The sequence below is a fragment of the Synchiropus splendidus genome, chromosome 8, assembly GCF_027744825.2.
Source record: "Synchiropus splendidus isolate RoL2022-P1 chromosome 8, RoL_Sspl_1.0, whole genome shotgun sequence".
NCBI classification, from domain to species: domain Eukaryota; kingdom Metazoa; phylum Chordata; class Actinopteri; order Syngnathiformes; family Callionymidae; genus Synchiropus; species Synchiropus splendidus.
In genome coordinates this window covers 10881940-11170297 of record NC_071341.1, presented here as the reverse complement: position 1 = coordinate 11170297, position 288358 = coordinate 10881940, and the positions used below count along the sequence as shown (strand labels likewise).

The window sequence follows — 288358 nt, the reverse complement described above, 5'->3', positions numbered from 1 at the left end:
TTTCAATAAACAATTGTCATTCCGTATATCATGATGGCAAAATCATATTTAGTAATAGTAATTTTAATGATAGTGGTCAGTGACTTGGTGGCTTCATGAAACTGTGTCCTCCTTTTGGGAGCTGGGGTGGCGGCACTGGTTTAAAAATGGTGTGAGGGTTCAATGAAATTGTTGTTTAAAACCAAAGATTTAGATCAGAGAGTGTCCTCTAGTGGGCCCTAAAAATAGGGACACTGTTTCATGAAGCCTCATTAAGCCGTCACCAGTTAAACTGCCGACTGCAGCCACTGAACTCTCAAAAATAACCTTGGATCAAGACAATTTGATGCAGAGACATGAAAATATTATGCATTTTAAAAACAAAAGTCAGATTTATTGCAGTCCTTCTCAAATACAAGTAACATCCGACTTACAACCTGTTCGACTTACGTCCACCTGTAGTAACCACCACGGCCAGCAGATGCTTATTATTATTATTTTTTATTCCATTTTTACTCAGTGTCTGGCAGCACGTAGCAGCCCGGCAACACGTACGTCAGTTACGGCAGCACAGTATCCCAGCATCTCACTCTCACACAGCCATCTACCACTACAGGAGCACCTATAACCCTCGCGTCGGCCATTTTGAATGGCATTCGACTTACGTCCATTCCGACTTACAACCGATTGGTGGGAACCGAACCCGGTCGTAAGTCAGATGTTACTTGTAGTGGGGCGGCATGGAGCAATGCCAGTGGGCGGCGCAAGACACCTTGGGGATCATACTTTTTTGCCGTACTAGATTAAATTTAATTGCTCATCCAGTTTTTTTAAATTTCTGTAAAATTGATGCACCAAATTCTGTAACAGAAAAAAAGTTATTCTTTATTGAAAGTTGATCTATATTAGTTTATTTTCTTTAACTTTAACTTAAAGGATACAATGTTACAAACAAATGCTACTATTTACAGAGATGTGCCAAACTTCTTCTTCCTGAGGCGGGGCAACAGAAAATAAGTGAGAAGCACTGACTCAGTGTGTTAAACGTCAGCTGCTTGTGTGGCTGAGTGCGACCACCCAACCACGTATATTCACAAGACACAAGTGGTCCACCTCAAGCCGTACGGCAGGGCAATAATCACAGCCTTTTTCTTAGTTCCACTTGTGAGTTGCTAAACTGATGACTGAGGCGCAGGATTACAGCAGCAGTCATCAGAAACAGTCGAGTCATCAAGGTCTGCCTCAAGGACGCCCGGGTGAGCTGTTAGAACTGGCCAAAATGGGAGCAAACGTGGACAACTTTTGTCAAAAAAAGGAGCCTGTGCTGTTTGAATATGTGCCAATTAAAATATGGAGATGGGTTTATCTCCTCCGGAGACCCACAAAGGGGGCGAGGGGGGAAAACATGTACATAGTAAATAGATCCACTTGAGGTGTGACAGGCTCACATAAGCACATTCTCAGGGTTTAATGCATGAATCACGCGGCACAAGCGACGGTGCCGTAAAAGCCCACACCACACGTGAACAAACAAACCACAAAGCACTTCCTGACAGAGCAGATAAGGCTTAATGGCCTTTAGCTCCTTATTATCAAGCACACTGCAGAGTCATAAAATGTGAAATTAAATCCTTAACAGCCATTACCAGAATATAAAACACTCTATTTAGTGTCTCTGTATTAAACGCCAGTAGAAAAAGAAGGCTCGTCCATCTGGGTCCGCTCACGTTTAAACAGCCGGCAATAACCGTATTTTATCCATCTCAATTGTTATGCTTTTGTTATGCTATATGCTGAATTAGTTCATATTTTAAAGATGATGAACAGTTGACTAATACAGCTTCTGTCTGTTTGCTATGCACATGGACATTGATGGTGCCTTCTACGCAATTATCGCTTCCATTTAATCCTTTAAATTGGTGGCTGTCCCAGCTACAGTGGACCTCTTGGACACGGAGACTAAAGGTCCATTTATGCGCAACGTTACTGTATATATGGATCAGAATACCAACGGACCCGTCTGTCCGTGCTCTGTGTTCATTTTGTTTGTATTTCTGCATGTTTCCACAAAGCATACAGATACGTACCAAACGGTGCAGTACCACCAGAAACCGAGGGGGCAGTGTTACTACCCAATATCTGACTTACGACAGGGATCGATTCCGACCAACTGGTCGTAAGTCAGATTGGATGTAAGTTGAATTCCATTCAAAATAGCTGACGTGAGGGTTATAGGTACTACTGTAGTGGTAGATCGCTGTGTGAGAATGAATTGAATTGAATAAAAAAAAAATCTGCTGGACGTGGTCGTAAGTACGGGTGGACGTAAGTCGAGCAGGTTGCAAGTCGGATGTTACTAGTATGTACTGTATGTAGCTCTCGTGAGACACGAAGAAGACATAACAATGGCAGAAATTCTCCTCCATCTGTGATGTATTACAATGCTCCTCCGTTTTGTCTTTTATGCAGGAGATACATCAACAATACTACGACCACTACTACCACAGTCGCCATGTTGGTTTTGGAGTTTATCGTTGTCATCAACTTTTGACTCTGGGCTGATACCACTGGTGGACATATTGGTGAACATCTACGTAAAGAACACAAAGAATTATTCGATCAGTTACGATAAGATTGTTTGAAACGGCTGGGTTCAATTTCGTATGTAAAGCAACCAGAAAGGATCCTATACTTCCGTGGTCATATTTGAACTACGCTTTTAAGAGGGCACGAAACAGATTTGTTTTCCCATACACATAGACATGTTCCTGACTCACAACATCAACACGGTAAATGCACAGCCCTGTAGCACAGTTAGTTTTTACGGGAGAGGGAAATTGATGTTGTTGTTCAGCTAAAAGTTAGCCCTTTCTAAATCCCCTTACTCAGTAAGATCCCTCCTCAAGCATCACTTAGCCGGATGTAGTGTGTGTCAAACTTGTAATGAACATCCAAGTGGTGGTTCAGCTTGTTAATAATTAGGCAGCCGCATACCCTACATCAAAGATTTGCAGTTGATCAATATCTTGCCTGTGCGTGGGCGAGCGTGTCTTTGAGGGTTCTCCTGCTCACTTCTTGCAGATAAAATTGGCTGCAAAAATGTCAAGTAGCCTCAAATAGCCCATTAATCCCTTTGCTCCACCGGTGGTGGTCTGCAGAGATACTTTGCATGTTGCGTTGACAGGACACCCTAATACCCCCTCCCTGCTTGTCTCTATCACACCGCACGCTAAGAGCAGAAACACGCTCAGCATCCTCGCCTAACAATGACTTATTCCCAGCCTCTCACAGGGAGCTCCTTTGTACACGCAAGAGATGGGTGTACTGGCGGTTGCTGTAAACTCATTCAAGGAGGCTGGACGATAGGATTATAGCGAAATGTCAAAAGGGCATTTCTTCATTTCAGAGCTCAATCTTCTCTCTCCTTAAAGATACTATTTCCTTTAAACTGTTTACAGTAGTACTGCTCCTGGCATGATTCATATTTTCTTGAAACCACGTAAGTATACTTTGTATTGGTACTACTACCGGCTACTGTCTTCAGGCTTGGAATTTTCGTCCCACTCTTTGACAGAATTGGCGTAACAGAGCCGAGTTTGCTGGCTTGCTTGCACACGCCTGTTCAGCTGTGCCAACAAGTGTTCAATGGGATTGAGATCTGTGCTCCAAAACACTGACTTTTGTTCACCTCAAGGCAGTTTTGAACACCCAAGCTTACTTGATGGTTTGCTTCATTATGTCAGGACTCCTTATGTCAAGAGCTGCTTTTATTTTGTGCATTTCCAGGTAGATTTCCTGTTTTCTCTCCACTACGTCCATCTGAGCTTGATCTACTAATGGCACACACCTGGGACTGATCTTGCAGTCAGCGGCACCAGCTTATCTGCGCTGCTGTTCCTGTGCTGTGTGCCAGATCACTGCTGCCATGCAGGTAACCTGGCTCTCTTGGTTACTCCCACTTTCCTTGGTATTTGCTTCTCTGGTCCTTGAGCTTTAACAGTCAAATTTGTCTGTGAGTCAGTTCTGTTCTGCCATGTGCTTTTTGTTTTTTCTCCATGTGTTTTTTTGCCATGCATGTTTCCAATACCAGCATATTTTGTTTATTATGCCTCCCTCCTGTGCGTGTGTTTTTGACCCCCACCTAACTTTCAGCTTTTTACTGGGCTATATTTATCATCACCATCGTGTCTTTTTTTGTGTGTTTATGTCCAGTACTTGTACTCCACGAGTGATACCACCGTTGATAGTGTTCAGATTCATGTTTGTTCTGTTTCCAGGTTTCTTTACCAGCTCTGTTTTACTCCTGGTTTGGTGATGTCCTCAGTTCTTCCTTCTGCCCTGTGTTACATTGTGAATTAATACATTTTATTTGTATCTTTGTTGTTGAGTCTCTTTGCTGCTGGTTACCACATGCACTTGTGTTCTATGCACATGCAGCCCCTGACAGGTGGCCATTATCTAAACCATTCTTTCATTCTCCACTGAGGAGAGTAAAAAAAGCAACTAACACCCAACATGATTCAGTGAAGAGAACATCCGTATGCCTCCCTGTGCATCAACATGCCAGTTGTCAGCGTAAGACGCCAAAGTCCACTTTTCCCAATGTCAATATATTACACCATGGGAGTGTGGTCCGGCCAGCGGGGTATACACTTCTCAGGGCGTCGAGTTGGGAGCGGAAGAAACCACAGAAGTAGTGGGATACAAGCTTTGTTTTATTCCACATCAGCGTAACATCATCTCTCCGCTTGACATCGCTCAGTATCAAATTGTTCAAAGTACAGACACATTAAATAGGGGCTGGATCAAGGGCGCTCCTTGGACCAGATACGTCGTCACAAACATGCATATTCACGTTTGGCCTTCTGTCTGAATCACACGAGCTTCTGGCAGCTCCAGACAAAACAGACATTCCTGTTTTCACCCCAAGGTAGCCATCTCTGGCGTATTTGGAATACAGAGTGGGTAGATATCTGTTAAACATTCCATTGGTACTGAGAAACAAGTCATCCTTGTAACTCTAATGACACAGGTCAAATTATTCCACAACATATCCCCCCTTTGTGGGTCTCAGACCCACACACCGAATTTAGCAAGCTATCCCATTTTATTTTACTGAAGATTATTTAGTACTGTAACAGAGCAGTGACAATATACTGGATGTAAGAATGTAGAAAATGTTAACTACATGATTAATATAGCTGAAGTTAGTTCAATAGGTTTACTGCTGTCTGGTTAAATAAAAAATCTCAACCGCGCGCATTGTTAGTACCCGTCGCAGGAAAGTGTTAGTCAGTTCGCTTCCGGAAGCGTCAAAAGTTTTCCCGAATTGTACTCTTACTTGCTGACATGATGCATGCTGAACTAATTTGAACTTTCTTGAAATAATTTTGAATTTGTAAAACCCGAACACATGGATTGAACACAAAATTAACCAAAAACAATGTGTGAACATAAACAATATGATGAATTAGAACACATGGTTATGCAATCATATTACAGGACAATGAAACATAATGAACACCAAACAATAAAAATGTTACTACCTAAATGGTATTCTCTTTTTTTCTGGAAGTCTATTTTCGCTTTTGTTGCTTCTTGTCATAGGTGAGACTTCCCCCCTTTTTTTTTTTTTTTTTTTTTTTTTTTTTTTTTTTTTAAACAGTAATCAAGCAATTAATTATACCAGCAAAGAAACATAAGATCATGATTTAAACACATTTGTAATGTAATCATAACAACACCTCCTTCTTCAGTCACGTCTGGAGTATGATGAGAGTCCTCCAATTAATCAGGTGATGGGTACAGATGTGGTCTCTCAGTCACCACGAGAGCCAGTTGTTCAGCAGGCATCATGTTCAGCATCTGTGCGTTCCAAAGTCCCGTCGTGACTGCTAACTGCTTCTCGATCATTCGCAGACACAGTTTCCTCATCATGGGTACGATGCAACATGCCAGAAGAAAAATGACAATTAGTATGAATGCAGCAGTAGTCCCCACTTCTGCAAAAAATACTCCCCATTTTCCTAGATGTCCATCTAACCAATCCCAGGCCCAACTTTTAGCCCCTGCATGCTCTTTTATCTCATTTTTTAAATCTCTAAGTTTATCCATTGCAATGGCGAATGTTCCATCAGGCGCGGTGTTGTTAGGAATGTAAGTGCAACACTGATCTCCAAACATGTGACACACACCACCTTTTTCTGCTAGTAACCAATCTAACACCTGACGATTTTGTAACACCATTTTACCAGTTTCATGCAGTTGTTCTCCCAGTAGTTTAAGTATTTCATAAGTATGGTTTGTGTATCTCTGCGCATTATAGTAAATATAATTAATCCAATCCACATTCTTATTAATTTGTACCCAAGGGAGTATTGATTCTAATCCTGCTCTAGCTTCATCTAATGCTTTAAACTCCTGTGGAACACCTCGAGGTGAGTCTGCCCAATTTATATAGATGTCTTTGTGAAGACTGGTTCCTCTTTTTTGCCTGTCTAAGTTCAACTCACCTCTCATCCTTAACATTGAACTTACATCTCCATATATGAATGTTGTTGGCATCCTGAGTCGAACCAATGCACATAACCCCACCCAGTAGGATGGCAGCGCATTGAGTAAGATATTGTCTCCACACATCCAATAGCTGTCAGCAATAGCAACGGTCTGCGCTTCATACAAATGAACCAGCGGAATGCTCATTGTTATGTTTTCACAGGTTTGACTTAATTCAATTGGATTTTCAAACCACACTGGTTTAGTGGGGAATTTAGGATTCATTCTTGCTTGCGGGAACCATGAAACTACCCATGTCACATTACAATTAACTGTTGTGTTGCCCACATGTCTTGCTAGAGGAAAATGCTGGTATCCTCCACTAGCAAAACATTCATATTCTAGAAGTTCATTTACCTTATAATCTACTGGCGGCTCCTTTTGAGTTGTTTGTATCTCAAAATCTTCACACCTTTCACGCACTATACTGTCCTGGTTGTCCAACATCTTACGCCCTTCTTTTGATCCATATAAAAATCTGCAGTTTAAACCACACATGGGAAGTTTGAGTAATGAGTTGTCTTGTGTCATGATTGCAAAATTTCCCTGTTTGCATTGCTCCCTTTGAGTTCGAGCACATTCTTCTGCTGTGTACTTTTCAGGAATTACAGTAGGAAGTTCCATAGGTGTTGGTGTACAAATTAAACATTCAACCTGCGTCATTTCTTTAGCAGTATAACTAACCCATTTGTACCATTCATTTTTCTGGGCTAGATCCCATAGTCGATCTTCTGTGAGTCTAAAGCTTCTTTGCTGTGGTTTGAATTTCACTGTCTTGAGTTCCTCGTCCTCTGACATGTTGACCGAGTCCCACTCATCATATGAATCATAAAAATCAGGATCTTGCACATCAGAACTGCGTGGTTTTATAACCTCGGGTGTCTCTGTCAGTTCTCTCGGAAACCCCTCAAAAGGAGTTGTCATGACTGTGTCCAATACCTTCCCATGTGGAAAATACATAACAAATTCAACTTCGTATATTTTCCCTGGCTTCAATCTATTTGCCCTAATCCCCAATGTCCATTTTGTGAGATTTTTCTCCAATGACAGATCACACTCTGGGTCACCCATTACCCGTTCCTTAGACCTTATTACTTCCCACCCACAGATCATATTTGAACTGCCAGATGCTGTTTTTTCAATGATGTTAATTCCTCTTCCAACCATCCCACCATACATGGATTGTTCTGGAATTTGGATCTTGACTTTTTGGGACAGAGTTAAACTAGTGGTTGCATTCAGGACGTAACGAGTGGTTGAGTCTGAGACCGGACATGTGGTTTTATTACAGATAGGACTAGTGGTGGTCAAAACTGGACGGTCATCTTCCTTTCCTTTTTTTGACTGTGGTGTGGTTCCAAGTTTGGCAAACAGTGTCTTACCTAGAGCTCCCTGACCTCTGACCTGGATCCCACTTTTACTCCGCCTGTCCTGCACCAATACGCTTAACGGTTTGTGTTTCTGGGCATGTTTCACACAACGGGTGATCGCATCGTACTTAGCTGAGTCGCTGTTCTGCTGGAGTTTTTTAGCTGGAACTTTGGGTGTCACGGTCTGGACTTTGGTCGGCTGCTCCGGTCTCGCGGTTCCCGTCCGTCGCTGCGCGAGCTCGTCTCCTGGTGACAACCAAACCAGACAACTTATTATCACAGCAAGCCTTGTCATCAACATTTTGACTATCTAAATCATTGACTTCACTGCCCTGTTTTCTTTCCTGTTTGGTAGTGGGGCCTTGTGCCTTTGTGCAATGGCTCAGATGGTACCAAGTGGAGCTGCCTTCGACTTGGACAGCTGTTGGTGTTGCTCGGACCACGGTGTATGGACCTTCACGTCTCGGCTGGTGCCACTTCCTTCGGAAGACCTTGATATACACCTGGTCGCCGGGAACCACCAAATGCCCGACCTCACGATCGGCCTCAAGCTCCCGTTTTCTCTCCTGCAGATAGATAGTCTTATGGATAGAAGTTAATTGCTTCATATAACTTCTAAGTTCAGATTGTAGTTGCTCAAGTGGAGGCCCCTTGTAGGGTCCTCTCAAATGTGGTGCTGGCATCGGCCGTCCCGTCAACATCTCATGTGGTGTCAAATGTGTGCTTCGATGAGTTTGCATGCGATAACTCATCAGTGCTAATGGTAACGCATCAACCCAGTTTAGCTTCGTGCTTGCACAGATCTTGTTCAGTTTCGCTTTCAGAGTTCCATTTATCCTCTCAACCATTCCCTGACTCTGGGGGTGATAAACGGCACCCAATCGTTGTTTGATTCGAAGTTGCTGCAAGATGCCCTTCACAACCTTTTGTACAAATGCAGCACCGTTGTCTGAGCTTATTTCTGATGGAATGCCAAATCGAGGAATGATTTCTCTGGTCAGGAATTTGATTACTGTTTCAGCACTCAAGTCTTTGGATGGTGCTGCTTCAACCCAGCGGCTAAACCGATCAACTACCACCAACATGTAGCGTTTCCCTTGAACCGTTTTTATCATGTCAACGTAATCGATCACAAGATGTTTAAATGGACCTTCTGGGACTGGAATATGACCTATTGGTGTCTTGATGTTTTTTCGTACATTGTTTTCTGCACAAATCTCACATTGATTCAGCACTTCATCTGTTGTTGTCTGCAAAAATGGGGACCAATATCCCTGCTGTCTGATTTTCTTCACCACTTCCCCCCTTGCACAGTGATCTGCACTGTGCACCTCAGAAATCAAGATGGTCAAAAGTGCAGCTGGAGCTACGAGCAGGCCTTCATGTGATCGCCAGAGACCCTTATTGTCCACAGTAGCTCCTCTTTGTTTCCACAAAACCTTTTCATTTTCGTCTGCATTTTCTTGGATGGGGATTTTCATGGGGAGGTGGGTGGCATACTTTGGACTCACGCAGGTGTAAGTGGCTCCAGTATCGATTAACATTGGAACTTGCCTGTCTTCCAATTTCACTTGAATGATTGGTTCTCTGCCAGCTTCTCCTGTTTGGCCTGAAAGCTGGCCCTCCCCGGTAGGATTCTCCATAATTTGCACCTGCCCAGGGGTTTGCTGGTCCTCTTTGTTGTATGGGCTGCATCTGTGCCACTGGCATTCCGGGGCCGGTCATTTGGCAGTTGCGTGCTAGGTGACCAGGTTCACCACAGCTCCAACATAGTCCTGGGGGGCCTTGCATTTTTGATGGCCTTGTCATGCCTCTTCCCCAAGTTCGAAATTGAGACTGTCTCATTTGTGTGGGTCGTCGCCCAAACGGCTGTTGTTGATAGGCATTTGCAACCGGTGGCTGATGAATGGGTGGCGCTGTTGGCTGTGTTGCTGGTGTTGGTGGCTGTGGCGGTGGTGTTGACCCAATGGTGGCACCTTGGTCCATCACGGCGGCTTGAATCTTTGTCTTCAATCTGCTCTGGAGATCTGTGAGCTGCAGTTGAGTGAGCTTTCTTTGTTGAGCCCTCTCTTGTTCATCTTGTCTTTGCTCATCTCTCCGGTGTCTCTCGATGGCGTGTACAACGTGGTCGCGGAATTCTCTGTGAGGCATGGATGTCAACCCCACGACGTCTTCCAGCTTGCTCTGTACTTGTTGTGGCAGGGCTTCGATGACGTAGGTGCGGAACAGAGTTGATAGCAGAGGACTGTTTTCGGCTTCCTCCTCTGTCTCTTGTTTCCATCTCTTCAGTTGCCTGCTTATGTACGCAGCTGGGTTCTCGTTCTCTCCAAGTGGTTCTCCTTTCAGTGCCTTTGGGTCAATCTTGGATGGGAATTCACCTCTCAACACTCTCCACAGCATTGGCCGGTACGGATTGAACTCGGTCCCGTCGGCCATCATGTCTAACATCCAGACATTTCCACTGTGACGTAGGAGGTTCTCCATCGCGCTTGCACCCAAACTCTTAGCCAACACAGCCTTGATATTTCTTCTGTAGCGTTGTCCTTCCATTTTGAACATGTTTATAATGTTGTGTTCATATTTTCTCTTTTCCTCACGTTTCTTGCTGTGATCTTTTGCTTTGTAGTCTTCGATCCTCACCTCCATGATTTCACACATATGTGGGTCGAATGTGCCTTCTTTTGGCCAGCTTTGGTTCAGCTTTCTTGTTCTTTTTTCCCATTTAGTTGACAGTTTTTGGATTTCTTTTGCCTGCTCAGGGTATTTGGCACTCACAATGACAACTGGTGTGACGCTCATTTTGATCTTGGGTTATCACCTGCAGTATTGATTGTGTTATTCTTCAGCTTAATGTTGTGTCGTAAATGTGTGTTTTTCTTACTGGGTATGGGTCTGAGTGCGCTGAAGGTCAGGGTGTTGACGAAGCTGCACACACACAGCGACCGGAGTGGGGGGGGTTGAGTCCTCAACGGCGACTCCTCTATCTCCCTCGCACACCACCTATGTGCAGACACAATTATTTGTATATCTTTTACGGTGGATGAGTGACTTTGCGATCACCTCCTGTTTGTTCCACCTCTGTATTGGGAAACGAGCAGTGTTTATGGAAAGAGGACAGTGCACACACACAATCTCAACTTCCAGATTCCAACTGCTTGGAAGTCAGGCCTAGTTGTACAGGCAGCCGGCTCATGTGGGGGTGGTACATAGCGGAGGCAGTGCGTTCCCTCCAGATGTCTGCAACAACTGCACAAATCTAGTAGCGTCTGATCTTACTTTCAACCTTGAGCAAACTCAACTTTTGACTTTTTTGTACTATGCATCAAGACACCAATATGTTTAAACTGCTTATGGTTTCTGGATAGAAAACGAGAAAGAGAGTTCCAGTGCTTCGAGCCCGTTTTATATCACTTATGTTCCTTTCCTTCCCTTTCCTCCCTTTTTTTTTTTTTTTTTTTTTTTTTTTTTTTTAACTCCTGTTTAAAACCTGCTATCTGTTCAAACCTTCTACTCTGTTGATTCTGTATTTCTCATCCCGTCGCACGTCAGCGCGCCGTCACACACACACACACACACACATTTCTCTGTTCTTTGTCATGAAAATTGCATACAGTACAAGTATAGTCTAAAAGGTAAACTTCGACACTTCAATCCACAACACCCAATGTCAATAATATCAATAACAATATCATCCACACATCATGGCCATACACATATACCCACACAGCTCTCTCCGTTCTGTGGCATGAGAGTTCTACGTAGTTGAGGTAGATAAACGTTTTAAACTTCACACCGGTACACACACTGTCACACACGTCATGACTACACACACATACACACACAGTTCGTCTGTCCTTATTTTAAGTGGAGGTCTCTGTCCTGCTCTTTATATGCAGCATTTGTTCATAGTAATAATAGCATCATTGATTATGAGCCCCTAGTGAGTGTGCTGTCGTTTATTCAGGATCTCACGACCTGGTTTCACAATGACTGGACGTTTGTATTTTTCCACAACTTGTCACAGGTTGTCTCCACCAGATTCTCATCCGTGGTATTCTTTTAGAGATCTTGACGTGGAAGAGTGAAGATCTCTAAAGGAAACTAGAAAATATAAAATATTTTCATATATTCATTATAGGCCACGCCTAGCTTGTCGGTATGGAAGCCTTAAACGTTAATCAGCTAGCCCCTGAGAGCATCGGTCATGGCAACGAGTGGGTGTCCAGTTTTTATCAAAAACTGGAGGCCACGGGCTCATTTCGTCCCTTATCCAAATAGTCACACTCCCGCATCGTTATTCACCGGAAAAACCAACCTCGGGCATCAAGGCCTGCGCAGTAAACAAACAATACACGTTTCTAAAACTTGTTGCAACTCACAAGCGCATCTCAATTTACAGCGCTTTCACAGAACACACAAGCACTTCTCGGTATGCAAGTGCTTCTCAGTATCAAATAGCCTTTTTGTTGACGTTTTTTTGTGTACACATCGGTTTGGCACTACTTCTGTGGATTTCCGTCTCCCCACTCTCTGGTTCTTTCACCGTGAGGTCAATTCTGCATCCAGCTCTCACCCAGCAGCACATTGAGGAAGAAAACGGTATCTTACCTCAGGGCGCCTTGTGCTGCGGGGATCGAGTCAGACGTTCCTCAATCCTCGGTGCGAACGTTTGGGCGCCAATTATGTGGTCCGGCCAGCGGGGTATACACTTCTCAGGGCGTCGAGTTGGGAGCGGAAGAAACCACAGAAGTAGTGGGATACAAGCTTTGTTTTATTCCACATCAGCGTAACATCATCTCTCCGCTTGACATCGCTCAGTATCAAATTGTTCAAAGTACAGACACATTAAATAGGGGCTGGATCAAGGGCGCTCCTTGGACCAGATACGTCGTCACAAACATGCATATTCACGTTTGGCCTTCTGTCTGAATCACACGAGCTTCTGGCAGCTCCAGACAAAACAGACATTCCTGTTTTCACCCCAAGGTAGCCATCTCTGGCGTATTTGGAATACAGAGTGGGTAGATATCTGTTAAACATTCCATTGGTACTGAGAAACAAGTCATCCTTGTAACTCTAATGACACAGGTCAAATTATTCCACAACAGGAGTTGTGGGTTGTGTTCTTCTCAAGTTCAGTCAGTGTTGTGACTGCTGCATGACTTTGCTGACCCTTTCATGCAACATGACTGCAGTACTGCATATGTGCTGTTGCAGAGCAGCAATTTCTTAGGGGGAGGATTGGTGTCCAGAGTCTTCATAAAACAGTGTCCACATTTTCAGGGCCCTCTAGATGGCACTCTTTGCTGTAAAATATCTGGATTGGAACAACAATTTCACTGAAAAGTCATTTTTAAACGGCGTGCCATCTACTGAGAATAAGGACTGTTTCACAAACCCTCACTAATGTTCTTGATGCTTCATGCCAGGTCTCGTCTGCAGCAGAACCACAGCGCCATTAAAATGCTGCCCCCACTTTGCAGTTGGATGGTCTTTTCATCAATTTTGTTAAACCACTAGACATTTCTCCTAAGACGACAGTACCTGGTTGCATTTATGAACGTTGTCTACCACAAATACCATCTCCTTTTGCTTAAAGCTAATATTAACGTCCCTAAAAATATCGGAAAATAAATAAAAACTATCACGAGATGGTCACCAAGAGCATCACAACAAATCAGTTTCCTGTCCTGCTAACATTTCCCGAATGTTTTGCAGAAACATTCTTGGATACTTGTAACCACCGACTTTGCTTGAGTTCAACGCATTTTTAAATTGTATATCGAAGGTCAGATTTTTGTCACTTTGTTCACTTACTGGTGTAGATGTGTCATAAAAGCTCTTGTGAAGCCTCCGCTGCCAACAAAATGTATTCTTTAGTGGATGGAGAGAAAGAAGTGTTGGATGATCAGTGTATATGTGTCTCTGAAGGCTGGTTAGGAAGGCAGTCAAATACTTCCACTGAAGCACTTAGCTGCATTTCTCTCCAGTTTCAATGTCTTGGTGACTAATAATCAACTCGATGATCTGCGCATCCTTAAGACTTCTGCAGGAGGATGGTGACCCACTTCCTCGAATGGCCGGCCCGTAATTGAAATTCATGAATTTTCATTTGTTTGTTTTATTCACAGCAGGATGGACTCACGAAGCCACCCCGGTGAGGTTTGTTGTTCTGTCTGTGCTCATTTTTTATGCCAGATCAGAGGACCAAAGTGATGATTATCCAAAAAAGTTTCCTTTCTGCACTTCCACTCATACCTTGGGAGCAAGGTAACAATGTTAAGGGACATAAACCGAGCTATATTTCCTTCCGTTTTGTCTTCATTCACTAACTTTAGTTAGCGTTGACACATCTCAAAGCACGTGTCGAACTCAAGGCCCCGAGACCAAAGAAAGTGCTTTAAATATATATAGTTGGCTCGAAATGGAATCCAACGCAAATTCAGAACAGACCAAAAACTAGACGCACACCCACATCTTGACCCATGAAGACCAAAATGAAGTATAATACACTAGTCGAAACTCAGTTTAGATTTTCTTCAGCCTGAATCTTGTTTGACTTGACAAGACCCTGTCTAAAAAAGCTAGGTGTGCCTTACTATTCAGTATCTTCAACTTGTTTGTAACACGGATTTGTCTGGAAGTGGTATCATGCCAGAAAGTTGACCACGTCTGAAAAGGTTAAGAGATTAAAAACAATAACTTCAAAGTTTGATTTGTTGAGTTGGAGAAAGTATTGTCACCCCATTAGATTTCATTTCCGGAGGCAAGTCAAAGAAACCCAGCTTCAAAAGTGGATGTCCCTGTTGTCCAATCCTGTGTTGAGACCCTGGGTTTCAGTTTCAGATAAGGGAACACCCTTCTCGAACCCTCTCACTAGTGTTGTAGCACTCAAGACTGATCTTTTTAAGACCTTTTTTGGGGTCTCTGTCTTGTCTCAAACTTGGACTGGGCAGACTCTGGATTTCTATTGAAAAACGGTTTAGACTGACAAAGAAAACTGTCATAATTGGTAAAAGAATGATCCTGGCTTTTTGTTCAGTTACTAACTGGGTGAGGAACTACTGAGGAGGATATCCAAACGCCACTGAGGTGTCTGAAGACTGGTGCTGCCTGTTTCAGCTGAACACGATCGGTTAACCAATGTGTGTCTGCACCCACTGCAGCTCAATTGTGGATCAGTTTCAAACTCCTTATATATACACTTGTACCGTCTTGTCTCAGTCTCGACCTCCAAATATCTTGGTCTTGACCTCCAAATATCTTGGTCTTGTCTCAAGCACGTCATCTGACAGACCAAGTACTGACACTCATCAAATGTTAAATTCAATTATGGTGATGATCATGTCATGATGGCGGATGAATGGACCCAAGTGCAGTCAGTTTTGGTCGACAGAAGACACAAGATTAAATGATGCAATTTAATCGATGGAATGGACAAATAGACAGACAAATAACTATGAACACACAGGGACTGGAGATGAATCTGAAAAACGAGAGAGAAGGATTAGAATCGCAGCCTAAAAACTAGGAGAACAGAAACACACCCGGAGTGAAGCTCAACGCGGTGGAGATAAACTGAAAACGCTCGGTGGTGGTGAACACACGCACGGGTTTAACTGTACGGAGATCTATAACTAAAAAGTGAGACTTGACTAACAGCTCACACGCGGACTGAATAGCGATTGGGAGAGAAACGAAAATGGAGCGAGGAAGAACAAGGAGCGAAAGTGAATAGGGATTCAAGCGCGCAAGGAAATTTAGAAACAGTCAGGCACAAGAACAAGATCACGGAAGTCTGGGAAGAAGGATTACCTGAGTGGAGACTAGAAGCTACCATCTGGCACACGTAGCTGGCGTCGGGAGGAATATATCCATGGAAGGAAGATTAGGAGATGAGCCCTGTACCGTACGCTAAGGGGAAGACAGGAAACGGAAACAACAGGGAGTAACAAAATAAAAGCGCAGGAAGGGACGCGGAAGAAATACAACAATAAAAACAGACGGAGTGAAGTGCGGACATGACAGATCATCCTCTTTCAGCAGGATGTCAGTGTAGTATCTTTGGTTCAACCCAAAATAGTTTCCTCATAGAAAGACCAAATTCGCTAAACCTTTATGAAATGGGACAACCATGAAACCATGAAAGTGGAAAATAAACTCGGAATCTTGAGGTGTCTGTGTGATTCCTTGGTAAAGGCTTCAGAGACAAAAAAAAAATCTTAAATATTCAATAGCCATTACAATTGAGCTTAAATAATGTCATATAACTACATGTACTGTATATTTGTCAACATCCAGCCATATTTATAATGACTTATAACTGGTGTTTACTTCCCAGGTATTTTGCAAAACAAGGCTGTAATCTCCCTCACACTTGTGGTGACCTTTGACTGCTATGAAATAAAGGTATTCCATGACTGAATCTTGTAAGCAGTCGCCAAAGTGACGAATTGCTTGCCAGTCTGGTATCAGCCACAGCAGCCATTTCCCAAACTCGCGCCCTGAGGCACACTGAATAAAAGCAACCAATTACATTCACTTAGTGTGTATTAGATTTCACAGAGCAGTTTCATATTTTCCCCAGCAGGGCCTCAGGTAAGAAACGTTTGGGAGAAGTAATCATATCTGAGTGATTTTCATTGACAGCAGGGGGAAGGGCGCTCTTGTTAATACAGAGGAGAGGGAAGGAGGCAGTCAGCCATATGTTTCAACTGAATAAACAAAAGGAAGACGACAGTTTCTGGCTCAACTGGAGAGAGAGAGAGAAAGCGAACGAGCGAATGATACATATAAATGAACTCCAAACTCTGAGTAGAAGCATCAGACATATCTGCATTCATCCTGCACATTGCTGATTCAGCAGGGATGATCAAACACCACTGTCTCGCATCTGCATTTTCTTTGTCTTTATCAGCTCTCGTCCCATCCCTATCGCATTCCTTTCTTCACGCCTCATCTTTCCTGCTCTCCATTTTTCTTATCCAAACCCTTTCTGTTTTCAAACGCATGAGAAGCTTAGTAGGGCATGAGGCAGAATCCTTCGGAATTGAACTCTTGGGCGCTGCAGGGTTGCCATATGTGCATTTCCTTTCCTGAAAAAAGTGCTTGTGTAACTCAAAAGGTCATTTATCATCAAGTGTTCTCCATGGATAACATTTGGCAGACATCAGTTACTTCCCTGGCTCCATACGGTGCCAAACACTTCACCTCAAAGTCCGGTGCTCCAGAGCCCACTGACACCTCTCCTTTGCTCACTCTGGCATCTCCCCAGTCCCTCTCTCTTATTTACACTCCCTTTAACACCAAGGATGCGCTCATTCTCAAGAGCCGGGGTCAACTCCATCTTGGCCAGGCTGGCATCTGGACTAGGTTCCTCTCTGTCTCCCCTCGGTTGGGAGACGGTAGAGCGACAGCAGGTTGTGGAATATTGTGGGCAGGTGCTGCTGTGGCCACCACTGGTCGCACTGACATGCGTTCCTACACTCTGACCCAGATTTGCGAAGCTTTGACCACACATAGAAGGACTCCTCAGCCACACGAGGCAGGATGACATCTATGATGGATCACTTTTGTCTCCAAGACTGTGGCAGATTGATGAACACGAGATAGTCATATAGTGAATCTGGTGTAGCGTCTGCTTTTCATGCAAAATATTACATTTGTCCCATCCTATAGCAACACACGGTATGGAGTAGTAAATTTCACCGCAGAATGACTAAGGCATCTACATCCAGCAGCATCTTTATAATAGCCATATATCAGGGAAACACATATAATATCAAGGGCATATTTTCAATAGTTTTAATAGAAAAATGAAATGGGTTTTGAATTTATACTGTATGTCAAAAACATGGAGAAATAGGCCACTTTTTTGTTAAAAAATGCAAAAATTAGTAGGATTTATGCTTCAAGTAACAGTTTTGATCCTTATAGATATATATACATTTTCATGAGGTCATGAAAATATACCAAATGTACAGTAAATGGCTCTGCCTTCGTAGACTGACCCAGTGTCAGTGGCTACATGAGCATCGTGATGAAATTTGAAACCTAGACTTTTGTCTCTTTGATATGTAAATAGACCCATGTTTCTGGTTAGTATTCATTTTGTCGCCCATTTTTCAATTTAGTCTTAGTCTTACACTCTGTAAATTAAAGTTAATTCTTACTCTTTCTTACATTTCGTCATGTTTTGGTCGACTTAAAGTCACAACATTTTAGTCAAGTTTTAGTCAAACAAAAACTGAAAGTATTTCACTAACTCAATGTATTTAGTCATTTTTTTGGTCATTCTTTTTATTCCAGAGACACTTTATTCCAGTTGACTTATGTTCCAAAATAAGGTAATAGTCAATAAAATATTGACTAAAAATCTGGAATAGTAAGAGTCCTCTATGCAACTTGTTGAGTGTTGACTCAACATGCATTTACAAATGATACACTTGTTGAGTTAAATAAATATGGTGTTAAATGATGTAAACTTTAGAGCTAGACATTTGTATTTGAGCATCAACTGATTTAAATAAAATACAAACCAGGATTTTTTGCACTCCCCTCAAATAAGTAAATTAAGCCGAAATGGAAAGCAAGTTTTGGCATGTATTGAATTGGTGACAGTCTGAACCCTCCTTCTTATCCAACAACACAGCTAAAGACTAAAGAGCGTCATGCTGCCTATCTCCTGGAGGCTGTGGTGTCGGAACTTCAGACACATGAAAACTACGTATTTTGAGCTCTTTAATGTAAATAAAAGATGTGAGCAGTTCACGATTCAAGTTCAGAACATTGCCAAGTTTGATCATGAGTTGGTCTCGACGCTGGATCCTGTTTTCAAAACTGGTTGATCCTCATGAAATTTTGAGCCGGGTGCACCACTGACCTTTCTACGGCGCAGACAGCACCTCTGCACCCGCGGCTTATAGGCTGGTGCGGCTTATGCATGAAGAGTTTTCCTCTTGTTTTCTTTCTTAAATTTAGAGGGAAATATTTGACCAGTAAATACAATAAATACACGGCTATGACCATTGTTTCCACTTCATTTGATCACATGAGATTTCATCTTTAACATCATACTGGAGGCATGGCTGCTCTCATGTCATTGACGAACATATTTCATCTGGTTATTTTGGTCTGACACCTCATCCTGTTAGCTTGTTCTATTTGCTTCCGCTACCTTCCTCTCAGTGCACACCACTTCCAGTCAGCGTCCACCTCTGTCTCCCTCTCCTCCAATTGTCACGCCGCGTCTTCAGTGTCTTGTGTGACTCCACTGCTGCCTGCTCTTGCTCCGTCCTCTAATCATCACTGGCTTTTTTTTTAATTTCCCTGGCAGATAGCTCCAGCGCTGGTCCATTTAGTCACAGGCTTTTAATTAGGAAAAGGCAGATTAAAAGGCCACTCTCATCCCGGCTAATGGTATGCGCGAGCACAAAAGACCCCCCGAATAGACACGCACATGGACCTGGGCAAATACCGGGGCGCGTGGTGAGTGAGCAGGCATTCATTTTGCAAATGTTAGACCGCGCAATATTGCTGAAATACCCCTTTTGAATGTTTAAAACAGAGTAATAAAACAGTTGGCAATTCAAATATTGCAATTTAGTGATTATTATATCATCAAAATTTAATATGAATCACCAACTTTTCTTTTTTTTTGCCTGAATTGAACTGGCTTTTGTAATAACGGCTTGCCTTGCATTAGTGTCAAATTTGAATATCTGTCAAGTAAATGGATGTAAAATAGCGATAAAATGTGCAACGCTCCATTCTGCTTCTTGTCTCTCTGACAGCTGATTCGTCGAGGTCCACCCTTATTTTCTCAGTTGCTGCTCATTCTTCCACTCGCCCACTAGATATATTCAGCTTCCCTGAAAATTTCAGGCGGTTTCTCTGCAACCAGATGAGACATTCTTCATACCTTAACTTAAACTATCAATAGCAACACTGTTAGGACATGTAGCGGTATTAGACTTGGCACACAGCGATCGCACTAAATGTTCAACTTGTATGACAAATGTGATCCAGAACCAATGCATCCGAACAGTTGTTCAACACTGTCACAAACCCGGAGTGGTTCAAATAGCATTTAGCTTCCTTCGACGTGAGTCCGGAGTCAGGTTAGCTGCCAGTGCCACCTTACGTTGAGTAAGTCATTCTGGCCAGTTGATGGTTTGACTGCAAGACAAGTCACATCCTAGTACACCCACTCAAATGCATGAGACCAGGCAAGATCCCAGAAGTAATACAGGGTTTCATCCAAAGAGCACCACAAAAGAGGGTGTCACAAAATACAGTTCAACAAAAACCCCCACAAAAAGCACTTCATCAGGATAGAATCAAAAACCAAAAATATACTGACAATTAATACGTGGACTTAACAATACTAGACTTGACTTGACATGGACTTGAAGACACGACCATAGGGGCACACAAGGGGAACAAAGCAAGAACACAGATGCAGACAGTAACAGGATCGAGTAACGGTCGAGATCGGGGAATACAAGACAAGATAAAAATCTGTAGAGAACGTGGCATTCAGGCCGCAAAGAATGAGGTTCCATATCAGGCCACAATTGTGAGGACTGTGATGCCACAAGTTAGTTTTAATACACATTTTGCTACTTGCGATCAAATCTTAAGAGAGCGTTGTTTGTGTTTTATTTGTCAGCTTTCCCAGTTACCACAAACCCCTGAACGTCACATATTTATAACCCTGTGAAAGGAAAGGCCATTCGTATTGATCTGTTGTTAGTCGTAATTTTATGTGTCAACAGTATTAGTGTGTCTACTGTTGAGTACTCAGTAATAGCTGACACTGGTATCAGTCTGAAAAAAAGCAGCGTGGAAGATCCCTACTAAAAAATGAGTCTCTATTTTTCGATGGTGTAACTGGACCTCTTGCTTCTTCACCGTCTCCACAGTGAATGACCAGCGGCTACAGAGTTTTGGCCCGCTGGTGCATGTGGGCAGCACACACACACACACACACACAAATGTGTAAACTACATAAATGAATATCTATCATGATGCAAACCAGCCTCATGTTTAAATTTGAAAACAAGCCCAGCGCATAATTTGTCAGAATAATGCATGGCTCTTGGTTTCCATACTCCACGTTCACTGGAGCTGCACTTTTCTCATTTCATTAAGTTCATCCTTCACTAACTTTCCTGGATGTTCTTTGCCAAAACCCACGCAAACATCCGAATGATCAATCTGTGACCTTCATCAGCCGTGAGTCACACGCACTCAGCAGCTAGCATTTAAAACAATACTGCGTTATTTACCAGGAAGTGAAGCTGTGAAACTGTGTTCTGTGTATAAAACTTGACTCCGGTGGTTAAGAGACAGATCCATGTGACTGGTCCGCGTGAGGACAGCCCTTCTTGGATTGCTCTGTAACGTATGGATAATTGCAGCGAGCACATTTCCTCCTTCATAATTGTTGTTTGGACAAATGATCACCCTTTCCTCGCCGCGACATATTACATTTCTATTTCCCCTCTTCTCGTTCCTCGCCGCCTGTTCATCTGGAGCTTATTAAGCAGTCACATAGATGAAGTTAGCGATGCGTTCATTTGAGCTGGAGAGAGAGAGAGAGAGAGAGCGTCTCCCTGCGTGAAGCTGTGGGTGTGTGTGTGACTAGTATGTCTGCGCATGTATGCCCTGAAGGTGCCTGCTGATGTGGACGATGCCGAGCTGATAAAAGAGCAACTATTACTCAAGCAGAGGGGAAGACATGTATCCACACCGAACCAGAGATGTTCACTTGAGCTACACTGCTGAATTTAAGCAATTCTCCTCAGGCACTCCTGCCCTCAAATATTTTTTCTCGGACCGGTGCACATTTCTGTTTGTGTTTTTGTGCGCACGAGCCGTTTAATCGCACCTGACATTTTTGCTGGAATAGAAGTCGAGCACCTGGATTCTCAGACGGCGTCGCGCTCAACAGTTGTACTTCCTTTGACTGGATATTACAGACTGCATGTTAATATCTGACACACTGGAGATTCAACTGCGCTATTCACCTGATGTCTTTTGGGGGAAAATGTGCTGATGTTGAGTGAAACACAGTCCTCTTTAAAAAAGACCTTCAGAGTTTAAAATGGGTGAAATGTTGCTCAGTTTGGTTGTCAAGGGTTTTCCTTCATCCATACTTATTTCACGAGCAACTCATGGGTGTGACAGACAATGCAAATAGACTGTGAACCAAGTTTTAATCCTCAAATTGAAGCTTAAACTTGAAGCTTAAAATAGCAAAAAGGTCCCCACAAGGAGGTGTGTTTCCAAGAATTGGTCCCCACAAATGCTTTCCCCAGACTCTCACCCTAAACTTAACCTTCCAAAACAAATGGTTAACCTAAACCAGGACCAAATTTAAACCGAATTATAACAAACTACTTTTACAGGCGTTTTAACCTTCACACCAAAATGTCCTCACAAAGCAAAATGTCCTCACAAGAAAGTGTCTTGTCAAAACTTGGTACTCACAAGTATAACAAAACATACACACAAACACACACGTACATGTTACGTTTTTATGTTTTGTGGAGACATTTCATTGACTTTGATGTTTTCCCCAGCAACTCCCCCTAAACTTAACCATCCAAAACAGATGGCTAACCTCAACCAGGGCCTGAACCACACTTCCAATCCTGAAATTGAGACTTCATGGGGACTGGCAAAAGGTCCCAACAAATAGCCTGCAAGCAGCAAAAGGTCCCCAGAAGGAAGTGTGTTTCCAAGAATTGGTTTATATATGGTGTATATATATATATATATATATATATATATATATATATATATATATATATATATATATATAGCATGCGCACACACACTTTGAATGATATAACAAGTAAAACCCAGAATCTCCTGTGGTGACACAGCAGCATTCATGACATTTCTCCTTCTAGCTCATTGTTAGACAGTGGCTTCCCCACTTGGGCCACAGCCTTCTGAAGCTCCCATTTTCATGTGCCATTCCAAGTTCCACATGAAGCCTTCCTTGCTGTGATGCCATGACTCGAGGTCCCTCAGCAGCTGTTGGGTGTAATTAACCACAAAGCCTTGATACGCAACCCACACAGGTAGGTGTCGCGCAAACCTGCCACACATGTCACAGCAAGCAAGTTTTACACCTTTTGTCCTTAAAAAAAAAATGAAGAGTTCAGAATTTAACCACAAGACAAAGTCTCACAACAGGGAAGTTGACATGATTTAATGGAAAATACGGTGGTGCTGAAGGGCAAAAGACAACACGAAAGAAAAGTACGACCACAAACTAAAAAGCACATTTACAAAAAACGGAATCGCAATCACAAAAACAAAATCGCAACTGTGCAATTTGTCCAATCAACAACAGGCTGTATTGCCGGTTCCCCCCTTCATACGGTTTGCGTGACTGCGTGTGTGCGCACGCTCTATCTCTCTCTCTCTCTCCCTCTATATATATATATATATATATATATATATATATATATATATATATATACATATACATATATACATACATATATATATATATATATATATATATATATGTATATATGTTACTGCGATTCCATTTTGTAAATCAGCTTTTTGGTTTGTAGTCGTACTTTTCTTTTGTATTTGTTGTTTGCCCTTCAGGGCCACCGTACGAAAAGAGTAGTTGCTTCTTTTTAGTTGGCTGGAATAATAACGTTGTATGTGTATCCAAAAAGACTCCTGCATACCAAGCTCAGATGAGATCGGGGGGATAATTCAATTTCAAACTTTGATGTCATGTAAAGGACCGCAAAATATTGTCCTGTGGGCCTTAACTGGCCCCTGAGCCAAAGTTTGAGACCCCTCCCATCAGACTGCAGGAAAAGTAGGACAGTTTCTTTACATCCTCTTTATTATTTTTCAGATTAAGATATTGGAATTTTTCTCCTCAAAAACCAGACGTTTAGCTCAATATCCCCATTTTGTAATTTGTTTTCCCAGATATGAAGAAAATTCTATTGAAGAGGTTTATTCATCAAATTATTCTTTTTTTTTGTTTCATATTTAAATGAGGTTGCATGATCACAGGCACATTAATCACGTTTTATTTTTATATCACTTTCTTTTCATCTGCCTTCACAAAAAAAACACTTAATTGGTTTGATTGCCGCTCAAGTGCTGCAGAACAACCACCATGAGACGTTGAAAAAAAAAAAAAAATACCGATGACAAGTGACAGGAAATGTTCTAGATGGTGGGTGATATCAAACCTTTGGCTATGGTTGTCAAACATTTTCTCCCACACCAATTCAGAAGAGTCGCACTGTTACATCAATCGAAGAGGCGAAGTCGAAGCCTTCACCATATGAGTCACGCACTCTTCAGACATGAACTTGCAGCCTGCAGTCAGTCAGTCTGACGCTCTTAGCGGCCAAATATTTGAGCGACGTCTCGTCTTCAGATCAGCCTTGTAGTTTTGAACAAATATGTGAGCTCATAAACGTTTAAAGTCAGATAATAATATGGAGAAATCAGAGAGTGGTGGAGCCTGTGTTATCTTGCTGCCAAGTGCAGCAGCAGTCTTTGTCCTGAGCTTTAAGAAGCATGCAAGTGTTGTGAAATGAACCATTTGTAACCTCCATTCCACAGGAAGGTCAGTGCAAAACATCCAGGATTCCTTTCTCTGGAGAGGTTCAGTTGTTGGACCCTTTTGCGCAGTTTAGACCGGACAGTAAGTCAGTCTAAGATCCATAATATTCATTCATTCAATCCTTCATGAATGAATCGAAAAGGCGAAGATTGAAACCATTTTAGCTAGAGGTCAGTAGAATGCAGTGACTCTTCAGTGTACTTCTTTCAACGCCACTGTTTTCCCAACTTTGTTGAAGCCACTTCGCCATTAAAAAAAATCAAGCAGCACCTAGTGATGGACTGATGAAGCTTCATGAAACAGTGTCATCATTCCCAGAGCCCACTAGATGGCACTCTTCACCCTAAAAATCTTTGGATGACACCTCACATCATTCTTAAACCAAGTGCACCACCTAGTGAGCTGAAAAAAGGAGGGCATTGTTTCATGAAGCCTCAACAGCCCATCACTAGTGGCACCCCAAGTTGGGAGTGGGGTGTATTCAATGAGCACGTCGTTCATGAACACGCAGTTTATGTCCTTATGTCCTTTTGTGGCTAAATTCGTAAGTGTTGGTTTGGAAGTACAAGTTTGCCTCAAATATTAAAGTGGTATATTTGATGTTGAGCATTTATCTGAACTGATGCATGTCACTTTCTAGACAGGATGAACGCTGTCGGAACAATAACACCTGCAAGTTGTGGAGTTGTGGTTTGGAGCTACAGACATTCCACTGCAATGGCATTTTAATTCCACGAAATAGTTAATTGGAATCCATTTTCAGGGGTTAATAAGGTAAAATCTGATCATTTCTAATGGCACACCTGACGGTGCCTCACGGCTCAATACTGTTCTGTGCTACGATGGAATCATCTTGTATCTACTCTCCAGTTGCATTTAAGTATCAGGAGAAAATAGTTCTTCTGCAACAATCTAAACTTCATCTTTTATATGTTTGAAATTAAACAAAATATGAATCAGATTTATGATTATTTATGATGTATTATTTGTCCAAGACTGGCGATGTGTATTCCTGCCTCTTGCTCCAGTGACCACGGGGATAGGCTCCAGCACTCCCCGCAACCCTGAACAGGACTGAGAGGTGGTTCTCTGACGGTGTATGGATGTATCTATGAGTTTGCACAAGATGTTGTCTTTCAGGTGCTTATTTTACAACAACAGACAAACATCGTATATACATAAAGACAGGTGCACCACCTTAAGGCGACTGGTGCTGGGTAGGAGCTGCTCAGGTGCCTGCTGGTTCTGGTCTGAAGGGATCTGCTGCCTGCCCTCTTCAGGGTCCTTGTGGAAGAAAAGTCCCTAGACAAAAGCGGCGATCTGCAGCAGTATGATTCCATCCTTCTGGGTTGCACCTCCGAACCACGCAGGGACAGAGGAGCACAGAACTGCTCCCACGTAATGGACAGGAATCCGTGGGTGTCCCGTGTGCACCCAGGGAAAGGTGGACGTAGTGATGGGTCGATGAGGTTTCATGAGACAGTAACCCAATTTTCAGAGGCCACCAAATGCTTGTATTAGACCAACTATTCCGATGACACTTCACTTCATTTCTAAACCAAAAGCACCATCTAGTGGCGTCCAAATCATCAGCCCCGCAACACTGTTTCATGATACCTCATCGACCCAGGTGGACGAACCAGGGGGTGTCTCCTGATGTCCACAATCATCTCCACCAATCTTGAGTGTTTTAAACTCCAGATTGTGCACCAGCTGGTGCACTTGCTGTTGACCATCGCCATCTTGGATGATAGCGCCATGATGGCACCGTGCACTTGTTATAACCTGTTATACGCGGTAAAGTTTCCCTTGCATTATTCAGTCTCACACCTCTGTCATTCTCAAACCAGCTTTTAACTGACAGCACGGCACTAAGCTAATAGTGCAGCCGTATTCAAAAGATTTGCTGACAAGCAGAAACAAGAGACAAAAACAGATTTGCTGGCTAATATTTTTGTCCTTCCATCTATCAGTCAAGACCATCTCATTCGTTACACCACACTTTACTGCAGATCGGATTACTTTTCAAAAATAATTTTTCTGTTCTTTGACCGTGCAAATGTGCTCTTTGTTGTTCCCAGCATGTTTATCTGTCTGGAGGACTGCGGATGGAAATTAGCTCCGAAAGCAATCATCGGCTGCAAAGCGCATTTTCCTCTGATGAATGCTGCTGTACACAGTCACCGCTGAATACATTAAAGAACCTGAACAGTTCAGCGGTTCATCCTCTCTCAGCCATAAACATCAGTAGAAGGCAGAAATGGCTAAAATATATATGATGCGCGACTACACGTTTGGAGCAACGCTGCCCCTCAAGTCCGCCTCAGTAGATCATCCGATGATCTGCAACCTACCTTTTCCTATTCTCTGTGTTCAAACGCAGTAAAAGCAGAGCAGGAGATGTGGTTTTGTGTTTAGTAATTTTGCATATTGGGGCTCAAGTTTAACTTTTTCTCAAGGGAAATTAATTCTTTTGAATACACAGCATGGAGTTGGGAAACATTGTCTTAAGTGTGAGTCACGATTACAATAATAGCAATGTGTAGTCAAAGAAAACTTGGCCTCATGTGTTAAACTAATGTGGATAAGGTCCTCTTCCGAGCTCTGGGGAGCTTCTGAGCACCACAGTCTCCCCGAATGAGTGTTCAGTTATTAGGCCAGAAAACAAGTCTTTTACCAGGCATTAGGTGAGACTTAGAAAAGCACTCAAAATGCAGCTCTCTACCAGCCAATCCACTTCTTAACACTTATTTTCTCACACAATATTTCTGTCTTATATTTACTTTACACTTCCTCATTCACAGCAGTTTGAAAACCATTTGGAATCTCATTGATAGCAATGACCTCGCTGAGACAGCAGTAGGCTGTCCAGCTCATGCACGGTCACAAAATGGGTACAAACAAGAAGGAAAAGAGAGGGAGTCACCAAACCAGGGAGAGAAGACACAGACAGAACCGAGGAGCATATCTGAAACAGGGAATCAAATAAGGATCAGTAAACAAAGAATGAACCAGAATGCGTTCATGCATCGTTAAAATGAGAAACCATCCTATCTTTCCTATCAGAATCCTCATGCCGGAGGTGTGGTATGAGTGAATTTGTCCCGATGATAATCCGGGGTTCTAGAGCAGGTGTGTGCCTTAAGTGAAGCTCTCGGGGACGAAGAAGAGATCCGACAGGAAGCCCACCACCAAAATAAAAGAACATAAATGCGACGGTCATCCGCAAAACCAGTTGCAACCCGTGGACTAGTTGAAGGTAGAACATCTGAGGACATTGTTCTGTAAAAGCGAATTCCACTTGTGCGGCTATTGGAGATGATGCTTGACCTTCGCAAAGCACTTTTAGACACACAAATCACACAAGCAGAAGTTAAAGCCAACATAAACACACATTCGCATAGGGCAAACATACAAACCCCACACAGAACAAACCCACACTTGTTCTTCATCTGGACTGTGTCATAGTTGGCTCAGGTAGATTGCAACTTACTCACAGAAGACTCGACAATGACAAAGTTTTAACAAGATTTAATGTACAATAAACAAAAATAACAGGGCACAGACAGGAAACGAAGAACTAAAGGCGTCGCTATCTAAAACGTGGAGCGAGGGAAACACTCAGGGACGGGGGAAAACCTGAGAACAGAAAAGAGATGAATTATTATCAAGGTAACTAATGGGGACAACCAAAACTGCACACCCGCATACATACACGGGGCCCAAACAACGGAAAACACTTGGTGGTGGAACACTCAAATACGCATGTGAGGAAGAAAAAAAACAACATGAGCAAACACACACAGCATTGAAAGACAGAAATTTAACTAGAAGGAAAACAAGGGGGCGGCAGAAAAGACACACAAAATAGAAAATTTGCAAAGGATGCAGAAGAAACAGATCTCAAGGGGAACTTTACCAGAGGACGTGGAACAATCATCTGGCAGCGGAGACTGGAACCCAGGTGTAGAAATCAGCGAGCTTGATCATCGGACGAGCTCCAGCTGCGCTGCCATGAAGCTGCAGGGAACAAAGGAAAAGGAAAACGCAGACAGGAAATAACAAAATAAAAGCACAGGAAAACACGGAACATAACAGACTTGAACCCATGACCTTGTTGCCGTGAAGCAGCAGCAAATAAAGCACTCAAATCAAAAACTTTATGGTAAAGACAATAGAGTCTCGCCCCCCCTAAATCTATCAGATACTATTTCTTTTTGCTGTATGAAGAAGTGGCACCTTCAGTGGACGCTAGTTCTGTAGAAATACAATCCTGGCAAAGATACTCATTTCACATTTTCATCACATTACAGAGAGAAAGTGGCATCCCAAACGTAACAAGAATGTAATCTGATATAACACCTGGTGATGAGAGTCAAATGGTCTTCGAAGGCTGCGGTCATACTGAATGTGATGCGCAGCAGTGCGTATCTTTTTGCTATGGAGTTTGACTAAAATACGTCCCGAGACATTGATTTTGCTAGACATGTCACTCCCTTAGTCAGTCAAATATGATTTTTGGATTCTCTATTAAATTCAATTAACTTCAGTTGTTAGTTAGTTTCAGTGAATATTGTTTGACCTGGTGTGTTGACATTGGGGTTTCCTAATGCTGCACATCACACGCATGTGTCTGCATTGTTGTGAATTAAGTCTAGTCATGCAAGCCTGTGTGTGTTAGTGCCAGTTTTTCTATGTACTTTGGAAGTTCCCCTTGTCAGACATTTTGAAATTTGCCCTCTGGCTGCGACGCTGAACAGCTGCTCGCTGCTCAAAGGCTTTCTCTCGTCTTCTGCTCCCATTTCTCCAAAGACATATCTGTCTGTTTCTGGCACATCTCATTTGGTTTCAGTCTCTGATTCCAGCTCATCTGCTTCCGGAGAGGGTCGTTTGCGAACTCAGAAAAAGTAAGACCTGGTGAGGCCCAACCGTGATATGAATTATAGTGAGTGTATTCTGGTGTGGCAATCCTCCAAATGATCCAGCAGATCCCCAGTGACTGCCCATAGCATTGCATGTAATTCTGGTTCAAGTTGCCTGGTGTTGGTTAATGTGCCTGAGTCCAGTTGGAGAAAACCTCCTTCACGCCATTTTTTTTTCCATTTGAGTGCACCACTTGTTTTGGAAATGGTTGTTTCTCCACTTGCCTGTGTAAAGCTCTTTGAAACAAGACTTGCATGCAGACGGAATGTTGGAAAGTAGGACAGCAGCAGAGAAGATGATGTCAATGAAAGAATCATTCCTCGTGGGAAGCAGGGGTCGAGGAAGGTTGTAAGATGTGTCCATTCTCATGATCGAGCCATCTGTGAGATTTAAACGTGGCCTTTCGAGCAGGACTTTTCGAAGAAGTGCCTCATCCTGGAGAAGCTTGTGGTTGAGCTGTTCTCCAGGGAGAGGAGCTGGTTGAGGTAGGCTTGGGATCGCCTCCGAATGCCACGTGATTCGTGGCCCATCCCACTGAAAAATAACGATAATAATGACAGTTCCCTCAAATAGCTCTCCTGAGAGCCATTTCCCCAGGAGAGCTGGGGTTGGACTGGTCCTTCTATCATACAAGCTCAAATGGTTCTTCCTGTAAAGTAGATCACCTATGTATTCATGCGAAGCAGCTGAGTAGCGTAAACAATGAGTAGGAAGAGCGAGTTCACTTTCCAGTGAGGAAACCCGTGTGGACCCATGCGAGGTCAGTCCACTGTAAGCCACTTGGGATATAAGCATGTGGCATAAAAGCAAGACCTTCCACCCCAAGACTAAAGGTTCTTGCACACCAACAGCGATTAAACCGCAGTAAATTGCAAAAAAATCCAGGATGAATTTGGACTTGCCTGTCTATGCACATCTGGAGCGATGAATACATATTTGCAGCGCAGGAGTCACAGCGAATAATAGGGCCCTATGAGTGAAATAATGGAATGGGCAGATTGTGGAATATGCATGGAATAGCGTGGAATTTGAAGCTACACTGGAGGCATAGCGAGCCCACTGCACAGAGGCAGCTCTGCCTGTCAGCCAGAGAGCTGCTCCCCCTGTTTACATGGAGTGGGTTTGACGCTTATATTTATCCAACTTTCAGGACCAGCCTCTGTATAACGCTGGCAATTCATCTTACAGTATGAGCTTCATTATGCGCATCCTCCTCCAAATGGTGCCTTTATAATCATTGTCATTGAAGCTTTTAGGTGTTTTGGCATAAAGAACCTGTGTAGGTACCAAATGTGTCCTCCCTGCCGCGGAGTGATGACGTCACATCCGGCTTATATATGATTTACCTCTTTTTTATGTTTTAATGAGCCAGAGGAAATTGAAATAAAGGATTTCAAGGTGCTTTCTTCCACATGCATAGCATTTATTTCCACAAAATACGAAGTTTGCCATCGAATCGTTTGCAAAGTTTATGTCCGTTCTTCTCCGCAGTCTGCGGAACAACGCGTTGTGATTGGCTGACATGTTCAGAGCTTTGTTTTTCTCTGACATTGCGCAAGAATCACAATGGACTTCACAGTACGCACTTGAACACATCCAGATACATTTTTATTCATTTGCCAGGGGGAAATGTGCATCTATGAAAGAGTGTTCAGCTCTGCCAAATCGGTCCTACCACTTCTGCGTTAGCTGGAAGACGCGTCGTGATTGGCTGACAGGTACGAGTTATTGTTTTTACGACTAAACGACTAAAAATAACTTCAGATGTACATAGTTATCTGCTGTGGAGTCTGTTTTGATTGTTGTGCGATATAAAATAAAAACAAAGATATCGTATATGACGGATGTGACGCGGCAGGTAGGACACATTTGGTAAGCGAACACATTTGGTACCTAGACCGGGCGCTGAGCCCAGACACCATCAAGCGCTCCGCCATGTTGAACGTCTTGCTGTGTGGCGTGTCAACAACAAGCATTTCAATAGGTTCAATGTGCGATTGTCCCATGGAAAAAGCAACCTCAAAATAAATAAATAAATAAATGATATGGGGCAAAATATTAGGAAAAATACTGGTCTGGGGCGCAAGAAGAATTAAACTGCGTCCCAATTTTTTGTCTAGATTTTGTTAGTTTGCTAAATGTTGACTGCAACCAACGTTTGGATCATACAATAACAGTCCATTATGGTGCTCGAGGCAAAGGTTTGACTGTAAAGTACGGTTAAAGGAGCGGCCGGTCTGAATGAGAAAGGATGCAATATCACTCACATTGAAAGCTAGTGATTCTTATGGCACTTAAGACTTAAACTTAAGAGCTGTAATATTCTTACTTATAATCTTTATGATGTGATTAAATGTTTTGTTTACACTAGAGTTGCATTCAGATATTGCTTCATGAAGAAAAGGACAAAGCTCTGCTTTTCCTCATTTCATTTTAGACCACATTACATAAAAGCCAGCAAGCAAAAAGTGTTTTTAAAAGAGATTTAAAAGAAGGTACAGACTCAGACACTCTTGTCTTCTCAGCCAGTCGGTTCTAAAGTCGCGGGGCTCTGACGGAAGTGCCCTTTTGAGTTTAGCCTCAACTCTGCAACAAAAAAAAAAGGGATCTGTTCATGGATGATGAAGACTGCGAGCAGGTTTGTCGTGGGTTAACATATTTGGATTGTAGCTGGGAGCCACATCCAGACCATAAAAGTCATGTGCAAAATCTTAAAATCAATTCTAAAAAGCAGAGGAGGCCAGAAGCTAAAACTGTCGTCTGTTAAAACCAGTTAAAAGCCGAGCCACTGAGTTTGCTGCGGTCTACGCTGGTCTCAACTAAAGAATCCATCCTCCTGCTCACTCAGACCAAGACAAAACCTTGACCAAGACCTTGTCAATAAATATATATATAATCGCTCAGTAAGCCCAATGAAAACCTTAGTGTCACGAGAGTTTGACAAAAATGGGACGTTACACTGCATTTACTTTGGATTTGATGGGACAGTTATTTTCCATCTGTGCTTATAGTCTCCCTCTGATAAGTGACCAGTCCTTCCCAATTGAAGAAGGCAAATCATATCAACAGAACCTGCCTCTGCTCCCGCCGGCCCGGCACAGGAGGCGCATTGAATACTGGATTAGTCGATGGTAGATGGAGGAGACGTTCTCTTGTCCTTTCAGGTACAGAACAAAAAAAGGCCCTTTAACTTTCTCACTGAGCGTCTTGTCATTTTTCATTATCTCTCACATTACTTACTTAAAAATCCTTTCCTGTCCCCGTCGTCCTGTAACCTCACCCTCTCCCTCCCGCCGTTTTAACTTCCTATCCCCCCCACCTTTTGAAGGCCTTTGATTTTTTATGAGACTTTATTTAGCTGGATCGCATGAATGTTTTCAAGCATCCTGCGCATTTTCTCCGCCGTCACCTTGGACAGTTTCTGCCACATGCACTTAGCTGCCTCTTTGTAATCCTGTACGGCCGCTTTGACAAAACCTCCCTCTTAAGAAATTCATTTGATCGACTTGATGCATTAGGAGATGGCATCAGAGACCAAATACCCCTGTAATGCAAATAAAACCAGTTTCTTCCATTAACCGGCTTGCATATTCAGTGGGTGGGTGCTTTTTTATCTGCTATTGTCAAGGACAATTTCTTAACATTGGTGTGCACTCGCCTGCCTTTCACTGCAGAGAATATCAAGAACATATATTTGAAGTCTATATTAAAATAAAATAAAATAAAATAAAATAAAATAAAATAAAATAAAAGGGAGTACAGTAGTGGTTAGCAGGTCTGCTAGCCACAGCAGGGTGAAGGTTCGCTAGCTTTAGGCACAGATGCTCACAAGTCATTTTTTTGCAAGTCCAAGTCAAATCTTTGGTCACAAGCCAAGTCTCAAGTCCTATTATTGAAACAGTATCCAGCCTACTTAAAACCACGTCTATGACGTCACCATCGGGAGCCATAGTGATTGTTTTTAAATACTTTATTGACATATTCTTTGAACAGCTGTCATGTTTAGCATGATATGCCTGGACACGGCAAACAGTTCATGATCATTTCCTGCTCATTTCTATGGTAGAGTTTCTTAAGATGTAATGTATAATAATAATATTTACGATACGGAGCAGGTGTAGCCGAATGAGCAGCACACTACGATCCGATGTTAGCGTTGTGAAAACGCTGGATCTGTGTGCTTGAAAGGATGTTGCCGTTCACCGCTACAGCTGCTGTCACCGAACGAAGGGCACGTAGGCCGCCACTGTTGTAGGTGTCGGACGGGCTGGAGATCAGGATGGAATCATACAAGACTAAAGATAAGTCTGAATCGAATCTCAAGTCTTCTGTCTTTGAGTCCAAGCCAAGTCTGAAGTCACTAATAGATGCGACTTAAGTGCAACTGGAATTCAAGATCTCCAATGCACTCTCTTGCCTGCATGCTCTCCTCGAGTGCGTGGGTTTACTCTGGGCGCTCAGGTTTCCTCTCACAGTCCCAACTCACACAGAGGTTGGCTGAGTACTCTGAATTGTCCGTGGGTGTGTGAATGGTGGTTTATCAGTGGGGGCTCCTGTTCAGAGTGTCCCCTGCCTCTCGCCCGACTTGCTGGGAAGTGTGATTTCAAAAGGCTCTCAATATCATTTGTACTCGTGTCATGACTTTAGGCTAGTTTTGAACTTTATGAAAGCATTAGAAGTCTGGTTCATGCATGTGAGCAGTTTCCCAAGAGGCACCACGACTTGAAGAAAATGAAAGTGGCTGCATCTGTGCCCTTTTCAAAAACACATTTCATAAATTGGCTTAAACCCGTTGCCGTCTTTTTGTTGTCTTTTCATTTTAATTTTGCTGTATCTTGTAATGTGAAGTGCTTTTCATGTCTTTTCATCTTCTGTTTATTTGACATTGGGTCATGGATCCAGACGTATATGCAGCGCAGGCTTCACTAACCTCAGGTCAATCGAAGAACATCATCTCCCCAGTGTTTCCTGGGCCTTGCCAGGGGCCTCCTCCCAGACAGACATGAGCGGAACATCAGGCCTTGTTTGCAACCAGGAGGCATTCAGTTCATTCAGAGTTAAAGCATGGGCCACGCCATCACGCTGGAGGCTGAGGAGGAGCGTCTCTCAGAGCTGCTCCAGGATTACCAAGCTCATCACCCTGTTCCTAAAGGGGAGTCTGGACACCCTGATGATTCACAAACGTATTATTATATAATATCCTTAAAATAGAATTCCTATTGACTAATCCTTTCCTCCTGAATTTAAATTTAAATTCACATTTTTCAATGCAGTTTAAACGAAGAAAAAAAAAAAAAAAAAAAATCTCATTTGAAAACTCCTGTCCTTTCGACACTAGGTTCGAAGTGACTTAAAGGTTTGTTTAGTGCAGGAAATCATTACTCTTTGGTTTTATTGCAACTAGCAAATCGAGATTGGTTGTAGTGTAACATGCTCATAAAGGACAGCACTCAGTCGTAACAGAATTGACCACGAAGCTTGCAGGGACCTTAGTCCATCTGAGATGCTGTCCCAGATATAATCCATCCTCTCACACAAACACACAAGGAAGGACTACAACTGAAGGAAACAAGCACATCTTTGTGGGGACTGCTTGTTGACATAACCCTTTCCCCAGCCTCTCTCCCTCTTAAACCTAACCATCCAGAACAAATGGCTAAACTTAACCAGGACTCTGAACCAAATCTGAAGTAGAATTATCACAACCAAGTTATTTTGAAGCCCTCATCCTCACACTGAGGTTTAACCTTGTGGGGTCCAGCAAAAGGGCACCATGAAGGCATAAGGGCCCCACAAAGAGGTACCTAAACCTAACATTCAAAACAAATGGCTAACCTTAGCCGGAATCTAAACCAAAAGTTAAATTCGATTATAATATCCCAGTTATTTTGAAAGTTCAACCCTCAAATTGAAGCTTGACCTCGGGAAAGAGTCCCCACAAGAGGCCCCAAATAGCGAAAGGTCCCCACAGGAGGTGTGTGTGTGCAAAAACTGGTCTCCACTGGTGTAACTATGAAAGTTTGCACACATACACACATTTGTTTCGCTATTTTTGTGAGGCCATCTAATTGACATAATGCTTTCCCCAACCATTCAAAACACATGGCTAACTTTAACCAGGACTCTGAATCCAACACACTCACACACCACAGGCTGTGGAAGACAATAGTACGTCTCCAGCTCAAGCGAGAACAAACATGCTGCAGGAGGAAAAGGCGAACTACGCACAAACTCACTGAAGATTTCCTCAGTTGTTAGAAATGTTGTTCCGTCTTTGTGAAGGATTGTTGTTGTGCCATTAAACTTTAAGGAGCGCCTGCTGTTGGGCTCGCTGATCTGCTTGTTTCCCTAAAATGGAGTCACTGGAATTAAGGATTTATGTGTGGTTTAGTGAATCAAAGGGCTGCTGTCTTCTCTCTTGCACATCTGTCACAGACCACATATTGGCCGTCACAGCACCTCACACCATGGTTTAACATGAGTGACAGGTGAGCAGCATCTTAATACGTGTTGAGAGTCATGAATCCAATATTGAGACTCTGCTGGGTCCTTTCATAATTCAAATGGAAACGATAAACACAGAATTAGCTTTTATTTTGACCATTTGCTGAATGAAAAACATCTCAAGCAAAAGTAAGAATGACTATAATAGTGAGCTCCCACCAACTTCCTAACATTATGACAGACATCTTTCCCTGTAGCCCTGAACAAGACTAAGCTCCAGTTAACTGAGGATATATTTTGCCAAAAAATGAATTGGGAAATGTGCAGTATTTCTCATGAATACTGTGTTCAAACTTCTCTCTGGCTTGAAATTACTTACATCGATTCATTTTAGCTCCTTCTGCATCATTGTAAGTCTTTTCTCACAAAGATGATTGACAGGTATCATGTTACAATGGCGTAGAAATAGTGAGTGTCTGACCACTGTTTGCTTGTTAGCTAAGTTATGCTATGTAATCATTTCTGTATAGGTCAGTGCTACAAAACAAAAGATCCATGAAATTAAAATTAAAATTAAAATATTTAATAAATAAGTATATAAATAAATATAAAATATTTTTTCTAATTCTGTTTTATCATTTATCAACGAAACATGAAGGGTGCTGTTTGTTTGCATTCAGAATCAAAAGCAACAACAAAGTGCAGATTTTATTAGGTCATTTTTAAACATTTACGTTGCCAGACTCTTTTTTATCACAGAGAGATGATCTTGATGACAAAGAGAATATAATAAAAGATGAAACAAAATGTCAAACAATGCAAATTTGACTTCATGAAATAAAAAAAATAAAAAATCTGAGTCATGTTATTAATAGAAACGGTCTGTTATTTTGTATTTTTATTTTTTAACATGTATGTTTTGTATTATTCTTGATTTGACATTATGCTCATGGAGCTGGATTAAAACAGTTAAAGGCCGAACTGTGTGCACTTTTCTGCTCTTCATGAAGAGAGAAGAGAAAGAGAGAAAAAAAAATTCTGAAAAAAAAATGTTGACCTCAAACTTTCCCAAAATGTGGACTGAAAATAATAATAATAATAATAAGAAGAAGAAGAAGAAGAAGAAGAAAACCTTTGAAGATTACACGATAAATTATATGTTTTTCCTCAGTCATGAATTCTTTCATACAGATCTGAAATTTTGACAATAACTTCTGAACATCAATAATAATCATTTGGAGCAAATTGTTTCAAACTGACTGAGCTGTTGTTTTCCGTAATGCAATTGGATCCATTTTAATTACTGTTCAGCCACTTCACTGAGCTTTTCGTGTAAAACATCATTCCTCAGAATTCAGCCATCAGCTCATGAATCCGCAGGCCAGTTCTTCTGAGTCCTGATCTGACACTTACCTTCCCCTGTTTGGGCCCGTTTCTTCAGTGAGATCACCTGCATGTGTGATGTGTGTGAACCCCACACTGTAATAACAGCACGATGCTCCTTGGTCAAATCTTTTCTGATGTCTCCCGGATCAAATGAGCAGCAGCGTGACACGGGTAACGCGGTCCATGTCGCTCTTGTGACCAGACGAAGGATTGATGTAGTGAGCGCTGACTGTGGATGGAGGGTGCTGAACTAACCTGCTGTCAGCATGAGAGGAGGAATACTGATGGGCTGCAACAAATGGTGTACGGAGAGGACAGAGAGAGAGACGTGGAGAGATGGGAGGGGATGGCGGTGAATGACAGAAAGCATGTCTTGGTAATGATACTTGTGAGAGCTGGAGATGAATGGTATATGCAAGTTAATAATAAGCATTACATTTTCTCTTGTGAGTGAATGCAGGCTGCAGTGAGGATGATGGCGCGGCAACTGAGAGTCGCAGAAAAATAACCATCACATTTGAGGTTCTGAGCACTGGAAGAAACTAAAAGGAAAAGTAGACAGAAAAAGATAACTACCGTTTTTTTTTCACTGAAAATATACACTACAAATACAGAGCACAAGTGTGTTTGGCTCGCATTTAATTTTTACAGAAGCACACAGATAAGATTTAAGCACAATTCAGGAAAATGAGTCCAATTAGTAAACAGCATCTTCATGCTTTTTAGTAGAGGAATGAAATTAAAAAAAACAAAGAAGGGATTAGCATGAAGGTCTGAGCTTCTCTTCTCACTTGAGGAATGTCAGGAAATCATTTTTAAAAGCCGCATTTATTAATTCACTTGGGATTTCTCCAGCACCATAGATATTGAAAGAGAATACGTGAAAACGTCTCTGTGCCAAGACCCTTTGATCATTTAAAATCAGTCATCTGCATCCAATAATAATCACAGTGTTTGAAAGCAGGAGACACGAAACAGAATGAAGCCAAACATGGATTATTGAGGGACAATGATCATCCATCATGGATGCTTCAGTGTCTACTTGCTTCTTGATATCAAGGCTACTTCTGTCATAGCTCCCTTATCACGCTGTGACATGTTTTAAACTTGGTGCCTGGGGGACACATCTGTCCCAACAAGTCACTTTATGTGGTGAACGTGAGCTTTTTAATGTGTATCTAGTTCAAAGGACTTGGTTCACCACCAATCTCCAAAGCCCCTGGAGGTGACCTGTTTAAAGGGGACCTAGCCTTCTGATTTGTAAAGTGTCTTTTAAAATCATATTGGACCCTGTGGAACACTGCAATACACGTCTTTTTGTGGCATGCTGCCAATGTTTTAATCGTAAACACTTTGTTTGCCCTCTCTGCTGCGACTGGTCAGGATCTGAGAGCAAGGAAACCCTAACCAAAGCAAACTGTTCAGGGAAAACTTGATCCTTTCAACGGTACTTTCGTACAGTTCTGATAGGTTGATGAGGTTTTTTTTGACAGTATTGAAGAGTTGATAAGGTTTCATGAGACAGTGTCCTAATTTTCTGACTCCACCAGGTGGCGCTGTCTACTTTTTATTTGAACACCTAATTCAGTTAAACCTCACTTTTGCTACTCTATCATGAACCCTCAATACTGTTCATGATACCTCATTTACCCATCACTACCACACAGTGCACCTCAGTGCACGGACCAGAGCGTGCGTCTGAGTCAATGGTGACAATGTGTTTTGAATCTACCTGTCGAGATCCTTCACACCGAAAGGAGCCTTTACCATAAAAGGAGTCAAACGTTGCACTGCATTTTTAACTGCCTTGGTCCTAATACTTTACCTGACCAGGAACCTCATAACTTTTAAATAAGACTGATAAATTTTTGCTACTTGAAGTGCATCAATGCCTGAAATTAAAAAATATATACATCATGAGACGATGTGCAGTTGCACTTTATTCTAGTACAGCAAAAAGTGTGTTCCCTGAGGTCACATGTGGCCCCCCTCGACATCACTCCACGTCCAAAGCTTGAGTCCCATTCCTCAGTGTTTCTATACGGATGGTTCTAGATCAGTTGTTTGTATCACCAAGAACCTGCTGGATGAAGAAACTTCACGCATCTTCGGACCTATTTTTCCATTGGACTCAAACAACTTCGACCTCCTCCCTCCGGGCCTTAAGTTTGACACGTGTGTTTTAATATTACTTTCTCCCGTCACGTTCCATGACGTCGCCGCCTCTTTACAGTAGCAAGGCGTGTGGAACAGATGCCTCCTTGATCGGACCAGGAGCATTGCATAGATGTTGGTACACATTTGTGCTGCTTAAGCACTCCACCAATCTGGCGGAGTGAGCGCGTATTCCAAGCGCTTGTGCGGAATCATATTTAAAGTACTTCAGTAATGATGTGGGGAACCTGCTCCAGCTGCTGCCGACGATGAAAGGATATCAAATAAGAGAGGCACCAGAGGGCTGCCGCATAGCACGTGAACATATAGTGTGACATCATGAGATGGCGCACATATGTTCGCTCTCACTCAAACTAGGCTCGGAGAAGAAAAAGGTGGCAACAGGGATTAGATGGCATACTGGGAGGCAATTAGTGTTGGAGGGAGGAGAAGGATGGAAGAATGTGACGCTGGAGAATAGAAGACAGTCTGAAAATGACAGGGATGACTTTTGAGAGACTGTTCCGACAGCCTAACGTACATGTAACTCCACTGAAATACGTCTCAGTTATTACTGTCGACATGTATATGGCATGGGTTTGCATGCAATGTGCTGTCAACCTTTTTTTTAAACTACTACAAAAGCACTGTATCTCTTTAATCTTCACACCATGCAGTCAAATTCCCAAGATGTTCTTCATATGTTTACGTGACTGAACATACATACATACAGTATTAAATCCCTTTTGCAGTTGCTGGCAACTGAGAAGTCAAGTTTTGCTGAAAGATGACGATGATGAAGAGTTATTCTTGTCAACAGACTGACAGGTAGTAAGGAATTTTTGTTTCATTGTATGCATGACTTTGCGTCTATCATTCAGAAAGATAAATGATATTGAGTTGATGTCGGGAAATGGCATTGGTTTTGGTGCGTGAAGAATTTGTTTTTACTGTGAACCGTCAGACAACATCAATGCTCCAAGTACAGTAGACATGCGCGCGACCAAGCAGCGCTCTCTACTGTGTCGGCACAGAAAATATCCACGTTTATTTTTGGGTCTATATGCTACACCTTCAAAGCGTTGCATCAGTATTACCGTTTTAAGGACAGGGGTTGACATCAATAACAACAACACTGTGGATCAAGACTGTGAAGCGATCACGGATGCAAACAAAGTGGGATGCTGTACACTGCACACACCACCTCACTGTGCAAGTCAACGTTCAAGTGGCTGAAGCGTGTGATCCAACTGCCAATAGTGTGTCGCGTTTGAAATCATAGAATACAATACCCACAACACATCCATGAAGAATGCTCAGCTCCGTTTTCTTTTCTATTGTTTACCTGTCTGTCAGCTAAATAACATACAAACAGATGAATGGATTTCTGCTATTCCCATGAGCTGAAAGTGATATTTAATATGAACAAAATGTACTGTATTTATTTAGAATTATTACCAAATGCATTATATTTAAAGGGGTGCATACAGTTTGTTAAAAAATATGTAAAAAAATGTGCTCAAATATGAAAAGGACATTCACATTTAGTTATTGTTTTACTACTAGAGGCTCTAGTGCAAAAATAAATAAATAAATGAAAGAACTGCCGCCTGATTATTTTATGCACATATTTCACACTTTACATGGTTGAACAAGGAAATGTGTGATGAGTGTTACCGAGGTGAAAACCGTCTCAGGCAAACTCACTTTTGAGTCTCTGTTTCCAGCGAGCTGTCAATGAAGAGGCTCATCCGACCATCACATGAGGTCCACACCTGCTGCCACTGGACTCCAGAGTCGATGGCTCCACGACAAGGATGAAGACTCAACAATTACCCAATGAGCGTGTAGAGCCACTCTGCAGATGCTCACCTTCAACAGGTTTGAATCCTGTGGCTCATTCTGACCAAACACTTTCCCTAGTTGAACAGACTCTAACACATTGTTTGTGAACATTCCACATTCCAGCATTTCCCCGAGCTTCTCTCGGAGTCGACCTTGTCGCAATTACACCTAAAAGAAAGGCACGCCTGCCAAAATCCCTGACCAGCAGGCACAATCTCTGGTCGCAGATAAAAATAAATGAACGGTGGAGAGACGAGAAGCCAAGTGGAAGCAAAAATGACATTGCCAAGATCAAAGGCAGAGTCGCTTGTGGGATGTGTAAAGACGAGGAGAAAGACTTGATTTAAATGAGAGATGAGTCACAAGCAATGAGGAGGAGGAGTTGCTGAAGTAAGGTGTTGGCGAGTAAACTCTGGCTGGTTATCATATTCAGAGAGAACCATGTGTAAAGACTGAGAAGATCAGAGGGAAGATAATAGTCACGGCATCTTTTAACCGTGTGTATCATATCAGTGCACAAAAGACATCAATTCAAATGCATAACAGCAGAGGCTCAAGATGGGTCTGACTAAAAACTGCCTTTTTGTCTTGAAACACTGTGTGTTTTCCCAGAAAACAGATGTGTTTAACTTTGCTTTAAACCAATGTTGTCGATGATAATGCTTTCGAGGGCAGTGTTTTCCTCCTACCATTACCTCAAATTGAAATATGATCGAGTGAGTTTCAGTCAGACACACACACCCACACACAAACTACTCAGAGTACCTTACATATTTGACTATTCCCTTCGCAGCCGTTCTCATCAGCTGAAGTGTGAGAGCGCACAATTGTCGCAGATTAGAATTTGTGTTCCCCCAGGCAGATCACGAATTCGACTGCAGCAGATGTGACACACGGCGTACCAAGATTCACAATCTGTAAAGCCAGAGTGCACGGTGGGATCGCTGGATCTGATGTTTTCACCAGCACTGATCCCTATTACTTATGATAATGCCTGCAGGGAAGTCAACAGTTGACTGGATGAGCAGATAATCCACTACCTCAGAAAGGACTTGATGTCAGACGTTGAACATAGATTCGAAGAAGTTGTGTAGACTTTGTTTGTGTAGAGCAATCCATTCAGCTGTTTTAGAAATGTGTGGGCGGTTACAGTGATCTCAGTTGTATTCTGCACATGACTATACGTCATGATCTGCCTTCACAGTCACAGCTTTGCGCTCCAACTGCATGAAGTTCATTTATATATCTAGACAGTAGAGTAGGCACAAACACAATGAAAAGAAACGACCTCAAATAAGTTGGTCTTTTGTGTGAGCGATCTAAACTGAGGTAAAATCAACATGTTTACTGTAGACAGCCTTTACATTAATATTTTTGATGTGTGCGATAACATGCGCTTGTTTATCCATCTGTTTCACCATCTATTTTGAATGACCTTCCATCCGTCCCATAGTCTGGAAATCTGGAAGCTAAGCAGTTGAGACTGCTGCCTTTGACAAGGAAAAATGATCATTATTATCTTGATACTAATACTGCAATATTTCATATCATGACATTAAATACTGTGATGTATTGTTGTATCTCCATGGAGTACGCGTCTCATCTCTCTCTCTCTCTTTCCTGGGCAGCAGCGTCCTCCTCCAAATCCAGCACCTGCATTCTCCACCTTACAAAATGGACGCCTCTGATAGGACGAAAAACTTGTCACATCCAACAATGCTACACTACTGAGGACGATACTTTCTATTTCTATTTAACGTACGTGTACAATAACACAGCAAGCTTGTATGAACAAAACCAAATGGTCACTTCTACCACAATCCAGACATGAGCATCCATTCAGAATGGGTTCTCAATCGTTGTCATGCAGTTCTTTAGGGCAATGACTCTTAACCCTAGGGCCGGGGCCCATGGTTGGGACGTGAGCGCCCCATAGACGGCTGCTAAAAGTTGTTTTGTTATATACCTTTGGTCCGTGAGGGCCTCGAGATACTCACTTTTAATACATTAGCCACATATGGTGGCAGTAGTGAGTCACTGCATTGACTTGACAGCTGCAAATCTGTGATAGTCAACAACTATGGAGAAGTTTTGGAAAAGAAAAAATGTTAAAGAAAGCAATGCCACCCCCAACAGTAAAAACTGTTCATGAAACCACCTGTTGAAGCAGTTTTGAAAATTATTTTTGTGGTGATACTGCATTTACACTTTACTTGTATCTTCTTTGGAGTTTAAATAAAATATATTATTTTCATTTTATGATATTTAAACATGGTTTATTATTATTTAATTCAGAATTTTTTTCAGTTTTTCAAATTCCTCAACAGTTTCCTTTTTTTTTTCTTTAGTAAATTTGATGAATATGACTTGCACCTGGTTCTTTTCAATGTGTGTGATCATATTTAATCGCAGGTTTACAACTATTATAGTAAGATTAATCGCGATTAATCGCAAGTTAACTACTGCTATCGTGCGATTAATTGAGATTAAAAATGTAATGATTGAGAGCGTCCTTACAAAGACACTTAAAAAAAAAACAGAGAGAACATTCATGACTCAACAGTCCCATCAGACTCTTGGTTGAATATTTCATCCAAGTCTGACAACATATATATTTAAAACCTAGAAGTTTTCAATCCCTAGTTTGACGATTTCTACGCATCACAGAGAAATGCGGTTTTCCGCCCTGCGGACCTTTAATTGTGTTTCAAAGTCAGGGATGGTAATGAGGTTATCGATCTTCAGCATGCGAGTCCTCTGGAGTCCACGCAAACAGCTGCTGCGCCCAAAATGAATGTTTTGATGAACATTTCTGTGGAATCGTGAGGTTTCTCGGTGTTTACTGTGGAACAGATTGTGAAGAGCCGGAGTGTTCCTGCTCGGCTCTTCTTTCCTGGCGAGCAACTGACACTGTTTTTCAACATGTCCGCCTGATAATCAGCTGGAGGCTTCGGCGTGCCCAAACGCATCACTGGCCTCAGCAGATGACGATAACTGAAGGGGTCATATTCATTATGAGTGAGATAACCTTTAGCACTCCATTCTCAGCTGCGGAGAGACGGCTGACAGGGGGCAGCAGACCCAGACCACCCACCTTCACGCGAAGCTTCCTGATGTGCTCTCCCTCCAACTAATGAGAGACATCTTATCTCCTCTACGTTCAACCTTCAGCTGGATGGCTTTTTGTCAGGCCTCCATCAAGACACTAGCTCTCCACTGAGAACCAGTCCTCCTCCACCCTCATCTCATTTTTCATAATCTTCATGAACGTGGTAGGAACACTACAGAGATGAAGATTTCGCAAGTGTTTATTGGAAAGGTTGTGCTGAATGCTGTGTGTGTCTGGAAAATCTCCGCCCCAGGCTGTCTCCTGCATGGAGGCTACTGCGCTCTCGTAAACAGCTCCGGTCCATTCTCAACAAGATGGCAGAGGCTTTTTACTCCTGAAAACACAACCCGCCTTTGGCATCTTTATTATATTAGCGAGATAAGAGTTACAGGGGCGCACCGACACAGTACAGTGCGTTCACAAGGGCTTAACAGTCTTTAACTTAGAGAGCGCTTCCCAGTCGGACTTATAAAAATATATTGCCCCCTCATATCTGATGAGCTTAAACAAGTCCACTGCTTTACGTCCAGCGCATCCACTTGCAAGTAGATTTGCTTATCTCACATTTCCATCACATGACTGGTGTTGCTTTTGGTGGGAATTGACTATTAAATGGTCACCAACATCAAGTCAACCAAGATATACATAGAACGAAGAAATACTGCGTTTTCCTTCGGAGTAAACAAAAGTATTCAACACAATTTCGTTTCCCTGTACCAGCATAGATTACATCATGATGCATATATTTGTTGTCATAACTGGGTCAAACACAGGCGCCATCTGGTGCTGTAAGTGGAGGTACCAACTCTCTAAACAAGCACGGCTCAGAAGTGGAGGAAGTCACGAGCATTATCAGCAAAGACTGGAGCAATTAGTCAGCGGTTTTGGAGGACGAAGAGCTGGTTCATGTAAACAAAGGACGCATTACTATTCAAACCACAACTTTCTGTAAGGAACCCTAACCCTGCGCTTGTCAGAGGATGAGTGGTCTGACGCCGCGAATGCTAAAGATTCAGACCTCGGTCGGCTCCATCAGAGTGAGTGGTCATATAAAAACAAAGACTAAGATGAAGTTGCTGTTCAACAAGTAGCATCCGACTGACGACCTGCTCGACTTACGTCAACCTGTACTTACGACCACAGCCAGCAGATGCCAGCAGCTCGGCAACACGAGCGACAGTTACGGCAGCACAGTATCCCAGCATCCCAGCAGTACCTATAACCCTTGCATCAGCCATTTTGAATGGCATTCGACTTATGGCCAGTTGGTCGGAACCGATCCTGATCATAAGTCGGATGTTACTTGTACTCTCTTAAGAAGGGTCAGCATCACAAAATCTATCATTTGTGTGGGTAAACTAAAGGACTTACTCTTTTTCAGGCAAGGTTTGTCGGTTTCTGAACCTGACCTTTCAGGCCAAAAGGTTCCTGCAGCGCATCAAATTGTCGCTGCAGAGAGTCAACGACGGTGGTTGCTATTGCCGCCCGTTACTTCACCCATTTCCCGTTACGCTCCTCGTCTTTAGGGGAGAACAAGCTGACATGCTCAATGATACAATTGGAACATCCACCTGCAGCCAACAGTCCAGCATCTCTGCAACACTGTGCTGAATTTCAATTCAGTTTGACGCTCATTCAGCGTTATAAGTCCTCTCAGTAGACAATATTTGAACACTATTTATTCATATATATTTGTTCATTCCAACATTGATTTTTTAACATTTTTTATTTTGGCGTGGTTTTCTATTGTCCTGCTGGATTCTATCGACATTAGGTGTGTTCAGTCATGATTTTTCATGCATTCCAGCGCACTCGTTGTATAAACCTGGAGGCACAACTCTGTCTCCCTGTGTGCTGCGGTTTCACAATGGCTACTAACTGTTGAAATTCCAGTGTTCTGAATAAAGCCCACCATGTGAGGCATGAACTATCATGAAGAAAATAACGACTTCCGTCCCTAAGCCTCAATATACGGCGAGAAGATGAGTTTATTAGAACTAGTCACAATGAATGTGACTTGCAATCTTATCATCAGTTGGAATTTTTTCCTTCCCAGATTACCTCTGGTGCCAGGGTTTGGAAGACGCCTCCACAGAGCCATACCCTTGGTTAAAAATTGATAAATCACCTAGTGAGTGTGATAAATATTTAATGCGGTGCAGCTGAGTGGCTAATTAGTTAGCTGGCTGGTGAACCAGGTTAAAGCTACGGTCGCCTCGACAGTGTGAGAGTGTTCGACATGCCTCGACTCGGCCGTGTGTTTCTGTCTGTCCATCTAAGCCAATATGAGGTCATGCATTTGATTTATGAAATGTACAGTTGTGTGAAGCTATAAAACAATGAAGATAAACTAGTGGAAAATGATCATGACTGACAATTATATATTGTATATATATATTGTATATATATATTGTATATATATATATATATATATATATATATATATATATACACAGTGGTAGCTTGGTTTTCGAACATCCCAGACTTCGAACAAATCGGAGTTCGAACAAATATTTTGAGATTTTTTTGCTTCGCATTTCGAACGAAAATTCAGAACTGGAACGGCCATGAAAAAAGCTGGAAAAAACATCACGTGCGTGGACCGATCAGCTGACCCACGACGTGCTTTGTTATTGTGTATAACGCAGTCTCTGTAGGCAGACGTGTCCCGCTACATTTACTGACTGTTTTTCCTTCATATTGAGGTGTAAAACCTTTCCTGTCTCCGCACTGGACCGTGGTCGAGTGTCACGGGGGAGGTGCTCGCTCTCCACACCTCCGAGGCTGGAGCGCTCACTCCAGGGTTTGATGTCCTGTTGTGGGCTGGAGCTGGGACAGGGATGAGGCGAGTCTGGGACAGAGCGTTACTTGGTTTATGACTTTGTCACAGCCAAACTGCACAGAAGCGCACATTCAGAGCTGGACACGCACCGGGCACCTCTTCACTTCTGGAGAGACGTCACTCACTCGGCAACCCCTCCCACATGCAGCGGCCACACACATAGAGGAACAGCGCACCTGCAGCAGACACTCTACATTCACTCCTACAGAAGCCTATTTTAAGGCTTGGAACGCATTGTTTCTTTTTCCATTCATTGTAATGGGAAAAATCGATTCAGATTTTGAACAAATCACACGGATTGTGGTCGAGAACCGAGGTACCACTGTACCTGAAACATAAATGATAGATTAAAGCTGCAACTTGATTCTGGCTTTGTGTCTTCAAAGCTTCACCCATCGACATGTGTGATAGCAAGGATGGATTACAGGTAGAGGTTTAGTGGTCTGAGATCCGGAGTAATTACCTGACTCTCAATATGGGAGTGCGCAAATGAAGACAGGCACTCAGAGGGAAGGAATGCAGACGTAACATTCAGCAAAGAAATAAAGAAAGGTCAAAGAATAGATTCAAGGGAAAGATGGAAGATGAGTGCAGACTGTGAGAAAGGATCAGTGATGTAGGCCCAAACCTCTGTGCTCATTTCCAGACTAAATTGTCTTGGCCATAGCTTTAATTATAGATTAATATCATTTATCAAGCCTTAAAATAGGAGCTGGTTATTAAAGCAGTCCAGTTTTCACAACTGCTTACTGACTTCATCAATAAATGGCTTTGAAAATCCCGTCCGACCCGGTGGTTCGAAGCCTTTCAGGATTCCGTTTGACAGAAGAACGCGTTCAACCTGAGCTTGTTTTCAAACTCTCGCCAACTCAGTACGCTCGATTTGTGCTACAAACGGCATCATAAACACGCACCTCCATCGACGAGTATCGATAAGACCGTAGCACACATGACCTGGGAGAATTAATAACTCACTAGAAAGCGCTTCTTAGAACAGAGGTGTGATTATCGACGGCACTGTGCAGGTAATAGCTATCATCAGACTGTGTAGGGAGGCGGAGTCATTTCTCACGCCTGTGTTCAGAGAAGCTGAATGAGGGCTTGTAGAGCAACACTCGGTGTTTGTCTTGACAGAGAATAGATAACACCAGGGTTCGTGCACGGAGGGAGGAGCTGAATCCTTCTGATGCGCTGGCGTGAATATTATAGCTTTGTTTTATAACTTTTGCCTCGGAGAGCAAAGGAGCTTGTGTTGTGTTTGCTATGTGAACGACTCAAGCTTGGCAGCGACGTATTTGATATTCAGAAGACGTAAGGCGGTTTGGTTGAGTGGAGGCAACTCCAGTTTCCTCCCACCCAGACTGCAATGAACAGGTGTCGCCCGCCTCTTGCCCTGTGTAGCCGGGACAGGCTCCTATGTTGCTGTTTAATTCTTCCTTCAGGGCCGCGACTCAGCGGCGCATGTCTTCGCCGTGGTCTGTTCTATCTTAAAAGCTTGCTAGCAGAAACATAAATAACACATTGACACATTTTGACTTACACACTTTTCAAAAGACTTCCCCTAAAGACAAGGTTCCAGTGGAAGCGCTTGTATCTCACTTTTATTTTGATTAAATATGTAAGAACGGCCCTCAAATACAAAGAACATGGTTAATGCATTAGTGTGCGTGAGTGTGTGTGACGCATAGGACAACTGCTATGTTTAGCTCCAGAGACACAAAGAAAAAAAAAATCCATTCTATTCATTCATTTCATTTTTCAGGAGACGCAGCGCTCGTATAGAGACGTTCCTGAGAAATATTTGCCTCCAAGAAAACGTACCTTAAATGAGGCAGCATTTTCAGGTGCTGGAAATTGCTACTAGCTAATCCAGGAGTAAATCTCAAGCGCTGCAGTCCTACTAAATCAAATTTATTTTCCATACCAATCATATCATGCTTACAGATCACTGATCACATTCAGATATGAGGGTCCCCGCGACTGTCTCTTACAGCAAAGACACTGACTGACTGCAAATTGTCACTTTTATTGGCACTCATTTTCAATGTTAAGGAAGGAATAAATGTCACCCATTAGAAGCGCTGGATCGTCTGAGCGCTCCGTGTGTGTGTGTGTGTGTGTGTGTGTGTGTGTGTGTGTGTGTGTGTGAGGGGAGATTTAATGATGTGGTCCAGATATAAATAGGCTGAAGTCAAGAAGGTTAATAAGGAAGTAAACATGTGGTCATTTATTATGAATGATAAGACAAGGCCACCTATGGTCATGGCAGCCAACACTGTTTAAAAAGGAAGTGGCCGTCTGATCACAGAAGACAGCAGCCGCTTCAAGAGGCCTCGAGGAAAGAGAGGAGATTAGCATGCTGTAGAAGTGTGTTACTGCTGATGACACTTTCAACCATTTGTCATGTTTATGGTTTTTTTTCTAGAACACTGGTGGGCAAATCTTTTAGCCAGTGGCGCACATGAAAACCGTTTGGGGCGTGGCAGGTAGAGTGGAATAAATGTGAGCAAAGTTGAAATATGAGAGTCAGTAGTTCAGTAGTTGTCCTTATGTGTGTCCATATGTGCAACATGTTGAAGAAATAATCGGAATGACACAAGTTTATTTTGTGTCGCTGTGCTTGAAAGGCTGCAATGACTGTAGTGAAGCGACTATTGTGGGTCTGGATGAGAAAACAGCAGTTACTGTGACTGCGTCCAGTGACAAACCCGGGTTTATCTGCAGGTGCTGCATGATATGTTATTCCTTTTTTTCTGCGTCTTTAGAAGGCCTTGACTCCCCGTACCTCTTTATTGCCAGCATTTACTTGACTCCCATTGGTTCCTGGCCAAGTGCCTCACGTAACTCAGTTAACTGCTGTTGTTTTTTTTCATTCCTTCATTAATGCTCTCACAAGGACCTGGAAACACTAACATTCTCACTTTACAGAAGCACAGCATAGAGGACTGAACAACTAAACCTGAAACAAACAGCATAGTAGCAGTACTTTATCCAGTCAGATGGACTATCTATTCGCCAAAAAAATGGATGGCATGATCAACAACCCGAGACACAACAACTGACATGCAACACTGCGTCTTCGACCTGCTGGAGAGGTCCACAGATCACATGACCACCATGAAGTGGTGTCCTAGTTTTAGGACCTCAGTAGGTGCTGCACTAGGTTGAAAAATGATGTGAGCTTTCATTGAAGTGGTTGTTCATATCCAAAGACTTTAGAGCAGAGAGTGCCATCTAGTGGGCTCTGGAAATGAGACACTGTTTCACGAAGCTTCATAAAGCCATCACCACTCCTCACCGACTTTCTAGATACAATGAGGACCAAAGAGGTACCAAAGAGTGAGGACGGAAGACTGAGAATAGAAGAGGAAATAGACAACATTGGCAATGATCACCAACAGGAAGAGTGGAAAACAATGTGCAATAATAATGTGAACAGTTGATGTTTTACATATAATATAAATACTGTGATTTCACAAGAAGCCGTTGATCACCAGACGCCTGCGGAACACATGAATGAATGAAAACATGCATTATTAAGCAAGTAAACAAAAAAAAAAGATTAAAAAATATGGAAACTGATACACATTACAAAAAGATCAGAGTGACAGCGAGACCCATAAAGCCTTGAAGACACTCAAAAGAATAACACACAAAGAGAATTTTTTTTTTTGAGGACCTCTAGGACTGTTCTACGCAACTCAAAGTTTTGTGAATATATGAGCTATTATAGCGAGTGTACTGTAGAGTATTTATGGGGAACAACCCATGTAGGACAATGAAGGACTCAACAAGTTCATTGTGTTGAAGTGATATGGACGCATTGGAAATATATAGCCAAAACTATTTGCGTGTGGTGTGCCACAACTTCAACCCAGAGGACAAGCATCTATCTCCCCTGCATCACCAGGACATTAGCTGTATGTACTGTGCCTCTGAAACTCTGATTTCATTTTGCGGCTGTGTCTCTCCACAAACCAAGAATCCATTCAAAGAAGCGTAACACCAGTTTGAATTAGCACTTGCACTCCCAGCTCAGTCAATGTGACCTCCTTTCGTGATGTTGTTTTTTCCTGAGAAGTGTGATGGATTTGACTCGATACCATCACAACCTGTTTATGTGGACAATCAGACGGAGGACAATTTCCTCTCTTTTGACACCGTCCATTGAAAGAGCCATAAAAGGTGATTAATGATGCAAATGGTTTTGCTGCAAATAAAAACTGGAAAACCAATCAGCCAAACTAAAATGACCAATAACAGTGAGTTATTTTCTCCACAATAGCGCTGTTGTTTTTGTCTGTTAGCTTAGCTGGAAAGGTTATAAACGGATCTGATAACAGGAGAATTCAGACAGTATCTGGTTATAGAGATCAAATGACTCAATAACATTGGGTGAACGTCACGATCACGAAGCATATGAGGTCTGCGCTCTTCGATAGGGATGATACGGAGCATGTGTATGTTGTCATCTGATCCCACTGTAAGTAGCCATTGAAATGTCCATTTGCTTCTTTGATGTTTCTGTACGACATCTGCTACTTAGTCAGACGGGACGTGCGTCTGTTCGCTGGCTCTCGCAGATACGCAACACATTGTAGAAGCTTCCAAGAAAAGAAAACGTACAAATGAATCTTCTGAATGATCTGTCTTGCCGCGTGTGGGTGATGACTGCTGTGTCCTGGCTGTCCGTCAGTGCTTTGATCCTCCAGCAAATATTGTGCGGACCTTGGCAGAGGTAAACACTCCGCAGAAAGCTTTTGTACTTGGATCTGGATGACAAGCTAACGGATGGTAATAGGTGCGGAGACCGTACGCTTTCTGACTCCAGCAATTATCTGCCCACACAGTGGTACACTTTCTCTCGCCAATGTTTACGTCCGTGGCAATGTTTCTGGGGATGTAGAAATGTGGAGCCAGGACTCTTGAATACCGATACTTAATGGTGTATTTTGGGAATCATGCAAGACTTGATATGAGCTGGAAAAATGATTACAAATTGGGGGATAACAGGGTGAAAAAAATACAGGGAGTTATTTTTTTGTTGCTTTTTTTTTAAAGAGAAAATAAATCATGCGACTAGCTGAAGTGATGTATGTGATAGTAGCCACTGATGTGATCTGATATAACCACGTTTTTGTCTGTCACATTTATTTGTGATCACATCCTTGGATTATTTTTACAGCAGGCATCTTGCAGGTCACCTATGTATGACGAAGGGGTCCTCAGTAGAACAACTGCGTGTGATGCAGAAGCATTTGGAACTTGATCATGTCATTTATGACAATCTGAAAACGAAACAAAGTCCCTGCGCGCTACTGTTTTAGTCATTTTCTGGAAGTGAAATGTTTACATTTACTTGTGCTGAGTTTGTAGGCAAGACGTCATGTGCAGGACACGTCATTCACGCTTTCAGCATTGAAGAAAAGTCCTTGAGAGAAGCTGGGTTGATAGCATTGATACAGGAAGTGTAGACCGCCCTGCAACACCGCCTGACCACACAACCCTGGGACGCAGGGGACTTGTGAGCCGCGCCGGAGAGAAGCCATTAGGAACACCCTGGAAGCTCGCAGGGAGACTGATCCATCATTGTAACCTGCCACCCGGGCCAGGGTTGAGACTGGATCACCTCAGGTGGCTCCCCAGGGAGACGCCGGCGTCCGCACACCTAAAGCACCAGATGACCCGAGCGCACTGCACTGGCTTCCCAGCAGCAGCAGCTGCAGCAGCAGCAGCAAGTGTAACCAAAACCAATTAGTGTACATGCACAAATTACCGGGTTCGCACCACAATCACTCTGAATTCGCTGGGATGAATTGGATTTCTCCGTCCTGGAGGCTCCATCACGTCAGGCTTAAAGATTTTCAATGAGAAATGACCAACGTCACACGTACTGTGTGTTGGCTCTGTTTCCCTTGTAATTAAAGGAAGGACATTCAGGCACTGAGAACACATGTGTCAGACATGACACACACATGTACGTGAAATGATGTTCATTTGTACATTCAGAAGGCTCGGAATGTTCCGTTTATTATTGTATAAGTATATGCTCTCAATTGTTGACTCTTACTGCAGATGGCTAAACATTACGACCAACCCATGAAGCCACTTTCTAGATTTGTTTTTCTTTGTTTTTGTTCTTATATTTATGCTCTTTAAACTTCATTCAGTAACTTTATTATAACATATATATTGTAACATTATTATATTACGAACTAACTGCCAAATTGGTTATTTTATTTTTGAAAGAAAATTTCACTTCAATATCCTATTCCATAATAAAACCACATGCAGAACAAAACGCAAACAAATGCAAGTTTAAACCAGATGTTCTTCTGATCTGCTTGTATAGATCAATGCTTTCCAACCTTTTTTTAAGCCACGACACACTTGGCTCATTGAAAAAAATCCTGAGGCTCACCACCAATGGCACCTTACTTGGTCAAAAGTTCTGTAGAAAATCACTTTTAATTTGTAAAAACAAAAATCCTAGTTGCTGACATGCTGACTATTTTGCGTGTTATTTGCAGAAACAAACGGAAGCAAATGTATCTGTATAAAAATATCCAGAAAAAGGGGTGGACAATAATATACCATGATTTATTACTTTACTTTAAGTAACTGTTTCCATTTCTTCACAATCTCACATGTACTTCTGAGACCAACTCGCAAATAATTAAGGCCAAATAACTTTTCTTACTTGGTGAATTTCCAGCCATTTCTTGTTTCACAACTACTGTATAATTATTCTTTCTCTCTTCACAGTTTGTTTCATTCTGCATTTAGCTTTTAGCCAACTTTTAAACTATGCAGCAAACTTTGATGGAACTCTCCACTGTTCTGTGGTGAAGGCATGTGGTCAAGTTAGAGGCGCATCCGATTTAAAAACAACTCAAAGTTGTGCATTTGACCTGCGAGTGTGACTGCTAAGGAGCAACATGCCGCTGCACACCGAGTGAAAAACACAACTATGGATGTTATTGTAGAAATGCAAAACCACTGATCTTATATAGTCAGCTTTATGTGGTGTATAAATAAAAAAGTTAAATCTTGGTAGGAAAAAAAGTACATTTCCACAACCTTTGAGTTGCGCTTCCTTTTGTGGTTATTTTTGTTTTCAGACCTGTTTTTCATTTCACGATCTCCTCTGCTGAATAATTACAGATCTCCTCTCCTAATCCGAAAGTAAACCCAAATGCATATTCTTAGACATACAGACTGGCTGGGGCCAAGAGAAGAGACAAGCATCTCAGTCTTAATTGAAAGATGTAATCTTGCAAATGGAAGCCAAGAAACATCCACGGTGTGTGTGTCTGTGTGTGTGAGTGCGCGCACCGCGAGTCTCAAGGGAGTCACTGAGAAACACTCCCAGCTTAATCAGAAAAACCTCCAGTGACCTCCCTTCTAAAATCCTATATTCCCTCGCTGCATACTCCATCAACTGTACCATCCTGGATTTGCCTGGAAATTCCCCAAACAACTCTTAGTCAAATGTTCACAAGTATCTTCTGTGCACTGAAGATGTGGAGAAAACAACTGAAATCATTTGAAGAATGAAATATGGAGGACAAGACTGAACAAACACGGTGACCCCTCCTTCTTTACACTTTACAGACAAGCACTTTACGTTGCCGTATCCACAACCTTCTGAGAAAAATGAATAGTAATAGTACACCATTCGCATTTATGATCATCATTAATGAAAGAAGCAGATGGCAATTTTAATGGTTGGATTCATGATATGTTATTTACTCAGAGTGAAGTATAAAACTGAGATGAATACTGGCGACGTCAAGTCACTATTTTAGAGGGCCTATGCACCCCATGATAACCTTGTCTCTGACTGACATTTGAATGTCTGGCCTCAGACTCTTGTTCAGCGGAAGAAAAATAGAAACCTCAAATAAAAAGAAGTGAACCCTTGGCATGCTAGGCTGAGCACCAACTCAACCATGTGACGCTCCTCTGTCACGCCAACAAAGGACCAGCCAAAGCCAAAAACTCTACCACAGGAAAATTCAAAAAGACGTGAGCTGAAGAAGAAAAGACAACAGTTGAGGGCGTAAAGTAATGAATAAATCGAATCATGAACCCGAATAACCACTAAAGTGTCTGAAATTGAATTTCTGTTGCCACTCAGCTGGCCATTAATACCCCACCTGCCTGCTCTCTGGTGTTGGCCTACAGCTATGGCAGCAGGAAACACTGCACACAGCACAAGAGTGTTAGTTTGTCCTCTAAATTCCCAACAGGTGTTCTGTACAGCAAAGGAGTTTGCACTCAGCAGGGAGCATGTCCTTCGCTGAAGTACAGACGTTTACCTAGTGAGGGGAAACTCAGAGCAGTGTTAGCAGTTGAGACTTTCGTTTAATTTTGCATCCAAAATTTCACCTCAACCTTCTGAAACTTTATTAAAACAAAGATGCAGGTGGAAGTGCTTTGCATATTCAGTGGATATTTCTTTCATGGCGGGTGCAACCAAGGTTAAGAAACTCTAAACTGAATCATGGTTGTGGTTGAAAGTCCTGACATTTCGCCCCCCTAAAAACTCCTTCAGGACTTTCCCTTTTGGCCCCCCACTGGCCCACTCATCTCTGAGCCCACGGTGTAGTCTCCATGGCCAGATGGCTGCTGTGCAAATTCAACAGAATCTGGTTAACATTCAACGTTATTGTCTGTTTTGTCCAACACTGTTCAGGAAATGTGTTTACTCACCAAAGAATGTTTCCGCCATTGTTGCCTGTATGTACGCATGTTGCACCTGCTCCAGTAAGTCTGGGATTGAAACCACCTCTCCTGACAGACTGGGCTCAAGCCCTGTCTGTTTTTATTTTCATCTTGGATTTTTTGGGGCAAAATGAATCTTGACCCGAGACCTATACTTTCTCGCTTGTAAGGCACCATATAGTGGCTATTTGCAAGTGGACTTGTCACCCTTGTGCAGGACGTTTCGAAAGGATGAGGAGCTCTCATTGCTTCCCTAGCTTCGATTTCACTTGCTACATACAGTACCTTTTGTGGCTAAACATTCATGACTGGACTGTGAACTAGTGACGGGCCGATGAGGCTTCATGAAACAGTGTTGAAGCTCAGTAGGTGGCGCTGTTGGTTTAAAAGTGATGTGTGGTTTCATTGAAATTGTTGCTCAAACCCAACAACATCTGAGCAGAGAGTGCCCTCTAGTGGGGCAATGTCAGTGCCGTGGGAGGGCATTGGCGGGAACATGCCGTGCCCCACAAGGCAGCTGGTTGTGGGTTGCTAAAGTTAGTGTATATTTAATGTGTTTTACTACTGATTAAATGGCTGTTGAAAATATATATTTAGATAATGCATGCAAAGTTACGTCAGCGCTTTGGCGCTGCTACTCATTGGTCCACACTGTGTCATCTAACCTGGGTAAATGCATTCATACCAAAACAAATGAAATTTATCTGAGTATTTGATTTAAATTTAAAGAAACAAGCAGTGAACTCCGGTCTGAATTGAGCGGCTATTAAAGTTCAGTTTTGAAATCAACTTTATAGTTAGTCTGTTATGTTGGCCTTTGAAAAAAGCAAATGTTTCTTGAAACAAGTTATAGTACTTTTGGATGCTAAAAAAGAAAGTGCCCGTCCTGGTTGACCGAATGCCCCCCTATTAAACCTGATCTGCCTCTGCAGTGGGCCCTGAAAACAAGGACAGTGTTTCATGAAGCGTCGTAAAGCCATCCCTACCGTGAACACCACTGCAGCCATGTCTGTCTTTACACGGTTTATTACATTCCCGACAAGCGGTGTTTGACCATGCCTCCACCACGTCCCTGGACGCAGTGTGGCTGAGCATCAGCTTCAGTGTGTGCTGCTCCTTCATCGTCAGTACAAACAGCCTCGCTGTCACTTGTGTCAGAGCGTGAATATTCCCAGTCAAATTCACAACCTAACTCGAACCTTCCTTGTCTCCTCGACCAGGGAGCTGCAATAGAAAGGCCAACAAATGTCGCTCAGGTTCAAGTTACATCTGCTTGTGTAAAATAGTAACTACAGCAACAACAGTAGCGTATGGCGCTCGAAGGGAAGTTTTACTCCCTCTATGCGCAGCACCACATACTGGACAAAAAATGGGTGAGTTCCATATAAACACGATTCACGTACAAAGGGTTCAAATAGTCTCCTACATTACGAGCACCTTTCCTGCTGTTCCCACAGTCTCTTCCCTGCAATTAAAATAGAGAAAACAAAACAGAGCTGTCTTCCCAGGCGTCTCCTGGATCTTTGGCCTTTCTTGGTAAAACAGACAAGGACAGAGAGAGTAACAGACTCTAGACAAACGCAGCACAGTCGGAGATCTTTAGAATAGCCGCAAAGCTTCACACCTGCCAGAGCAGGTTATACTTTTACTCAGACTTTCAACAACTAAACTGAGATAGTCATTTTTGTTCCTCGAAATGAAGCCCTGGAAGGTGTAGCACAGTGGTTATTTTAACAACTCCTGACACTGGCTGACTAAATAGATACTTGCGTACAAGAAGCATCCAAGAATATAATTTGCAGATTTTAGTTGCAACCGGAGACTTGCACTATGGCTGCTTCGAGGAGCTTAGATGGTAGTGAAATATGCAAATATATTTGAGATGGGATTCCAAGAGGGAAGGAGATATGAGGGAGAAAAGTCTGGAACAAAGAACATCGCCAGCAGGGCGGAGAATGGCTTTGACAGTCAGCGCAGACACTGAAGGGTCGCGTTAAGGAGTTTTATTGTGACTCGTGGAGACGTCAAGATTAGAGTGGAGATAGAAGCTGAATGGAGGAATGATAGGCTTATGGTGCGTGGAGAAAAGGAGGTGGCTTGATGGAGAGGTGAGCAAAGACGGAACATATTTTCAGGCATTCGTGAAGTCAATGGAAAAATCAACCACTGATGAGGTCAACTGGTTTCATATGTGCAAGTCTGTAAATTGTCAATGGGTCTTGGAGGCAGAGTTATGGAGATGATTCTGACGTGTGGAGAGGAGAGACGGTGTTCATGTTGGCTGAAGGATGTTAGGAATGGAAGAAAAAAGGACGACAGCCGTTGGTGTTTTTGGATGCTATAAAAGAGGCCATGAAGAGGATCGGTGTGTCAAGGAGGGTGATCCAGGAAAAGTTAGTGCAGTGGCATCTCCCGATGATGAGAACCAAAACACAAAGGTATCTTGATATGTGTGACACAAGTGGAGCGCAAAATGGAAGACAAAGCAAACCACTCTTCTATTTTGACAGAATTTCAGATATATGTCTCCGCCGTTTGTCTTTCCACATGGATTTCAGTATTCACGGCTCTGAAAGAGTGAGCCAGAATAAGTGTTTCTATATGACTGGTCTGCTTGTTTCTGCCATCAGATCTCCACAGCCTGCAACTTAGCCATAGTTTCCATCACTGCACTGCTCTTCTGCCCCTCTGCTGGGATCGGATTCAGGACTCTGGTAGCATACGGGACCTGGTTAAACCTCACTCCTGTCTGTTGTTGACCCAGAGGATCATCTCAAGAAATACTTTTCACTGTTTACTGTTTCTCCTTTTGGTCTTCTGGCCTTCCACTGTGGACCAAAAACATCTTTGTATAATGTGTTATGGACTGGAACTGGAACCTAAAAGTGCAAAGCAATGTGGTTATTTGAAGCACTGCTGAACTTATTTTGACTCTGGTTGTTCTCGGTTTGAACCAGCGACTGCGAATTGCACATACGAATGAAATAATGAATAATTTTAATGTAGATGAAAAGTATAGCTAAACACAAAACCAACTCATCCTCACATCCAATGAGTCATATAGCGACTGTTTTCAAGCTGACTTTGGTGTCCAATGGTGACACTGATGTCAGCTTTCTGTGTTGCATGTTGACTGAGAGGAGTTACACTGGGGTGAAAGGCTTCAAAGTGAAGGGTCTTAGCAATCCACAGCACTCATCAATACTGAGTTTCTGGCTAAATCCCAACCCCAACCCATGTCTTCCTTTTCCATGACGTGAACACCTAAGGAGTGAAAACGTCACGCAAAAAGCCTGTTCCATTCTCACAGTTATCCCTTGTAGGGGAAGCAGGGAGGATAGCTAAACCCAGATGGAGCAGATGACTTGATCTTGTCAGAATATTTCCTGCCACCAACGGGTTGTGACTTCCATGTGAGAACAATACCTGAATGTTCCCAGAAAAAAAAATTCTGTGACGCAGGATCTGGTAATGATCAATGTCAATTCTGATGGATTAGTTTGCGTGGCGAGTTTGAACCATGTCTGATCTGAATAACAATTGGCAGACAGTGTGTGAGGGACAAGTTGGTATGCAGTGCTGGTGGCAAGTATAAAAAATGAGACGGGGTGTGATGTGCAGGGGAAGAGGGGCTGATGCTGTGAGTAGAAGACCCAAAAGGGGGCTCATCTTCCGTTCAGCTGCGGGTCTTGGCCGGCTGTGAAAAGCCGCTCTCTTTAGCGCAGGAAGTCCACAGGGCGCGATTGTATGACGGAGAACTGGAGAAGAGAGACAGGGCCCCTGATTATTTTGTCAAATTATTTGTAAATGTATCTTTCAAATAGATTTGCTGTTCACTCTCACGTCTCTGCCAGGGACCTCAATGAATGAGTCACTGACAATTATACAGTGGGATCAATGCACAAGACAAAAATGAAAAGCCGGAATGAAGAACGTCTGGTTGCCCCCAGTATCGCTGATGTTCTCGGCATGAATCAACTGAAATTAAGCCCTAAGTTTAGTGCTGGATTCCTCGATTTCTTCTTCTATTGTTCACTTTCTGGTCACAGTTGACCTGAGATGTCGAGGCGAGATGAGATGCCAGGGGAAGATTGCCTTTCCTCCAGTGACTCTCTCAAGCTTTTTCTCTTCAATATGCGACGGTCATTTAATTCTTTCTTTTTTCTCTCAAAAACCGAACAGAATAGTTGATGAATTCAGCAACATTTGCACAGGAAACATGAATTCAATAATGCCACAGCAGTTCACATCTTTAAGAAGAGATTCTCTGTTTTCCAGTGGCTGAGTTGAGATGAAGTCAGTGCGTCTTTTATCATATCTGTCCATATTCTCCTCTTGGCTGGACTTCTGGATCGGCCCCAAAAAGGGTATGAGTGATAAAAAACAACATATTAAAAAAAGTCTTGGATTGGGAGCCAAATTTGACCGGCTTATCACGTAGTATGGCCCACAAGATTTTCCTCACTTGGAAGTGGGCAACAAAATGAAGATGGAAAAACATCAACAGTTTATCCAAGAACTGTCAGAGGCGAAAATGCGTTGCATACAGGAGGCATCACTGTGAAAGATGGCAAGATGAATGCGAATCTGACTGGTGTTTATAATGAAAAAAACGACAATACATATGCTAAAGACACAGTCCAAAAAGACTGAAAACATTGTCAACAACAATACATGTGCTAAAGACACAGTCCAAAAAGACTGAAAACATTGCCAACAACAATACATGTGCTAAAGACACAGTCCAAAAAGACCAAAAACATTGTCAACAACAATACATGTGCTAAAGACACAGTCCAAAAAGACTGAAAACATTGTCAACAACAATACATGTGCTAAAGACACAGTCCAAAAAGACTGAAAATATTATCAACAACAATACATGTGCTAAAGACACAGTCCAAAAAGACTGAAAATATTATCAACAACAATACATGTGCTAAAGACACAGTCCAAAAAGACTGAAAACATTGCCAACAACAATACATGCGCTAAAGACACAGTCCAAAAAGACCGAAAACATTGTCAACAACAATACATGCGCTAAAGACACAGTCCAAAAAGACTGAAAACATTGTCAACAACAATACATGTGCTAAAGACACAGTCCAAAAAGACTGAAAACATTGTCAACAACAATACATGCGCTAAAGACACAGTCCAAAAAGACTGAAAACATTGTCAACAACAATACATGTGCTAAAGACACAGTCTAAAAAGACCGAAAACATTGTCAACAACAATACATGTGCTAAAGACACAGTCCAAAAAGACTGAAAACATTGTCAACAACAATACATGTGCTAAAGACACAGTCCAAAAAGACTGAAAATATTATCAACAACAATACATGTGCTAAAGACACAGTCCAAAAAGACTGAAAACATTGCCAACAACAATACATGCGCTAAAGACACAGTCCAAAAAGACTGAAAACATTGTCAACAACAATACATGCGCTAAAGACACAGTCCAAAAAGACTGAAAACATTGTCAACAACAATACATGCGCTAAAGACACAGTCCAAAAAGACTGAAAACATTGTCAACAACAATACATGTGCTAAAGACACAGTCCAAAAAGACTGAAAACATTGTCAACAACAATACATGCGCTAAAGACACAGTCCAAAAAGACTGAAAACATTGTCAACAACAATACATGTGCTAAAGACACAGTCTAAAAAGACCGAAAACATTGTCAACAACAATACATGTGCTAAAGACACAGTCCAAAAAGACTGAAAACATTGTCAACAACAATACATGTGCTAAAGACACAGTCCAAAAAGACCAAAAACATTGTCCTGAAATCTGAAGTTACACTGAAACTCTCTACAGTCATTGACTTTTAAACGTTGCCCCCTTGTGTGGGGTAAATAAACCACCTAAACCACTGACTTCCTACTGCCTGTAACAACAAATATCAATGATGTTTTCTGCAACCATTTCCAAAAACACCTCCAAATATGAAAAACAGAGACAGCAGCACTGTTCCATCTGAAACATCAACATGTCTCTTTCAGGGCTGACCGCCACTTCCTTCAGATTGGATGTTTTCTTTCATTACACTAGTAAGAATCTGCCAGCCCAAAGGCAAACCTAAGCCTCATCATTTCAGTCTGGTTTATACCTAAACTGTGCCTAAACCTTTAAAAGTGTCTGCCCTTGCTTCTACGTCACATTACTATTAAATGTTGGAACTGATATTAATCCGCTCTGGCGTCATTTTAAATCTTTGGAGAAGGACAGGGCATGCAGTGGTGGCATGTGTGGAGTCTGGTGCTGTGGTCAGGAATGCAGACTGTGTTAGAGTGGAAAAAAACTAAATCTAAATCTAAATTTAAAGGCAATTCATGAGACTACCATGCTACTTCTGTTGTACTCACTGGTTCAGTCAAAGTTCTTTTCATAGCGTGGCACATGATCAAGAAAGGTTTCATAGTAAATCCGATAATAACTATATAATAAAAGGTTTATTACTTCATTAATTAACCGGGTTGTGTTATTTCCTTATTGGAATAAAGCATTTCTTAAATTATATAGAGACTTTATGGACACACTATGGTGGCGCCGAATGGCTAAAGACAACACTAAAGAAAAGTACGCCCACAAACCAAAAAGCACATTTACAAAAATGGAATTACAATGACAAAATCAAAATCGCGATCCCGGAGCAGAAACACATTCACAAAAGCAGAATCGCAACTGTTGTAGTGCAATTTCTCCAAGCAACTACAGGCTTTATTGCAGGTTCCCGCTTCCTACGGTTATCGCAATTCCGTTTTCGTAATTGTGTTTCTGTTTTGGAGATTGTGATTTTGTTTTTGAAATTGCAATTCTGTTTTTGAAATTTGCGAGTCCGTTTTTGTAAATGCATTTTCTTTTTGGAGGTTGCGATTTTGTTTTTGTAAATGTGCTTTTTGGTTTGTCGTCGTACGTTTCTTTTGTGTCTGTCCTTTGCCCTTCGCAGCCTCCGTAACACACAGTTCTTTATTCCATCACAGGCCAAGCTGAAAATAATGAACATTAAAAGCCACAATGCCACAGTTCCACTATATTGTCTTTTCAGAACCTGGTTTGGTTCGAACAAAAATACGCACTGCTATTTCCTCACCTGCAGTAAGTCCACACAGGAGTTGTTACAGAACAGAATTTCTAATGAACCATTGAACACAAGAATCCCATTCTTCCTCTTCTTTTTGGAGAAGTCGTCTATTATGAGCATCGTTCCACGAGGTCACCGCCCCTGACCCCTTCCCTCTAATTACCACTGGACTGTAAAGCTGCAAGGCACCACTCCAGCTTTGGCTGTGTTCCCTCACGACAAATGGACATGGATGTGTTGGACACATGTCATCATTACGTGAGAAAAAAACGTGTTGCCATCTATTGGCCGATGTGTTCATGCTTCACGTATTTACACTAGTGCGCTCTACGATCTGCTTTACTGCGGAATAACACATCACTCCTGCTCCATTTATTCCCTTCTCAATATGGGAGGCGGCTTGATACATGTCACAGTGACATGACTCCACATATCGGAGTAATTAATGGCTGTGTGTGCGGACAAGAATGGCGGCAGGAGACGCACGCAAACAAGGGAGGACGCTGAAAACACAGAATCTGAATGTCTGTGAATGGTTAGAAAAATAATTGGATAAAAAAATTTGGCTCTCTGTAATGAATGGAACAGAAAGCAGCTGAATAGCTGAGTAGGAGAGAAGAAGCAGATGAATTAAATATATTTCTGCAAAGAACAAGTGGCAGAATTGGGCCATATCCAGGGTTACCTCTCCCTCAATCGTTCTCTTTCTCAAACCTGAATAATATAGAACACTTTCTATCTTTTCAGTTCAAAATTGTACTTTTTGGATCTCACAATAAATAATTTTGCACGCTTCTATGCTATATCTGCTCACCTCTTTTTAGTCGCTGTAGTTCAAGTGGTTCGTATTTGGTTGATGTTTAGAGTTGTGATACGCCGTGGAGACACTTGTCTATCTCGAATGAGTCACTGACTATACAGTTCAATCGTCAGGGGTGTGGTCCCAAGTTGTTGTGGACGATGGATTCAAGATGGTGCTCAAACTAATACTAAATAAAAAAACTGAAAATGAATCCTGGCGAGTTTCGCAGCATCACAACGTTCACATCACAAGCAGCCACTGACCAACTCCACTTCTCCCTCATATAAACACTTCCACTTTTCCCAGGAGTTCCCCGCTGAATAAAAACACAAAACATGATTTATCCCAGCAGTATACTACAGTAGCTTCCACAGTCACTGCAGTACATACGCTGTATAAACCAGGTGGTCACTTTATTTTGGAACTTGACTACAGAAAATAAAGATGCCTCAACTCTTCAGGCAAGAATTTTGGATTTTGTCCTAGTAAAATTCAAAATATATTTAAGCGTCGTGGAGGATGAGAAAAGCCCAGAACTGTGTGGCTAAACAACAGCAGTGATTCGCTCCTCCTCCTCCTCCTCACTCAGAGATCTGATCCCTGACTGGTCAACGCACCGCAACTTGCCACTAGTAGTTGAACTTCAGCAACTGTCACTGTAGCCCGGTCGTGTCACTATGAGTAGTGTGTTTTTCAAATTCCGCAGCGTCACCCTCATGTTAGTTGCTTCTTCTGGCTGTTTGATCAAACCTTTGGTTTCCACTTGACCATTTTAATCCTCCTATTATTTTCACCAAACATGTATTTTCAGATTGAGAAGTACTTCCACTATTTTCACTCATTCCTTCAAAGGCCCTAATTTCCTGACGCCCCACTTTATTAAACCCCAAGCTTAACCCTCTTTTCATTTTTCTTCAATTTGTTCCCGCTTATCCTCTCTTATTGTTCCCCCCTTTGTCTCCTTCTCTCCTTTTAAGTCACTTATCACTCCTCGCGCCAACTTTCCACCCCACTATCTCTTCTCTCTGACCCGCTCTGCTTCCTTGTTTCCTCCCTCTCAATTTACTCATCTCTCTGCGTTGGCTTGTTCTGCTTTCATCTGTCTCCCTACTCCCCTGTCATTAGCTGCATCTACCGCTACTCCACCCCTTACAAATGTCACCACACATCAGTAGCGAAGCCTCCAACTCCCCATTCACTCCAATGCCTTCATAATACAGTGGTGAAAAGCAGTTCAGCACACAGCAGCTTTACTGCTTCAACTCAAGCCAATTCTCCCTGGCTGTTGACTTTGTAACACAGAGAAAGATCTTCCTTGATGCTTGTTTTTGAACCTCCCGTTACTAAATATAGCTGCACCACAAAATAACACACAAACACAGAATCATTAATTGACCTCTGTATGCCTTGCCACTGTGGGAGGAAATCAGAGAAAGCCCATTAAAGAGCATACAATCACAGGTTTCCCCCCTGAGGCGAGCGTTGCCTCGAGCTGGACTTGAAGTGACCCTCTTGCTCTGACTAACATACACCATCTTTTTATTTATAGGTTTAATATCTGCTGCTATTAAATTAAACATTTCAGAATGACGCTAATATTAGTTTTATTAATTTCACCGTCAAATTATGGCACTTTTTTATCTTCTGTAATTGTGCAGTTCTTTTTTTTTTTTTTATCTCAGTGAGTTTTCATTGTGCCACCATTAAAAAAAAAAAGCATGTGACATTAATTTGAATCCAGCTCAAGTGACCATTCAAATATGACCCCTGGCGCCCAGACAAAACTCCTCTTAGGAAGTGAACATGATAAGGTGAGGAGGTCAGGCATCTGCACGACATTGAAAGCCGTTGCCATTTGAACGGACCTCACCTGTTGGCGACGTGTGGACACTTGCAGTCATGTACAGCAGGACCGTGTTTCATGCAAGCGCACACCACTTCCTGTCACCCCCTTCTCAGGCTATTATCATCAAGATTATTTATTAAATGTGGCTTCCGCCAGAATAAGCGAGACTAAGCGCGAGGGGGCTCTGGGGAACGAGGGATTGCTTTCTTAATTAAACAAGGAGGAAAAAGACAATGCGAGCAACACCACAGGCTCCTTTGGAGAGAAGAAACAACATTTATCTCTTCCTCTGCAATTCCCTCATCTTGCTCCCTCTGACAGCGCGTGTGTCTTGGCGCGCTTTCTCTCTGATGGAATCCTACTGCAACACAAACTGGAGCAGCTCATTTTATTCAACCGCTCTTAGGTTAGAGACGGGTGGCAACCATCTATCAATCTTCCTCCTACAGCAGGTTAAACTGGCTGCTCTCCCTTGTGAAAATAAGTGTGTTTCGTCCGCATTTAGCCGCAATTACATCTTCAGTTAAAAGTCTCTCAGGACTCAGACCGTGTTTGAGGTTGCAACACTGTTGTCATTCTCCACCCTTGCTCTTCAGCTGTGTCCGCTCTGATGTGTTGGTCACACAAACTGAAATTGCATGGCTTCTTTGGAGCAATCTTGTCTTGAAAAGTGTGAAGGGACCTGCTCCTTTCTTTCTGATGCCATGTTTACACGCAGTCACGTATTCAGAAAAACACATTTTTACCTCCCCTCTACGCTAAAGTGCCATTTTTCCTCATGGAGAACGATGCTTTTTTTCTGAAAACTCTCAAGGTGGAGATTTTTGGAAAAATCTGTTTATGTGCTGCAGTCTAAAGGTCCTTGATCACAGATGGCGGCACAAATAAATAGCACAAAATTGCGAAAAATTCACAGTGAATAATACGGCCCTATGATTTGCTGCAGTGACGGAATTTACATGGAATATCGCTGGGTTTCACGTCATGTTTTGTGTGGAAGAGGAACGTGTGTTTATGGAAAACTGTGGTGAGGGAAGCTGCTCTTAAAGAGATAGAGAGCCTAATGCCTGTCAGTGAGAGAGCTGCTCCCTCTGTTCACATGGAGTGGGTGGACGCCTGTATTTATCCAACTTTCAATGCCGACCCGGTCCTCTTAACAATAGCGGCAATTTATATGAGCTTGACTATGCACGCAGCATATTCAGTCTCTGCAGCTATTCTCCTCCAGACGTTTATAATCGTTGTAAAGTAGGTGTAAAGAACCGGGTACTGATATCACTCCTGCATGTTGAATGTTTTGGTATGTGACGCTGTCAACAACAAGCGCTTCGATGGATCGGATGTGCTCACATCGCAAGCAAAACTTTGGAAAATTTCACCTTGGTCCAAAAAGAAATGCAGGCTTACATTGAAAAATAGCAGGTTTGGAAAAAAAATGCTAATAATGTCAAATATTTGCTTGAAAAATAAAAGGACCTTAAGCAGGGAAGGACCTGAAAATGAGTTTTATGTTCTCAAAACGAAGCGCCAGCCAGAAAACTATCATTTGGGCGGCGTGTGTTTACAACTGAGTTTGCTAGGCTACTGATAGAACAGTCCTCAACGCGGACTGTGTGTTTGCACAGGCTGGTACGGGGCGCTGGTGACACCACTAGAGCGCTGAAACTGTGACAGCGAGCAACGCTCTCTGCCATGTTAAAGTCAGTTTTGGGCGTAAATACTTGAAAAAATGAAGGGATGGGTCTGTCAGTTTATGTAGTCTGTGGCCAGTGGTGTGTGCTGAGGTGATCAGCTGAATGATAATGACTTCACAGCCATCAATAATGAATAATTAAACACATGCATGACACACATTTAGATCATCAGAGACTGGACCGACTTTCTATCATAAACAGAGAACCACTCTCAGATGGTATTGTCATTACTGAGACTGTCTTGTTTTTGAGATGCGTCTGGAACTTTCACCACGTGTTTCGTTGCAGCACAAATAAGAAACACAGTAAATCACAGATCAACAATTTCTGTAAAAGCACTTCTTTCCACCCAGGTGATGTACATGATCTCATTTGAATATGGAAACCACAATATGTATGTGGGTGGACGGAGATGGACAGATGTGAGCACCAGTTACAGGCTCGACCCAAAGCTATGGAATTTAACTTAAGTTAAAATGGAAGCTCGAACAGAAACTTTCAAGAACTGGAGTAGAGTATCAAAGTGGCTAATGGCTACACAATGATGGATTCATTTTGAACGTACACATGGGTCCAGTCATCACCCACGTAGTGTCCCAGTGATGGGATCAGATGGAAATGCTATATAATTCTAACAATGTCTCTCTAAACCAGGGCTAGTATCAGCTTTGTATCTCCCCTCGCCCCACTATTTGAGAAGCACTGTTCTAATCCAACAGCTGCATTAGTTTAGAGTGAGACAGGAGCAAAAAAAAAAAGAAAAAAGAAGCTCTTGAGAGGGTATCCACCTCTCCCTCAGCTCCCAGTCAGCGCTGAGTCAAGCGGACTGGCGTGAAGAGTGGACTGATGACAGGATGTCAGGATGGAGTTCAACAGTCGCGTGAATATGAGCAATAAAGAAGTGAGAAACAAAGCAGGTGTGGGACTGAAACAGAGGCTTGTTTCAGATGCTGGACCACTGACGGATCGTTGACATTTACCTCTCAACTACCGGTGGAAAGAGCTCATTAAAGACCGTCTGGCTCGCGCGCGCGCGCACGTGTCTGTGTGTGTCAGATGATTCCGATACACACGGAACGACACATAAATGCTCAGCCGTCATTGTATCGGGGAGCTGAGAGTTTCCAAGAATATGTCCTCAGTAAATGGTCCAATTCATAATGTGCAGTGGGTCACGTCGTTTGCAGCATCTGTCCTTGAATGCTCTGCTTGCCAGGACCCAGAACTGATGTCCGCAGAGTGTGGGATCCTTGTAGAGCTCTGTCTAAACACTGGTAATGACTGGGCCGATAGGGGAGGTCCTCTCTGGGCCTGGGTGCACTGCCACCGCAGTCACATTTTAGAGATATAGTCCTTGTTTTCTCCTTTCTCCTGTCGTCTCTGCTCTGTATTCATGAGATGCTGCAGCGCAGGATTGATTGCCATGTTGGTTCACGCCTTTGAAAACCTTCTGTTAACCTCTCTATCATTTGCCGTGTGGTGAAAAGCACGAGCAGCGTCTTTTTATGACCAGTGCGCCATCACAGTCCCAGTCAGGTGACAGAAAGCCCCAAAGAAACCAGCAAAGTAACGTCACATTGATGGAACAGAACCTTGTCTGGGCTCTGACACGCTCCTTCCGATGGCCTTTCTTGTCCAGTCCACCTTGACTATTATCAGATAATCCTCCTTTGGAATGAATATCCAAGTCATTGGCTTCTTTGCATGCTGCCCACGTCGCCGCTCTAATGCTACGGAGTCTGAGAGCAGCGAGACGCTTTCATGGAAGTGCTCCAACTCTGTCGCGGCGAGCCAAGAGTGTATCATTTAGCAAATCACAAGATGATTCCGAGGGATACTTTCATCTTTTCAACTCTCTCTCTCTTAACGCTACAGCAGAGAGCACCTTTCCACGAGGTCTTAAGAGAAAAGCGGCAAATTACTCTTTTTTTTTTAACCTTTTTTCATTCATTCACTCCATTTCATTTATGTTGACACTCATCTTTATTTGGCAATGAAGAAATAGGCTTCAATAAATGCTTTTTATTTTGGTATTTCATTGCTCTCGTGGGAAGAGTACAGAACATGGGTACTCAAACACAACTTCAAATGCCACAAAGATTTTTTTTTATTTTTTGTAACCATCACTGAGGTTAGTTTGGGAACATGCACCTGTCTTATGAAGCACATGGCTCACTGTATGATGGGATAATGTTTACATGTGTGACACCAAAACAAAGGACCACGGGGGAAACTGGAGGATTTTTGCCAATGCCTAATGTTGCAGATGCATTTCCAATACCTGAAACTCTCAATAGCGATGATAGTAGTTAGACAGTAGAGTGTCATTAATATTTATATATAATATAATTAAAAGTAGTGAGTTCAGTGTTTCATGTTTCCTTTATCCAAACGAAACATGTATTGTGCGTTTCGTGTATTATTCCTGTCTGACCGCCAAGAACCTGAGACGCTCCGGTCCACAACAACACACTATGAGTCTGTAATCTGCGATAAACAAAGTGACTGTGAGTCCGCTGTACCTGTCCATGTAGAATCATGGCAGACGCCTCAATGACCTGATCGCTGTTGTCACTGCATATATATGAATACATATGCACAAAACAGATTGATCTGATCTCACACTATGAACACACACATTTTAGTGATGAAGTGAACGCAGAATAGGATCACACAACATGTGTGAACACTGCAATCTGAAGTGGTGTTTTTCCCTGTCCGGTCACCATGAAAAAATGGCGGAATGAGTGATACCAGTACCAGTGAAGCCCAAAGCTCATGCTATTGCGAATCTTGCAGTTACGTCAATCCCGACCGACAGTTGTTACCATTCACTTTTCTTTCAGCGGTGAACTTGGACACACCATTTTCATGCAGTGCAGCTGGCAAAGTGTGTCTGTGTTTAGAGAGTCGCAGATAGGTCGCAACACTGTTCTGAGCGCAACTCACACTAAAGATGTGAAGTAACAATCCCAAACTAGCTGGTTAGCTAAGTGGCTTCTCATTTTCTAGCATAATGAACATTCAATAAATGGCTCTTGAGCAAGAGCTGCTCAGGTGCATCTGGTCCGCAGATGGTCACGGCAGTACTCGATGTTCTAGTGACCACAGTACATGTAACAATATAACTTCTCTTCTTCCAGACGGTGTTTGAATTCCCTCCATTGGCTAGAACTTTGAGGAGTTAGGGTAATTTAAAATGTGCTCGCGAAGCTGGCAGGGGGACCACGGGACTAGACCAGGGGTCTCCAAACCGGTCCTCAGAGGGCACACTCAGTTTAGCCAATCACGTGACAGCTGAAACAAGCAGCACCAGACTGTCAACCACCTCCTCAGACCGCTGCTTGGTGAAAAGGTGCTGCGTCCCCTCATGGAACACTGTGCCCACCCCTGGTCTAGAGCTATACATAGAACTGTAATCCGTCTTCCTCTGAGTAAATATTCCAGTCGCCACATAAACAACAAAGCTGGACCCAAACAACCACAATAAAATGAACAACGAGCTGAACCCCGTGTTTGCCTGGAAAACAAGTCCTCCTCTGACCTTTCTGAATGTCATTTGTATTAATGTGTCACTTGCAAAGGGGACTCTTGTTAATAGGAACTAATTCTTGGCAGATGTTGCCACAGGCTGTCGAGTGGCCCCAGTGAGAGTCATTCATTGTTACACAGTTGATGGTCAATCCAACTTTTGTTTATCGCCGTACAAGGAAAGGCATGCTGCTCTCTTTCATGGCATATTTTCTGTTGCACTTGCCTCTATCTACATTCCCATGACCTATTTCAGTTAGGCTTTTATCCTCCTGTAAAGAGAGCGGAGACCACAGCGGTAAATTCGTTACTCACTTCAATGACCGTTGAATAGGGATGTTCTGAAAAGTGGACACCAAATGAACACTCTTAAGATGTAGGGATGCTGGGAGCTTCACCTGATATACCAGACCAACTGTCCTGTGAGCTTCAGGCAAGGGAAAATTCAATGGCCGCACAAAATTGGACTAGAGTTCTTACCCAACAGGAGGCGAGTGAGCAGTAGAATATGAGTAAGAAGGCACAACAAAGACATGGCCATCAACACCATAGTGTCCAGAATAGTTCACTGCGAGATTTGGTGTCGTCCATGAGCTCGCATCTGGAGGACATGAAGGTCTGATGTAGGATATTTCACTGGTTGGTGAAATTTGATCATGTCAGGGCTTCAAAAATATGCCAGTAAACATGACAAAATAAAGTCATAGAACACTCTGAAAAAGCATCATCCTCAAAAACAAAATGTTCTCCATGTATTTTATTGCAAACATATAACTTAGTGACGCTTTTAACGGCCTGTGAATAGATGTTTGCAGCTGTGCTGTACAGTTACTGTCATGCATAAAGCATAGATGCAGTAGGAGTCTCTCACCCTCCGATGATGGTTGTTTGTCTGAGGCGTCCACACGTATCGCCTGCATAAGTGGAGCGCATACATGTGTTCCACTGCTTACTTTGAAAACAAACAAGCTCTTCATTATTCATTATTAAGGAGACGCTTTTCCTGCGTTGCTAGCAAGAGGCAGAGGCGCTTGTTCACATCCGTGCGGTCCTAACATTGTTTTTACACAACACATATTTCCTTGCTGATTTATGACAAGTGGAAATTATTGTAGCATGAATAAAGGGAGACACTTATCACATCTTCTTATCTTCTCTTTTTATTTGTTGAAACGGGTGCATTTTGCTGTTTTCTCATTTATTTTTTAATGTGTATTATTGATGTATTAATACAATTATATAGGAGCTCCAAAACTTGTGTTCTATTCAGGTTAGTTGCTGAAGAGTAAATGGGAACTTTTTTTTTTTTTTTCACACTACTCTGCAGAAATGAGAGTAACCCCTTGTATTGTATTGATGATAAACTTCATTTATTAATAGTTAATAACACAACATTTAAACCTTTAATGTCAAACAATCCTTCTGCAATTCTTCAATGCATTATAGTTGCTTTATTTTCCCGATTTATTTTAATGATTATGGTCTTCTTTTTCTTTTTAAAAAAAAAGTCTAGACCAACAGACTCACAGAAATATTTACTAATTTTGTATGCCGACGTTTGGAGCACGTTGAATATTCATGAGCACCTGTTTCCCACCAAACATTTATGAGATGAGAAACGCGGCATCAGCACAGGCATGTATCATCTGCCTCCGCTGGTCTTTGTCCCTATTACTGATGAGGCTTCATTTGGGTCGAATGGACTTGAAGCCAGCAAACTTTTGATAATGTTCACTTCCATTTTTGCTTGGTGTCAGAAATATGATGGATGGATTTACAATTTTTAAAAATACACCACCATTCTCTGTCAAAACATCCCAATCTAAATATATATTGGAATGAAATGCTCAAAATGTGTCAGAGTTTTACCATCACAGATGGAGGCTGAGTATTTTAACCGCTGTGTTTCAACTTCTCACAACCCAAATCCCTCTATGGTAAACCTCAAACAATTGAGATCAAAGGCCCCATTGAACATCCAAATATTCATAAGACTTTGTTCATAAATGAACAAGACAGTAGCCTAACATTGCTTCATTTGCCAGTTCACACACGTGCCACACACACACACACACACATACACGTGCACAGAGAGGAGTCGAAGCCTCAATACCTTCCTTGTCTAAACCAATAATTTTAGTGCCAATTCTCAGCAGGCACATTAAAGCCACACAAAAGGCTTCCTTATCACATGACACACACACACACACACAAAGCTGTGTATGTCCTGATTGAGGTTACGCCTCGGGTTATTTTTCTGAAAGTTAGACGGGTGTGAAGGAAACAAGAAGATTGTCAGATATTGTCTGTGTGTGTGTGTGTGTGTGTCTGTGTATATTGGTGTAGAGCTACTGGTCATGTGGAGACAAAAATGAGATTACAAAGTCACGCTGTGGGGACTCACTTTCCTTTTGGGGACAGTAAGTTGCCGGGATGTTAACTTCAACATGAAAGCCTTGAGTAAGGACACCTCCTTTTTGTTGAGGCACACACAACCCACTGCTACATTCTCTGTATTTCATTCGTTTCACCATTAAGTTTGAGGGTCCGTGTCGTCTGGTAACCTTTCGCTCCAGCAGGAAGCGCTAGCAACACTTTAACACAGTGTTTGTTCCAGATAACTAGCTTTGAATAAAATTGAAAATCAAAGACGAACACAAAAGGCGACGCGTAAGAAGCAGAGATGTGTCAATCACTGGGCCTGTTAAGAAGCTTCATGGCGGGTTGGGCGCCGAGGTGTGTGACCGCTGCATTAGCCTCTGAGCTGGGCTCTCTCCAGCCCCATTAGCATATCATTAGAAAACATCTGAACTCACAGATGTTGAGCTCTTAGCCTGGCAGGCTTGCTGAGAAGCCAGCAAACACACTCTCAAACTCCCCCCATCCTCGCTGGGAAAAAACAAATGAGCACACGCACGCTCTGGACGTGAACTCCCAGATGTTTCCCGTTGGCCTGTGGCAGGATTGGAGAGGAGGAGTGGGTCGCTGGCACACATCGGCGATATGACTCCAGAAACTCTTTAAATTCATTCAGTTTAAAGCAAATAAGCACCGGGTGGATTTTCAGACTCGATAATGTTTATGTTTATAGCCAACTTTGTGCATCTGCATGTGTGTGGCTGCCCACATTTACCACCATCTGCCAGCCTGTTGCGACTTGGTCGAGTCTACGAACTGTCAAACAGCCGGCGACTGGGCCGTATCGATCCAGGGCTGGAAGGTTTGTTAAGATCCGGGACCATGGCATCAGAGGGTAATCATGATATGACAAGTGTCCTGGGAGGGTATTTAATGCTTGTGGCAACAAGCCCGGCAGTCATTTGCCTGTCAGCTCTGAACTCACTCCGTGTGGATTCATCAAATTATCCGGAGTTTCAGCCAACGTCGTCCTGAAGTGTGCAGGTGGGTCACAACCAGCTGGGTGTCTTTTCGAATTACATAGTTTGACAGATTGGCGACCATGCCAACCATTGGCACCCAGAACATAGAACCAGCAGCTTTTGCTAGGAGAACATGGCTAGCACACTGTGTCAGAATGACCAGACACAGCCCTCTGCTCCACCACTGCTCTGCGGTGGTGTCATCCACTCTCAGCTCCAGACACATTTTCGGGTCGTCTCCCAGTCGGTGCCGTGGCACAGGTTCCAGGCCACACCTCCAGACAACTCCTTGCCACACACCAACACCAATGCCAGGATGTCATCTGTTGGGACAATCCTCCTGGTTAGCGTATACACTGTGTGCCCGCAAGACCCATGTGTACGATGGCTATAAACTGCATAACACACTGTTAGATAGCTTGAGAGAAAAAAGTACACGAGCCCCGATGTAAAACACAACCATAAACAAGTAAACGTGAAACACTTACAATGATGCCTTTAAAAAAGTCATGAGAGAAAAGGCTTCTTGCTGATAGGACGGGGCCTGAAACTGCTGTTGGTGAAGCTTATGCTCTGTTGTAGTCACCTCAGAAGTGGAAGTTGATGAGTGATAAGTGTGAGCTCAGTTTGCAAGAAGAAGAAAAAAAACGCTGTATGAAGAGGGAACACAGAACAGTGTAAAGCCGTTGGAGCAGTGCTGTTTCAGAAGTGTCAAAATGTTTGTGTTTCTGTTCTTCGAATGTAGCTGTCATGATGTCAGGTGGAACATAAAAAACATCCTGCCCGTCCAAGCAGCTGCTTGCTTTATGTTCCGCAGTAGACTGGTGACCTTTCCAAAGATTCCCCAGCCTTTCACCTCCACTAGCCTTCAGCTCCCCTCAGTCCCCACTGGCAAAAATTGAGAATTCCTCAACCACTATGACCCAGAGTGGAGTTCAAATTCCATTGTATAGCATTAAAAATTTTAACTGTCTTATATCATCTACCAAATCTGAGGCTGACTCGACCGTCACGTAGCTTACCACCATAAATTTGACATATATTCTCATATATATAAAGACGGTATAGTAGACAGACAGACAGACAGACAGACAGACAGACAGACAGACAGACAGACCGACCGACCGATCGATAGATCGATAGATAGATAGATAGATATTGTATTGTATCAGCAACTGAGATTGTTCCTCTTATCGCATGATCCAGTTTGGGATGTGAAAAAGCAGATGCATGTCAAATGCTAATTTGTAGAATATTTCACATCACATTAGCGTCTGGCGTATGCTGGTTATTCCCACGAGTATTTCCTTTTCACAATGTCATTTTACTTAACCTCAAAACCTAATCTTTTTGTGTCCTCTGTGTGCACGACTGCGTTCGTCTATTGCAGAATGACTTGCTACCTTCCAGTTGCAACTGTCCGTAATTGAGCCTGACGTTAATTCTTGCCCGCAGTCATATTGATGCTGCACGCTGCCACTCTGTCACTGAATCAAACCTACAATGTTTAGTTACCGTTCATGGTTTATTGGTACGCTGAGCTTCCACTTGACAGGCTCAGAACCGACTGGTTCTCTGACAGAGATGAAGGACAGTTAGTCAACTTTGTGTCAATAAATGTGCTCGAAAGACTTTTACGTCTTTGCAGGCGGACATTTTAAAATGCTCTGCAATGGAGCCTTGACATTTGAAGTGGCTAGCTAGTGTTCTAGTTAGTCGTACTTCAGTATATATTCTTATCTTTTGAGGTATCACTTTGTCGGATGTTTCTGAACTGCATCTTCGTCCACAGTCTTTCTGTATGCGACCTGGATGATGGACTGGCACCCTTTCCAGGGTGTCCCCTGCCTCTCGCCCCACAGCTGCAGCTGATCTGCTTCGATTCGAGTCAGTGACCAAAAGTGTGTAAGGGTTGAGCAATGTTGACCAGTTGTGTCACAGCAACTCCTCAACTAGTGGGGCAGGGAGCCAGGCTCAAGTACTGCAACGGCCATGCATGCGATAAGTGGCCAAGAGATGCAGGTTTGTTGGTTGTGGCAATGAAAGCAACACTAGATGGAGAAGGACGTTGCATAGATGAGTAATGGTTGATGTTGGATCGAGGTGATGAAGTGAAAAAGATTGTTTAAATCGGGGCGGAGCCTTCCATCGAGGTCTGGTGGTGAGTAGAGTTACGCTCTTTTTTTTTTTTTTTTTTTTTCAGGTCCAGAGACAGAAGCCTCAAGGGATCCACCAATCGCATTGCCTGTTAGCTGGCATAGCATGTATGATATAGAACTTGAGTTACATCCAGGTAACTACAATTCCACCTGAGTGCGGATTGGGTTACACAAAGAGTGTTTGGGTGATGATTAAAATATTTTTGTTGTCGGTATTTCTGTGTTGCAGCCCAGCTTCTGCATGACTGCAAAGAAACGGACTGACGATAAACTGGCTATTACAAAAAAAAAAAAAAAAAAAAAAAAAAAGGGTAATGCAGCATTTGCAGTGGGAGTCACAGCGATGGAATGAAAAATGAACAACAGTCTGCTCTGTTTAAAAATGTATAAATGTGCCATTTCAGATTGATATTTCCAGTAAATATGTCACATTTGAACTTATCACTGCTTCCCAGAAAGTGAAATAAACACTTCCACATTCTGGCCCTGTTTCCTTCACCTGTTGCTCGATGTATAATCTGTTTCACTCCTGGTATGTTTTCGTGCATCCAGTTTTCAGCCATTGGAAACAAGCAGCCTTATTAAACCATGTCCAGGTAGACATTAAATACCTCAGCATTTTTATCACTGTCGTTTTTCCCCATTTAAAAAAGACGTTTCTGGGTCATTTCAGAACTGAGTTTGAGATAGGGTCATCGTTTGTTGGGTCAGCATCATTGTTAATCTTAACCTTTACCAGTCCAAATATGCAACAACCTGATATATTTGACTAGTACACTAGAGTAGTCCAAGGTGTCCGCAAGATGTCCTAAATGTTGAATTGCGCCACAGTTGTCAGAAGAAACACGTGAAAATGAAGTCAGTGGGTCACATACTGCATTATTCCATTGACTCTTAAAAGACCGTGGATATTGTCGATTCACTCAGCCACCTCTGCAGTGTGATCCATAGCGACAAATGGGTGTGAGGATGGGGTCAGCTCACTCTGAGCTGGGGGACCGAGTGCGCACTCATCTCCTCACTGCCAGTCAGCATTCTTGAGAGGCTTGGATCACTGTATTGAAACAAAGTCTGGAGTCCTTTGTCACTCCTGACCTGTGCATTAGCCTGGAGAGTCAGCGGGAAGACGGATGGTCTTATAACTCACCTGCCAGGTGGATGGTCATTCCTGTTCAATGGCATATCTGCTCTTCAAATACAGTGTCACACATTAAAAACACCGAACACACAATGATGGGTGAGTAAAACCAACATCATGAATAGAAACGTGTGCTTCCTTTTTGCTCCGGGTTAAAGTCAAGCGTTAACACTATATTTATGAGCATTATCGCGCACACTATTTTGCACCTAATCTTTTGCTTCACCACCATTCAGCTTATTGATGACGAAATCGGTCTTAAGTCAGTTAAGCAGAACAATGTGCTGCGTGTTACAAATGCACTTTTCACCAACTGCCATCGACTGGTATTGATCGCTGGCTTACTTAGACTAATGTGACGAGTCCCCTGCTGCAACCTCACACTGTTACACTATCAATTGATTTGAATCTGCTGCTGCCCTCCTCGTGTCTCCAGCAACAGGATCCAAGGCAGCTCCGGAGGCATAAACAAGCGGGCCAGAATCAGCTTCTAATAATGAGATGCGGGCGTTTGACTTAGTCAGGTGAAACAGAAGCCAAACAAAGCCAAAGGTCAGGTCAGGTGGTTACTTGTATTTCCAATAACTGGCGCTAAAAATACAGCAGGGATGAAAATGCTGTTCCAGGGATGAGTCATAGGGCATGCAACTAAAGTGCAGAATAAGTCAGAAGTGCTCCGGGAGGAAAGGAGTCAGGTGGGTGGGAAAAGAGGAAGCGATAGGGAGGAGGACATTCAGATTGATGAGTCATCAAATCCAAGGCAGAGAACTGGCAGGATGGTTGGCGATGAAAGTGAAAGGGCGGGTTAATTCAGTAACCTTTCAAGCTGGTTGAGGTGACCGCCGGCGCCGGGGTGACGGACACACAGTATTGTGTGTGTTGATGTGAGACAGACTAGGTCTAACCTGGGTCAAAGAGCACTTCTTTCTGGTGACTTTAAACAACCTTGCACAGTGTGCGACTCTTTATCTTACTGTATCTCTGGAGGTCATGTCTGCTGGTGTTACTGTGCCACTGGAAAGGCCAGAGAGATGACAGATGGGCAGCATCAGCAATGGCCTGTTGTGTGTACAGCTGAATGGATGTGGGAGGCTTGTACTGCGTGAGAGCCAGCGCAGCACCAGTGCTATTTTTCCATCAGGTACATTCAGAAAGAGATTTGGCTCTGACATGATGCCATTCAAAAACATTTTACATGACATTTACTCTATGGGAGTTGAATGGTGGCAAAAATAACTCAACTCTAAATCACAAAGATGCACCAACAACACTGAATCTAAACAGAGTTTTAACAATCTGCAACGCTTGGTTGCTTGACCTATAACTTCAAATAAATAAAATATTTTACTGAATTTGAGTTGGACCCTATATTACTTCTTCTACAACAACTATTAAAAAAATAATCACAATAATGAAATAAAATGTTTGGGGTTTTTTTTCTTTTTTTTTATAAGAAGACACTGTCTGTCATGATAAAACCGCTACTTTGCGACGACTAGCAAGGATTTCAGGGCCCTGGCTGGCTCACTGGTGGCCCAGCACTTGTACAATATGAGAGCTTGTTCCATATAGGCTTTATAAGTTATCAATAGTGCTGTCGTGTGTTCGAGCCAGTTACTTCAGAAGCCTAGCTGCTGTGTTCTGGTGCAGTCGATAGAGATTCTTTGTTGAAGTAGACGAGAAGAGAGTTGACACAATATAATGCGAGACCATGGGTTGTATATATATATATATATATATATATATATATATATATATATATATATATATATACACCACGGAAAATTGCCCATGACTACGGCTGAGCACCAGGTGAACTTAACTTCCTGTCAGTGAGAGCAGCGCTCATTTTTCATTTTTTTATTTGTTCAACTTTTGTTCTCACTCTGCATTGAGAGCTGCATAGATGGCAAGGGAAGTAGCTGCTGCTAAAGCTGCTAAAGAAGTTATTTATCAGATGGAGGCATGCTGAGTGAAGGGAGTTTGGTTGAGTGTGCGTGAGAAAGAGACGTTACAAGTGGAATACAAAGATGGAAGTGAAGCACATTGGAGGCAGTAGACATTAGAGGGTCTCACGTCAGGTCAGGAGGCTGGAAAGTACCATCTTCTCCAGAGCTGGTCCTGATAAGAGCGACCTGGGTCTGGAGGAAAGGAGCATGCCTTGTGATCGTTCCCATGGTTACTAGGGAGCCAGCGACCGGCACTGGCACCAACAGCTGAAGACCAACCAAGAGGAGGACGGAGCCCACCTGAGCACTTTTGTGTACAAAGGGGTAAAGAAGTCAGATAGTTTTAATGTCGCTCTACTGGACTACTACTGTGCAGTGTTGTCTGAAGTGTTCATGTTTGGTCGTGGTTTATGTAATCATTTAGTAGTAATTTTTCCTTAAAAAGTTTAAAATTGATTAAAATGTTTTGGGTTTTTTTTTACTTATGGTTTGAAATAAATATTCATTTATCATTTATCAATCAAAATTGTTGGAGAAATTGGGTGAAATTAGACTTGATAAAACATTTTTAATGGTGAAATTTAGATTGCAGTTCTACACTGTTGTCGTGTACCTGTACCTATTTACCTGGTGTATGTTGTGTTTCTAAGGTTTTTCACCTGCATTTGTGATTCAAATGAAATATAGAAAGACTATTTAAAGCTGCATTTAATGAAGAGTGGGGGGCATTTTCAAGTGTAGGCTCATGTAGTACTGCAGAAAAACCCTTGACACATTGAGAATGCGTTATTGGAAGACAAGTCTGTGTGTTGTCTGCTGCTTCACAGTGGAAAGATTTGCTGTGGCACTGGATGATATGACTAAGACAAAGAGTGTCAATGGATAATGAAATGGAGAGTAAAGTAGAGACCTGCAGAATGCCACAGTTGAGTTTGCTCACGGACAATAAACTGCATCCGCTGACTTCTTTGAGTCTCACAGGTTATTGATGACACGTGGACTTTGCTGTAGAACATATTGACATGACAATGAATAACACGGAATTCCTTCATGCCGCAACTTCCTCCTGTTGATGCTGTTTTGCAATGAACAGAACAAAGAAAATCTCTAAATCAGGGCCGCGTGGCGCAGTTTTGCCGTTACAGTCAGGTGCACACAGTGTCGGGAATTGTTTCTGTGATTGACTTGGATCCAGTGCATCAAGTGTCTGCGTTCATGTGAATAAAGTATTGAACCCGTTCAATGAAAAACATTCATCTGAATCTGACCGCTCGTGGGATGTTGCCAATAAACAGCATGGCATGGCTGAAGTGTGGCGGTAAAAGCAGGCTTGGAAGCGGCGAAAAGATCCTGACATGTTTGCACTCTGACGGCAGAGTTGGCATTAAACCTGTTAATTTCTTCTTCAAACATGCACCACTGTTCTGCCATATTGACTGTAATCTCTCCGTGATGACACACATTCCACACATATTTGTTTAAACGTAGTTGTGCGACGAGCAGCCAGACAGGAAATGAAAGGCCACAATGTCTTCCTCAGCTTCGGGATTACAATGTTGTTTCAGGCTTTGCACAAATTTAACGTCACATACCTTTGAGTCTATACGTCTGCAGGCTGATGGGTGTTTATTAGCAAGACGCTGTCACCTGCGGAGCAGAGTGAAGATTGACTTTGGTCCCGGAAAATCTGTGAGGCAACAAAGATGCGTAAAAAAGGGATTAAGATTGATTGGATATGGATTTTGAGGCGGAACACAATGGCAGATAAAAGGCAGCGGCTTGTGCATATGGGCTGGCTAATTCAACCACATGTTTTTTTCTTAAGTGTGAAAAGGAGTCTCACTTTCATGATATCATTTGGTTTGACAGCCCTCTGAAGTACTTTGAAGTGATGCCCTCGCTGAAAACACAACAAAGCAATATGTCTCGAAAAATGTCTGCCGGGATAAATAAAGCGGTTTTTTTTTTTAACAAGTATTTTTTAATACAATACATTATTAATGTGCCTCTGGGTCATGATCCACTTCCAACATTAGCGAGGCAATGACAACTGTAAGCTGGGGAAAGAAAAAGCAGAGGGACGGTATTTCCACCCAAAAATATGTTTGTGAAGAAATATGTCTGATACCCGATTTGTATTGGTCACGTTGGGCGAGTCATTTCAGGGCCTCCAGCACTCATTGTGCTGCTTTTAGCAAAAGCTTACCTCGGTGAGGTATAAGTACTTCTGCCTCAAGCAGAAAAGTCTTGCTGGTTTTGTACAGTCGGAAGATGAATCAGCAACGAAATGCTTTGTTTTCAAATGATAAATTATTGTAGCGAGGTCAAAGAGGGTGAGATATGAGTAGTTCAAAATGATTAGCTAGCCATCCTCAACCTCTTTCAAACCATGTAACTCTCAACCTGAGAACTATTGAATGAAGGTATGCTTTTGGACTCAACCAACATGCAACAACTTAGTAGCATAACCACTATGCCAATTCTTTACAGACAGATCAGTCTACGGCCATTGTTCGTGGAGTTCTAAAAACAAAACACTGCACCTTCCAGATCAAAAATATGTTCTTTCTTCATCCCCCTCAATCATTTTTCTCAGCTCACTTGAAGTTGTGTTGTTAAGATAGCAGCTGAAGACCCAGACTTTGCTTTGCTGAGTGACTACCTCCAGCTCTGTTTGTAAATAAGGTTAGTCTGTCCATTCTGCTGCTCCTAGTTGAACATTCAACTGGGGCACATGCAGGTTGAATGTGGAGGCACTGCCATTCCACTCTAGACCTCTCCTCGATGACCACTTTCTCTTATGAAGATTACAAAATACAGTGGTACCTCGGTTCTCGACCACAATCCGTTCCAGACGGCCGTTCAAGAAGCGTTTTGTTTGAAATCTGAATCGATTTTTCCCATTACAATGAATGGCAAAAGATATAATGCGTTCCGAGCCTTAAAATAGTCTTTTGTAGGAGTGAATGTAGAGCGTCTGCTGCAGGTGCGCTGTTCCTCTATGTGTGTGGCCGCTGCATGTGGGAGGGGTTGCCGAGTGAGTGAGGTCTCTCCAGAAGTGAAGAGGTGCCCGGTGCGTGTCCAGCTCTGAATGTGCGCTTCTGTGCAGTTTGGCTGTGACAAAGTCATAAACCAAGTAACGCTCTGTCCCAGACTCGCCTCATCCCTGTCCCAGCTCCAGCCCACAACAGGACATCAAACCCTGGAGTGTGAGCTCTATCCTCGGAGGTGTGGAGAGCGAGCACCTCCCCTGTGACACTCTACCACGGTCCAGTGTGGAGACAGGAAAGGTTTTACACCTCAATATGAAGAAAAAACAGTCAGTAAATGTAGCTAACGGGACATGTCTGCGTACAGAAGCTGCGTTATACACAATAACAAAGTGTGTCGTGGGTCCGCGCACGTTATGTTTTTTCCGGCAGTAGCACTACTGCATAAAGGCCTTATATGAATATCCTGTGGACTTTGGAAGTAATGGCTCTGTCAGCTGCAGTGTCGTGATGATTATGAAAAAGTAAGGTCCTGGCTGTTGCACCGGCAGAAGGGAACTGAATAGGGAGAACACCCCCTTGAGGGCAGCTGCAGGGGGTGGCGGGGAGATGTCCCTATACACTATTGCCCTCCCTCCACTGGGAGATGTACTGGTTTAGGGGGCGAACATCAGTGAAAGGCGGCCTCCAGCTGTCGCCCCTGCAGCAGCCCAGGGGGCATAAGGTTGAAGCGTTACCCTGCACTAGACCTGTGCAATCTGAGGAGAACATTTCAGTCAAGGACAGCAAATCGAATTTTTGATCGTGTATGCATACGATGCGATGGTGACGACTGTCACCAGTAAAGCCTTGGTTAAAGAAAAAAAATGGGGAAAGTGTCTTCAGTTTTGCCCCTATGCTCGAAGCTTGTGTGGTGTAATAGGAGAAAACAGTGTTCTACAACCGTCGGCACACTTCCATGCTCCATATAACCCAGTCTCAGTAAAACCTGGGGACCCACATTGGGCCACGCAAGCGTGAAATAAGTCACAGTCAGGGGAAGAAGTAATTATCACATTCAGCGAGTCATTCATAAATAAGTTACTGAGTCAACGGACTCCCCTAAAGAGCTGTTTTTGTCATGAGTGCAGTGATTATAAGCTAAGAGGAAATGAAGTATACAACAGCGCCGAGTGAACACAGACTCGTGGTGCAATCCTGCTCTGCCAAGACAAGTTTACTCAAGAACCTATTACACATGCGCATGGATTGTGAAACCAGAAAATACTGCATATTTATAGCGCCGCACTGCTGGCATAGTCTTGCCTTTCCGATTTCTACATCGAGCTTGTGGCGTCTCTTCATCTCGTGATTGATCCTGGAGCTCAAGACAAATTTCAAGGATCCACACCCTCTACTTCATCTAGCATTTAACGCAACCACACGGACGCTTTTGAGTCAATACAGATTAGTTATTGTCAGGAGTATCAGCCTAGTGAGCACTTTCAAGAATTAAATGTCAGATGAAGCAAAATGATGTGATATGCAGTATATATTTTAAAGGCCAAATAAAACTGGGGGTTCAGCACTTCCGTGGCTCAAAGAAGGATAATTGACTTTGTCCTCCTGTCAATATTACGTTTTTATCATCCAGCTGAATTCCACTTACGAGTTTTTGTGTCTTATTGATGGTCTTTAGGTGTAGCTGATGATTAATAACAATCACAGACACCAGCAGTCATTTTTTAAATGTATTTTATTTATTTAATTATGTTTTATCATAAGTAGATTTCCAGTTGTGCTGCTGGACGGCTCCTATCTAACACCAGGTCAATGTGGAGGCACCCTACTTTGTAAACCCATTGGTTGATGCTGAGTACAGCGGTGAAGCTGGGATACAGGGTTCGGTTCCGGTTCACAATGTGCATCAGTCTTGAGGCATTAGTGACCTGGTGAGAAAGAGCCACATATTTGAAAAGGATTTAGGGGCAAGAAGCTTGTGACGGGAGCAAAGGAGTTGTGTTACCTGGAACAATTTCAGCTGGCTGAAGGTCCAACAAGCTTCTGTGTGATCTGTGTTAGACTGGCAGGTATCTTCCAGATGATGTTGTTGAGTGGAACCCACAAGACATCCATTCCTGCGGTCTCTGAAGAGGTGTTATGTCCAAGGCAATACTGGAGACAAGACAAAGACTTTTAGAGGGTGAGAGCATGTCTAGACGAAGACCAGGAACCCAGAAGCATTAGCCACAAATGTTTGTCATGCTGAAAATAATTCATTTCTTGCTAAGGCCCAGTCACCTGCTATGAATGTTGCCAATGTTGATCAATCCAGTGTTGGAGAAATTAGGATGTGGACATTGTCCACACCGGGGTCATAAAGCTAACTACCGATGACATTCATGTTGCCTCACATCTTTTCTGTTTTTAGGTCCTTGCCCCGATACAGAACACAGCCAGCAGGCTTGCAGAGAAACCTTGTAAGCACGGGCAGAGCGGTCAAGCACCACTCCGAGTTTGAACCTGGATCGGGCCTCACGCCTGTGAGCTTCTTCTAACTCAATACTGTATTACTTTGCTGCCTTTTTTGTACAGCACAGGGTGTCGGTGTTAAACGTTGGACTTGCATAAAACTGCATAGTTAACTCCACTATTACCATGTTAATTGTTATGGTAATAGATATGCTCTTTGTGAGCTCAGTATGCTCAGAAGATGTGAGTGAGCGTGAATAAGATGCATAATTATTCCAGGTCTACCTTAAAACAGGTTTGTGCTGGGTAGGAAAAGCACGACGGTGCCACAGAGGCCAGTTAAGAGTTGCAGTGGCAGCATTATAGGTGATTTGACTAATGAGCACACAGGGGACAAGCGGCCGGTGAAGTGCTGTTTGTTTGAGGCCGTGCAGTCAGACTGGGCTCTGTGTTACTTCATGTTCAGCACCACGGACAGAGCTAGTCCACAGCCAGTCAAGCCAAACAGGGCTTTAAAGAGCAGCGAGAGTCAAACCACACAACACAGATCCACCAACTCAGAGGCGGTGCGTTTGGCCGGCCGCCGCTCCGTCGCAACCATTTACTTCAATTGAGATTATTAACTAGACTTGAGAGCCTTTGCCCCTAATTACCCGTCTTTATTACGACTGCGGGCAAAAAGTCGTCATTAGCCGGCTTCAATTGCCCCCAATTTTGAGTTTGTGTCTGACGTGGTGAGATGTGTGTTGGATCAGGTCTGATTGAAAGTACACACTTCATTACTGGTGGTATTTCCATGATTAATGCTGTCTGTGTTTTAGTCTCCGTTTCTCTCACAGTTCCGCGACAATGACGTTGGTGAGTTTAGGATTGGAATTTGACTTTAAGAAGTATTTTGTGCTTCATTAACGCTTAATTTCAAGGAGCAAATCTTCCTCCAACACCTTCACTTCAGGCATCATCTGTCATAGTTCTAGGTGGTTGGACCCTAGTGCAGGAAGTGTTGGTCGGCAGAAGGCACGGGAGACGAGGTTAAGTTACTAAGATTTATTTGTTGGAACGAACAAATAAATACAGACAGACGAATAACTAGAAACTGGGAACCAAAACGCGGGCCGGGAACAACACACAGGGAACAGGGTGAATCTGGAAAACAAGAGAGGCGGATTAGAATCAAGGACCTAAAACTGGGAGGACAGAAAACACACACCCGGAGTTAAGCTCAACGCGGTGGTGGGACTGACGGATCTATAACTAAAAAGTGAGGCTTAGATAAACAGCTCACGCGCGGACTGAATTGAGAGTAGGGAAGTAAACACAGGAGGAGCAAGGAAGAACAAAAGGCGGCGCAGAATAGGAATTCAGCGCGGAGGAAAAATCTGGAAAATACCAGTGAAGCCGGAGACAAAGCAGGAACAGGAAACAAAGGCAACAGGGGGTAACAACATAAAAGCACAAGATAAAAATACAAAAAGGAACAGACAATAGTGTGTAGTAAGTGCAGACATGACATCATCCCGAGTTTGATGTGTGAGAATGACATCAAGAGTTTTTCTAGCATCCAGACTGATAATAAGAACATGTTCTGGTTATGTTCTGAATGTGGAGCTAAGTAAGGCATGCGATGGCTCCCTCACAACCGTCTGCCGTGCTGCTCAGGAAGGACAATGTTTTTTACTCCATTGAAACACATATCAATATCCAACGCTGAAAGTGAGTGAGGACAGGTTGTGCATTCAAGGTGCTGCTGTCATGACAGTGACTTTTCAGTAGAATACATTTGAATTCAGTAGTATAATACAGCTGTATAATGCAATATGTGTGCCTATGAAGTTACACATCAAACAGGCTTGTTTTCACTGCAAAATATTACCTTGAAATGAGTGGGGCGGAGCAGTGGCTGGAAAACCCCCGTCCATGTGACATCAGTGGCAGATCGCACTGTGTTGGTCTCACTGTGGTGCACGTATGACAGAGGGGGTGGGGGGGTCAAAATCACTGAAAGGAGAAGCATCTCCTTTGAACACTCGAGTCATGTTGTGAATGGGTGCTCAAGTAGGCAGTGGCCTTTTGTCTAGTATCAACGCCGTATATGTGACACATGACGCTAATGCTGTATTTCAGAAGCTGGTTTCAATGTCATATCCGCAGCAGAGCCTCACTCGTCCTTTTCTCTCCTACATTTGACATCATCGCTCTGTGAAAACTCTTGATTTACATATATTTTTGATTTCCAGCCTGACAATTTGCTTATTCCTGGGCTGATATTTGACAGCCGGTCCGCATCAAGCCTCTCACACTGACGCTCTGTGACACTCAAAGCTCACTACAGTGACCGGTCGGACTCTCATCTGGAATGAAGCAAAACTGAGAGTAGATAAATCAGAGATAAACATGATCGTGGAACAAGACGTGACACTGCAGCGGTTGTAGCCACTGTATCTGGTATCTTGGTGGAGGCTCTGCCACCCCTCCTCCATGGTGTGCTCTCCACTCACCGTTCATTGAAACAAGGCAACGGTGTCCAAGACGTCTGAGTCTGCTTAGTGGAGAGAACCTTCAATCCACAGGTGACTGAACATGAAGGAATCTAGTAAAGTATCTCCAGAATCTCAGGAAAGTTAACTACTGCAAACCTATACCAACCGTACCAAGTTTTGGAACTATTCATTCATGTCATGTCATGTCACTTTCTTATTAACATATGACAGCTCATATATATATATATATATATATATATATATATATATATATATATATATATATATATATATATATATATATATATATATATATATATATATATATATATATATATAGCAAGCCTTAAAAACAAAGATATGAGCTGTCATATGTTAATAAGAAAGTGATATATATATATATGTATACCACCACAGCCACTCTGTTCAATGGGAAGCTGAATTCCAAGAGCTTCTCACCACATCCGCACGTGCTCCTGCCTGAAAAACTGCGTTTCATCCAACACAGTTTTGCTTGTAATGGCATGGGTTTGGCTTTGGTGTGCGGTTCAGGACGACACTGATCTAAAACCTCCTGAATCAGAATGAATCCGCTCCACTGGCCAGCGGTGGAGGAAAGCAAAAGAAGGCATCTTTCCCGGGGAGATGTCGTCAATCATCCCTCTATGGTTTACTGTCTGGAAAAATGAAAGTGTGCTCTGCACCGTGTAACTACGTGATCCCAAACCGTCTGTCAGTTTTACTGACCCACAATCAAGGGCAGGATAAAACACGGCTGGAGAGGGAAACGTATCTATAAAATAGTGCCCTTGTGGTCATCAATCTTTCACGTTACCTTCTTCTTTTTTTCTTTACTCTTCGTACTTCTTTTTTTGGGGGGGGGAACACTTGTCTAAATGTCCTTGCATGCGTTTTTGTTGCATTCATAAAACATGCATTTATAAGACTACAACAAAGACACAAAGGTTCATGGACACAAATGGCAACTTTAACAAGGTGTATGAAGTATTAGTAGAGGACTTAATATGTTCATAACACTTCATAATTCCATTCCACAGACATGTTTCCCGGTACCAAGCTCGATATACAGTACTTGTACTTACAGTTTAATGCAACTATCAAGAGGCAAATAACTTTAACCATAACAATGTAATGTGATGAAATGGATGTATTAAGTCCACCACTTGTAGTACATTACAAGCCTCGCCCTAAGTTCTCATACATGATTATGAAATTCTATAAAGGTTTCTCAATGCATTCTAATCTCTATAGTGAATGTACTAATGTGTCATTGGTCGCACCTCTATGAAAAGAGAGAATGAAACACCTTTATCAGCTTGACTGTCATTTTTCAGTGGTGCATCATGAAACTTTTTTTATTTTATTTCTCTACGTATTTTTGTACAATGCTCAAATAAATGTGTCCATCAAGGATAGGCACAGATATAACCACAGAGGTGCTTGAACACCAGCCCTAGTTTTCCTGACAGAAGTACCTCTTCTGATTCATTGAAGAAATTTGACAAAAAAGAAGTACACTGTCATTCATTTTCACCCACGTTTCTTGCTATATTTATTCAGACATTTTATGAGGAGATTTTGGATTGGAAAAACACACTAAATGGATGTGTAAGTTAGTTGGATTTTAGCCCACCTTCAGCCCACCTCCTGCCCCCATCATTTGCCCACTTTCAGTTCACCTTCAGCACACCTTATGTCAGTCACCAGCTAGCAATATCATGTTCCTCAAGAATGTGCGTGAACAACTATTCCACCGTACAGTCACGCTTAAAAGAGCCCTGAAGTTTGGCATATTTCAGACCCCAGCAGCAACAACAATGATACCTCTCTTGCAGTGGGTGCCCTTTTTCCTGGCTTGAGCACCTTCCCCCTGAAATGTCTGTGCACGTGCCTGCCGTCCATACTCAAAGGACTTGTTTGTTTTCGGTTTCAAAGACGTGAGTCAAGTCGCAGCACATCCATGTCTTTTTATAACCACTAACTAGCTTGAATATTTCCATCATTTATTTATCTCAACAAGGAATTAAATGTAATGTGAGATGAGCAGGTTTACGTGTGCGACAGCGAGTGATGTTCTTATCGAATCAGCGTCACTTAATAACAAGCCTTCAGTAAAACAGGGTTGTCAAACTCAATCATGCCAAATTTTCAAACACACTTTTGTCTCGGACCAAGTCGATATTTATTGAATAACCTGTAAGCGGTACTCTTTGACCGGCGAAAGCACTTTAAAACAACATCTCACATCCTTGTGTGTTATTATCATCGTCATTATTTTTATTAATTTTAGCATGAACTAAGCCTCCAAATACAAAACTGACCTCCATTTAAGAGCATGTGTGTGTGCGAGAGTTATGGAGCACTTCTACTGGAGGTGATATGTTGGCGGCACCTAGAAGCAGACTTCCCTTTGCTAAGAAACTCCCGCTACTCTGGCCTCCACCTAGTTCTACACACCATGAAAACCTCAATGTGGAGAAATCCAGGAGGAGTCCAAAGACAAATCCAGAGAGACCACAACCGGCTTTTCTCATTGCAGAGAAGCTGTGGCTGGTCTTTGAGCCTCTCATGGAAGACAGACCCACTCCATCTCTAGAATCACACACAGACTGATCATTTAAAAGGGCAGTGCATCTTTGTTCCAACACTTCCTTCAGCTTTCCACTCAGTTCCTATGCACAAGCACAGACTTGGGTTTGAACCAGCTGCCAACATCTTGGGTGACAGTTGGTTGTTTAAGGGTCACAAAGCCATCATTTGGGGGATATTTCCAATGACAAGAACACAACATACAATGTCTAAGTGTCTGGTCTTCACAAGCAAAAGACTGTACATGTGACAAGTGATGCGGGGAAGAAACCTTTCCGCTGATACATACAGTGTGTCTTCTCTATTTAACATTCTTTTCTTCACTATTTTATTAAATAACAATCACTATAAGTCATTACTAGATCTGTGCCGTGAAGTCAGATGGGTTTTTTTTTTCCATTATTACTTGGTGTCTATGATGTATTTTTGCGTAATGGGCTCCGCAGCCCTCCATCGGTCTGCCGGACGGATGCTGCGTTCGCGGAACCCTGACGCGCTGCGCCCCGCGGCCCTTATTTCCTCATACTTCTTCACCCTGCATGAACCCGGGGCAGGTCCTATCGATGGACAGCGACACAAAATTAGGTGTTACAGCAAGTTAAAGACGACAGACAGCGCAGGAGATGGGAGGAGGCGAATAGCGAGAGAGGAGAGGAGGAGAGAGAGAGAGGGAGATGCGCATGTTCAGTCCCTCCATGCAGACTCTTTCTGCTGCTCCTCAGTCATTCCGGCGAGTTTCAGCACTCTTTCTTCCCCAGCTCTTTCCACGCTCACCGGATCTCTCTCCTGAACGGACCCCGCAGGAGAACTAACCCCACAGTCCTACCATGGAATAGGAATACCACCGGACACACCGGGGGAAAACCTCTCTTTCATCTTTTTTTATTCTTTCCCCCTCCTCGTTTTCCCCCTCTCTGATGCATTTTCTTCCTCTCTCTGTCGCGCCTCTACCTCTCGATGTCGCTCAACAGTTTCTGATGGGATTGACGGACAGGAAAATGAGGATTATTTTTCTTTCTTGCTACTTTCTGGGAGCGTTTTCCGCCCTTTGGGGACTGGCGGCGGGGGCTTTCCCCAGCTCCGTGCAGATAGGTGAGTTGGACGGGTTTTTACGCGCGGACACTCAAGTCCCGACACTGAACGCAAGTGCTCTTTTGCGCGCTCTAAGCGACTTGGTGGTGCAGTGAGAGCGTCCTGACACCAAGAATATTCCCTCACAACTATCGGGGCGCCCCTAACCCCCTCCCATCTTTGTCATAAAAAACATAATCCTCGCGTAAATATGCGAAAATCCCTCTCTATATTTATGTTTGTTTTGGCGGTGGTTTGAACTAGAGCGATGCGATTTCGCACTCTTCTTCCCTGACACTGCGGTATTCTCTCCATCACCCCCTTCTGCCTCTTCCCCCCAATTGCTCTCGCGGAGTTCAACAGTCGGTTCAAAACGGACTTAAATGGATTAGAACTGTCTGCCGTTTCTGTGTGCATCACTGTGCTTTTCTGTTAATGGATGCACTGCATCACTTCTTGCGGGGGGCAGCTGAGGGGTCCTATAATGAGATTCGGCTCCTTGACTCGGTCTCCCAGCAGCTGCCAATAAACTTCATATGCTAAACATCTCCGGCATGACACACAGATGCAAGCGGTTTTGCCTCTCGTCCTTCTTCTGGGCTCATGCTTCTCACATGGGATCGGAGGTTTGCCAAAGCGTCCAGTGCTCACTGATGAAGACATGTGAGTGCATGCATGAAGCACATGCAGGATGAGAGGAACATGGGAGCCTGCCTGTGCATGGAATTGTATCCCTCCAACTGAATGTCCACGCACCCTCATCCGCCCGGCTCACACAACTGCTGACATAGGTGCGCTCACTGACAGAACGTCTAAATGGCAGATCTGAGATCAAGAGTTCGATGTGACACCTACACTCCCTGCGTGTCCTCGGGACTTCGTTCTCAAACCGACAATACCTACTCTAAACATTAGCGACGTAGATGTGATGAACCAAGAATCGCGGGGCTCCATGTGTTCTGCCTCCGCTGTCACCTTCTTCTGTTCTCTCTTCCTTATCGAGGCGTCTCACACACTCACGACCAAGAAACCAATTCAGCTGGGATTCAGTTGAATCAAAGCGTGTGTTGCATCATTTGGTTCATGTTTACGAAGAGCTGAGCTGACTCAGATAATATGACCGCTACTCACATTTCATACGTAGTTTACAGTAGGTGAGCAAAGGACAGAGACTAACTGGACACCACTCGTCATTGGCCAGCACCGGTCACATGACTTACTTATTCGGAAATCTTCAGGTGCCTAACTGGGTTCACAGTTTCTGGGGTGAGTTGTTCTTATGAAATTTAGTTTCTAGCTAATATGGTGTCCTTTCTGTAGCATGATGGCGCTATCAAGCTAAATTTAGTTGGAGCTTTTGCCTCTCTTTCTTGAAATTGCCAATAGATATTTAGGAATAGCTTTACAGAGTAAGCATTTGGCAGCTTAAGTGCGGAAACACAAAAGCAAAACATGTGAAACACGACATGCTGTTCATGCTTTAGCCACTTTAGCCACTTTAGCCTTAAGATATTGCTGGTTAGACGAGAATAACAGATTTTCCATGCCATTTTTCGGACGACAAATTGCTCTGGAGTGTCAGTCGCACTCGTAAAAATATGTGTCATGAAGCAGAAAAAAACAGAATGTGCGACTTTCCTTCTGGATTTTCTGTTAGAAGCACGAGAGCCATCATAATCGTGTTCACGTCTTTGATGTGTGAAGCCTTTTGATTTTTCAACTTCATTTGTTTGGAGAATTTATCTTTAAAAAAAAAGAAGTTGATATTCTGAAGGCATGGCTGAACCCTGATTTATGTAGCGTAAGTCGCACTGAGCAATATATCGTATTTTGAATGAAGCTGTAACACCATCAAGGTCTTCTCGCAAAGTCATTCATATCCATTGCTCCTGACGTGATGTGGAACAGAACACAGCTAAGAAGGGAGCCGACTGAGAAACAAGGAAGCAAAGGGGGGTACTTTTTGACGTTTTTTTACGCTGAGTACAGTAAAATCACCTGCTTTGAATCTATGAGAGGCCACACTCCACCAGGCTGACCCTTCAGGTGTCCGGCGACACACGCAAACTTTTGTTCCACGAGCTTTGGTAGCCTTGCTTCTCCTGGATTTTCCATTTTCAAACACCGAAAAAAAAAACATCATAATAGATTTCCGGCTTGGAGAGCAACCTTCTTGACCAGTAGTGGGACAGAATCAAGGTGCATCTGGGATATAATATAATGTTTACACCACCTGAGTATAAGTTGCTGGACCAATTAAAATAAAAACAAAAGAAACAGTGACTTATTCGGTAGTCATATTGACATTGACTGGCATTGTAGCCCTATTACCGCACAACAGCTGCTACATTAGCGCTCAAGCTAAACTCAGTTTATGATGTATTACCTTTTAAACAGACAAGGGACACATTTTCTTCAGGCACACTATTCCTTTGAATTCAGAGTTAGGTCGGAGAATAAAGTCACATTCACAAGTACAGTCTCAGCACTGCACTTCAGTCACCCTGGCATTTCAAGAAAGATCACTTCACTCTGCTTCTAAGTATTGCATCTGCAACTTCTGCTGCATCAGGTTGTTCCCACTGTATTCCTGACGCCCCAACTGTTCCCTCCCATTCTGCACCACACATGATTTAATAAATGAACGTTTAAAATCATCCTCCTTTTTATTTTGGACTCTGGGCCCGTGCGCTCACCTCTGTCGCTTATCAGATGAACCACTGTGAAACATGTTCTCATTAAAGGCCAAATGACATTTTGCGTCCCCTAGTCCTCTCCATTGTCACGAGGCTCCCCTCTTTCTAAATGTGCCTTTTAGATTTGGCCTTCCTCCTCTTTTACGGTCAATCCGACTCATTAGCTCTTTGCCGTCTCCCGTCAGCCTCCTTTTTTTCCCCGTCCTCCTCTGTGCTCCTCTGTCACTGGGAAACCATCAATGAAATGAACAGTGCGGGTCTCTATGTTGCTGTTTACATGTGTGCAGAAAGACGAATTGCCTTTTTCTAACAGAGCTAATGAAGATCTTGGCTTTCTTCTCCCCCCCTCCCTTCATCTTGCCGCTCTCCTCTATCACTCCTTTCTCACATTGCTCTCTCACTCCTGTCTCTCCCTCGCACATCCATCTCCCGTCCCATAACTCCACTTCCGCCCCTCTCTTCCGTCACTTAGGTGGCTTGTTCATTAGGAATACTGATCAGGAGTACACAGCGTTTCGGCTCGCCATCTTCCTGCACAACACCAGCCCCAACGCCACGGAAGCCCCCTTTAACTTGGTACCACATGTTGACAACATTGAGACGGCCAACAGCTTTGCTGTCACCAACGCATGTAAGTACAACATCTTCCTTGTCTCCTGCTTCCCAGCTCCCGTGTATAAATGTGGGTTTAATTCTGAAGTTGGTTTCAAATGAAGCTTCTCTATCTGCGCCATGCACACTGCAGCAGCTGAGGACGTCTGATAGACTTGGTTTAAAAACTGCCTTTTTTTTTTTTTTTTTTGCCAAAGTTGCTTGACTAATCCGTTATTTGAAAGGTTGATTTTGTCCTCCAAGTCCTATTTTAAAATCCCCAAATAGGAAGCGCCTCGGCGCATTGGCAATTTTGCTCCAAATGTTTGTGTAGTCAGCAATTATGGCCGACACTTTTCTGTTCAATCACACTTCTGCTCCTCCGTATGTTTTCCTCCTCCCGTCTGCAGCAATGATAATGCGACCGATCACTCAACATTGCGCTGCGGTAGCACGGCGGAATTAGTCCCACAACAGTTGCAGATAGTGCTGGAGATGAGTCCCCAGGGATCTGGGCAGAGGGAAACACGTAGTAATGATCTTCGGAAAGGATGACAGCTAATCTTTTCCAATCTCCTTTGCTCTCTGTGAGTTGGGTCGCTCGCTTTGGCGAGGAAACAGAAGGTATGCGATGAGTTGGCGGCAACTTTTACTTGCTTTGAATGTGGAAATAGAAATGTTTCTCACAGCCACACCTATATGAACTCTAGCTATGAAAGACCCTTTTTACTTATTTATTTTTCAAAGTCAAGTACTTTTGAAGATGCACATTTAGAGTTCCAATATTCCTGAATAAACTGTGTCAGAGAACTATAGAGCTATTTCAAGGCTCACCTTTCCTCACTGATTTAAATGGTTGCATGTGAGAAGCCGCAAACACCATCTGGACCCCCAGTGCTAATGTACTTATGGTTGACTTTTCTCTCTTTTTTTGGTTTAAATAAATGTTACTTTTATTGATCAAAGATGGTGAGATGACAATCAGCTGCAGGAGCATCGAGGGCCAATAAAAATCGAGCTCAGTGATTATTGTTGGAACAAGTCGTGCCCTGATAAATGTCCCGTGGGGCTCATCAATCACATACGCAGGGAATCTCTTTGATTTTACAGCACACTTGTAATGGGGAAATGTTTTCCATCTTATCGCGTTAAGCTAATGGGGAAAAGAAAAAAAAAGACCCCGGGCTCTTAACTTGACTGCAAGAGGCAAAATCAATACTGCATAAAGCAACAAGACACTGCGCCTCCCGGTGTTGTCCTATTGTGTGGAACAAGAATCTGTAAATGGTGAGTGAAAAGGCTGGAGGATAGGACGCTCAGAATCTATGTGAATGGTTGCCTTCCTTGCAGAAACTTGTTATTGTTGTTCAAACTGGTTCATCAACTTTACTACTTGTTGTTGTTTATTTGTGTTTTCATTGGATAGGTAGGTTGGAATTTATTTTCTCGAGCACGCCTGAATATAAGCAGCAGCCACTGCATTCAAGAAGAAAATAGTTTTTCTACATACAGTACAAGCAACACTGGTGTATAATGTATAATGACATCATCGCTCATGCAGTATGACAATAAATATCTAATAATATGCTTGTTTGCCCTTAAAAATCCATATATTAGCCACATTGTTGTTTGTAATCGTGTGAAAGAAGAAGCTTCTAGTCTGGAAATGATGGTGCCAGGAGACTTCAATTCGTAGATTCAGCAGATTCACGGCAGCATGCTAATGTGCTAAACTAAACTGAAAATGTCGACCGGGGTCGGTTCAGACCAACCGTTCGTATGTCAGATTGGATGGTTATAGTTACTACTGTAGTGGTGGATCACTGTGTGAGAGTGAGATGCTGGGATACTGTGCTGCCGTAACTGTCGTACGCGTTGCTGGGCTCCTGCGTGCAGCAGGTCGTAATTCGCATATATATATATATATATATAAACCACCCAAGTAGCGTACGATTGAAAGCCAGTATCACTGCTCCCCCTGTGGACAACTGAGGAATTGCAGCCGTCGTGGGGTATTGCCAGTCACTGCCTCAATGCCTACATCAGGACCAGCCACGGACCAGCCATGGACTAGTCATGGTCCAGTCATGGTCCAGCCATGGAAAGCATGATTTGAAGTGGCTTCATCTGTAATAGAAGGCTACCCACCTGGTGACACATTTTACTGGTCCGAGTGATTCGTCCAACTCTACAGGCCATGGCTGACAAGACTAGGACTGGTTCTTCTTTTGAAATGGGGACTGGTTTCATCCAACCCTTGTTATCCACAGTGTCTTCCTGAACCAGCCTGAGCAGATGCTCTATACCTGAAGAAAGTTGGCACGGGTTGAAGAAGAGACACTTCTTATGTGACAGTTACCCATCGAAGTGACTTGTGTTATTCATGGTTTTTATACTGACGTGGGAAGATTAGGGTACGTGGGTCACTTATATGGCTCCACTTGTCTGAACTGGTCTGTCGGAGTGACCAATGTGATGCTCCAGCAGTTTAGTGTTTCGATTAAACGTTTTGTTTTTTTTCTGATTCTTCAAATGTTGACAAAAAGAGTTCATTACACTGTTGTTTTATTCTGAGCTCAGCAATCTTCGGAGCTCCTCCTCTCACATGTGGAGCTGATTGGTCCCTTGTATACTGACTTGGGGATAGTACTGCAGTTCTGTTTTGGATCTACAAGCTTGTAGCTGGATCCTACACTGGAAACTACCCACCCACGACAATCCCCATGTGCCTTCTGTGTTTGTCCTACATGTCAGATTTGTCTGATCTCTCGGCTGAGCGTTGACTGGTGATGGACGTGTTATTGACAGGAAATGGACTGTTCTTTGTACTGCCTTGTTTTACTTTTTTCCAACTGGTTTCCAACTTTTCCGATGCATTTAAAGGACACTTCGTATCCTTAGATTTTTTTTCCACTGCTGAAAACAGAAAATACTGATTTCCCCTCTTTGATTTGTGTTGAAAAAGTTCCACTCTTTCCTCAGATGAGCCCCAAAGTGAGCCTTCAGTGAAGTGCAGCACTGCGCTCTTACAGTTGCGAATGGTTTCCTTTCAACTTGGATGCATAATTGAAAGTTTTGTTTTCACTAGGAGTCATGCATTATGGAAGGAGTTGTATTGTCCTCAAACGCATTATCGCTTCACAGAGAGCCCAAGTGTTTTCCACAGAAAAGGGGTTTGAATCACAATGTTAATTATTTTGATCTTGCAAGAGATTAAAAGATGTAAAACAGACTACAAATAGTTAGTAAGAACAACGCCTAAACAGTATGTGGCTGCCTTTTATGTAACTTCAAAGTCTATTTCAGCCTTTAAGGTTCTGTCCACATAAACATGGTGATGTTCGTACACATCTAAAAGTCGTTCCAGTTCAATGTCGGACATTGGTTTTTCGACATAACTTTTTGAAAATGATGTCATCTTGATCCCGCCTCTCCGTTTTGTCTGAGCATTCATTTTCAAATGAATTACAGCTCCATTTGTGACCTCAAGCCAAGGAGCATTTGTCCAATGATGACATCGTCAGACCAGGAAATATGCATTGCTCCATCCAGTGCTACAAGTGAATAAGTAATAAATAATAGCAATACATTTTGTGCGTAATTGTCTTTTAAGAAGTCGACTCTGACTATCTGAAGTACAAATACAATTGAAATATATTGTGTTTTGCTGATATTGTTTTGCTTATGGTAAAAAGTGCCGTTTGTATCCTTCAGTTAAAGCTTGCTTTACTCTTTAAAAAGCTGCAAAAAATGAATGAATGCTGGATCGACACCTTTTGTACCTCCAATGGCTTGCTAGGTTTTATATGCCAAGCCTCCTTTTTCACGAAAGCGTCGCCACACACAGGCCTGGCGTGTGTACTGCATTGTTTTCAATGGTATTGTACAGACAGTGATCTTTCTCTGAAGCATTTTTTTTAACTCGAAAAATTTTATTGAGGGAAAACATGGAGTGCACTGGTCGTCATCTATACTTCCCTCTGTAGCTTTTAAGCTCCTTAATTTTGTACACTCCTTAAATATGCCATCTGGGCTTGTTGCATACCACTTGCTATTGTGTCCTTTAATAGTTGACAAAACGCAGATTTAATCTGTGTGTTCAGTACAGCTTTTAAAGGGGGACTTGACAGACACTCTCAACTTCAGAACTAAAACTGTACTTCTTGGTCAAGCGTTATCCACTATCTCAGTGAGTGAGCCATGTTTTTTTTCCACTCTCTCTCTCACACACACACATTGTTTCCCTTTTCCTTCACCTTACTGTTGTTTTCCCTTTGGTCCCCTCATCTCCTTTCTCTCCTGCGCTCATGTTTTGTTGCCACGTCCCTCCGCACAGGCGTGGTGAATGGATCTCTAAATTAATCCCTGACTCTTGCTCCAGGAAGTAAGCAGCACTAAATTAGAGGAGGGAATTCTGCCACTGACCTTGGCTACTTCCTCTTGTATTCAGCGAGGGTGAATGGATCACAACAAAAACCTGGGTTGCCATCTTATTTCCAGAGGAAGATTATCTATTTTGTTGTCCTGGGTCAGACATCCGTGTTGTGAGCCGCTACCGTTCCCTCGTTGCTGTTTCCTGCCTGAACACGCGTGTTTCTCTTTTGTAGCATACAGAGCAGAGGTGCGTGTTTGTGTTTTTCCTTGGTGTGTAAGCGTCTGTTTGTGTGCTTCATCTACAGAGGCGCTGTATTCCTCTGGGCTGCCTCTCTATTCACTGCTGTGCATTAAAGTAGACTGCACAAGGATTTGCATGGCCAAATACTGCAGTCTGTGTGTGTGTGAGACTGAGAGTGTCTACGCAAACGCATGTGCCGGTGAGGTGTGCGGGCGCACCATTGTGAAATAGGAAGTCAGCCGATGGAGAGCGTGATGAAGAAAGACAGGATGTTATAAGGTGAATTAGGGACTATGAAAAAGGAGAGCGGCAGAAGAGGATTTGCCTCTAAAGGGTGTTGGAGCTCAGTTTGTGGTGGCAGAGCTGTAAATGAGATTCCCAATATGCATGAACATACCTCGAGTGTGATTAATTCCTACCTGTTCCTGGTGGCTAACAGGGCTCCGGTATGAAGCTAAAAGTGAAGCTGTATCGCAACAGTTATATATATGGATATAATATATGGATTTTTACATTTGACGTTTTTCTAAAGAGCGTCATGCTACCAAAATATTTAGCCCCGTCACATCAAACCGATGAAGTCATAGGCATTTTATTTACATTAAAGAGCTCAATTTGCACTTTATCAGCGCGTTTGCTGCTGGCCAACAGAGATCGGAGATGAAGACCGGAGACGAGGACCAGAGACCGACTGTGGTGTCGGAACACGGGTGAAAACATCACATGTTGAGCGCTTTAATGTAAATAAAATATGTAAGGAGTTCATGACTTAAGTTCAAAACATTGCCCAGTTTCTTTCATGTGTCAGTCTCAATGCTGGACACAGTTTTCAACACTAGTTTAGAAGCGCTCCTCGTGCATTTTTAAGCCAGAAGCACCACTGACCTTTCTTCGGTGCAGACAGCACCACTGCACTCGCGACTTATAGGCTGCTGTGGCTTATGTATGAGCAAGATCTATTTTTCCTGAATACATTTTGTGGGTGCGGCTAATATTCCGGTGCTCTCAATAGTCCATAATTTATGGTAGTTGAAATGCTTTTTACCAGAATTACTAGCGCAGTCATCTATTTGTTTGCTTGCAAACTTCTTTAATCCGCATTTCCATACTTTAAATACATTTCGGGTTACATCTGACATAGTATTTTTTAAGTTAAGACAGCAAAGTGGTTATAGGAGAGTCGAGGGCCGGATTGAGTTTTGTGTAGCTGTTAAATTAAAAAAGAAACAGTCTCTCCACACAATCGCTGACTCGTCCACCTTCACTATAGATCAGAAGATCGATGCTGTTTATGTTTTATTGACTGCCACAGATCGCATTTACATGCCACCCTGACTGACGTGCGCCTGCTTATCATTGCAGGCCAATGGTGTCAGACTCTTTCCATCCAGATGAAAGCGAGGGCCTCGTCCTCGAGCGTCCGTCCTCCACGCAGCGTGCGGGACAAAATTAATTGAATCCAAAATGTGATTATTCTTATTAATGAGGTGACAATTAATGCAGCGACATGCAGAGGTGACTCTCGAGAATATCAGTTTAAAGCTGCGTCTTTCGTGAACAACACGCAGCATCTCAGCCCAAAATCCTCACTTATTGTTGCTCAGCAACCCATAATAAAAAAGCTACGCAGGTTGTTTTTATTATTTTATGAACAAATGCGACATCTTTATTGTCTTTTAATAGAGGTCTCCTTTCCTTCTTATAGCAAGTAGTTACCATAATAACTTTTACTAGAATAATAATAATAACCATACACGAAACAAACATTCTGTTTTGCAGCTCTTAACTGCGGAATGGTGGGGCGACACGATTGATGAATTTGAAGACCTCCAAGTGGCGGAGTCAGAGTCCATTAGTGACCCGCACTCACTCTATATTGTCGGGGATTGGTCTGATTAAATAGATTCCAGGAATTGTTTACTCACAAGTCAGCAACAACACGCACGCATGTCCCCGGGGAACACCTCACACAGGCATGTACACACAATTTCATGCATAACTTGTTATCGCTGCTCCCGCTGCAGCATTGATTTGCCAGCAGTGGGCTAACCACCATATATTTCCCGCCGCACGCCTCTTCCCTGGCTCCCTCCTCCTGTTTAATGGCTCAGGCCTCTTGAATTTGATCCGAGACGCTCAATAATAACACTGTCCCATCATCTTTATTGGTGACGTTTTGCATGGTCATATGTCTTCTTAACAGCTACACTGGGGGAAATAGAGGGAAAGGATGTGTGAAAACTTGGCTTGCTGCATAGATTTACTTGAGTTCAAGCCTCCTGTAATTCATGTTTCATCCAGACTGGAGCTGCTCGGTGACTGGTGGAACTCCAACAGATGTTGCTGACGTCCAGAAAAAAAATGTTTCTTGAACGTTTTTGATCACAGAAGATCAAAGATGTGATATAATAGCAAATAATTGGCTGGTGCTCATTTTCCTGTTGTATGTATTTGCTTCAAATCCTGACCGTATTTCATCTTTCTTACATACACCCCTCCAAATTACAGAGGTTCTGTCATGACGGTTAGCAGTTCGATTCCCTCATAAACATAATTCTACGTAACGACACTCATTTTCAAAATGGATTTATTTTCTGTTTCACGTGCAGAATATTAATTATAACCTCCGCCAAGGAGGCTATGTCTTCAGTGTTGGTTTGTCCTTGTTCAACAACTTGAAAAGTTATGGATGGATTTGCATGATATGCTAAGGAAAAATGTATTCATCTGGATCCAGGAATTTTCAGACCAATGTTTATCAAGAATTTGATGGTGGGAAAAACCGAAAAGAAATTTAAAAAAAAATTGAAAATATGGAAAATCCCATACTTCTAATGCATCGCAAATATAGATTCCAAATTACAACATGAGAATTACAGACTTTTGTTTAATTTTGGTTTTTGGATCAAGGACTTATATTTATTTGTATATTTATATATAGTTTTTTTATTTCAAGTTTTACAATTACTTTATACGTTTTTTTATGTTGATGGAAGAATGTATTTGCTGCAGATCTGGGTTCGCTGTTCCAAATAACATTAACACATTTGGTGCTACTATTACAATATTATGAGACAAAACACGTTCATCAACCTTAGCATCAGTCGCACTGTCTATGTGTTTCAGTGTACAACTGACAAGTCGCTTCATCTGATCTTAGTGATGGGCTAATGCGGTTTCATGAAACACTAGTATCCTCAGTTTCAGTGCCCACTAGATGGCACTCTTCTCTCACAACTTTTTTTACACTGAGAGCGCCACGTACTGAGCTCTGAAAATGAAGACACTGTTTCACGAAGCCTCATTAGCTCAGCACTAGTTTATATGAAAGCGTTATATCTGTGTTCAAATTGCCAAACTAGCAGAAGTAACAGGCCATGTTCACTGACTTTTACTCATTCCAGTGTGATGCTAACCTTAGTTGGAGGATCACAGTTGAGGATGATACAACTGGCTGACTGGTGCGGTGTTCTTTCCATACAATGGAACTCAAAGGATGACATCATCGTAGTCCAAAAATCATAGTCCTACCTTTCATCACTCGACTTGCAGTAGGAAGGCAGCATAGCTTTGGTGGTCAGTCTGCGACTGAGAGGTCGCAGTAGAAAGGAAGTGAAGTATTTTTGCCTTTAAAAGCCGAAGCGAAATATAGCTGCCAATGAGGAAACACAAGTTTGCTTTTGCAGATCTCCTCCACTGCCGGAAGAATGTCCCTTCTTTATTGCCATATTAAAACTGCCGCGAAATAACCAAGTAGAGAAGACTGTTATTAGACTGAGACTCTCTTCAATGTGTTTATTGGCTTAAGGTAATCTGCTTTAATTTAGAGGGGTGATAAAACAAATTGCTCTTGGATGTGCGTTACCACTTTCCCTAAACCTCATCGGCAATAAATGTTGCCAGAAATAACCACGATGTTTTAATTTAACTGGCGCCCTTCAATATCCGGAGAGTTCAAATGCAACCTGGTAAATAAGAGCTAGGCCAAAAAAAACCCACTCTCATCCTGAACCTATGCACTATGTGTTGAACATGGTGGATGTGCCTTTGGACTGGAGGGAAACTGTGTGCATTAATGTGGTGCTAATATTACCGAAGAGTGTGCCATTCACTTGAGAACAACAATCTTTTTTTTTTCTCGCAGAACAGGCCAGAAGCAAAGGCAATGACTGTAAAATCAGAGTTAAATGCCCTTGATGAGTGACTCATAACCACTTTTCAGGCAGCTTCCTCTGTTACTTGCGCTCACATGAACAGTAGTTCAGCAGAAATGTTGCAGTTTCTAATGGGTGTCAAACGTATTCAGGCCACAAAGTAAAACTGTATCCTAAACCATTATTTATCTGTATTAGGTACGAAGATGAAGGCATTAAGTCTTTAGAACGTTACGTTCCTCTGACAGTATTTTTCAGAAGTTTATTCTCGTTGTGTTAAGAAGGGACTGGCAATAATTCAATACTAAAACATCACATGAAATAGACGGTAAATTACCAGCGCATCCTCTCTCCCTTGGCGTAATGTAGTGTTGCATGTCACATGTTGACGCACTGGTAGCGCAACACGTAAAGCTCAGCCACAGGATGGCACTCCTTTCATTCTATGTTTAACAACAGGCCAATTGCTATTTAAAGTCAAATGACGGAGCGTTTTAGTGATGGTCACTTTTGGTACCACCACTAAAGAAGAGAGCCACTTAAGAGGCAACATGATATGATTCTGTGAGGAGAGCTTCCGTACGTCTCCCTGACCCGCGTGCTACCCCGCCCTCACGTGCTGCTATTTGTGCTTCGCAGGGTGTGAGCCACTCCCCTGTAACAGGGTTATGATCTCCACTGTAAATAATATATTTTTTGTGAGTTTTGATGTTGATTTGTTTGGGATGTTTTGGGAACATTTGGTTCGGATTCTTGGGTGGTCACTGAATGCACCACTGAACGCGTGGGCCTGACGTGGAGACGCAAGAGTGACGACGTGTTGTTTGTGAGCTTCGGAGACAATCGTTCTTTTTCTGTTAGCATTAACGCGAATGCGTGCTATCGCTACAACCCCACCTGCAATGCTGTATGGAAGGAAGACGTTCTTTAAGTCCATTGAAACGCCTATGCGTATGCAATGCTGAAGGATGCAGTTGGCGTCAGTATAGGATGCAAAACGTCCATATATTGCGACATGTAAGTGAGGATGGGTTGCAATAACACAGCAAACAAACAGCGTTAAATCAGGTCCTCCTAGTCCTCAGATGTGACCCGCCGGATGCATTGTACAGGGTTTGGACAAAATAATGGAAACACCTTAAAGCCAAGAAAGCTTTAAGGTGTTTCCATTATTTTGTCCAACCTCTGTAGGTCTTCACTTACGACACATGACAACACAGAGGTCTTACCCTCATATTTATTTACTTATTTTTAATAGGAACCAGCTTGTGACAGGTACAATACAATACAGAAGCAGCAGACTGAGACTACCCAACTCAAAGACCGAGCGCCACAGGAGGTCCTTCCTTCCTGTGGCAATAAAAACGTACAATTCATCTCTGAAAAATTTAAAATTGTTCTGCATTATCTGGCACATTGTTCTCATTGTTTCTAAGCTCTTTAGTATAGCTTTTTTGCACTTAATAATATTATTTCTTTTTTTAATTTATTGTGATATGTTGTGTACAGAGCATGTTACGACTGGCACATTGTTCTCATTGTTTCTAAGCTCTTTAGTATAGCTTTTTTGCACTTAATAATATTATTTCTTTTTTTAATTTATTGTGATATGTTGTGTACAGAGCATGTTACGAACACAATTTCCCTTGGGATTAATAAAGTTTTTCTGATTCTGATTGTGAATTGTATTTACAGCATTTCTCCAGTTGTTCAAACAAGTGTCACTGAATGAAATTCACAGTAATAATAATTTAAAGGGACACAGGTATTTGTTTTCTGTTTCATCTTGTATCTGCTCTCATAAACCTTTGTCATCACCACAGTGAAATTATGTAGAATAATTTCTAATTTACACACATCAACACAGTTTTTGGTTATGTTCTATATATTTTTTGTCAGCCAGGTAATGAAACCCATTGGGGATTGAGGCTATGGAAGCTGCCCCAAACATATTGATGTAAAATCCATGGCCCTTATAAATGAATACGCTCCCTCATTGTTACTAAATGACTTTCATCTAATAGTTCCTTAAGGCAAGACGTGGCAGGCTGGAGCAGATTTAAGAGAACGCTCCGCCCAAGGCGCCGGAGTGAAATCCCTCCCTTACATGTTGAAATGATCGGAGAGGTTCACAATACGGCAGTGAAAAAAAAGAACATTTAATTAAATCGCTCAAGTCAGGAGGGAGGCTTTTTTTTTCCTAATGTTTATGAGAGTTTTAGGTCAGTGTTCTCCATGGTGATCGTGGAAGTTGAAATGAGCGGTGAATAATGTTATTAGAGTGTGTCTGGATGAATTGTCTTGTAACGTAACAACACTGTCACAGTCTGACCCACAGCAACACAGCCGCGCGCACGTTCAAATCCTCGACAGTCTAATGTGTTTCATTAAGACTCCTGAATTCCCGCCGGGCACGATCGCTGCCATCTAAAGAGAAGAAGCGGGGAAAACATCTTCCGTGTGTTTGCGTTTCACACACCGGCATTTGGAGGATGAGAAGAAAGATGACAGCGGACTGGAGCGTAGCGCACCTCCTTTGCAAAACACAGGGGTGTTTAGAGTGAATGAAGCCATGTTAGCCGTAATTGTCTTTGACGTCTTTGTGTTGTCCTTCATTCTCTGGGCTTAGATGCTGTTGTTTTCATGCTCTGATCAAAGCCGTTTCATTCGCAGACTTTACTTTTGTCCTTCGCTCGGCTTTTCTCGGCTCATGAGAGCAAATATCCATTGGAATATAAACACTGATAGTCAATATCCCGCTCCTTGTTTCCCATTTGTTCAGGTTCCCTCAGCGGGTTGTTGTCCAAGACAAATGAGCAACATTCATCACTCCTCCTTTGATCAATTATGTCACTGAGGTTCAACCTATTTTTCTATATTTTCATTAGTCTGCTGGAATGTTGCAGCAGTCAGCACAGTTCGGGAGAAATGCGTAGATTAGTGTTACGGTTTCACATTATATGAAGGACTGGCGTTCTCATTGAGGATCTCCTTTAGCTTTACTGTGACTGTTTTGCTAAAACTTGACAGCACACGCTGTTCTTCCACTGTATTAGGAGGCATCCTGCATAGTTCGCTCCCTCCCTCCCAATAGCAATACCAATTAGAATAAGAGCTCCATAGTCATAAATGACTGGCACCAAATGATGACATTAAACTTTATGTCTTGGATGATGACTCGGCATTCACACTTTACTCGAGTGATGACCCAAGAAACGCTGATTCATAAACCCCGTCACCAGCAGTGCGTAGTCTGAAAATAAAATACAACCCGGAGAGCAAACAACATCTGGTGTCAAGTGTTATTTAAAATGAATCATTCTGAATGGAATTCACATTTTTTCTTTTATAATTTAAGTGGAAAAAAAGGCTTCTGAATTTCCTCTGGAATTTATTTTTGTATTTTATTGTAAATATATATCAGTTGCCAACAGAAATTCTTGAACCGCGCCATGCTTTCAAATCTTCTCTCTCACAAAACTCAAATGTGCCGCCGCGTGGTCATGGATTTATGATTTAGATGAAAGGAAGGGCAAGAGTTAATATTTATGAGTGCTGCCACTCAGCCTTCTCACTGAGGCTCACTTAGAGATGAGACACATGACCTTTACACTCACTCTCACACACACGTACGATAGCCAACGCAGGAAGAAAACATCAATAAATAAACCTAATACACAGCATTTCCTCTTTTACAAACTCTACGTGCACTAACTCACAACATTGGGATTCAACAAAAAAACTTTGATTCAGTTGAACCTCTTGCTATTCAGCCTGAGTAATAGATTCACAGGTAACCAGCAGGTAATTCATCACACTTACAAATAGGAGGCGACAGTGTCGGAAGCAAAAACTTATTAAGCCGATCTGAGGCGGCAGCACAGGGAGAAATGCTTTAATGGAAACAGAAGAAAATAATTCATTACGCTCTCTCCGGTGATTATAATGGGGGCAGAGCTAACCTGAGTGTAACCCCCAGCATCCACATGCACACACTTGAGCGGCGTGTCTTATTCATCTGAGAGGTAGCTTGTGGTTTGGTGTGTTTGCATGGAGGTCAATTTATGTCAAGTTTGACTTTTATGTCAACAGACTAACCTCATATCTAAGTGTATGCATGTATTTCTTTTAGTTTACTCACAGCGCTGCATGCTGACGTTGCACTGCGCTTCAGTCCCGCGCGCACACACAGATCGATCCAACCCTTCAGACGGCCGCAATGATAGATGGACACTCCCGTTGCTTCTATTTTTACCCTTGAGCGCACTGCTTGTCTGCGTCTCTCATCTTCACGAGCGTTGAAGAGTATCCCCGTAGCGTTCACCCCAAGGATATTTGTGATACGTCGTACACGCTGTAAACAATTGAAGACGTGTGTGTTGTTTTTTTTATCATGGCTTCTGCATCACAGCGGTGTATTTTTTTGGAGACTAATAAGAAGACAGCATTGTTCCTCTAAACATCCAAAAAAAACATGTCAGAGAGAAACACAATCAAAGCTCCTCAGATATCTTCTCAGAGTGCGGCTCTTTGTTCTTTTGCTTTAGCGCATAAGCGATCTAAGTAAATGCACTGTTCCCTGCAGAGATTCAAATAGGCTTTTAATGAAAGTCCAACGGTTAAATGGTTGTAAGCTAAAATAAGAAGGTACATGTCAGGTGCAGCATCTTCTATATATTGGCTTCAGTTCATGTGGAAAAACTAGTATGATTTTATTTGTATGTTCCGTCAGTGCATCGACGAAAGGACAATTCATTATTAATTTGCTTGGCTTCCGTGAGGCCCTGCCACTCCAGGTCTGCAGGATGTTGAGTCTAATCTGAGCTGTCAGTGGAGAGACACCTCGGGACAAGTAACCTGTCCATCGCAGGGATGAGCCTGATAAGGCTGGATTTAAAGTCACCAACTTACCTGGCTGTATATTTTACACTGCAGAAGCGTCCTGGAATATAAACTATGCTTCTTTGCAGCGCGGTGATGCGGTGGTTATTGCTGCAGCCTAACAGCAAGAAAGTTAAGAGTCACCTCCCGCTGTGGGTTTTCTTAAATCACCTGCTGTTTGTCCTGCGTAAAGTGGTGAAGCAAGCTGTACACGGTGCCTTTTACCAGAAGAACTGTGGATGAATACAAGAAGCCAGACCGCAACCCTCAAGCTGAGGAAGATGAGAACATGCAGTACTTGGTTTCAGGGGTCTCCTTCTGAAATCCAGACTTCCAATCACGCTCTCTGTCTGGACTATCCAAGCATAAATTATTGAAGCTATTGCTCTGTCGTAGATGTGACCTGACCTGGCCTCGAACCCTAGTCTTCCATAGTGGGAAACACCTGGCCACAGACCTTGACACCAAATGGTTCAGCAGTCAGTGTGCGTACACAATGCAGCACATTTAACCAGAAGGAATTGAACCTTTCAAAATTCAGCCGTACCTCACTGAGCGTCACCGTCACAGGCTCTTCATCTTCATCTTCACCATCTCCTTTGGCCTTCACACGAAATGGAACAACGGTCTTCTGTGACCATCTCATTTCTGACTCCATTTATCCTGTAGGGGAAGGGACATTTAATCGTAATTGTTTTATTGTCTATGGTGTGCATGGAATCGTGGAACGTTCCGTCAGATAAAATGAGATTTAAAACAGCCCATTCGAAGACATCTTCATCAACGTGAGCCTCACCATTACTAGTGAAGTGAGGGACACAGGTCGAAGAGAAGAAGTATTTACCTCACCAATTCAAGATCAAGCGTTTTCAATCAAAGTATAAGCTCATCCAGCACACTGAATCCATCTTTCCTCCATTTAGGCATTACCCATTGAGCTGGGTAATGTAAACTAGTCGAGCATCCACAATACCCTTTGGCAGTGCAGGAAAAGTTCAAAACAAGGTCAAAGTCTTCCCATCTGGGGCCTTTTTTAGTTGGAGGAGTCACCAGAGGGGCCTTGCTAAATGGGATCACCAACTGCCTGGAGGACCTCTCTGCTGTTTTTGTTTTTTTTTTTCTTTGTCCCTTTCTATTTAGCAGACAATATTTCTTTTTCAAGAGGGCAACATTTGACAGAACACTGAAGAAAGGTCTTTATTAATCGTGTTTCACTACAGTCAGATTTATCGTGCTGCTGATTCCAACTGGTCAACAGTCAGTGTTTGTACCGATGTGAAAAATGAAAATCCATTAAAGCTAATAGCAACAACAATTGCTTTGTTATAATGAGTTTTATGTAATGCACTGTTTCCATTTGTACAGCACTACCGCCCTCCTGTCACGATTCAGGTTGTTTCCCTGGAACCTACAATAAAGACCCTCCTCGCATAAGTCTGTTTTTGCCTCTTGGAGCTTCAATGAATTTCATTTTCATGTAGTAAATGCTCAAGATGTTTTCTCTTTGTCATTGTATAGTGTACACAAGAGGCACTCCGCTTACAACATATTTCAATATTACGAAGCTTAAGCATTGCCTTTCCGATTTGTTTTCACCATGAAAACTAGTCCGTGAACACAGTGAGGAAGACAGCTGTTCCAGCCATGTATGCTACTTGTTTTCAAAATGCCACTTACATTCATTTAATCCGAGTTCTACTGTGCTTTGCTATGGTTCCGCTATGCTGTCAAATTTAAAATGTGAACATACAGGACCGCGATGAGGTGATGAGGTGGAGGCAGATGCTTCACTCAGTGGGCACTTGGTTCCAGTTGGTGATCCATATCATTCCCAACATTTGTCCCATTTCACTTACATTCTGGAAATTTCGTCCAGAAAAAACTATATTTAAATGATATTCTAAGCCTCATAGTGTAAGCCTCTAGTATTGATTTCAGGACGAGAAGTTGAATGAGTATTTGACTCCTGGATCTAAAGTTGACTTTAAATTCACATTGCCTAGCAGCGTCTCAAACATTGGCTCCTAAATAATTTGGCAGGAACACTAACATTACTTCACAATTTCATCTCATTCATCTTTCTAGTACTTGTACAGCAACTGTCTCCCTGGACATTCAAATGTAGAGTGTGACAAAATTGTTAAAATTGGTTTATCATGTTGAAAAGAGCGTTAACAGCAATTTGAATTGTTACATGCTTGTCACACAGTTTGTGATTCTGTTCTGAAGCATATTTGACAGTATACTGTCCAAACTCGCCTTTAAGTTAACAGCAGCTCTTTGTTCCCACAAATATTGTTTTCTTTTTTTTATTGAATCTGTAGATATAAACTGTTAACTTATCAAATAAATAAATTTTTTGTCACTAAAAATGGAGTGAGCGAGTCCTCTTAATCATTTTATAAAGTGTGGCACATAGACATTCTGTAGACTTGCAAGCCACATGCGAATAAATACATGTAAAAGAACTTGCATTTATCTGAATAAATTGTCCTAAAAGCTCTGTAATGTGACATCTGCGACAGCCTGGAAGATCTAAATCTCTTCACCCCAATATTTGCATTTGTCTTTTTGCCAACAAGGTCCCGAGTCCATGTTGCATGGATAATAAAACACGAGGCAAGGGCTGAATTTACTACTTTCATATCCTAAATTTCACCACTTGTTGTCGTTCTGACGGTTTAATCTGAAAACTTGTGCTCGAATAAACGGTTGAGTGAAAAATAACTACTTCTCGCGCAAGATAACAAGTCTAGCAGCTATCTGATTGTAGACAATGATGGTTGTTTATTACATATTCAACGCCATGATAGCGGCGTTTGTGAGTCATAAAACACAAGACAAAAAAGCATCAACGGTGGCAGTCAGCTGTGGGGAGAAATGAGGACTGTCTTATCATGTCAGTGTTTTACAGACTGTGAATCACTGGCACCGACGCTGTTGCACGTAAACTCTTTCCCGTACGCACAACTCTGGGCTCACACACACGCTCTTCTTGCCGCAGGCACGTTCTGTTACACACTAAAACACACACACACATGGCCACACACTGGAGGGGATGATAGGGTGACAGTACAGATGGCATACTAGAGTAATACTCTCCATATGGGAAGGTAATATTGTCAGAGCAGTCATCTGGGGAGAGCGGGAAAAGAAGATTGGATCTTTGAGGCAAAAGAAAGGTTTTCTTGTTGACTACTTTCACGTGCTATTACTTATCAAGTTACAGCGCATCGTGTCTAAACAATGCCTCTGCTGGAGCTGGCCGCTTGTCCTATTGAGCACAGAAAATGCACATTTCCAACAGTTATTTCTTGATCAATGACTTGGCGAGTGGGTTTTGAGCGGCGACACCCAACACTGAACGATTAACCTCAGACGCATCACGTCTATTTTTGAGCGCCAGCCAGGCCGGGATGAGGGCTGGCGGGAGCTCGGGGAAACGGGTCACAGCTGATAATGATAATGAGTTGTGATTATACCTGGTTACTCACCCAGACTAGAATTAGACAGTGTTTTTAAAGGCACCGCCTGCTCCACAGCAGCTGCTGCAACCAGAAGGTAATGGGATCAAAGTGAGACTGTCATCAATAACATCAGTTATCCACTTGGTTTTGAGGATTCAGGATCGGTATTTAGACACACACCTGGTTTGTATTGTGACTTACCAAACATAAACAAAATATTTGGCCAGAATAGTAATCGATTTTCAGTATTTTGTCGTAATATCATTTTCTTGTCTTAAGGAAAGGTCTCATAACTCTACAAGAGCATTGGGTTTTGGCTGTGTGTTCGCACAACTGACTACTCACTTGCTTCACATCTACTTTTATCTTTAAAGCCACCAAGAAGCCTTGCGATCATCCAGGTTTATCTGTCTAAAAAATAGAAGAATGGCTTTCCTACATTTCCTGTAGGACCGGAGCCCAGAAGCAGCAGCTCACACCAGCTATGGTGTCGGAACTTCAGACACGCGGGCAAAAACAGCGCATTTTCAGCACTTGAGATGTGAGGACTTTTTGATTCAAGTTTCATGAGTCAGTCTCGATGCTGGACCCCGTTTTCAAAACCAGTTTAGAAGTGATCCTCAGGCGTGTTTAAGCCAGGTGCACCACTGAGCTATCTACAGGGCAGACTGCACCACTGCACCCGCGGCTTATAGACCAGTGCGGCTTACGTATGAACAAGATCTATTTTCTTTCTTAAATGTAGTGGATGTGGCTAATATTAACGCTCTATAGTCAGGGATCTATTGTGGTAATACATGATCCTAACTAACATTCCAGTTCAATATTTATTCTTGACGCAGTTTTGTTTTAATATTTTTCAGTTGAAGCACATAACATTCTTTACATATGTGGATTGGAAACGTGTGTAGATTGTGCGAGCTCACGTTTTCGCCCACAATGTTGTATTAATACTGCAAATTGTCTCATAATTACGAGCCATTTTTCAATAACTAATTGTTGTTTTCAGTCGACCAAATTGAATTTGGCTTAATTGTTCCAGAAATCAGCCTCCAAGAGATGCATCTGTTGTTTTCTTCTTTTATGGCGAATCAATCTCCAGCTCGAACAAAGCCCTAATCACATCAATAATGTAAATGGAGCGACGCAGGCTACTTGATATACTGTGACTCATGGCTTTGTCTGCCTTGCGTCTCGCCGTTTGAAATAGCAGGAGATTGTCGGCTGAAGTGTCCTTCAGTAAGGTTTTTAAACTGCAGTCATTTGCGTAAAAAAGAGGTTGTAACCAAGGCAACGGTTGGAGATTACTTCAGCAGAGTAAACAAATCATCCACCGTTTCATTTGAGGCAGTTATCACCAATACATATTTATATATATATATATATGAAGTTGTTTGGCTTGCATATTCTTTATTTTAATGCGGGTTTTTAATGGCTGAACTCAAGAAATGCAAGTGAGTGTGTGTCTTGTCAGTCCAGTTTGACCGTCTGGAGGGTATTCCGCCTATTGTGGCTTCCCTTTAATAGAACAGGAATTTATTTTTCATGAGAAGACTGCTCTATTTTAAGCTCTACTTTTCAATGCTTTGCTGTTATGGATGCTTGGCACAACGCTGCTGGTGAAGAGAAAATAAAAGATGGGAGAAAGAGGGAACCAAATCGATGCGGCAGCCGCTATCTGCATATTAAACCCGCAAAACCTCCGACATGCTGTATAAGCAACAAACTTAGGGACTCATCACATGCACTGTCGTCTTGTTTTTCCCCCGTCCAACCATGCGACTAAGCGTTTGCTCATATCCTGCACATACGTCTTCATATTTCATCCTCTGTGTGCAATTATCTGCCCTGTTTGTTCCTGGTTATCTGCATGCAAACAGCTTTGCCCGGAGAAAGAGATTGATTGCATCATTACCAGAAGGAGTTCTGAAAAGTTGATGCGCGGATAAGGATGCCGGCGTCGCCTCAACACACGTGTGGACGTACGTGCGCGGCAGCTCACTGATGTATGTTAATAGCCGTGTTTCTGCTGCGTGGACGCTTGACCTTGGGCTGCACGAGCCAAGTGTGTAATCCTTCATATATATGTGACCGACGTGCAGAGTCTTTAACTTCTCTCTTCTTCCTCTGTGAGGCTGAAACAGCAGCACCAAAGCCTTGAGTCACATTTGCCTCTGCAAGTCTCTGGTGATGTTGTATACATCTCTATTCCGAGCCCCAAACTTCCTAATAATTGTTCAGGGAGGGAGCTGGATGTAAATGGCACTTCTCTTGCCTCACAACCACTTGACGTGATCTGCATGAAAGTTCCTAAGGGGCCATGTTATACCGTTGAGAGGGGCTGTCAAACACAAAGAAAGGAAGGTAAAGAAAATTGAAAATAAAAAATCAAGTGACGACATCATGTGTGACTATCAGCTTACACTTTAAAAATGCAAGGAAATTGTTGGTTTGTTGTGTTTTATTTTACTTAAACCACAATCCATTTAAAGATTCTCGATGTGTCCTCTACTTTCAATTCCGATGTGTTTTAAGGGGCATAAAATGCTCGTAAAATAGTCAACAGAAAAGACGAACAGTTAAGAAAAATGTTATGTTTCAGTTGCATCATAAGAGACAACAACTAGGTCAGTTTTATAGTTTTACTCTGACTCAAAGGGGGCCACATAAATATAGTCAAAGAGCCGCACTTTGCACTTAAATTTTAGCTCCAATGACCACATCATCGAATGTCGCAAACTTTTATTGCACATCCTTAGGAATTGTTGAGACTATAGGGTGAGACTTTACTGTGTCCATTTTGATTTTGACAGAGTATAGGCGATTGCTAAAGACATGGCAACTGAAGGATGCAAACACAAAGGGGGTTGTCTGTGGACCAGAGCACTTCCAACCTGTTTAGGCTTTTGACTCATTTTAATTTGATAAATCGTAATAATAATCTGTGACTAATCCTGATGAAGAAGTGATGAAACCTGTTAGTAATTCCATTTTTTTTGACAGAATTAATTTTCATTTGTCGAATAAAAATTGAGTAGTTCAATAATATTTGTGCCTTCGTGGGGCCCTTTTGCTGAACCCAACAAGGCCATTATAATAAGTTTCAAGTGTGGTTCATTGCTCTGGTTAAGGTAAGCCATTTGTTTTGGATGGTTACGTTTAAGGTGCTACAAATCTGTATCACGTGTATATGTGTGTGTGTGTGTGTGTATCTGGTTTAGCTTGGCTTTTGGGGACCAATATACATATGCTTGTGAGGACATTTTTCCAGGTCCCCACAAGGTTACACCTCTATCAAGTCTGGAAAAACTACAAAATAATTTGGTCATCATATCTGGTGTTCGGTTTAGAGTCCTAGTTAAGTTGAACCTCTGGGGAAAGCATGGATTTTTTTGTCTTTTTGTGTAGAAAAAACCTAAATCGATTTTGTTTTATACCATCCATTGCCAAAACTTGGGGGACTGTACGGCCTTGGGGCCACATGCCACACATCACTATGGACACAATAAGGAAATGGAAATACCTTGTACACATTTTCCATTTTGGTAGGGTTTTTTTTCTGACTGATGTTTACCCCACCCCCAAACAATAGGCCGTCGTCTGGCCACCTGGGCAAATTGAATTCCCAGGTCTAGCATTCATCATAGAATGTCAAATCTTTTGGCCTTTTGAAGTGAGGTTAAAAAGGGGTTGCGATTACAGCCGTAACGTTGGTATTTGCCCTGGTCGTATATGTAATTTGTTTATTTTGTTCTGATGCTGCTTACAGGCCTCATGTTTTCTGGCTGTAACGGTGAGTCAGGTTTTAGCGAGACCATTTCGACACATCACAGTCATGCTCCTTCATTGTTATTCCCAGAGAAAGCACAATGCAGATTGATGTGTTTGAAAATGGAAAATCTAGCTCGACCTTTATACAACCAATGAAAGGCCGTTCTGGATGAAGGACAAGCCTCTTCTTGATTCACTTCACTTTTGAGGCCAGACCTTGAATTCCAGATCTTTTGTTTGTTTTTTTTCAGCAGAGACGCGTTGGTATAACAAACATGTCTAGTTTGGGAGTTTACCGAACTGTCTCTGCATGTCAATGTGTGTGCGAGTGGGTGTGTGTTTACGCATCATCTATATTGATGCAGTGAAGTGTTTGCAAGTTCAGCTGCGGCTCTCATGCGCCGTCTCAAGGAAGTGGGATGTCAGCACACAGTGAAATGGGGGAAGACAATGAGTATTCATACATGTGTGCGTCTGTTCAGCTTTCATGGGGAGAAGTTGACTTTTCGCCCAAGGACTGTTGACTCGCCGCCGCGCTGCAGTGAGTCTGTGTGCGAAGACTCCCTGTGGGACGGCAGTTTAAGTTTAACTGTGGGGCAGGACTGTGGACAGACTGGGAAGAGGCGGGGAAAAGTGCCGTCCAAAGATGTTTGAATCTTTGACTATTTCACTGAAACAAAAAGTCCGCCAACATGCACGAACATTTTATGATGATCATCTTCGTAGACTGTCACAGTCACTGCCTTACAAATGCATCACTTCCCAACCGATGGGGTCATTCCCATATATTGACAGTGAGGAACTTTTGCATCCTATACTGACAACAGCGTTGTCTGCTGACTCATTACACTTTCAGTTGAGGCACGTGTTCCACCTTCAGCAGCGCATCCTGACTGCAACCCACGTCTTTCTTTTACCTAAAGCACTGCTCATGTGGTTAAGATATGCCATCGAGGGCAGAACAAGTTCTTCAACTGAAAGTATAGTGTGTCAGCATGCGATATAGAAGGTTTGCTTCATTGCCACTCTGGGACACTACAATCTGCTCACAAACACCTTTAAGTGCCTGGGTATCAACTAGTGGTGGGTCGATGAGGCTTCATGAAACAGCGTCCTACTTTTCAGACCTCAGTCAGTGGGGCTCTTAGTTTTGAAATGCTGTTTGGTAATGATGGGCTCTTGAGGCTTCATGAAACAGTGTCTTTGTTCTTAGAGCTCAGTAGGTGGCGCTCTTGGTTTAAGAATTATGTGAGGTCTCATTGAAATCCGAAGGATTTTAGACCCGAATCGATGATGCTGTTTCATGAAGCTTCATCAGTTCCTCACTGCTGTCAGGGTTCATTAAAATAGTTCAAAGCCAAATCAGACAGTGCCATCTACTGGTCTCTTGAAAATTAGGACACGTTTCATAAATTATGGCCTATAAAATGTAATATAGCCAACCAAATCCAAATTACAGCACACATTTTAAACATAAAAAAGAAAAAATATTAATTTGAGAACAGCATCTCAAAGTGTCTCTCTGCTAAAAAAAGAAAGAAAAAGATGAAAGAAATATGAACTGTGATGCTTAAACATAGTGAGCATCGTAGCCCCATCGTCGGACTGAAGTCCGAGGTCCCTATACATATTTAACAGGCCACGTTTGACCCCCAGGGCTTGAGTTTCCCACATGAGAAGGTAATTTGGATGGTCATTTTCGGCACTTCTTCTGGAATGGTATGAGTGAATGCAGTGAAGGAAGACATCATGAGGATAGGTGTGTTGAGGATGATAAGGCTAACTTTCTGTGGTCAACCTCTGATGGGACATGCCGAAAGAATAAGATGAGCGGGGAGCCATTCTCATGATTTAAAGGCGCATCACTGGATGACATCAGGCTTCACCCACAGCATTCGAGGTGAAGTCTAAAGGAGGAAACTCGATGGCATCATGTGGTGTGAGAGTTGGATGTCAGGAAATTACAGTGGGTTTATTACATCCATTGGCTGATGCAATGTCCTGAATGTCTTCTTGTCAGTGGAGCTGTAATTACACATCTGTGCCTGAAGTAAACTAAGATTTAGACTCATTCCAGATATGAGTTTTTCTTGTACTTCAGTGCTGCTTTTATAAGAATAAAACTGAGGATAACATTGGGAAAATTCAATTAAAACCTCGGCTGTAAAACATCTACTGAAATGTTTCAGAGGGCAATTTCTATGACTAATACAAGAGATAGAGCCGTGAATCTCAACACTAGCAAGAGTTTGGGAGTCATTTTTGGATGCAAGAGAAAGCCATGGAAATGTGTTTAATAACACACAATCTCTGGATCACCATGTAAATGCCAGACAGGACTTCTTGAATAATTCATGTGTGTTGATATGAGAATCCCAAACCTGTTGTCTGCGACCCTCCGTGTTTACCCAGACTGGGACCTACAAAATACACACCCAGAAAGCCCAGTCAAGCAAAGTGTAGTTTGTGTTCAATATTTAATTTGACAAATGATGATCTGAACGTAAAAATTCAAGTCTGCTTGTCAAGCGTGAGTCACACCCACATGTGAGTGAAACATCTGAGCATCTTCCTGAGGCGAGTGTTGTGTTTTTAACAATACATCTTTATGCATGCTGATCCGAGCATTCGAGGACAGCGGGCCACTTCGCAGCTCAGACAGCTGCTCCAAACGCAGCCTGTCTTCCGCTCACAGTGTCCCTGATATGTAGCGGTGGATTTCATTCTCTCCTCCGTGAGCCAGCAGCTCTCTGATCTCCAGATCTCCCCAATTTGTCGTCCTTTATCAAGGAGCGTGCCTCTTTTACTGCCCCCACACAGTCTTTGTCATTCAAGCAGAGTGCGGGGCCCTAAATTTAGAGTCGTAACTGTGGTGTGAAACTGATTCTATGCTTGGGCTTTTGAGTAACAAGACGCACACGTTACTATGAAACGAATAAAACTGTGATTCCCCATAAGTGTGAGGAGAATTGTGCAGTAAAGTGTTGATACAAAACAAGTTCTATATTGCTTACATCTTCAGGATGAGTTTTTTGTTGGCTGTTACCTTCTAAAGGGACTGAAATAAAAGACCTAGATTTATACTATAAGTCTAACTCTGAATTACATGGGAAGAAAAGGTGTCAGTGTCCTTTATTCCAAGCATCAGTGACTTTGTGTCCATGTTTAGATGTACTTAGCAGTGACCGAGTGATGAGGCGTCAAGAAACAGTGTCCTCATTTTCAGAGCCCACTAGATGGCACTCATGGTTTAAAAACGATGTGAGGTTTCAGTGAAATTGATGTTCAAATCCAGAAGTTTAGAGCAGAGAGTGGCCTCTAAAAATGAATACCCTGTTTCATGAAGCCCATGACTAGAAGTCCAACCATGAAACCATGGGTTTGCGCGTCTTTCTGTGTGTGAGTTTCAGGGTTCCCACTGTATTTATCGGGGCACTTTTGTTGCCACCCACAATCGGGTGTCGTCTGTCCTTGTCCACTCAACCATGCTGACAGATTGCAGAATGTTAGTGATGGGCTGTTTAGGCTTCATGAAACAGCGTATCATTTTCCATGCTCGGCAGGTGGCACTTTTGGTTTCAGAATGATGTGAGGGTTGTTCAAATCTGAAAGTTTCACAGCAGAGAGATTTTTTTTTATTTATTTATTTATTTTATTTTATTTTTTATTTTTTTTTACATCTTCAAGAGAAAAAAAACTTGCAGGCTTAATGCAGCAGTCAAACAGGCTTTGAGTGGTTCAAATTAATTTAAATGGTAAGAATAAGGTTGAAATAGTGATTTGAATGTCACCATTTTCAGCTTGTATTTTAGGAAACAAGCTCTATTTCGACTACCAAGGTAAACTGAGGCGTCATCTGTGTTGCAGGTAAACAGCAAAGTCGGGTTGCTGTGACTCCACTGGTCTATTTAGCCTGAGTTATGTGGGGCCAGAAGGTCTGTGCCAAGAGTGAAGGAGTGCAAGCACACCAAGACCAGCCACCATCTGGCCTTTGGGGCTGGTGATTTTCCTCCTTTATCTCAAGAACAACTGGTGACTGCTGACACACTCCTCTGTGCCTCCCTCCACCAGGCCTGGTCTTGCACCACGGTCTTTTTTGGAGTATCCTGATGAGTGTTGTTGGAGTATTTTTATTTCATTTGAAGTCGGCGACAGCATATTATCCCAATGTCATCTCTCCCTTACGGTGGATGGATGTGGATGTTGGCAGGAATGGGGCAAAAGGGAAATATTTTTAATAGCTCTCTGCCACAAAATCATATTTTAGTTTGTGTGTGTGTGTGTTTGAGTCTGTATGTTTGAGTCTGTGTTCCATCTGAAGTGGATATAAAACAAAGTTTGGTTTCCCTTTTTTTATTGCTAGATTCTCTGAAGCAACGCGATTGAGTTTCCAGTGTTGAGTAGGTGGTGATTTAGTGTCACCCCGCTTCGCTGGTGTGAACACTGCGCAAGAACAAGAAAGTAATTTCATCAGCTGCCCCTGGAAAGCCAATTCTTAACATGAAAAAGACAAATATGACTTGCAGAGACATGGCAGCGTATTCAATTTGAATGTAAAAGACTGTGCTGTAACCTGCTTATGTAAAATAGATTCACGAGAAGAAGGGAAAAAAAAATGCAGATAGTTGCCGTTACCTCTGCGAGCGGGTCAAAAACTGTGAGACGCAGCTCTGGGAAGTCGGTGTGGGTGGGAGCAGGGCACATTTCTGGAATGAACTGAACCAAATACTGTTATTTTACTCATAATTACACAGCTGTCTGTAGTCATCGCTGAAACGATATTACCACTTCAAGGCTTTTCTCTACAAACCAGCACTTTTTGGCTGGCAGCACGCAACAGATGCTCAGGGAAAGCACTCTACAGTTGCCATGAGACTATTGGCTTCAGTGGGAATTATTTTCACTCTTTCTTTGTTAAATTACCACAAACTGAGTTGTTATTGAAAAAGCCCTAAGAGCAGCTTTTAGAAAAAATCATTTTCTAGTTAAGAACTATTTTTGCTCGCAATAGACTGACAATAGAAAGGTATCAGGGAATTCCTGATAAATACAAGTTACCTGGATGTAACCCCAGTTCTATTGCATACAGGGCTCCGCCCTCAAACAGACTTTGCTATTGGTTTATCCCATATAAGGCGTCACGTTTGCCCTGAAAGAGCTTTCATGTACTCTCCGTCCAACAGGGGGAAGGAGTAGCCCCCTATATAAACCCTCTCCTGCTGCGCAACTCGCAGAGCTCAGCATCAAAGGCAACGAAGTGGACGGTTGCTCACCAGCCAGGGCTCCAGACCCACATCATCAGTAGAAAACCAAGATCAGAGTCAGATGTTTTCAAAAGCTATAGCAAGAGAGCAAGAGAAGAAGCAGAGAAGAAAAATGAATTACAAGACGTTGACTGACCTCAGGAGCCGAAAGGAACCATGGAGGACAACGTGGGGAAGTTGGCGATATTGGAGAAGCTTGTGACCCAAACGGTGGAGTCGATGGAGTGGCGAAGCAAAATGAGAAAATTATGTTGGACATTGTTGCCACAACAATGGAGGAAATTGAAAGTCAACAAAAAGAAACGGAAATAAAGGAATCAGAGAAACAGTGTGAGGAGATCTTAGCATTGAAAGAAATGGTACATGAACAGAAAAGAAGGTATCTAACAAATCCAGGGCAATAATGATCAGACCTTAAATGACAAAAATGAAGATGAACATGTTTGGTACAAAGAGTGAAGAATGTGATGCTATATTCTACGCCCGATGAAATGGTTATCTCGAGCTACAAAGAGGAATTTATGACTCATGGTGAGGGTGCAAGGCGTGCTCTTACTGTGTCAAATTGCACATCTTCTTCTTCTCAGCTTTTTTTCCGGGTATTTCAAATATGAAGGATGGTGCGTGGGTGTTTCTATTCTCCCTTGTCATTGTGCACCAGGTAGTACCCGTCACATCTTTCAAGTCACTGGTCTGAATCCAGCCGACCTGGGTCTTTTCTTCTTCAGTAGGTATCCTCTAGGCACTCTGGTTTCCTCCTGCAGCCATGAACAGGTCTCTAAAATGCTGGTGTTAGCATGTGCCTGACCAGGGTGTCCACCTCCTTTAGCCCAAGCTGGGGAATAAGCAGATCCCGTCATTATTTTTTTGCTTTAGTTACCCGCATTTTCTTTCTTGTTCGCGTTTTGTTTATCCATTTCCAAAGATGATGAGTGGGCAGAAGCATTGCATTCTCTCTCAGTAGATGTCTCATCTCAAATCAGGTGTTACATTTCCGTATATCCCACCAACACTGCAGTAGGAAGTATATTGGTCATATCTTTATTTTTGTCGATCATGTCACCACTCACATGTCTCCATGTTGGTTTACATTAGAATGAAGGTGAAACTGTTTTGGAAAATTGAAATCTTCCAAGTTCAGGTCAGGAAGATGGCGCTATCTAGTACACCAAATACTTGCAGCTCCATTTGACAGGTAATAGAACACTTGAAATGTATAAAGTATTGACAGCAAGCTGATGCACGGGAAAAGAGTGTGTGGAATGGATGCCATTTCTTCACTGGAATTACGGCTCTGTTTATCTTGGGGGCTCACTCCATCACTCACACGTATGAGGATGATCTACACTGACAGAAGAGAGGACACCTTTTCCAAGGATCCAGAACAGTCCACTGAATTGTATTCTGCTGTTTTCCTTCATGAGATGAGTGGGAACGAGGTAGAAGGCACACACTGTGCAGTATTTGGAAAATGTGACTGTCTTCTTGAAGGTCCCATAAAACACATTCACACTCTATTCTCACCCAAAAGCTCCCTCAATCTTATTCCTGTTAGATGCCCACGCAGTCTTTCATGGAAAAAAAAAAACAGAGGAGACAAGGTTGCAGAAAAACCAGAGTGACAGTAGACAATCGCCTTGGTTTTAGAGAAGGTCGCTGATATTTATACTTGGCTGCACTCCATCAAAATATGCGCTTCATTGTGCTTCACTGGTCATTGGTTTTGTTTATGGCATGAAAGGCAAAACTAGGAAGTTTTAAAAATAACTTTTTTACATAAAGCAATGCTGATGCAGTAAGGGTGTCCAGAAACACACCTTGAAAATAAAATGATATTTATATTTTATGCATAAAGTGTAGCCAGAGCGTCCGCTGTCCCCATCCTTTGGAGGGAACAGTGCCGCCCAGTGAATAGATAGTAACCAAATGGATGGCGGCATCCATTGTAGTGCACAGAGTAAGAAAGCCCCAGGTTCATGCATCATACAAATGCAAACTCAGTTCAAATCATTGTGAAGATAGAGAGTTTTGTTGTGCTTCTCCTCCCACTTTAACATCAGTTAGTTTCTTAGTTGCCTACTTGTGTGATGGTAATACCTTTAGTTCATTTCACTTCTTTGGACAGGCTCTGGCAACCCATGATTTATATATATCTTTTAAAGACTGTGGGGATCCCAGTGTATCCTGGTACTCTCAGATTTTTAATGTGGATTAATGGAAAGACAAGTAGGTATCAGTTTTTTTTTTTTCTTATGCAACAATGATGGCGTCAGAACATTCTGTGCCGCCACAAAAGCTCTGACTTCTAAATGGAGGACTGGTATTGGTTGGCTGTTGGACTAACTTTGCTTCTATTTCCTCAACTAGTATTGCCAAGTACACATTTTTATAGTTCACTTTCATCCAGGTCATTGAACTTAATACTACTTTATGTTCCTTGAAAACGCGTATAGTTTGCTAAAAGAAAGAAAATTCATGACGATATTCAACTATGTTCTCAACAGGTTTGTTTGTAAACAACATCAACCAACAACCCAAAAAGTTATGGCCAGATGTTGAGGAAATTGTCATGACACGAAAGAGGGATTGAATGTCGCCTAGCATTCAACCCTCACTATCCAGCCACTGTTATATATGGATTCTAGATATGTGTTGTCTGCTTCTTGTGTTACTCAGCGTGTAGAGCGTTTACTAGGTCTGCACAGTGACACAGTGACACAGACATATCAGTGCAAAGACAGCCTCACTGTTAGGAACGTCTATGTGTTTCTTGGGGCATGTTCATGTGAAAGAGTCACTTTCACATCCCTGGAATTGCAATTGTTGGCCAAAAAAAAAGTTTTAAAACGCCGCTGGTATCGTGTCTAAATCTCTTCTCAGACATGCTGAGCTGTGTCTGCGGTCAGTTAGGTGACACAGTACTTAGTGGGTGTTTACGAAGCAGCTGACAGTCAAAGCAGCGTGAAATACAGCCAAAGAGCTTTAGCAGAACGATGGAATTTTTGAAGATGCCGTAATAAGTGCAATACATCAAAAGCCTGTGTATTGTTGTCGTTTTCTCTGCGTGACGCTGCCTCGGAGGGAGATGAAAGACGAGAACTTACATTTGCCAGTTTGGTGAGCAAGTTGCCCCCCGCCCCGTCCTGCCACTCGTCCGGGGTGATGAATGGTTTTGCTATCTGTTGTGTGGGTGTGCGTGTGTGTGTGTGAGTGCACGTGTGTATGTGATGAATAGCTGTGTTCATACCGGACAGGCCCGCTGGGCTTTTGCTTGTGTTTGTGGTGCTTAAAGTTGACTGGAGTAAAAAGGCTCTCTGTCACACCTCTCATTCCTCACACACACACACACACACACACACACGCACACACACGCATATGTGAACACACAAACCGGGCCCTCCATCTCACATATAAATGAAGAAAGGGAGATTAGCCCTGTTTAAGGCTCCCTGTCCTGAGGGGACGCTGCAGCACCGTACCAGGTGACATGCCTCTCTATCTCTTCCTGCTCCCGCTCATGTATCTTTTATCAGAGTTTAAATTTAGGTGGAAGAAGCGCATCGGGGACGTTAAGAAGCAAGACATTGAATACAGATTTGATTTTCAAGAGGAAAAAACTATTGCATAAAATGCTTCAATTGAATTATTGTTTAATATAGAAATTCATTTGTTACTTTTCAATCTATTTATGATATTATTTCAAATTGAAGTGATTCGTCCTGTGATACCAACATGGTCCTGAATCTATAAGAACTTCATGAGCTGCTTTAAATTGCTTTCAATAAGAAAAAGACATTCAGTTCATGAGCCCAGAAAAAACATTAGATCATTGCAATTGTCTTCACTTATTGCATTTACTTCGAAATTCAAAAATTCCAATACATCAGATTGCCTCCTTTATTTTAAACTGTTAGTGGTGGACCTTGCTTCCATAGTCACATGTTCCTGCAGCTCTATATTTCCCAAATAAAAGACTCTCAAAGATGAGATTTTACTCATTAATAAAGTTTGGTTTTCTGGTGTGTAGCGTGCAAGTGTGGTAACATGGTTACAGTTCTCTCACCGGCGACAGGTCAGGCAGGATTCTGAGGTGATCATAGTGTAAATTTCAGAATGATGAAGACGGGATTTCCACCTGTCAGAGTGTTATGTTCATTTAAACTCTGTTATGATAATAACGTTATTGAAAATAAGTCCCTGAAACCAGCCAATTCACAGCGTGTAGTATGATGAAGCATGAGTATGGATGGATGACAGCGCACCTCCTTTCATGTGTTTTCCATGAATGTGAATGGTGAAACAAATATAAGCTCAGAAGGTGACCGCGTGAAATTGTTTTAGTTAATGCATGTAATTACAAAATCGGATGTAATTACTGCCTTTGAGACGCTCGCATTTGAATTGATTGCAAAAAGGCTTAGTCACAGTCATATCTGGGTTTTATTGGTGTATTTAATATAATTACCTTGTGTGTTGCAGCTTAGCATCAGTGCAGGCTTGGTGCTGTGCACCTCAGTCTGGGCACAGGAGCCCAGACTTCTGTCACAGACCTGAGCAATCCGGTCCTCAAAGGGTCGGGATGGTGCAGGTTTTTGTTCCAACCATTCAAGCACAGATAGTTTAGCAAGTGAGGTTTCAGTTGGAACAAGCAGCACCATCTGATCCGGGGGAATTGGCCAGGCATTCTGAGTACAACTTGCAGTTCTGAATCAGAGGAGCATTGGTTCGTAAGCCTCTTCCAGTCAACCATGGTCATATGAGGAACTATATATACCAAGTGACATCACATTATGTAGAAAGATTGGAACCTTAAGGAGCCCCATGTCTGAACCCTGACCCCAAATGATGCCTACAGCATCTGGAAACTGCAGTAGAAAGCTGACAGACATTGGGTGAAAAAGTCCTCTTGACAACCATCAATATGTGACGTCACATCACCTGTGAACAACACTCCAACCTGGACCGGATATCTTACTCTTTTCTGACCTGGAACCATGGCTATCAACTTAGTGCGAATGACTCTCTTCTCAGCCACTTGCCAGTTATCTGTGAGCCTTTTTTTGACAACTGGACATCACTATACAATGGCACTAGTCGGACAACATCCTGTGCAAAGGGAGGTGAGGATGTTAACAAAACCAAAGAAAGTGCTGCACCATGGTTCCGCCAAAAAGTAGAATCCCCTCTTGAAATAGGTCCAACTTTTTTTTTACCAGTAATGCTAACTGGACAGTGGCACCAGAGATGTGTTCCGCGTTTCCACCAAGTTGCCTGGGTGGGCACAGATTGGGTATAGTTACCCTTATGAGGGCGTTTCTACCACTGAAAGGAAACAAAATAACTCACTCAGCCTAGATCATTTTTTTGGTACGCTGTGCTTGGAGTGCCAAAAAGTGTATCGCAGCAATTGGATGGCGGCCATTGTTGTTAGCGAGTGTTACCGAGAACAATCTTTCCACACTGAGTGCAAAGTTTTACCTTCTCAAATGCTGTATAGGACGTATGCAAACTTGTTTTGGACCCACTCCAGACTAGTTGAGTGTAATTTCATATCGGTTGTCCAGGGTTTTCATCCTTGTGATTTATGGATGTGTTTATCTGCAGTGAGACATGCATCGGGCAAAGGTAAGGAGGTACAAACATCTTTAGTATTCAAGGCAAAAACCAAGTGTTGCTCCTCTGCTGTCGAAGCTATCTGAACTACGTGCCATCAGCATTTTCACGCAAGCTATATCTCAGCTATTTTTAATGCGGGAGCAACTCTGTCACTGCGTGTGTGATGGTGTGCGCCAGACAAGCCTGATGTTCCAGCTAATGTGCTGAGCTAAGAAATATGATCCTCTGCCCCTAATGGGACATCACTGACATATTTTTGGTCCGGAGAAATCAGGAATATATGATGGCTCATTTCATTTGGATTGCAACGTCAATGTTGACTCACTTTCCTGGTATTTCTGCCACTCGTGGTTCTTCGATTTCATCTCTGACATTTGTGTGAAATAATTCCATCTAGGATTTTCCTGATACGGGCTTCTCATTGAGATCTTTTAGAGTGGATGACCTGAAGTAGAATGTTGGCCCCCACTGGTGACCCCCAGACCTCACTGTATGAACCTGCGATCAGAGTGTCCTCGGGAGGTCACCAGCTGCAGATACACTCTTGAGTATTCAAAATGAACTCTATTGATTCACTGGCAGAGCAGTTCAAAGATTCACGCCCTGTGACTCCAGATGTTGGTCATGGTTTGTTGTTCTGTGTGATATTGGCTCATTAAATCACCTGGTGTTGTCTGCTAAATACAAGTCGAGGCTGCAATAAAATAAAATAAAATAAAATAAAATTGGTTTGATTCATAATGTTATTGGAGAGACTCTATTTTTGACGGAGGTGAATTCTTATTACCTTCTTCTTTTATGCTAAACAGTCAGCAAAATGTGAGTATTTCAATTGTCTCAGTCAAATGAGTGTGTCAACAATCGCAGGATTTTTAACACCTTAAATATCCAAACTTCCAAAACATAAAACATCATTTGACATCCTTCCATTTTCCACCCCGTGTCACAGGCCAGGTCGAATATGGCAGCAGCCCGCTGGTGAATAATGTAGCCTAAGACTGTCCTGGACAGTTGCTTGTGACAAGACGCCTGACCCACCTCAAGTGGAACTCTCCACCTGCATGAGCGAGCTCCCCCTGTTATCTCTGAAGGAGAGTCCAAACACTCTGGAGAAGCAAATGCTGAATGCCAGTGTCCAACTGAATTGCTTAAATCCCTGCTCTAAGGAACCAAACACCCCACCCACCCATTTTCCCGCCGTCACACCCAGACTTTTTTTCCCCACAAAACATACTTCGATACTTAAAACGGCAGCTGAAAATAGTCTTTAATTCCATCAACGGCTTTTGGCTAAATAGTAGCACATCTTGGGCAGAGGAAAACCCTGTGGAGTTTTATGAGGAAAAACAGAACCATTGTTCCAAACTGGCCTTCAAGTGAGTTGGAGTCTTAACACATTTTGCAGTTGGCCTTTGGCCTGCTCTGGTCTTCAGTGACCAATGTGGAGAGTACAATAAGCTGGTAGCTTCACAGTCTCCCTAAAACTGTCTTTTTGCATTTATGACCGAGCTTAATGCTCACCCAACATGAGATATTAATTAAAAAACCATATTTAAACTCCATTAAGGAAGCAGAATTTGCATTCCACTGACAAATGTTTGCTTTGAGATTTCGGTACAGGCAGCTGCGATATAATCACTTTTTTTTCCTGAAATGAAACTCAAGCGAGCGCTGTGTCCTTGCATGGTGGAACGGCTGAGAGTTTGTTGTTTTCTTCTCCGCCTCTCTTCCGTCCATTATCGGCACGAGGGGGACGGCCATATGTCAGCATCTATTAGCACATTGTCTAACTGTGACAACAGAAAAGGCCAGTGAGATGGCTGCCCTCATTTCCCCAGTCAGCACTTGCATCCTTATAAGCCGTATTCACCCAGCCAGAGGAGCAGGTCCTGAAGGAGGAGAGGGGGACCAGGCGGGGGGGATGAACAGGTGCAGAGATGTGGAAAGATGTAATCAAAGTGAATGAGAAATTGAAGTGCAGCAGGTTCACCCTGGAGTTCTGGCTCCTGCTGTCCTTCTCTGATGACCTCATATTCATTCATGAATTGTGCGTAACCAAGGAATCGTGCGTTTTATGGATCGCAGCACAAGCCACATCAGACTCGGGCAGATATCTCCAGTGAGTAAGCGGTTTAGTTTCCGTGTGAAGGATGTTTACTCATTTATGACGTCTGATCTTTCTGAAATCGACTTTAAAGATTTTTCTGGGTTGGAGGGAGCTACATTCAAAGGGCTTTTTTAATTATATGTCAGAATGTTTATCACGGCAGCCAGTTTTGTCGTCCTCTTTTCCCCTGCCTGCTGTGTGGCAAAACGCCTCTCTGTGTGTCAGACCTGTTTTTCAGAACTCGCTCCTTATCTCTGCGTCCCCCCCTCCTCTGTCCATTCCGTTCACTCTGAATGGATGCGGGTCGCGTTCCTTTCTGCTGGCGGCGGTTTTGTGATATGTGGAGAGATAGGCAGGGAGACGGAGGCCGACAGAGGTTGAACGTCTCAATCATTACGACCAGACATGAAGATCTGCAATGACACATTACGTAACCTCATCACAGGCAACTATCTGCTTGCTGTTTATGCGTCTCACTTATTGAGGAAACTGAAACAAAATCCATTTGGCTGCTCAACTCCCCTTCCTGAATATTGATCGCCAATGTATCTCTTTGCTAACATTGTTACTGTATCATTGTCTCAAACTGGGATTTTAGCTCCGATTTTTGAGACAGCGTGGCCCGATTTTGTATTTTGTATTCTATCTACCTGCCGCTGGATGATACGGCAGATATGATTCGTTTTTTGTTTTAATGAGAAAATTTAAAGGATGCGCTTTCTACCACATGCGCAATATTTATATCCGCAAAATACGATGTTTGTCCTCGGGTCATTTGAGAAGTTCACTGGTACCTCGGTTCTCGACCACAATCCGTTCCAGACGGCCGTTCAAGAAGCGTTTTGTTGGAAATCTGAATAGATTTTTCCCATTACAATGAATGGAAAAAGAAATAATGCGTCCCCAGCCTTAAAATAGTCTTTTGTAGGAGTGAATGTAGAGTGTCTGCTGCAGGTGCGCTGTTCCTCTATGTGTGTGGCCGCTGCATGTGGGAGGGGTTGCCGAGTGAGTGACGTCTCTCCAGAAGTGAAGAGGTGCCCGGTGCGTGTCCAGCTCTGAATGTGCGCTTCTGTGCAGTTTGGCTGTGACAAAGTCATAAACCAAGTAACGCTCTGTCCCAGACTCGCCTCATCCCTGTCCCAGCTCCAGCCCACAACAGGACATCAAACCCTGGAGTGAGCGCTCCAGCCTCGGAGGTGTGGAGAGCGAGCACCTCCCCTGTGACACTCTACCACGGTCCAGTGCGGAGACAGGAAAGGTTTTACACCTCAATATGCAGAAAAAACAGTCAGTAAATGTAGCTAACGGGACATGTCTGCATACAGAGGCTGTGTTATACACAATAACAAAGCGCGTCGTGGGTCAGCTGATCGGTCCGCACACGTTTTTCCGGCTGTTTTCGGGGGCGTTCGAGTTCAGGATTTTCGTTCAAAATCCGAAGCAATAAAATCTCAAAATTTTTGTTCGAACTCCGATTTGTTCGAATTCCGGGACGTTCAAAAACGGAGGTACCACTGTATATGTCCGTTCTTCTCCGTGGTCTTTGGAACAAACTAGTTGTGATAGTGGATATGTATTTGTCATTACTTTCATTTGGTAGCGCACCATAACCAGACAGCTGACAATTATGACTGAACTGAAAATATTAATATTTAATGTTCATCCATGAAGGAGTTTTAACCTTTATCAAAATGGTCCCACCACTTCCAGATTTGCCGAAGGGCGTTTCATGATTGTTTCTGCTCAGGTGTCCATTCAGATTTTGGTGCGATATCAAATAAAAACAATACCCCGTACATGTCAGCCAATCACAACGCACGGTTTGGCAAACCCAGACAGTCGCATGAAGTCCCGCTCCAAGCTGACTATAACTGCGACGGCGATCTGCATGACTCTTGTCAGGACATCAAAGGACTTGATCACAGACACAGGAAGGTTCATGATAGTTTCAGCTGCAAATGTTGTTGTGTTTTATAGGTATCATTTTGACCACAGTCTTCACGAGTCTGCAATCCTTACTGTTGTGTTAGGGAACAAATATGAAATCCATACAGCAACTGCGCTCTCTGCCAGGAACTATTGATCTCCCAGCAGAGCTCTCTTCCATCAATAACCCCTTTGTTTCTCCCGGCCACAATTTTGCTAACTTTACAACCACAATCATTCATTACAAGCATTGCTACGGCAGCCTCAACAAATACACCCCTGATATAGTCCGGGCTGACTTTCTAATCTATGTTGTGCCCTCCTGTCTCCCCCCTTGACCTCCAAATTTAAGCAGTACCATTGAAATGCTTCAGAGAGTTGAGTAGCTATCAAATACTAGAGGGAAAGAGAAATGGGCTCTGCTACCTAGGAAACAAGCACCATCCGCAGTGAGAGGTTTGTCATTGAAAAGTCAGGTACAAAGACTTTCCCATTCATCTCTGCTGAATGACAAACAAATAACTGACACTGATGAAGTGTGCAAGACGCTCAAGGTGGGACGCTGTGGGGAGAAGAGCAAAAGGCAAAGACGTCCTTACTATAGTCAACCGTGGCTTTCTTAGTGAAATGAATTGAGTTGAGTCTGGAAGTGGAAGTTGCTTTCTAATATCTTGGGACCCTCGAACAGAAATGTCAGTAACTGAGCACAGAGATGATCAAATACTTTCTGATGTTTCTGTTATAGAGATGAAGCAGAGAGTATTGGAGGCAGCTTATTGCCTCAAACAAGAAAAGTTATTAAGAATACATATATTAGGAGAGGTCTGAATTATTAAATACTAATATTGTGAACCATCAGATCAGTGACAAGACTCTCAGTTTGATTGAAACTAAAGGTCTGCGGTGCTGTGTTTCACAGTACTCATTTGCCCTCTTCTATGACTTGGCAGAATCTCAAAACACTACTGTCACTCACAAAGCTTGACAAAAGAAGCTACTGCTTCTCTTGTCAGCGTTGATGCTCTTCATATTAAATTCTTTTATTGACCATAAAACTCCTTGCTGCGGGGGTTTCTTATTCGATCACACAAGGACAAACATTCTGACTCCTGTTTGCCAGTGTGCTTTTGAGTGATGCCAAAACCGTTGACACGGCATATCCAGGCGCTGTAGGCACCGCCTCACCACAAGGTGGATGATTCCTTTCGCTCCATATAAAATATGACCGTACCACTTGGTATGAAACCTCAAATAACCAAGCAGTTTGGTTGCATTGGCGTCTGCAGCACCAAGCCAGTGTGCCACATATGGTTCTATACCAAGAGTGTGTGTAAAAAGGGTCTCATAAAAATACCTGTGAGGCCAGACCCTGAGTTTGACTCGCGTCGTACAGAATCAAAACAAGATTATTTACTAGAGGATGAAGTTATTGTTGGTGGTGGAGGAGTTTCCCAACAACAGCCAGATGCCTCTGACAATACCGTAGTTGCAAACACAAGCAGCACTATTGAAATGAAGGTGCACGCTGGTTCATTTGTGCATAACATCAGCAGCCAGTGTGAAAGAACATCTGCTCTCTCTGTTACATTAAACAACCAAATATGTCATGCTCACGGATCTTCTTGTAGAATGTAGTGTAAGGGCAACAGAACAAGAATGTAAACAAGATAAATCGGGCCAAACTTTGTATCTATGAAGTGTCGCACTGCCTCCGCTGCATTTTCCCTCCACAAGACTAAGTGTGTACACATGACGGAGAGTGCTTTCTAAATGCAACGGGAGACAAGTGAAATGAAGCCAGAATGGATGAGCGGCGCTGCATCAAATAGGAGTCAAGGATACGCCGGCTGAATATATGGTCTCCAGTAATGCAGATAGAGGAGCCAAGTCTGAGGGAGATTTATGGTCCGGTGTGCACCAAGAGCGGGACCGAGTTAACACTGTGTGAGCAATTAAGAGCAGGAAAAAAAAAGTCATCGGGAAGAGCGCAAACAAAAATCGAACGTATGGAGAAGCTGACAGGACAAATGAGTGGGAGGCAAGAAGAAGTAGAGGTGGAGAGTCCCAGGAGACCAATTGTATCAATGCTTGGCTGTGGTGATGATGCACCATGCCACTGGTCTCCTCCTCTCATTAAAGCTTTATGAACCAGCTTTGCACCATGACGCCGCTATGAGCTGCAAAACTGCTGAGGGAGGTGCACATTAAGATGCTGAAAAAAATTATTTATTTCTGACAGATGGCATTCCCAATGATGACAATGACTATTTGAGTTAGGTTTGGTTTTTGTTTTTTTTGTTCTTAAATAGAAAACCAGTGAATGAGCCAGGTGATGTAACTTTTATGTTTTTTAGATGGAAGCAACCTTTTGTCTACCTGACAACAAGTAGCACTGTAGAATTGTGTGCATACAATTTAAAACAAGCAGGAAGCGTGAGAAATATGGGCTTTAAAACAGAGATAGCTGGTCTCAAGATTTATCTTGAAGCAATTGGAGGAAAACGAAAAAATGTACAGAAAAGGTTGGTGCAATATAAACATAAAACGTCTTGTGCTGTAAAAATTATAATATACAAATTATAAATATGAATATCACTTCTGAGCTTTGCTTTTTTTTCTTTTAAAGCCAATGATTTTCTCATTTTGAATTCATTTTATCTCATTCACACGGTCTGAGGTGCATAAGCCACTTGAAGTTCTTGTGTAGATTTACTTCATTCACATCACTATTCATTCTTTCAAATAAAGTTGAAAAACCGACATCTCGAAGTTCTGGCGGAGTACCAAGGCAGCGGGAAGCACTTTTATGATGGCAATTCTGAATTTAGGAGCACTTGGGGCTGCACTTACTGTGAATGAAATGGACTCATTGAATGTCACCAGAAAAAAAGTATTAATGTGTTATAATGTCACTGTCGTGTAGTGATTGATGTCAAGTTGACTACAACAAAAGAAGGGCAGAAATTAATCACAATATTGATAATAAATAGTGAAGTCATTTGTTTCAGATTTTGTCAAAATGCCTGGTCACAGAGCCCACTGGATGGCATTCTCATCTAAAAAAATCTTTGCATCCAACAACCAGTTCATTGAAACCTCACATTATTTTTAAACCGAGGGCCACATACTGAGCTTTGAGTATAAGGGCACTGTTTCATGAAGCCTCACCAAACCAATGATGGTTTGGTGAGGCTGGTTACCCAATACCAGACGTCAGCGATACATCCATTCTTACTGTTAAACATTCGAAGCTCTGGCTTGCAGTTCAAGTCTATTAGTACACAGCCCAGACCAACCTATTCCCACTGCCATGGCATAATATATGGACTTTGGGAAAGTGGACCTTTGTGTCTGAAGCCAGCCTTCCCTGTTGCTTGTTGATGTGTTTAAATGTTCCTGCAAAAAGGGCCTGATCGACGCTCTTGAAATTGTTGTCAGGTTTGATCACAATTTAGCTGTCAACATATTTTCTTTTCATCTGTTTTATCAGTCCTTGGCCACAATTAAAACCAGCGTCAAAATGTGAAGTGGAACAACTTGAAAGTTGCGGAATCTGGAATGAAAAACAAATCTCTGTTTATCACATTTGAAAAATTTTGTTTTTAAGTTTGATTAAAGTTTGCATTAATTCCATGACTCTCAGCTTTTTAAGGTGGTCTGAATATATAATATAATAATATTATACATATGCAAAACACCAGCAATCTTGTCTTCTTATGTTTACAAAAAACAATGAAAAAAACATTTTCTCTAAATAAATGACTTCACAAATGAACATAATTCCATTCCAAATTCCTTATTAGAATTTTGGAAAACACCAATGACTATATTCATTCTCATTTTGTTATTTTTAATAAAGAAAGATAAAGCATTGACAAAGCATTTAAAGGGACATTTCAGAACAAAATGTGGGCTTGTTTGTTGTAAAGCAAAAAGAAAACAAAACATATTTATTGAGTTCAGGATGTTCGGTTTCCTGTCACAATAAATGGAAGAAAGATTTATCTTGAAGCTATTGGAGGACAAAGAAAAAAAATGTATAGAAAAGGTTGGTGCAACTATAAACATAAAACCACTTGTGCTGCAAAAAAGGAGTATCACTTCTGAGCTAAGTTTTTTTTCTTTTAAAGCCAATAATTTCCTCATTTTTAATTCATATCTCATTGACACTGTCTGAGGTACATGAAGCCGGTAAAACATCCGAAGTTCTTATGTGGATTTGCTTCATTCACAAAGCAGAAACATAGTCGATCATCATTCATTCTTTCAAACAAAGTTGAAAAACCGACATCCCCAAGTTCTGCCGGAGTTCCAAGGCAGCGGGAAGCACTTTTATGATGGCTGATGTCACAGTCGTATCTAGGCCAGAAGTTTGCACGAATCCTTTGAGAGATAAGTGGCTTGGGAAAAGTATAGTTCATTGTTCAACGGAGCAACTTTTCTCAGAGCTTTCGCTCCGAAATGATTCTTTTTCTCTTAGTTTGCTATCTGGAATTGCTGCATAAAAAATACTTAATGAATTGGTTGAGTGTGGACAGTGAAGCGTAACAGTTAGTAGAATGGATACAGTGTGAATACAGGGGAAAATAACTGTCAGAGTGAGTATGTTACTGAAATGAAAGCCAACTCATTTCTGCTGAGTTGGAAAAAAGAGAGATAATGAATTCCTGCTGTCAAAATGTCAAATAATTCATGACACTTCAGGAGTAGTTTTGAGCTTTTTTGTCCATCCTGAATGAAATCTTACCCGCAGCCTTCGCCACATTCTGTGGTTTACTTGAATCTATGCACTGTGTCTGCATTGGTCGTCTCTACCATTCAAACTTGATAGTCCAATCATTTATGAGGTTTCCATCAAATTTTCTCATATATGGAAAATAAACATTAATGATTTTTTTTTTGTTGTTGTTTTTGCGATGGAAAGGTTTTGTGACTAGACAAAAAGAGGACAAGATATCACATGACACATGCAAGGATGCGGGCGATTAAGTGAGATATGTTGGGGGGGGGACAAAGAAAAGTTACTTTTTCTGGAGTTGATCAAAGAATCCAATAGAAACCAGCAAAGAAACGCAACGGTTTATCAGCTGAGTGTGTCTGTTTTGTGTTTTGTCATGCCATGGCGTGCTCTCCTCTCAATAACTGCAATACAATAAGAAATAAAAGTATTTTCTTTTTGTGCATTTTCACAGGTATCACTAAGGAATTTGGAAGGGAACCAGTATAAGTTTAAAAAAGCCCCTGACATCACTGTCACTGTAAAATATTCCTGTTTCCGTCCAAGTTCTGAAGTGGCAATCCAAAAAACACATTTGAGAGACGTATATACCCTGCAAGTGCCATCAGACTGAGCAATGACGTTCAAGCATATGCCGTGAGCTTCCCACCACAGATGTCCAACCTCTCTCAGAGTAGAATCGAGAAACAAAACGCAGAACAGACCGTTGTATTACAGCCTCCAAAGATTAGTGGGATAACGCACCAGCAGGTCAATGGCCGCCTTCATTACAGAGAGCTATAACTGGAATCATCGTGTGCTAAAAGGTTTTGGATGTTGTTTTCCTCCATTGATCTTTGCAGCTTAAGTGCTGCATAACCAAATCCTGCAGGAGGCATTTGGAAATTAATAAAAAGACAGATTTTCTGAGACCAGGAGCTGGTGAAATGGAGATGGAGAAGCCTCTCTTGACATTCAAACACATATTTTGAAAACCCTTGACGATAGGACTGGTATGTGTGTTTTGCACATTTTGTCCTTGACAGTCATCATTTAAGCATTTTGTTTTATGAATCTCAATCCCAAAATCTGTTTATCTCCTCTCTGTTATTGGTGAGATTCAAAAAGCTAAGTTAAAATATATGCACTCTTAAGACATTTTTGTAAAATGGCTCTCATTTGAAGTTACTACCATCTTTTATTACATATATATTTTTGGGCTGTTAAGTTTGCATTTTTGTTAAGTTTATGTTTAACTTTGTTAAGTTTGCATTTTGGATGAGAACTATCGCTTTACGTTTGCAGTTGATGGGAAGCTCAAAGACTGAGGTGGATAAAATCTAGTACAGCTAGTGCATGTAACATCCGACTTACGTCCGGGATCGGTTCGCACCAACCAGTCGCACTGGATTTAAGTGGAATGCCAGTCAAAACAGCCGACGCAAGGGTTATAGATACTACTGTAGTGGTAGATCACTGTGTGAGAGTGAGATGCTGGGATACTGTGCTGCCGTAACTGACGTACGTGATGCCAGACATTGAATAAAACAAAAAATAATAAGCATCTGCTGGCAGTGGTCGCAAGTAGAGCAGGTCGTAAGTTGGATGTTACGTGTATAGGTAGATGATGTTTCATGTTGTGATGGGCTGATGAGGCTTTGTGAAACAATGTTATCCTTTCAGGAGCTCAGTAGGTGGCGCTATTGGTTCAAAAATGATGTAGGGTGTCATTGAATTGGTTGTTCAAATCCATAGATTTTAGAGCAGAGAGTGGCAGCTACTAGGCTCTAAAAATGAGGGCACTGTTTCATGAAGCCTCTTAAAGCTGACGCTAGTTTCATGAGACAATGTCCTGTTTTTCAGTGGCCACCAGATGGCACTGTCTACTGCACAGGTATAATGTTTGTATTTCAACAACTAATTCAATGAAACCTCACTTGAATTCTAAACCATGAGCGCCATCGAGTGGCGTCTGAAAATTAGAAGACTGTTTCATCAACCCTGTAATACTGTTTCATGATGAATCATAAACGGAAATTGACCCCTCAATTAAAAAGCACCCTCTAAACCCTCTGAGCAGACAGATATAATTGGGCAGATGCTGAATGTGTTGTTCCTGTGACTTGCTCAAGGACACACCACCGGCAGGTTATTGGCTCGAAAAGATAAAAGCGCAAACCTTATTTAATACTCTCTTGAGCCACTGCAAAAATATAATAGGATATTACCCATGGCTTCATCTCAACTTTCATTTTGCCGTATCATAACGCATCAAATAAAGCCTGGAAGTTGCTCTCAAATCGTCCTGTTGCACAATAAATGCGTTGACTCCAGAGCACGCCATGACTCAGCGCCTACACGCTCAGAATAAAGGCCTAGCTCTTTGCAATTTCTCTGAATTGAAGACATTTAGTTCCTGTCATAATCGAAGACTAAATCCCTGCCTTATCGCCGCCTGGAGCAGGGGCCTCAGCTTTGTTTAATTGCCACAAGCCGAACCGTCCAAGCTGCGTGTCCCTCAGTGTTTACCCCCACTGAGGCTTATAGCTGATAATGGAATTACTCTGAGTCCCAGGAAGAGGGAGAGAGGGTGGAACAGTGAGGGTAAAGAGATGGCAGGCGAGGACGAGGAAGAGGAGGAGGAGGAGGGCTGATTAAAGTGGGTGACAGATCTTGATCGAGAGTGGATGGACACACTGGCGCCTTCATGTCATAAGACGGGGCGATTGATGAAATGATGCGGAAGAGGAAAGGTGCAAGTGGAAAGGAATAAAGAAAGGCTGGACGTCAGTTTTAAAAGAGTCGGGAGGAGGGGGGTGATGATGCTGACGTACTTGAACTGCGTTTGTGTGTGACTGTAAAATCCCGCGAAAAACATAAGCGTGCGACAGGAGACTGCAACGCCGTTCCCCCTCCGAGATCCTGGATCTGTTTATTTCACTCCAAAGAGATGAATAGGAATGATTTACACGCCTCCGTTCTAAGATGTGGAATCAATGCAGTTAAGCCACAGACTAATGCGGGGGGGTTTTGTGGAAGCCGGAGCCAAGGACATCGCTGTTTTGAACTCTCTGCTCAGTCATGGTTGAAAGGTTCGGGTTATTTGAAGACAGAGTTGCAGCGTTGTAGTGGAAAATGACTTCACCTCTGAAGTCAGTCTGCCACTCGGTTGAGAATCCTCTGTGTGTCTCTGCGTGTGTGTACTTGTTTATCTTTGCTTTGTGGGAAGCAATTCTTGCGGGGACTGCATGCCATCGTGGGCATCATTTGGCTGGACCCCACAAAGCCTCAATTTGAGGATGAAGACTTCAAAATAACTGCAATTGCAATTGGGTTTGGTTCAGAGTGGAGCGATTTGTGTGGGATGAGGCTGATGCTGGGGAAGCATTATATCAAGGAGAAACCTCACAATGTCCCCACAAGGATAGAACAACAAAAGTGTGTTTGTGATGTTGACACCTTTATCTTATTTAGAGCAACTTAAAAAAAAAAGTTTGTTGCTTGAGCCTCTTGTGCAGCTTGGAAGTTGCTTAAAGCAAATGTGGCTTATTAAGGCTTCAAGGTTCCAGATAAATGATGGTAAATATCCTTGTATAATGAATCCGTATGAAAGCCATTTCACTCAACGACAAAGACTCGCTGTGATAAGTTATGTATGATTATGATGATGTTCATCCGTCTGCTATATTGGCGTAGCTGCCAGTCAGCACGGAGCTGCAGATGGTTGTAGGCTCCAATCCTGGAGAAGCAACCCAAAAGTTATTTAAAAAAAAAATGTGTATTCTATTCCTATTTAAAGCCCCTTTCACACATTTTTTATGTTGTTATTTCTGTGGTTTTTGCTCACTGGAACCTATCCCAGGTACTTTGGGTGAGAGGTGGGGGACTCTCTGAACAGGTAGCCAGCCAATTTCAGGACACACTGAGACCACCAAACAGACAGTTACAAACACCTAATCTGCATGTTCTTGGACTGTGGGAGGAAACCGGAGTGCCCGGAATAAACCCATGCAAGCACAGCATACAAACTCCCCTCAGAATGGACTGAGGTTGCCTTAAGCTTGAAGTGAGCCTTCTTGCTGTGAGGAGTGGCACCCACCACATCCTCCACCCGGGAAGTTGGATGTGTCATGATCTAAAATATCTTTGTGAAAAAAGCTCGCGCATCATTTCTTCATCTTATCAAGCACATTTTAAATATCGCCCTGCTCAGCACAGAGCTGTAAGATTAATTTAATCCAAACATTGGCTCACAAAGCGGCAGACAAACGCCTTTTTTTCTGTTCCACTCTCACATTTGTCCCCGGAGAATAAGGACTTACTGTAAGTCTGCTTCATGTTGACTTTGTTGCTCAAGTTTGGCTGCTGTGGCGTTCCTCCGGAGTTAACTGAGAACGTGAATTTTGCATTAGTCCTAAATTATTCAAATGTGAGTTTAACAAAGATGAAAGTTTCCTTCTGTGTCTTAATACTGGTGTCTGATCTGTACAGAATATCGTCACCGGGGGGTTCCTATTGATCCGTGTTTGTCTTTTCCCTTCCCAATCCTCGCTCCACCAGTCTGTTCTCAGTATTCGAGGGGAGTCTTTGCCATCTTTGGCCTCTATGACAAGCGCTCAGTGAACACGCTGACGTCCTTCTGTGGGGCCCTGCACATCAGCCTGGTGACGCCCAGCTTTCCCACCGAAGGAGAAGGCCAGTTCACCCTGCAGCTCCGGCCGTCCATCAGAGGAGCTCTGCTGTCACTGTTAGACCACTACGACTGGAACCGATTTGTCTTCCTCTACGATACAGACAGAGGTAAGGGACATATTTTCACCACCATGGAGACAAGGTCCTTTCAAATGTCAGTATCTAGTGTAAAGGAGAATCACTTAGAGAGTAGATACAATCATTTCTCCTCAACAAATAACTGTGCTGCACGAATATTTGAGGGAAATCAAATTTTAAATTCACCACCATTTATCTTTGTGATAACAATGAGCCAGCAAATTCCAACCCATGTGTGTCATAGGTTGAGTCTACAGCCCCCATTGACTTACAACAGTTTCACCTTGGGATGTTGAGCAAATGACATCCTTCCTTCTGTAACTGGCTTGCACAGCTGTTGAAACTCCCCCCACACAAAAATACTGCATAGACAATAACTAAATTAAACATGTATGACAAGACAGTAAGACTCTCCTTGCATCTGGATCTGCTTCCTCTTCTGCTTCTTCTGTTCCTCTTTTGCTATTTCCCCTCATTTTTCACAGGAACATTAGCCCCCACTTTGACAGTCTAATAATGGAGGAAATGCTGCGGGAAAAAAAAATCAAATTTGTCTCTTTGTGTGACATCATCCTGCCTACATTTATCACTGAGAACAACTAGTTAACTCACGGCACACAAGCTGACTCATCCTTGCGCCCTAACTACAGGGGGAAGAAAACGTGGGAATTAAAATCAATAATTCCAATTTGTCTGTGCTTGTCTCTTGGGTAAAAACATGTTTGTGTTTCATCGCTGTCAACCTTTATTGATGTAAAATATATTTTGGTATGTTCAATTGGGAACCAAATGAGGGTACACAAATATACATAATATCTCCGATATTATGTAATTTTATTTTATTTTCGACACTTGAGAAAAAGAAATCTGGTGTTGCTCTTATGTCTGAGGTTTGGCCCCAATAATCGATCCATTCCGTCTTACAGTTCAAGTTGGAATCCAACTGCTTTCCCTGCGCTCATGAAGATTTTTATGTCATAAATATTGGAATATTTAACATTTTCAATTGTTGGCCCAGTCTGCTTTTATAGTCCCTTATCAGGATAAACTCGCCCTTAACTAGGGATGCATCGATCATGATCCTGGTATCAGGCATCGACCCAATCCAGCCTCTTAAAGTTGGATCGGGTATAGGTGAAAAAGGGCAGCGGAGCCGATCTTGGCAGTTAAACTCCATGTATAGTGCTCACGTTAATATCACAGAGTAACAACATGGCAGCAGCTAACAGCAGATATTCCATCCTCGCTGTGTGGAAACATTTCACCCTCTTGACATCAACATGTGCGAATTGCTGCGAATGCTGGTAACCTTTGGTAAAAACTTTCTTTGAATGAATAGCAAGTTACTTATTCAATATGAAGTCATTTTTAGCCTTTTACTCAAACTGTGACCAGTGTTATCCCACTGCATGGCAAGAAGGTTCAAGCCTGGTTTCGTATCAGTATCGATATGGTCAATACCCAAAGCCCAGGCACCATAAACGTTGGATCGGCGCATCCCTACTCTTAACACACCTCTGACCAGGATCATCTTTGAGGATAATATTTATGAGATAAAAAACAAAAACAGCCTGATTGTTATGTGTGTACCCTGCATACAGTAAACTAGTTCATTTCATTTAAATATCTCAACCTTACAACAAAATTTAGAATTCAAATCCCCTCCTATTGATGATATGTAATTCCTGCATAAATATTCCTGTAGTATGTATTCCTTTTGTTTGTTTGTATTGTTGAGTTGTTTTGTTAATCTTAATCTGGATGCCATAAATCTCAACGTATGTAAATGTAATTTACATGAAACTGCGAGGGCACAAGGAGTGGCTGAGAAGATTTGTTGGTGTTCTGAACTACCATCAGGGTGGAGAAATCTTCTGAAGCTAACGTTGCTCTCAGCCAACAGAGTGTTGCAGTGTGAGCTCCGATAGTGTTCTGACCTACTACTGCCACCGTCTGACTGAGTTCATTTGAATTTCACTATCAATCATATCAATGAGATTTCAAATGACAGAAAATGGCGTCAAATCACGATGATAAAATATATGTTGGTGAATAATATGGGATGAAAAACCAGCTGTACAGCAGAAGTATGTGCTCTCTGAGTGTTTTTTATTATTATTTTAATTACACAATTTTCCGTTTTCATGGCATCTACATATTAATGTTTTTGGATTGATTTAAAAAAACGTTGCGTGAATGTGGCCCGTGAGGAGTATAACAGTCCCGCTAGCATAAAGCACCACAAACTATTACTGAACTAATATATTGCACATTGATGGCTGTCAGGTCAGAATGTTCAATGGAAGCTGTTTAAAACAAACCCCTCAGTAAAGCTTCATTTTGCAGTGTAATTGCAGCCTCTATAAAAGCCAGTCTGTCGCTTGCATCTGAGTTTAAACCCTGAGAGAGGAGGAAGGGCTGAGCGACCGACGATTTGGTGTGGTTTTCCTCAAAAGTGTTCCCATGAAGACGGGCACGTACAGCTGGCGGTACAGATGATACCTCGGCCCTGCTGACGTGGCGTGCAGGTCGTATCCACTGTTTGGTGGAGCAGCTTCCTCCCCTGAGGGAAGAGACACAGGTCACAAAGGTGTGTTGGGGGAATCAGTGACGTTGTCCGGATTATTACTCAGGAGAGAAGAGGAGATATAGCGGCGGTGCAAGGGCAGGAGCGACAGGGGAGGTCAAGCCACTGAAGCAGCCAAATCTGAAGAAGGTTAAAATAAATAAATAAATAAAAATTAAAAGGCCTGGTGGGAGTGAGCCGAAGTATGAGGAGATGATAAATGCAACGGGAAGAGACAGAGGACGAGAAGAATTGATGGGAGCAGTGAAGGAAGGAGGAAGGAGATTACCGAAAAGGGCAAGAGGAGAAGGACACGTGCCTCCAGGGATATACAGTAGCGTATAGATGGAGTAGCAGGTGACGGGGATTGAGAGAATGGAGGGAAATCAAAGAGAAATGGGGCGAGGAATGGATGCAGGAAGTCAGGACTGTGTTCACCCGTGACTGGACTGAAGCAAGGCCTTTCATTATTGCCTGCCATCAGGCCTGGCTGCTGGTAATGTGCAAGGAAATGGCCAGTAACTCTGTGATCAGTTTAATGCTTCCTGCTGTTCACAAGTGGGCCGACTCCATGACACCTGGATCGCTGCCATACGCCATGAATATGGATCACGATCTGAATTTTTCTGCACGCCATGACAGAAACATTCAAATACCGTGGGGATTATTGCATATTTATTAGGGGTGGGATTCGATAAAAAAATTCATCTAGTTAATTCGAGAATTTGTGATTAACAAATTGAACAATTGAACACAGTTTAATGGTATAAGAATATTTGCCACAAACTGAAAAATTTGGCATTTTTTCAATTGGAATGAATTTGGTATATTACTGAATCAAATACATTTCAACAACAAACTATTGTTTATTTTGCATCAGGTTGACAATAGCACAATAAATCAGGATGGTGGCTATATTCAAGTTTTTATATCACCTTATTTAAACTAAAGCTCTTTTCATGTCTTGTAAATATTTGTAGAAGAATGTCAATGTTATAAGAATTTCAAGTCCATTCAGAGTAGTGGAAACCCTGGCCATTGTGTAGCGAAAAACCTCCCTGAACAAAAGCAAACAGATGCTTTTGTTTGCTTTTGTTCAGAGATTCCTCCATGTTTGTTGTTGTTGTTCTCATCCTAGCTGCCACGTGTCTTGTGCATCAATGTGATCAGTGGACCAGGAACTCCTGCACTTACAAAGGTTCCCTGATGTCTGTTAAATGAAATTAAATTAAAACGATTAAATGCTTAAATATTTGAACGCATTTTTTTGGGGGATTAATACATCGCAACTAACTCATGAAAGTCCCACCACTGATATTTATATTTTTACTAAACTGGAGTAACAATAAATCTGCAATAAGAAACTTTTAAAAATTAAAATGAATAAAATCAATTTGTGAGCTTAAAAGAGACCAAATAGCAAAGTAGGTCTCAGGCCATGAAGTTGAATGCCTGGATCTTCGGTACATGTAATTCATTAATTCAAATGAAGCGATTTCACTGACAGAGACAGTGGGAGAAACTGGGCTGCACAATGTCAGGTCTCATTCATATCTACCTGCCATTGTGAATTAAAAAAAGAACGGCGATCTTGTGCGCGCAGGATGAAATCAGGCCGTGACTTCTGCACTGTCGGTGGAACAGACAGAGTTATTCGCTGTCAGTGCCTTTTATTTTGGGGAATACATCCACTAAATATTATTTAAAATTGTTTTCCTTTTTTAAATGCTTTGAAAAATTGGCATATTTTAGGGGATCGCTTTGTTCATTCACTGGATCTGGAGGCTTTATGTATTACAGCAGTATAACTAGATCATGTCCTACGTACAAATCCAACTGCATCTCATTTTCTTTCTCTTCCTCCTCTGTTGTGCAGGTTATGCAATACTGCAGGCGATCATGGAGCGAGCGGGGCAAAACGGCTGGCAGGTCAGAACAAACGCCCCATGATCTTCTGCAGCCTTTCCTCAAGGTAGTTTCTGTAAGAATAAAGTCACGTCCCTAACTTTCCTCAGGTGAGCGCCATCTGTGTGGAGAGCTTCAACGAAGCCGCGTACCGCCGACTCCTGGAAGACCTCGATCGACGTCAAGAAAGGAAGTATGTCATCGATCTGGAACCAGAGAGACTCCAGAGCATCCTGGAGCAGGTAGAGACAACAACACAATTATGTTGCGATTATAGGCAAGAACATGGATGAGTCATACAACTGTCTTGTTATTGAATGACGCTTACACACATCCGCCTGAAAAGCACTGGGCTTTGAATGTCATAGTTTACCCTTTCTGCCTCCAAGACGGATACCATAGAAACCATTGTAGTTTCATGCTGCTAAATCTCTCACCATGCATGACACACTGTATGGAATATAACGTTTGCCTCGCAGCTATACTTCACATTCCAATATCTGTTGGGTTCTTAGTTGTCCACACAGATTTACCAAAGGCGCTCAGTAGCACTGCTGACAACAATCGCACTCCTCTCCATAGATGTGTATTTCAAACAAGCATTAGTTGCGTTTCCGCTTTGCCTGTCAAGCCGATCTTCCATTTATATGATATGATATCAAATGTGACTTGAGTAGCGCAATGTTTTGCTCTGTTCAGCACCTGCTCTCTGCTAGGACTGTCGAGTTCAATCAAGAAAATGAAAGGCCCCAACACACAAGACAAGTTGCATGCCATTCTTTATTTGGAAAGTTGCGACAGTGTTTATGCTTTGGCAAACTTCGATTGATAGCTTTACTGTAAAAAAAAACGTTTTATAAAATGCTCATTTTGCTAGTTTTTTGGGGGGATTTAATGTTTTGAATATGTTTAATAATTGTAATAGAATTGTAATTTTAACCTTGGAAGTGCTGTAGCGAACCCTCACGCTAACCCGTGCTCCAAATTAGCATGTGGCAATTTAAATAGAAACGATAATTCAAATTACTGTTGTATTACTTGAACCCAGCACACTCGCAAAAGTCATCCGAGGATACGTCTAATCCTGAAATCTCCCCACAAAGCATGCAGCACCTAAAACTGCAGCGAACGCGGGACTCACAACCGTAATCGATTATTTAATAACTGGCTTTGCTGCTATCGGACTCCTCTTATCCAGATTTCCACTAAACAAATATCAATTCTCTCTGTCTGAGTTTCTCCTCTCACCGGGAAGCGAGACACGTTTAGAGTTAATAATGGTGCGCATTAAGTTCTACAAAGCGCTGATAAGTTTGAGCGGAATCAGAGAAAATAGAGATGTTGGACGGAAGAGAAATGTCAATGATAAACACTGGCAGTTGCTGAGATGCTATTGATCGAAATTAAACAGAAAATAGTACGTTGTACTCCAGTCTCTCTCCTCTAATTCAATTTGACAGGAGGAATGAGAACCGCACCCACATTCTTTGCACTGTCCCCGATTTACTTGGACGTGCAGTGACCCCATGTGCTGACTTTAAATTACAAGCATAAACCAATCGTCTGTCCTCACGACAGCATTTGTCGGGAGGATAAAATGTCCACACAGCACAAAGGATCATGGGATTGATGAGGTAGCGTGCGAGGTAAACAATGCCGATACGGACTTCAAATAGAAACCTTTTAACCGGTGTTAACTATGGTCTTGAAAGACACAGAAGTATGTTTTTATTTGAGAGGGGAAGGAACACTTTCTAAACACTGCAGCCATTGGATTGATAAGACGGAACCTAGTTTTACAGACATGAGGAGCTGCATTACAGGTTCTGCTGAGAACCGCTCGAGCTGAGTCAAGGAGCTTTTTCGAAGACTCATCCTGCATCAGGACTTTGATGTTAGAATCTGTGAATCTCATTTCAATTAAGCTGCTGTCGCTGGAGTCAATACTGTGATTTTGCTATGTACTAAAACACCAATTAAACTGCTCTTGGATGACGAAACAGTGAACTTTATGTCCCAAGTTTGTGCGACGACAGGGTGTTTCACTACTACACTGACTTGCATGTTGAAATGCAGCGACGACACTTTGCCAAGATGACAGGGGAGTCAGTTTTTGTTAACAAACAAGTTTGTTTAACATGCTTTAAATGCTCTGTTGAAACCAGAAGGGACTCGCAAGCTCAGCTCATTCCCCCATGCTTGGAGTTCTTTGTAGTAAATTTTACATTTTATTGCGAAGTAAAGCTACTCTAGATAGGTAGATTTGATTACCTTCGATGGAAAATGTGAATTGTGAATCATAAGTAGTGTCAACTCTCCGGATCCACTTGTTTGTGTGTTAACATACTCACATTTTGACACAATATATCATGTGTTGTGAGTCATGGGTGTTCCTGGAAAAGATCCTGCAGAAGCTGTAAGTTGCAGTTACTCTGACAGAATGTGCCCTGAAGCATTGTTGTGCAGTTGCAATCGGCCTTAGTTCGTTGAAATGTTTTTGTCTTTTCTTCTTGTACTTCTGCCATGAACTACTCTCTAGCACTCAAACCAAAACATCTCATGCCATATTTACCCCTCATAATATAGATATATTGCAGATTTATTGTACTCTTTTTTAACCCTAACCACGTGCATTTTTTTCATTTTTTTCAACCATTGCCATTGTTTTACAGGTTGAGGTGCAAGAAGTGTGTCACTCTACCACGGTGTGTCCATCGTGGTCAGTCAGTAGCATCATAAGATTCCATAGATACTGTATGCATCAATACATGTTGAGTAAAACCATTCATTGCTGGTTATAGGCAGAAGTGTCACTGAAGTTTAGAATAATTCTGTTTTTTGTTAGTGCTTCATCAAATGTCACAGTTTATATCAACCTTATATTTGGATTCAAAACCTGTCACGGTCCTCTGCTAACATTTCACCTTTCACATCTTAACCTTCCGTGTTGCTGGATAAACTGCCGCGAGGTACATATGGTAACTTCAGTTGGGTGGATTGTTTGACATTTGTTTGCACCTCCCAGCTCTCCTCCTATTTCACACGAAAATAAAAACACATCCGCCATCTGATGAATATTGTTGTTAGTAAATGGTACATGGAACTCATGAAGCAAACACACCGGCAGCAAAAGATGTCTGACCATCTTTTTAATTGGCTTCTGTGGTGAGTGATCAGACAGACGGAGGCGGACACACAGTATTTGTTGCACACACACACCAGAACGTGCCGTGGTCAAAGTCGACTCTGCGGTGCAGGCGCTGGCTGTGGTCCCTGCTCTGTGACAGAGGAGGTTCTGTTGTCTGCCCTCGCCAGCTGCGCTCTGTTTGTATGTGTGTGTGTACATCTGTCCCTGTCAGTGCGTGCTTCCGAATATGCTCATAAAACAGTCGACAAAAAAAGTGTGTGATTTATAAGATGCATAAGGTGTTTTTTTCCCACTTTGATATTGTCTCTCTGCTATTTTTGCATTGCTAACATTCATTTCTTCCAAGCCTCTCCTGAAGGCTATACATTATTTGACAACAAAGGGGTTACAATTAAATAGTGATGGGCTGATGAGGCTTCATGAAACAGTGTGCTCTTTTTAGAAGCTTGGTAGGTGGCGTTTTTGGTTTTAAAATAATGTGAGGTTTCTTTGAGATGGTTGTTCAAATCCAAAGATTTTAGAGCAGAGAATGCCATCTAGTCGCCTCCGAAAATGAATATACTGTTTCATGAAGCCTCATGAAGCCATCACTAGAGTTAAATAACAGTGGAAAAGAAATACATTTTTTTCTCCCAAAGCATTTTACATTGATACATTAAACAGTACATAAAATATCAGATCAGTGGATGGTTCCATCAAACTAATTTTCCGCTTTAAAAGAGTGTTTTTGTGCTGATTATTATACCTATTCTGAACAGTTTCATTCAGTTTGTTACCATAGTGACCAAGTTTGCAGCATCCAAGCTCACTATTCCAAAGTCATTCTGTTTAAAGATTAAAAACCAGTCCCTATTCTTTTTGTTTCAGGCTGTAAGTGTGGGGAAACATGTGAAAGGATACCATTACATCATCGCTAACCTGGTAAGTCCATTTTGTGGAAAGGATTTGTGAGGTTTCTGATGTGTACATGACACAAACCATCTCCTTTGTAGCCTGCGAAAGTTTAATAACGTCTGCCTTGTCCTTCATCAGGGTTTCAAGGACATTTCTCTGGAGAGATTCATGCATGGTGGCGCCAACGTGACGGGGTTCCAGTTGGTGGACTTCAGCAGGCCTATAGTCATTAAACTGATGCAGCGCTGGAACAAGCTCGACCAGAGAGAATACCCGGGATCCGAGAGTCCTCCTAAGGTAACCCATGTTGGAAGTAAAACTGCTGCAAACCAAAGGAAAACAGTTGCCTTTGTTATGTCAGCAAAAAAAAATTATGTTCTGTGCAAGGCTAGTCATGAACAGAGGCTAGTTTGAGAGGTTTATCTAACAATAACAACCTGTCAACTCAAGGAATATATATTCAACTGTCTATCACCTGCAGTCCATCTACATTTGTACTTGAGTGGGGAATCGATAAAAAAAAAGGAATTATTAATTTTATTATTTAAAAATTAATATTTGATACCAGATTTCAAGTAGAATCTGCGCACAAGCTTATTGACTTACATATTCCATCAGTCATTCTCAAAAAGGCCTCTTCTTCATGGTTGTTTTGGATACGATATTGTATAATGCAGTGTACAATTGTTGCAGTGGAAAGCATTCCCTGCGAACGAACGTTTATGCAACATCGATCTGCATGGTCTGCATCTGCATTAATCGAAATTAACACAGTAAATTCCCAACCCGAGTTTGTACATGATGATTCTGCCGGCCAAAAGAGACTGGAATGCAAAGTAGGTTGTTATTTTTGGCTGGTTTTGCCCAAGGTTTATGGGTGATTTTCTTTTTCAAAAGAGTGTGATGTTAACAAAGCCTATTCCTTTTGAATTTAGAAACACAAACACCAAATGCACATGAACTTGGACTTGAAGCTGAAGTCACTTCATGTGGCCCTCAAGAGCTGAGCACCTTTAGCACATGTAGCTGGCTTTAGACCAATCGATACTAATGTGAAACACCCTCAGAAATGGAAAAGTGAAAAACCAGAGAGGCTCTTGTGTTGAGAGGTGTTGAACGACCAGGATTTATGTGGAATCATCATCCTATAATTTAAGAGCAACTACTACTTCTTGTTAGTCTTGCGTGTGAGTGACAGCCTCCACAAAAAATAAACTGGGAGATGAAAGTTACTGAAAAAGGGGCAGATTTATTAACATCATTCCTCAATCTTCTCCTTTTCAATCATGGATATAAGGATTTGTCTTTGCTGTTATATTTATATAAAGGATGAAATTAAAACCGCAGCTATTGCTACTACTGTTTGCTATTTATGTGAACTAAGTTACGTTACAAACGCCATTACTATGGGGCAAGAATGGGGCCGGCTTATATTAGCATTGAAAACAAGAATATTGGCTGAAAAACAGAATACGGTGGTACCTCGGTTTTCGAACGTCCTGGACTTCGAACGAATCAGAATTCAAATAAAAATCTTGAGATTCTTTTGCTTCGGATTTCGAACAAAAATCCAGAACTCGAACGCCCCCGAAAAAAGCCGGAAAAAACATAACGTGCGCGGACCGATCAGCTGACCCACGATGTGCTTTGTTATTGTGTATAACGCAGCCTCTGTATGCAGACGTGTCCCGTTAGCTACATTTACTGACTGTTTTTTCTTCATATTGAGGTGTAAAACCTTTCCTGTCTCTGCACTGGACCGTGGTAGAGTGTCACAGGGGAGGTGCTCGCTCTCCACACCTCCGAGGCTGGAGCTCCAGGGTTTGATGTCCTGGCTGGAGCTGGGACAGGGATGAGGCGAGTCTGGGACAGAGCGTTACTTGGTTTATGACTTTGTCACAGCCAAACTGCACAGAAGCGCACATTCAGAGCTGGACACGCACCGGGCACCTCTTCACTTCTCCTCAATATGAAGAAAAAACAGTCAGTAAATGTAGCTAACGGGACACGTCTGCATACAGAGGCTGCGTTACACACAATAACAAAGTGCGTCGTGGGTCAGCTGATCGGTCCGCGCACATTTTGTTTTTTCCGGCTTTTTTCGGGTGCGTTCGAGTTCTGGATTTTCATTCCAAATCCGAAGCAAAAAAATCTCAAGATTTTTGTTCGAACTCCGATTTGTTCGAATTCCGGGGCGTTCGAAAACCGAGGAACCACTATATATATTTTTGCATATATGTAACGTGAAGAATGCATGGCATTCACTCACTCTCACTCACATTTCCTGTACATTATAGCCCCTCCTCACTCGACAATGACCCGGGCAGTGACCTGCGACCAATTGAAGCTCATATTTGCATACGTTAATTGGAAATATGCCCCTCTCCTGATGAAAGAAACATCATACCGACGCAGTCTCTCCACCTCTGGCGGCTTATATAACTGCGAGGGCACTTCAGTAGATTCCCATTGATTAGTCATGTTTCATTATTAACATGTCGCACCACATATCAGGAGCAGCTGTGTATGACATCCGATGAACCCCAGTCTTCATCAATGTCGGAGCGTGAGATGCAGAAGGAAAGCAGATGTCATCCTCTGTCTCCGTGGTACGCATTTCTTCAAACCGCTCTGAGCTAATTGGCGATATAAAAACTGGGTTCACTTAGTGTTGAGCCGAGCGCGAGCCTCCAGCCAAGTAGAGATCTGCTCCAATAATGTGCGGGAGGGAAGGCTCTACCGGGACTTGTCCCTTTTTCACTGGAGGCTTCATTTTGAGCTTTTGGCCATCAATCACAACCTCTTTACCGGAGGTTCTCAGCTGGCGTGCTTTGAAATGAGCTCCGGTGCGCCTGGAGATTTCTCCTCACTATGTCATGAAAGTGATCAGCGACCTGGCAAAGTAATATTCTGCCACAAAGCCCATGGTCACATGTTGTATGTTCACGATCAGGGGAATTTGAAACAACTCTTATGACGGCTCCATGAATCTGGTCTGTGTGTTTTAGATGTACCAGCAATGTTTCAAACTAGCCAGACAAGGTAGCCATGAACGGCTTCCAGTCCAAGTTTTCACACCAGGAAGCGTTTAAAAGTAAGTGAGGAACTTATCAGCCTGGAGTAGCAAACAAATCAAGAACTGCAAGTTATGAGTCAGAGTCCTGGTCACAGATTGAAAAGTTTGAATTACACATTCGCTTAAGGATAAGGTTTCTATTCATTCCCACTGGGGAAAGAGCTGTCACAATAAATAGTGTTGGACAGTATCACTCTTATTTTCAGCATAAACTGCTGGTAGCTGCTCTGTTGTTTGTACTGTAGGTGTCGCTTGAGTCGCGACACACAGCTCCTTATATTTCCTGTGTTGAGCGTGAAAAGTTGAATCAGCCGATTGTAATATCCATGTGTGAGCTAGTTTGTCTTCGATAGTAGTTAGTAGTTCTACTCTACAGGAAACTACAGAAGAAATAGATTTTGGTTTCATGAAACTTCATTATTGAAGTTATTTGTGTGATAGGCTTAGTTCATCTGAATTCAAATAAAATGTGAATTTATTATCAGTAGCATCAGTGGTGTAGATATGGAATAATGCAACTCACTGCTAGACTTTTATTGGGAAATGATCCTTCTGGTCAACACATCCTGAGTCCCATGTTGTAATATATTGATGCCGGGAAAGTGGACTTTTGTGTCCTATACTGACGCCGGAGGCAGCCTCCAGCGTTTCATATTGATGCATTAGGTTTTCAATTGTAGCATATGTTCCGCATTCCGCGGCATATCCTGACACCGTGCGCAGCCATTCCTTCTACATGTAACAACCTGTCGCTATCTAAGGTCCTTCAAACAGCTATGCGTTTCAGGCACATAAAAGGTTACAAATAGCAACTGACATCCAATAGAATTCAGTGAAGAGAGCTTGAGAACATCTCACGTCCATGCCCTTGGCCGCGTTCAGTCCAAACGTTCAATCCACATCCCCTGCCTGAAACGCTACGCTGGAAGGAAAACATTTTTTACTCCATCGCAACACCCATGCGTCACGAAAATCTGCCTTTAATGTCAGTATAAGCCGCTTTCCCGACATCAATACATCACGCGATGCGAGTGAGGCTAGGTTGTTCTGGTTTGAAAGAGATTTGTCATTCTCCATTGGCACACCTCCCAGACTAACACCACATAATGTACTGTTTGCAAACTAGACGTGTGAACAACAATCATAATTTCTGAACTCTAAGACGCTCTGAACCCTTAAACAGCAATGCCGCTAATACATGAACTTCATGTCATCAAGATATTAAGCCTCATCAAACCAAAGCACCAATGCCCCGATGTTTTCGGAGCTCCGCCTCCACAGCCAGTTTCATCTGCAGCTCAGAGCTGCCTGGACACCAAAAAAAAAAGTCCTGGGAACATGGACAGGCCAAAACAGCGCATTGAGCGCTTTCATGCCGATAAAATGTCTATGGTTTCAATGGTCTGACGTGATGCTAAATAAACCAGCGGCATGATGCACATTCAGAACATTCCAACTTTGTTTTCATCATTACAGTCTTGATCCTGAACTCTGGTTTCAGAACTTATCGTTGTGTATGTAGAAGCCTTTATATGGAAATTATTGATCTTTCTATGGCTTCCTTACTGCTGCACCTGCGGCTTATGTATGCGCAAAATCTTTTTTCTTTGAGAATTTTTTTTCTTGAATGTTCTTCTGTATTCAGTTCGGCTTATTATTCACATGCACTGTATAGTCAGGAAATTGCTGGACTAGATACTTGACACCTTGACCCTTTGCTTTGTATTGTCCTACTGTCAGATTCTGCTGAAGCTGAAACTCGTGAATGTACAAAACTTATTTTCGCACATTATATCACTTCTCTTTATTATTAAATGGCGTGGCAGTGAATTTGTAGCTTTAATTCCGAGAAAACAGTTCCCCGCAGGAAGCTAGAAACCAGTTTAGAGTGATCCATAATAACAACCTTAAACAAGGTTTCGAGGAAGAGCAGCTGTAGACAAAGTCAAATGAGATATTTTGGTCATTGACAGGGAGCATTCCAGCAGAGGGCTTCCAGGCTCTCAGAGCAGAGAGGACACAACTGCTCTGATGCCAAGATTTGTCTCAGATCACATGATATTTTTAATTCAGATCTGATCGAAGAGTAATGTATTTCAATACCCTCATGAAATGGATAGCTCCGTGACATGAACCAGCTTTCAAAATAGAATTTAGACAAATACGTGTGAGTCAGCAAAATGCAGATGCTCGCTGTAATACTTGAGGAAATCCATCTGTCCCCTGGGGGGCTCTGTCCTGTAGCTACCAGAGACACAAAGAAACGGTATGTCATTCAGCAGAGTTGTGTTTCTCTCCTTGATTTGGATTCTGCAGTTGTCATCTGTCAGTCGCATGCCTAAAGGTGCCTTCACTTTCAAAGTGGGGAGATGAAAGGAGGATGACATGCTTGTGCTGCCTCCCCAAACGTGTCTCGTGGGAAACATATCAAGGCTTGGGTATGAGGGAGAAAACCACCTGCACCGGGACTGAGAGCAACTGCCGACTTTCCCAGCCAACTTACTTCTCCATTTTCATCCTCTCACTTGTTTCTGCTGTGATGTGACGGCTGCCCGCTGCGTGTTTGACTGTCTCTGTCTGTGTATCTGTGTGTGGGCTGTTGCTCCTGAGTGCATGACGACGTACCCCGCTGGGTTGTTGCTGCCCGTAATGAATTTGTCAAGTTACCCGTCAAGATTACCAACACCTGTTTAGAGGTTCCATCAAGAAGTGTCTGCAGTGCCACTGGTCAATTAAAACTGGTCCGTAAATATGACAGGGCAGAGCTAAACTTGGACTGATAAAAGGCTTTGCCAAAACTATCTTTGGAAGATTTTCACGTTATTTCATGACTACTGCGAACGTACTAGATTTGTGGGAAGCAACTTTTTAGAATCCATTTTAAGGTATCAAGGTCTAGTTTTCATTGAACTTGTTTCTTTTTCTTTTTTAATACGACCTTGTTTTTTCATACGATTTAAGATTCACTAGAAGTGAGGTACTTTTGATTCCTGGAACCGATGTACACCATTGAACCACAGAGGTTTTGCATGGAAAAAATGTGATCGAAGAGAAGACGGAGAGTAGTCTCTTCATTACTGCTGCAGATCTTAACAAAACTAGTTTCTGTCCACAGTTTTAAGGTCAGATTTTGTGCTTCACCCGGTCACACTGAGTGTAAGTCAGGAACCTACAGGTTGCCAAGGCGAGTAAACAAATCCTTTTTCCCACCTGAGAACCTGAGCGCCTTCTGGAGTGGCCTCCAGCCTTTGCTCCCTCAAGCGATATGCTCTGCTAAATGCATTTTATACTTTTTAATATGCATGTATATGTAAACAAGTGTTTTTTTAAGTAACAAATAAAAGTGGAATAATGCAATAATTAATATATCATTGATATAATCTCATTTTACCTCAGCACATGTTTGTGTTGGTGCTGCTTGGTCCGCTGTGACTTTTAAGATTGAGAATGTCATTGTAGGAGAAAAAGAATGTTTTTTTCAAATTATATTGTTGCTTTTCCGCCCCTCTGGCCTTGTGCCACCTATTGAACTTGTCCCGGGGACACCACTCATGCCCATCTTCATCTGCCAAGACACCTAGCATCATGAAATGACGTGCTAATATATCAGTAAATAACGTGATAAGTTTCAGGAACTACGATAATGCTATAAAATAACTTACAAAACAATGTGACAAAATCGCAAAATAATGTGGGGGGTTTCACAAAATAACGTCGTAATATCACAAAATAGCAGGATTACTTTCACAAAATGACGTGATACTAAATGCGAAAACAGTCTTCCCCGCCTGCTTCTGTACTTCATTCTCAGTGATTATATTTGAAAACTATTAGGCAGTTTGAGACCTGCACAATTGCGCTGATGGGTCGTTCACAGTCCTGAAGAGTGATGTTTACCGTAATGGAGGCAAGCAGTCTAATAAAGCTCAATGTGATGAGGAGCACTTCACTCATCTTGTTGTCATCTTGTTCCAGCTTGCATGAGGGGGGGGGGGGGACTCTTATAAGCCCAGGATAATACAGAATGAACTGCGTGTGTGCTGGGAAGAGAGGCGCTGAAATCCAGAACCATCTCATGTAATGCGCTTTGTGATCATAACTTTGCTTTCCCCCACTAAAACCTGCCAAATTAAATCTTTGCACACTGAGTACTTCACACGTCTTCCACACTGATTGATGACAAAGGCGGGGGAAGCTGTGGGCGGTCTCCATCAGGGTTTTCCTCAGACAGACTCGGCAGGTGACTGAGCTTCAACTGCCCAATTACCAGTCCACATGTTCCTCTGTCAGAGCTTCGGGCACTTTTGCTTTCCCTTAGTTCCCTCATCACTGGGCAGCTCACAATGAAACGGTAGGATTGTAATCTCTCATTACAGCCTGAAAAGATGTGACTCAAGCAGTCAACATGACCCTTTTGGAGAAAATGTGTAATATTTTTTTTACGTGTCGAGGAACAGTTATTAAGGTAATAGGTTCAGAGAATTTGCAAATGACAGGCAGCGCATGGAAACTAATGGAGTCACACTAAAGGTTCTTGCCATTAATGATGACCACAAATACCCTTTAAAAGAAGTATCAGATCTGAGTTACCTGAATTATCTCATTGTGTTAAGTCACAAAGAGGGGACTTTCTGTCCTCTCACTCGGCAAAGTAACGTTTTATTCTCTTCTTTTATTTCTGTCAACCTCAGACTTCATCAAATCATAAGTGTACATTTAAAAAACGCAAACAGTAATTCATGTGTTTCCTCCCCTAGTACACCTCATCGCTGACGTACGACGGTGTCCTTGTGATGGCTGAAGCCTTCCGCACACTTCGCCGGCAGAAAATCGACATAAGCCGCCGCGGCAACGCCGGGGACTGCCTCGCCAATCCGGCGGCTCCCTGGAACCAAGGAATAGATATGGAACGTGCCCTCAAACAGGTTGGTCTTGTCATACAAACTCACTAAAATGTCAAAATTGGCTTCCAGTTTAAAATTTTTACTTTGTTTTTATGATCCAACTCCATGGTAATGCAATAGTAGTGCTCACTGTCATCACATTTTCATCTCTGCAGGTGCGCCTCCAGGGCCTGACAGGCAATATTCAGTTTGATCATTACGGCAGGAGGATCAATTACACTATGGACGTGTTTGAACTCAAGAGCAACGGCCCACGCAAGGTAAACATCACACATGATTGTTGTCATTCCCCTCATTGACAAACCATTGTCAGGCTTGACAACGTCAGTTCTTAGAATTATATTTTAATATGTCCGTTTCGCAATGTCAACTATTAAATTCCGTTTAAACGTTTGAGGATAAACAGTAATAAATTAGTTTTACACAATTTGGGGGATTAAACTATCGGCAGTGGACTTTCAATGGAAAATGGAAATTGTTTTTTATTCATTATTTATTTATTTTTTGTGACCACAAAATCCACTCACTCAGTCTTTGCCGAGAAAAAAAAAACAGTATCAAGTAAACAAGCACAGAGAAACCATCCATCTCTGGAATGGCAAGAGGCCCAAGATGAACTGCTTGGAACTGCTAATTTCTTTTCACTGCCCATCCCTCCCCCAAAAAAAAATTACAGTTGTTGTTCCCCTAAGCAGGAAATTACTCCGTGTTCCCGTTTCATGCTTTCTTCTAGTCCAGCGAGTGTTTTTGAAGAAAATTTGTGACTCACATTCAATATCTCTGTGTACAGTCTACTGCTCCGCAGGGAAATTTGGATGAACGTTCATTCTCTCGACTCATTTTTCTTTAAACTGGTGTTGTTTTATTCACACTCCACCACCATTTCTTGCACTAATAAGGCACTTCTATGTAGGTCTTGTTCGGTCTCATTTTCACCAGAGCTGGGATTATAAATCAAATATACTCAAAAATTAAATAGCAGAAATGTATATTTCAAGATGTTTCTTCATGGTCTTCCCTCATAGATTGGTTACTGGAACGACATCGACAAACTGGTGTTGGTGCAGAATGAAAATGCTCTATCCAATGATAGCTCAGCGATGGAGAACCGGACCGTTGTCGTGACAACCATCATGGTAATGTACTCTGCCAGTGTTTCTACTCTCCATTATGTACAATGTGTGCTTTTTTTTGCGCCTCCACTCACCTAGCAGATGAGGTGCTTCAACACTGAAGGGACGGAATCTGAGTTACGAGTAAATAAACACGTAGCAGTGTGTCATGCTAGTTATAATACTCTCATATAATTGAGGCATTTGCATAGATTTCTTTATTTTCTTTTTGCGATTTTTTCCCTCACTGCATATTAACTTCAAATATATTGATGTGCAAATCAATTTCACAACATGCAGCCGAGAATGTTGCTATCCCTGAACGCTAATTATTTACAAGGTGCAGAACGTATTTAACCTGTTTATGTGGGAATCCAACACCAATATTGATGAAAAAATAACACTGAAGTTTGCCTCTATACCTGCTGAAAACAGATGTTTCGACTGAAACAGGCAACAGAGCAAATGCTTTAATAATGAATGTAAATTATGTAAGTAACTTACTTAAACACTGTCATTTCCCATGACTCATATTTTGTATGTATATATTTTGCTGCTGTATTATATAACTCCTGACTATTCATACTGTATTATTTGTCAGAAATACCAGTATGAATTTGTTCATTGTGCTTATGTAAGGAATGGGAACCATTCCTTAAAACAGAAAAAAATGAATTTCTTTATTATATATATTATAAAATTGTGTATTTGAAATTGAGCAAAAATATGTAAAAGTCTAACTTTTACATCTATCACATTATAACCCACTGACTGTACTATAGAGTATGTAGATCAGGCTGGCTGTAGTTTTACAAACTACATTTCTGTTCTTCTCCAGCTTTACAAAGCGACTTTACAAGCGACTGATACTCATGATATTCTTTGAACTCACCATTTGTGGATAGTATCCAGGGGGTTGTTCACAACGTGCTTTTGTCATGTGTGTACAGTGGAGCTGCAGCGTGTCCCTAGGCTGAAATTGTTTTCCTGTAGGTGTAGTGAGGTTTGTCATTTGTTCATCTGAGGCCACCGTAGTTGGGCGAACCGTTACTGGAGTCATGATTGGTCAATACCAGTGTTGCCACAGTCACTTTGAAAAAGTAATGCGAGTACTGATGGCTGATAACTCGCTCAAAAAGTTTCTTTCCTCAGTACTTATGTAAAAGTACTGAGAGAGGGAAAAGAGTTAGATTATGCCGACTTCAACTCTCTTGCCTGAACATAACTTTTCTGTGGCAAATTTAAGGTGTGTTTTTGAAACAAACTACTGTAAGAACTAATGGAGAATCACATGTTTTGATTTTTACCTTTATATCTAAAATTCAAAACTGTTTACCTGACTATGTTTGAGGTATTTTTTTCAACACAATCTCAGCTACGTGAATGTAGAGTCAATAAATAATTTTGACATGCCGTATTTAGGACCTGATAATACTCACAAAAAGGAACAAATCTGAGTACGAAAACAAGTCTTCTCCCAGTAAAGTTATTAAACTCGACTTATCAAGGTGGTTAAAAAACTGTTTTTTAGTTTTGAGTCAACTCCTGTGACATACGACGTGAGGCTACCTGTCCCTTTCTTTACAAGTTTCACTCCCTGGAAGTCATAAGTTGATGTTTGGGCAGCTCTAAGTCACACTGTAGCTAGGCTCTGCAACCATTCTTTAACCGGTCATTTCTGCGCATCCGTGGACCCTTAATATTCTGTACCTTCTGTAGCAGACACCAATTCAAAGTAGAGGCTTTTCAGCAAGAAACGCACATAGCTCGCCACTGTTCTCTGTTGTTTACGTCCATGTTGCTGGTGGCGTCACACGTGTGCTGCCCACATGTTGAAAGTGTGACTGGTGTGTCACACTTTCAACAGCATGTCCAAAAAACTCTGACAAGTAACTTAATCTACATATATATATATATATATATATATATATATATATATATATATATATATATATATATATATACACATATATAGAGTGACGCGAGTGACATAATACAGACTTTGAAATTTGCATGTACCAATGGAATATATTGTAGATCACTTGTTTTGTTTTGTTTTTCATTTGTAAGAAGATGTAAAAATGTTTGTTGTCTCTGGCCAAAAGCGTAGTTGTAACTTGAGGTGCAAAACTAGAAAACACAACCCAAAAAATAGTTCAATTGGTTGATGCATCACAAAACAGTTTAACTGCCTGTAAGCTGTTTGTTAAGCTTCATGTGGGTGAAGTCTCTAACACTATTATCATGAGGGTGGAAAGAGAGTCCACTATCTACTTGAATTTTATCATTTATTTAGAGCGCAGTGTGTTTTAAGAGGTTATGAAGAACTTGATCCTGAAGTTTACATCAATTTTTTTTATAGATTGAAAATGAATGCAGCCTTATTTCTTCATCTGTAAATTCAAGATTCCCTCGACAATTCAAGAAAAATACTGCTCCCTTACTGAGCAGAAGCTCATTATACAGTACTGCGTGTCCTGCTCAACAAGTGTCGCAGCCTTTGATCTGAACTGTATGTCGCAGAAGTGACGGCGCCACTTGATGTCCAATTTTCATGTTGTAGCTTTTTATTTTGTTGACGTAAACCCAAAAGTAAACACTGAATCGGACGCCGTCTGAGAGAATGCGTCTTCGGAAGGTCCACGTGCTGCGCTGTTTACCGCCGATTGTGTTGGACTTTTTATTGAGCAGGAGTAGGAACCACATCTTCGCTTCTAATGGCAAAGGAGTGAAGTAAGGACTGGGACTGAAGGAATGTGGGAGGGATGTCCACCGACTGAGCAGGATGAGCAATACAAGCTGCAGTGTAGTCAAAGCCAGGCCACAGGGGAGTGCTACTTCATTACTCTAATGGCTCATTAGTTCGCAAATCTAAAACCAACCCCAGATCACCATTTAGACGTGACCTCAGTCCAGTTTCCTCCTAATGGCTTTTACAAAAAAACCAGACTGCAGCCACTTAAATTATTCTTTTCCTCCCTCCAACAAGGTACAGGCTAATCTATGTACTTGTGCAGATCCCTCGCTTTCATCCGAGCTCAGTTCCTTCATTTGCTGCCTTTTTATGTTGGCCACGCTCTTCCTTTGGATTCAGTGAGGCTGCTTCAGGTGAGCACATGAGCTGGTGCAAGCAGATGTCACTTAAAAGACCTGAGCTGCTTCAAATGTTTAATGTAACTGTCACACCTCTAGGTGATCATTATATAAATATTCTTGGTGTTGTGTTAGAAATAATGTGTAAATCATAGATTTCTCTTATTGGGTGAAGTCACAACTTGTTTATCGAGCTGTAGTATGAGGTGATGCAGTGGTACCTTTATTTACGAGTGAATTTTTCAAGACCCAAGACTTCATTGCTTTCAGTTGAGGGCCAAAGTTTTGGTGACAAGACAGCTTCAGACGCCTCTGAGAATCACCTGCCGGTTTTATTTTGACTAGGTAGAGCACATATATAGGGACCTCCAGTCGTCCACACACTCGCATCTACAGTCACAGTTATCCATTAGCCTCTGTGTGTTTTCAGATGAAACCATAGGGCCCAAAGAAAGCTATGGGAAGAACATGCAAACTGCTCAGAGGGTTTGATGGAATCAAACCTTCAACCTTCTTGCTGTGACGCTGCAGAACAAAGCACTACCCCGTCCTGTTCATCTTGTTTTTATTCATATATTATGCTATCATATATTATCTATACTATTATAATATTTGCTGTAATGCCAAAGAGTCCGCACACACCACCTTGTAGATCCACTCAACTTTATTGACAATAAACTCAATAAAATGTAAACTCAAACTCAATAATGTCACTACTATCGGCTATTGATGCATGTCATATTTGGTTCACATTAGCGTTTGTTTTTTGCTAAACCTTTCCAGCATGAGTCAGAGCCTAGTGAGTGCTAAGAACAAGTGGATGAAGTTAAAGCGACACAGAGCAACAGCAGAGCGACAAAGGCAGTGCACACAAAGGGTTTGAAGGTGATGCGGAGGAAGTTATGAGCTGATGGAAAACGAGTGAAACGTTCTTTCTTTTTCTAGTTACCGATTTTTGCCGATTTTCTTTTCTTCTTCCTCATTACTAAACCACAATACTGTATATTGCAACTTTTAAAGCAAAATAAATCTCTGACAATACGAAAGTGTTCAACATCGAATGAATAATTTTTATTCCCAATGAACACATCGAAACCACAACACGCATATGTTAATAACCTCAATGCTGCCTTATAACCAGACAGTTTGCTCCTCTTTTCCTCGACTACGTGTCCAGGGAGTATCTGGGGTCCAGGTGCACTATTGCTGTAAACTCTGGTCTTCGACAAGAGAACTCGGCTGGACGTACTGCCATTCACTCCAGTTAGCTTAGCTTTTGCTCGGTTAGCCTCTAGCTAGCGCTGGAATTCGGTTCGGTGATTTGACACAAAGTCCTGTTTTGTGATGGAGGCTAACTTTGTGGATGTTCAAGTTGGGAATTGAAATTTGGTTGTGAAATTTGGTTGTCATTTTCCTCGACGGAGAAGTATTGCCGAATGACCGCCATCATGGCTGGCTAGCTGTGTGCGGCGCCAGGACTGCAGGCGTCTCTGCTGCATCAGTGTGATTTTCCAGCGTCATGGCTGCTTTGTTTTGTTATTTTTACATCATGACGTCAGTGTAAGGTACAACCTTAAAACCACGCATGAATATAAATAGCATTTTAAGAAGAAAATATCTACATTTAGCCCTACAAAAAACTCCTTTTTTATTGCAATACATTCTAATGCATTTTGTTTTCGGTGGCCCAAAAAGGATTAGTGGCAATTTATATTTGTATTTGTTTTATTTTTGGAGTCTAATGCTCAGTCACTGAGCAAATCGAACCCATAAGTCTGGGCACCACTGTATTTGGTACATTATTCACTGGAGTCATGTGCTCCAAATGACTGTATGCTCCCCAGTTTAACATGATCATAGCTTTGCCTGCATATATTATCATCTTACTTACCCATATCTTGAAGCGCTGATGCTCCATTTTTAATCTTATTTACTCAATAAACCTCTTTTTTGAGGTCAGTTTTTCACTACTGTAAAATAAACTGGGTCCTCAAACTTACAATCCAGTGAGCTGTTTTATTTCTCTCAGTTTTAAGCCACTGAAAACCAAGTGTTTTGCTTGCACACATCTTTTCTGTCCGTACACCAGTGTAATTGACAACAACATTAAACAATCACCTCTGGATTATGTTCATGTGGCCGCTGTTTTTCTCTCTCTCTCTCTCTTGTTGTGTTTTTTTAATGCTACGCCAAAACCTTTATTTATGAGTTGAATACTCTGAAAAAGGGTGAACACAATTCATTAAAGTGGACATGTCCCTGTTGACAGCAGTGTAAGAGTGTTGTGATGCCCGCAGGCTCCAGATAAGCAAACACAGGGATACAATTGAATTATATTGGGCCTGTGTAGATACCAGTGTTGTTACCAGACGCACGACCTTTGTGTGGCAAGTGCTTGTTGTAAACAGTGAACATGAAGTAAGGCAGCTTTTACAGTCACGGTACACATCCTGTCTGTCCTCCGCCCCCATCCATGCGTCTCCTCTCTGATTTTCATTAAACTTGGCTCCTCTTTTCACCCCCACACCTTCATGCTGCTTGTATATTTCTCTGTGGATGGTGACCTCAGCAAACCTTGGCTAACGTGAGCTCAGCCACCTCCTCCTCTTTGCAGCCGCTGATGAAGAGGAAGACTCTGCTGCAACACTGACGGACGGGTCTGCAGGCAGAATGAAACTCGCAGGCCAGACGACCAGTGAATTTATTTTAGAGCTTCTTGCAACACTAAATGTGTTTTATGATGCGTTCCACTTCTTGTCAGAGCTCGGAACTCAAGGCTGCGGATGTCAAACCGTCTAAGACAGAATGTTGACATCACGATAACGCGCATGGCCGATGACAGCACAACAAAAACTAGATGTCTTTATAATAAGAATTACTGGAAAGATCATACAGACAAAATCTCAGCAAAACAGATCTTCCTTTACAATAAAAAAAAACAATGCTTTGCATTGTTTGACAGTATTATATTTGAACATAAATTCACCTTCCGAAGTTGCTCTGGCAGATTTTTATTCTTCCCTCTGAGTTGGATCTCCCAGCTTGAGGTCTGTTCACATAGAACTCTGATTTCCAAGGGGAAGTGTAACGCACCATTGTTTCTGTTGTGTTGTTGTTTCTACCTTGTTCTCATGATAAGAGCACATCGCACTGAAAGACGACTTGATGCACACACAAGCCCCTCGCTGTGTCTAAACTCTTGCATGAAAAAAATAACATCGATTTTTGTCATCTCGATCATACCAATAATCCATGTGCAAGAAAAGGAGGACAGAAAAGAAGTCATGCTTTTCCCTGTAAGTAACATCACTGATCTGAGGCACAGGAGTTAAGTATTTAGAAATGACCATGAAAACCTGTATTCCGGCCCATCAATCATTCCCAGACCAAATACCTCGACTAAAGTTCAGCTTTCTCCTCGAGCAGCTGTCCAATAAATCACCCGCTCGCCCACGCAACGGAGCCAGCTAGCTGTGAAAGCATTTAGACAGAACTATCTGTATGGAATTATTTTGATAGAGATTAAGTGTCAGATCTGCAACCGTTTTGGTGATGAGTCGACACGGTTGTTGCAATTGAAGTCATTCCAAGACAGGTTGTCGTGTTGTCGTGATGGAAATGATAACCATCCTGTACGCACGACTGGCGGGCTCAGGAAAGAGTGTATCTCACGTTTAGCCGCATATTTTTTTCCTATTGATGCTGATGTAAAAGCATGAATAGCATCAGTAGGTGTTTTATAAAAATGTGCAGAATATAAAATCAAGCCTCACACAAGGACCAAGAAAGAGTTTTCCTTTTCACTAATGCAAGAACTTAATGTCAGTTCAGTTGGCAAGAATTATTCTGGATCAATGGCGTTCACTCTTTCTTGGCTACTTTCAAAACCGTCATGTCATCGTGATCTGCCCACCATTTGTTTGATACACTGAAAACTTGAAGAGGGAACAAATATTACCATATACACGGACTACATTCATATGTGTGTCTCCAGAAATGAACGCCAAATTATTCCATAATTACCAATAATAAACTGTATATAAGCAAGTCATGAGTTTAATATATGTTCCCTAATCTGTAGTGTAGTAGTATTTGGTTTTGTTTTTGGCATGTTTATCAATGTCTTGTAATGTACCTCTGTTTTGAATGTTGTTCATGTGACAGCTGGTTATATATAGTGTGTCATGAGGTCCCATGTCTGGAGACACTATACTCTTAAGTTTCACAACTGATTTCCATCACAGTAACTGTCTTTTATATTCAACATTTTTATCGAATAATCCCGACAGTTGGAGAAGCTTATCGAACTGTAGCAAGACTCTGATGGGAAAGGAACTCAAAAGACTACACTGCAGATTTGAGCACCATATAGGTGTGGTCTGAATGAATGTTCACATGGACAATAGGGTGGAGGAGAGTCACATGACCAGGGAACACAGGCTAAACACTACCATCAGGCGCTTGTAACAGTGGGCACATGGAATGCGTGAATGTGTCAGGCTCATTTGGTGGCAGTGGTGATGATGACATGTCTGACTAAATGTGGCTGAATCACGCTGTTGCCCTGTGACTGTGTACGGCACCGTGACCTTGGGAAATAGCACTACATGGAGGGCGACAGACAGATCAGTTTACTGACGTCGCATGCTTTTTCTTGCTGTGTTGTTCATTGGAAACCATGAAAATAGACGACACATGACAATGCACTGTTCATCCTGAGATTGTGTGCAATGTAAAGTTGTTTAAGATCATCAGTTGGACTGTTGTGTGCTGACGCTAATGTAGCAACATGGGGTAAATCAATTTAAATGAGACAATTAAGTTCTGTAGGTTTGGGTTTGATTCCTAAATAGTCCTGGTCTAGACACCCTGAAAACCGCGCATGATGGACCTGACATCTTTTATATGTGTCAAGAAAGCTCTGCATTTGAATGAGTCTGAGTGGTCTGAAGCACAGACGTGATCATGACTGACTGAACATGCGAATGCTGACTTGGTGACTGACCTGTTTGAAAGCCTTCAAGAATATAGAACAAGAGGCTACGGTGACTTTTCCAGACGCTGTCTTGCTCAGCGAGCTAACCAGCTTATTTAGCGACTTGTCTGCCTTTCTTGGCTCGGATGCAAAGTGTTTCATGTCTTATCAGCCCAAACCATTTGCTACCACAAAGCTGTTCTCCTTCTTTCATTGCCACTTCACTCCTTTGTGTGTCTGTTTTTAGCTTTTTTTCCCCCCTGTCTCTCACCTATTTATCTTTATTTACCCCGCGGCTATCTCCCTCCGCATTTTGACCTGAACCGTCAACTACCCTTAGTTACTCGATCCTGCCGTCATGTTGTATTTTCTCTGGCCATGACATCTCCTTTTACATTTCCGTTGATCTTTGCACCCCATCCGTTTTCATTTCGCTGCCCTCTCATTCCCGCCGTCGACGATGAATCATGATTCCGTGGAGAGGCAACCAAAGTTGTGAGTACATCCAGTAGGATGCACAAACTCCTGTTTTTAATGCACATTACCGCCATGCTGAGACAAAGGTGTCTGGGGCAAACTGATAACAAACCTGAGTGAGACTGATGCCAGAGCTGCCACCGTGCGCCTGTGTGAAGTTACATAAAATACACGGGGGCAAACTGAGAAACAAGGTTGTCGCAGGAAAAACAAGATTAAATCAAGGTTACGCTGTGGCAACTGAATCATCAAGACTGTTTTTCTCGAGATACTTCCAGATACTACTCACAAATTCCAGCCAGGATAGATACTAGCAATGAAAGTAGTTTACTGAAGAGGTACTCTGCTGTTCAAAAAGGCAATATTGTGTATATGAAATGTTTCAACTGTTTGAAATGTCTGTCGGTTCATTTCAAAATGAAATAGTTTCATCCTTCATCTGCTAAAACCCTTTAGATGAAGTAAGCTGATGAGGCTTCATGAAACAGTGTCCTTGTTTTCGAAGCACAGATGGTGGAGCTCTTGTTTCGAGAATGACATGAGGTCACATTGAAATGAAAATGGAAATTGAAATCCCAAGATTTTAGGACAGAGAGTGCCATCTAGTGGGCTATGGAAATGATGACACTGTTTCGCGAAGCTTCATCATCACTAACTTTTTCCACAGTTTTGCATTTAAAATGTAATGGGAGATGAGTTATGACTGGGACGACCTCTCACTTCAAAATACAAACAGTTCATCTGTTGCCTTTACAGAACAAATCCAGTGATTTGTTAGATAACCTGGTGTTTTTCGTCAACCTCTTCACATAATGTTTTATTCCATCTAGTCGAGTCATGGTTTGTTATATCACCTGCCTGTCAAACAACATATTTTTTCACGTGTGAATATGGCTTTTGTGTGGCGTGTACAACCACGTTAAATAGTAAAAGGATTTGTATTCTTTCAATTCAAATTGCCTTTTCCTGCTCAGACTCTTCTATTGTCTGTGTCTGTGAGTAAGAAAACAATGGCGGACACGACATTCCCAACAATGAATTAGAAGAAGGTGTTAATTATCTTACATAATAACTGGGAACAGTATAAATTCCTTTCTCTTTTTTTTTTTTGGTGTCATTTCACAGTGTCTTAGCAGGATGTGTTGATCTGTATGTGGGTGTCTGCTTTGCCCTTCATTAATATGATGATTCATGTGGTGTCACTGGATCCAGAACCGCAGGGTCCCCTCATGTGTCAGTTCATGACGACTGGCGAGGAACAATGAACATAGAGAAGCGACACAGTAGGGGCTCTTTATCGTGATTGTTTACATTTCATGGCCTTTGAGATTGTGTCTCAACTGCAAAGCATTGAAATTGTAAATGACTTCTTGATGTAAACTGGTGTACGTGGAATAAATGCATTGTTTTTGGATACAGTGTGAACCTGGATTTTCTTTGTTTAAATGCAATTCAGAAGAAAATAAAAATGTGTGAGGCTTACCTCACTGGGTCAGAAGAGGGCGTTAGCTTTCACTATCAATTGTTATTCAATATGTGGAAACCGCAAAGAAACAACGGCCAATTACACCATTCTTCTTAGTCACTAGTGTCAGACCAAGTGCAAGCAGCGTCTGTCTGTCTGTTTGTCTGTTATATGCAAGTAACATCCGACTTACAACCTGCTCGACTTTCGTCCACCTGTACTTATGACCACGGCCAGCAGATGTTTTTTTTCTTTTTGTTTTTTTTTTATTCAATGTCACGGCACATAGCAGACGGCAACGCGTACGTCAGTTACGGCAGCACAGTATCGCAGCATCTCACTCTCACACAGTGATCTACCACTACAGTAGCACCTATAACCCTCACGTTGGCCATTTTGAATGGTATTCAACTTACGTCCAATCCAACTTACGACCGGTTGTTCGGAACCGATCGGGGTCGTAAGTCGGGTGTTACTTGTATAGTGTATTTTGAGAGTACAGCTACAGAGAGTACAAGTTCCTCTATTTTTCTTCTTTATTTAATGCTGTTGAAGCAAGATCCAAAACGCTACTGCCACCTGCTGTCAAAAATCTCATTGACATTTTTTTTTTTATGAACTATAATAATTGAAATACTGTAATAATATAGATACAATAAATGTAGGACAACAATGCTTGTTCAATCATTGTAAGCTGATGTTTATTGATGCATATTTGAAATTCAAAATGTTTAAACACCACAGATAACATTAACTGACAGAGTAAGTTTCTGACTTGTTTTAACCAAATACACCAGAACATCGCATAAACAGAAAGATGCCTCAATATTAATATATAACTATTCTGACACTGGTGTCAAGTCAGTCACATTTAGGTGCCGAAAATGATCATGTTTACTTTTCGGTGCAATGTTTTGACACAATCTATAAACCAAACTCAGCAACTTCCTTTTTTTTTTTTTTTTTTTCTGAGGATTAATTTGTGTTCTTGAAGCCGAAGTTTCGCATTCTCATCCTCTGGATGAAATGCAGCGAGCCAATAGAATCTTTGAATTCCTGCAAATGAATTGGCCAAAGTTCCCGGCGTATGATGCGTCTCTTTGATCTAGTCTGGCTGATATTGATTTACAAATGAAAGTCCTGCGTCTCCGTTGCTCATTTGACCCAGTTCCAATTTTTCAGTCTAATAAGCTCTTTTGCCAAACTGCCGCTGTTGCCACTGTGAATCAATTTTCAGACGATTCCTTTTTATTATCTTTGTAAATGATTTCACAGCCTTGAAATGCTGGATATTATAAAGCCTGTTCAATTAATTAGATGAGATGAGTCTGTGATTAAAGTGGGGGGGAGGGGGGGGGGGGTTTATCAAGTTAATAAGCTGGGTTTGGTTAGAGGATTACAGGGAGAACAGCCTGTGGCAAAGACCATAACTCACTGTGCATGATCAGCGCTGTCAGTCAAACCCGCCAGTGCCAGTGTGTGAGCGCGCGTCGATGCAGCGCTTTCATCTTTGCTCAAAGTTTATCTCAAATTCATTCGTCTTTTTACATCACAGGAGGCAGTGCAGATCATCCCTTTCTCTAACCAGTACAGTTCTTTCATCTCGGCAGCAGCGACTCAGGTTCAGGTCCCAGTGGAGCCAGGTAGTCAGAGGGAGGTGTAAAACAAAGCACAAGAAAGTCAGACGGGAGAAAAAGGAGCCACATCGACATGGCCTCACAAATCCAGCTGTGACATTTACTGCTACTGTTACTCTACTGTCTCATCAAGTCTTGTTTTGCTGGCGTGTTTAACCAAAATGAAAGACTTGAGAATCAATGGCTCAAACATACTTTAGTTATATCTGACGAAACAGCCGTTCTTGTTGCTTTCATGTCATACGCACGTGCTTGATCCTGATCCTCCAAACAGCTGTGTCTTTCTCCTCGACTGCCGTTGCAGGAAGGTCCTTACGTGATGCTCAAGAAGAACTGGGAGTTGTATGAAGGCAACGATCAGTATGAGGGATACTGCGTGGACCTGGCATCCGAGATCGCCAAGCACATCGGGATCAAATACAAGATCTCCATCGTACCAGACGGCAAGTATGGAGCCAGGGATCCGGAAACCAAAATATGGAACGGGATGGTTGGAGAACTTGTCTACGGGGTAAGAATAACTTTCTGCTCTCTGCTTTCAGATCTGACAAAATCTTTAGTTAGCAATCGGTCAAACTAAAACATTGAAGTTTCAGTGGTCAAATTTTTGTGTTTACATTTTTATCTATTTTTAAAAAAATATATAATTTCTGGACTGTAAGCCGCTGTTTTTTTCAGAACCCTGCATCTTATACAGTGATGCAGCTAATATATGGATTTTTACGGGCTAAAGAGAGTCATGCTGCCAAAATATTGAGTCTTATCAAATAAAACCTATGAAATAACAGGTGTTTTATTACCTTAAAGCGCTTAAGATGCGCTGTTTCGCCCGCATGTCCAAAGCTCTGCCAACAGAGCCGATCTCCTGGAGCACCGGAGACGAGAAGCAGCAGCTGAGACCAACTGTGGTGTCGGAACTTCAGACGCGTGGGCGCAAACAGCGCATTTTGAGCTCTTTAATGTGAATAAAAGATGTGATGACTTCACGATTCAAGTTCAGAACATTGCCGAGTTTGTTTCATGAGTCCGTCTCTAAACTAGACCCTGCTTTCAAAACTAGTTTAGATGTGATCCTCATGCATTTTTAAGCACCACAGACCTTTCTCCAGCGCAGACAGCACTTCTGCACCGGTGCAGCTTATGTGTGAACCAGATCTATTTTCCTTCTTAAATTTAGTGGGTGCGGCTAATATTCTGGTGCCTTCTGTAGTACGGAATTTACGGTAGTTGGTTGTTATTCATTAGTTAGTAGAAACATTTTGCAAGTCATACAGTAACTTTTGTGCTTATTATTTTTCCCAGAACGTATGAAATGTACTTCAATAACTTCTTTGCGGTATTCTAATTTATTCTTATATACTTATATAGAAAGAGTGTGTTTTTTGTTTTGTTTTACTATTGCATGTCTTTTGATCAATTTATTTAAATTTTATTTAGTTTTCCCTTATAAGGAAAAGTGATATTGTGACTGAAACAATGTATGAATCGGTTCGCAGCATTGTCCCAGTAAATAAAGCGTCCGACCCTTTGGAAAATAAATTGCCCCCTGCTGAATACAAATGCCCAACTCTCTGCCATTGTGAATCCCATCTATTTGCTCCTGATATCTTTCCCCTGTGGGACACCTTGTGGCATTCCGATTTCCTCCCCCGGTCCAAAAACACTCAAAGGTTAATTGGTGAATCTAAATTGTCCCCGGGTGTCACTGTGAGTGCTTTCCTGTCTATACCGGCCTTGCAATGGACTGACAACGTGTCCAGGGTTTTCCCTCCCTCTCCACAAAAATAATTGGGGTTGCTACAACCCCACTGTGGGTCTGGAGTGCTGGAATAAGCAGGCGGAAGAAGTGGACGGATGGATGGACTCACGGCGATAAGACTTCAGTGTTTGCCGATGTCGAGAGTGAAAGACTTTAAAGAATGACAGCAGTAGGAAGTGGAGCAGACAGGGACGCTCCCATGAACAAGTGTGATTTTATCGATAACAACAAGCCTAACCATGAACACGGCACAAACAACCTCCCTCTCAGGATACCGCGGGCGAAACTAGCATGCCGTGCACACACATTCACTCATGGGACACATTTCCACACAGTCCTGTAAACACAAATGACGGGTTATTCATCGATTGAGTGCTTTTACAGGCAACAAAACCCTGAAATATTAATGACAATGCCTATGGAAATGAAAATATTTTCAGTTACAGATTGTATATGGTCAGTAGCTTTGTATTTGTTCCTTGCATTACACAGTTGAGAGTTAAATAATACGACTGAAAGAGCTGAAAATAACTCCTGCCGTACAACTTATCTCTGGCACCAAGTCGCGTTGTTGCCATGGCAAATTCCAGCAGCAGTAGCGGGTCATTCCGTGAGAATTTGTCCGGCCAGCTAATAATGCGATGGACACCCATGCACGGTCTGAGAATTCACATTCCTCGCTTTATCAACACGCTCAAGACATTGGCAGTCACCACTCGCGGCCGCAGCACAGTGACAGAAATGATCAGCCTCAAGACTTGGTGGTGGACGGTAACGCGGCACAACCGCAGCTCAGTGACTGATCAGCTTTGATGTGTTCCAAACACTTCCCGTCCTCAGCGATGATCCGACCGACACGCAAACAAAACGCATGTTTGATGTGAAGCTGTTTATTTCACCTCGTCTCTCTTGGGTCTCCAAACAGCCAATTGTACTGTACTTATTGTTCAAAAGTATCCAGTTATTTATCTCTTTATATTGTTTGAAAAAAGAAAACACTCCTCTCCTCACAAGCTTTTTTTAAGATTGGACCAGACTGTATTGCCATTTGCCCTTTTTTCAGTTTTGACTGACATCTTCGCTTCCTGTATGTTTTGCTGTAAAGAAAGCAGAGATTGCTGTGGCCCCTCTGACCATCACTCTGGTGAGAGAAGAAGTGATTGACTTCTCGAAGCCCTTCATGTCCCTGGGGATCTCCATTATGATCAAGAAGCCCCAAAAGTCCAAGCCAGGCGTCTTCTCTTTCCTGGACCCTTTGGCCTACGAGATCTGGATGTGCATCGTGTTCGCCTATATTGGGGTCAGCGTCGTGCTCTTTCTGGTGGGTATTTTCGAGGCAGTTAGCAGCGACTAAGTGAGCGGTGACTGGTGCTTTATCCGCCATCTGTTGATTCTGGTTGTGTTTGATATGAACTATAATGCATTATCTTTATGTTGGCTGAAAACAGCCTTTTTTTTAATCCATGGAATTTATTTATTGTAGTAGCTTCGCCTCGACATCCAGTCATGTTTAGTTCTATAAGTTGAATTTACGATGTGCTTTATTATGGGCATAAAATGCATGTTATTGTCCTTCATTCAGACTTATCCCACCAATATGTTTGCGTTTTTACAGGAGTGTATTTGTCAATTCTAAATCACCCTAAATTTTAATTTGAAGCAAATAGAATGAGAAAATGTAAAAAAAAAAGAGAAAGTTGCTTGATGCTTCATAAAATACTAGTCATTATAGTCGTGAGAAAATCAAGTAATATTTGTGTCAGTAGTTTTTAAATATATAATGTAATATATCCCACTGTAAAACCAAGTGACTGTGTGTATATATATATTTTTTTAAATTATATTCTCACTATTATATCACTTTCCATTTCAATTCCTCATTGAAAAAAAAAGAAAAAAAAAGTTTTTTAAACAAAGGTGTTTCTTATTCTTTCATGCTCTCTGAATCTTACATTTTTTTTCCCCGCCGTGTCTCAGGTGAGCCGCTTCAGTCCGTACGAGTGGCATGCGGAGGAGCCCGAGGAGGGCACCAATGACCAGGGCCCCACTGACCAACCTCCGAATGAGTTTGGCATCTTCAACTCTCTCTGGTTTTCACTTGGAGCATTCATGCAACAAGGATGTGACATCTCACCACGGTGAGGGAGCCAGATCCTGTGTGTGTGTGTGTGTGTGAGCTGCTTCATGTTTAAAATCGTTTGCGGTATCAAGAAAGTGGAAAGTGTGGTTGTTTAACTGTCTGGAATTGAGTGGGGAAGTTTTATTCTGCTGCGATCCAGACACTTGACAATGTGAATCGCCTCTTTTAGCGCTCTTGTCACAGTAGCAGATGCGCTGCACACACACGCGTTAAAAGTGTCAAAGAAAAAAAAGGAAAAACACCTGCGTGCCGGAGTGGCTGGCGCGCAAGATCCAGTGGTCGGTTAGGTGTGTATGCATTTTTAATAGACAACTAAAAAGTCCAGTTGTATTTTTAGAATATTTATAAGAATATGGAACTTTATTATTGATAACCTTTGAATGCAGTGAAATATTCATGGCCGTCATCCTCAAGGCCTTAAGGGAGCAAATCTGAAGAGCAGCAGGGAGACCCCCGCTCGCATCACTCTGAGCTGTGGGTGATGTTAGGTTAATTTAAAAAGCCGTATTGGTGACAAAAACCCTGCAGTCTGGGGGTGACAGTCGAATCTTTGCCAATATGTAACAATTTAAAGCAATGAACATAAGCGCCCAGCGAGCCCAAGTAAAGAGCCCTTATTTGCTCCCATTCTTTCAGAATAATAATTATTTTTTATTCACTTTCATGTAAGTGAGAACAAGTTTTTGTTTTGTTTTGTTTGGGGCTGTTTTGTTTTTTGTTTTGTTTTTTGTCACAACTGTTATTTAAATTTTTTAGATTGCCAGATACGAGCGGTCGGATCGAAAAGAGGGTTGTGGCTCTTCTGTAGAAAAAGGTGCAGAAGTTTCATCTTGTATTAGAGATTCAAAGCAAAGTCAGTCTTCCAATTGTAAAAGCAGGTGGAGAGGTCTTTCCTCTGCTTGTTTTTTTCTTGTGCACTCAATATAACATCATTTTGCATATGGATTTATGATAGTACTAGTTTCATATGTGATTCCTTGTGATGGGTTGATGAGGCTTCATGAAACAGTGTCCTAACTTTCAAAAGCCACTAGATGGCACTGTGTGCTTTATAATCTCCGCTTTCCTTTGAGCAATAGTTTCTAGTGATGGGTTGATGAGGCTTCATGAAACAATGTCCTAACTTTCAAAAGCCACTAGATGGCACTGTGTGCTTTATAATCTCCGCTTTCCTTTGAGCAATAGTTTCTAGTGATGGGTTGATGAGGCTTCATGAAACAATGTCCTAACTTTCAAAAGCCACTAGATGGCACTGTGTGCTGTATAAACTCCACTTTGCTTTGAGCAATAGTTTCTAGTGATTGGTTGATGAGGCTTCATGAAAAAGTGTCCTTATTTTCAGAGCTCAGTAGGTGGTGCTCTTTAGAAATGATGTGGGTTTCGTTGAAATGGTTGGTCAAATCCAATGATTTTGGAGCAGAGACTGCCATCTAGTGGGCTCTTGATATGAGGACACTGTTTCATGAAGCCTTACAACTCCATAGTGATCTCTCAGTCAAAAAAAGAGGGGGGAAAATACGTACCATCTTGGAATGTTTGCTCTGCTCTCGTCCATCTGCTGTGTGGCCAATGCCTGTAAATGCTTTTGTCATAACCACTGAAACAATTAAACTAAACAACTAAAAGAAGCAACCACATAAGCTAAGCTCTCTGATCAATCTATCTTTTTCAAACTTCAACCAGATTCCAAAAAACACACTCATATTTCTTTCTGAGTTTCATCTTGTAATCTGTGTTTGCTGCAGCGTTCCTTATGAAAGTGTGTGCTGAGGTGGGAATTTTCGTGTTGGCCTTGAATTGTGCTGCGTGCAGTCCCCCTGGGAACCATGCATCGGACAGGTAGTGGAACTTTAAAGAAAGGATCGAGGTGTTGGCCGGGATATTCACTGCAGCAGTGGGTCTGATGAAGGAAAGAGGGAGAAGATAAGAAAATGCTTCATGAGTCTGGGTGGTGCCACGCTGTATCAGTACTGGTGCTGGCTGGAGAATAGCTTCTCAATCGCTCAAAGGTTAGAATTAGATCTGGAAGTTCAGCACTGTATTGATTCAAAACACCCTGTCAACTTAAATGTCCGCTGTCAAAGAGATAGAAATAGGATTTATCTATTAATTCTGAAGCCTTTTTTGATATAAACTACGCACTGATATTTATTTCAGTTTATTTTTAGCAATTTTATTATAGTATATATACATTGAGGGAATATCATAAATCAACTCAACCAGCTATCTTGCGAGCTAGCTGCAATATTCAGTTCCTTTTTGAAAGGAAAAACTGAATATTACTGCATAAATAAAATTGAAACTCTGCCAAAAGTGAGAAGCTTTCTCAGCACCCACAGCAAGACTCCATCACTCGCAAGAACTGTTCAAAATGTTTGCGCTGCTTCTGTCTCTCCACTAATGTGATATTTCACATGAAGCAAGTGTCCGTCTCATAAATCACCCCTCCCTGTCACTTCCGATGGTTCGGACTCTGCTGTAATAAACGCCAGATTATATTCTCTCCATGAGAAAGCTGTCACTTGTGGTTTTGCCATCCCCTTCGTCTCATGTCATTCACCGGACTGAGGAAAGTTGAAATGGAAATTTCCCGCCACTGACATTGAACTAGTAAAAAACATTCAAACATGAGTTGTTTGAAACATATTGAAAAATATATTTTCCATTTTAGCTGCTTTATTATAATTAAATCTGAGTTGGGATTACGTAATTTTGCAGTCTCCCACTGAAGAACAATGTGCAGCCTGAGTCAGTCGGCGAGTGTCTTACTCCTCTGTTACGCTCTCACACTTTGCAACACAGAGGTTTATTTAATCTGTCACGCTCCGCTCACTCTTCTGTTCCGTCTAAGCCGCTGCAACACTCAGCCCCAGCGCCCCTGCATCATCGCGGTGCATATCGCATATCATCAACCACACCTCTGCTCCAGCGTCCCGCCGTACCTGCTGCCTGTGATGAAGGATCTTGGAGGAAATGTTGTCACTCCCAAGCCTTTCAAAGATCAGCCTGTCGGGGAGTGATTAGGCTGGAGTGACAGCCTCCGTCATTACCAGGGAAAAGACGTTTTTTACGTGTTTATCTGACCGCCCCCGGAGGGAGGGAGTGACTTTAATACCCGCCTAATAACTCAATCACAATGCCGACAAAAACTGTGAAGAAGCCCAGTTTCCAGCCGTGAAATCCAGTTATGTATGAAGCCACATTGGCAGCACATCACCATGCCATTTATTATTTCCATCCCTGTGGCACAGTCCTCTCATCGTGTATTCCAGCGTTCACCTTTGGAGGAAGGCAAAGTCGTAACGCCAGTGTCACTCAACACTTGGAGCAGTAATCGCTCTATAAATTTCTGCATGCTGTGCAAAACCATTTTTTATTTCCTTCATCCGCTACACCTGATGAGTCACACTTCGACTATAGCCTGATCATTCTCAATGACACCTTGGATTCCACTATACCGAGCTTCATGTAATAAAATACCCTGTTAATGTATATGTGCGACACCTATCTATCCATCTGTCTGTCTGTCTGTCTGTCTGTCTGTCTATCTCTCTATCTATCTATCTATCTATCATCTATCTATCTATCTATCTATCATCTGTCTATCCATCCATCCATCCATCCAACCATCCATCCATCCCTCCATCCATCCATCCATCTGTCTATCTATCTGATATGGTCAGGTGGAAATTTCGGTGCTGGAACCGGAAGTTAGCATGCGCTCTACCAACTAACGTTTACTGGTGAGCGCATGCGCACAAGGTTATATCATATATATTGTACGGTTATGTTGTTGTACCATTGTGAATTTCGTTTTTTTAATGATTAAAAAACGAAATCCAAACGTCGGTTATAAGACAGTCTCTGCTAACCTGGTGGGTGGGACTAACACATTCGCCCTCATCACTACCGTAACAAGTGTATGTTTTTGTGTTTTCTGTTAATTGCGTTGTGTTTTCTGTTCATTGCGTTGTGTTTTCTGCTATTTGTGTTGTGGTTTGAGTTAATTTTGTGGTGTTTCCTGTTAATTTTGCTGTGTTTTGCACTCGGCCACCTTATATGTGTTTCACATTTAAAAGCCCTTCCCCCTCTTTTTTACACTTTCACTGAACAAGGTTTATGCAGCGACAGACCAGATCAGGCAGCGACAGTTTCGTCTCTGATAACGTGATGACATCCTTATGCAATAAGCACGCGCACAAGACAAATACTCGCGCATGCCAGTAGTTATCTTCGGATGCGCAGCAGGTTTGGTCTAAGTTGAGAGAGAGAGTTGAGTTCAGCATGCGCGTTATTAACTTCCAGTTCCAGGGCCGGAATTTACACATCGCGCAAGCGGACCAGATCAGCTAGCCTGCTAGCCTGCTAGCTAGCGTGCTACGTTGGGATATATATATATATATACATGGCGGAAGAGAAGTGCATTCACAGTACCCAGTGTTGTTGAGGCGTGTTCTCACATGGGCAATTATTAGATGTGAACATCTCACCACCGCTCTCTGTTGTTCTCCCTGCCATCACATGGACTTCCTGAGGGCAGCTCCTCCCACAGTCCTAAAACATATAGAGGTTAATTGATGGCTCTGGGTTGCCTCTAGGTGCAAATGCCTTAGTGGTGTTCTATTATTATTATTCAGGTTTTCTTTTTTTTCCCCAACAAACACTGGAGCACATTCAGTGTCAGGCACATCCCTCCACCGTGCACCACAGAAGACATACAAGGCATGACCGTAACACTGTCGGCTGTTGTGATGGAGCACCTTCCTTCCACCGCGCTTATCTTTGCTATGATGTGGCATTTCTATATTTCCATCAAGAACAAAATTATACTCAATTCACACCTAAAAATAAGAAAAATACTTTCATTATTTTAGAGGCTGTGACTTGAACATAGTCTGAGTCACACGTAATATGTGATCGGTAATCTATAATTACCAGCTATGTGTAGTTATCTACTGACATATCAATGAGCCAGTGAGGACCTTTTCTCTTTCTCCGTCTACAACCACATCTAAGGCATCGATCTGCAGCAGACGTTTCCCTGTTTCAAATAGCGTTTCAGCTGCATCCCAGAGAGAAGAGTGTTCAGCAGGCGCATAATCAGGCTCCGTCTTCCAAAGCCCTGCGCACACTTCCTCTGGCTTGATCCTTCTCCTGCCTCCACCACTGTGGTATCAGTCTTGCCAGTGGGGACCACGGAGCCGGGATATGAAGGTTGACATTTACAGTGGAGCAGGGAGTAAAGCAAGGAGACCGTGTCTACAGGAATTCTGTGACAACCAATGTTTATGGTTATTTTTACACATCGAAGTTTGCCTCCCAGCCACTTCTCTGTGAGCACAAGGCTCTTGTGTCTTGTAATGGTCACGAGCAGATCTTTTCACTGCAGGCTGCTTCGCCATCGTACCTTGCCGTGTGTGTTGTATATTGAGCTGCCATAGCGGGTCTATTGGTATGCTGCATGGGTACTTCTCTCCTTGCTGCAGTCATCTCTGCAGTCTTGGAGACAGGGTATAACACACACTCCTATTCAGTCCTGCTGCTCCTGTTTAGTCCTCCCCTTCCTGCTTACTCTCTCTGCATTACCACCTCTATTAATGGCCGCTGTCTCTTGGTCAATCCGTTTTGTTTCATCTGCTCTCCTCCTCTTCTTCCCCTTAGCTATCCCTGCATGTTCGCTGCACTTTACTCATTATTTTAGAAAATATTGCGGGTTAATTTATCAATAAAATGCAACACACTTTTCAAATAACGGCGACGTTCATGCACGTGCGGTCGATTCATCACTATTGAAACTGGGTTCAACAATTGTCAGTGACATCTCTTCTCTGTGTTACATAAATATAACACATATTCATGTGATATTTCTGTTGTACTCATCGCTATTTGACATTTCAAGACAATTATTTACCATTATTTTGTTGTTAATAAACTAAATAAAACCAGTAACTAAAACAAAATATAGAATACCGTGTAACATAAAATAAACACTCCCAGAGCGATAATAATGGCGACGTGCAGTCGATTCATCACTATTGGCGTGTACACTCTCACCTCTGTGAAACTGGGTTCAACAATTGTCAGTGACATCTCTTCTCTATGTTACATAAATATAACACATATTCATGTGATATTTCTGTTGTACTCATCGCTATTTGACATTTCAAGACAATTATTTACCATTATTTTGTTGTTAATAAACTAAATAAAACAAGTAACTATAACAAAATATAAACTAAACTGTAACATAAAATAAGCACTCCCAGAGCGATAATAATGGCGACGTACAGTCGATTCATCACTATTGGCGTGTACACTCTCACCTCTGTGAAACTGGGTTCAACAATTGTCAGTGACATCTCTTCTCTATGTTACATAAATATAACACATATTCATGTGATATTTCTGTTGTACTCATTGCTATTTGACATTTCAAGACAATTATTTACCATTATTTTGTTGTTGTAAATGGTTGTAAGCAGCTGTCAAACCAATGAAGTAAAATGAATAATAAACTAAATAAAACAAGTAACTAAAACAAAATATAAAATACACTGTAACATAAAATAAACACTCCCAAAGCGATAATAATGGCGACGTGCAGTCGATTCATCACTATTGGCGTGTACACTCTCACCTCTGTGAAACTGGGTTCAACAGTTGTCAGTGACATCTCTTCTCTATGTTACATAAATATAACACATATTCATGTGATATTTCTGTTGTACTCATTGCATTTTGACATTTCAAGACAATTATTTACCATTATTTTGTTGTTGTAAATGGTTGTAAGCAGCTGTCAAACCAATAACCAATAAACTAAATAAAACAAGTAACTAAAACAAAATCTAAAATACCATGTAAGATAAAATAAACACTCCCAGAGCGATAATAATGGCGACGTGCGGCCGATTCATCACTATTGGCGTGTAGACTCTCACCTCTGCGATGAAGCTGAACGGAGCTGGCAGGCGACAGACACACTTCAGTGCCGTGACCTAAGGTGATGTTGGGATGTGTCCTCCATCATTTGGTCAGGTCTTTTGCTTTCTTATGATTTGGATCTGCACATGAGAGGACAGTGGCATGACAATGGATCCACACTCTGCTATTCAAGTAGAATAAATCGACAGAGAAGTGTTCATCCGGGGCATTTCGAGGATTGAATTATTTTTGGTCAATAAGCATCTGAAATTACAGCTGCTGGGGTGTTAAATAGTTAATGGTAACTGCAAACCCCGATAATGGCCGGGCTGCAGATGTGTACTCAGACTTACTGAGGAATTAATGACCAGCTTCAAAGTCACAACAGATGCGCTGGCTGAGTCTGTGATAACATCATCGCGCTGCACTTTAGCGTAGTTTCTTCATTTTTGCTTGCAAAATGCAGCCAGATTTTGATGAGTCAGAGTTTCGCTCTCCCTCTGTAAAGTTTAAAATATTAAGGGATGTATGGGTGAACGGAGAAAGGAAGGAAGGGGGACAACGGCTCTTTTGTCCATGTTTTCAATCTTTCTGTTTTGACAATCTAAACGTATTAAAATTGTGTGGATATTGGCAAATGAAGTAGTACATCGATAGCATCAAATACAACTGAGAATTGAAATAATGGGTTCACATCCCAGTGAGGTAACCAGTGTGGCCCCATCCATTGTAACCAATGCTGTAACTCTTTAAGCATTATGATATTTGCCAAGCTAATAGCATATCTGAGACACGTTTCTAGCATGAAATGATGGGTCCAATAACTGTCAGAGACATCTCTTCTCTATGTTACATAAATATAACACATATTCATGAGCAATTTCTGTTGTATTCATCGCGATTTGACATTTCAGGACAATTATTTACCATTATTTTGTTGTTGTAAATGGTTGTAAGCAGCTGTCAAACCAATAGATAAAATTAAAATTGAGACAAAAAATAAATATATATATATAAAATACAAAGTAACATAAAATAAAATAAACTCTCCAGAGTGCAGACCTCCACCAAGCCAGTCATTTACATCGATTTCGTAGCCAGGACCACTTGCACAAGACACACTGTGGGAGGAAAGAAGAGTTACTTGCACTCCATATGTGTTGGTGGTCTTCATAATAGTGATGGATAAATGAGGCATCATAAAGCGTTTCGACACAATGACACACTGTGCTGATACTGTGTCGCTGAATACTGACACCTGCTGGACAGTAAAAATCTTTTGGGACGCAGGTGAAACTAAACAATATAAAAATCTCAACACCAGATGGAGACAGTCCGGAAAATAAAATCAAACTGTTCAGAAACCAAAACAAGCGTCCATGAGCGCAAAGTAACGGAGGAGAACCAGAGTCCAAGACACGGAGTAAGTCCACAGGATTGGGGGGAGAGGAACCACGGGGAACAGGCACAGACACACAGAGCGAGCAGAAGTTCAAGTAGAGCGGAGGAGAGAAAAGCAGGAAGCTGTCCAAAACAATATGACCAGACGGAGGGGTTTGTGACAGGATTGCTCCTTTTCATTTTGAAATCTGCAAAGATTCCTGGCTACAGATGGTACAATCATTATGAATATTTCCTGAAAATTTTGTCTGTTCATCTGTTTTTGAGTTATTGTGCTTACAGACAAATTGTACTGAAAATTGGAGGGGAGGAAAAGAAGGGGCAGCATTTCTGTGACTGGGAAATTTTTAAAAAATATATAGCAAGAAGGAGAGAGAAATAATGTTAGTAAAAAGAAAAAAATATGAATTTATTTCTTAACAACTTGACAACTGTTTTCAATAAATAAGTATGAAAGAAATACAAGCAAAACTGCGTCGAAAAAACAGGTAAAGTGTAAGTCCAGGTAAAATGTATGATATTAAATAATTGAATGAAGGATTAAAAGCAATGAAAATAAGAAAAGAAAAACACCCTCACAAAAGGTAAAACCTTGGGCAGAGGTGCCACAGTTCTATTTCATCAGTTTCATAGTTTCACGCTAACCAGACGCTGGTAAGGCAGGTACAAAGGGTCTGAAACTGTTGAACTACCCTTTTAAACTGGGGTCTCAGACTGATCCACCAAGGGGCTGAGTTTTGTTCCAGTAAAATTGAAGCCCTTGCTCAGTGAGGAAAGCCAGCTGCAGCGCGCGGAAAAGCATCATGCATCAGAAATATGTGTGCTGTGGTGTGACAGCCTGAGAGAGAGGAGGAGGAGCCATTAATCTTACACGCAGAAGATTGGGGAAGCAATCTGTTGGCTATCATAGATGATACATGACCAGCAATAGACTGAGTCGCCTGTTGCATACCAACACACACACAGACGAATCACAGGGAGGATCAAGGACGTCACTTGCAAAGCTCAACCTCAAACACTCAAATTCCTTGGTGCAGCAGTGAAGGATGGAGGCCACACATAGTTAGACACATAAATGGATCAATGTGCTCACACTGTTTTCTGCTTCCACCCGTGAACATATTCAACGTCGCGCGAGGCCAAAGATCGATGAGTTTTAGGAATCTTCTGCGACATTCACAATTTCTGGAAGCAAATTGCATTTACTACAAAGGTTCCCATCGAATCTGTTATCATCCGCTCGCTTGAGGTCGGGTCGCAGGAACAGCAGAGGCCCCGCCTGACTAGAATCCTCCTCCAGCCTCTCTGGGAGAACACTGGGCTGTTCCCAGTCCTGAACGTGCCGGAGGTTTTCAGGGGAGAAAAAAAAAGTCGGGCCTTCTTTCCCAAGCAACCTGGCCTCCGATAAGAAAATGATGGAGGGTGGTTTGAATTTCAAAAATGTGTTGTCTCATTTATGTGCTTATCCCAGTCCGTTTATTGAGGTGACTATCTCACTGTTCTCCTCCAAAACTCCTCCAAAATAGGTGCTCTCACATTGCTGAGTCCAGTTAAACAGACTTTATATAAGCGTAAAAAAAATAAAAACATGCATAACCAGTGTACTTTGATTTTTTTTAAATCATATATTTTATGTCAAGAATTCTGCAGTATTGTACTGAAATGTTTAGTACCCCAAAAAGGAGCTTGTTTTCTATTTAATGACTTTATCTTTGCTTGTATCACGTTGTTTTTAGCATGTTGCACACTGTATTCAAGAGTCATTATATCAAGCCGCCCCTGTTACGCCCCTTTAAATATTGATAACTTGGGTTACTCTACTTTACGTTCTTAAGTGCTGATGTTTTACAGCCGAGTCGGCTCCCGGCTGAATCGGAGGTCTTTTCTTTAATGCACTTCTTTAGAGGAGGAAATAAGTATATTATTTTTCTGCGTCTCTGTGCACTCCGCCTTCCCTCCTCTTTTTTTTTGGTATAAACAAGTCTGCTTAAATAAATTGAAGCGCCATTGGCTTTGATGTCCCTGCCCTCTATTGGCTGGTAAAGAGGATAAACATAAAGAAAAGAGAGGAAGCCGATTGCATTCTGTTTCAAGTAGCTTTTGAGCGTGCAGAGAAGTTATTTTAGCGCCAAGTAATGACAGAATCCACAATGTGATGGAAGAGGAACCTCCCACCCCTTTTCACTGAGAGAAACCTTGAGGCTGATCAGGAAGCTGTGTGTAAATAAAATATCTGGTCGAGTGTTTTGCTTTTGAAAAGCTGCTTTCACCAGGTGGACAATTTTCTGTCAACACTGGTGGGGAAAATGTGTGAAAAGCAAGACAGACAATAAAGGAAATAAGGGTTAAATTCAAAAGAAATGATTGGAGGTGTAAAATATCCAGACTTGTTACGGTCAGCTTTTCCGATGAAGTTTAGTGATTTAACTGTGCCAACCATTCACTGGGAAACCACTGCTGTGTTTTGTCCCATGCCATCATTTGGGTGTTTGCCAAAATGTCCAGATGTAACTGATCAACTTGTCAGTTTGGCTGTTCAAGAAATCTGCGACTTTGATACACGAGTGATTTTTAATTTACATTCCATGTGTTCACTGTCTTCAAGCTCAGAAGCAGACGGTGCAAGACGCCCTTCACTGTGACTTTCCCATCTTACTTTGAGACTAGACTTTCTCCTGTTGTATTAACTTTGAAACTGTTGAAGAATTTTTTTAAGCTTAAAAAACGTAATTTTAATCTATTAAATCAAATGCCAAATGTCAAAACCAGTCCATTATGTGGTGTGGCGGCCTGGCAAGCATCAAGCAGGTCAGCGAGTTTGTCAGATCACAGTCGTCGTGTTGTTCCTCCTGCACCATTCAGTTGGTATTTATTCATACATAGCATTGCCTGTTTGACAAAGAGCTCAAACCAAGGAGATACAGTGATGCTATTCAGGGGCCATGACATGGAATGATTTAAGACCCCTGTTGTACATGATACTGACAAACAGCGTTGTTTTGTTGAACATGTTAATCCTGGTAGATCCTTATAAAATAACACACTTGGTCTTTGTTTCTGTCTTCTGCTCTCCAGTTCCTTGTCTGGACGTATTGTCGGAGGCGTTTGGTGGTTCTTCACCCTCATCATCATTTCCTCATACACCGCCAACTTGGCTGCCTTCCTCACCGTAGAGAGGATGGTTTCACCCATTGAAAGCGCTGAAGACTTGGCCAAGCAGACGGAGATCGCCTACGGCACCCTGGACTCAGGATCGACCAAAGAATTCTTCAGAGTAAGACCTTCAAACACGCCGCATGAATCTGTGAGACTCATTAGGCTTTTAATTTGAAAGGGAGAGACAACTCTTTCAACTCTGCATGTCTTGCTGAGATAGCCGGCGGTGTCGACTTGACGAATATATTTCAGAATCACCCCAGGATGCTATTAGAACAGAGCTACATAAAGTGATCATTGCAACATCATCACATATAGTGGCAGCTAATGTCATGCAGGCAGACAAAGAGGGAATATGTGCTTGTTAGTTGAAGTCCCTTTCTGTGAGAGTAAAGAGGAGGTGAAGGCTGGACAGACAGGAGAAGCTTGCCGGAATACATCTGTGGGAATGAGAGGGAGGCATGAGGAAGGGTGAAGTTGTGTGAGTGGAGGTGAAGAAAACGTCAAGCGAAAGTCATCCGGTGTAATGGTCAGAGATGAAGGGAGGTGAAGAGGAGAGTGCAGGCGAGGTTGAGGGTAATTCATGTAACGGCTCATTTAATAGGGGCTGGTTCTTAAAACCCACAAAAACAGTAGGCTTTTCGTGTTTACAGAGAGCATAAATGAAGAAGAGCAGGAAGACACCAGGCGCCGCCATTCTCCGTTTAGCTGCGACTAGGGATGGGCGATAACTTATCATACACGACATAAACACAATATCCACGACGGTAATTCTGCAGCTCATGATAAATTCACAACACTTGCATACATGAACATGACGAGAACGTGACGTCGTGCCACGCTCTCCACCTCCGTGGCGTTTGACAGCTGACACCGGCATGTGACAGTGTGGTGGTTGTTTTATTAGATGGAGTGGTCCTCATAGGTTCTCTGCCTTGGTTCATATCAACACATGCAGGTCTACCGCTGCACTGGTGCCTCAGCAAAACACCCTGGTGAAAATAGTGGGATATTGGACTGAGCTCCGCTCCGGTATTGGCAGCAGCGTCCTCTTCTGCATCCCCATTAGCGTTCACTGATCGCAGACACACTCTCACAGGCAGCACTAATGCTACAACCCAGCATCAGTTAGGGACCATCAACAAATTCTAAACCGGTCAGATTATGAGCGAAATCTTCAATAAGGCAATGAAAAACAACCATTTTAGGAGAGAGAATGGTGAAAAGGTTTTTCTTCACACAAGACAATAATGATTTTGAGAATAGAATATGACTAAATGATCATTTATTCACATTATTTCTCATATTCCTTCAATAGCATCTAGGAAAGGTGTCCAGACTGGTCCATAGTTACAGTAAACTGTTAAGAAACATGAGATACAGCAGACAGATGGTTCAATTTAACCCCTAAATACAACTGGCATAAAACTAACATAAAACAGTTTCAAGAGAGACTGTTATCGCCGAATTTACTGCATTTATCGCGATAACATTTTTGTCTGTATCGCCCATCCCTAGCTGCGACACGGAAAAGTGAAAATTCCCCATGCAGTGCAGTGGAGTCAACCTGACTAGACCTAGTGACCCACACACTGGGGCACTGAGGACGCCATTTAATACACACCCGCCTCCCCTCTCCCACACACAAGCGCAGGAGCTCGAGGAGAAACGCGGTGCGCAAAAACAAATCCGCTCTGTCATCACGCTCTGCACTCAGAATTGTTTGGGTGCCGGAGTGTCCTGTTAGTGTACATGCCACATTTACAGTTATGCTTGGTAAAGATGTGTACTTGGGCACGTGGTGTATCAGACAGTTTGTGCCTCTGTGAGCCGCTTTGGCATCATCAACGTAAGGAGCAGGCTGGAATCTTTGGAGGGTGAAAAAGCAATTTACTCTCCCACAGCTGAGGGGGATTCGCCACCACCATTAATTATCTGTGGGAGTCGGCACATTTGGGGCCACGCAGGCACGTATGCCCACACCCAGGCGCACGTGTGTTCCAGTGCCCATCTGCATTGATCAGTTCTCCATCGTGCGCCGGGCTCTTTTGTGGAGGAAGGTAGGAAGAGACAGACATCTTCCCCTCTGAGGCACCAACTTATTCATGCGCTGTTATCATTATCCTCATCGCTCCTCTCCTTCACACACACTGAAGTATAAACACGCATTCTGCTGTCGCTCTGAACAACTGAATTGTTACAAATCTTAAAGACAAAAGTCCCGACGTGTTACTGAGGACATGAGGGAAGCTGTGAATCCGTAATGGACACTTGTGGGCAGAGGGAAGTGAAAGCAGGGGATACGGAGAGACGAGGGCTGACGTTGATGGACGCCTGTCACACACCGGTGACACACTTTAGCTCACACACACGCTCGGCCTGAGTTATACGTGTGAAACTGTGCAGCACAGTCCATAACAGCTTGACTCGTCTGCCTGTTATTTTTATTCTTAAGTTCTTTCTCGACAAGTTTTGGCCCAAAACAGAGTTACAGGGGGCATCGCAGCTGTCCTCCTGGAGGTCTCAATCTCCATCAAACTTTGTCCAAGCTGTCCAACTCTCTTCAAACCATATGAGTCTGTCCTTCCTAACTTTGCCTCCACACATGAGCCGTCCCTTCCTGGTCACCCCACATGGAAACCCGAGCATCTTCAACTCGACTCCTCCTACTACTTCCTTGCTTTGCAAATGCATTCATTACATTTCAATAACACTTCTGGAAACTGAACAAACAGGAAAAAAGAGTTTCGCCAGAGCTTTATGGAACTTGCCATATGAGTGTGTCGCAGATCCGATTATAATTATGGCATCATGAAAATATGTAGCAGGACATATTTTTATTAACACCCGTGCCAGATGTTGCCTACTGGCAGACAGTTTGTCTCAGCAGTTCTAGGTAATAGTTCTGGCGACACATTGAAACCCTTCAAATTCTCTGGCTGTTCTCTCCCGCCAGTGCTTTAATCTATGAATGGATTCTTTTAACGTGCAACGCTTTCAATTACCAGACCACCTGGTGACTTTATATTCGGCTCACAAATGTCAAACAGGCAAAAATGACTTTACACACGCAGACGGGCACAGAGAGACAGCAAGTTGAGGTCGACCAACAACCCGTATATAGTAATATATATATATATATAGCTGCAGATTAATGGGCAATTTTTGAATTTTGCATGAATGCGGAAATGGACAGAACGTTTTGTCCATGCTCTGTGTTAATTTTGTCCATATTTCAGCACGTTTCCACACAACTCCACGGACCAAATGGAGCAGTACCACCGCAAACCATGTGGGCAGTGTTGCTGTTACTACCTGATATGTAGCTCTAATGAGACACGAAGAAGATAAAACAATGTTGCAAATTTTCCATCCTTCCGTCGCGATGTATCTAATGGCCTCACTGACCACCGTTTCTGTCTCGTCTTTTGTGCAAGAGACACATTGTCAACCACAGTCGCCATGTTGTTTGGAGAGTTGTTTTTTGGAGTTTGTCGTTGTCATAAACTTTTGACTTTGGGCTGCTTCCCCTTGATGGATATATTGGTGAACAGCAGTACCAATGCAAAGAATGCATGGAACTATGGGATCAGTTCAGATCAGACGGTCGCAACGTTTGAAATGGACGGGTACAATTTTGTACATATGGAGAGCATAAATGGGCAGATTCAACCTCATCTTCCTGCCAGTAGCTCTTTTTTTTTAATCCCCGCAGATCTCATTCATGTTACAAAAATCTTATTTGTCTTCAAATGTAGTTGATCAGTTTACACTGTTCAACAATCAAATGTGTAGGGTCTTGAGCAGGGGTCTCAAACTCATGGCCCAGCGGCCATTTGCGGCCCGTAGGATACAGTTCTGCGGCCCACCACTAGGTGGCCACGTACCATCCTGGCACCATCAGTGTGGTGTTTGAAGCCGACTTGGTGTCCCATATCTGGTGACTTGCCTCTCGTGGCCCTCCGGCTAATGGAGTTTGAGACCCCAGGCCTAGAGGAAGGACAACCCTCTGCATTAGCACACTTGAGCTTTGCGTGATTACTGCTCATGAAGTCTCGTACAGTTATATGATGTGGGCTCTTCTGCTGGAACAGGTGGTCATATTAATGAACAACCTGGTCACACTTCTGCCAGTAAAGTCTCACTCTCATTAAAAGCAAGAGAGACACCCGTCGTGCCAAGGAGGAGGCTGTTATTTATAGCTACTTTTGAAATCTCATTATTCCTGCCATTACATGTCTGTACACCCAAGAGGAGTTTGAGGAGGCGCCACCTTATATGCATATATTAAACCTCAGTTTAGGATCGATTTAATGAAGAGACAGCCACATAAAGTTATGGCCATCATTAGTGCTTTTTTTTAATTTCTTCTCCTTTGAGAAGCTGAGGGAAGGGAATCTGGGCGAATTTTAACAAGTTAATGAAATGTAAAATGGCAGTCAGACACTTAAGAATGCGTGCGACCTGGCCTTGAACATTTAATCCATATAAATATCCTTCTCCATGTTCTGCAGTTGTCATCTAAATATTTACATGGAGCAGCCCAGGCCATCGTCCTGTATTTATACCTGTATAGCTATACCTGAGGGGACCAATTCGTGGAAACACTCCTTGTAGGGACCTTTTGCTATTTGTGGGGACCTTTTGCTGGATCTCACAAGGCTAAGCCTCAATTTGAGGATTAAAACTTCAAAATAACTGGGTCATTATGACTGAATTTAACTTTGGTTTAGGTCTTGGTTAAGGTTATTTGGGTTTGACCCTTTAAAGATTTTCTTAAATATAATGGCATTTTATTTTATTTTATTTTATTTTATTAAATGAATTCAATTGTATTGTTTTTCACCACTAATTATTTTAATTTATTTGATTTAAATTTATATAAATCTGTATGTATTTATGTCATGTGATGTATTTATGTCATTGTTTTATGAGTTCATGACCCCTCAGGACAGTGTGCCAAATGTGTAGTGGGACACGTAGTTGGCCATCTCAGCTGAAAACCTTCATGTACTGGCCTCAGTGGGAAACGTGAAATATATTAAGCTGAGCTGGCGTGTGTATCTGAAGGGTTCCAAAGAGCAGGTTGTGTCTCCTATATTTTTAGGTGCCATTCGACTGCTTCCTAGTTTTAAGATGCATGAGAGAAGCGACACATTTTTATAATTGTGGGATTTTTCTCATTGCTTTGCACTACTTCTATCAGATTGCTCACTTGTTTTATGTTTTTGAGTATGAATCGTTCTACCTTGTCCTCCCAGTGGATCATAAAACATGTCAGAAGAGCTGCCACTGCATGAATAAGACATGGCTTCCCTCCTGATTAACTTTCCCTCCCTCTCCCCTCCCTCTACCACAGAGGTCCAAAATAGCTGTATATGAGAAGATGTGGTCTTATATGAAGTCTGCCGAACCCACCGTCTTCACGAAAACCACGGCAGAGGGTGTGGCCAGGGTCCGCAAGTCTAAGGGGAAGTACGCCTTCCTGCTGGAGTCCACCATGAACGAGTACACGGAGCAGCGCAAGCCGTGCGACACCATGAAAGTCGGCGGGAACCTGGACTCCAAAGGATATGGAATTGCCACACCGAAAGGCTCACAGTTAAGGTGGGTGGAATAGTGTAACAATAGGAAGCAGTAGCAGTGATGATACTGTACTATTGCTGCGATATTCCACCTTCCCTGCTGTGCCTTTTACAATACTGTCCTATAAACCTCTCACTGCTGTGAGGCGAAACCGCCCGCATCACCAAAGCACGATCGGATGAAACATTAGCTGTGTATCTTCACCGTGAATCGACAAAACAGTAAATATGGCCCGCAACAGTTTTCAGCCAACAGCAGTGACAGGAGTGATACATTAAGTGTTTGGTTCATATGTGTGTGTTGCATCGTCCTTCCCTTTGTCTGTTCTCTTGGCTGCTTCTCTCACTTTATGTTGCAATAATTCTCTCACCCTGAGCTCAAGTGCACTGTCGAGATTTCAAGCTGTCATGAGAAACATCTCATCTCCAAACTATTGAAAAAATAGGGACCGTATTTGTCGATAAAAATGAAGACCTGAGTTAACCATGACATCTGCCTTCACTGTTAAGCTTGCAACATTCGTATCATGAGTGGGATGGACTCAGGTTTTAGTCCATGGCCACTAGGTGGCACTGCTCTATAGTCGTTGGCTTGGAATGATAATTTCAAAAAATACATTAAACAAAGAGTGCCATCTTCTGTGCTGTGAAAGCAACTACACTGTTTCATGAAACCTCACCCCACCACTAGATGGCAACAATGTTGAGTACTTCAGGGGCGGATTCAGTCGGACTGTTTGAAGAGACCAAAACGGAAAACACACTGCCTTAAACAAAGAATCTGTCAATAGTGCTGAGGTTATGAAACAGTGGACACATTTTCACTCTCTGCTCTCAGTGATTATGTGATGAACTATTTTATTTTAATCTTCCATAGTTTTTATTCCGAGAACTACTGCGCTCTGAAAACTTTCGCTCTGTCGGCCATGTTTCAGTGTAATCCCCACCGACAATAATCAATTTGGATTCAGGGCAGCGACTTGTTTTTCAGACTGTCTGGAATGTTCAGGACTCCCTTATTGCGTGATATTAAAAGAAGGGGTTATGCATCACAAACACACGGACACAGAGAGCTTTATACAGTTTGGTGCGAGAGAAAAGTGGTTTGCACCTAAATGTACTGTATAAAGTACGTAACAGACAGGAAGGTTTTAAGGACATGGTTTAATAGTGGTGGAAATTAAAGTGCGAACTATGTGGCATAAAATGTGTTTTAATAAAGCTCACAGTGACCCACTATTTTGAATAAAATGTAAATATCCTAATAGCCATAAAAGTGTATTTTATAGTTACAAACCTTTTGGATAAGACTCAAAATTTAGGGATGTTCATTGCTTCTTGTATTCAACGACTGCGAGAAGGAACTGTTCGCTCACTGGTTGATGACCCATGAATTAGTCAGATTCATAACTCCATTCCAAATAGGCTGCACCCAAATCTAAGACGTGCGTTACACAATGTGGATGTCAGTCAACTTAATTGCAGTTTCTGAAATCTCGCAGTCTGTCTCAGGCTTCAGGCCGTGTACCATTCCCCTCTCCTTTGTCCCTGTCAAGTCTTCCGTCTCTGGTTCTGGCTTCTTTTTTTTTCCTGTTGCCGCTTCACTCATTGTGTTTTGCGCAGGGCCACCGAGCAGGTAACTCCGTCCATCTGCTGTTCGTCCCGTGTCTCTGTGTTCCTGTCCACCCTCATGTTGTTGTGATGATGATGATGATGATGATGATGATGATGGTGCTTGTTATCTGACATGAGGAGAGGCAGCATCTAAGACTGACACCAGCATGTCCTGAAGCCACTGGGGGAATTTATAGATGGAATGACGACTGAGGGGCTTGATTCATGGGGGACCAGAAATAAGTTACCAGAAAAGAAATATCCAGAAGCTGCTATGAATGAAATGACCTGACTAAAATCCTTGAAACAGCTTAAGTCTGTCCATCCAAACAATGAGTGAATAGTGTGAAACAGCACCTTGTCAAAGCCAATATTTGTGACCCAAAGCAACTTAAAGCTCTGCCCTATAACTTCCCCCTGTCAATGGTGCAAAAGTGCCGTGAGCCCCGGTCACTATAGAACCTCTCCACCACTTTGCACAAACAGGGTTTTCTGTTTATGAGGGAAAAGCGACAGACAGCGAGGGGATAGCCCCTTTCTCTCAGCTCCCCCCCCCAAAGACACTCATTTATGGGACCATCCACGGTTGTCTCTGGCTTCTCTCGATCTGCAGGAACCTGATCCGTGATGAAGACATGAGGTTGTTAGTGAGGCTGCCTCTTCTCCTCCTGCTGATGACTTGATATAATGATATTTTTGAGTCTCAAAAATGACTGTGTGATCCATCACTGTTCACAGAGAACCTTGGTTTGAAATGTTTCCTCCGTTCATCTCAATGTGTCATGGCTCCCGGAGAACACTGTCTCATTCTGAATCTCTTGACTTTTCCTGCCATGATCTTCGGTAAACAGGATTTAGCCTCAATGATATTAATGGCTCCAACTATATAGCTACACTTCGGAACATTATTCACAGGTTTAATCGAGTTAATTGGATAATTTGTGATTAATTAATCTCATTTAATCGCAGTTTAATGGTAGAAGAAGGTAGAAGAAGAAGACACATTTTTCAATTTGAATGAATTTGGTATATGACTGAATCAAATGATGGACAGTTAAACAACAAACTATTGTTTATTTTGCATCAGTTTGACAATAGTACAATAAATCACGATGCTGTCTATATTCAAGTTTTTATATCACCTTATTTAAACTAAAGCTCTTTTAATGTCTTGAAAATATTTGTATAAGAATTTCAATTTTATAAGAATTTCAAGTCCATTCAGAGTAGTGGAAACCCTGGCCATTGTGTAGTGAAAAACCTCCCTGAACAAAAGCAAACAGATGCTTTTGTTTGCTTTTGTTCAGGGATTCCTCCATGTTTGTTGTTGTTGTTATCATCCTAGCTGCCACATGTCTTGTGCATCAGTGTGATCAGTGGAATTAAATTAAATTAAATTAGATTAATTTTTTTGTTAGTCCCAAGTTTATATTTCTGTATGAAACAACTGAAGCTAAGAACTAGCTTCACAGTCATTTTAGCATTTCTTGGGCACCACTTTAACCCCAAAAATGGAGTGCACCCACTTGCTCTGTTGCCCAGAGATAAGATCAGTTTGTACACAGGAAAAGGAAGGCAAACTAACAAGCAGAAACAGCAGCGATGACCTTTCGTTGAATGTCTGATCACTGATCTTGCTCACAGAAGAGCGTGGAACTTAGAAAAAGCTGCACATGTTCATGGCACTAGTGCAGTATTATGCTAACTTTTTTTTCCCAGTTTAAGGACATGCAATGAAGCAGGTGCTTCCGATAAGCTTTTGAGAATCCCGTAGAAATCACTTCCAAAGATACCGATCTGAAGAAACATGCAGACAATGTTATTTTCCATTCAGGCGCCTCTGTGAAATGTGTTTGGAGGTCAGCCTTGAAGGGCTGCGAGCCTGGAAACAGGCGAGCGGGAAGGCAGGGGAGAGGCGCAGCAGGAGGTGACAAGAGCACCATCCGCAGGCGGACAGAGCTCATTATCAGACTGTCCGGGAGCTACGTGGCACTTCCTTGGGTCTGCTGTGTTAATTCAGCATCTTTTTTTTTAGTATCAAAATATTTGAGTTGGAAAAGTCACAGCGAAAGAATGAACGAGAGTGTTGTCCAGGGCGCGTCCCGCCACATGAACCTTGACATGCCCTCACACCGTCCCCGCCCCTCACCGTCCTCCTGTGCCTGTGCTCCATCTTGTCCGTCCCTTCATCCTTTGCTCTGACCAAACGATCTTATCTGCTCCCCTCCCTTTTTTTTCGATTCTAAGAAACGCGGTCAACCTGGCCGTGCTAAAGCTCAACGAGCAGGGCCTGTTGGACAAATTGAAAAACAAGTGGTGGTATGACAAAGGAGAATGTGGCAGCGGGGGAGGGGATTCCAAGGTTAGCCCTCTCTGTCTGCCCACCCCGCCGCTAGAGGACGACGGCCACACCGACTGGCCAGCCGGTGATGACTGTCGCCCTGACTGAGTAATGCCTGCATCTGCCCCGGCCGCTTAGCAGAGGACTCTGGGAGGGCAAAGGTCAACGCTAAAAGCCGCTTTGTTTCCCTTCAATTGCCTTCATCTTTCAATGTGAAGCTTAGCCGGGATATCGACTGTAGCTACTGCATACTGTGAACGCAGACGTATCTGCACCCTGCTGGCAGCTATTGGTACCGCACCCCAAAAAAAAGAGTTGGAAAAAGGAGAGACGTCAACCGACACTTATCACTCCCACCTCTGAGAGTCTGTTGCTCACGTACACGACCGGTTTGAAAGCATTTCCCTGAAAGAAAAAAAGGAGACGACCCAGGAGGAACGGGAGCTCTCAGATTCTTTCATGCTCAGGGTGAACTGGCAGCGCATGGGATGAATAATTAATGTGGGCCGGATGAAAATGCACGACGGTGAAAATTGGAATGTTTAGTTTGCTGTAATGCATTCGTCTAAACTCTAACCTTAGTGATGGTGTTGACAAGAACTATTTTTAATGTGACACCATCAGTAATGAAACTGCTGTGCGGATGCCCAATGGGTTCACAGTATTCACCGCTGACTTGACCAAGCCGGGGCAGCATGTGCGCCTTACCTTACCTGACGTGACAAAGGTGGGTCCCACTCATATGTCTGTAGCTCGCAGTAGCTCCTCGCTCCCCCTCCAGCCCCTCGACAACGAGCGCACACACATGTACTCAGTGGGATCCACGCTCGGTCGCTCCCATGTACACTTCAAATGTGACTGAGCTGTTCAATGCAAATGTGAAGTACTCTAATAACATAAAATAACATGTCATATGATGTTATTTATGTTATTTTTACACGCAAAGAACCCCGGTAAACCTTGCGGTTTTGAAACTGAGCGAAGCGGGCGTCTTAGACAAACTGAAAAACAAATGGTGGTATGACAAGGGCGAGTGTGGACCGAAGGACTCTGGAAGTAAGGTCAGTCCCACGCTGCAGCGGCCCACAGAACGCTCTCATCCTGAATACGCTCCAGATTACTGCAACTACTGTCCTAGCTATTCTGCACACAGGCAAATTCGTCCAGTTTTGGATGTGCTCCACTTGGATCCTTTGGCTTCTCGGTGGACCACATTTAACTCCAATCCAATATTTGAAGTTCAGTTTCTGTAGCAATCTGTGGCAAAACCATTTCCCATGCAATGAACATCAGAATCCATTGGTTACTGTCATGATTTCTTGTTTAGCCGAGAGCCGTGTGATCGGAACATTTCGCAGCAGCTGCTATTGATTTGGCTCCTAGAATCAACACCTTGTTCGTCTCTGGCAAACGTTTGGTGGCCTTTATCGCCGCCACTGTAGCTAGCAGAAACAACAAGGCTCCAGTTTTAGTGTATGCATCTGCCTATTCATGAGGTTAGCATGTCAAACAAGAGGCTGCATGCATCAGTTCAGATTTGTTGTTGCAAATAATGTCATTTAGTGTTTCGTGTTTTCCCACATGATACAGAACTCACTCTGTTACGACAGAATTCTTCACTTCACAACACGAAAAGTTGTTGTAGGACAACAAATAAATAATAACAATAATTATGGGTGGGATTCGATTAAAAAAAGAATATAGTTAATTAGAGAATTTGTGAGGAATTAATCTCATTTAATCACAGTTTAATGCTATAAGAATATTTGCCACAAGATGCCACATTTTTCATTTTCACTGAATTTGGTATATTACTGAATCACATGATGGAGCCATACATACATTTAAAGAACAAACTATTGTTTATTTTGCATCAGTTTGACAACAGCACAATAAATCACGATGCTGGCTATATTCAAGTTTTTACATCACCTTCTTTAAACTACAGCTCTTTTCATGTCTTGAAAATATTTGTATTAGAATTTCAATTTTATAAGAATTTCACGTGACAAACATGCAAAAGGGAAACCACTTGACATGAACATGAACATAAATAATATTAGAATAATATTATAATCACACGATGAGACGTAGCCATGTTGAATTTATTAGCTTTTTAAAAGGAAATTCCTGAATAATTCTCAAATTATTATGCTAATTGATTTCAAACAGCTCCAGTTTATTTGCAAATGTTGAGCTGAGGCGTAGAGACTAACAGCATCGCTGGTTTGATGGTGAACAGTTGAGAGTAAAACTTTATTTAGGCCAACTGTCCTGTAAACACGATGATCCATTTCAGACTCCTCACTATTCACATGAGGCGACACCTTCATCTGTGTCTGCTCTTTGTCTCTCCATAAATGTAGCACATTAAAAGTGATGTCCTCACGGCTGCGTGTCTTTGGAATCACCAATTATATCTTGTTTTGTCAAGGAACTGGAGCCTTTAGACTAGAATGAGTAGCCGGTTTAAGCCTTGTGAGGTTGCTTGAGCAGTTCACCGTCTCATGGCGTGCTGTGTTATATTTAGTCTGTCACATGACGTGCTGTAGGAGTGTCGTAAACAGTAGCTGTGTTGGTAATTGTAGCTGTTTTCACTGTAATTATGCCAGTAGAAACAGAAAAGTTCTAATAATACTGATGATATTTATGTGAACTGTTTATACCAGATGCTGTCTCTCACTCTGTGTATCCTCTTGTCTGTCTGCTTTCTCTCCTCCTCCTCCTCCTCCCTCTATCTCCCACCATTCCATGACCAAACTGACTCATGTTTATTGTTCAAATGGTCACTATTTTTGGTTCATTGTCTCTCTGTTTTCTTTTCATCCCAAAACGCACACAATTGTTTTACCATTTTTCCGAAACCCCCCCACCCTCCCTAGGACAAGTCATCCCAGGCCCTGAGCCTGTCCAACGTGGCCGGGGTCTTCTACATCCTGGTGGGCGGCCTGGGCCTCGCTATGCTGGTGGCCCTGGTCGAATTCTGCTACAAGTCCAGGGCCGAGGCCAAGCGCATGAAGGTGGACCTTAGCCCCCCCCACTGCCCCAGCCCCTCCCCCAGCACCCAGAATCTAGCCACTTATAGGGAGGGGTACAACGTGTACGGCTCCGAGGGGGTCAAGATATAGGGGTAGGACTTAGACGCTCCCATGTAGGTGGGGTGATGATGGTGTTGGTCGTGGTGCTGTAGATTCGTGTATTGTGGATGCTGGGCTGTCCTCGCAGCCTGATGCTAACATGTTGTTCTTCATGTGGTCATGAGGGGGCAGTCAAGCATCGTGGAACCAACACAGCCTTCCATTTTTCACAAACCCATTGGGCTTTTTCATTTACATTCAATATGGCAGAGCATGGCTTTGGGAGGCTTCATGTTTGGTTCCCTCATCTTTGGCTGCCGATGATGATGATGATGATGATGATGATGACACTCATGGCTGACTTGAACAGGCACCTGCATTAGCTAATGAAAACATCAATGAGCAGCAATGCACAACTCCGCCAACCAGCCTGAATCGGTGCCACGGCACTCTGAAGGCGCCTTCCAAAAACTGAGACAATAAGCCAGTGAAACCAAAGCTTTGGTGACGGTGATGTTTTTACTGAAATCATTTTGAACTGAAAGCAAATGTTTGACAAATAGACTCATTAAATTCGCTTCCAGCTGCAAATTAAACAGTTGCCACTATTACCATCATTTAGTGTCTGAATATGACTAGGCAGACACGATGAGAGAGGTGGAAAACATTTGTCTCTCATGATCTGGAAGGTCCGCCTACCACTGTATAGTTGAACAAGCCTCAGAATAAAAGGCAAATCTGTGAATTCAAGTCGTGTACAGAGATCGAGGCGTGGAGTGGAGATGACTGTCAGGAGAGATCTGTGATAGAAGTGTGGCAGCAAGAGTGGAAGAGAAGCTCTGTAGGACAGTTGTGAGACTTGGCATTATGGCTGTTTCGGAGACAATCGCTCTGACTCAAAGACAGGAAGTTAGAGGCTCAGGTTGTCATTGGCGGAGACCAGAAAGGGCAAGATTAGAAACAGAATATCAGAAGGACTGCTCGTGGAGAAGTTTGGAGGCGAAGAGGAGAGTGCAGCCAGGGTGGAAACAAAGACCCATCTTAAAAAAAAGAAATGTGAATTTCCGTCCGGAGTTGTGCATCACTGCTAGGATCCCATGTCATGCTAAACATCTGGACAGCCATCTCAATGTTACGTTGAGCCGTGAATGACAAACACGCGTAACACGCTTTTCTTTTTCATCTCAATACAATAATCGATCTAATCTGATCTCAGAAGAAATTTTGGTGAATTTAATGCACAATCTAAAAGCTAACTTTCACAGTCGGTGGATTAGAGGTTTCACTGTCACCCAACACAAAAGGTGAGCAGCATTAAAGCAAGAGGGAATGAGGCTGGAGATGAACATGCCAGGGGGGAAAAAACGCTTAACAATCAAGAAAACGGTGTTCATTCAGCTTTAATGTATTCACAGCCATTGCACTATAAATGTCACTGCTTTTGGCAGAGTGGATCATAAAAGGCAGTTATGCTGTCTGTAAACTAAAATGCACCCGTGTTTGAATCCGTACCGACTCAGAGCAGTTTCGTGGGCGCCTCCCTCACTAGAACTCTGAGCCAAACACTCCTTTTATTTCCTCTCCCTGCAGTCTTCACGATCCAGTTCCTGCCCCTTTTTTGAAATTCTCAACCCCAAATGTCTGATAACGTCTGATAACTAATCCCCCAAAATGCATGACCACCTTTGCAAAACGCTGCTGTCAATGCTCCACATCCTCTTGTGTGTCTATTGCCTGGTCTTAACTTGTTGTTTTTCCCTGGTGAAGTGGAAGAGTGGTGCAGTCTCAGCATTCATAACTTAAAATTCTGTGAGCGTTCATTGAAATACATTTTCGAGCAGAGGGTGCCATCTAGTGGGCTGTGGAAATGATGACACTGTTTCATGAGCCTGATAGGCCCATCACTCAGTTTAACAGATCTTCAGTTGTTGCAGTGCATTATGGCACTTGTATTCCAAGCATTCTCCAGACATCGTGTATCAAAGACCATCAACAATCACGTCATGTGCCACACCTGGCCTGCTGGCCTTGAGTTTGACACCACTGGTTACAGGAGTCAATGATGGAGAAAACAACCTAAAAGCTAAATACAGCTAAACTAAAATTAGCAAAACATCTGACAGCCTGCTGACAAAAGTACAGCCTTATGAGTAAATGCAACGTGACACAGCAGACAGTCATGGAGCACATACAACACACCACACGTTTGTCACAACCGAACTCATTTGTACCCACACGAATGTGTAATTGCAACGTTCTTCTCCTCAAGTGACTGTGTGCATGCCGGTCTAGAGACGTGTGCATGTGTGGTTGTGTTTCTGGTGAAAGTAACTGTGTGTTTTGCCGTTGAAAAGACTTTGCCACCTCCTACCTGACTCTCATGTCTCTTGCTCTTCGCAGCTGTCTTTCTCCGAAGCCATGCGCAACAAGGCCCGTCTCTCCATCACAGGAAGTGTCGGGGAAAATGGCCGCGTCCTGACGCCAGACTGCCCCAAAGCCGTGCATGCTGGACACGCCCACTTCCGACACCCCGGCCTTGCAGTGGTCTCCTCCGGACTGCCCTGAAAACCAAAAACACCTGCCGTGCCTTAATAAAACACCGACATGCAGATTTGGACTCAACATGTGCTTCAAATGCAACATATTTAAAATCCACATACAGCAAACCTGAACAAACACTTCACCATCTTCTGCTGCCAGTGACTTATTTTACAAAAGAAACACAAGAGAAGGACAGCGATCACATTTGCCTGCGACATTTTCTTTTTTATTAAAATGATTTGGACGACTCCTCCTGATGTGGACAAAGGGGCGGGAAAGACAGCACAGAAAAATGAAACCTGACCCGTGAAAGCTGAGGACGATGGAGGCAAACTTCCGTGAAATGAGAGACAAACGTTATCGTCCCTCTAGCGCTGTCTTCACGGGACAACATGGGCCGCTGAGCCTCACCTCTCGACAACGCCTTACTCAGACCATCATGTCCACTTGCCTGCACAGACTGAGTTCCAGGTAAAGTCACTCTTCAAAAGACCAGAAAACTGTTTGGACTTCGTGAACCTGCTACTTTGCCATGGACTGTTCAGACAGAATGAAAAGGCTTTCTTCAAATTTTTAAGTAGTCGGACACTATAGAACAAAAGTAACCTCCAAAACATGTGGCCGAATGAGCCACGGAATACACAGGGGTTTCTAAACCAAGACAAATATATGAACTAGTAATTCACTAAAGTCATCACAGAAGAATAAAAAAACAAAGCATTTTGTTTTATTTTTGCAACGTCGGGGTTTGATAATCGATAGAAAATCACACCTGGTTGGATCTCAAATGGACCCTAGCTGAGACTGCATCTAGAATAAAGACGCAATAATGGAGAGTAATAACTGCACCACTTCAGGTGCAACTGTAGTGGAATGAGTGCATCTAAATTGTACAATCGCTACAAACCGCAGAAGGCAGGATTATTCTGGGCTGATTCATGAGGATGTTGGTTAGTTCTTACTTATAAAATGCCAAAATAGGTGGAATAGAGTATTAGAAATGGGTCTGTCTCGGACTGAACTAATGAAACACCGTAGCTTGAAATAGTTATTAAACAAAAAGTCAATCATATCAGTGTCATTTAAGATTCAAAATCTATGTCTATTTCTTAGAAGAACTGGAGCAACCTATTGGCCCTCAGAAAAAAAGTATAGTTTTCTTCCACCACTCGTGCTGCAAGTCCCATTTGGCACTGCAACAGCTGACAAAATCCTGTGGCATGAAACGTGTTCATGTTGTTTCAGTGGATAATGGAAAAAGATCATGGGAAGGTCGGTGACTTCTACAAAACAAATCCAGTGAAATCATAAAATGCATTTGTACGGTGCTTTCTGTGGTGATGATTTTCCAGTCGCTCAACAAAGAATGTTATGGAAGTAATATGTGCAGGGAGATTAATCCGACCAGGCGCCGTCGTGAACATGAACTGATATGCACATGGATGTGAGAGGAACTGGAGAGGAGCTGCATGCAGGATTTCAATTAAACAATATACCTGTCACGGCCTGAAATGAATGTTCAAGCAAATGTTGAACACAGTTCCCCACTGTCTTCTCCACATGCATTTGACAGGACTCTCCATTAATAGTACAATAGTAGGAGTAGATTTAATGACAAGTCGACCGTCTTTAGAGACTTTTTTTCTGATTTAAAAAGAAACTTTTGTCAGGAAATCACAATTTAAACTACTCCTACTACTGAAGGCTTGTGGGGCAACTGTTTATTCTGTTGTTTGAGTTAGCTTTTATGAATTGGCATGTATTAAAACAGCATCCCCTATGAATTTTATTTATTTATTTTTAACCCAATGTCCGCTCTTGTAGTTGTTTGCACAGATGAGCATTTTAAGTACTCAGTCCGGGTCTCTGGGTAAAGAGGCTGTGACTTAAGGAGCTCTCCACCTTCCACAGTCCATCACCGAGAACGTGTGAGAACAGTCTGGACTGTGAAGTCCAACACAAGTTATTTGGTCTACTTCAATTGTTGCAGTGCACTATGGGACTTGCCTTAAGTTTAGTCATAGAGTTTGATGCCTGTTCAGTGAGCTGATTTAAAGTCATGGTATCCTTGGATTTGGAACAGCTCTCAGGGACTTAACAGAGGATCTATCCTGGCAGAGGGGCAACAGTTCGGAGCTCAGGAACTAAGAAAATCTTTCAATTTTATTGTTGCAATTTGACAATACAGTAAATCCGAAGCCACATTAAGTCGGAACTTAAATCCCAGTGTTAGGAGAGTGAGAAAGGGGATTAAATCTAACAGAAAAATATAGAATATTTTATTTCAACCATGGTGAAAAATCACACCGTGTTCTTTGAAATTAGAAAATATTTTGAGGCAAGATGAAGTTATTATCTGTCGGGCAGTCACAAGTGTCCAATAATTCATGCTGAAAGTCTTTGGTCGAGATGATCCCGTGCTTCAAACCTCAGTAAACACACAAAGTTTAGGAGACATTTGAGATCACTTCCAGGCCAGATCTGCCATCAGCTTGCTTTTTAAAACTGTTGTAAATATCCGAGTAGCAGAACAGAACTCACTTTTTGAAAAAAGAAAAGAAAAAAAATCATGTTAGATAATAATTCATTGCAATAATGAATACAAAAGAAAAATGCCACTAGTTGTAATTACGATAATTTTTATATGAATCTACATATTATATACAAAACAAATGAATATATATCTCTAGTCTATAGGGAGCTATAGGAAACATTGATCACTGATTGTCAGAGGCCATGGCATATGTTTTTACGTTCAAATGTCGTTGGGTTTTGGGTTTTTTTTTATGACTGAGAATATGCCACTGTCTTTGTGCGTTCAACTCAACAGTGAATGTCCACGGTGAAATCTCACGCACACACACAGGGTCAGCTCGTGTGAGGTTCTGTTCAGACTCCTCCTCATCGTCCACTTGTGTTTTTGCCCACTGATCTCTCGTGGTGGGGCCAGTAGAGGGACCCCTGAAGCATGCAGTTCCTGTGTTCACCAGCAGGAGCAACATAGACGCGCCTCTGTGGAGGATGAAGCACTGTGACACCTCTACTGTAGAGACGTTTCTGTTCTTGTGTCCATTGCCTCAGAGATTTATGTTGTCACTCATCTCAGCAGATGTATATTAGCCACCATCATTCGAACAGCAGGAGCCATCTCTGACCCCGTGTTATGATGTATATGAACTGTTTCGCAACCTCTTCTGAAGCCGGCGCGTCGACAGGTTGACGCCGGAGAAAAGAAATAGCAAATGAGAACAATATTTTTTATGGATTTATATCAAGAAACTAGATGTGGTAATGGATTACATCACAATACTGTACGATAGTTTATGTGCGTGCAGGCTCCTCTGACACACTTTTTTTTTTCTCCGTTTTTTTTCCGTCTCCAACTGAATCAAATTGTTCATTCTGTTTGGAAGTTGCAGTGTCAATTCATACGGCAGAGTGCAATGAAATAAAAGCCCCTTGTCTCTATCCCGCTCCTCCCTTTGCTCTTGGTTTGTTGGATGATTTTTGTCCATGTCCTGTTTGTTATTGCCTTGCAATTTGAAAACAAAGAAGAAAAGCTCAATGAAATCTAGGTACTTGTTTCTTGTGGGTTTCCTCTGGGTGCTTCAGTTTCCTTCAATGATCCAGCAAAGAATAACTGGTGACTCAACTGTGTGTGTGTGTATGACACCCGACCATGGTGTCCCTCTCACCCACTTGAAAAGAGTAATCTGGGATTCTTCCCCATGTTTCCTAAAAGCTCATCTTAGGAAACAAACCAATAAAAAACATACTTGAGGTTGTGTGTTCCAGAAAGGCAAACCTGTTTTCTCAGGCTGAAAAAAACACCCATGCCTTTTCCACTGAGGTCAGGTCATGGAGGCATCAGCTGGAGCAAGTAGCCACCCTGCGGAGAAAACTCATTTCAGTCGCTTGCATCCTGTTCTCGCGGTCACTCTCACCCAAAGCGAAAGTATAAAGCAGCTTTTAAAAGAAAACATACAAAGCGCGTCATCAAGACGCAGTGGTTTGTGTGGGAAAAAGTATTCTGGCCCAGTTTGCAGTAAATATTTCGTGCCTAGACACTGCTTTGGCAATGATGCTTGTGATGGGCTCATGAGGCTTGATGAAACAGTGTCCTGATTCTCCGAGGCCTGTAGATAGCGCTCTTCTCAGTCATCATGAAACTATTTAAATGAAGCCCTTACATCATTTTTAAAGTGAGAGCGCCACCATCTGAGCTTTGACACACCTTTATTTCCTATTCCATGAGCGTTTGAAGTGAGAGTGAGTTTTTATGACCATAGAAAAATGTGGCCAAATCCCTTAAGCATGTGAAAATTATCATATGCTTTTCAAAATATCACTATAAAATCGCTCCAAGTTTCTTATCTTTACATACACGTACAGCTTGGCTTCTAAATATACATTTAATGTTTATGATGTCACAAATTGTGGAGCAAACAGTGCCATCTAGTGGGCTCTGAAAATGTGGACACTGTTTCATGAAGCTTCATTAGTCCATCACTAGTTGTTGCATTTCAACACACAAGTTTAGTGTCTAAAAACATGGAAGATGAAAGGTGGTCCCCTTCATGTGTGGAGAAATCAATACTACTCTCACAGCTCTTCTGAGGAAGTAGTGTGTAGCCTGTTTTTCTCAATTGGAAACCTCTGTAATCTGGCCTCACTGCTGCCAGCCTTGCTGTAGGCGATGATGTCATCAGGCGCAAAACTTCACCCGTCCTTTCTGAACAATTGAATAATTTAATAAACAAGAGGCACATACCCTTAAATCATTCCATGAAAGACATGGTTCAATTGACACAATCCTCAGATTGCTGTTGAACAGTCTCATGTCAGCATGCACTGTCCAAGTGACACAACGTTGCCCCCATGTGGTGACTAACAGCGGCAACTACTTCAATATAACCAACCAACTTCTTTATCTTCACTACACACTTTGAAACAGACAGAAATATTCAGTTATTACCTGGTGTATGAAGCAAAGATATTAGGACTGTAACAGGACGCCACCACTCACTCAGTGTCAGACAGAATAAGGCATTTGAAATCTTGAATATGATTTCATATGTTCCATGTGTTTTGATCAACCTGGCCAACTTTGGGAAACGTCTTGGACTTAAAGCGCCATTTTTGTTTCATTTGATCAGAGATCAGACACTGCTTTCTAATACACTGTGTAACTGGTTGACAAAATGGTCTTTTTTTTCCCCTTCTAAATCCCAACTCTTCAGCTCAAAAACTATCTTCTTTAAAGCTGCCTCCTGCTGAGTCTTGCAATGGAAGTCACCAGGAAGACGTTAAAGTCTTAAACAGCTCATTAAAATGACACTGCTGCGTGTGTGTGAGCATGACAAAAGGATTCGCCTCTCTGGGGCCCGGCCGCTCAGAGCACAAGAATATTCAGGGAAGAAGGGAATTTTCCAGCGACACGTTCACATGGTTAAACCGCACATCTGTTAGTATAAAGAACACTGCCGATTAAACAGTGTTTCTTCCCGTTTTGTTCTTTTTTTCCAGTGCTTTTCCATCATGTTGTCTTAAACTTCTGTGGTCTTTTTTGAAGCCGAGGCTTCACTCATAGGTACTACTTATGTTTCCCCTGGCAGGTGGTTGATATGAGCCTGAACTGACTTCATGCTCTCAACTGTCCATTTGTTCAGTTGCACTGGTTCATTGTTGGATTCACTCGCTGGGGGAAACCTGGCTCGTTCAGCAGCGCTTCCACAGAAAGGTCTCAGCAGATTTCACATGGTGATCGGTGGGAACAGAGGGAATTATCTCGGTCGTCCTTGAGGTCAAAGTGACCATGTTTATCTCGTGTCATGAAGGTTGAGCCTTGGCCTGACAAGCAACATTTACTCCTGACCAAACCACATCCGGATCATCTCCTTCACCTCTGAGGATCAGGACACCGCAGCAATTCTGGCTCAAGTCATTCTGAAATATGGAAATCATCTTCATGTCAATGAGCTCCTTGTTCACCCACACAAAAGTTTGTTTTGTGGGTCTGACTTCTAGATTTTAAACCGCAAAAAAAGCCACATTTTTCAATTTGAATGAATTTGGTATTTTACTGAATCAAATGATGGACCCAAAAATGCATTTAAACAGCAAAATATTGTTTATTTTACATCAGTTTGACAAAGACAATAAATCACAATGCTGGCTATATTCAAGTTTTTATATCACCTTATTTAAACTAAAGCTCTTTTCATGTTTTGAAAATATTTGTATAAGAATTTCAATTTTATAAAAATTTCAAGTACATTCAGAGTAGTGGAAACCCTGGCCATTGTGTCGTGAAAAACATCCCTGAACAAAAGCAAACAGACTGCTTTTGTGCACGAGAGTTACGGACCACTGCGCTGCACTCCCGCTCCCGAGGACAATTTTCCTGCAGCTCCCAGCTGCACACCTCAGTGTTCTAGGAGTTTGAGAAGTTGTTTTTGAACGATGTTGTCCACCCAGACAGTGATCAGACCCTTTACTGCCCAGCATTTATCAGGTTTGTGTGGAGTCGCGCTGTACACGTAGTTTCCAGCGTCTAGCGCAGAGTCGCCTGAGGCTAAAAGCTCACCACCCACTGAGAGTCAAAGTGCAGGTCTCAAGGCCACAGATGTGTTCACATCTCGGACATCTGTGCCAAAAGAGCTTTGTCTGTAGACAGAACTAGCAGTGTGAAAGCGCTGTCACAAACGTTCTGTGTTTTAGATATATATATATATATATATATATATATATATATATATATATATATATATATATATATATATATATATATGTGTGTGTGTGTGTGTGTTTTTATGTATATATGTTTCAAGCACAACTTTGTAGTTTTCTACATTTAAACTGCCATAATTCTCACAACAAAAACTCGAATTGATGGAGGTCATTTTGCTTACATATGTGTCAGCCATGAAGAGAGCATCGCCTGAGGTCCCCCAATGGGAGCTCATTTACTCCAACAATCCCCACCTGCTTCATACTCCTGACCTTTAACATCAATTTCATCGCAGCAAGTTCTAAATCACACGACAGAAGTGGGACCAAAACACTGTCACTCACTGGCGGGATTGGATTCATCTGAGGATACAGTCCATCTATCATGTGACTGAGTGCAGTTTATACCTAACAGAAGGGATGAGGTTATGTGAATGAGCGTCCTCGTTTTTTAGAATTCACTAGGTTGCGCTATTGAGTAAAAATGAAGCGAGGCTTCATGACATTTTTTCAAAACCAAAGAGCCGAGCGGAGCAACCATGTAAGAAAAAATCAATGTCTTCGTTTGTATTTCCACATTTTTCTTTGACTAACTCAAAGTAAGCAATAGTTTTATTTATATCTTGATATTTGTAAAAGAAGCACAGACCTCTTGTATCCAGCTCAGGCACACAGGGGGTGAAACAAATCCTAAATCAGGATGATAATGAAATTACTGTCTGAAAGTAGATTAAATATGGTTGTTGATCACAAATGAAATCAAGAGTCATGAGTCAGTTCTATCGAAGGGTTGCCGGACCCATTTGTTTTGCAGAAGGTGGGGGCTGAGATCAAAAAGGTTAAGAACCCCTACTTTAGTGAATCTCACGGAGCCTCCTTCATCATAGATGCTTAGTTTATGACATCATAGAAGGGGATGGAGGTCTTTGTTTGGCCTCTTATTTCAGATCCAGGGAGTCAGTGGGAGAGAGGACATGTTGAAACAAAGGTTCTGAACTAAACTAAATAAATGATTTTATTAATAACAGAATTCTTTTCAATTATTCTGTCACTTTGTGCTCCAACAAACGCGTTGTTGGATCCGGTGTCTGCAGCTCTCAGAAGTGGTGGAGCGCGCCGATGTAGGCTCTGGGGATTTAGGCTCCAGAGAGCTGAAGGAGCATCGCAGGTCATGTTTCAGAGACTGAGCAGACCACAGAGATCGAGGTTAAGAGGGTGAATCTCCTGAGGTTTGTGGAGCCATGAGGAGATTGTCAGAGGGGGAGAGGTGTAATGGGCACATCCGAGGCAAGATTCAGGAGTTGGATCAGTGCAACTTAAAAGAAAAGAAAGGCCTTCGTGCATTGATTTTGCAGGTCAACTAAAGAACTAAGAGTGAGTTCATGGCAAATCTCAGCTGCCACTCTGTGCCTCTCTTCACTCCCCAGGGACGTCACACCTCTAATGCAGGATCACCACCTACAAGTATTTTCCATCTCTCCACCGCGTGTGGACTCTGACTGACCAGCACTTCCACGTGACAACAGGTCCTGGGCTTTTCCGTGGACCTGCTGATGTCGCCTCTCTCCATCAGCGACGCCCTCTGATCTCTTCATCTTCACCGCCTCCTTCATCTTTCCGTCTCCGAGCCCCTCACAAACATCTGTTCTGCGCTCATTCCTCCAGCTTTGGCTCCGTCCCATCCTTCAACAGCCGCTCCTAATTCACCTATTGCTTTTCTTCCATCTCACTTTTGCATCGCTCCCGCATCAGCTCTTTTCCTGCCGTGACCACGCTTCATTTTTCTCTCTCAGGTGATTCTCAGTGAGGACATTAGAGTGCACTGACACACACCGGCGTCCGCTCACTTCTGCTGACATGTGCAGCTTCAGGACTGATGAAAAGATCTTAAACCGATGCGTCTCTGCTCACACACTTAACTTTACAGCCGAAACAAACGGACCTCAGAAGTCCATTGTTGTGCTCTCTAAAAATCTGGCCACTTTTTTGGATTGACACACGAGAGTAGCATCATTCCTCACTTCCGTTGAGTCCAAATTGGGCTCTTTACATCTGCAGCTCCATACGTTGCTCCCACCCCCGACAAAGTTGTCTTTTTAAATCTCATAACACCGGGATGATGGTGAATGCCAGACATGCTTGAGAGATATTTGGTTTTGTATCCCCTCAGAACCGGCAGCTCAGAAAAATCAGCCGCACCAAGGGTAAAATCCTTGACCTATGGGCAGGGAGCTTTTAGTGTTTATTGCTTTCATCGATGAAACAATCTGGCAGCAGACCCGGGGCTGTGTTTCAGAGCAGCCGACTGTATTCCTGACAGCTTCCCACTCCTGGCCTGCAGACCTTACATTAAACTGCTTAAGCTTTCACTCTCTTTCATGTCAAGCGCTAGGAGACCACGCAAGACCGGATTTGAGTCTTCTGGTGTGATAGGTAAAAACTTTTTTCCATGAATTTTCCAGGTTAAACATTGACATTTAAGAGCTCTGTTTTATAGGGAAAAACAATCATGTCAAGCAGCAAAGGTCATTTTGAATTTTGAGTTTTATAATAATAATAATAATAGGAGGACGGAAGCAAAAGCACGAATTTATGTCCGGAAATCTTTTAGATTTAATACATCACTTTGTGAAGAAGCAATACAAATCAAAGAGCTAAATCGTAGATGGGAAAAAAAGGGGTAGCAAACATGAGAAGTGTTGGGAGTATAATTCAATGAAGTAAAAACAATTTTGTTGTAATATCTGCCACTGTCGATATAATGTGATGCTTTAATTGTCAAATAGGGGGACAGTGCTCGGTTATAAATGAAATATAGAATACATGCAGAGCGCCACTCTAAAATGAATTTTAAGTTGTAGAAAAAACGACTTATTTATTCCCATCTTGATGACAGATATTTCAATTCTTACGATGAAATTGGGAGGGAAAAAAAGCTTGTTCATTTATTGAGTATTTTATTTCTTGTGTAACTATAATAAATAATAGATAGAGATGATAGCGATCATACAAAAAGTGTTGGTAATTATTCAAGTTAATAGGTTAAATTTGATTTGTTTGATCCGATGTGGGATGTGAGGTAACGTCAACAGTCAACTGACCATTTTATCAGTACATTATTCTCATCCATTCACTGTAATAATTTTACAACCCCCGTTCCATTATAAGTTGTCTTGTCTTTCAGATTAAATGCTCAAAATAAGGCATTCCAAGTAAAGACCAGGATCATTCTCCCTTTTCATCATTCCTCTTGATATAACAAGTGAGAGGAAACAAAACAGTCCTTCCATTGAATCCTTTTCCAGAACACACTATACATTTTTTCAAGTTAAATCGGAATTTCTGACCCCAACTCTAACTGTATTATACAATTACGCTTGTCTAGCTAGAGTGGTTAAAGTACATTTCAGTCTGCTTACACGAATATAAGAATATTGATGTAGCTTTACCTGTGTGTGGGTATATTCTTTATGTGTTACAATATACATTTTATGTGTTAAACCTGTTTTCAAAACCTAATTTAACGACATTTTTATAGAACTTTGAACGCAGCACGGTCTCCGGATGCTGGCATTGGTCGCGAACCCTAACGTCACATCCTCCTTCTTCCGGACATGTGAGCAGCTTTCTGCAGAATGTAAACAACGGATTTCCTATGAAACTGAAGCGACAGTTTGAGCTAAACTATGACGATCTATTTGAGTTGGAAATTATAAATTGCGTTTTTAGAGTCTGACACATTTTGGCACGCTCTTCTTCATCGGTGGACAGGTGAACAAGCTGCCGATGACGGACCGCATGGGTTCCGTCCGGTGGGCTTTCCGCTGCAGCTCGTGGCTGCCGAGCCGTTCCGAGTGGCTGTTCGCAGCCCGTTGTATCCAACCCGAAGAGAAGGAAAGAATCGGGCAGTTTCTGTTCGCTAAAGATGCCAAATCAGCCATGGTGAGCGCGAGCCGTCACGGCTTCCGTATACATCTCAGGTCTAACGTGTCCCGCCGTGTCTCAGGCTGGAAGGTTGCTGCTGAGGAGGTTCGTGTGTGAGAAGATGCGTGTGCCCTGGTCACAGATCCACCTGGAGAGATCCCCGCGAGGAAAACCTGTCCTGGCTGCTCCGATGGAGGTGGAACATTCAACAGTCAGACCGACACAACACCAACACAACACAGAGCCTTGAACGAGATCGTCAAGACACGTTAATGTGTGGTGGATAATTCATAGTTCAACGGGTCAATTAGACGTTTTAAGGAGATTAAAATTGGCATTTGAAAGAAGAAAAAATGTGTCCCTTAAACGCCACTAAAATTCCGCTACATATTTATTTAGCATCTTCACAGTTGTTGGTAATTATTAGCTATATATATATATATTCAGTGGTACCTCGGTTCTCGACCACAATCCGTTCCAGACGGCCGTTCGAGAGGCGAATTGTTCGAAATCTGAATCAATTTTTCCCATTACAATGAATGGAAAAAGAAATAATGCGTTCCAAGCCTTAAAATAGTCTTTTGTCGGAGTGAATGTAGAGTGTCTGCTGCAGGTGCGCTGTTCCTCTATGTGTGTGGCCGCTGCATGTGGGAGGGGTTGCTGAGTGAGTGACGTCTCTCCAGAAGTGAAGAGGTGCCCGGTGCGTGTCCAGCTCTGAATGTGCGCTTCTGTGCAGTTTGGCTGTGACAAAGTCATAAACCAAGTAACGCTCTGTCCCAGACTCGCCTCATCCCTGTCCCAGCTCCAGCCCACAACAGGACATCAAACCCTGGAGTGAGCGCTCCAGCCTCGGAGGTGTGGAGAGCGAGCACCTCCCCTGTTACACTCTACCACGGTCCAGTGTGGAGACAGGAAAGGTTTTACACCTCAGTATGAGGAAAAAACAGCCAGTAAATGTAGCTAACGGGACACGTCTGCATACAGAGGCTGCGTTATACACAATAGCAAAGCGTGTTGTGGGTCAGCTGATCGGTCTGCACACTTTGTTTTTTCCGGCTTTTTTCGGGGGCGTTCGAGTTCTGGATTTTCGGTCGAAATCCGAAGCAAAAAAATGTTGAAATTTTTGTTCAAATGCACCTTTGCACCTGTCATGCACTGAACATACAGCTAACATTATTTCTGGAGAGCTTTGTAGCTCTATGTCAAGCAGTGTTTTAAAGTAAATACTGTGTCGAAGTAGAAATAGGGTGAGCATTCATCTTTCCATGCTTTACTTGAAATGAATTCTGAGATCTTTTTTATTGTCTCCTTCCAGGACTCCAGACGTTGGAGCTTCAACATCTCCCACCAGGGCGACTTTGCAGTGTTAGCTGCTGAACAAGGGCTGCAAGTCGGTGTGGACATCATGAAAACCTGTCTGCCAGGTAAAAGTCAAAAGTCTGTCCATAGGATTTCTGCATTGTACGTTTCATTCCGTATTACCGCAGGCGCAAAGTTGATAAAGTAGTCAATAATAGTGGCACTTGATGAATAGATACACTTGCTAAATGTGTTTTTAATGGGCTTTAATAAGCCATGTGGAACAGATAAAGTCACATGTACGATCCTGTTATCACCACTAGATGTCAGTGTTGTCATTTCTACAGATTAAGTCAAGGCCAAAGTTAAGTGTCTGTCTTTTTCTGACAGTCACATGGTGTTTCTCTGACAGCTTTTACTCGAGTGTTTCTTATCTTTTCATCCTGTTGTTGTACACCCCTGAACTCCTGTTGATGTTACCTCATCTTCTGCAACCCCTCGCTTCACGCGTCTCCTCTCCATGTGTCTGGTTCACAGGAAGCAGTTCCGTGTCCGAGTTTTTCCGTATTATGACCCGCCAGTTTACGCCACACGAGTGGGCCGTCATCCAATCGGCCGGCTCTGAGACGCAGCAGCTTGCTGTGTTCTACCGCCACTGGGTAACCACGGCAACCGCCTGAATCGTCATCACGTTGCATCGCAGCCGGCCTCTTCGTGGCTGTGTGCCTGCTACTCTAGTGTATTTAATATCCGTGAGAGCATGCATTTTACTCTGTTTCTCATCTTTGACCTGCTGCATCGTCTCCGACTGCAGCTCCGCTCTGCTGCTCAGGTGGGTCGGAGACAGAAGTCGCCCCTGCGCTATCATAGCTGAGCTCACCGGTTGCCATAGCGATTAGCCAGAGTTGGTTTGACATAGTTGGTTACTATTTCAAACACACCAGGTTATTCATATAGGCAATGATTTCCAGCTGTTTATTCCTCCACTGGGGGGCATAACACACACTCATATACTTTATCAGTGCAGTCCTGGGCTTTGTCCGCCTCCTCAGAAGGAATATAACACGCTCTATGTGTTTCACTATTCAAGCTCAAAATAACTGAAGCAGCCTCGTCTGTTTTTATGCATGTTTAGAAGATGCTCTGCCATTTTAAAACGGTCGGGAAAGGGCTCTTTACGGAACTGTTTATCGGTGGCAGGCGCTGAAGGAGAGCTTCATCAAAGCCATCGGCACAGGTTTGGGATTTAACCTGCAGAGAGTGGAGTTTCACCTGCCAACGGAAGCGCTCACGCCGGGTCGAGCGCTGAGACGAACCAGAATGCATCTGGATGAGGAGGAGGAAGGCGACTGGCTCTTCGAGGTGAGCCCCCAATTTCTTTCTAGCCTCTGAAACCATGTCAGTGTTGAACCGTGGTGTTTTCAGTGGATGTTTTTTTCATCAGAATAATGTGCAGTTGTACTTATTCGAAAGTATTAACCGTAAAACCTGTGGTTTCTAACAGCCCCACCACAAAAGCCAAGAAAACTCACTAGAGATTCAGTTCATTTCACGTTATAATCATTTCATTTGAGTGGGAATTCTCACCAGTTCCTTCTCTATTAAGTGATCCACACATGGCGGAGATTGGAACGTTAAGGCCCTGGAGTGGTCCTCCAGTGGTCCTGCAACGCTGTCAAGAGCTCAGACAAGTGCGTCTCTCTGTCCAAGCGGATGAATCATCTGCTGCAATCAGCCCTCGCCCCTCCGTTTCACCTTCCCGCTCTCCTCAGTCATTTCTTTTTCCCTCGCGCACCATATATTTACGTTCCTCCAGCCTCCCTCAAGTCCCTTCTTCAGACCCTCTTCTTGTGTCCGGCAGCAGAGATTAAAAAGGTTAGCACCTCTTAGCGAAAACCTGTTTCCCTGCTGTCGTCTGACCAGAGACGGTGGAGGCTTAATATTGCCTCAGTGTTTGTTCCCACCAGGGAGACGCTCATGGCTGATATATCCTGCCTCCATACATGAGGCTGAGGCCACACGTCACAAGAGCCACTTGTGGAGAGGAATTCTTTGCCTTCTATTTTCTCATCTGTCCATCATTCTGTCTGTTTCTACATGACACACTACATTTGCAACCAAGCCTCTCACTCTTTTTTTATTGTGTTCCAGGAAACACTGTTGAATAAATGTACTATTTCTAGTGAATGCCGTATGAGGCTTTATGTCCTCATTTTCAGAGCCCACTAGATGGCACTCTCTGCTCAGAAATGTTTGGATTTGAACAACTGTTTCACTGAAACATCACATTATTTTCCAAACCAAGAGCACCCCCTACTGTGCTCTGAAAATGGGGGCGCTGTTTCATGAAGCTTCATCAGCCTCAATATCACTACTCGACGCTATTATGGTTGGAAGATGTGATTCATTGAATGTCGCTGTCTATTGTGTCTGGTTTTCTGCTGAATAAAGTTGTGTGGGTGTGTGTGCAGGAGAGTTTGCTGGATGAGGACCATCACGTTGCTGTGGCTCTTGGACCAGCGGTGGCACCAGAGGTGAGACATTTTCGTGGGGATTTATTGGAGAACCTTTTATCCACTGACTTGCAGCTTCCTCTCCAAACCCTCACAGCTTCTGCCCCTCCACCTTCCGCCTCCAGAGAACTTCACCGTGTTGTCGTTCAGCGACCTCATCGCCGCAGCCTCGCCTCTGACTGAGGAAGACTCTGCATACTGGGAAGACTTCAAGAGAAAGGCAGACGCACCAACAAGGCAGAGCGACTCTCTTTGACACACACAGGACTCACTTGAAGCTTATCGCAGGAACAAAGAAAGAGAATAAGGTTTTTAATAAGAAATCTAAACATGGAAAATAGAATTGAAAGAATAAGTACTGGAGACGGCCACATTGAGCAGAAAGTATTGCTTTTTAAATAATGTACATGATGTACATAATGTTTGTAGATGAGTCCAGACATGTAAACACATTCCCTCCAGCTGGAGAGCGTCTCCGACTCTTCTGCTTTAATCTTGCTGAGGGAGGCAGCGAGGTCAGACAGGAATCGCCCCGGCTCTCCTCCAACCATTTTTAGATTCAAGTTTGTCAGGGGCAGACCACACCATCAGACGTGGGTGACTCTGTAGTCTTCACACGTGGTGGTGAAGGACCCGGAGGAAAAAAGGGGAATTCAAGAAAACGTGTTTGCAAGCTATTGTAAATAAATTCTGCGGAATTAAAATTTGTGTTTTTTGTACAATTTAAATGCAGTGGCGTTTCTTTGTTTGAACAGGGATATCACTGTCAAATATTTGAACTTCATTGTTAAATAAGTTTGATATGTAAACAATTTATTTAAATGGCACTAATATTGTGATTTTTTTTTTTGTTTTGAAAGATACCTGATAAAGACGGGTGTTTTATATAAGTCAGTCGTTCTGTTAAGTAAATAGAAGTAACAATTATATAACTTTTTTGTACGTTTTTTTTTTTTTTTTACTCCTGAATTTATAGTTAATTGTTAAAACTAAATGTTGCGTTATATATTCTGTGAATCTTTTTTTTGTGAGTTTTTATTTGTTATGTCCCTTTTTTGTTTTGTTTGTTTGTTTTGGGGGTTTTTTTCCCACTGCCAAATGAACATAGACACCCAAAAATGACTAAAAAAATTAGCCTAATTAAGTTGTAAAATTGTAAATTTGTCATATGAGAATCAGAGGGATAATGACGCTGGTTCAAGCTTGAAATTTAAAACATTATAATAATTATAATTGTAATAATTATTATTATCATTATTAATTGTGTGATTTTTTTTTATTATTGTTCTTTATACAGAGCTTTGTTTATTTGACAAGACAATTAATTCATAGATAATATTACAAAGTTTTTCATTTAAAATATTTATATTTTATTTAATTTAAAAATCATCTGTGTCACTGTGAATTAAAAACATTTTAACAAAAATATTTCATTAAAATGTCGAACAAAAAAATAAGCATAACAGTTTCTGGGTTTTGAAGATAATTGATTTTTGTACGTGTTTGTGTCTTGCCTTTTAAAAATGATATAATTTCAATACAATACAATATGATTTGCGACTTTCATTTGTTGCAACAGACAGATAAAGACAGACACTCACACAGCTTCATTGGCGGAGGAAACGGTTTGTAAGCTAACAGGACATCAGCTGCCACAGTAGAAGCTGTTCGTACAGTCGTGTTTGATTTGAGGAGAAGAAAGAGAGACTCTGCATCTGATTCCAATATGTCTTGAAAAGACATCACAAGTGGACTTCTATCGCTTCATTCATCACTCTTATCTGGTTGGGTGGCATTGTGCGGGCGGACACTGAAGCGTCGCGTTGATCTGTGTGCGATCGGTGCGTCAGGAAGTAATAACAGAGATGGTTTCGGTCAGTTCCTTGCAGGGATGATGAGTTTCCCTCGCACACACGTACTGACAGTGAGGGATGACATTTGCTCTCCCGTCTCCTGCTGAGGAGAGCAAGTGGCCTAAAGACACACATGTGCCCAACTTCATCAAAATCACTGGCCTATTTTGCGTCTGGAAGTGGGACATCAGTGCGCACAGCCAAGTGTGTTAATGGGAGCGAGTCTGAAGTGGGGCACCGGCGGAGGGGCCTGTTGGAGGGCAGGGGGTGGGAGAGGGCGACCGAAGACTCCAGCTTCCTTGGAGAGAGGCAGGAAAAGCAGTAGGAGGTTAAACTCATGTCGGAGCTCATGAAACATTGAAAGTAGATGAAAAGACGACGGAGGAGGGCGCGATGAAAGGAGCCATTTAGGGAGGGGAATTTCTCAAATAATCAAACACTTGGGCCTGAAAAGAGAAGCACAGTGAGAGGAAGTGAGAAGCCAGCGACAGACAGCACTTCTATAAAGGGATCCTCGTCTGCGCTGGTGTCACCGGATAACTGTTGATCCCTAAATCTGCATGAAATCACCTCCAAACAAACCTGCATGAGACAGAGTGGTTGGAATTTAGGAGACAGACAGCAAAGTCACACGCGCAGAGAGACAATATTTAACGGGTCAAATGGAGGACAACTGCTTTGGAAGCTCAGACGCAGATGAGTAGAAGAGGGTTGGAAATGTCATGGCAAATGGGACATTAGATGGATGGATGGATGGATGGATGATGCATGCATGGATGGATGATGGAAGGATGGATGTGTGGATGCATGGATGGATGGATGGATGGATTAATGGATGATAGATGCATGGATGGATGGAAGAATGAATGGATGGATTGATGGATGCATGAATAGATGCATGGGTGGATGGATGGATGCATGGATGGATTCATGGATGATGGATGGAGGGATGGATGCATGGATTCATGGAGGGTTGCATGGATGGATGGATCGAGGCATGGATGGATCGATGGATGGCTGGAAGAATGGATGGATGGATAGATGGATGCATGAATAGATGCATGTGTGGATGGATGGATGCATGGATGGATTCATGGATAATGGATGGAGGGATGGATGCATGGATGGATGGATGGAAGAATGAATGGATGGATAGATGGATGGGTGGATGATGGATGCATGGATGGATTCATGGATGATGGATGGAGGGATGGATGCGTGGATGGATGGATGGATGGAAGAATGGATGGATGGACGGGTGGATGGATGGATGGATGGATGCATGGATGGATTCATGGATGATGGATGGAGGGATGGATGCATGGATGGATTCATGGATGATGGATGGAGGGATGATGCGTGGATGGATGGATGGCTGGAAGAATGGATGGATGGATGGGTGGATGCATGGATGGATGGATAGATGGATGCATGAATAGATGCATGGGTGGATGGATTCATGGATGATGGATGGAAGGATGGATGCGTGGATCGATGGATGGATGGATTCATGGATGGATGCATGGATGGATAGATGGATGGATGGAAGAATGAATGGATGGATAGATGGATGCATGAATAGATGCATGGGTGGATGGATGGATGCATGGATGGATTCATGGATGATGGATGGAGGGATGGATGCATGGATTCATGGAGGGTTGCATGGATGGATGGATCGAGGCATGGATGGATCGATGGATGGCTGGAAGAATGGATGGATGGATAGATGGATGCATGAATAGATGCATGGGTGGATGGATGGATGCATGGATGGATTCATGGATAATGGATGGAGGGATGGATGCATGGATGGATGGATGGAAGAATGAATGGATGGATAGATGGATGGGTGGATGATGGATGGAGGGATGGATGCGTGGATGGATGGATGGCTGGAAGAATGGATGGATGGACGGGTGGATGGATGGATGGATGGATGCATGGATGGATTCATGGATGATGGATGGAGGGATGGATGCATGGATGGATTCATGGATGATGGATGGAGGGATGATGCGTGGATGGATGGATGGCTGGAAGAATGGATGGATGGATGGGTGGATGCATGGATGGATGGATAGATGGATGCATGAATAGATGCATGGGTGGATGGATTCATGGATGATGGATGGAAGGATGGATGCGTGGATCGATGGATGGATGGATTCATGGATGGATGCATGGATGGATAGATGGATGGATGGAAGAATGAATGGATGGATAGATGGATGCATGAATAGATGCATGGGTGGATGGATGGATGCATGGATGGATTCATGGATGATGGATGGAGGGATGGATGCATGGATTCATGGAGGGTTGCATGGATGGATGGATCGAGGCATGGATGGATCGATGGATGGCTGGAAGAATGGATGGATGGATAGATGGATGCATGAATAGATGCATGGGTGGATGGATGGATGCATGGATGGATTCATGGATAATGGATGGAGGGATGGATGCATGGATGGATGGATGGAAGAATGAATGGATGGATAGATGGATGGGTGGATGATGGATGGAGGGATGGATGCGTGGATGGATGGATGGCTGGAAGAATGGATGGATGGACGGGTGGATGGATGGATGGATGGATGCATGGATGGATTCATGGATGATGGATGGAGGGATGGATGCATGGATGGATTCATGGATGATGGATGGAGGGATGATGCGTGGATGGATGGATGGCTGGAAGAATGGATGGATGGATGGGTGGATGCATGGATGGATGGATAGATGGATGCATGAATAGATGCATGGGTGGATGGATTCATGGATGATGGATGGAAGGATGGATGCGTGGATGGATGCATGGATGGATAGATGGATGGATGGAAGAATGAATGGATGGATAGATGGATGCATGAATAGATGCATGGGTGGATGGATGGATGGATGCATAGAAGAATAGACAATGTCCTGAATAGATTCAGGACATTAACAGTAGTTGTACTTGAGCAGGTGGAGCAGATGAGGACAGCTTCAGCAGTTGTTACACTCACGTACTGCCTATGTTCCAGGAAGTCCATCTGGAGGAGAAAGAACAGGCTGACGCTGGACTCTGGAGGTGCAGAGTTGTGTATTTTACTCCTTTATTCAGCATCAGAAAACTCACCTGCTCAGCTTTGGCTCCCACAAACATGATGACATCGGCATTTCACCATTTTATTTGCTGGGCGCCACCAGAAGGCTTTTCTCACAGAAGTACATCCGCAAAACACCACCCTCGACTCAAGTCGACTGGTTCTCACACGCCGGAGGTTGCTGTTGTTGCAGCTGACAGCTCTCTGTGGTCGCTCGGTCCGCGGGAATGTTTACTGCTTTTAAATTGGCTCGCAGAAACTGTACACAAGGTTGTGTATGTTTGTTTTGCTTGCATGTCTGTGAGACGGGGACTGAGATGAGGATGGAACCGGAAGGAAGGACTGTCAGACTGTCAGACAGACTGTCTTGTTCATCTGATCTATGAATTGGATGCTGACTTTCCTACTTTTACAGGTCCACACATGCTTTTTTTCCAATTTTCTCACTGCCTCATAGCAGTTTAGTTTAGTTGTAATTTATTTATTTATTTATTTTCATTTTTGTATAGTCCCAGACAAGTGAGTTTGTTTTGGGTTTTTTTGCTAGTTTTGCATTTTTTCTTTTTTTTCCCTAGTGATCCTGACTTGTGATTCCTCCATATTTTACAACTTTGGCCCAGTAACCATTTTCCCCACTTTTTAAGAGACCAGAAAATGTATCATAAAAAAACAAAAATGGGAAAGAGGCAACTGTGACCATGATTTAAAATACAAATCAAAACAAGGAAAATTTGAATGGAAACTGAAACTTCAATACATGTCTTCACGTTCATTTGCATGTTGTAGAGTTGTAGAGCCACATAAGGGGTAATAACCTGCTTATTACCGTGTAACCCAGGCGGGAATCCTCTGTTTGTTTTCTCTCCTTCACTTGTGAAGAAGTTCAGCATTGCTTCCTTGTGACGGCCGTAGACAGCATTTCCCACCCTGGCAACTTCATGGAATCTCCCATCGCTCTCCCTGCCGCCGTCGCTGGGATTATGGATCCCCCTCATCATTGATGGCGACTGATTCGATTAGAAAGCCCTCTGATTGGTCGTAATGAGCGTCTAATGAGAAAATGGTAATGAAGTTAAAGTATCTTCCAGGAAGTGCGAGGAAACACACACATGCTCCCACCACTCTACGTGAAAACACACAGCGTAATTCAGTCATCATTTCACAGATGTACTCATTTTTGTCAGGCGACGTTTACCGTGCAGAAGGTAGTCGCACAATCCACCCAAAGGTCTGTTCAAATGTGGAGCAAGATGCATTTTCATAATCCAGTCAGACAAAAACACCACCAAATTCTCCAATTGTTCTGGATTAATGCAGATTAAGTAGGTGTTGTCAGGCAGGGAGAGAAAAAAATCAATCCACTTTGCTACGTCATCGTCTGGATTTAAGCAGGAGGCAGACTGGTCGGACAGCGCTGAAACTGAACATCCATGCGGAGGGCTTCACATGATCATGTGACTTTTGCCTCGATGATCTTTTAATTTGCATGGATCAACACTAATCCCCCAATCTCATGCATCTCTCCAGCACACTGACGGAAAACACCAGCCGGGCAGGAGAAGCAGATTATTGCTTGTTGGAGATAAACTGCTGCGGCTTTTGATTTTCACTCGGTATCATCCTGTTCCCGCCGGGGCACCGAGAGAGTCAGTCCAACATGTGGCTGGAGTATTGTGTTTTTACTGAGGGTGTGACTCACTTTTACCAGAATGCCTTCACCCAACTGCTGCTCATGTGGAGTAGAGTCCATCATTGTTCAGCTCAGTCGGAATTTACTGTGGGACAAGCATTGTATGTCAAAGGAAATGTGTCACAGTATTAGCAGTAACGCAGGACTGCCATTGTCGGGAAGTCAATCATTACCATTACCACTTTCTACAACTGCGTGTTTGGCCATGTGCGGTTTCAACAGGCGGGCAGCTCACATGTCAAGCTGCCGGCTACATGGAAGTAAAGCACAGGCGTGAGGAGAGAGATGCACGTTTCTAGCTGAAAATACAGCCACTACTTTGAAGCAGTGTCTGCCACAGATGACCAACGCGCAGAAATCACCGGTTAAAGAGAGTGAAATAAAGTAGCCTCGCAAATGTGTCGAAAGTGCGGACTCAAAAAACTATGCACCAGTTTTTTTAAATTCTCTTGATAGGTCAAGTTAAACGACACTTATGAAGGATTTTAGACTTTTATAGACCATTTTTTCTTTGGTGCAGGAAGAAACGGTTCTGATGTGATGCACTCAGGCTGCATTTTCTCTCAGAAGTCAGAAATAAAATCATCCTCGGCGCGACGGAGCGTAGAGGCGAGTAACAGCAGCCACTTAAGTCGCAACTAGAGATGTGACACGCTGAGACTTAAACTTCTGCCAAGTAGTTTAAAAAAAAAAAAAAATCCAAAAAGTAAAATAACAATAAAAATAATGGGGCATTCCCTACATGTTATGATTTAAATGACAATATATCACTTTTTTTTCATACTTGTTGCTTTTTGTGAGTGGTATTTGCTCCAATGGGTTCGAGTGTGTCAAAGCAAAACATTGAGTGTACATTCATATCACTGACATTGTGCTAAAAAAATGACCCCAAACATGGAAAAACACTGGACCCCCAAGAACTCCAACCTCAAAATTGACATAAAAGATATTGTTGAGGCAATGAGAGCTGTAGTCGGGGTCAAATGTAACTTGACAAGTAACTTAACGTAATCTGAGTTACTTTTGAATTCAAGTAATCAGTAAAGTAACTACTTTTTGAGGGAGTAATCAGTAGTCGGATTACTTTTTCAAAGTATCTGTGGCAACACTGGTCACAAGATTTTATGTTTAATATCATGATGTCATACAGTGGACCGTCCCACTCTCCTTTATGTGAGTAAAGATGGTGAAAACACGCAGGCCAAAACTCTCCAGGTGTCTGACTCAGGAGAGGGGAGTCATCCGAGGTAGGCTCCATGTTGAACTGTTCTGATCAGGAAGTGTCCTGCGCGCCTCCCTCGTCGTGTCAGGTGAGAACGACCGGCAGGAATCATCACCAGGTGGCACAAGAGACAAGATTGGCAACAGCAGGACAGGTGGACTGATGGAGCAGAGCCTGGAGGAGGGTAATCCAGGAGTGGATTCAGAACACTAGGAGTTCAGGAAATCATTTTTGTGGTGGAAAAACCTCCCCACTTCAGAGACATTCTAATGTTAATATTCAGTCGAGAGACAAAGAGGAGTGAGAGAATGACGTATGACTCATTCTCAGCACCTGTTAAAACATGAGGTGTAAATTGAGAGTGGTGTTTCGGGTTACGCCCCGCTCGTATATTCCTGCATCTGCATGTTAACAACCGGAATAAATCTGGCGTTTTAGCTAATGACAGGGTCAGAATAATACATTCAGCCCATGCTGCTAAAGCTTTGGGACAAAACTGACGCACCGAATAGAAGGGATTCTCCTGTGGTGGAACGCAGAAGAATTTGACATTGGTCAGCGATGAATGATTTTAGGAGGGATGTCATGCTCACTTCCGTCCCAAGACCCAAAGATAAAACACAGGAAGAAGGTAAGACCAAACCGAAACACGACACCCCAGTGTCTTCTGAAGTAGCTGATCCCCACCGGTCGAGGCAGCAGTAGCCACAACTTCACCGCTGGAACAGTAAAGAATCGCCGCACACCAAACAGGCAGAAGCTTTATACGTTTGCTGAACATGAAACCCTGTCGCCCCGTAATTCATCCCCTCTTCATTTGGCAGTGTGTAAACGAATCAACCGTCCTCCTCTCACCCCTTCATTCATTCCTCCTCCTGTGTGTTTACGTGTGATTTCCATTAGCATGTCAGCGTGTACAGTGTTACGCCAACACCGGCAAAGCCTGTAAAATATTCAAACAGCCAGCAGCCAATTAGCGTAATGGGGACGTATTTGCATATAGAAAGGCTAAAGGGCTGAAAAGATGAAGGGAAAGGAGGACGCTGGACGGGGTGGACGACTGAGGAGCAGAGCAGGAGGAAGCACGGGTGGAACAGAGCAATGTAATTGAGGATGACACTGTGTGTGCTGCGGGCTCTTGACTTACACTCCAGGATTTGAAATAGAAGGTGTTAAAGTGCACGGCCACAGCTGTCAACACCGATCAAGACATCTGCGCCTACAAAAGAGGAACCTGCTGGAGATAAGGAATGTGTTTGTTGAGGAATAACGCCACGGTAATGTGCCGTTGGAATGGAACTGGCTATTCATTCCCTATAGTAACGGTTGGAAATGCTATATACTTTGTGATGAACTCATTAGTGTACTGTGCAAATGCATGTAGTGACACAAATATCACGAGCCAAGTCCTAAGATGATCCGTACTTTATCGACAATGGTTGTTCATATACAAAGATTTTAGGGTAGGATGCGCCATCTAGTGGGCTCTGGAAATGATGACACGTTTCATGAAGCTTCATCTGTCTGTCACCAGCAAAATTAAACTACATTTAAAAGACAGTGTGTGAAAAAATATAGACATCGAAAAGACTGTGCTGCCGTAACTGTCATACGCGTTGCTGGGCTGCTACGTGCTGCGGTGCCAGACGTTGAATAAAAAAATAAATAAATAAGCATCTGCAGGCTGTATGTACATATATATATATATATATATATATATATATATATATATGCATTCGACGCCTTTCGTCTGGTTTGAGCACTGGCCCTTCAAAATGTTTAGTACATGAATAATACATAATGTGCGTTTAGCTAGTATGTACAGAATTTGTGTAACTTGAATGTTGCCACCTTCTGATGTTTCGCGTGGGTCTTTTTCCGTTCTTGAATGACTACTCAAATTAACATTTTAAAAGCACTTTTTATTGTGCATGAAATGTTCATTTACTCAAAAAGATTCTCTTTGTTAATGAAGCCTAGCCCTTGTTGATGATGGCACGCATTACATGGTTAGATACTCTGCCATAAAGCAGTGATGGGCTGATGAGGCTTCATGAAACAGTGTCCTCATTTTCAGTGTCCACTAGATGGCACTGTCAGCTCTTAAAATCTAAAACCAGTTCAAGGAAACCTCATTTTAAACCGAGAGCACTACCAACTGAGCGACTAAAATTGGGACACTGTTTCATGAAGCCTCATCAGCCCATCACTGCAACACAGTAGAGTCAACACAGACTGATACGGCACCTGTGCTGTATGTCTGCCTGCATGTTCCTAGACTGAGCTTGACGAATTAATAGCAAAAGTTGAACAACACTTTGGGCTCTGTTGGGTAGTGGTAGCTGATGAGGCTTCATGAAACAGTGTCTCCATTTTCTGAGCACAGTAGGTGACATTCTAGAGTAGAGCGTGTCATCCAGTGGGCTCTGAAAACAAGGTCACTATTCCATGAAGTCCATCACTACCATTGGGTTTAGTATGTATACAGACTATACTTAATAGGTGAGAAATGACTCGTAGAACACCTTGCTGAGGGTAAAAACTCCATCCCTTGAAGGGTCTAACTCTGTCTCACCTCTGTGTGTTTACTGAATGACAGTCACGGCAAGAATATACTGTACAAACTCTGCAACACAGGTACTCTCACAAATGAAGACTTCAAACTTCTACCAGTTGAAAATGATAATGAGATGATGTGTTTTGACATTTTCAACACTGAAATACGGCCTTTTCTGTTTTGTTTTCCACATGAAATCAGAGAAAATGTCAGTTATCGTCTGTGAGAGACAGAAATAAAAAAAAAAAAAGAATGATCGCACCAACACCAACACCAAGAAATATGAGCACCACGTTGTTATTAAAGATTCTGTGTTTTTATTTACACCATATAAGACAGACGTGGCCTCGAAGTCGACAGCTTCAAACAAGCCTGACCCATGTACACAGTCATTGGTGTGTGGGATCAGAGCCGGGTCCTCACGACACACGATCATCGTCTGAAACGCAGGTGATGCCACCGTTGTCGACAGCACTCGCTCCTACGTCAGCGACGAGCTCTCTGACAGACCAAAGAGTCCGGAGGTTTTGTTGAATGTCTTCCGTAGTTCCAGAGTCCGCTGGTGAGATGTGATGGAAGCTCCTCATTTCAGGAGAGAGAACTTTAAAGATCAGTTGACATGTCGAGGTCTGCTTCTTGAAGTTGTGGTGTATGAATCTCTATTGCATTGAGATGAATTCAAGTGAAGCTACACCATTTATCAATAGAAATAAAAAAAAAACATTGACGTAAGAAATGTGTTTTCTTCTATGGCACATACACTTATTGTGATAGAAGTAGAAATAAACAGTGTAACTAATGGATCCTAAAAAATCTGCTTGGAACAATCCATCCAAACTGAATTCACATGTTTTGGCACACAGGGAGGCTTTTTTTTAGAACCAGTGACAGACAGATCCAGCCACGGTGGTTGTTTTGATTCCTCTCGTGTTTGACCCAGATCAGCTCTGCAGCATAAAACCACGTATCTGATAACGGAGGACCAGAACCTGCAACGCCTCCACATCATCGCAGGCAGAACTTGTGTGGTCTGATGTTTAATTCCATGCCAAGTATCTGCAGATACTCGAGCGTTGGACACAAGTTGTGTGGGCGGGATGCTGGTGAACTGTTCTTTATTTAGCCGAGATGTTGGACTGAGGCTGCCGAGAAAGTTCGATCAAGAGAGCGCTACAACAAGGTATTTTTAAAAGTTGGAGAATATCAGCAATGCAGCGGTGCACGTTGTTGGTACATGAGAATCTGCTTTTTAACTAGTCACACTCGATCATATGATGCCATCCAAGATTATTACACAAAAATGTATCTGACTTCAGACAGAAAATGATTTAAATAGAGTTGTTCTTTATAATAGGACAAGGAGGTAAATGCATCACACATATATCTAAATGCTTTTTTGGCGTTTTGAATAGAAACTGCCATTGATCGACTTTGGCATGTGATTCCGTCTATTGAATCATTTTGAGCGCATGGAAAAATATATATGAGAAAAATATATATGAGCAGCGGCCACAAACACAGACACCCTTTCGACGCTCCTTTCCTCATGCTATGCTAGACCTGCATTCAGGGGCAGTTTGAATGTTCTCATGTCGCGTAGCTTATTGAATCAGGATGTATGTCGTCTTCACTAGACATGAGGTGACGTCTGGTGAGTATTTCGTGGACCGCTGGCCAGGAGAAGGTGCGATGAGACTTCACAACTGTGCCAAAGCGATCCTGGAATGCGCTGCACGAGAGAATTTGACACAGTTTGAACCTTGGACAGGAATAAACGTAGCTCACGCTGGTGATGTTTTGAAGCCAGATGTCCAAAAATAAAGGCGCCTCGATGCTTACATGCGCAGCTTGTGAGATGCAAATAAAATCGGAAGCAAGCAGAAGATACCGCTGAGATAGCTGCGTTAAAAAATGTATGTCATATATATATAACATCATGAAAATATAACTCCTGGTACTTCTGGAATAAAAAGTTTGATGTGAGACTGTGCGGTCACGGTGCTTCATCACATGTTGGGAGTTATGTGAAAAATCCAATCGCAGGTCTGGAACTATTAGACCCAAACCCTGGCCGCACAACACTGTCTCACAATCACAAACTGAGGTTCAACCAATAGCATGTTTCATGGCAATCTGGGTCCATTTGAAACTGAAAATCATCCTCTATAAACAGCCATAATGCTTCAAGGTATATTCCCACAGCTTGTTGATGTTTGATGGTTGGTTCCCTGCTAGGTTTCTTATATCTAACAACTCTGCCTCGGACGGAAACCCATGTGCTTTACTATCTAATATAATATAATATAATATAATAATATAATATCTAACCTCTCAATTTTGTGATGGGCTGAGCACAGTAGGTGGAGCTCTTGGTTTAAAAAAATTCCAAAGAATTTAGAGCAAAGAGTGCCATCTAGTGGGCTCTGAAAGTGAGGACACTGTTTCATGAAGCCTCATAACCACATCACTAGCTCTCATTCATACACACTGTTGTGATATCTTAAACACACCATCCCCTTGCTGTTCAAGTAGCATCAAAACATGGGTTTCTTTAGGAGACAGAGCTACAGTACGGAGAGATAACAAATGTGTGCAGTAGTCAGAGCAGCCGTGTGATGGGGACGTTCACTCATCTTTCTCAGTTATTCACTCCTGCTCAGTATGCCTGCTCACATCCTACCTCTGACATCATTTGTAGCATGGAGTGGACACCAGTCTCAAACAGACTTATACATCTGAATACCTAAGAAGCATGTATATTGATATTTCTCTTGGTGTTTTTTAATTGTCATGTGACTTAAAATGAGTAACTCATCGGTGAAAGCATATCCTGATTTGAGCGGTAAAAAAGGCACTGATCTGTGTATGAGTGTCCTAAACATGTTAAATGGAAAGGCTGAAGTTTTGTAGCTAGCTGGGGTTGAAAAGCAGGAAAATGAGTGATGGGCCAATGGGGCTTCATGAAACAGTGTCTTTATTTTCAGAGCCCATTAGATGGCGCACTCTGTTCAAAAATGATGTAAGATTTCATTGAGCTGGTTGGGCAAATCCAAAGATTTTTGAGATTTTAGGCTCTGAATTGGAGGAGACTGTTTCACGAAGCATCAGACGCCCATCACTACAGAAAAACTGAAGCACGCTTTGGCACCTTTCTTCCCACTAGGTCCACCTAGCAGCTCCCAGGGAGTGATGAAAAAGAGCGTCATGGCTGGAGGAGCGCTGGTGTAGGAAAATTCATGGTTCCACAGCAAGCATGAACACATCTGCCTCCATCATCAATAATGGAGAGTGCCTCCTTCACTGACCACACTTGATGATCCTCTGTTGGCAGGAGAGTTTGAGAAGAGCATGTGTGGAGCTGAGAAACCAGCTTGATCAAAACCGTGTCTTATAAGGTTCCGTCACTCATAAACCCCATCAGCCAACCTTGGCAGGGACACGTCCACGTGGGTGTGTTCAGATGCTGAACTGCAAGTCTTTTGAGCCGCAGGTCTCCCTTACTGAGCCAATTCTGAAGGCATGACTTGATGCACGTCCACAGATCTGTGAGTCCGATAGCCCACAGCTTCAGCTTCACCACGTGCTCCAGGTGCCTCTGTGTGAAGACCTACAAACTAGTTTCTCTTAGAAACATGGTCCCGATGCTGTAGGACACTTTCCTCATAGAGGCAGGAGGGGCGGAGCGTGAGCTGGTCAGCGAGGCGTGGCTGTGTGAAGTGCCCGCCTCCAGGAAGTAGCATGTCCCCGGAATCTCTTTGGGGAAATTCTCCGGGAGCTCCAGTCGAGAACGAGGGACGAAGGAGAAGGCTCGGTCATCCTTCAGCAACCTTAGAGAACAGAACACAAAACCCAACCGACGGATTAACGCTGGCGGTCTGCCAAGGAATCTCCTTGGCGGAGGTCATGAGAGAAGCTCTGGGAAAGCACACCTCTGCCAAGCAGCTTATTTCACACGAACAATAAGAACTCTGGCACCACAGACACATGAAGTTGTTCTCCCCAGAAGGTTTTCCTCAGCATGCAACATCCATCAGGTGTAAGACAGAGCACATCATACAATCTTAAAATTCCTCCTTAATAGTATTGCAATCTTGAAGCCAAACTTTTCATTTCACCTTTACCAGTAACATCCGACTTACGACCGGGATCGGTTCTGACCAACCGGTCAGTAAGGAGGCCCTATGTTCCTAAAGCACTGGGGAGACGCCTGTTTAGCATGTCAAGTCGTGCAATGTTTCGCTAGCTCTGAACAGAGCTCAGTAACAAAACCTTACGGGGTCCAGATGGTAATCCAGACCTCACTTTAGTTTCATGCTCCTATTGGCAACATTTCTTGTGAGTTCCACTGACACACCTTTATAAACGTGATGATATTTTGCTAGCAGACGGGCACGCGGTGAAACGCCAACAGGAACATGTCCTGATACTCACTGGTAAGTCGTGGGACTGACGTTTATGCATCTCGGGTGGCTGCCTGATTCAAACTTGCTGGCCAGGGTCACGTTGTTGCCGAACAGACAGTAGCGTGGCATTTTCACGCCGACGACGCCGGCCAGCACTGAGCCAGTGTGGATCCCGATTCTCAACTGGAAGAAATGAGAGGGACTAAATCATGTAAAAAGGAATGAATATGAACACGCTGCTAAATAGAGACGACAGAAACATACCCTCGTAGTTCACCTTTGAAACACTGTTCTGGATTGATCATGACTGCACACCGTTATAAAACAGCAGCATGATCCAAATGTGTTCATGTCAAAAAGGCCAACACAAGGACCCTTCAGTGCAAAGTGACCATCTCACTCACAGCCACTCGACCACAGCATTGATTTCCTCTGCATGCACAGATAAACACACACACGCACGCACACAGGTTCCACTTGATTTCTAATGATTTCCGTCAGCATCCCATCACTGTGGTAGCCTATGTAACGGCACACTGCGAGGTCGCCATGGCAACAGTAGACGAAGGGTGTTAGTGTGGTAGAGCAAGCACAGACAAACAATACGGGCAGGAAAAGAGAGAGAGAGGGGCTTCTAAAAATAGACGGTAAAACCTTCGACAGCCAAAGAGGACGATAAGGAAAATCGCAGTTTGGATGAGAGTCATGGTCTCTGCAGCGCCCCAGTTCACCGAGCAGTCGTCGCCTCTCTCTTCCTCAGAAGCAGAGGAAGACACATTAAAGATAAGAACTGCTGCAGCTCATCATGACTCAGCATCCGTCGCTCATGATCCAGCAAGGACAAGACCACTCTTGTAGGTGCAAACGAACACGATATGTAACAACCTACGACGTAGGGATTCACTGAACGTCTGAAAAAAGGCAACGGTCAACTGCCCCAATCTCGACGCCGAGAAAAATCTCCACTATCGTCCACTACCAGTGGTAGCATCACTAGATCCACATCTCGCCGCCCCGTCAGCCGCAGACCAAACAGGCGCGGTTCAACACTTGACTTGACAACCCATGTCTCAAACCTTTCTTGAGTGATGGGCCGACGAGGCTTCATAAAACTGTGTCCTCCTCCTTTCAGGAGCTCAACAGGTGGTGCCATTGGTTTAAAAATTCATAAAAAATTTTGTTCAAAACTAAAGATTTAGATCAGACTGTGCCCTCTAGTGGGTTGTGAAAATAAGGACACTGTTTCATGAAGCCTCATTAAGCCACCGCGACCTTTCCTCTTCATTTGATCATTTCTCTAATGTCCATGCTGTCGAAGTATTAAGCGCGGCAGGGTCCCACCGTCGCCATGGCGACGCTACTGTGTGATCCAGTCTGCATACAGTGTTGAAGTTTACGGTTCTTTTAAAGTGTTGGAGAGTGAGAATAGAACTGCAGTTTGCAATGAGCCTTCTGTTTACATTATCAGCCTGTTATATAATAGGTTTATATATTTTCTTTATTAGTATCGTGAATTTTAAGTCTGAAACATCAAGAAAAAATGTAAGAAATATTCAATCATCTAAACATTAACTGACAAACATGCATGTGAATATGTTCTTGACTATTTAAGCAACACTTTTTTAAAAATTGTAAAAACCACATTGGATGTTTTTTTAACATTTATTTTTATATTTTATTATGTGTTTGGCCAAGCATTTAAAATAAATTTAAAAAAAAAACACAATCAGAACCATGAGAAATGCGAACAAGAATCCCTCAAAGATAAGTGCCAGTCTGATCTGCATTGCTTGTGCGTCTAATCTCAGATTGTGGCCCTTCATCACCACCTCCGGTTTAGTTTATCGTTTTCAAAGACATGATCCTGTTGGCTCCATGGATGAAAGCAACTCATTCTCACCCTCAAGGCGTCAATCTGCAACTATTTTCTTGTGGACTTTTCACCAGAGTGAAGCCGGCGTTAGCACCTGAAATGACCAACACGGTGACTTCTCCAAGCTCAGTCAGTAAGGGGAGAGCTATGTAAGGTGCTGTATATACCAAGTGACATCTGTGTATAAGTAGTCATGAGCGTAGTCATGACTTGATTCCAGACGCCCCTTTAGGAACGTGACGCACCACTGAAAGTTGTTGAATTTCCACATCAACATTGGATGGAAAGTCCACCTGAAAATTGAGGATGGTTTGCTCCATGAAGTATTTTCATTGTCGGTGAACTCAGTATACGCCCTGATACCGATCTCAACAATCGCTATCAGGTGTGAATGATGTCTTGTTCATAGTGGGAAGCTGTCATTTGGGGAGGACTTCGAGCTATGGCAACCCCCAATTTAGCTTGGATAAGATGTGAGACACCAGTTTGCGTTGGTCCCCCATCTGTCTCTAGAGCTCTGCTTCCACCCATTTCATTTATGTGACCGGCGGTTCTCTCCCTGACAACTGGACCACCTGTTTTACCACCATGTGCTGCAGAACTGCAGAACCGCCCTTCAATGCGAACCAAGGAGCTCTGAGATCCCAATATGTAGAGCATAAAACGCATGACGTGAAGTGGTTTGGGGGTGACAGCAGAGCGAGGATGACATGGGAAAGCAGCAGAGAAGGCCAGCCAAGAGTGCTTTGCAAGGCCACTCTATTCTCAGATGCTGGACAATGTTTGGAAAAATAACAGATGTGTCCCGTCATTCATTATTAATTCTCTCACATACTCTCAGGTTTCAACGTTCATGTGTTCCAGAAAACCTCTTAACCAATCCATTTGATTATTTTACAGCAGTCATGATCAGAGGGGGTCAAGTACCCCAAAACTGCATAGTGATTTTTTTATTTAGAAAAGACTATTCTAGTACTGAGTTACTTGTTTTTACCGGTCACAACCTGTCAGAACATCATTCACCCTGGGAAGATGGCGATACAATGACAGGGTCCACAGTAAAATCCAGAGCACATTTCTCAAGTGAAATATACATTTACTGAAAAGCAGAAGCTACTCTCAGACGTACATGTGGGAAACAAAGAGGTACTTCAGTACTCGTGATGGATGAAGAGTAACCAGCCACCTGGTTTGCATCAATAGGAACCAGCAAACCCAGGCACAGACACAAAAGCACAGTGAGCATATTGGGTCACCTTGTCACAGCAGTTTGAGCAGACATATTAATAAATTAAACCCCTGCGTCATCCTTCATCGTATCAAAAGCTCATCATCCGTCCAGGCACTTTGTCCCTCTCTAATACTTCCATTGTCCTTGTCTGTCTCTTCTTGAACCTTTTCAGCTGTAAGTGACGCCATAAAACCTTTTTTGTTACCGCAGATTCTGTTTGAACAGGGGCCGTGTTATTGTTTTATGGTTTCTCTGAAAGGCCGGAGAGAAGACAAATTGCAAGAATTGAACGCTTGAATCTAATCTTTGCTTTTTGTTTTCCTTGGCAGGTCGTCCTGTAAAGTTCAATTTTCAAAGTGTCCGTTTGTAGTAGGGAGTGGTTCTCAACTGGTCAGAATTTGGATCCAATCATTGGCTCTCAGTGGCAAGGTGTGACCCAAATATCAATTGAACTTTATTCCTAATAATAATAAAGTCATAATATGATGTTTGATAACATGATATAATAAAAGCAGATTATTTTGTTGCCAAGGAAACTTAGGCTCATAACCTACTTTCCAGTTGGGTCTCACCTCTACATGGACTTGTTCTGCAGAGGAACGGGTGAGTGACAAACATTGTGGCAAAGATTCAATATGAGTGAACAATATTTGGCTCATCGCATCTTGCAAAACTTTTTTTCATGTGATATACTGACAATGAAAAAAGTATCTGACAAAAAGTACAAACTTTTAAATGTAAATTAACAACCAATTTCAGAATATTTATAATATAAAAAACATGACTGAAAATATAGAGATGATGAAGATGATAAAGATCATTATAACATTATACCTTTGTTACACTGACTGAAAATATAAAAATTGGAGCGTTAAAAAAACTGTACAGAGAATGGCAAACCTTTGATCAAACATGTTCTGACGCACGTCAAAATACCAAGTTTTTAAACACACACACAGGACACACAGTCCTGAAGAAAAAATAATTTTCAGAAATGACATGGAAAAGAAATCCCACGTACACAAAAATAGAAGAAATAGTCTCATTGGTCCGCCCACGCAGCGCACACTGGCACATGCATGAGTCTCCCACTGATCATAAATCCTCGACTCGAAGAAGCGCTGTTGTGTTTTCGAATGCTACAGAGCCTAGGTTACAATCTGAAGGTGTGATGAACACTCACCTTGATGGGTTTTCCGTCCGGCGTCAGTACCTCCTCAGAGAGTTCCATCATCTTCAGCGCCATGTGCGCTATCGGCCTGGCGTGGCTGTCGACTTTCTTGTGAAGTCCTCCTGCTACGCAGTAGGCGTCCCCGATGGTCTCAATCTGAGCGGGATAAAGAAGATTTGCTGGAGATGAAGATCACAGAAACGGCAGATTTATTCCGAATGTTTGAGGCTATAATTGGAATTCATGAGGTCTGAAAAGATTCCTATCTGACACAATCTGTGCTGAATGGGACACACAAGACCCAGAAAGTGAGGGCTGTAGTAGCTGAGCGTCACCATGACAATGGCAACAAGTGGGTGTCCTCTTCTGTCTTTCGTCTTTTACAACACACACACGCTCAGCTCCACGTTCTCACATCTGATAGATGAAACACCACTCATTCTGCGGGTTCATGTTCCAGACCAATTCAGAGAGACTGAACAGTGACTGAAAGACGAGGATGGAAAACAAGAGTCGGACGCTGCTCTCAGAAGGACAATATTGACACATCTTTGTTGAGCTCGGGCAGAAACGCCATTAATCAGCTCCTTTTTCCAAAACAACTGGACTGTAAGTCAGAGCAGCGCAGAGATCAGCACCAAGCGACAAGGAAAACCCAGGTCTAGCTTAAAACAGTACTCAGGACATATGAACACATGTTTCAAATCTAGCAATGCAATGCATGTGATAGCACTGACACACACATACAACAGTCTGCATGAAGGAAATGAAAGTGTTTCGCCAAGTTTTTCTGTTTGTGTAGGTGCTTCCACGTGTTTATCTTTATGAAAAAGGACCCATGACCGGATCCATCACAGCTCCTCATCCCAATGAATAATGATCACAAAAACTGTCAAAAAAAAGTGAAAGGTACTTGGCTGTTTTTTCATTTTATTGGAAAAAATATGTACATTTTGTCAGGGTCACTGTGTTTGACTTGTACTACAGAACTTTTCAGGGCCAAGACAGAGATGTACTCGACTGGCAATGTTTTTGCAAGACAATGAAGGTGATGAGAGTGAATGACATAAAAACCTTTCTCTGTCTCATTCTTAACTATGCTGATTCCTTTATTTTATTTTATTTTATTTGAAGAGCTTGCTGTGGAATATGAGGTGATGTTTTTGGACAGTGTAAAATACACTACAGCAGCAGGGCGGCCAGGGACCATATTCCTGTATTTTCATGGCCTCTGTTGCACATCTGCATTACAGTACAGTTCTTTGTTGCTGCGCTGTTGTATAGTAAAATTCTAACGTTATTTTCACTTCATAATAAAGTAAATGTCCTTGAAAGTGTGAGGTAGGTGAAGTGATCTTAAATCTTCACACCTAGGTGCGTTTACATTTTTTCTCCACTGGTTGTGTTTCGATCCACCGACCTTATAAACATCCAGGATCCCACACTGGTAGTCGAAGCGTGTGTACAGCTCGTTCAGCATGGAGATGACCTGCATGGGTGTGCACTGCGCACACACCGCAGTGAACCCCACGATGTCGGAGAAGAGCATGGTGACATCATCGAACTTGCGAGCGGGCACATGCTGACCCTGCCAGAGCTTCTGAGCCACGTCGCCAGGGAATATAGAATACAGGAGGTCCACCGTTCTCCTCTTCTCCTCCTCCAGCGCCTGGTGAGTCCGCTCTAGCGTGGCCTGCAAGATGAACACCGGCGATGTAAGGCAGATTACAGGAATTGAAATATTTCAACGCGCACTTGTGTTCTCATGTGCGGCTGCTCATGCGGGAAGTTGATTCATTTTTGACAGCAGCCGGAAGGAATAGTATCAGCGAGAGCGATGACGCGCAGGCAGATACACAAGATCGGGTCAAGAGACCTGCTCATGAGTACATTGAAAGTTAATTGTGAGTCCCAGGAGAGGCGCGCATGAGCGTCGGTTGAAAAAGACAAGCGTGAAATTTGATTCAGCGACACACATCCGATCGTTTCTCAGGCGGCTGCTCTCTCAGTCTACCTTCAGTTTGTCCATTCTCTTCTTCAGGCCGTCCTGAGCTTTGGCCTGCTCCCCGACCAGGATCACGTCCCGGGTGGCGTCGTGGATGGGGATGTCTGACAAGTGAAGGCCCCTTCCCATTAGCTCCTCCAGCTTATCGACGCGAGGCGAGCCCAGAAACATCAGAGAGCAGGACTCGGGCACGTGGATCATTTGACCTTTCAACTCCATCACCTGAGAAAACAGAGGACACAGAGCGATATTGCCTTTTTTATGAACACAAACATCCACAGCTGGGAAAACATGTTTTCGTTTTAGGGCTTTAATGTGGTTTTATGTGGGACGAATACGATCTTTGATACGACGTGCACTAGTCATGTTCTCACACCAATATTCTTTCAGCGTTTTCTTTTATTGGCAGAGAAACAATGTCAATAGGTGCCTCCTAATAAAGCCCGGTAACTTTCATTGCTCTTGTTTATGAACATTGAGGAGCCTTTTCAATAGCCATAGTGAAGAATATACACAGGAAAAACATTCATGGTGGCATCAGATGTTGGGAAAATACTGAAGACTGTGACTGTCACCGTATGTGTGCAATGCTAGTGCCACCTATAGTTTAATTTAGCACATGGCAATTCATTTTATTTTAAATGCTAAAAAAGCTATTGAAGTACATCGGTAGAATAAATGGAAAGCAATAATACTGGGTTAGAAAAAAATGAAAGCCTTCCCATGCTAGAAAGAGATGAAACTCTTTCACTCACAAGCATCCTGCTGTGAACATTTATGCACTAGACAGGCAAGTGTTCAATTGCAGTATAAAAACCACAAAAACCAAAAACTGTAGCAGATCAAGTACTGCATAAACTACAGTACACACTTCCATTGCTTTATTCTGCCATTTATTCCGCGTCTATCCCAGCCACACAGGGCGACACGTGGGGAACACCCAGGACACTTTAATGCATCTATTGACAAAGACGAAGCAATGACAATTACGTGTCATCAATAATCTTTCATATGTTTTTGGACTGTGGGAGGAAACCTGAGTTCCAAGAAAGCAAACACACTACACCTCGATTCACTTCAATCTATAGATACAGGTCAAAACAATGTGTGGGCTAGGATTACGTTTCCTGCTCCAAATCACAAAGAGCTACACTGGACTACAGTGAAGAGGGTCAGCCTTCTCCTATCAGCTTTGGTAGAGCATCCTCCTCCGACAACAAGCATATTTATTGAATCACAACTCTGGGAATGAGCGCCTCTGACACCACACTGAAACAGCCAAATAACGCAAGTCAGATTCAGGATAGGTGTCAGTAAGTGTATGTTGCATTGATTTAGCTTTCACTGTGATGCTGTCGGAGAAGCTTAACACATCAGATATGTCGAGAAAAAGCCTCGAAATATAGGTGCCCTACTTATTCACTACAACCCCCTTTACACTCCATCATCATCAACTTAAAGGTGGTGGTTGTTTAGTCTCTGTTAGGGGCCACATGAACCTCACACCCCACCGCTCCTTCTTTTAGAGCTCCGTCAACTCCTCGCATTTGTACCTGTCTTCTTGTCCCCTTCACTAAGGTCTTCCCTCTCCCATCCCTCCCTCTCACTCTCTATAGTGTCAGAAAGATTATTCCGCCAGTGAGCACACTGCAGCCCTGTTTTATTTATAGCACAAGGCTCTCCTAGGTCTGCATAATACATATAGTCTACATCCACACACACACACACACACAGCTGGGAGACACACATGAGGCACACACACACGTGAAAACATATGTGGATATGTGTAGCCAGCAACCCAGTGGACACTCTGGAGAATCTGATGGAGATGAGCTCATAAAAACACATCACTAAATGTTGGTCTGTGGCGGACAACGGCTGAATTAGCGTCGGCATATAAAGTGATTCTGTGTGTGTTCTTGCACTTCTATCTTTGTGAGAACCTGTATGAGTTTTCAATCAACAGAGTGAGGTTATGTTTTTTGGCCGGTCCTCACTTTGTCAAGCCTCATTCTGAGGGTTAAAACAACAAAATACCAAGGTTATTATATTTGGGTTTCAGTTTGGTTCAAAGTAAAGGTGAAGTTTAGCCATCTCTTTTAGATGGTTCAACATCAACATCAATGTATGTCAATGGCGGTCCTCACTGAGATAGGAAGACAAAGACGAACATGTGTGTGCGCAAAAGCAGGCGGACACACTTCAACACGATGTTGTATGAAAAGCGGAGAGAGAATACAAACTGCAGTTTCCTAAGGTTGTGTCTGGCCATGTGGGAGGGACGACATGGCTGACATACTAACAGCCATCACCATGGAAACTGAACAGTCAGGGAAGCCTGATAAGGGAAGAAAAAAGCAGCTTGTACCTGTGATATTTCCTTGTTGATCATTCTTGTTTCAACCCTGGACAAAAAAGACTTAACTGCCATTGTGAATATAGAACCTTCATTTCCTGTGATAGTTTATTACCTTGTAATATAAATACACTCCTGATGTGAAGGTAATAAACACCTCAAGTTCACTCATCACCTCACTCCTGTCTGACCTCCCTGAACCTCTCCACATGACAATTCCCACTTTATGATCTGGCTCTATCTTGTCCCTCCCAATGAAAGCCCTCAGCATCCTTGACTCATTTCTAACAGGGTTCTTTGGTGGAATAAGCTTCTCATGCATCACATGGATCTCTCTTCATGATGCAGCGAGGAAAGAATGTGGCATTGTTGGAGCAAAAGGCCGTGATTTCAGGGCGATTAAAAATCTCCTAATAAGACTATTTTTGCAGCACAATGCCTGCCAACATCCATCAGGAACAGCAGCAGTGAACTTTCCAGCTTGAGATTATCACTGCAAACAGGAGCGACACATTTCAGACCATCTTCGACGGTTTCATTTTCGGGGAAACAATGGCAAAAGTACCACTTTGGTTAGCAAGTGTGCGTTTGTGCTGCCAACTGATACACTTTTAAGGCCTCAATATCAATTTTGCAGAATTAAATGGAAGCAGTTTCTCAGATGCTTTATAGAAGTGGATGTGTACCCAGAGTATCCCTCTAGTTTTTCCACACAAAATAAGAGGTAGTGGCAACTGGTCAATAGGGGGCGCTAGGGCAAATTGTTATTCATCATTTTTTTATGAATCATCAATAATCATTACTTATCACTGATCATCAGGAAACAGCTTCCTGTTTTGTTTCCGCCAATTGCTGGCATGAAATGGTCACATGGCACCAGCCAGTCAGTCCAACAGCCAATGGGAATCGGTCACCTGAGGAAGACGTTTCTGCCGTGTCAGTCATGTGATGGAAACGCCTCATAAATGAGCCCGATAAAATAAGAATATTTTTTTCGGACGCCGTCTTTATTAAGTCCTTTTAACAGAACGCAGCGGTTCTGTTTGTGGTTTCAGACACCGCATGCATCCCACTGAGAGCGAATGGCAGGACTACTATATTCATTTGATGGTGTCATATCTTATTTATTCTTTCATCTCTTTACAACTCATTTTCTGTCTTCTGTCTGTTTTCTATATATTGTCATTGATACAGAGAAGAAATGACATTGAAGTGTTTTAGTTTTAGCTTTGTTATTATATATTTGTCCCTGTATGTATAACGCAGCCACATCACAAAAAAACAATACACAAAAAAAAACAAACATTTTTTCATGATAATGTTTCAAATTTTACGGGTGTCCGAAAAACTATTTCCGCCACTGTATATATATATGAATAATTTATTACAACAAAATCTTTATATAATTTAATTTAATAGTTTGCTCTCCATGCAAAATAAGCAATATTTTGTTGTTTAAATGTATGTATGGGTCCATCATTTGATTCAGTAATGCACAAAATTCATTCAAATTGAAAAATGTGGCTTCTTTTGGCAAATATTCTTATGCCATAAAACTGATTAATTGAGATTAATTCATCACAAATTCTCTAATAACCCAGATTATTTTTTAATCCAATCCCACCCCTTTTTTGAAGAAGAGCTGCTGAAGGGGGCGCTATATATATATATATATATATATATATATATATATATATATATATATATATATATATATATATATATATATATATATATATATACGTATATATGTATATATATATATATATATATATATATATATATATATATATATATATATATATATATATATATATATATAGGCACCTGTCATTTTTAAGCTTCTCGAGCTTCTCTTCCTTCCATACAAATGGCTGATATCTACAATGGAAACTGCAATTCCATGAGCTGATAACATGAGTATTCACAGTGGTTTATGTCAAACTTTTCGTACGAGCTCGCTGTATAAGACGCCTCACCCAGCTAATGGTATTGTGTCTTCCTCATTGATGTTTCGTGCTATCATTCATCTGCCTCACCATCCTACTCCCAGTATCAGCTTTTGTTCCTCTGTCACTCTTCATCTCCGTCACAAAAACACACACACAATCTCTGGAGGCAGTTGTGTTGGCCTAGTTGTGAATCTCTGTTTAACTCTTCTGCTTGTGCTTGCATCCTTGTCGCAAAAAGGAAAGGAGGTCAGGGGAGTAGAGGAGCGCGATTACAGACACAAGATGTCAAAGAGTGAGATGGAAGGAAATGAATAGGATGTGCCGAGAACAACCAAGGCCAGCGTGTTGTAGTTCAGTAAATAACATGTCAATGTTCTCCCTCACAAGTTGTTACACTTGCTCACTACAACGTAGTGAAGGTCACCGCATTGTCCACATAAAGAAACCAATTTCTCTGGGAATAATTCTGCCGCAGAGGTCGGAAAAACAACTTGTTTCTGAGAGAAGTTGGAGGAAGGAAATAAAGCTCTAGTATTTGTGATTGAAATACAACTGAAGTGAACACATTCAAACTTTTTTTTTCTTTTTTCATGGGTGTATCTACTTGTTGCAAGTGCATGCTCAAATCTGACCACTTTTAAATGACACTGACACACAACAGCGCATCAAGAAACGGCCTGACAAGAGACCAAGCAGATCAGAGGGTCATTGTGATGTGATTGCAATGTTTAATAAGTCAAAGCATCTGAGCTCTGGTGACTCATGAAGAAGGAGCCCTCTGCTTATTCACCTGCTGCCACATCTTCCTGTCGATTTCTTGTATTCGCTTGACAATACACCACCATTGACTGCTATTATACACCTGTTCCACAAGAGACCACGACAACAATGTCAACACCTCCACCTCCACTGGTTTAACACCTCCATGTTACACCTAACAATGGAGTCAATGAGGTTGCAGCAAGCACTTGGAAGTCTGGAACACTTCTTTCCACAAAAAATCCTACTATCCGAGGTATAAAAACATCTATTTTGATGTGGCTACGTGCAGCCAACAGCAGCCCAGACTCGAGGTCTGGCTGGTGGACATTACAAACTCAAGAACAAGTGCAGATGACTGAGGCCCCTTTCACATTGCATGAAAATCCCAGGTTGACCTGGGTTCTTAGCACCTTAGCTGGATTGCCCTAGTACGTCCACGTCACAGGTCGAGGGGAAAGAAGGTACTTCCAGTCATGTTCCATTGAAACAAATGCCTTTCTCTTTTGAAGTTCTGGTTCTTGTTTGGAGGAGCACTGTGCACTTTGTGGCCTCTAGTATGAAGTTTGGATTACACGCTTAACCTTGAAGCTGTTTTAGAACCTAGTCAGTAGTGGCTGCAGTATTTTGAGTACATTTTCTGTTACAATATTATTAGTAGAAATTGCTCACAAAACTGATGGTGAATCACAGGATGTCTTCACTGCAACATAGCTCCAACAAGTTGGCAAACATATACATCTTTGAGCCGCCCATTTGAAAGAGAAATAAAAACTTTTCAGTTGAAATTGAGGACTTTGGGGATATTGCAGAAACTTTCCTTGCATTTCCAAAGATGAAATTGTTTGTTTTGTTTGTATAGAATATTTACATATCAACTGTGATATAAGTCCGATGTTGGCGCGAGTGTGACACTAGAAGAGCAACGTTCTAAGAGTTTGAAAATGCCGTGTGACTGGAAAGAGGACGGAGCGAGGGATTGCAGACGATGAACGAAGGGCTAATACGCTTTTGTGAGGCAAAGCTGGCTTGTCAACACACCCTCATTTGCATGAGCAAGCACTGAGCGACAACAAGTCAATGAGTCAACCTCACACTCATCACAGGCACACACCACAAAAGAGGACAGTGGCCCTGAGTTGCCCTGACAACAACAATAACAAATCCCTTACAAAGCCAACGGCTGGCAGAGAACACATGAGGGCTCCTCGCGCACAAAAGGGAGACGACACTCCACTTGCAATAAGTGCAGACTGTAAAGTTTCAGTGAGGAGCCACATACAAGTGACACACACACACGAGTAGGATCCACTGGAGACCAGCTCTTTAACCTAAAGACGCTCAGGAGGCTCTCGCTGTATTGTCTCATTAACGCATTCACATGCTGATGATGGAGTCAGGAGTCCTTCCAGATCATTAGCAGTCATTATTCATGGTGTTCATGAATCACACTCAACCAGCTATTGTCAGCGCCAATCGTGATGAATAACATTCTGGGTAAACTTGAGAAACATGACGTCTCGCGAGATCAATGGCTGGGAGTGATGTGCTCAGCTAGTCAACAATAGAGTCAGTGGGCTGCTCCACATACCTGCTGCCTGGTCAGTCCTCGCATTCATTCATCAATAACACAGAATTCATGGGAAAATATATATGAAATCCACAAATCCAGAAAACTGCAAGAGTTTCAGATGATTTTGTGCTACCCATTTATTCATGTTAAATGAACAAGTTTCACATTGTTTAGCTTTTATTCTTTGTTCTGACTGAGGGAAACAGCATGGACGAAGCCAGCAACACCAAGTCTTAGATCAGAGTTGCTGCATTCACTTAAACTTACAACTGGACTATTCATCATGAGACAAGGAGAAACACCATGTTCGTGTCCACCTCCATGTGTTAATGCGTTGACTGTTTCTTTCGATGTTTCCACTTCATTTCAATAAGATGAAATAAGGTGAAATTTCATCTTTAAAAAGAGGTAATTGTTCTGTTGGCGTGCTCTCATTTAAGCCGTGCCCCACCGGTTAATATGTGGCGGACAACCTTCACTATGAGGTCCAGAATTCCTCCTTACAATTCCCAGTAAAGCAGTTTATTGACTGAGACAAAAACACAGATGTGGAAGTTAAATCATTTTTGAAGACAAATGACATTGATGTTGTGTGGTTAAAAAGATAAGAAGGCGCAAAGAAAAGAAAAATATAAAATCGAAAGAAAAAGGTTCAGCAAATAAATTCAAATTAGAAAAATGGCCAAAACCGGAAAACTGGAAGAAAAGGCTTGGTAAAATAAAAACAATGAGACAATACACATGATTATTATTATTTCTTTTTATAATTTCACTAAAAATGTAAAGTCTTTAGTCCAGTTAAGAGAGACAACAGAAAGATGTGTATGTCTGCTGTCAAAAATAAATTCTTTAAATAATTTCTTCCTCTTTTTATGCTGCGCTTTTTGATGGGGAGCTGGAGTACGAGCCCCAACAACTTCTTTGTACTGATTGTGTATGCTGTACGAGCGTGTCGGGCTCATTCAAAGTGCCGAAAAATCTATGTCAAAAATAAACACAGGGCAATAACATAGAGTAACGTTGGGCGGTGGTGAGCTCTCTCTGAGTGCTTTCCTAGCTCAGTGGTGTTCAAGATGGCTGACGTCAGCTCACTGGCGGCCCAATTCCCACGCGCATCTGATCATGGTCGCTCGAAGTCATGTTACACTTAGTCACCTGCTCCTGTCACTGTAGGCTCTGCACTTCCCACAAGTGGTTTGCACCTTCTTATGACTTCTATTCCCTCCGATCAAGAAAGTTAGGAGTAGCAGGTCCTTTCCTTTCTCATTTCAAGTAACATCTGACTTACAACTGGGATCGGTTCCGACCAACCGGTCGTAAGTCAGATTGGACGTAAGTGGAATGCCATTCAAAATAGCCGACTGAGGGTTATAGGTGCCACTGTAGTGGTAGATGGCTGTGGGAGAGTGAGATGCTGGGAGACTGTGCTGCTGTAAATAAAGCCTTGTTTTGCCATTTCTTGATCTGCTTCCTACTTTGGACCGATAACTCAGTCTGCCCTCAGCATGGATTACCGCCCGTAGAAATCTTGATTCAGTCAGCGAGATGTGCTTGTGGGTTTTCTTTTCATGTTCAGCCAGACCGTCACGTCGGAGGAGAGCTTGGATTTGATCATTTCATGAATAATCTACATGTCGATCACACCGCCACTGTGTCTCGGTAAAAGCGAGCACAGAGCAGAACACACATCGCCGAGCGCTCAGAAGGTGGACTCTTTGCTTTGGCCAGACGCCTTCTCTCTCTGCCCTTTGCTGTGAAAATGTCAGCCCATCCTTCACCATCTTCCTCTGAGGCGAGGTGAAGAGATTTATGAAGCAAAAAAAAACAAAACAATGACTGTCCTCATTGAACAAAGAATCCCATACTGCTGTGCGAGAGCGGCCTGTGAATAATGTTCGGAGGCTGGGAGTTTAAACTCCAGCAGAGAAGAGTGTGATCCGTCGTGCCACACACACACTCACACAGTGGAGCGATCTGCACTGCAGTGGCCAAACAGCGTTTACTATCTTACGCAATCGCACGGAGCCAAGGCAGCGACAAAGGAAATGTGAGTTGTAAAGTCCTTTCATTACTTGCAACAGTCTAATTATGTTCAGCTGCCGTCCTCTCTTGTTGACACTTAGCCGGCGTTCCCATTTAATTTCCCACAGGTGAGACTAAAGCCACGGCGGCTGGCCAAATCACCATCGCCTCTCTCGCTCCGCTCATCGCGGTAAGCGTTAGAACAGTGGGGGCCACACTTGCTTTAAAGAGAGCTACATTTCAGAGTTTCAGGGAGCAAACATAAAGCCAGATAGCCAGTTATTTAACGGCAGTTTAACACTAAATACAGTGCTTGCCATGTAGTTACACATGCATAACAAAACACCTACGCTAGCGAAAGCTAATACACACAACTCAGGTCTTTTTAAACTTTGCATCATTTCGTTTGAATCTCAGGCTGATGCCATGGCATTGCAGCACCTTTGCTTGTTGGATGTATCAGCAACTCCCGGAAAAACACGACGTTTTGTAGCTCTGGGGTAAAAAAACAACAACTTGGCCTTCAAAGTAAACTTTTCAATAGCTGTCAGCACTGTAGAAACTATGAAGGAGTCATCTGGAGGGACGGCAGGAGGCGGACAAGTAGCTCTTCAGGAGAAACATGAATCTAATCTAAGTCTGGCAAACAGTGTTGGGAGGCTACAAAAGTTGACTAAGGCTGTGTCCCATTTCTCACCCTAACATTAGCACTTGGTTCTGACTGCCCTTCACTATGAAGCGCCCCCCGACGACACAGTGAAGTGATCGACGTCCCTCAGAATTGCAATACTAGGGGCAACCTAGGCAACTGGCTGGAGCTCAGAGAGATGACAGACAGTCATCCAAGCCAATGACAATAAACAGCACACTTGAAATACTCAAACATGATTTTAATTGTCAAGGACACAAGTTGAAAGTGTCTAACATCCACCTAGCAACAGTAAACAAGCTCCCTTTCGACCCTTAGGCCACAAAGTTTAGCTATATTTTTAAAAAGTTCAGAAAGACAGTAAGTGACTGTGTTATACCGAAACAAAAAATGAAAGGAACAATGAGGACCATTTGTTGTAAATTCTCCAGATAATCACTTCTATCCTCACCAGAAAGCCAGAACGCAAATTCCCTGTGTTTATGACCATACTGTCGGTGAGGATAAGAGAGAAGAACACAATTTCACTCAGATGAATATCGACGATTGTCAAATGGACTTTTGCAACACTGAGCTCCGCAGAAGTCTTTTATGTCGCTTGCTGACAACTTAGGCGCCCAATTGAATTATACCTTTCCCTAGTGATGGGCCAATGAGGCTTCATGAAACAGTGTCCTTATTTTCAGAGCCCAGTAGATGGCGCACTGTTCAAAAATGATGTAAGATTTCACTGAGATGGTTGAGAGAATCCAAAGATTTTAGAAGAGACAGTGCCATCTGGTGGGCTCTGAATAGGACGACGCTGTTTCATGAAGCCTCAGAAGCCCACCACTACCGTTCCCCTCCTGTGGAATATCCGGATGTCAAAGGCAGTGCACCAGATAATAAAGAACAGTGGGTGGAGTTAGGGTGAAGTCAGGGTGTGGCGCTTCTTCAGATCCCGCTCTTGAAAATCATGTTTAAATTGCCCTTAGTGCAATACTTAGCACCTGATGTGTTCAGTATGTGGTGGCACTTGTCAGCACCTTGAGTCATGCACATGGCCACATAAGGGGCTTATAGAAGCCCAACCACTCTTTTTCAACAGCAGGGGAGACATTTCATTTGGTGGTACTCTGGGACTCACTCAAGTCAAGGTGACACCTTACTAATATGGTGGGGTGAGCCGGAGGTAGTGGACCTTTATAAAGCCTTACACTAAGCGGCACAAGCCAATGACACCAGTGGGATAAGAACATTAGAAAGGCACACTGGGATGTAACATATGCTTCACTTTACAGGGCATTGCCTGATATGTAGTGGAACAAGGGCACAAACCAATACGGCAATGCCACTAAACCTTTTTGGAAGTCATAATTACCTTCTCCTTGGTGCCACTCTGGGTGGTATCAGGTCTCGTACGGATGGTAAAAGGAGATGCCAGCCTCAGTAGGATTCTCTGGAAGGACGGCTCCATCTTGGGCGAGACGATCTCGAAACAGTCCCTGAAGGAGAGGCTGCGATGCGGCTCAATGCGAGCCTGTCGCCTCAGTCCCTCTCCTAGCTGAAGTAATTCCATGTGAGGTCCGAGAACCAGGTGAAATGGGAAGGCACGGCAGAACGTGGCCAGACCAATGCGTAGATCACTGGGGTTGGTGGAGAGAGAAGGTGGTTCCCTCTTGGAGCACACCGGGGCAGCATTTGGGAGGGACTGGGGAAATGGCGGGGATGTCATGTTGATTTGAAAAGAAAGGCAAACTGTGGGCACGGTTGTGGGGAAAGTAGTGGGCGGGGATGGGGATGAGGAGGGGGAGGCCGTGGGGGAGGCAGTGGGAGTCGGTGTGGTGGAGTCACCATCACTGTGTTCGGAATCTTCATTGGGCAATAGAGGAGTTAGAGGGGGAACTTCTTCAACTTCTACCTCTGAATGGAAGATCCGCCTGGCGACAGCTCGGATCAGTCCCGGCATAACCAAACCGACCACAGGAGCAGGATTGAAACAATGAAGCAGCAACGCCTTGCCTGGCTCCTCACCCTCTCCTGGCTCCTCGAGTCCGTCCAACTTTCTTCTCCCCTTTTTCTCCTCATGAGGGTCCTTGCACTGAAAAGAGGGGCTCTCCGAGGAGGCGCGGCGTCCGGTGGACGTGCGGATGTGTTCTAAAATGGCGTCAAAGCCGTTGAAGAAGTCCTGGAGGTTTCCACCGACGGCACGAAGCACTCGCTCGTTTTCCTCAAAGCACAGGCCGAAAAACTCCTCGCCAAAATGTTCTCGCAGCTCAAAGAAGGGGACTCCTGCAAAAGACCGAGAGTAAAGCTGATTTTTTCATCATGTTTTCAGAATATTTTTATTATTGTTGGCAAAAGACATGAAAGTTTCCAGCGCTAAACTGATCAATAGTATTTTTTTAATACTTTTTTTTTAAGCAAAACAAAAAACTTTTTTAGAAACCGGGGCTGGTTATAAGCCTCCTTTTGTGTTTCAGTTGATCCAATAAAGAATCTCCGTTAAACCTAAAAGCAAACATGTTTTTCCTCCAGAGATCAAGAGCGACGAAAAGTGTTGGTTATTGGTGTTAATTAAAAAATACAGATGAACGTTGCCAACGTCATTTCTGCAGCGTTGCACTTTGGTTCAGTGAGTTTTAATTCCAGTTCACAAAGCCACGTGAGTGTGTAATGATTTCCTGTGACGGCTTCCATTTACATCAAAAGTCAAAAAATGTCAGCATGTGAAGCGGAGAAAATCAAAGCAATCAAACATCAAAGGCTGGAAAAATAATGAATATTGATGTGAGAAAGTAATCACGTCTCATGCCTTCTGACTGCATAATGACGCAGGATTATTTAAGACTGACAAAGTGAATGCATGGCACACATAGACATCTGCAAACCCATTTAAACCTCAGATGTGAAAATAAACATGATCGAGAATATCGACATAATGCTGAGCTTTTGACGTCAATTCACATGTTTTCTTTTATGAATTCTAGGCATTAGTTCAAATAAACAGATCTCCTGGTTTTGGGGACCCATTCTGGACATGTTGCTAAGGCGCCACTTTTCTTATTTCAGAGGTTCTTGACCTTTTTCATCTCAGGGCCCATCTTTCCCAGAGCAAATGGGCCCAGGGCCCATTCAAGTGATAGAACTGATTCAATACTGTTGTTTTCAATTGTGATCATATTTAGTCTACTTACACGTAAACAAAGCAAAACCTTGTGAAATGACATGAGACAATGTGATCATTGCAAAGATATTTGTCATGGAAAAGTCCAACCCGCAGCAGAACCAGGTGCATGTCATTTTCATCAAATTTACTAAAGAAAAAAAAAAATGTAAAAATACACTTGATGCAAACTGTTGAGAAAATTGGAAAAACTGAATACAATTCTGAATAAAATAAATATAATAAAACCATGTCTAAATATCATTAAAGACATATTTTATTTAAACTCCAAAGAAAATATCACTAAAGTGTTGCCATAAAATATTGCAATCAATTTTCAAAACTGCTTCAACAGGTGCTTACATGAACAGTTTTTACTGTTGTGGGGGGGCGGCATCACTTTCTTTATCATTTTTTCTTTTCAAGAACTTCTCCATAGTTGGTAACTGTCACAGATTTGCAGCTGTCAAGTCAGTTCAGTGACTCACTACTGCCACCATACGTGGCTAAAGTATTAAAACTGAGTGTCTCACGGCCCTCAGAAACTTTTAGCGGACCTCTAGGAGGCGCTTGAAGCCCGACCAAGGGCCCTTATTCTCATTCTTATTTTAATAAGTGGGTGTGATTTTCAAAATGGTTGGTGGCATCAACAAACTGCAGTTACACCTGACAAATGTAGTGAAGCTGGATGGTGCAAGAAAACGGTCTGCATGATCTTTTATTAAAAGAGGTGTCGTCTGTGGACGCTCGCAATAATTCAGCAGCGCTACAGTCCTGACTAAAACAACAAAATCACAAAAAGCATGAGGTCAGAGAGTAAGCGGTGATATCCGGAGACGCACACCAACCCACTCCCCGCCGCATGCCTCCTTGCTCTTACCCAGTATGGTGGCCATGTACTGCAGGATCTGTAGGACGTCCTCCTCTGAACCAGAGCTTTCTAGAAATGGACACTTCTCTTCTCTCTTTTCTCCCCCTCCTTCACCGCCAACATCTTGGCACCTGGGAGGGATTTAAGCCAAACAACATCTAAAATGAATCTTAAAAAGCATGACGCAGAAAATATTTTGGGTTTCGTGAGGAAAGCTATTGTTGCGCTTCAGAGTCGACAGATCTGCTACCAAGAGCTACACATCCACCCAGGCACAGCAGCCTTTTCCCATCCTTGTTACTTAAAAGTTTCCAACCCCTGATGCCAGGTATTTAAATATAGTAGTGCCGATGATAAATTACATTTTTTTAATCTCAATTAATCCAACACAAGTTGAGTTAACTGGCAATTAAAGGCAAATGAATCACACATTTTGTATCTGTTCTAAATGTAACTTAAAGGAAGACGTTATCAACACAAGAGCAGCCAACAATTTCGTCCTCATGCTCACATTTGTTTACTATATTAACCCAACATAACAGTTACTGTCAAGAATATTCTTTACAATAACTTCAGAGGCGCTGAAGAGGTTCGAAAACATGCCAATGGCAGAGCATTGTCAGCATTATTGGCCACTCTTGTCTGACATTTAGAGTTACATTTAGAACAAATACAAAAAATGTGATTCATCTTCAATGTTTAATCTATTGACACAAAGATATAACACTATAGCATAAGAGTAGAAGCATCCTCTTTAAATACAGCGGTTAGCTTTCTTTGTGATATGGATCTTTTAAGTTCACTAAACTGTCAAAATCCATACATCCATTTTATTGTTTATGTATGTTTTGTCACAGGGGCAAACTATATCCAGCTCTTTTAGGGAAAACCCAACTAAGAACTGGGGCCCCATCCTGGTTTACATGCTCTGAATATCCTGGAGAACCTGTGGAGGACACATTTCACTTGCATCCTGCTCTTACAGCCAGTATCCAAACCTTGGGGACATGGAAAATGATCAGGAAATAGTTTGGCTCAAGTCTCTCTTCCTTCCTCGCCTCGTCCTCATGACTAATGCCGCAGCAGAGTTCAGCGCCTTCTAGTTATGGAAGTCAGAAAACAAGACAGAGGATGAAGAGGGAATTCACTGCTTGAGTTTGTTTCTTCCAGCAAATTTCATGGATTCTCCCACTTCCGTTTTACGTTCGGGGAAGCCAAATTCACGCTTTTTTAAAATGTTGCTGCTTCTGAGTGCACTTGATCCAAAACAAAGCCAACAGCAAATTTCAAAAAAAGTGATGGCGGAGAAAACAAAGTGACCATAACTACCAGACAACAGCTGGATGTGTGGCCGACTGAGAGAACCAGTGGATGGTGGAAGACAACGGGAAGAGAGAGAGAGAGACAAACCTGATCTCTTGTTGTCTGTAGAACTGTAGGGTGCGCTGCAGAGCATCTTGAACAGTCTGTGTCTGTGGAGGGAAGTGGAATTAATTCATTTTTAAAAATAATGAGCTTGAACAATTGTCTCTTAAAGAGGCGGCACATCAAGTGGTGGGTAAGAAAATACATCAAAATGCCTTCAGATCTATGACCAAAGTAGCACAGACCATATAGTTAAATATGGACTGCAGATCAATGGTGTCACAAACTTAACACCCTAATGCAGCTTCACTATTAAACACTTTGGACCAACAGGGAGGGAGTCGGGGCCCCCAGCGGTGGACTGCATCCGTTCCAGACGGCCGTTCGAGAAGCGATTTGTTCGAAATCTGAATCGATTTTTCCCATTACAATGAACGGAAAAAGAAATAATGCGTTCCAAGCCTTAAAACAGTCTTTTGTAGGAGTGAATGTAGAGTGTCTGCTGCAGGTGCGCTGTTCCTCTATGTGTGTGGCCGCTGCATGTGGGAGGGGTTGCCGAGTGAGTGACGTCTCTCCAGAAGTGAAGAGGTGCCCGGTGCGTGTCCAGCTCTGAATGTGCGCTTCTGTGCAGTTTGGCTGTGACAAAGTCATAAACCAAGTAACGCTCTGTCCCAGACTCGCCTCATCCCTGTCCCAGCTCCAGCCCACAACAGGACATCAAACCCTGGAGTGAGCTCCAGCCTCGGAGGTGTGGAGAGCGAGCACCTCCCCTGTGACACTCTACCACGGTCCAGTGTGGAGACAGGAAAGGTTTTACACCTCAATATGAAGGAAAAACAGTCAGTAAATGTAGCTAACGGGACACGTCTGCATACAGAGGCTGCGTTATACACCATAACGTGCGTGTCGTGGGTCAGCTGATCGGTCCGCGCACGTGATGTTTTTTCCGGCTTTTTTTCGGGGGCGTTCGAGTTCTGTTTTTTTGTTGTTGTTGTTTCGAAGTCCGAAGCAAAAAAATATAGAAATTTTCAAACTCCGATTTGTTCGAAGTCCGGGATGTTCGAAACTGGTACTGAAATATCTCCCACATAATACTCATCATGGGGGGCTTGCAGTAGGGTGGATTATACATATATATACAGATATAGAAGCAGAAATACACAGCGTGGAAATAAATTAGGAATTAATAAATACATTTTTCCACCTCTATTTTTCTTATTTTTAAAACAACGGTGGAATGATATTTGAATCCAAATTCCCAAATAACACATTATAAAGGAAAAGGGTCTGGCACTCTGCAGCCAACTGAGGTTTAAACCTAAAAGATGGCATCCTAAATGAGCGCTAGCATGGAGGGTGTACAGTAAAGTGTGAGTACAGCTGGTGTGTGATGCATATTGGACACTGTAAAGCCTGCGGAAAACGTGGCTCCAATAAGATTATGTGTGATACAGCTCAGACGAAGGCCGGGTGACAATGCTGGGGAGGAGTGTGCCAGCTGGAGGGGTCATCCGGAGGTCTCTGCCCACTCTAGACATATAGAGAGAGATTTGGTGGCGGTGCATGCGCGTGATGTGTGGAGTCGGGGGGATTACAAACATCATCAACTTTGCTGTTCAGCAGCTACACTCACAGTGTCGCGGCGTCCGCTGTTTCTAAATCAAGTAATAACAGCTACATTTGTAACTTAAAAATGTTTGTTCAGTTTGATGTTTATTCACCGTCCAACAAGTCCATGATGAGGAGAGTATTAAGAAGTAACACAATAAATAGTTGAGTTTGAGTTGAAAGCTATATATATATATTAATATAGGTAAGAGTTCAAATGAGACTCAACTTGTTGATGTTTTCAGCACTCTGTATTTCTTAGGTTGCTTAGCATCTGTCTTAAACTCATCCTGAAATATATCTGGTGGAATATAACAAGATATTGTGTCTTAATTCTTCATTAACATAGTTTGAGGGATAAAATGTAAGTAAGTAGCAGTGTAACAATTTCTATATAAGGACATGTCGAAGACGAATACTGATATCATAAAAGGTATCTCACTTTGAGCGCTACCAAGAGGCTAACCGAGCGAAAGCTAACTGGAGCTAACCTCAGGCGACACCAACGCGAATGGAGTTTACCGTTTTGAATGAGCAGCCGTGTTCTTTTAGCTGTCAGCAGCTAACAGGACACACCTGGACCTCAGATACTCATTCACTGGACATGTAGCTGATGAAAAGAGGAGCTGTCTGTCGGGTTATCAGGCAAGATTCTGCTATTTAACAAGTGATGGTTCATCTACAATAGAAAAAAAGTTATTTATTTTATATCACATACTTGTATTGTTGTTGTTTTTTTACAGTGTTGTTATTTAAAAGGTTTGTTAGTGACTTTTGTGTGTGATTTAGTTCGGGGGAAAAAAAGAAAACAATAAGAAAATCGGTATCGGCTTGTTGGGACTTTCAAAAATATCGGCAGTCAATATCGGCCAAAAAAATGACAATCTGCGCGCCTCCAAATGTTTTGCTTCCTTCTCCGTGGAGCTCATTTCCAGGTGTACAATGCCTTGTTTAGATTTCCGTGCGACTGTTGTCCCCACACAGGCAAACATGCTTCACATGCACATCATCATTAGTCTTCATTGCTGCAATCACTGGCATGTTTGCTGAACACACAACTCCAAACCCCATCACACATTAGTCTCGCTTTCTTGCAGACAGACACATGGGTACAGAAACGGTGCAATAATACACATATTTCACTGACAAAAAGGACAATTATATTGGATCTTTAAACTCTCTGAATTCAAGGGTTGACCCTAACTTGACTCCAACACCAGACAATCTTTATCAATCTTTGTTTGCTTTGCATCTTTACTCTGGGAGCAAAACACATTCCTCCCATTTTTTCGCGTGAATCCTTGGACTCATTCCCAAAATCACAATCCTGGCTTTGTATTAGTTCTTCCTTGTCTCATGATAGTGTTCACGTCCTTCACTCTCAGCATCAGCTGGTTGGTGGACTTGACTCCTGCTGAGTCTTTAAGCGGCACCTCATCTGTCTCACCTCACTCACAACCCACCTCCACACACTCTTTCTGTGTCACTGACGCTATAAATTACTGATGACAGTAATGTCAGTACTGACCCAAAAACCAGTGTTTTCATGTCTCATAGCACGTCTACAGCCTGCGAATAAAGTACTTATGTTCACAGTGTTTTAGATGAATTTGGTGGGATAATAGAATGGGTTTCATTTCAGTCCAGTGTTTGGTGCCGCAACAGTGCTAAGTTTAAATACATTCTTCCAATGTATTCGTGCAGATATTCATTATTTGACAGATGACAAACGTTTATTCATGGAAATGATGTGCATGCGTCCATCGATATCTTGAGAAAAAAATAAAAGAATTGAATCCTGTTTTCATTTCATATAAAGAGCAAGGTTATTTGAAAATAATTAGTTGGTAAAAGTATATATTTAAAAAGAACGTGATGAAATTAAAATTCAGTAATATGTGGGGAAAAAATAATGAGGCGCAGTTGTGAGAAAAGTCTCCATTTACATAAAAAAACATGCATGAAAAAGGAAATAGAAATGATCACATTATGTAGAGATGAAAATGGGGGATACAAATGGTGAATATTGAAAGTATGAATGATTTAGATTCAAGGTCAAGATTAGGGGAAGAGAGAAAATATTTTAATAAATAAAATCAATACAGTTAAAAGTAACCAAAAGTATGTTGTGAATAAATGTAATCTAAAAATAAATAAAAAATACAATGTGCAAAAAAAGGAAATGTGAAGAAAAAGTCTTCATTATTCAGTACCGATATATTATAATATTGTCATAATATAATAAATGATATTATAATTATATTGTAATAATATTAAAATTGTGTTGTATGTTTATGTTTGTATGTTTATATTGTATTGTTTAATAAAATCACTGCAACCTCCCGTCTGTGTTGCAGCAAATGTGTCTATACTAAGAGAGTTCAATGCATTACTTGGCATAAATCTGAATTATTATTATTATTATGAATTCAACAATGAGAAAACGTGTCACGAATGTGATAAAACCAGATGAAATTACAGATGCCTATGAAATGGGACACAATACGACATGTTTAACTGATCGCCTAAAGCAAAGGCAGGAAGTGCTACACACCGTAGACGAACTGCTCAATATGCCGCTCACTTCCTCGAATTTACAGCTTACATGCTGCGGCCTTTTGACGACGCCACGGGTCACTAAGCTGACGGCCACCTTGTGACACAGAGAGGCGCAACATAAAAGAGATTGTTTGTTCACATGTAAATGTCTGCAGAAGAGAGAGGTAGAGGGCAAGGGAGAGCGAGGCCTGTTGCTTCTGGGTCAGTGTGGTCAGGGTGAACACAGGGAACACGCTCTGTTCTCTCTGTCACGGTCTATTGCAGTCAACAACAGACAGCACTGCAGCACACGGCGACCGAGCGCGTGAGCTCTGAATAAAAAGATAATAAGCTGCGTTTAATGTGAATGAGCCGGGGCGGTCGTCTGCAGGTTCTGGATTTATGTCTTCTGCTTTATCTGAAGTCCTGGCAGACGTGACTGGAGTTTGATGGTGCGCTGACGGTGAGGATGGAGATGCTGCCTGCTGGGACTGAAAATGAAAAAGAGCCGCACTGGCAGTGAGGTGTCTTTGCGTGAAACCATCATCTTAAAACTGCAGAGGAGAACGGAAGAGAATAGTAAATAAAAGGAGTTTGCTCAAAGATTCCCGCAGAGGACAAACCAGTTATGTCCTTAAAAGTTCAGTGTTTCAGGCAACATTTAAGGAGCAGAAGACCCAAACGTTATTCGATAGAAGATATGAGTGGAATGGCTAGAACAGAGCTGGAGATGAGGAAGAAGACGATTTGTAGCTTCAATATTTCGTGGTTCAAATTGAGCTTAGAAGTCGTCCCTGCTGCACAATCCCTTGTGGATGTAGTACTGGAAGTATACTCACAGGGTCAGTTATTCCTGTGCCTACTTTACATTCCAGGTCTCACATGGACCATCCTACCTCTGATTCAATTCGTCCAGGAGCACCCTCAGTCACGGACGGAGGAAAACTGTCTTTCTAAAAGTGGGAGAGCTCCAAAGGTCACGTGATCTCACAAGGCATTGTGGGCCCTGGTCGCCCTGGTTGTTTACAGACTTTGTTTACATTCAGCGTTTCATGCCGTGCTGTGGGAGAGGAATATATAAATGCACCGAAGAAAAGAAAACCACGGCAAGACAAGCTGGACGCCCTTCCAAAAAATGTGAGATACGCACAGGATTGATTCGTACGAGGACAGCTACGATGCAAACTAGAAAAAAAACACACCACACATGCAAAGGATTTTTTCATTAACAAAAAAAAAGAGAGGTGTTGCCCTGATCTACATTACTGACGTGACTTGTAAAGTTGTGTGTTATTGACTAGGTTATTGACCTTAGAGGTCAACGACTAGTTGACAAGGTTGACTATTATCTACTCTTAACTTAGTCACCGACAGGTTCATCAGTCGACTGGTCATGACATCATCGATCTCTCAGCACAATTCGCAACAACAGGAGAAAGAGCTGCGCGCAGCTACGTGACCAACATGACCCAAAACACCTGTGCGCGTCTTTGTTGTTTGGTGTGTGGCTTTGATGCTTTTGTTGCCTTTGATGCCTTAGTGTCTTTGCTGTTGCTGCTGTGACACGTTGAATTTTCCCCACTGTGGGACAAATAAAGAACATCTCACCTAAACAACATAAACATTTAGGTCCAGTTGAGACTGTAATGGAGTCGCAGGCGCTGCTTATCACCCATTTTTTTGAGACACTTCTTTTGTAAATTTTGACTTCATATAACATTAAAATCTCAATTTTGATGTGAAGCTACTCTATTAGTATGTAAGATGCAATTGCTTCAGAAAACTTGACTGAAACAGTCCACTCTGAAGATGCTTTTGTTGTCTTTGATGCCTTATTGTCTTTGCTGTTGCTGACACATTGAATTTCCCTCACAAATAATAAAGAACATCTCACCTACTATACTTGACCAAACAAAGTATGGGACCACTTCACAAAGGACATCAAAGGACACATACCTCAGCACCTTTTCAGCAATTAAAATTCAAATATAGATGAAATGTTTACAACAATTCACATTCTGTATTTCTATTTATATTTCCTCTTTTTAAAAGACCTCAGTTAGACAAGTTGCTGGTCGCCAACCTGATGAGTCGACCCATCATTAAAGTCTTCGCACCAACATGTGGCGATGTGACGTCTGGGCGTCTCACAGCTGCTCTCCAGACTATTGAGTGCTTCATTCTTACTTCCAAGACCCGGAGCCCTTTGCTTGTCTTTCACTTTGGGAACAAGAAAATCTTTTTTTTTTTTTTACCCCAAGCAGTCGTGGGAACGAGTGCGTCACGTTTGCACCATGACCAGAGTTTAACAAACAAACTTCTAACAAACTGGTGACAGTGCTCTCGACACAGCCGGCACCTAAAAGCCCAAAACCCACTGTGGATAAGTGACTATCAATTCTAACCCTAAACTTGACAAGTGTGGTCATTCTTCTCTCCATGGAAACAGCTGAGGTGGCTTCTGCTGATGTCCACTAAGCGTGACACATGAAACCTGGTGGACTAAATGAGCACACTCTGTGTCCCCCTCCGTGACCAGAGCATGTCGCCACTATGACCCTCACATGTGTAGACAAAGGCTCCACACTGAATCACCACCGATGGCAGCAAATGTAATTACGGACACACGCATGCTTGCATGACCACAAACACAAGGACACGCACAGTGGCGCAGTCGAGCGCGGCCTTTAAAAGCAATTCAAGCACATGTAAGATCACAGCTAATTGGCGCAGTTCATAGGTATTGCATTCATTTAGAGGGGAAATGTGTGAAAGACTCACAGTTTATAGCAGGAAAAAAGCTTTTTAATCACATGACCATGTGGAAAGCGCAATGGAAGTGATGAGTCAGAACCAGACGTTTTCCAGGTGACCATTCGAGCAAGGAGAACTGGAGGAACACGACAGATTTTAAGGCCCAGCTAAGCAAAACTACACTTGATTCCTTTGATTTCAGTGACTTCATGAAAGCTACACTATGTATGAGACGTGCTTCTTTGGAGTGAAAGAAAATATTGATACGCTCAAATATCTCGATGCTTGATTCTGTGATATTGTATTGATATTTTAAGTTATCTATATCAATATTTAATACTGTCATGTTTCGTTTCTCTTGTGCTCTTATTTTGTTATTTCCTGTGTGTCGTTCCTGTTCCCTCTCGCTCTTCAGCTTCAAAGCGGCGCAGCTGGATCCCATTCCGCTGATCAGACTGCACTTATTTCTACAACTGGGTTCCAGTCTGCGCTGCCAGATGGTTACTTCGCGTCCTCACGGTAAACTCTCTCTCGACCCCAGTTCTCTCATGCTCCTGTTGTATATTTCTAAATTCCGTGCATGCATTCCACTGTTGGACTGTGACATTCCACTGAAAGTCTAACTGGACTGGGCGTCATAACAATAAACTTGTTTTCGTGCACATTATATTGTACTGCATTATCTGATTTTCCCCCTTAAAATGATGGTTCTTCTTACAATATATTGCAATGTATCGTATCGTCACTCCTGAATCGGGATGCGTATCGTATCGCAACATACCTGCCAATAAACAGCCGTAATGCTTCTACACTTTTTCTTACAGGGGAGACATTATGTCCGCGACGTGCCTCGATAACCTCGACTCCGTCCCACCACCAATCGAGGAGGTCATTCTCATGTCATGAAGCATCACAACAAGAGGAAAACACATGTATCATAGAAGTGGACAAGATTACAGCCTTTTTTACCTGGAAGAAATTCCAAAGACAAGCATCATCATAAGAAAATGACAAGAACTCTGTCGCTGCTGGCAGAACTTGAGTTGGCCTGTACACCTCAAGGGATGGACCAGGTTGAGAGAAGCAGCAGATGAGCGATATTTATTTACTTCTCATGATTAACCACTTGTATTTTTACTGTCATCAGTGCAATAAATTCCCAACTGCACTCCCTTGTTTCTCAGTCGGTTCGCTTCTTTGCTACGTTCTTCTTCATAATGAATATGTTGACTGTTGCGACTAATACTCCACAGCAAAAACAATGGTAGATTGATCTGGTTTTATTCATACTCTGATTGACTGTTTGGAATTTAAAGCACAAGCAGTTTGTGTTCTTACAGGTCTTGCTATCACCAAGCATACTGCAAAGGATTCCTGAGTTCTTTTTATATTTAGTTGAGTTAACAGTTGAAATATGTATTTAGTGATGACACACTGCTCTGTAGACGGCAGCCACTGTTGTCTATAAAGAGGAATACATATTTTTCTCGCACTTGCCTTTCCTAAAGACCCGCGTGGAAGCGTTTGTTTTCCTAGGCGGCAGACTCTCCCTATGGTCTATAGAGCAAACATCTCACAGCGGACAGTCTGCCGACGTGACCTACATTTCAGGCTATGCAGAAAACCACTCACGTTAAATCAAGGAGCATTTTCAGACGAATCCAACCTCTGGAGGTGCTGTTGCTGAAGTGGATACATGGATTTGCCATGTACTAAAGTGTTTTAAGTTTGTTTAAGAGGCTTTAAATGTTTCAGTGATAAACACTTATGTTCAATTGAGACCATAATGGAGTCGCAGGCACTGCTCATCGCCCATTTTGACTTAATATAACATTGAAATTACAAACATTTAAATCTCTATTTTGATGTGAAGCTACTCTAACTACTACTGTTGGTATGTAAGATACAGTTGTTGAAGAAAGCTTGACTGAAACAGTCCAGTCAGAAGACTTTTTCTATTTAAATTCCTGATCAATGCCCACAAAGTTCAACAAGGTGGCTCCAAAACACAGTACATTAGCTACAAGAATGTTTCAATTTTAATCCTATTTTTGTGAATACCACTGCATGTCTTTGTTCCTGATCATAATCGAGATCTAAGCTTCATGTCTTGAGTCCAAAGTCTGCTTTAAATGCATGCACAATGGTTCTATTCCCGGAGTGTGCCTCCAAAGGCGAGAGGAAAATGGATCAAAACCCACTTCACATAGGTTCCTTGACTGCGACTACATAACTGGCAGCATGATATAGAGATTTCTGCTCTGAATCCTGATCCACCATCTGTCTAAGAACTTTACGAGTCGGCGCTAGGAAAGCGATACCCATCTTCTGCCAGCCACTGTCCATATATTCATCTCTCTGTCTCTCTCCACCTCACATGTGGGCTGTGTGACTCAAGCAGGAAGTGAGTGCTGCTGATGACTGACTTCAAACAGCATCCAATACGGATCTTTTAAAGAAGCAAGGCGTTCATGGTGTGCGGTGAGAACTCGGTGGACTTATGAAGGTTAGAAAGACATGACCGTCTCACATCCTGAGAGAAGCTGTGAGAGAGAACGTCCTCCGTCTCTGCCGCTGATGAACACATTTCAATAAGGTCTTTCTCAGCAGATGGAGTTTGTTCAGTTGTCATGGAGACAATTCAAGCGGCGTGGAGTGAACTATGGAAGTTGGGAGGCAGAATTTGCTCTCGAAACACTGTAGCTCCGTGAGTACAGTGTCAACGTGCATCTCTCACTGGAAGCATTTCTTCAATACTCTCACTGAAACGCCATCGATTCAGTCATTATGAGTTTGGTCGGTACATTTCGGAATGCCTCACATAAGGGGCATGAACTTCTCCCACAATGAGTTCTATCACAGTGTGTAATGGGCCAAGCATGCATGACTGGTGACAGGTCATGTTGTGCTCCTCCGGTGGGTAAAATACAACCTGAGTATTACTGTCACCATTTGAAAGCAAACACAGACCAATACCATTTTAATAAGTTCAATCATTTTTAAGTGGATTCAAAGGCCGCACCTGTCACTGCATGATATGGATCAATGTGCTGGAGGCCTTGCAGCATCTCTCTCACGAGGATCCAGTGAAAACGCCTTGTCATGGCAAAATAAAGCACCTGACTTGGAGAAGTTCGCCTCCCTCACGCTGAGATTTGACGCTTCACGGTGATGGATTTGGGCTACGCGAGAGGCCTACCGTGGGTGATGTCAGCCTCCTCAGACTCTCGCCCAGCGAGTCCAGGTTGACTCGCCTCCTCCTGGTCGCCCGCTTGTGCGGGATCCCGGGTCCCTGGTGCTGGTCCTCGCCGGCCGGACACAGCGACTTCTCCGCGGGGCTGCGGCCGTTCCAGAGCAGCGCTCGGTGGGACGAAGGGAACGAAGCGAAGGGGCATCCTCGGCTCTCCTCCGCGGGCTCCACTCCTCCATCCACTCCGTCTCCCCCGGGGCTCTCGAGTCCACAGTCCGAGCCCACCGAGCTGCTGAAGGACTCGGAGGAGATCTTGCGCGAGGACATGCTGCTGAGGAGGAGGAGGAGGACGGTGGCAGAGTCGAGGAGGAGGAGGATGCTACAGCCGCTTCACGTCCAGGTCTCCGCCGGGGATTCATCAGACACCGGGGGGTGACAGGGGCGGGCGATAACGTTGAGGGTCTCACTCTTGTGGCGTAAGAGACTGGATTCAGCAGCAGACGGAGGAGGGCGACTGACGGCACGCGAACATTTATGTAAGGGGGGGACGGAGGGAGGGGGGTTATCGCCTCCTAAAAAACACTGCCATCCGTCTACATCATACCGGAGAGAGGGGAGACACGGCTGGACTCTGGCGGTGAAGACGCCTCTGGCTGGATATTTAGCTGCGACGGGACGGTTCCTCCACCGGCTCAGCCTGAGCAGACGAGACGGACCGATGTCGTCAACGTGCTGGGCTCCCGCGCGCCCCCGGACTCGCGGTCACTCTGCCTCAGAGATGCGGAGGAGACAGCAGTCCTCGCCCCCAGTGGCTTCAGGGTTCCCTCCGCCACTCGCTTCATCCACCTGCCACCATCGACCCAAGTCCTTCCGATGTCATCGCGGGAAAAGACGACGCAGAGGGGGCGGAGGAGCAGGCGGTGTGTGGCCGCGGTGACAGCCGCGCTAGTGATGCTGTGAGCGGAGGAGAAGTCCGCCTCACCGCGCTGCTGCGCTCCGGTTGGACGGTGGAGATCCACCAATCAGCGCGCAGCCTGGACGCACCTGAGGCCACTTTTCTCTCCCTTCTACCGTCATCGCGCCAGCAGCCTTCTCAAGCTGTGTCGAGTTAAATTAAAAAAAAAAAAACGAAACACGGTAAAAATGAATCCTATTATATCTCACATTGAGATAATGGGATCCATTTATTGAGAACACTTTATAAAAACTGCACCAAATTTAGAGCCATACATTAGAAAAACTGCAAAACAGACTGTTCCCTCTTTGTAGAAAAGATATAGTTCATTATCGGATGTCACAGATAGCGATATTACAAAGAACAAATACGAGAAAAAAGTAATAATAATTACATATAATAATTACATTGGATTAGATGTGCTTTTATTTTTCCAAAAAACTGTATTAATCCCGAGGGACATTTTGTTTCTAACATAACATGAACTGTCAACAACAAAAATATATACATATACAAATGTAAAATATAAAATGCTTAATACAAAATAATTTTTTTTAACAGACAGATAACTAAATAATAAATAAATTGTCCTTCATTCCCTGAAACCACAACCAACAATCTGAGGTTGTAGGTCACGACCTTTGCTATAAGATCACAGCTCCAAGCAGCCAAAACTATTGCCTCAAGGAGCTTCATCCAGCAGAGACGCAGAGCAGAGCTTCCACCTTTTCAGACGGCTGAAATATTTACCTGGATAATACCATACTTAACAACTCCGTATTACTATCCACCATTCATGACCGATGGTCCTGCTCTGTGGCAGCGCTCCAGATGTTCTGAACATGTGTGTACAAGGAGAAGCAGAGCCTCAGAGTGGAGCTTCACTGTTGCCTCCCATGTCTGGCGCTAATCACCACCGCGGCCTTGACCCTGACCGGCAGAGCGTGTCTGTTCATCGCGGCCCCCCAGAGGGACATGTAGAGCCACAGACTGACATGACGCGCCGTGCATGTGCACACAACTCTCATTTCCTGGAGGTGCATGCTAATTCATTTGACTTTCTGGAGCAGCATGACCCCAATATACAGAGTTTGGCTTCCTCACTTGGTCACACACACACTCTCTCCTTATCTGTTCTCCGGCGCTGAGCAATCCGCTCGTCATCCATCAGTAATAATGTGGGCATTTAATAAAGCCAACAGTACAATGGAATAAATAATGTTCCAGGGCAGATAAGCCAGTCGGTGGACGGAGCGCCGGGAGCTGGCACTCAGCCATCTGAGGCTCAGAGCAGTAACTGTGGCACCAGGATCAGAAGAACAGAAGGTTGAATATCAACCACCGTGGAACCGCTTCATTTCACTTGATTTAGGGATAAATATTTTCAAGTATTTCATCACTTGAACTGTTTTTTTTTTGCAGTGAAGGAGCCCTAATTTACCAGCATGGATGTTTTGCAGACAGATTTACAGGAGGTGCAGGTGTCGGCTAAAAAGTTTGAGAATTCCCAACAAGCGCTCGCACAAATCTTCCGTCGGCGACTGAGATAAAGTTTTGAAAAAGCCTTATATAGTCTGCGGCGATGCAGCACAAGCACACCGGATGATGAGTGGACGCAGCGAAACTGAGGTGAGGGATGGAAGGATGATGCATTTTTGTATACAACGTAGCAGGTCAGAAAATGAACCAGATAAGTGCGAGTGTTTTCAAGAGATCCAGAGTGAGTCTGAGCTGTTTACTGTAGATGATCTGGGATGGTCATCGCTCTTGTTTTCAATAGCCTTGTACAGGTTGTTAATGCAGTGGTCGAGGGCTTTTTCCCATTTCCACTGTACAGTCTTGATATGGTGGGATTTCACCTCCAACAGCACCGTCTTTACAACTCATCCCTGTATCATACTGGTTACGGTGGCGGCTGGCGAAAAAAAAACCCATCAGAATCATAGCATAGTCATAAGCAGATACTGGAAGCAGAAGAGCTTGTAGAGAATTTATGTGGAGTTTCAGTAAGAAGCTGAGGGCACCAGAGAAAAGTGCCCTTCAGGCAACACGTGCAGAATGGATATGAAGCTCCGGTGCCATGTAACCACAAGTGCTGTGCTGGAGGGAGTTCTTCCAGTGCCAACACAAGCGGTATGTAACAAATAGGAAGCAGTTTCCTCCAAAATCCAACCATGATTTATATTCTATTGGTGGCATGTTATAGAGCATGGACAGAATTCCATCCTATAGTCAGTCAGATTTCAACACCGGATCGTAAGCCACACCATGATTTTAGTTTAGTGGCTGCACAAGGGACACACACACACACACACACACACAGAGAAGACACAGACAGGGGCTGGAGATGTCAGTCTCAGCGATAAATCTGCCCCCAGCCAATCTAATTGGCCATAACCATACATCACTCCACACCACTCGGCTGCTATTAACCATGACCTCGGGCCTTTCACTCACTTGTGCGTTATAAATAACATCCGCTGCAATCCCCCACGATTGTAGTGGACCGTAGAACCAAGGTTAATGAGCAGCTAACTGCATGTTTTCGAACAGCTACACAGTCAACATACAATTACAACGGACCGATTGGGTCTCCAGAACATAAAATAACCATTAGATATGGATCTATCGTTGTTTACTTCAACCTGTTGCTGCAACACTTCTGCTTGTACAAAGTTGGCTTTTTTAAAATCATTGCGTAAAAGGATATGACATATCACATGGTGCAAATGAAGGGCACAATGTCTCTGTGGCGCAGCTACAACAGGCTGCTTTGAAGCGTCATGTGTCGGAGAAGGGACCTGGAAATGAGGTTCCGCTGTGAAGTGATGAGCTCATCAAAGCGTCAAGAGCGTGTTCGGGGAAAAGGGACGATGAGGTTACACGTCGGGGCGAGTTGCTTCATGAGAGCGCCACGGACAAGTGCGCTTGCCAACACTTGTGGCTGCAATGACGCCAGAATTAAGATCGCGAGGCTGCGGCAGGAAATGAAACGCCTGTGCCGCAGAGTGAAGGCGGGTATTGAGTAATTTGACCCTCAATAAAGTTTGAGATTTAATCGTCGGACGGAGAATAAATCAATATCGCAAAAAGGGAGAAGAATACTAATGAATCACGTGGATGTGAGAGAGTGAAAAGCAACAGCAATGGTAATATAAAACAAAATATCATTTTAATAGCTCTCCACAAATGTTCTCATGATGCTAAACAATTCGCAAAAACATCACGATAATGTGACTGTGTGATCCACTTGTATAAGTCCTGACATGAGTGTTCAATTTCCAGTCTTGGTGCAGTCGTGCGGCTTCCACCACTGCGCAAACTGCAGCACCTTTTTCCTCTGGTCGTCAAAGTTCTCCCTGATCAGCTTTCTCCACCGTCGTGGCTCCAAGTCCATCATGCCTCCGACCACTTCCTACACATATGAGGGGATATTTTCAATAAAAAAACTGAAATTATAAACGCTCAGTACAAGCTATCAGCGAACAGACAACCAACCTTGCCAAAGTAATGGGGGAATTTCTGTTCATTTTCAATCACATGAGCGAAGCCTCCCTGGAGTCCGAAGTCCACAGCAAAGTAGGGCAGACCGCGAGGAACCTGCAAGGCCAGACATTCAAGTCAGGTGTGGTCGGACACCCAAAAAGAGAAGAGCAACAAACGCACAGCTTTCCGGATGTCTTTCGATGAGAGGTCCACCACCTTCTTGTTCATGGCCCACTCCTCATCGCACTCCATGATGGCTTTCTGCAGGCACACAGCAATGCTACAGACACACTGTCATATTCAACACACGCTTGACTACATACCTTAAAATATATGGGGGCCATATCACCGAGTTCCCGGGGCAAAGGAATACACTCCACAACCATATGTTGCCGTCGATGCAGGTTCATGTTGGTTTCCAAGAAGACACAGTCCAGCTCCTGGGACTCAAACATCCGCACCAAACTGCGCCGGAACACCTGGCAGCACATTACAAATGGGTCATTACTGTGGTGAAAACATACTGAGAAGATTCAGACTTAAAGATGAGCAGGACAAGAAACTGACCTGCAACTCGTCCCAGATGTCCTCGTCCAGTCCAGTAGCGGAGCAGTGATGCTGCAGTGGACAGATGAGACAGTGGCCCTCAGTCAGGGAGAGTCCTGCCGGGAGGCTCAGGTAGACCTGCACATCAAACCAAGAGTCAACACACTGACGTCTCCCTTTTCTCTTTCACCAAACAAATACTAAACAAACATGTATGGAGGTGAGGGACAGGCTGACCATTCGTGGTGCCACATTACCTTACTACCGACGGCAATGATCAGGTGCTTCGGGAGCTCCGGGCTACTGAAGCAGTGTCGACATTTGTCCATGGAGGCAGCCAGCATCCTGCTCTCCCCGATGGCTCTGTTCCTCATCCTCTCTTCATCCCTCCCTTCACCCTCTTTCTGTGCAGCACTCGACACAAACATATCATCCAGAGTGTAGTTGTCGCCGTCCGTCTTCCCCATCATCTGGAGGGGCCATTGAAAGATGTGTGGTGGAGAAGACATGAAACGGGGAAAAAATTGATCAGAAATATGGTGAGCACGCAGTGTTAATTTTTTTTTTAATTCATAACCCGCGATTAAAAAAATTTCCACATCAATTCTGCCTTTGCATTTGCACCTGCAAATTTCCTTATAGGACGTGAGCCTCCCAGCTAGACCATCTCCAGTGTGTTCCTGGTCTTTGCCTTGTTGCCATGGCAACCTCGCAACAGGTTGAACATTTGTGTGTACTAGAAACAGCGAGCGGCAACCGACACTGAAGTGTGTTTTCATGACTGGCGTGTAGGAGTGAGTGTGTAAGTGAAAAGTGGATTGGTTTGGCGAGTGTGGGAAGGAGTGTAAATATGTGCAATGGACAGCACACTAGTGTGCTGAATTTGCAGCAAATCCATTTGGACAGTAAAGTATGTCTCGCATGACATGTCCGCCAGTAGCAAAGACTTGTAACCAAGTATCAATAACTTTCTTTCATTTTACTGCCAAATAGATTTAGAAATAGTTTTTTTTTTCAATATTACTTTCTTAATTTTTGTTTACTTTTTCAAATTGGAGAATGGAATAGGCCAACTCTGAGTGAGGGGATTTTGAGGCTGTCTCCAGAATGGACAGTGTAACAAGCCGGCCATAACATGGCTGAACTACAGAACCGGAGCTGGAAATGGACTTTTGTTTCAAAGACATCACAGCAAATTGTTCAGGCAGCTTTTGATTTCAGTCCTAAAACCAACTGGCTCTCAGACAAATACTGTGAAACTCTGCAAAAATAAGAGGCAGCTGGGGAGGGTGAAAAACTGCTCAAAAAGGAAGAACGAAGAGGTAGGTTATCGATAAGATCAAGCAAAACTACATCAGCGGTCCCTGTGACTTATTTGACTGGAGCTGTAATGCAAATGAATGCATGCATGATTAAGCTGATATTAGTGGCGGCCTGGGAACACAACGGCTGCTGACGTCTCTAAATGTTGCCAGTCTTGACCAGATGGGACACATTGCACCACCAAAAGCGTGTGATCTCCAGGCAGTGATATTTTTATCTTTAGACATCAGATCAAAGAAGATACTTCTCCCCCTAAAACAAATCATTTTCATGTTTTGCTGACTGATAGGATCTATTACTTGCTCTTTCAACTTCTCCCAAGAGGGAGCACTTCCACCCTCACTTTGTCCTCATCTTTCACCAAGACCACCTGCTTGTTCTCCCTCACTGCTCATCTTGCTCATCCCATCCAACTCTTCATGATCTGCATCTCCCTTCCCTGTAGATCAAAGCGTCTTTCTCCAGGACCTCGATTCACAGAAGTCATGTCTTCATGAAGCAGCGTTCTCATGGCGCTCTTGTTTAAAAATCATGTGAGGTTTTATCAATATAGTTGTTCAAACCCAAAGACTTTAGAACGGACAGTGCCATCTAGTGGGCTCCGAAAAAGAGGACACTGTTTCATGAAGCCTCATCAGGTCATCTCGTCCAACAATCTTCCTTCTACACAGAACAGCAACACCAATATCCCATAGAGCTGATGAACAAGAGCTTTCCATAAGGAATGGATTCACTCAATCATCACGAGTCCAATACCAGTTATTTGTGCTTGGCTAATGCTTTCATCCAGTAAACAACTTAAAATGAGGGAGGCGGAAAGTCCCGAGGTCGGTGCCAAAGAATGACTCCCCCAAACTTTTATCATTACACGACTCACTGAGGTAATAAACTGTACTCTCACGCGGTTGAAATATGACCAGCAAAAGGCATTCAAAGCTCTCTGTGACCTCCAGGAATCCAAATAAAAACTACGTCAGTATGTCTAAACCCTGTGTTTCAGTTAGAATTCACCAGGGCTATCAATCTTTTGAGAGCTGATAGGGCAAGTCTAAATCATATATATATATATATATATATATATATATATTCCTTTGATTGCTCTGTCGAGTGCCTGGGTCAGCCTGAGAACAGACCAAGAGATAGAGGCTGAGAGGCCTGGAGAAGACAGATGATTCAAACTGAAGCAGATGGACAAACAGATAGGGATTTACAAAGATAATTACAGAATGCAGGACAGAAGACTTGAGGAACATGTGATGATGGAGAGATGGCCGCCTGGACAAAGCACAGCTTCCTGTCTGTCCCTCCCTTACAGATCATTAATCTATAGCTGTGATTAGACCTGATATTAATAGACACACTGCCATGGTTACTGGATGTATTTTCAGTGTCACTCTTTGTCAGCTCACAATGTGTGTTAATGTGTGTGTGTGTGTCCTTTTTTAAGCCACACAATGACATCCTGGCCAGAGTTGGTGACTTTTGAGTTTGACTTTGTGCACGCGAGAGGTAGAGCGATCAAAAGGAGGCAGGAGAAAGTCACAGACAGAAGAGCCTAACTATTTTAACTCTGTGTATGAGAAGCTTCTGTTTCATACAAACTGCCGTGTTTCAGTGAAATATTTAGGAAGTAACCAAGAGTTTAAAAACGCAGACAATGAGTCACACTGTCACACAGTCAACTGACACAGTAAAAAGGTCAAGTCAGGAGCAACTGTATGACTTGTCTCTGATGGATGGATGAATACAATTTGACTTGCACTCAATGGTAATCTCTTTACACGTTTTTTTTTTTAATATTGCCTTTGCCTTTGTAATCTGGACAATAAAAGTTAATATACCTGGATGTAACTCCAGTTCTACCAAGGTGGGCGAATAGTTAGAATCTTGACCTCAATCAGAGCTAAAAACTCTTAATCTTCATGACAATTATTACAGAATGTAGCCCTAAAATCCTAAAATTCTAAAGTCTGAGTTGGACAGAGCCATTCACACCATGAAAGAACATAGGAAACACAAGTAGTTGTACACTGTGACCACATTCATCAGCAGCTTCAATTCAATCCCTAACTGAAAACCAAAAAGAAATATATGCAAGTAAGTAAAGTAATTATCTTTCATAACCTTACACTCCACAGCCTTTCTTTGTTCCAGAGATTTCCAGATGCTCTGACATGGTTTATACTTTGTGATCAGGAGTTAAATGTGAGGTGATATGAATCGTTTTTGAAATGAACGGTACATTCTTAGAGCTATTTTGAGACAAACCTTGGCTGCCATCCGAGAGTAGAGGGCATTCTGATCCTGAGCGGAGCTCATCTTCTCCCGCCGGACCATCTCCTGCAGACCTATGCTATCGTCATCTTGGAAGTACCTCACACGCTCCCCATCCACATGCGTCTCAATCTGAAAACAGACAAGCTATTTTAGTACTACTTACATAGACATCTTTATGCATTTATACATTTGTTTTTTGTCTGGTTTCTGTCTGGATTTCATGGATAAGCAGGTATAAAGGATGCAGGACTTTTTGTTCTGCAGCTCTGGCACTTGATTTCACATGTAACTGTCTTCACCTTTGTTTTCTTGCGGCGCCCTCTATGTGGCTCTTGGTGTTCAGACGGGGCATTGACCGGCCAGGCTCGACCAGAATGATCGGTTCGGAACAGAACAAGCTCCTGCTCTTCTTTCGAGCGACCAGCAGCCTGGAGAAGAAAACCACATTAAATATTTAACCATTTTCTTTTTTTTTGACACTTAGGAAGAGTTCTATCATCATCCAATACTTTTCTATTGTCAATATATCATTAAACAGAAGACAAACGTATGAACTATTTGAATAAGATAGCAAACAAAAAGGAAGCAAGCAGGGACACAGCATATAAAATCACTGCAAATAAATGATGGACAGGCATTTGAAAGCGATGACAGCCAGACATAAAGGAAAAAACTTGGGTAGCTGGGAGACAGTGAGACACACTGTCAAAAAATGGGAGAATAGTTCTTCTGCTTCAGCAGACAACTTGGGCTTTAAAAAAAAATCAACATGCAGGAGAGAAACCAGAAATGAGCCAGACGACAGGCGAAAAGAATGGAAAGACTAAAAAGTGAAGACAACTGAAAAGTGGCGTCGGTGGGAATTACGTCCCCCTGACAGACAGTCCAAATCTGTCTCGAATTTTAAATCCGAATTCCACACACACAATAACCTTTACTCTTTTTGTCTCGCCGATTTTTAACAATGTGATCATCAACTTGTTTGTTGATGATGCGTGATGTGTAATGAACATTACTGCCACAGATTTCTCCATCAAGCCAATAGCTGCAAGTTTCAAATAGCAATACCAATTTGATGTCTTCTCCCTCTCCATCGTTCCTGTTTAACATTTTCCATTCATCTTCACACAAATTGTGCACAAACCACCCGTTGAAATTCTAATACAACTATGACAGGTGAATAGAATTGTTGACAAATTAAGTGTGCAAACACGAAATACAAGTAGCCTGAAATATTTCTGTCATAAAGAAAAGCATGTGACTTCACGTCCTCTTCCAGACAGCTGCACAAGTGTGTGTACGAGGACAGAACTGAGGAGATAAGCGGTCCTGCCGGAGCAAAGTAATTGCTATGTGTTAATTGCCTGTCCTCCAGACACAGACAGGATAGAACATATAATCTCTTGTTCCCCTCTCAATTTGTTGCTCTGGTCTCCAGCACAAAGAACTGTGCTGAAATGAGAAAAGAGGTGGATGCTCCGACGACAAGCTGAGTTTTTGAAAGTCACGGGGAACCTGCCACAAGTGTTTGTATCAGCATACCACGCACTGAGTTGTGAGTAGAGAGCCAGGGAATACATCTGGCGGGACTCTGTTTTTACATCAGGACAACCTTCAAAAAAAGTGTGGAGGACAAGATGAACTGGAGTGTAACCGAAGGGGGAAAATATTGAGAACGGATGGACGGATGGATGGATATAACTGCATGAATTCCTTGGAAGGTTCCCTTTTGAAATCAGAAATACAGGGTATAGTACCAGGTGTACTGATGGGTTCAATTGTCACAAGCCAGAATGTTGCCTTTCTTATCAAGAGCTTACAAATAAACTCAAACAACCATACTGACTTGTCTAAGCAAGCATCTGTTACTACCTTCTTGGATGTAATCTTCAAAACAAACCCCCAAAAAAAGACACTTTTAAAAGTCACTGTATTATTGTCATTAGGGAGAAATGAAAGGTTGTTTGTGATGGACAGTGTATGGACAGTTTGAAATGTTGCTCTGATTGTTACAAACATATTGAGCAGTTGAAGTGGAAAGTGGGAAGAAATACTACTGAAATTCCACATTTATTTTGCACGCACCTGGTTTGGTTTTTTGGCTTCGTGAAGCTTCATTCGGGCAGCGTGACTTTCTTTGGCTTTATGAGCTGCATCCAACTGAGCTTTCAGCTTCGCCACCATGGCCTGAAACACATGCGCAACATCCAAACATCAGACCGCTGCATAAACCAAGGTTGGCAAAGTCAAATGCATCAGTTGCTCTCACACCTGTTAATGATATGCATACTGACTAAAAAGCTTGAAATCAGAATGGCACCCATGAGTTTGACTCTACTCTAATTTCTATGTATAGAAAGTGCACCCTTGTTTGTCAGCCATGGTCACTATCAATGTATTGAGCAAGTCTGTGCGATATTACTCAACACATTAACACTAAAAGGAAATGAATCGACTATTTCAGGACGCCGCAGAAGTCATATGTGCAAACTGTAGTGCTGCATGTGGCAGGAGCACAGCCTCACCCTATAGGATACTCCATCTCACCACTTTAGCCATGACGCACAAAGACAGACATATGTAGAGCGCTCAAATCAATACATGCTATAAATAGATTCTCAATACCCAGTGGGAGTAGTCAGTGGTGAGTGAAGGCACATGCAGTGATGCGCACTGTTAAACCAAGTCTAAAAAGGTTATTAGTTGCTGCATCTCATGACTAAAGCATGTGTTTTTAGTATCCAAATCAATATTGAAATCCAATGTCGTCACAGTTCTCGCAACGAAACTGGTGAAATCAAGAAAGAATGATATTGCCTTTAAATTTCAGTTCAGTAAATGCAGAGACACTGCAAACAGAGCCCTCATCTCTTTCACGCTTTATTGCCAGTGACAAGTAGTGAAGGGAGAGTGCCGGAATTATAATAGTAAAAGCATTTACCTACATGTTTTTTGGGTTCCAATTGACACACAAAAACAGTTTAGATTCAGTATTTGTTTGAGAGGCAGTCAGTTGCAGCAGTGGAAGGGTGTGTATGTCCTGATGCGTGCCTGCGCGTGTTTTACTGAGACACGTCTTTGCTAATACAATGGAAGGTTTTATGGTGATCAATCATGAACATGAGAGCTGAAATGCACGAACGAAATTTAGATCACATTTTTGTGCTGGGACTTAAAGTTTACAGTTGGAACTGGTTTGATATTGTTTCCCAATTAAAAAAAAGTCTTAAATAAAAATAATAGCAGGGCTCATGGAGGCTAAAGTAGCATGAAATATACCATTTTAATAATTTGGTTACATCATTGTGAAACTATATATACATATTCTTATTTTTCCCAGTCAAAACAGGTGAACTGAAGTCACACTCACCGTGTTCCCCATGATCTCGGCCTTGACCAGTTTAGCACCCAGTTTGTTCATTTCCTCTTCTGACAGCAAAGGAAGTTCTTCCTCCTCACTACTGCTTTCACTGTAAAAAAATGATACACAGCAAGATTTTATTAATTGAGATTATTTTTCCCCTAAAAATATTTCTACATTTTCACTGTATGATAGGAGACCATTTTAATCTCAGTCCTCAGTTTCATCTGAGTAACGGAGTGAGAAATAAAATCATAAAAGCTAAAAATAGGAGATCATGGATGTTTCCTACCTCCTGACATAAGACAAATTGCAAAAGATCTAAATAACCTGCCATTGTAAAAGCAAAGCAAAGCAACAAAGATTACAGCTTTAAACTACTATACAATCCATCTGAAAAATGTTGGGCCTGCCAGGGCTCTCTAAAGAACTACATAAATAACTACATGTTCCAAAGCTGCCCACGACAGTATTTTTGGACAATTTGGGCGTTTTGGACATTGACATTGACACATTTAATTATACACCGCCCTGCCAAATTCTGTTGACAAGAATATCCCACGTCTCTCTGGACAAAATATGTCAAGAAGTCAATCCAATACACGATATATATCAACGAAAACTCTGCATCAGCTACTTCAATGCTGTGACAAGCAGGCGTTTGGGGGAAACAGTGAGAGATTGTTCATCTATTGTGTAGTTTCCACAGCATGTACTCTTGCAGTAGAAGGTTCTAAACGGACACGACTAAACTAATATGGCACCTTGAGGCTTCCACAGCAGCTTTGTCACCAGATCCATCGTCAGGATCAGTGAGTGTGGTCCTAGTGACAGGTTTGGCCTCAGGTTTGTCAGCAGGATTAGCGCTCTTCTTCCAGGCAGATGGGTTGGTGGCACGAGCAGCTGCATCCTCATCATCAGAGCTTGGTTTCATGAAGGCAGCAGATCGCTGGGCACTTGATGGATGTCTTGATGGACCTGGAAAGGAAGGCATTAAAAATGAGGGGGGAGGGCGATATAGAATCAACTGCTTGTCCACTGATAAAAACAATTAAAATAATCTCACCTGAATGACTGTCGTCATTTTCTGATGGTTTGAGGAAACGACCTTTCAGTGACCCCAGAGAGAGGGGACGTTGATCAACATATTTTCCACTTGAGGAGGAAGATGATGACATATTTGACCTTTGTTTGTCTTGATCTCGATATCCATCCCTGTCACGACCCCTATATCTTTCTTCATTTCCACTTCTGTCCTTCTCGGAATCACCATTTCTTTCTCTATCCCTGTTTGAGTCCCTTTCTCGATTGCTGCGTTCCTTGTCTCTACGCCCCTCATTGTCTCGGAAGCTGCCCGAGTGTCTGTCGCGATCTGAAGGTGAATGATCCCTGTCATTTCTCCTCTGCCTATCACCGTCTTCCTCTCTTCTCCGCCACCTCTCTCTAGTTTCTTCCCTGCCCTTTCTCCAGCCATCTCTGTCGTCTCGTCCTCTTTTCTGTCCATACAGAGCTTCTTCAGCCTCAGCCATTCTCTGCTGAAATGTCTCCATCGACTTAAAACAGGAAAAGAAACAATCGATGAGAATTATGACTAAGAGCAATTAAATGCCAGTAGCACAGCATTCACTTCACAACAGATCGTGCCAGAAAGTTTTCTGAATGAGTGAGGACTCACTCCATATCTCTCCGCCACAATGTCGTTGAGGCTGCGCTGCTCCCTCTCAGCCTGCTCCTTCATTCTCTGATAGCTTTTGCGCAGCCAACTCAGACCACCATCATTCACCACTGTACTTGCTGGAAAACAAAAACAGTGTGCAAATAGTAGATCATGGTTGTGTATCTTGGACACAAAACATAGTTTTCAATTACTGAACCAAGTAAATCATATATATATGGTTAACAATTTGGAAATTGTTATTAAATAAAGAAAATAAAAAAAAGGAAATGAATGAGACAAATATTCAGAGGAGATGTTTAAGTTAAAGCCGAGGGTAAAAGAACAATACAATGACCACAAAAAAAAATAAAAACCCTTGCTGCACAAAATGAACAGAGCACCAACCTTTCTTTACTGCTGCACCAGCGTCCTGCTCTGGTGGGAGACCTGTTCCTCCATCTTTCCAATAAGGATTTAGCTCCAGTTTGTGCAGACCAGCCTTTAAAATAAACCACATCATTAAACAAACCTCTCATAGTCGGACAACTTCAAATCTAGGCCATTAAAGAAAATTCAACTCGCCTGCTCAATGGCCTGAGCCTTGGCTCTCTCCTCCTCTTTCTTTCGCTCTTTCTCAGCTCTTCTGTCAGCTGTTGATGTGGTTTTCATGGCCAAAAAGTCAAAAGTCATCCATTCATCCCTCTAAAACACATTACCAATAGGTATAATGAAGTGTCATTTGAGCATATTCCTCATTTTTTTCGACATATCACAGGCCATATTATTGACGTCAGTAACTTCATCATCTTGTCAAGTTCAGTACCTGAGAGGTCTGATTCTGACTCGAGTCTGTCTCTGCAGGTTTTGTCTCATCAGAAACTTGCCATGGTTTAACTGCCAGTGCTTCTGGCTTAGCTTCAACCCACTCTGTCTCTGAGTCCTGTCAGAAGGAATTGGAGAGTGAATATTGGTGGAAGTGATGAGATGTCCCAAGAGGTCCCAGAAATGTATGAAATAACATTAGAAACCACTAACTACTGACCGCCGAGCTACCGCTGGATCCATCATCGTCAGGAGTGTCTTTTTTCTCCTTTTTGGCCTTCTTTTTCTTCTCTTTTTTCTTTTTGGATTTCTTCTCTTTCTTCTTCTTGCTCTTCAGTGATCCATCCTAAGGCGGCAGCAATGATAATTGCAATTTTACAAACAAAAAACACAAACACAGCCAAAGTGAAAGGATGAAGGATGAGCAGACTATGGAAGAGAGTGACTCAGTTGTTAGATTAAAGATTCTATTGAGGAGCCTATTAACACAAACAAAGGCATCTTAAGGAGGAGTCTGTCAACAAAAGAGGCACAATTGTGTTAAGTGTCTGCTCCTGTTGCCTTGACTGTGATGATTGATCAACTTGCACAGTAAACTCTTTTAATTCTGAGTCATCATTTCTTGAAAGCTTCGGACTACCAATACACAAACGTTTATCAAAGGTTGAAGTACATTTGAGCGACCCATAACAAATAAAACATTCCTAAAGATACAGTTTTGTGAGACTCACATCTGCTAACTGCTGCAATCTCTGGTCGACCTCAGGAAGCATCCACGTGTCCTCCCCTCGCTGCCTCTTCAGCTCCTTCCTCCTTTCCTCTCGTTCAAACTGTTGTTTGGCCTGAATACACCATACAAAGAAGGGAAACAGTGAAGAAGCCTTCAGAAATTGAGCACACAAAACATTTCAATACTCACTCCAGGTAATAAAATCAACCATAAATACAACCGTATATTACCAAATTGATTTTACTCGTAGGTTGATGTGGCTGTCTATTATGTGACGGTTTATGGCATCGTGTAATCATTTGACAATCACTCGTTCAATTCCAACTCATTTACCGTGTCCAGAGTAATCACAGAAGCAACGGCAGATAATGTGCTTAAAGCGGGCTCTGCCTGTCGGCTAGAAATATTATGTGCTCCGTGCAAACACCACGCAGCGCAGGTCAAACACAGTTGCAGATAACACGAGCAGACATGCATGTGCTAGATCTTGGCAACATCCCTATCTGCTTGTGCAGTGTTTGTCTTTTCTGCTCGCTCACCTCTGACAACAAGAGGTGAGAGGAAGGAACAACGGAGCGACACCGTCCAAACGTATTCAGTTAGCCACATTAGCTGCTTAGCTTCCACTGGTACCACATTGTACTTGTCTTATAGACAAAATGGGGGAAAAAACGCTACATTTAACATGAAAGTGGGATTTTGTCAATTGTTTTTTACCTTTTCAATTGCCTCTTTACGAGCCTGTCGTTTCCTTTCTTTCTCTTCGTCGATGGAGCTTACGCTCTGGAAACTTACTCCGTGGGCCGCCATGACAGTGTCGTTAATGTTTTTGCCGGTTGTCGTAAAGTCAAACAGTTTACGTCCATACGGGAAGGGCGCCATTTTTGTAGTTTATTTAATGTCCGCTCCTTTTTTATAGCAAAATTACAGCAACATTTAATTTGTATTAAGATTTCACATAAATCAATTGTATATGCATTAAATACATTAGTTAACCTCACGTAAAAAAAAAGGTTTAATAAATGGAGCACAAATTTACTGGAGAGATAATTATGAAACATGTGCTTGTTGGACTCCGCTAAGAAGAGAATCCCAAATGTACTTTACATCACCCTAATATTTACTAGGACATTTTAATTATTCAACACCTGGTCACCACTGTCCACCATCACTAGTCCTAAATCCTAATTAAAACTCAACTTAAATCAATCTACACTCCACATCTGTCAATGTTCCATTAACCCGCCATTTGATCTATCAATAAAAGTCCATTAAGATGGTAGCAGTAGTAAAAGAATGTTGCACAGAGAGAATACAGTAAAACAGAGTTTACGGCACAGATGAATTGACATAAACAATAAAGCTGAATAGAAAATAGTGTCTTAGTATCTCTGTAAAGTGAAGCAATAATAACATAACAAAACAATTATTTGGCAGAAATTCAACTTATGTGTTTGCTTTTTTTTTTTTTTTTACAAAGAACATTTATTTGTATACTTTTACAATGATAAAATAGGTCCTTTAAGAGCCATAAAGACAGTGTTTTTTTTCTCCGTCCTTGTTTCATCAATTTGAGCAAATGCCCAACAGCTTGAAATGCCACGTCACACCTGAGCCCTTTTCATGGAAAAGGTCACACAGTGTTTGCCGTTTAGCTGCAGCTCACTGAGCACACAGGGGTCAAGCACAGTGGAAATAGAACAAGTGGAATAAGAGTCAACAGACTGTCTGCAGGGACATGTAGTCATTTCCAGGTTTCCTTTCAACATGAAGAAAAACTCAAGTCAGCAGCCATTGCATTACACTCAACCGAGTTTCACTTTTTCTCTTTTTGCTTCGGATTTCAACATGATTGCCCGTTAAATACATCATTTATATTTGCATCACATGATCACAGAATGTTGTCCTTCTCAAGCATGACGCACCAGTTCCCCTGATCATGGTAGCTGCTCTGAACTTGGACACCAGGAACCTGTGCACACAAATTCTCCAGCTCCCCCTGCTGGAACACGTGATAATAGCGGTGGAAAACAGGTGAAGGGCCGCCCTCCGGCTGGGACTCCGATGATCTGCGAGTTCCAGAACATGACTTGCCAGATGAGTTATCTAAAATCTTCTCTTTAACTTCCTCCTTCCCAACTTTGCTTCCTGGTTTACAGTCTCTGAGATGCCACGGTACTAAAAGGTCGGAGGAGTTAAAAGTGGTCCGATTCTTGTGCACACTCAGTTTGCCATCGGTGGCTTGGTTTACGGACGTTTTGCTAGTGCTTTTATACTTTTCAGAATCATGACCTTCAGTTTGAATCATGCCATGTGAGTTGTGGTTATCCTCTTCGCCTTTCAAATACTTGGACTTCTGTTTGTTAAACTCTTGCTCAAAAGCCCAAACGTAGATGAGAGCCCGGCCTCCAGGCCTCAAAAGTCTCACCAGTTCGGTCACTGCAGCCAGGCGGCGCTCCTGCAACACAGAAAATGGTTTCCAAATCATCTCGACATGACAAATGTAATAATGGATTCCTCCAATTGCCGCCATTTAAGCCTATTAAGTGGTATTTAGCTGTAATGTACTCGTAGTCTGAATGTAAATAAAGAAAAAAGGTTAGCTAGGAAAGGTTCAGCAAACACTAGTGACACAACACATTCACAAACGTTTGCTTCAGTCATGAGTAAAGGTTGTTGCCAAGGTATTTCACAGGCACCAATTGAAGCAGCTCCAGCTCTCATCTGCATTCTTGTCTACACACCGGTGTGGAGAAGTGGTGTATCACAGCTATGGAGATGCACGCGTCACAGCTGGCCGTCCGTAGAGGAACCCTCAGAGCGTCTGACACAAACGCTTGGAAGCCCCGCTCGGCACAGATGTGGACAAGTGTGCTGCTGCGGTCAGAACCAATCTGTTCAACCATAGGAATTCAAAGGAAGGACAGAGAAAAAAATATTAAAATGACAGTGTTTTTTTTCTTTCATACAAAGGTAGGAATCTTTTCTAACACGCACACAAGACAGCACCTTGATAAAATCGATTTCAATCATAATAGGAAGTGAAATACTGGAGGGAGGTCGGAGAGCAAGTCCAGGCATGTGATAAATAATTTAGCTGCACAAGTCAAGGGATTTCACCAGAGTCCAAGGTGTCAAAAATGTGTACCGGTACTATCTGCTGCTCACACACAAATATAAACACCAAAACCAAACTGAAGCACATTATCATGGGTAACAATGTACACAGCAAACTGAGAGTATTACCTTGGAAACCTGAAAAATTCAAGTATTTTTTTTAACTTAGTTAAAACCATGGTCGGTAATAAACTAGTTTTTACATTGTCAACGATACTTGATCTTGCTTCCCTTAAATTGTATTTTTCATTTTTGAATGTCACCTATTTAACAACCTGTTCTTGTTTTGCTACAACTCCAGATTAAATGGCGTTAGTCATGTTCAAATCAAGCCCTTCTTAACATTCATTCATTTGTCATACAAAGTTTGGACTTGCGATATATATTACCACCTATTTGTCTGACACACACTGTCGGTGTGCAGAGTTGCAGCTATTTCAAGTTCCTTTCAATCTCCTCATTCATTTTCCCTCTGTGCACTGAAAACTCTCCTGAAATAATGACCTCTCGCAGACCATGATCTCTGAGGGAAGTGCAATAAAAATCAAATGAAAAAAAAGCTATTCTTCTTCAGGGATCATACATGAGATATGAGGTGCCACTCACAGCGATGACCTCGGGGTTGACTCCGAGGTATTTTCCGTTTCCGCAGCCCACGTCGGCCAACACGCTCCCGGCTGGGAGGGAGGTGAGGAAGTGGCAGACACGAGGCCAAGGGGAGTGCCGAGTGCTGCTGAAGTGAGACGCGATGGCGTCATACACCCGGTGGACGTATTCCTCTTCCAGACGGGCGGCGTCGGCATGGCAACGAGGGAGTGAAGGGGGAGACGGTGGAGAGGTTGCTTGAGCTTTTTGGCTGTCGCAGGCGGAGGGAAATGCTGGAAAGTAAACAACAATAAAGAATAAATAGACAAATTAGAATACTGTATAAAAGATGTGAAGACGTGACAGTGATTTTAAGCTGCGGCTACTCTGGATTTTTATAGGTCTTCCTCTGTCAGCAGTCAGCAACTCAAGAAGAGCCAAGAGGCACAGGGTGATGTTGCATGACAGCTGACCCTTCAATGTAAAGTAGAGAAAGAACAAGACAGTGGATACTAGACTCCCGACACAGTCAGCGGAGCCGGTGCTCCTCCGCAATGACAAATAGTTGATGTAGCAGAGCACCTGGGAAGGGCCTGGTACACATGGAAGAGATTGCATCTCTAACTTGACCTGGGAAAATCTATGTCCTTCCTATCTTATTCTGATCTCTACTAGGCTTTTATTTTTTTATTTTATTCCACGTATGAAAGTCTCTCACCACAGCAGCACGGTTCACGTCTGATCTTGCGGAAAGTGAAGGAGGTGCGGACGCCTCTCTTACTCAGAGTGAGATTGCTCTGGTCACCTTGTGACTGAGCCGGAGATTGTGGGTCGCTGATGGGCACAGTGTCAAATTTCCGGGGAGTAATCCTGAGAATACAAAGGCAACATTAAAGATCCTGCAGTCTTACTACTTTATTATAAAAGACAGTGAGAGAACAGCAGGAAACAAAGTGTTTCACGCTTGAGCCAGGAGAAAAGGTCAGTATTGAAGACCCAAGTTTACGTCAGTATATATCGATTACCGGCAGGTGGGACAGATCCATCAACTCACCCGTGCGTCCAAAGGTATCTGCTCTCACCAGTCATCACCAGTAAGCTTCGAGCTGGCAACAGCACGTTCACCATGGGGCCATCAGGATGCCGGAACTCCATCACTGTCTGAAATAACAGGATGAATATGCACATTAGATCAAGAGGGAAACGGCTTCGCTCACATGTGACCTTACACAAATATACGCAGATGTTTACTTGTACTTTATGGCATTATTCCAAGGATTCAGTGAATACATTAACTTGGCAAACTCCTTAACATATCTAGTCTGACTCTGTGATTTAATGCAATGACACATTTTGAGATCAAATAGACATACAGCTACATTTGATTTCACTTCTATCGACATGCAACTGAAAGCCAATGTGACCGTTTTATACCGTCACATTACAGCCAGTGAGAAAAAGTGCTCTTGTAAGCTGATGCAAATCAATGTCTACAACATGTCATTTTATAAAAAAAAAAAAAAAAAAAAAAAAAAACGACTGGATTTCTTGAGGGAAGAAAAGACATGGAACCAACTCAAGTGTTTTGACGTGACTCATGGAGCAAGAAGACCCCTGCACATCCCCCCCAGCCCCAACAACCAACAGTAACGTCTCCACCTGGGTTCCATGTTTGATCCTAATGTTTCTGTACAGCGTATAACAGCATGAAGTCTTCTGGGAAATTACATCCTGACTATTTCCGAGTGCATCCCCCAAACTTCTGACAGCAGCAAAATTGGATTCTGCAAGGAGGAGGAGGAGTTAGTGAGCTTGTGAGCAGCTAGGTTCATCCAAACCCACAAAGCACCACCAAACCCGCAGGCGAACACAGAGTTGCATGAAATTCATGGGGGACACAATTAATGGATACGAGTGTGTCACCTTCATTTATTACAGAGGAGCAGACGCCGATCAATAAAGCGGCAGAGATGCAACATAATCAATGATAGCACCACCAGCTACACTTCTACACTCATTATCTCACCCTCACACACAATTACACGCACTCAAACTAGCTTAGTCTCGCAGGCTTGAAGCACACGTGAAAAAAAAAATACTCCACATACACACGTATATACTAACAACAACCTACTGGCTCCCTCAAATTTATAGAACCTGACAACTAGAGTTTCTCTTTTGTCTTTCGGCATTTCTCATCAGGGGTCACCACAGCAAGTCAGCACAGCCCTGTGAATCCTCCCTGGTCAGACCTATACTGTTCATGTCCTCCTTCATCACATCCACGAACAAAAACATTTCCTCTTCTTCTTTCACCACTTCTAACATTCTTTGTCCAACACGTCCTTCTCTCCTCCCCACATGTCCAAACCAGCTGAGTCTGGCCTCCCTACGACTACCACATTTCGAAACCAAACATGAAGAACTGTTAACGTAATAAGCTTTTAACTGCCACTGAGCATAAGGAAAAAGTGTACTTTACATAAGATACTTTTTATAGAAATGTAAAAAAAGAATTCGATGAAGACTTCATATAAATAAAACTATTCTTTTAACACCTCAGAATCTCACCTCAGAAGAACATGATACAGATGTTTGGCTCCATCTAGTGGACAAAGTCAATTAAGTCAGCTATAGCTTTATAGTTAGATTTAGGGGTTGGATTCGATTAAAAGAAAATCTAATTAATTAGAGAATTTGTGATAAGTTAATGTCAGTTAATCGCAGTTTAATGGTACAAGAACATTTGCCACTAGAAGCCACATTTTTCAATTAGAATGAATCTGGTATATTACTGAATCAAATGATGGAGCCATACATATATTTAAACAACAAAAAATTGTTTATTCTGGATCAGTTTGACAATAGCACAATAAATCACGATGGTGTCTATATTCAAGTTTTCATATCACCTTATTTAAACTAAAGCTCTTTTAATGTCTTGAAAATATTTGTATAAGAATTTCAAGTCCATTCAGAGTAGTGGAAACCCTGACCATTATGTAGCGAAAAACCTCCCTGAACAAAAGCATCTGTTTGCTTTGTTGTTGTTGTTGTTTGTTGTTGTCGTTATCATCCTAGCTGCCACGTGTCTCGTGCATCAGTGTGATCGGCAGACCAGGAACTCGTGCACTCATCCACACACATCGCGAGTCCCTGACCGCTGCGCTGCACACCTCAGTGTTCTGGGAGTTTGAGAAGTTGTTTTTGAACAATGTTGTCCACCCAGACAGCGATCAGACCCTTTACTTTTCATGTTTGTGTGGAGTCGCGCTGTACACGAAGTTTCCGGCATCTAGCGCCAAGTCACCTGAGGCGAGAAGCTCACCCACCACTGAGTGTTACCCGAGACAAAGTGCAGGTCTTCAGCTGGGATCAAGTGCACGGCCCTCTGAGCCAAAAGAGCTTTGTCTCAAGACAGAACCCGCAGTGTGAAAGCGCTGTTACAACTGTTATATTAAATTCAATTTAAAAAATTAAATGCTTAAATATTTTAATATTTTAATATTATACTCTAATTTTAAGCAACCGAAACATGTGAGGGGTTTAATGGATTGAAGGGCGGAAAAATATAATATCATATATAATATATAACAAGGTAAGATAGAACTTATGAAGGCTTCTTACTTTTGCTCCAAGGCTGAAGGACAGGATTGTGTCTTCAAAGGCTGAATGAGTGTCCACATGAGGCGGTATACCTGGAATGTGGAACATGACATGATTTACTAAGAGAAACTTTGCATGTCATTAGACAGTTTTTAGTTTCATAACAAATAAATGAAAACCTTGTCCAGGCTCATACTGGTTGACGGTCAGCTGGTCTGGCAGAACATTAATGTATCCATGAGTCACACAACGATCCAGAATGGACAAACAAACTTCAGGAATACCTGGACACAAATGAATCACTTATGAATAAAGGCAATCTGACCAGCATCATCTTCATCCCAGTCATGTCAGGCAGTATTTAAAAAGGCATACACTGAAAGTGTGTTACACTTGCAGTTCATTTGCGCTTCGCTCAGTTTTTTTTACACAAGCCAACCAAGATTGCAAGTTAACTAAAAGCTAGCATATAACATAACACCGCCAACGCAGAGTGGAAAACCAACTCACCCACAGCTAAGGGTTTGTCTTTGTCCACATTGTTGTTGTCATATCGAAATTCATAGCCATAATGCTTGACTTTTCGATGCTTCAGGGCCTTTTGAACTTAAATGAACACACAGAAGTTATACATTAATGACTGTTGGGAGGAGGTCTCCATTCAAATATATAAGCAAGTTTCCATTGTGGATCACGTTCAACAAGATGTATAAATTATGACATAACTCACCTGTTAGATCACAGTCAGAGGAGGACCAATCCACAGCAGCCAGTAAAAGAGACTCTTCCTCTTGTGACAGAAAGTCTTCTACCACTAGAAGTCCTTCTGGTAGAGATGGAGATAACTGATCCTTACATTTTACTGCAGAAATAAAAAGTGAACATTATGTTACCTTCAATGGAGTGCAGTTCCACCTTTAATAGACGAGAGAAATAAACTGGAAATACCTGAATCCACAAAGCTGAGGTACAATGTGACGCTGACCTCTCCACACTGCAACTTTTGCCCATTTAGTTGTGCGAAAGCTTCTAAAGCGCTGTCCTGGGAGCTGCAAGGAGACATTCTTGTTGAATATGTAACTTCATGAATGAGTTATAGGCATATGTTCTGTCAGTACCTGTATGTGACGAAAGCATAGGGCTTGTGTGGGGGCAACATCAGGGTATCCACCGCTCCGAAGTCTTTCAGCACAGAAGAGAGTTCCTCACGGCTGACACCATTTCCTAGACCACCGTTGGCAATCACCAAACTCTAGAATCGAGAAACAAAAATGCAAAACGTGTATTATTAGATGACATGCTGACATTTTCTGACACTGAAAAAACTATTTAAAGGACAACATGATAGCACCAAAGTGCAAAACAACAGTACAACACACATGAAGCAACTGGAATTTCCCCCCAGAATATTTGTTTTTCTTTGTGCTGAACTTAAACAGTTTTTAGCACCATTTAATGCGGTTTGTTAACGTCGTCATTGGGTACACCGTACACTAATGTCCACACAATACCACTACCGGCTACAATATTCAACCATATTTCAAGGAAATGTTATTAAGCCAGAGATAAATTGGTAAACGATGATTAAATAGACAGGAGGAGGAGGATATTCTCATAGTGGGCGACGCGACTGACTTCCATTCTACGTAGTTTCCCAGGTGTTACCTTCGTGGGCTGTGACGTTGTGGTGATACCTTCATGTCTGAGCAGAGTGTGGCTGCCTTTCATCTGTTTCCTCAGGACTTTCTTTTCGTCTTTACTCAGTTTGACAGCTTTGATATTGTTCTCCACGTTCGCAGCCATGGTGTTGCGCCTAAACACGTCCGAGCGAAACGCGAACAAAGTAAAAGGTCGTTCCACTTGGTTTTCGAGATCCTACCTTGATATACACAGAATAATTTGTACTTGCTATGAGTTACATATATTAATTTGAAATGTATTTGTTTAATCCGATTTCGCATTCATGAAATGATAATTCGCTTACAGTTGTGGATTAGAGAACGTATATTCCCACGAATAAACCATTTATTCATATGTGTATTAGTGCGTTTTGCTGCGGTCGCTGAAAGTTCACACTAAACAACACCACGATTACTGATCATTAACAGTTAAAAAGCAAGTAGCTACCTTATTAATAGTCAATATGTGTTCCCCAATCCAAAGTGTTACCGATCATTAAAATCTGGTTTGCAATGTTTGCATTAGTTGCAAGCAAAACAAAATTAAATTGTAACAAAATGTGGTTTGATGTAAAATGCTGTTATTTTTGCTTTTACAGTTATACGTCCACGCAGCATTTTAGTACATTTTGTTAATGGTTTAATTCTATTCGTGAACAATGAACTTGTAATTGTGCGTTTCTGACTGGTACTCCGATTTCCTCCCACAGTGAGAAATGTTTGTGCAATATTTTCAACACAAGAATCTCGACAGAACACACAATGAGAATACTTTTAAAGGTTGACTTGCTTTTAAAGACATACAGACTTACATTGAAAAGCTTAATAAAATGTATGTCAAGTGTGTCTACTTGTTTATTTGATGATTATTTATTATTTAAGTTAAATCTGAGACTCTTTTTCTTCTGTCCTTCTGTCTTTCAGCAGTTAGTCATTGTTTGTAATGTGGACACTTTTCTCTTTAATCTCTTTAACCACCCTGCTTTAGATCGCACTAGACCACAGGTTTCAAGCTGAATAACAATCAGCACGCCTATATCCTGAAAATTACTGACAATATTATTTATATATTTATAACTGATGATGTATTTTTTGCATTCATCCACTTGGAACTAAAACTGAGAGTCAAGCCATGGACTATGGGATACAATGAGAACCAAAATGAGGAGATAAACCTGGAATAAATAATGTGGAAAATACACAATGTGGAAATACAAATGTAAATGGGCATATCCACACAATTGTGTTTAAAATAAGTTAAACGCTTGAACATCAAGTAACAGAGACAGGTTTAGATGTACATCTGGTGCAGCATGTTCTACATGCTAAGAATGTACGGATTAGTGGTAGACTGGATAAAATGATACCATGATCCTCTGAGCTCTACTTTTTTAGAAAGTGAAACGCTCTCATGTCCACATCGAAAGTATATTGTCGTAGTTGTATTGTTCTGAGATTAGTTCAACCAGCTTCTCTCTGAGCTCACATCAAAACACCAACAAACATGTCCAAGGGCTCATCTATAGGTCACAGTAAATCAATGTAATGTTGGTCCGGATGCCAGGTATGGTATTCTATATTCAATCCTTTGAACCGTACGACCAGATCACATAATTGCTTCCAGAAACATCCACCTATATTTGTGTTCTTGTCTGACACATGCTTGAACAAGCTCACAGTCTGGGTCTAAATCTCCCCTCAGCCTCTTGAGTCAGACTTAAGTCAAAGTATTTGTCCACATACGTTTATTCGCCAGTGAGCCGTGTAATGAAGCCTCACCTGTCTGTGGTTATTCAAGTGAATGCAGCAGCGGACTGTGCTAGCCAGAGAGATCCTTCTTTGTCTTTATAGCTTGCTTAAATTAGCCTTAAACAACAGCTGCTCATACTCCACAGCACAGTGGAGCTGCCGAACAAAAATGGCAGCTTCTATCCTCTACTTCACTTTGAAGTAACCTCGCTGTGGTCATCGATCGATCCCAACACCTAGAAGACTGGAACTGCCCCCAGATTGACTATTGGATTTGCTCTAGCATTTCTCTGTGTTTGCCATTGGCAACACGCTTGGAAGTGCTGATCCCATCTCTGTTCTCAGAGGCAAGTGATCAAGCATCTTGGATCAGTAGTCAGGATGAACAGTGACCATTGAGGTCCAGCTGATTTGACATGAAATACAGTGTAGTGGATTTTATGAAGAACAAATGAGAGTCAGCATCAAACAAAATAATTTGAACAAGAGATCAAATTCACCTCTGCTCACCTTTCAAGTCACAAAAAGGATGAAACAAGGTGGCAGTGTTATCTTTTGCTCAAAAAAAGAAACAAAAAGAACACTTTATTAAGCTGTTTTAGGCAACATTAAGTTAGTATAAGGGTATGTGGAAGGATTTAAACTCCAGATCAAATATCTCCTGGCTCTTGTGGTATTAAAAAAACTTGACTTCTGACAGTCAAAGGAGAACCACATGGTGTCCATGTCAGTACCCTGGGGTGCACCTAAAACCTTTGAAAAGATGGGCTCCAATCCAAGGTCCAAACTCATGCAGCATATCTTTTCTAATTATCCACTGAGAAACCAGATCCGCTTTTCAAAATAGTCCTCTCCCAGGCTGTGGGGAGCTTTATCATCTGATATCGATGCCATCTTGGACGTGGCAAAGATGGTGAGAACTGAGGTGGTGACATGTCAAGGTAGCGAGTCCAGATCATGCCGATCAAAACCGCAAGTACTTTGTCAGTGATGGACACTGAACTTTTCCACTGTACATTAAGCGATGGCCTTCAAGAGGATGTTGTTCCGAGCATGCTCAGTGAGGGCAGGATTTAAGTGGACAAGCAACACCAACGTGTATACAACTTCACACTCTCACCCGGATTTGCATTTATATACAACTTTAGCCTCCATCTTGTTGAGCTAAATCCAGTTACTTAATGGACTGACTGCATGAATCTCTTGTGATCACGATGCACAGAAGAGTCTTGACCCAGGAAGTCACAAAATAATACACAAAATTGGGTTTGCAATAAATAAATGAGGAAAATGCTTTAAATTAAAAGGTATTTCAAGGACGTTGCTCTGAGGGTCCATGATAGAATTTTGCTGCCCATACCAGCAAGCTAAGGAGAGAGAGATGTGGCTGTCTCGTGCACAGTGAGACAGGTTCTGGTCCATCTTTGTTAGCACCAGTCTGTCTCTCACCACATCTACTGTGTCGAGAATACCAGTGCAGAAGCTGCCTTTTTGCTGAGTCGATTCTATTCCTGTCTGCTGTTGTGATGTTTCTGATCCAACAGTCCTCAGGAGTGCTCGCTGGACACCACAGGACCAGTCTCCTTGGTAAGGCATTGTTTTGATAAGCAATGTCACATGATCTATTTTCAGCATTGCATTTCATCGAGATCTCGAATTGAAGATAGGACAGTCCAACCACTGTGCAAAGCCTTCTCCAGCACTTCACAGATTCTCAATGGGGTTTAGTTCTGGACTGTGTGGTGGCCATCTTGTGAACAGGGTGTCTCATGGGCCACTCTACCACAACATGAGCCCAAGGGCTCCTGGCATTCTCATCTGAAGATATGCCAGTGCCATCATGGAAGAGAATATCCAGTGATGGAATGACCGGGTCATTCAGTGTATTCAGGTATTGGGTTGACCTCATTCTTTGGACACATTACGCCGGACCCAAATAGGCAGCTTGGGTATCCAATATTTTTTTGGTGTGTCACTGTGTATAAAGTCTAAGAAAGGTTGTTGATGTGGCCTAGAAACCATGCACCTACCAGAATCCCAAATTCCGATGTGAACGCCACAGATTTCGCATGACCATCATAGATTTTCTTTGATATAGTTTCTGTTTTTTCCTATGTCAAGGATCTGGCAACATTTTTTATTCAGTCAATTGTGGCTTCTGAAATAAAATATCCCAACAGATTTAATAAAAATGAAATGTGTGATCGGAAAAAGTGTGCTGGGGCGTCCAGTGCTCATAGCTGGGAATGTGATGCTCTGATGCAGTTCCTGGCCACTTTGGTGCATGGAGCGAAGTAGCAGATGGTGTTTGAAAGTGTGCCCAGATAGTTACTTCTGTTATTGAACTCATCCAGGCTAGATCTGTCATAAATAATATGTCATTAATAAATTCAATACCCTATAGATTTTGATCTAATCTTGTCATTTTCACCTTAAAATATTGGACTTTGGTATAAAGAAAATGAAAAATAAATAGGGTAAAACTTTTTAAAATGAGCTTATTTATTGTACATAACCAATGACTACAGTCGACAGAGTGAGGTAAAGGGGAAAATATAGTCATGCTGAACAAGATGCTAATAATTAATTTAT

The 288358-nt window shown here is 42.5% G+C and overlaps 5 protein-coding genes across 15 annotated transcripts; 2 read left to right on the top strand and 3 right to left on the bottom strand.

Moving 5' to 3' along the window:
- The first annotated feature begins 90764 nt into the window (after positions 1 to 90764).
- On the top strand, positions 90765 to 202982 carry gria4a (glutamate receptor, ionotropic, AMPA 4a). Of its 8 annotated transcripts, none has more exons than XM_053872280.1 (18): positions 90765 to 91185; positions 94333 to 94491; positions 139530 to 139769; positions 144182 to 144234; positions 144321 to 144452; positions 148226 to 148279; positions 148391 to 148549; positions 156086 to 156253; positions 156388 to 156492; positions 157258 to 157368; positions 169296 to 169502; positions 171856 to 172071; positions 172728 to 172888; positions 184291 to 184489; positions 189731 to 189978; positions 194858 to 194972; positions 196794 to 196931; positions 199389 to 202982. In XM_053872280.1, exons 1-18 carry the CDS (start codon positions 91011 to 91013, stop codon positions 199551 to 199553), a joined length of 2805 nt encoding a protein of 934 aa, XP_053728255.1. In that variant the 5' UTR covers positions 90765 to 91010; the 3' UTR covers positions 199554 to 202982. The 8 variants fall into 8 exon arrangements, 7 of the variants coding, with proteins under 7 accessions (XP_053728255.1, XP_053728254.1, XP_053728257.1 ...); XM_053872279.1 differs by lacking the exon at positions 194858 to 194972 and adding an exon at positions 193818 to 193932; XM_053872282.1 differs by having other exon boundaries at positions 196794 to 197041; positions 199389 to 199536.
- Positions 202983 to 209872: 6890 nt separating this feature from the next.
- On the top strand, positions 209873 to 219246 carry aasdhppt (aminoadipate-semialdehyde dehydrogenase-phosphopantetheinyl transferase). 2 transcript variants are annotated; one of them, XR_008415691.1, is made up of 8 exons: positions 209873 to 210200; positions 210265 to 210378; positions 211498 to 211606; positions 212019 to 212140; positions 212682 to 212843; positions 213953 to 214015; positions 214092 to 214302; positions 218877 to 219246. XR_008415691.1 is itself a non-coding variant. In XM_053873036.1 (7 exons), the coding sequence occupies exons 1-7, from the start codon at positions 210045 to 210047 to the stop codon at positions 214248 to 214250; spliced, it is 885 nt and encodes a 294-aa protein (XP_053729011.1). In that variant the 5' UTR covers positions 209873 to 210044; the 3' UTR covers positions 214251 to 215311. The 2 variants fall into 2 exon arrangements, 1 of the variants encoding a protein (XP_053729011.1); XM_053873036.1 differs by lacking the exon at positions 218877 to 219246 and having other exon boundaries at positions 214092 to 215311.
- A 5018-nt stretch (positions 219247 to 224264) lies between these two features.
- Positions 224265 to 260805, bottom strand: gucy1a2 (guanylate cyclase 1, soluble, alpha 2). The gene is made up of 9 exons (XM_053872823.1): positions 259883 to 260805; positions 249829 to 249890; positions 248428 to 248549; positions 245763 to 246673; positions 235101 to 235313; positions 234507 to 234779; positions 233099 to 233242; positions 228840 to 228994; positions 224265 to 228235 (listed from the first exon to the last, which is right to left on the bottom strand). The coding sequence occupies exons 1-9, from the start codon at positions 260198 to 260200 to the stop codon at positions 228016 to 228018; spliced, it is 2418 nt and encodes an 805-aa protein (XP_053728798.1). The 5' UTR covers positions 260201 to 260805; the 3' UTR covers positions 224265 to 228015.
- A 3014-nt stretch (positions 260806 to 263819) lies between these two features.
- Positions 263820 to 275847, bottom strand: cwf19l2 (CWF19 like cell cycle control factor 2). The gene is made up of 19 exons (XM_053873792.1): positions 275748 to 275847; positions 275032 to 275142; positions 274521 to 274646; positions 274302 to 274418; positions 274061 to 274180; positions 273884 to 273977; positions 273497 to 273615; positions 272888 to 273374; positions 272586 to 272799; positions 271831 to 271930; positions 270546 to 270647; positions 268760 to 268888; positions 268452 to 268589; positions 265118 to 265330; positions 264882 to 264998; positions 264638 to 264793; positions 264495 to 264575; positions 264327 to 264428; positions 263820 to 264243 (listed from the first exon to the last, which is right to left on the bottom strand). Exons 1-19 carry the CDS (start codon positions 275838 to 275840, stop codon positions 264103 to 264105), a joined length of 2760 nt encoding a protein of 919 aa, XP_053729767.1. The 5' UTR covers positions 275841 to 275847; the 3' UTR covers positions 263820 to 264102.
- A 159-nt stretch (positions 275848 to 276006) lies between these two features.
- Positions 276007 to 285847, bottom strand: alkbh8 (alkB homolog 8, tRNA methyltransferase). 3 transcript variants are annotated; one of them, XM_053873042.1, is made up of 12 exons: positions 285797 to 285847; positions 283457 to 283590; positions 283287 to 283387; positions 283069 to 283200; positions 282849 to 282944; positions 282518 to 282622; positions 282360 to 282430; positions 279787 to 279893; positions 279451 to 279602; positions 278754 to 279025; positions 277775 to 277924; positions 276007 to 277488 (listed from the first exon to the last, which is right to left on the bottom strand). In XM_053873042.1, exons 2-12 carry the CDS (start codon positions 283495 to 283497, stop codon positions 276922 to 276924), a joined length of 1794 nt encoding a protein of 597 aa, XP_053729017.1. In that variant the 5' UTR covers positions 283498 to 283590; positions 285797 to 285847; the 3' UTR covers positions 276007 to 276921. The 3 variants fall into 3 exon arrangements, with proteins under 3 accessions (XP_053729017.1, XP_053729016.1, XP_053729015.1); XM_053873041.1 differs by lacking the exon at positions 285797 to 285847 and adding an exon at positions 284033 to 284145; XM_053873040.1 differs by lacking the exon at positions 285797 to 285847 and adding an exon at positions 284004 to 284146 and having other exon boundaries at positions 276010 to 277488.
- Positions 285848 to 288358: the final 2511 nt, after the last annotated feature.

Excerpts from the sequence above, each read along its gene's own strand:
- aasdhppt (XM_053873036.1), top strand. The coding sequence starts at position 210,045 with ATGACGGACCGCATGGGTTCCGTCCGGTGGGCTTTCCGCTGCAGCTCG. Across the intron at positions 210,201-210,264 it reads AAGATGCCAAATCAGCCATG|GCTGGAAGGTTGCTGCTGAG; the intron begins GTGAGCGCGAGC and ends GCCGTGTCTCAG. Across the intron at positions 214,016-214,091 it reads GACCAGCGGTGGCACCAGAG|CTTCTGCCCCTCCACCTTCC; the intron begins GTGAGACATTTT and ends AAACCCTCACAG.
- gucy1a2 (XM_053872823.1), bottom strand. The coding sequence starts at position 260,200 with ATGTCCTCGCGCAAGATCTCCTCCGAGTCCTTCAGCAGCTCGGTGGGC. Across the intron at positions 248,550-249,828 it reads TACAGACAACAAGAGATCAG|GTGCCAAGATGTTGGCGGTG; the intron begins GTTTGTCTCTCT and ends AATCCCTCCCAG. Across the intron at positions 235,314-245,762 it reads AGAGTGGCACCAAGGAGAAG|GTGATGGAGTTGAAAGGTCA; the intron begins GTAATTATGACT and ends CTGTTTTCTCAG.
- cwf19l2 (XM_053873792.1), bottom strand. The coding sequence starts at position 275,840 with ATGGCGGCCCACGGAGTAAGTTTCCAGAGCGTAAGCTCCATCGACGAA. Across the intron at positions 271,931-272,585 it reads GCTGCTGTGGAAGCCTCAAG|TGAAAGCAGTAGTGAGGAGG; the intron begins GTGCCATATTAG and ends ATTTTTTTACAG. Across the intron at positions 264,244-264,326 it reads TCCCCCATTACTTTGGCAAG|GAAGTGGTCGGAGGCATGAT; the intron begins GTTGGTTGTCTG and ends TCATATGTGTAG.
- gria4a (XM_053872280.1), top strand. The coding sequence starts at position 91,011 with ATGCATTTTCTTCCTCTCTCTGTCGCGCCTCTACCTCTCGATGTCGCT. Across the intron at positions 172,889-184,290 it reads GGATGTGACATCTCACCACG|TTCCTTGTCTGGACGTATTG; the intron begins GTGAGGGAGCCA and ends TCTGCTCTCCAG. Across the intron at positions 184,490-189,730 it reads CGACCAAAGAATTCTTCAGA|AGGTCCAAAATAGCTGTATA; the intron begins GTAAGACCTTCA and ends CCTCTACCACAG.
- alkbh8 (XM_053873040.1), bottom strand. The coding sequence starts at position 284,141 with ATGGCTGCGAACGTGGAGAACAATATCAAAGCTGTCAAACTGAGTAAA. Across the intron at positions 283,591-284,003 it reads CAACGTCACAGCCCACGAAG|AGTTTGGTGATTGCCAACGG; the intron begins GTAACACCTGGG and ends TCTCGATTCTAG. Across the intron at positions 279,894-282,359 it reads CCTTCAGCCTTGGAGCAAAA|ACAGTGATGGAGTTCCGGCA; the intron begins GTAAGAAGCCTT and ends CTGTTATTTCAG.